Source organism: Sinohyriopsis cumingii, chromosome 15, assembly GCF_028554795.1.
Source record: "Sinohyriopsis cumingii isolate HCF-2022 chromosome 15, ASM2855479v2, whole genome shotgun sequence".
Lineage (NCBI taxonomy): Eukaryota > Metazoa > Mollusca > Bivalvia > Unionida > Unionidae > Sinohyriopsis > Sinohyriopsis cumingii.
The window spans coordinates 99,549,566-99,793,358 of record NC_142975.1 but is presented as its reverse complement, the minus strand read 5'-3'; the positions used below and the strand labels follow the sequence as shown (position 1 = coordinate 99,793,358).

Sequence of the window (243,793 nt, the reverse complement as noted above, 5' to 3'; positions counted from 1 at the left end):
AGTCTTTAACTGACTAAATACACACCTACCCCCGAGGGGTAAACAATCCTTTGTTTGCTAAAGTAGTAAATAAAGGGTCTTTTTGTGAAATATTAGTGGAGTGTCCGCGTAAAATTACATACAGGTATCTTTATAAGTGACCTTAGAATTAGTGTAAACAAAACAGTGGTGTGGAACCTGCAGTAGTGAGTTGTGCTCAAGGGCTTATTTCACAACAATGGACACAGAAACATACACGATGGCTGGAAGATCGGTGCCGCGGGGCACTAAGCTTAGCAACTATTTCCATACACGAGTCATAGGCTCAAGGTTATATGCTGACCACCCAGAAGGATGCCAAACCTTAGACTTTGGCAATGCAACATCCATGCCAAGGCAGGGGGAGGTCCTAATGGCCTTAAATACTCTCAGAATAGACATTGGAAAAATTGATGCCCTCCAAAACGGAGGAATAAACAAACTGGTGTTATATCCTAAACAAAGTGCACCCCTTATCGAGACAGATACGGTGCAGATCAAGGGAATAACGGTATATGTTACCAAAACACAACCATTTATAAGAGACATTGAACCAAAGACCACAGAGATTCATATAATGGGTTTGCCTTATGAAGTTGGAAATGAGGTACTTATCTCAAAAATAGAAAAAAAGTTTAGTGCCAAAATCATAACACACAAGTTGGCAACAGTAAAACCCAATCATGTCTGGAAATAGACTAATATACACAAGCAAAGAAGACGCCAAGAAAATCCCTATTTTCTTTTACATGATGGGATTGCGTGTAAAAAGCTGGTATAAAGGCTCGGAGAAGGACAGGGCCTGCCCCATGTGCCTGCAAACTGGCCACGGGCCAAGAGATTGCCCACAGACAGGAGCAACAGACGGGGCAACAAAAACAACTTATGCCAGCAAAGCAGCTCCAAAGAAGATGGAACCACAGCAACAAAAACAACAACAACAACAACAACAAGAAAAGAGATCCATGAGCAACAAATCCTAAAGCTAATAAAGGATATTAGAGAAGGAAAACAATCCGAAGATAAAGAGATAGAAGAAACTCAAGCACTCCGGAGATAGATATCACAAGAATAACCGATGGACAGAAGTCCCCTGAATGGGAGCAAATTCTAAACCACAATAAATCAAGGAAAGTAACCACGCCAGCGAGGGAAATACAAATACCGCTAAGAAACAGATTTGAAGTTTTACATGAGGAATCAATACAAGAAGATGGAAGCAAGGGAAGTGACGACACGGGATTTACGCCTTTGACTTCGACCCCACTCCCGAGAAGAAATAGGAAAAAGAGGAAAGCAGACTCTGAATCGTCGCACGAAAAGAGTACAAATACTAAAAGCAGAAATGAGACGGAAAAGAGCATTCAACATAAGAAGGAAAAAGACAAAGAAGAAATAGAGGGAAGTGAATCAGAAATGGAATCAGACATGGAAAGTGAACATGGAGATGATGATGAGGAAGATGAGACGGAGACAAGAACGGATGAAAATACTGAAGATACAAGTGATACTAGAGAAACGGAAACAACAATTGAAAAAAGCAGTACTATGCAGGAAACAAACCACACACACCATTCAGATGGAGGGGGGAGAACCAGTGCCCCCATGCATCTGACAAAAGTATTTATATAATATAAAACAAAATAAATATAAAACAAAAAATAGAATAGGAAAGAATAACCATATAGTGCGACAACCTGGGAAGAGATAGAAATGAAAGGAACGAACTTTCAGATTCTGTCTATTAATTTTAATGGGATAAACAAGGGTAAAATTCTTAAATTTCCAAAAGATTTAATGTATGACATACTATTTTTTTACAAGAAACACACAATGGCTTTAATGATGAAATGAAGGGTTTATGTGAAAACCATTTGGATGGAATAATTGTAACCAACAACTATGAAGGAAATTATGTTAAAGGGGGTTGCCACTCTAATTAAAAATGAAAGGGGTATAAAATGGGAACGAATGGATGAAGGGAAATTCTTTTAAAGGGAGATTATTACATATAATTTTAGAAAAAAAACACATGTTATCAATATATACATGCCGGCAAATAGAGAGTATAAAAAATGTTTCTTAGAAAAACTCACAAAATATTTGGAAAAGTTTACGATGCAGGATGTGATTTTAGGGGGAGACTTGAACTGTATGGGCGAAAACATAGATAGGGAGGGGGAACTGACAAGTAACGACTTAAGAATTAAACAAGAAATGGAAAATTTCATATCTCAACATAAATTTGAAGACATTTACAGAAGATTGAATATCCTTAGGAAGGAATATACTTATCTTTATAAATCAAATAAGTGGAGTCGATTGGACAAAGTTCTTTGTACTAATTATGACAAAAAAAAATATAGGGAAGCAGGAATAACAGACCTAAAAATATCAGACCATAAAATGATTTATATGAAAATGGTTTTAAAACATTTTAAAAAATGGGGAACAGGAAGATGGATGATAAACAATGCACTTTTAAAAGACGAAAATTCTACCAATGAGATAAAAAAGGAAATTAAGGATTTTAAAGAGAAAGGGAACATGAACATTATCAAAGAGTGGGAAGTTTAAAGAAAACGTTTTAAGGAAATAGCAATTAAACACTCTCGAATTAGAAGTACAAAACTAAAAATGGAAAAAGCAGCTATAAATTTCCAACTCCAAGAGGAAAACACAACAGACTTTGAAACAAAACTAAAACAGGAATTAGAGAGAATAGTTGAAGAAGAATCGAGGGGGAAAGAAATTCGTGCAGGAACATTTTCCAATATATATAAAAAAGCTGAGGGGATATACAAAAGGGAGGAGCTAAGAAGGGGGGCAGAAAAAGTATTGGATAGGTTAAAAGCAAAGGATAACAAAGTAATTACAGATAAAACAGAAATTTTAAATTACATAAAAGAATTTTATTCAACGTTATACAAAACACAGCATAGTTCCGATAAAATTATCGATGAATACTTGTGTAACATCCCATGCGAGATGATATCATCAGAACATAAGGACTTATGTGATGTTTTCATCTAGCAAGAAGAAATAATAGAAAACATCAGAACATCCAATAAAGGAAAAGCACCAGGTGGAGATGGACTCTCTGCAGACTTCTATACGAAATTATGTGGGGGGTTGTCGCCAGTACTTGAATGGTTATATAACAATATATTATTAAGAAATAATGATATGACAGAAAGTATGAGGGAGGGTGTAATTATTTTAATATACAAATGGAAAGGCGAACGAGAAGAACTTAAAAACTGGAGGCCCATCTCCCTCCTGAATATGGATTACAAAATATTAAGTAAAATATTAGCTAATAGAATTAAAAAAGAAATGGACAAAATAATTAACATAAACCAAACATGTGGGCCAAGAGACATATAAAATAATATACTAAGTATAAGATATATAATAGATTATGTACAAATAAGTGGAAAAAGAGCTACCATGGTACACTTTGATCAAGAAAAAGCTTTTGACAGAATAGAACATAACTATATCCAAAAGGTTTTAAACAAATTTGGCTTCGGAGAAAATTTCCGAAAATGGACCAAAATACTGTACAACAACATGACCTCGACAGTACAGGTCAACGGAGCGATGACAGATAAATTCGAAATACAAAGATCAGTGAGGCAGGGATGCCCACTATCTATGCTATTATATGTAATAGCCATTGAAATGCTAGCCATTAGCATAAAACTGAACAAGGAAATAGTTGGTATAAAAGTTCCAAATATAAAAGAAGTAAAAATGCTGCAGCATGCAGATGATTGTACAAACTTTATAGAAGATCCTAATTCCTTTAAGCACTTAACAAAGGAATTTGAAAAATTTGGAAAAGCTTCAGGATCGAGAATAAATCAGGAAAAAACAGAATTTCTGGAAATAAGAAACTGGCGAGGTAACCATTCAGGATTACCAGCACAATTATTGAAACAAACGTTTAAAGCACTTGGTGTGTATTTTGGCCTAAACTAAGAGAAAGAAAACTGCAAAAAAATGGAAAAGGAAATAAGGGAAAATGTTGATATCTGGGCACCAACACCTTTGTATATAATGGAACGAGCCCAAGTGGCATAAACGTATATGTACTCAAATATAAATTTCATGTTAAAGTCGATCGATATAAGTAACCAAACATTAAACATTATAGATAAACAAATTATAGATTATATTTGGGGATCTAAAATGCATTATATAAATAAAGAAATTTCGTATAAAGCTAAGGAAAGGTGGGAATAGGGATACCAAGCCCGATATTAATAAAAATTACAAATATCCTCAATAGATTTAAAAAAGTAAATGAAGACCCCAAACTACCATGGGAAGGATTGTACATATATTGGTTTGGTTTTACCTTAAAAAATAGGAGTGAAATATAAAGAAATAACAACCTAACCAAATTGCTGGAGAGCCCAAGGAAGTTTAGGAGTATAAAAGATTAACTTTGTAAATGTAGGGAAAACAAAGGATTATGGGAAATTGAAGAAAAAATGACATATGGGTGGGTAAGCGAAGAAATAACTAGCAAAATACCATGCAAAATAGAAAAAGAAAGAATGTAAGTAAATTGGAAAAGTGCATGGGGGCACTAGTCCAAACTAGGCTCCCTAAAAATACAAAGCCTCTTCTTCAAATACATGCATGATGCATGGTTGACGGGAGAGGCAGCAGCGAGACGACATATGGTCAGGGTACCGCCAATTTGTCCGCTGTGTAAAAAAAATGTCCTTACACAAAAATACATACAATAATACAGTGTACAAAAACAAAAGAAAGTAGAGAAAAGGTAATACAAGAAATACAGAAGAACGATTCATACATACCTCAAAATATTCTATATCTTGACGGAAATTTTAAAAAAATACAACACACAAAATAACTCAATACATAATTACAACAATGAAAATGTGTGGACAAGTCATAGTCATTGACAAAAAGAAATAGAGCCTACCATGAGGGAAGTACGGATAATGACGTCATGGGGCTAGGTCACATGGCGCTACGCGAAGTGAACAGGCCCATGGAAGAGTCGGGAAAAGAACCCTTATGATATGGCTAAAATACATAAATAAAAATATAAAACTACAAAATAACAACATTTGTTGAGATACCTACCCATCCTAAACCCCAATCCATTATATACTTTGCCTCATTACTAACACTAGCAGAGAACATATTACTGTGCAAATACCCCGAAAGGGAAGGCAATTAATGCATAAAGACTTTTAGACTTTTTGGTAAATAAAATAAGGGAGGAAAATGCTCGAGATGGGAGACATACACAAAATAAAAGTAAAGACCCTATCTCGAGCATACCGCACCCTTTTCTATTCGAGAGAGTGATAATACACGCATATAAACCACTAGGGTTTCAAATAAACAATATATGACACTCCTCGACAAAATTCAAAATATTTCACCACTAACGCTTATAGAATAAGCGAGAATAGGAGACAACTGGGAAGAATGAATTTGATACAGCTGCTGTCCCTACACGAACACATGATATAACACTCACCAACATATAGCATACGCACATAGCAAACACGGGACGTAGGCGACCCTAGCAAGGTCGACAAAAACAACAGGGAATGAATTCCGAGAGGATAATATAAATCACTCTCGGATGAACAACCCTATAGATACACTAGGGAACATAGAAATACACTACTCAAAAATTCTAATTATTTGATTCAAAATTTTATAACATAAAACAAACAACACACCTAAGGGGGAGACAAATACACATAAACTATTTGCAAGCTTTGGCTAGGATGGGGGGATCTGTCTGGTGCCTCCCCCCCCCAAAAAAAAAAATCAAAAAAAAAATAAAAATAAAATAAATCAGTCACATTCAAATTTGAAATAAATTTGCAGTGTAACAATATCACACCTTGAGAATGATGTCACTAAGTAGCGTTAATATTTCCGTCATGCTGGCACTTCATGTTTAAATTACATGTCTGTCGCACTTAATACACAACACCATTTCATGCTAAGCGCATCAGCTAAATCTTTCTGAAAAATCTTTTAAAAAACCCAGTAAAACCGTTTCTATTTCTAGAAATGTATGTTTAGAGAGCGTATTTTGCCGAATAAGAAGATGAAAAATGAAACCTAAATACCTTGTAGTGCCCTTGCTCGCCTTAAAACACGTGCTATATATACCACTGGAGTCTGGCCTTTTATCAATACACTAGGTCGAAAGCTCTGATAACATGAAATCACCTTATCGGTAATATAAATGAACATAGGGAGTGCAACGTTGACCACAACCGTCAACTCGATTATACTTTTCTCACGCGTCTTTTATCGCTTCGGAATCGCAAGAAGACTGAAAAACTACACATCTACATTCAAAAGACAGTGACGTACCAACGCATGACTCTCGGATGACCATCGCATGAATCCAATCCGGCGAATTAACCTATATTTTCACCATTACGGTCACACACCCCAGATTTAAGTAGCCCATTCTACCACCGTTTGAATAACAAGATGAAAGTAATATCACAAGATACAATGTTTAGCTGGCTTTTTATTTCAGATTGTATCATTTTATAAGTTTGCATAAATTTCCCGAATAGAAATATGTAATTAAATTCGGATAGTAGATGACGTCATCACACTTCAAGTATTAAAGACGGATCCTGCACCCGGTAGATTAAAAAAATGTGTTCGATTGATTTTCTAGAGGTTGCCATCTGGTAAGATGGTCTGTTGCTTGTACTGATATTTATTCATAACATAAAATAATATCGGAGAACAAAATATGATACTTATATGAGAGATGTACTATTTATTATGATGATTATGATGATGATAATGATTGAGAGAAAAACAGTAGAAAAGGAGAATAGCTAATAAGTTTAACCATTGACGATAACGGTGATGTGTGTGTGTGTGTGTGTGTGTGTGTGTGTGAGGTGTGAGAGAGAGAGAGAGAGAGAGAGATAGATGGAGAGAGAGAGAGAGCGGTGATTGAAGAACAAGACACGTTAATGAGAAGCGCAAATGATACAGATAAATGGACTACGACATTATCTTATCTTTACAATTGATAGACAAGGGTTTTTCCAATGGAGCGCCTACATGCCGGATGAGGGTGGCCTTGAGACGTCTGGAACCCGTGCATTACTTATCCGACTATGTACCAACTGGAAAACAGTGGCACACACACACACACACACACACACACATCACCATACCCACACACACACACACGCGCGCGCGCGCGAGAGAGAGAGAGAGAGAGAGAGAGAGATGAGTCAGGCAACACAAAATACTAAACTTATCATGATTAACGTGTATACAATGCGAGGACAGTATGAACACTATCAGCAACTATATGTATGCATGTATGTATGTCTGTCTGTCTGTCTGTATGTATGTATGTGCAGAGTGAGCATTTTATTTACAACGTTTGAAAATAGTTGCAATATAATAATTTAAATAAAATTTTCATGGTGCAGTCATCAACGTAAACAAATTCAACTAGTCTGTTGATACCTCATTATTAAATTTTGATAGTATTAGAAGATAACACAGATTCTCGGTACGATTATTAGACACCAACGCATATTTACTGCAGGGTAGAAAATAGTAGAATGAGCTACTTCTGTCTGGTGGATTCTAATAGAAAGGGTTTGTTACCGTAATGATGAAAATACAGGTTAATTCGCCAGATTGGATTCATGCGATGGTCGTCCGAGAATTATGCGTTGGTAAGTCACTATCTTTTGAAAGAATGTGTGTAGTTTTTCAGCCTTCTTGCGATTCTGAAGCGATAAAAGACGCGTGAGAAAAGTCGATTCGAGTGGAGGGTTGTGGTCACCGTTGCACTCCTTGTGTTCATGTATATTACCGATAAGGTGATTTCATGTTGTTAGAGATTCCGCTGTACTTTATAGATAAAACGTCAGACTCCTGTGGCTGTACAATGCTGTCGGGTATTTCTGCGCACATAAGGTTTCCGTCTCCAATATTGAAGCAAAACGCATACCGAATTTGAGAGATTAATGAAAATAAAATACTGCAATGCCTACCATTTGAAAAGAGGCAAATGTCACCAGAATATTCTGTTCAATATAATCTTAATTTTGGACACACCGGTCGTCCGAGTTTCCTCTGACGCTTGTCACCTCATTTTTGATATGTGGATATTTATGTTGGGGTGTACAGTCAGAGTCCATTCCCCTTCGAAAAGTTGGAATTCGCTGACACCATTTGGTGTCGGCATGGGATAGCCACTTATTAGCCGGCCCAGCAAACTTGAACAAGCTTTCATCAAGATCTGCTTGCAAAGACCGATAGGAATATCATTTATTTTTACAAATATCGTGAGCTTGGCATAAATGTCTTTAATCCGCTGACAGACGAGCCGAAAGTATGTCGTTTCTGAAATTTGACCAGGATCTGTCCATTTGCATCCCGAGTCACATGATTATACAACTTTCGCAACCAAAATGTCAATGACATCAGAGGTCATGTAGTCACGTGAGTAGTGAAGGGGGGCACTTTACGGACAATGGGAATTAGCATTAAAAACACCCTTGGGGCACTTTACGGACAATGGAAAATTAACATGGAGAAAAATCGTGGGGCACTTTACGGACAAGGGGATTTAACATGGGAATAAATCGTGGGTCACTTTACGGACAAGGGAATTTAACATGGGAATAAATCGTGGGTCACTCTACGGACAAGGGGAATTTAACATGGGATTTTTTTTTTTTTTAAAAAAAATTTTAAAAAAATTTTTAAAATTTAAATTTAAATTTAGGCAATTCAAAGACTATCTCTTTTCGAGATATATGGCTGGCCCTGAAAAGGGCCTTTGGGTTTTATGTTAATGTATTCATTAACATAAATGGCACCGCATTGGTCTTCTTCTTGTCCTTAGGCTGCGTCTTACTGTTGGTCCGTACATCAGCACTCTTTTCAGGCATCCTTGTCTTTCGACGTAGATCCTACGTATCCACAGGCTGGTGTTTGTCCTGTGGACAACGGTCCACTTGGCTCGGACATACATGAGCATGTCCGTCCGGAACATCATGGAAGACACAAGGGTGGATGACTCAACTGTGGTCCACATCTTGAAGCGACGAGAACAGGTGAATCAATGCAGTGAACGGAGCTTATTTATAGGCGGAGGAAGGATTGAAACGGATTGAGTTCATTTACCAATCCTAACACGCGTTACAGAATTCAGTCAGCTCGCATCCAATCCGAAGAGAGCAGTCTGTGACGTCACGTAGTCAATATAGATTCGCTAGCGCTTGTGTGCAGTCAATCTATGCGACAGTGATTCAACATGACGGAAACTCAGAAAACGATTCAGTGGGGTGCACCAGCAGGGGAGACTGCCCAAGGGAACCCGGACTTACTTTCAGAAGAGGTGAATTGGGATTTTGTGGATTTTCTCTCCTCGCAAGAATTTGTTCCGGAACCTTCGTTACTTTCTTCATTACCGCAAGTGGAGAATTTTAGACAGAGACAGAAAGAAGAATTGGAGAAATTTATACAACGACAAAAGGAAGCGGAACAGACTTTTCTCCTACAGCAACAGCAACAAGAAGAAGAGGTAAGAAAAAAACAACAGCAACAACAGCAAGAAGAAGTAGCAGCAAAGAAACAAGAGGGTGAAAATCAAACGGTCACGGTACTGTTGGACATTTTAGCGGAGTTAAGAAGTCTGAAACAAATGTATCAGACTTCTTTATCACGACCGAAGAGAATACGACCTTCCCGAGCCAAACATGTCAACCCTGTGACTAAGCCTACCGTACCACCCTTAGTGATTTCAACCCAATCATTATCATCATCATCAACATTACGCAGTCCAGAAGTAGGCCTTGGCCGTGGCAAAGGCTTAAGGCAGTTAAAATTGATTGCTTAAACTCACCCCTACACCATGAAGAAAAAAGGCCCTTTTCAGGGCCACCCACATTTCTCGAAAAGAAATACAATTTCAATTTGCCAATAACTCAAAAAAACTCACCCATGTTACCCTTATAGTACGTGTCTGTGTATGAGTGTGTGAGTGTAGCTTCTTATTTTAAAATCACAACTCAAAGACACTTACCTTATATCATTCATTTATTCTTTTCTCCATTTTTTTACAATCCAATTCACAATTTATAACACAACACTTTAATAATAATAATAAGTTCATTAATTTCTTCTTTTCTCCTTTTTTAGTCTCTCTGTTTTTTGAATTTCTTCACCGTTACACTCTTTTCCTCTTCTTCCTCCTCGCTTTCTTCCCTTCTTCTTTTTTTCTCCTGTTTCTTTTTTTTCACCTGTCTTCTTTCTTCCTCAGAAGAATCCCTCTCTTCCTCTGAAGAATCCCTCTCTTCTTCTGAAGAATTCCTCTTTTCTTCTGACTCCTCTTGTTTCTTTTTGGGGCAATCTGGAGACCAATGTCCTTTTTCTTGACAATAATAACAGGTATCTTCACTTTTGTCTCTTTTAGTCCCTGTTTTTTTTCTTTTTTGACGGTCTGGACACTCTGAAGACCAATGCCCTTTCTTCTGACAGATATAGCAAGTATCTTGACTTTTATCTCTAAAGGAAGGAGAGTAGTCCGTAGGCTGGTCTGAAGAGAATTTTCTAATGACCCCTCGCAAAGCTCTGACGAAACGTTCCATCTGGTCAGTCTCTTCCATCGTTGTGCTCAGCTTGAGAGTGAAATGAATAGTGAAAGGACAAGACACACACCCTTTTATATACGCTGGTCTGCCAGGACTATAAAGTAGTTTATGGTGTTTGAACTTGAGTCATTTGACTTTTTGCTTTCAAGATGAAACGATCCCATTCATTCGAGAAGAAAGAAGAAAGTAAGAGGCAGAAACGTGATCTATCGCCTCGTACCAGGGCTGAAATCTTGGCACAAATTCATGCCAGTGATTTTGAAGAGGACATGAGTGAACCAGAATCCAAACCCTCTAAACCAAGTTCACCACCCTTTGTCAACCCTGAAAAGTACTATTCCATTCGAGAGACGGAAAAGCGCTCCTCTAGAAAATTTAGAACCACGGCTTACAAATACACGGTGAAGTTTAAAGATTTCAAGTCCGAAGTACCGTTAGAGAAAGCAGAAGTGTTCATCACTGAGGTGTGGGATTCTTTGCTCACTGCACTCAAGCGACAATGTCAACCCAAAGAAGACGATCGCTTGAGACTTTCCATACAACACGACGGTTTGAAATCCCCTGTTTGGATCGAGTTTAGCACCCCTGCAGAATTAACTGCTTCCAAAGTCATGGACAAGATTCAACACGTACAACAATCTAATGATCAGTTTGACATCACCGATGGTAAGGCCACACTGGACATGACCCACGTCTCTCCTCCTCAAGGGACAGGACGCAAAAAGATGTTATTGGTGGACGACCTTCGCAACACCAAAAAGAGTCTCGTCCGAATTAGCAACCCTCATGACCAGATGTGTTTAGCCCGTGCCATCGTGGTGGGACGAACCTATGCCAACAAGAACGACACGGTAGAATGGAAAAGAACCTGGGACACTATTCAACGTTCCCATCGAGCCAAACAAGGAAACGAAGCAGAACTCCTGTTGCAACAAGCTGGCCTGTCCAAAGACACACCCTGTGGCATTCCTGAGATGCAAAAATTGCAAGATGTCCTAGCTCCACGATATACCTTGAAAGTGCACCCTCAAGAAGTGCGCGGACCTCTATTGTTTCGAGGGCAAGACTTTAAGGACGGAAAATACATTCATGTCTATTATCACGATGAACATTTCGATACCATTACCAGTATCACCGGATTCCTGAAATACAGTTATTACTGTGAGAAATGTGACCATGGTTATAACAATCGAGAGCAACACAAGCATTGTGGATCGAAATGCACAGGATGTTTGGCCTCTTCACCCTGTCTGAGCGAAGAACCAGTGCCTTGTTCCACTTGTCTGCGCACGTTTGTCAGCCCTACCTGTTACCAACAACATCTGAAAACGCAAGGTTCACAGAAGAAATGCGCTTGTCAACTGCTGAGATTGTGCTCTACGTGTGAACAAGTCATACGTACCAATAATACCAAGGCACACGTATGTCGAGGAAAGAAAAAATGTCACATTTGTCACCACATCGTGGACTTGGAACACCAATGTTACGTGCAAAAATACCAACCCCCACCAGAGAAAGAGGACGGTCACAAGAATAAAGGCAATTTCATCTTTTTCGATTTCGAATGCATGCAAGAAACTGGCATTCACATTCCTAATTTCTGCGTGGCTCATCGAGCGTGCGAGAAGTGCATTCAAGAACCTATCTTCAGTCATTGCCCTCACTGCAGCAAGATACCCGGAGGGCGTGAAAAAATCTTTCGGGGACCGAACACGTTAGCTGATTTTGCCCAATGGGTCTTAGACCCCATCGACAAGACGTGGAGCCAAGAGGACATCGAACGTTACGGAGATTGTCATCGTCATGCCACAGTGATGGCTCACAATTTCTCCGGATACGATGGACAGTTTCTTTTGAGGTACTATACGGAACAAGGCACCGAGCGTCCTAAAGTGACTTTGAACGGAGCCAAAATCATTTTCATGCAAGTGGGACAAGTGCAGTTTAAAGATTCGATGAGTTACTTGGCCATGCCTTTGAGTCGAATGCCTAAAACGTTTGGAATGACAGAAATGGCTAAAGGGTACTTTCCACACTTTTTCAATACGGAAGCCAATCAACACGCCGTTCTACCCCATTTGCCTGAGGCTCACTATTACGACCCCGACAACATGCGTACCGAACAACGAGAAGCTTTCTACGCTTGGTACCAGGCTCACGCCTCGGACCCTTTCGACTTTCAGGAAGAAATGCTAAAGTATTGTCGTTCCGACGTGGACATTTTACGGCGTTGCTGTGGAAAATTTCGAGAACTGTTCATGGAACACGGAGGGGTCGATCCTTTGAAAGAAGCTTGCACCATTGCCAAAGCGTGTTCCTTAGTGTATCGACAACGATTCATGCCTGAAAAGACCGTGGCTGTCATCAGTCCTCAAACGACCCACTTTGTCAAACGTCAATACTCGGTCAAAGCCCTACGCTGGTTACATTACTTGTGTGACAAGGAAGACAAGTGGATTCAGCATGCCCGCAACGGAGGAGGCGAAAAGACCATCGGAACGTATTCGGTCGATGGCTGGGACTTAGAAAACCCCAAGATCGTGTACGAGTTTAACGGTTGCTTATTTCACGGATGTCCCGTCTGTTACCCTGACCGTGGCACTAAAAATCAGTTTTTGCAACGAACCATGGAAGACTTGTACCAGGACACTTGTCAGCGACGCCTAAAGTTAGAACAGGAAGGATACCAAGTGGTGGAAATGTGGGAACACGAGTACGATCACCGTATGAAAACCGATCCCGAGTTTAAACGCCTCGTGGAAAGTTACCAGTTCGTGGACCCGCTGAACCCGAGGGATAGTTTGTACGGAGGAAGGACCAATGCCACCTGTTTGCTGTACCAAGCCGACGAAGAGAAAGGAGAAGAAATCAAATACTTGGACGTGTGTTCGCTGTATCCCTACGTGTGCAAATATTGTCGCTTTCCCGTAGGGCACCCGCAATTGCTGACGGAACACATCGACCTGAAAAACATTCGACAATACGAAGGCTTGATCAAGTGCAAAGTTTTGCCTCCCACGAACCTATACCATCCCGTCTTACCTCACCATTGTCAAGGCAAACTGATGTTTCCCTTGTGCCGTACTTGTGCCGAAACGTGCAACCAAGACCAGCCTTGTCAGCACACCCAGGAAGAACGTGCCTTGACGGGAACCTGGGTCAGCGTGGAATTGTTCAAAGCTCTGGACATGGGATACCAACTGTTAGAAGTGTACGAAATTTGCCACTTTCCCAAGACACAACAGTACCGCAAGGGTGATCCCAGTCAGAAAGGCATTTTCGCAGACTACGTGGATGCCTTTTTGAAACTGAAGCAAGAAGCCAGCGGCTATCCTTCCTGGTGTCACACTCCCGAAGACCAAATACAATTCAAAGAGAAATATTACGAACAAGAAGGTATCACTTTGGACCACATCGAGAAAAACGAAGGCAGGCGATCGTTTGCCAAAGTGATGTTAAATTGCTTGTGGGGTAAAATGGCACAACGACCGTGTTTACCCAAGACGGAATATTTGACAGAACCTTCCCGCTACTTCCAGATGATTCACGACAAAACCAAATACATGAAACACGTGGACGTCGTTCGAGAGAATTTGATCTTGGTCAATTACGAAGAAGATCTGGACTTTGTGCAAGACGACCCTTTTGGAAATGTCATCATTGCGGCTTACGTGACAGCCCATGCTCGCTTAAAATTGTACGAAGCTTTAGAACTGTTAGAAGAACGCGTCCTGTACTTTGACACGGACAGTTGCATTTACATCCATCACCCGATTCAACATCACCCTAACATCGAAGGAGACCGTTTAGGAGCCTGGACAGACGAGCATCCCGACGATAAGATTCTAAGTTTCGTGAGTGGCGGTCCCAAAAATTACGGCTACGAATACCGGGACAAAGAAGGAGAAGTGCACACGACGTGCAAAGTGAAAGGACTGACTCTGAATTATCGTACCAGTCGAGTGGTCAACTTTGGGGTATTGAAAGAAGCCTTGCAATCGGGAGAGGATGGAAACTTTAAAGTGACCACTCACCAACCGAACAAGATTGTACGTTTACCCACTCACCACATCGTCAGTCGGCCCTTGGAAAAAGTCTATCAAATCGTGTACCAGAAGCGAGTTCGACTTCCCAATCATTTCACCTTACCGTATGGACACGTTGGTATAAAACATTGGTTGTAAGAGGATAGTTACCCCACCAGAAAGATGACTTCGCCACAGCAAGAATCGAGTGAGAAACCCGATGAGAACTCCAAGTTCAAACCCTACCATTTTCCAGTCTTCTTACCTGACTATTGTGATTGTGCCCGTCGATTGGACACGTTTCAGAAATGGCCTACGGATAGGGAAGGATTACCTTCTTCGCATGTTTTAGCTAGAACAGGATTTGTCTACTTGGGACCTAAGTCAGGATTGGGATACGAGGTACAGTGTTTCGCTTGCGGACTGAAGTTACGAATGGATCTATGTATCTATAAAGATTCAGCTATTCTGGAGCATACTCGATGGTCTCCGCACTGCCCTTACCTTTCTATGGCCTTTCCACCCATTACACTACGGTACAATGTTGACGGTACCTTAGAGACGGTACCTTCCAGAACAGGACATAAAAAACTTAAAAAAGGAAAGATGTACAAGTTGGAGACTGCATTGAGACTAGTATAAAAAGGGGCTATGGTCAAGATCGATAGTTCATTGTGACTACCAAGACCGAGCGAACAAGATGAATACTTTGAAAAAGACATCGTTTCAGTTTGGGGATTGTAAAAAAGTTGTATCTTCCTCTAGTGTGACTAATACTGGATGGATAAGACCCAGGCATTGCGACGGAAAATGTCCGGAAGGAAACTGCGATTGTCCATGTGGTTACCATTGTAATTGCGTAACGGAGTTTGCAGACGAGTGCGATTGTGAGCCTTGCGATGGGACCGATGCTGTACGTTGTGACCTGAGCGATGCCGTAAAGCATCATGGGAACTTTAGTGCTCCTACCCCTGTCATGGAAAGTGATGCTGTGCGTGTCAGACCTGTGGGATGCGAAAGCGATGCTGCTCGTCCTCTTGGACATTTTACTGGGTTTCGTTTTAAAGGGGAATGTCCACCTTCACGTCTACCCCCTTACGGATGTCATCCAGCCCTGAGCAAACTCCTGTTCCTGTCACCCAACCCTCATCGAAACGAACCTGTGAAAGACGAATATTCGTTCCCTGTGCGTTTGTCGGAATACTGCGACTTTGAAAATCGTCTTCAATCGTTCAAAGGAAAATGGCCAAAGTATCTGGGAGGACCGACCCCCGAAGAATTAGCCAGAGCCGGATTTTTCTACTTGGGCGAAGGAGATAAAGTCAAGTGCTTCAGTTGCGGTGTGTCACTTCACCACTGGGAACCGCAAGATTCGGCCTTCGTTGAACATGCTCGATGGTCACCGAATTGTCATTACTTACCTTTAGTGGGACCGAGACATTGAAGTAACTTCTTACCATAATCATCTGTTCATGGATACTTTACAAGAGAACATTCGTGCTTTGCCTGTGGAGTTGAGAGAACGCATTTACCGAGAGCTGGTCAAAATACAAGTGAAACGTAAAGAACAATTGCATCCGATACGTCACCGGTGTTTGAACCACTGGTACCTGAAGGCTATACAAGGACTGATTCAATTGAAAGTGTTCCATTGGACAGACATTGATCAACGACCTTCTGGTTATAAAAAGGAATGGTTTGGTATGGACGATTGTAGTTACTACATTGTAAACGTATTGCATCGAATTCCAGAGGAAGAGTTAACGAATTACAAACTTTTTGAACACAATGTCAACTTGGTGAAAGAGGAAACTTCTGAACGAATTGTAATGTGTAGATTAGTGACTCAACGATTTAAATTCGACACTGAAGTGAAACCATGTTTGTGCAAAGAGTACATTTCTTGTGTCAGACCAAAGAGGATTTAGTATGACCTATTCATGGATACTTTACAAGAGAACATTCGTGCTTTGCCTGTGGAGTTGAGAGAACGCATTTACCGAGAGCTGGTGAAAATACAAGTGAAACGTAAAGAACAATTGCATCCGATACGTCACCAGATCTTTAACCACTGGTACTTGAATGGTATAAAAGAACTGATTCGTCAGAAATTCTTTCAATGGTCAGACATTGTTCAACACTTTGAGGTCGCTAATGATCGACATGTTCATAATTATGGTTACTTTGAGATTCACCTAGTGCAACGCATTGAGGAAGACAAGTTAAAGGATTACCAACATTTGTTACGTGGAATCTACTTAGAGGAAGAGGAAACACCTAAACGAACTCTGACGTTTCGGTTACAGTATGCAAGATTTAGATTCCCTACTGGAGAACGAACATCACTGGCTAGAAAGTACGTGTATTGCATCCGAAAAAAAGAGAATATAAAAAGAGGCTGCCATGCCACGGTTTATGTCACATGTCATCCAACAGATTCCGTGGAAGGAACTCAATGACCATATTCAAACCGTGGATCATTACCATCGATTATTACAAGAACTGTATCCATTCAATTTTGGACGACAAGTGGTGTGTGTCTTAGTGACTTGTTTTTTTGGATTTCGTTTACCAGCCGATTCTTTGTGGACTCTTTACGATCAGTACTTACCACCTCCATGGCCTTAAATGGTCACGAAAAACTCCTCTTGCTCAAAGCCTTGCGTTTTCATCTGGATACTTCTCGACCTCAACGGGAAAAAAAGATTCGTCAACTTTTAGCGACCCAAGACGTGTATGACGATGTGTGTGTAGCTTGTGACTTACATCCCCATTGGACAGATGTCCGTGCCTGGAAAGAATGGGATTTTGAGGCTTGGACCCAAGAAGTGGCCCAGTATGCACGAGAGTTGTTCAAGGAAAAAAGTTACTTTTCAACCCGTGTTAGTGACGGTGCCAGAAGAACCCGTCACCCAGGACAGGACTGTCGTGGACAGACCTGAAAGACCCTTTCGGGAGGACACTTGTGTGACCTTACCCCCTGTTGAACTGGTTAGAACATTACCCAAAAGATGTGATTGTTGTACAGACACTTGTGTTTATTCCACGTTCATCGTTATCATGTGCCTTTTATCCTTGTACTTAAGCCTTTGGCTTTTATGTATTTTTGTCTTTCGTATTCATGTTTGAAACATTCAATAAACGTGTTCTGAAAAAGTATATAAACTCTTGTCTTGTTTGTTTTCGTGTCACAAGTGACATTTCTCACACCATGGCTACCTCTGCTGTCTCTGCTCCCTCTTCCTCTACTGTCAAAGTCATCGACGAACACTTAGATCGTGCCAGTTGGGAGGCTTTGTATCTTCGCCATCCCTTTAACATGCTCATTGCTGGACCTAGCGGTTCAGGCAAAACCGAATTCGTCAAACGTTTGATCGAACATAAACATCATTTGATCGATTGGCCCCCTCAACGGATCGTGTGGTGTTACAAAGAGTGGCAATCGGCGTACAGCCTCTTGCGTGAAAGTCAAGGCGATTCCATCGTGTTTGTGGAAGGCATTCCTAAAGAAGACGATGGCATCGTCTCTGACTCCCGTCTAACCCATTTGGTCATTTTCGACGACATGTTAGGAGAAGACGAAGAAGAAATTAAATTGTGGTTTACGCGCAAAGGGCATCACCGTAATGCCAGTGTCGTTTACATCACCCAAAATTTGTTTCAACAAAGTAAAGCCCATCGCACCATCAGTCTCAATGCGCATTACGTAGTCTTGTTTAAAAGCCCTCGAGATAAATCGCAAGTGCAAGTCTTAGCCAAACAGTTAGGAACGCCTTGGCTGACTCAGGCGTACGACGATGCCACTCAAACGCCACACGCCTATTTACTCGTCGATTTGAAACCTACGACCCCCGAGGATTTGCGATTTCGTACCCACTTGTTTCACCACTGGTGCCAAGACGGAGGGCCTGTCCTGTACACGTCTCCGTCCTCGACTTCATTTCACTCCTCCCATGAAAAAAATCTATAAAAACCTCAGACCCTTTTTCGTCTGTCTCACACAGTGTGAACATGACGTCCCTTCAGTCGCATCTTCCCGTCAAATTGATTCGTGCCTTGTATGGCATCAGTCGAGAAAAAGATCCACAAACACGAGCCCGTGTCTTAGAAGCTAGTCTCAAAGAAGTCTTACGATGGTTCACGGTGACGGCACGTCAATTACTCCAAGGAATCATTCAGATTCCTCATCAAACCCAACGCTTTTTCGATCGAAACAAAGTCGCTTTGGTCCAACTGGCCGATCCCCGCATCGACACTCAAACCAAAAAACAAATCATTTTGAAACCTGGAGGGAGCGGTACTCTAGGAGGGGTCATCATTCGCTCACTCTTAAGATGGGATCCTAATGCCCCCAAAGTTATCCCCAAGACAAAAGTCCAACGAAGCCCCAAGAAGAAAAAGAAAAAGACCAAGTCCCCAAGAAGAACTTCTCCAGTGGCGGGACCCTCCTCTTACCAGACACCACCACCATCACCCCGGAAAAAGAAAAGAAGCCCCAAGAAAAAGAAACAGAGAAAAAGTCCCCAGAAAAAGAAAAGTCCACAGAAGAAAACTAGTCGCAAGAGAGGCACTTCGGCCAGGACGCAACCTTACACTCGCAAGCCACGACCTGCCACAACGTCTCCGGCAGCCTCACGTTTGTCCACTTCTCCGTTGATGTCACCAGGAACTGAAGAGTACTTGGAGACGTTGATCACACCAAGAACTTCTCCGTTGATGACCCCCAAAAGAACTTCCCCAGTGGCAGGACCTTCCAATTTAGCGGCAGTGGCTGCTGCTCACAAAGTACCTTCTCCCAAAATCAAAGTCCAAGAAAGATCGGGCATGTTACAAAGTTTACTGGATTTGTCCAAACAAGAACTGGCTCGATTTAGTCCGTTACGTACCCCTTCACGACGTGTCATGCCTGTCCTCAAACTGATAAAACGTAAAGACAATCAGTGGCGACGCGTTCCAGTATAAAAAGACCTGTGACCAAGTCGGGGGTATCAGTGAACTTGTAAAAGATGTCACCTCCAAGAAGCCACAAAAGAAAGAGACAAAGGCAGACGCGTCATCCGACAAAGCGCTTAGCCAAGCATCGACGTTACCCTAAAAAAAGACACAGTCGTTCCAAGAAAAAGAGGCGCCAACAAAGGGGAGGATTCCTTGGCGATTTTCGGAAAAACATTGTCACCTTTATGACAAAGCGATAGTCCCAAAAAAAGATAAAAGGGTGTGCGTTAAGTCATCGACGTTAGTGTCTGTTCGGTGAATGTCCCGGAACCCACAAGCAAAAATGTCACCCTCCAGAAAACCCCAAGGAAAAAAAAGGAAAGGACTGCCACCACGTTTAGCCAAACATGGGGACATGTTATCTGTCCTGTCCAAAGCTTCTCCACCCCTACGAAAAAAACTCATTCAAACGGCCTCCAAAGAGGTCATCGATACCGTGTGCGAATGTTGTTTGAACGTTTTGAAAGGCACGATCCCTTTGTCCAAACACCAGAAACAATGCTTAGGCAAACATCGTCACGTTCTTCGGAAAATGGTTCAAAAGAAAATTCCCATTCGTCAAAAAAAGAAGATGTTGGTCCAACGTGGAGGCATTTTACCTCTCTTGTTAGGCCCCATACTAAAAGGAGTCTTGGGAACCATGTTGGGAGGACTGATGGGAGCAAGATAAAAAGGCCTTCGGAAGTCCCAAGATCTCAGAATTCACCCCTGACAACCCCATGGAAGGACGAAAACTAGCTTTAGTGCCTTACAAACGATGGATGGAATACCATCGGTGGCAAGAACAACGCACCCCGCATTTACCTCCCAATCCCAATTTGAGCGAGATGTCCCAGTTACAACACGAACTGCAATCCTTGATGGATCGCCAAGATTTGTCCGAAACAGAAAAATCGCAAAAGTATGGTCAACTCTTGCAAAGACTGCAACTCTTTCACCAGAAAGCTTTAGACGAAACAGCTTTACCCACTCTAAAAGATTTTAAGACCTTGATGAAAAGTCCAACACCATCATTACCACCACCACCACCACCACTACCATCCCCAAGGGTTACCAGAGATGCTACCCCACAAAGACCTGAGGAAGAAGAGATGCGCGAAGTGTTTCAAACACCGTCAGCAGCTCCCATTTCGAGTAAGATTGCAGGATCCTTGTTGACCCCGTCCCCCACACCCCAACGAGAAGAAATGAAAGCTTGGGTTAAAAAGATGATGTCCACGCCTCCTTCGACAGAAGTGAAAAAGAAAGAAGGGAAACCAGAAGCGAAAAAAGAAAAGAAAACCAAAGCCATTCCATTGCCACCTCCACCACCACTACCTTCGACTTCTACTCCCGTAGCCCATCGGACACGTAAATCCGTTTCCAAACCACCCTTTCGACCCACCCAAAGTAGCATCACCGAAGAGTGGGTGACTTATTAACACACCAACACAAAATAAAAAATGGAAAAAGTCTTAGCCAGCATTTACTACGATCCCTCCCATCCTGCAGGTTACGCAGGAGTTCAAAAATTGTATCGTGCTGCCAAAACGCGACTGAAAAGTCTCCGTTTACCTCAAGTGCAACGATGGTTACAAGAACAAGCTACCTACACTTTACACAAACCCATTCGACGCAAGTTTGCCAGAAGTCGCACCCGAGTGGAAGGCATCGATCATCAATGGCAAGCCGATTTAGCCGATGTCTCTCATTTGGCCAGCTACAATCGTGGTTACAAATATTTGTTTTGTGTCATCGACGTCTTTTCCAAATTTGCCTGGGTCGTACCCTTGACTTCCAAATCCAGCAGCGAGTTAGTGCGAGCCCTGCAACGGGTGTTGAAACAAAGCGGTCGTCGCCCTCTTCGATGGCAAACGGACAAAGGCACCGAATTTCTGAACCAAGCTTTCCAAAAAGAATTAAAGAAACGTGACATTCATTTTTTTACCACCGAGAATCCCGAAACCAAAGCCAGCATCGTGGAACGTTTTCAACGCACTTTGAAAGAACGCATGTGGAAATATTTTACGCATCACCACACTCTGAAGTACATCGACATCTTACCGTACCTGGTGCAAGCGTACAACCAATCTTACCATCGAAGCATCGGACGTGCCCCGCAAGACGTGACTCCCGACAACGAAGTGATGGTGTTCGAGCGCCTGTTCGGTACGTCCCCGACGAGGGCTGTCCCCAAGAAAAGTGGAGAGTTGACCGTAGGAGATTGGGTGCGCATTGGCAAAACCAAACGCACTTTCGACAAAGGTTACTTACCTAACTGGACGACCGAATTGTTTCGCGTCACTGGACGAGTGCATGGCCGTCATCCTGCCGTCTATAAATTGGAAGACATGAACGGAGAAGTACTCAAAGGAACGTTTTATTTGCCCGAGTTACAACGTGTCACCAAAAAAGAAGACGACGTGTACGATATCGAAAGCATTCTCGAACGCAGAACCCGTAAAGTGGGCAAACGACGTGTCAAAGAAGTCAAAGTACGTTGGAAAGGATATCCACCCAGTTTCGATTCTTGGATCGACGCTTCGCAAGTCATCGACTATAAAAAGAAGAAGTGACCATCATGCCCTTTCACACAGCAGCAGACGCAGCTACGTCGACCAGTCCTTCTTCCCCTAGTTCTTCTGTGCAAGATTTACAAAAACAACCCTTGTGGGTGTGGTGTGGAGAACGTGTGCCTAAAACGCAAATCGTCTTTTTCTGCCAAATCTTCGTGGTGTATTGTGTCATCGGGGCAGCCATCGCCAATTTGAGTTTGCAACAAGGAGACAAACAATTGTGGACCATTTTATTGAGCAGTTGCATCGGTTACCTGCTTCCCAATCCCTCCCTGAAATTCTCCTCGAACGGGAACGTTGTGTCCAGTGCCAGTGCCAGTCACCACTCCAACAACCACAACCAGAACCCCATTTTGGGGGGAGACACACCTCTGACATCCACTAATATTCCCTCGGACAACCACAGAACTCTGGAATTATGAGTCACCAAAACCAATTTTACTTAACTTTACCCAGTGACAGTTCCATGGAGGTGTTTCCCAACAACACGTTGTGCTGTTACACGGCCAAATTACCTCAAGCCATCCCCTTAGATCACGAAGCCCATTGGGAAGTGGCTTTAGTAGAAATGATTCACCCGACCCAAGTCCTCAATGTCCTTCCCAATCAAAATAAATTTGATGTGGAAGTTCATGACGAACAAATGCAACAGTACTTGGATACCCATGGCAAATATGACAAGAAAACCCGTAACACACAAAATCCAAAGTGGACCACCTATCACTTGTTCATTCCCCCAGGCTATTATTTTAGTGGTCAACATTTGGTCAGCACCATAGCCACCAGGTTTAATGGTGTGTTTCTGAAAGCTTTGGAAAGTGTCAAAAAAAGTGTCACCCTGGAGTACCACAAAACAGCTCGTCGCTTCCTGATAAAATTTCCTGAGGGGCCCAAAATCATGTCTTTCTTATTTTGTCCTGAATTGTTTGACATGTTGGGCGGGGACATGGAGATGAAGAAGAAAGTAGAACAACAAAAAGGCGAATTACTAGTCATTTCTGACAACGATACTTTTGCCAAGTATTTTCGTACCCCGGTAGAACTGAACCAAGGACTGAATTTGATGTTCGTGTACTCCGATGTGGTGGAATACAACGTGGTGGGACACACCTCCGTACCGTTACTGCGTGTCATTCCTTTCAAAGTGGATTCTGCCGCAAACGCTGACGAGGAAGGTGGAAACACTTACCACGTCCACCGCGAATTTGTCCATCCTCACTATTTGCCGGTCAGCAAGTCGTATTTGGACACGGTCAACATTACTATAAAAGGAGATTTGGGACAAAATATTCCATTCACCAAAGGAAAAGTCACGGTGAAACTCCATTTTCGAAAACGGTTCTCTCACGATTCGTAAGTAAGTCATGTATCCAGTGTACCGAGGGGTGGCTCGACAGCGAGGACACGGTTTAGGAGACATGTTAAAATCGGCCTTTCGTTCAGTGGCCCCGGTGTTGAAACCGATGGTGACACGCGGATTGCACGCCTTGAAAGATGCGGCACTGACGCAAGGCAAAGAATTTCTCCAAAATGTCATCATCGACAAACAAAACCCTAAAGAAGCCTTCATGAGGGCAGGCAAAAATGTCTTGCTGCAAACGGGTAAAGACATTTTGGGCCGACGAGACACACCTATAAATGCCCTGCACGATACCGAGTCAAGCATTCAGCAAGGACAAGGCAGAAAGAGACGAAGAAGAAAACACCCCTTCACCAGACTTCAAGCGAGAAAGGCCAAGAAAAGAAGAACCGTACGAGACTTAGACGTTTTCGATTATTGAGAAAAGAGACAAAAAATGATGCACCGAGAATCTTGCGCCTGTTCCAAGACGGAACTGGATCTGTTTGCCATGCCCCCCACCATGATGACCATGCAAGAATCCCAATGGGTGGAATTTCACCCCGTCTCCTCATTGACAGCCTCAGCTCCCATCGAGTTTGAAATCAAAGGACAGCCCGAAGATTACATCGATCTGAATAGCAGTTACTTGTACTTGAAAGTCAAACTTGTCGATGAGGACAATTCGACCCTAGATGGCGATGAGGTAATAGCTCCCGTCAACAATTTCATGCATTCCTTGTTCAGTGGAGTGGACTTGTACTTGAATAACAAACTGGTCAGTAGCAGCATGGATACTTACCCTTATCGAGCGTACCTGGAAAATCTCTTGACGTACGGAATAGACGCCAAGAACACTCATCTCAATGCCTGTGTGCTATGGGAGGCTGACGAAGCAGGCCAGTTTGAAACATTGGAAACTGATCCAGCAGCCAAAAAAAACAATGATGGATTTATAGAACGAAGAAACAGAATCAAAGATGGACAGAGTTTAGAACTGATGGATCGTTTACATCTGGACATGTGGTTGCAAGAGAAATATTTACTAAACGGGGTGAATGTCCGCCTGAGACTGAATCGGAGCAGTGCCGCTTTCCATTTGATAGGTAGTACTGTTTGCAAAACTGTCATCGAGGAAGCCAGGCTCTACGTACGTCGTGTGGAAGTGTTACCTAAAGTGGGTAACGACATCAGTCAAACGTTGAGCAGAACGACAGCCAAGTATCCCATACGACGCGTGGAAGTGAAAACCTTCACCATTCCCAAGGGACAACGATCCATGATCGAAGATCATCTGTTCCAAGGACAGCTACCCAAGCGTTTGATCGTTGGTATCGTCGAAAATGAAGCCTTCAACGGAGCTTTGGCTAAAAATCCTTTCTACTTTCAACACTTTGGCGTGTCCAAGATCAAAGTCAGTCGCGATGGCAAGACCTTGTGTACCCGACCCTTTGAGCCTGACTTTGAGAAGAAGAATTACTTGAGATCGTACTTGTCCCTGTACGAAGCCACCGGTCAGTTAGGAACCAACACCAGTCACGGTATTACGTACGAGGATTATGTAGGAGGCTATGCTTTGTGGGCTTTCGATTTCACTCCAGACCAAGGCAGCGACGAGGGACATTTCCACCCTATAAAATCAGGCCAGATTCGTGTGGAAATTCAGTTTGCAAACCGAATCCCTGATGAAACGGTGAACGTCATCCTGTATGCAGAATTCGATAATACGATAGAAATCAACAGTTTGAGAGAAGTCATTCTAGATTATTAGAAGCCATGGAAGACTGCTATCCCTCTTTACAAAGTGGAGAAACTTTGGACATGAAATGTGAGGAGACTGTGGAAGAAGAAGTGATCATGATGAAGTCAAGATGGCCAGAACAAGAAGCCCATTTAGTCTCCTGTTTTGCCAAACACTTGGTCGACAAAATGACGGAATTGATCAAGAAAAATTGTTATGGATGTCAAAACGATCATCCCAGTCAAATTCAACACGATAAATGCCTGATGTTGAGTCAAGAAGAAAAATTGGACGAGTATCTGGACGAAGCTTGGAGTCTCATCTCGAACAAAGACGTGTTGCACCAGTGGTATAAAGACTTGCGTGAACATTCTTGTCCACCATTAACCACTCAAGAGATCCATCGTATCGAAGCTCTCCTGAATCAGAGTGAGGAAACAGAACGAATAACCGTTTATTCGTCAGACATTTTCAAGCAAAAAGTCAGGATCGAATTGACGACGTATTATTACCTGTGAAGAAGAAAAAAAACACAAATCAATGGATACCTGGGAACTTTATTACCTTTTGAACCATAGTTCGTATACGGCTTCTTGGAATCCTGTCGTCTGTGCTAAAGATGAACTCCCTCATCGCAAACCTAAAGACCATCAAGCTTACGTGATCAACACGGACGACAGTCATCTCCCAGGAACCCACTGGGTAGCCGTCTACTTTCCTCAAGAAGGATGTGTGGAATATTTCGATTCGTATGGATTGCCCCTTTGGAAGACGATATCATCGACTTTATGAGAAGAAATGCTCAAACCACCCGATTCAATAACGTGAAATTACAAGGCACAGATTCCTTGGTGTGTGGACAGTACTGTGTGTATTTTCTGCATCATCGGAGCCTGGGCTATTCCTTAGAACATTTAGTGACTCATTTTGATCCTCGTTCTTCTGCTAGAAACGATGTGAAAGTAGATCGATGGTTTTGTGACCATTATGCTTATCTTTTGTCTCAAGCTAGGAAACGTAGTGTCCATCAATGGCCTAATGATTTCCAACAGTGGAAATCACAATTTCATTCACAACGTTGTAAGCCCTGTTTAAAGTAGATTGTATTGGAAGAAAAAAATGTTTGTGATTTGAAAAAAAATTGTTTGATGTTATAGTGTTGGATTATTATTAAAAATGTTAGAGTTGTTGTTTAGTGTTAAGTGATTTTTGAATAAAAAATGTTGTGTTTTGAAAAAATGCTTTTGTCTTTTGTTTAGCTATAAGAATGTTGAATTGATGCTCTTTCATTTCTTACTATCCCTCTCATGACAATCACTGAACGTTGCGAATCGAAAACCGTGTGGGGGATGTTTTCCTTCACGTCCGCGCTTTCACTTTAAGAACCGGGGTTGTTTCCAGTCTAACCATCCATTGTCGACTCATCCTCCTACGAAGATGTGCTCCAAACTAGCTAAGCTCAACGAAGCCTACGTGAATTTGCATAGGGTCAGACACAGTCTGATACCGAAGCCAGAAGAAATAGAGAATGTGAGAATGTTAAAAATCACTGAAGACCTGATAGAAGAGCTCTTCAGAGAAGAAATGAACAAGGAGAAAGAAGAATGGACAGAGAAGTACAGACTTCAGAGACAGCAGCAACAGCAGCAACAACAACAGCAGCAGCAACAACCTGAAGCTGACAGAGGCTTTGTCGATTGTCGTATCGACACCAAAGAATTCTTCTTCTCTTTCCGAAGAAGCAGACCTATTGCCAGAAAGTCTATCCTCAGAGGACATCGCATTCTTAGAAACTAAAAAGAATGCCATAGCAAACAAAAAAACAGCCCTTTTCAGGGCTACCCAATACTCTAGAAAAGAAATAACGATCGATTTGCCAATGTGTGTAGGTAGAGTAGTGTGAAAATAAACACTAACTCTTTTTAAAAATGTGAGGGTATGTGTTGGTGTGTTTGTGTTTGTAAGAACTCAAGTAAGTTGGTGTGGATAGTAGATTAAAATGATATCTTTTCTTAGTGTTTGAGGTGTATATTTGGAGTTAGATTGAATTGCTTTGCGTATGTGGATAGTCTATTGAAGTGATGGGTAGCATAAAAAAGTGAGCGAGTGTTTCTTTTAGGTCCGCGCGTTGTTGATGTTTTTTGGTCATGATCAAGGTAAGATGAATTTTATGTTTTTAGGGGATGTTTTCCTTCACGTACGCGCTTTCAGTATAAATTGAAACTCGTTCGGCAGTCCAGCTACCCTTGTTGATTGATCAACACAGCCAGAAGAATGAACACGAGACTTGAGAAACTGTTGGAGCTTCATGTGCATCTGGAATATGCCAGGCGCATATTAAATGAACTGGCCGCGGAAGCCATTGTAGAGGAGGGAAGGGTAAGAGAGGAGGAAAGAAGAAAGAAAGAAGAGGAGGAGAGAAGATATAAAGAAGAAGAAGAAAGAAGATATAAAGAGGAAAGAAGAAACAAAGAAGAGGAGGAAAAGGAAAGAAGAAATTTCAAAATCCCAGAGAGCGAAAATTGGGATTCTGAAGCGACATATCCTGCCTCTGCTCTCTGCCCCCAAAAGGTAAAAAGTAACTGGGGGATAAGATGTGTATGTGGCGCCAGGCCTGGAAGGTGCCACCATTAACCAGGTGTCCATGAAGTTCCAAACAAAAACAGCCCTTTTCAGGGCTACCCAATACTCTAGAAAAGAAATAACTATTAATTTGCCAATGTGTAGGTAGAGTAGTGTGTATATAAACACTAACTCTTATTTTAGATAGTGTGAGGGTATGAGTTTGTGTGTTTGTGTGTTTGTGTTTGTAAGAGCTCAGGTATGTTAGTGTGAATAGTAGATTATGGGTTTCTTAGCGTATGTGAAGAGTATAGTTAGGGTTTCATTATATGAAATGAGAAAGTAGGGGATGTTTTCCTTCACGTAAGCGCGATGTTGGGTCATGATCTAGGTAAGATCCATTTTATGTTTTAGGGGGATGTTTTCCTTCACGTTCGCGCTTTTCGTATAAGAACCCACAGTGCTCGTTGTTCAAACCATTCTGCAAAGAATACAAAGAAGATGGCTTCTAACCAAATGGACAAAATGGAAAAATTGCAAAACGTCCTCGACAATTTAGGAATGATAGAGCAAATGTTGGTTAACCTAAACGAGGATCACTATTCATATAGTCCCCATCGAGTGAAGATGGAGATAAACAATTTACGAAAAATGAAGGTAATCATCAGTGATCTGTTGAAAGAAATAAAGGAGGAGAAGGAGGATGAAGAGGAAAAGATAAGAATAAGAACATGGAACGAAAAAATTGAAAAAGAAGAGGAAAATGAGAAGAGGAAGAAAGAAGAAGAGGAGGAAGAGAAGAAAGAAGAGAAGGAGAAAAAAAAGAAGAGAAAGAGTGTTGGAGATAAAATAAGAACTTGGTGGAGGAAAAGAAGAAATTAGAAGAAGAAAACCCAAAGGCCCTTTTCAGGGCCAGCCATATATCTCGAAAAGAGATAGTCTTTGAATTGCCTAAATTTAAATTTAAATTTTAAAATTTTTTTTTAAAATTTTTTTAAAAAAAAAAAATCCCATGTTAAATTCCCCTTGTCCGTAGAGTGACCCACGATTTATTCCCATGTTAAATTCCCTTGTCCGTAAAGTGACCCACGATTTATTCCCATGTTAAATCCCCTTGTCCGTAAAGTGCCCCACGATTTTTCTCCATGTTAATTTTCCATTGTCCGTAAAGTGCCCCAAGGGTGTTTTTAATGCTAATTCCCATTGTCCGTAAAGTGCCCCCCTTCACTACTCACGTGATATCGAAAATAAACACATTTTCACGGTTGTTTTACATATAATTTGGACATATTATATATTAGTCACTTATTGTTTGTAAATAAATAGTTACACACTTAATTCTCACCATATTTACCGCGAGAACGGCGACCAAAAATATGTCACTATCATAGCAGGGTAGAGAAAACCATTTTCAAGAAGTACCGAGCAAGAGTTAGCGACTTTTTTGTTGGTGTCACGTGACTACCATATTTACCTGAGCTCTCTGCGTAGGGAATCTGGTTTTCTTCAAATTGCTACAACATTTACAGATTTTCGATCGTTGTTTTCACAAATATTTTAAGAGGTTTGATTTTTCATCTTTCTATAAAAATTATATGATTTTTATTTATATGTTAGACTTGTTTTCCTATAGCAACACTAGAAATTGTGTATTGTTGATATCGCAAGACTATGACCTCTCATGTCATTGACATATTGGTTGCGAGGGCTATATAGTCACGTGACTAGGAATGCAAATGGCCAGGTCCAGGTCAAATTTAAACAACGATGTACTTTCGTCTCATCTGTCAGCGGATTAAAGACCAAACGAATGCTAAGATCGCAATTTCTGAGAAAATAAATTATTTTCCTATCGATTTCAAGCAGGTATGTTCGTTCAAGCTTGATGGGCTGGCTAGTAAGTGGCTTCCCCATGCCGACATCAAAAGGTGTCGGTGAATTCCAACTTTTCGATAGGGAATGACTTTCACCCTAACCCAATACTTGATCAAATGGAACACACACACACACACACACACACACACACACACACATATATATATATATATATATATATATATATATATATATATATATATATATATATATATATATATATATATATATATATATATATATATATATATATATATATATATATATATATATATATATATATATATATATATATTAAGAAAGCCAAAGATAAAATTACACTGATGTAAACTTGGCATAATTTGTAAAGATATAATTACCATACTAATGGTAACTGCCAAAAACAGTACTTTAATGACTTGCAAAACAAAAAGGAAATAGAGGATTCCATGAAGTAAAAAAACACATAGGTTCCTGATAACTTGATCTCACATGAGTAAATCCATCTTTGAGTAATAATGCCAACCATTACAGGGTCACTGGGTTGTTATCAATTTATTTTTGCTGAATGAGTAGTTCTTGACCGTTCCACCCTTGCTCTTTTCGTTTTGGTTTGTCTTTTTATCCCGCTTAAGATGGTATTGCCACCATTCTAGTTCCATCCCTGGACACAATATCATTAATGGTCGTTTTCAAAAACTATTGACTTTGATAAACAAATAAAAAAAATGTGAGTTCTTTTTGCCCTTATTTCTTCTTTCCGCAAGCCATTTGACATAACACAGTGCATACTGACTGGTCATATGACCATAATATCATGAAAATTCATGTCTTAAATACCTTAGTCAGTGTGTTTTGTTATTATCTTACTGTTAAAGAATATTACATTTGATAAATATATATATGAAATATGAGTTATTTTTGGACCTATTTCTTCTTTTGCATTTTAGTTCTACCCTTTTTATGTCCATTTATTTTCTCTTTGCACACTTCTTTAGATATCAGAAAATGTGGTATACGTTTGTTTCACAGTACACCTTTCCCTCGATAACTCATGCACAAGGGAGTCCACAAACATAGACAGCAATATAAACGAGGGCACGAGTTACCGAGGGACCGCTAAAAATTGAAAAAAAATCCTCTTTATTCCACCTCCTTTAATTGATTCATAAGACATAAATAATGTGATAATACAAAGGAGGCCAGCAACGACACTATACATACTTCCGGAAGTCAGTTATCAAAACACGGTCTGGACTTAATTAGGTTGTCAGCGAAACGCTTGCTGACATATCTGTTATGGTAGACCGACACATTTTATGTTTAAATACACATTGCGTTTATGATGATTACGCTTAAGAGGAACTAAACGATGAATATAAACACAAACTGCACATAGGAAAAATGATTTAATTGTCATTTGCATATTAAGGTACTGTCTACACTAGGCGTATGTAAAATTTGCATTGATCGAAATTTCCTTGAATATCTTTAATTACGGTGTACTAAGAATGTCGTTTGGAAAGAAAATATAACCAATTATGTGACTTCTTATTAAAAGCTAATAGTTTAAAAATGTTGATTAAAATATCCATGTCATGTATAACGTTTTCGATCATAAAACAAGCAATATATCAACATTTCAGTTACGTATTTTGATCGCCATTGCCTTCAAGTTCAAGAAATAGGGATCAATACTTTTGGTATTTTCTGGTAAAGAAATAATTGGATCTACGCCTGACCCCGAGTTATACGCGGGTTCGTGAGTTATCAGGGCGCAATTTATCGAGGAGGTGGTATGTCTAGAAGGGACTGCTTGCTTGGAATTGTTATAGTGAAAATAAATCAAGTTCCCAAAGGAAGAAATCAGTTTATAAAGTTATATTTTCCCTGAAGAATTTTTTTTTTGTGGCACTGTGATCAGCTTTATTTTACATTTATACATGTTTCAAATAAATCATTAAACGTCTTGCCAAATTACTTTTAGATTTTAGTCTTTTTATCTATTTTCTTATTTTTTTTTAGCTTTCGGAATTTTCAGGTTGTTCTGAGTTGTTCTGGTATAAAGTCAGATCGAGTTTGCCCTAATTACGGGGGTCGATGTATTTACCGCAAACCACCATAAACCAACTGCAATCTACCTCTACAATGCACTATAAGGCTTATTTATCAGTGGAAAAAAATGTGAAACTTATCATACAATATGTGACCAAATTTTGAAATGAAAATTTTATATCGAGTCCGATTAGCAGGTGGAAAGTTTTGTTACCGTATGTGCATTGTTTGTTTCATAATCGCTAAAACATCCATAACATTCATTAGATAATTGAAATAAGTAACTTTATTTGACTAGTATATTTGAGTATTTTTCGGTGTTTTTTAGTATATTTCAATGCATTTTAGTGGCAGCGATGGGATCGTGATATTGATTACAATTCGTCATTTGTCAGACTTCTACAAATTACACCGTATCAAAAGACCATTTGAATCAATTTTGATATTGAAATCTGTTTAATTAAAATATTTCCAGTTTTACGTTCTTGTTTAGTTCCATAGTACTGCAAAAGTGTTTAAAGTGAACTAAATACTTGTATCTACGATCTCAATCTACCATTTAAGATCATCTGTCCAGAAGTTGTGTGTTATTTTTATTGATGTAAAAAGCAGAGAAAACATTATTTTTACCAAGAAAAATTTGCCACAAATAGTCTTTAAATAAGATTACAAAACACTTTACAATAACACACACACACACACACACACACACACACACACACACAGTTAACTCACTGTTAACGGTCAAGGAGGATCCTCACACAAAACACAAACAAATATACTGCCTTACGTATAGTCTTATAAACAAAATAAATGGTCAATTATAATAAATGAATTATGAATGACTTAATGGGGAGCTATAACTATAGTGACTGACACTCGACTGAGAAGGTATAAATACAATTTATGTACATATGGCAGTAGCCCTGTCCTTTCGAATATTAAAGTTCAGCATTGCAATAAGCAAGAAAATCAAATTGAGGAACATATAACATAATAAAGTTACATTAAATTTAGTAGTCAAAGCCAATCCTGTCAATTCATTTAAATTGCTTTTGCTTTTTCATTGCTAGATCTTTTCGTTGGTTTGGCTTTTGAGTAATGTTCTTAGCACAGTTTGAAACAGAAACTCTTCCATAGGTTGTAACTGTTTCGGCTATGTTTTGCTTTTTGTTTTTCAAATTCTTAAGGACTATCTAGAATTTGTTTTTGCACTTCTAGGTTTGAAGCACCATATTGCGCTGTTGACACATTATGCAGCATAATATCTGTAAAAATGGTAATTGCTTTTATCGTGCAGTGCATATCTAAAATCAACGAATTTTAGATTTTTTCTGCTTAGTTCATTTGCATGGCAACGCATTCTTGCTTTTACGTACCATCATAATATTTAATGAAGAGAGGGTGGTCACGAAACAGTTGCTTCATCTCTGAAGATCTCCTATGACATCGAGAAAACCCTTGGGGGAGTACCGTTAGGGAACTAGGTTGTTTATTGACTGAATCATCATTTTCCGGAAGTCAGTTATCAAAACGCGGTCAGCACTTAATTAGCATCTCAGAAAAACTCTCGAGGATATAGCTGTAACTTTAGGTTCACACATTTTACGTTTAATTACATGAGGACATATTGCATTTATGACTATTACACTTAAAGGGAACGAAAAGATAGAACTATCACACAAATTTCAATTTGTAATTTGAATTTTATATTGTAAAGTACTGTCACCACTAAGCATAACTGACATATTGACTGATTGAAATTTCCTTGCATATCGTTAATTGCGGGATCAATTGTGGGATTATTTTCTGGTTTAAAAGATGAGACCACGCCTGTATCCGTGATAATCGGGTTCGCGAGCTTTCAGGGCGCGAGCTATGGAAGGACTGGTGTAGTGTTCTTTATTTTAATTCACGCGGACTCCTGCCTCCAAAAGAATTTCTCAAATATATCAGTGGATCTACTGGCATTTCAGTCTGTTATTCAAAATTGACAACACCGACACCAATATATCTACCTATATGTGGTCATGAATTGCTAGCAATTCTAGATGCAATAACAAGGTCATGGACTATTGGTGGCCCACCACCGCATAAAGTCGTGTACGCGTTGACTAGTGAACTGTATACTAGTCGTCGTTTTAAAGAGCACTTCGTTTATATTGTTAGATATTTATCGATCATCATGCGCTGGTGCTAGCGTTAAGAAACCCAGTGAAGTTGATTTATCAGCGTGTGCAACCAAAGATGAGCTCGCTGATCTTATTTACTTCGATGGGGTTGACAAGGCTGGCAAGGATGAAGTTGTTGTTTTTCAGGATCAGCATGCATGGTAATACGAGCAATATTTGGTGGATTCATATTTGCGGACGAGTTCTCTGTGAGGTCACTAATAAGATCGCATTATTTACTGATGGCTGAAGAATCAGAGACTCTGGCATATCAATCACGACGATCAGAAATGAGATCCGCAATGAGGTCAGTAAATGCGTTGCTGATTGTTTGTTATCGATCGGTGATGCAATGACCGGCGACCTTAACATGACTAACAATAAAATTATTCACTGGAGAAAACCAGCATCCGACGATGATGCAGCAACGAAGAAATACGTGGATGACAGTGACACTGCAGTTAGTGATAAATGAGCCGCATTGCGAACTGAGTATGACATTTATGTAAATATATTTACAATTTTTCGCAAAATATTTCAGAAGCTTGATAAAGTCATGTATGATTTGTTTGGAAGTTCAATGGTCGCCAGTATAAGGCTCTGCAAATGTAACGATCAGTTCACCCAATTCACTAGTTAATTGACCAGCATTCAAACATCAGTTACCTTATCAAAAAGCCTGTCGCATATATATCAAGTGGAATCCCTAACGTTGCTGATCGTGTCAGGATGGTTGAGACGGGTGTACCGCATACGATCCCGTTGGACCCAAACTAATAGTAGAGTACTTGCATCTCGTGAATATCAGGGACTGGAATCAGCACGATTCTTTGAATTTTTGTTAACTCATAACTGGGTACAGATTTAAACAAGCGAGCTTGTGGCAAGCAGCTTTGCAAAATATCGACATACATGCGACATAACAGAATAACACAGCAGATTCATCAGGATTTTTGATACAGATGCCTCGTCGTTTGTGTATACGCATCATCAGCCGCAGTTACTGTTAAGGTGATGTCATTCGACACATCATCAGCGACATGTGATATCGACAGTGATAAGAGTCGGTGTTATTGTGCACGACAACACTGCCGTTATTCTTAATATGATAGCAAAAACGAAAGACATGGGCAACTGAGAAATTACATGAACATGCAGAAGTGATATCAACGGTATTACACGCCCATGAGCGAGTATCATCGTTAATCTCAGCGGGGCTCAGTGATGGATATATGAGAGTGAGTTTGCAGAAATGATCAAGATGTATTATGTTGCATGTAATCCGACTGATAACACTAAGCCTGTTAGCACTCTGGGCATAAACGCTCCATTAGGATCAGTGTAAGTAATAATGACAGACCGACAATAGAAAATCTAATGAGATAGTCTCTAATGTCATATATGCGAGACCTGCTTACAGATCTTTTGTCACCATTGATTCATAATTATACTGCAGTGACATGTCTCATTCTCTATTATAATCACATAAAATATATAATATGATATATGATCCTTAGCTAACATATCGTTATGAACCATTGATTGAAGCTTACTTAATATGTCATGCTTACTCTGTGAGAAGATGCAGTGAGTTTCTTGCATTGTCAGTTGACAGGGACGACAAAAAAGGGTTCGGGCAACCATGAATATATCTCCTGGGCCTGGGCCCATAAAGGGGCCCAGGCAGAACACCACTTTTTACTTTTATAAAAGAAACCTTTTTATGAACAAGGACTAGGAGAGGTCCGGGTGTTTATTACCATAGGGCACCGTGATCACTACATACGGACTTGAATGTTGACACTGTTTCCAGTTAAATGGCCGATTTGATTCTGCTCTCTCTTGGGTCATTCAGGAAGTTTTGCCAAAATTCAGTTACCTTCATTAGCTCCATCAGCTACAGAGGTTACTAATTTCAGTCAGATCTTTGCTGGAGATGACCAAAAGGCTTGTAAGGTACTGTGTTTGAATCGAAATTCCATGGACGTAAAAATAAGCAATGTAAGCACCGTTTTCTTCCTCTTAAGGCCTACATTTTTATTTTGGGGTCCACTTTCTCAAGGTGGATTGTCACGACAATCAAGCCAAATTTGTCCCTTACCGATAGTGACCTTTCTTTATGGAACTTAATGTCATTGACTTTTCTAAATCATTCTTCCTTTGGAGGATGTCATGAAGAAAGCATTATGGTGACCCGATACTAGCTTCTCTTCTAGCACAACATTCATTTTCTCCATGGGACCCATATTTGGGGCACAGCATGTGGCCCCCAGAGAGACCAGTGTTCTTTAATGTGAATATCTCCCGCACTGGTGAGTCGTGTATATTTTTTAAATTTTTTTATCAATTTAGCGTATCAACCTGCCGACCTGATAAATTCAGTGTTTTTATTTGTGATGGATATGCTATTTAAGCTATTAAAACATTGTGGGTAAAACTCATTTTAATCATGCAGTACTTACCCATTGCCATTGCTGAATGCACTGCCCCCCCCCCGCTCCAACGTCCTGGTCTAATTATTATCTATGAAAAATGATGACAAGATCTATGTGTATGCAGTATGTACAATTTGACCATGTTTTATTTACAGTTCTCTATTCTGAAGGAGGATGTATTGACTGGATTCTTTTTTATTGACACAAAACAGAATAAAGCTGCATACTAGTGGGTAAGTATTGCATAATTTTAACCCATGACAATAAAAGCTACATATATAACGTTGTTACATATGCAGTCACTATGGCAGTAAAGATTGATCTATAATAGTATTTACATATAAGGTCATTGTGGCCGTACCATAAACATAAATCTGTAAAATAATAAATATTTTTTACATTTTTTTATGTGACAGTTAACTGTGTAAGTACAAGTTCTGTTCAAATAAACTTCAAACTTTTCTTTCCTGGTTTAATCCAGATTTGATTTATCCATGTTTTGTAATGGAAACATATTATTTTGCAGCGTTGAATCATGTGGCAAGCAAGCACTATATTCCTTACCAGTTGGGTTTTGATAATGACCTCTTCATTAAGTGGTAAGAATTATAATTTTTAATTTTCTCCTTTCCTGTCTAGAGACTAAAATGTTTCATCTTATTGTCAATCGATTGTCTAGAATCCATTCACAATTATTTTGCATTGCTACAGGTCCTACGCTACTCAGTAGAATGAATTGATGTCTAGAACAAGTTTCTTCCTGAGATCAAGTTTCTGGTAAATAAAAATGGTGTCCCTTGGATGGCCACTGTGGCTGCCATGCTGAATATGTTGCAAAAAATATATTATCATTACTATTCCTGTGATATGTACATATTCCATGGCTTATTAATTTATATGACATGCAACAAGCTGATGATGATACAAAAACTCTAATACACTCCTAAGACATGCCCCAGTTCTGAATATCTCTAGATTATGATGCTTGCCTGCCAGTGTTTGCTTTATCTGTTATCACCTAATTATCAGCAAGCGTGAATTTCACTAGTGTCAAATTTAATTGACTTTAGACTCTCAGCTAACAGTCCAGTTAAAATGACCTTATTTCAGATCCCAATGTTTGAAAGCTAGCTTTAAATATGGGATTTCTATATTGCATTGGGCATAATAGATTGTAGGTCTATATTTTGTATCAAGGAAAGATAGGCTGACTGTTGGTGTGATGTGCTTGATTGACAGGCGCTCCACATTGCCTGACTAGTTTTGTGACTTTTACAAGAATATTTAAGGTTTAATCTAGAAGACCCCGATTATGTAATATAATGAAGAATTCCAAGAGGGAGAAATGGTAAGAGTTATATGTTACTTGTATTCAGTATTTTGCAATATCACTTACTTAGTGCATCACAACCATGCACCTCCTATTGTATACTTCTGTTCGATATACTATATATTTGAAATTGTAAATTTATAATAACGTTATACCACAGCAATTGCCAACTGTTTATAGTATCAATTCAGTTTAAGTTCAGTATCATTTCAAAAACAATAATTTAAGTTCAATAACAGTCCCCTCTCCAAAATCCACAAATCAAGAAACCCAGAGTTATTGTCGCTTTAATTCTCGTGTTGGTCATTTATTTGTCAAATTGCAGCAAGAAGTATCTAATGCATGACATTGTATGGTTATGTATATTTGAAGTGTATCGTCATTAGATAGTAGTACTATACTGCTCAATGTATATTAACAGTAACACTGATAGACTTCGGTCATTAACATATAAGATCGTAATTGAAGATGAAGGACTATAAAAGCTTTTAATCGTACCGTTGATTATATCTGACATCAACCTTGTGTAAATAGCGTTTAAGCAACACGTGGAAACTAATTATATAATGGTTATATGCTTTTGTAGTTTAAATGTCTGTTCATTTCCTTTCTCCTTGATCAGTCATAACTGTAGTCTTTTATCTTCCAATATATACAATATAGTACCAATATTAAAACGTTATATCTTAAGTGAATATCTAGTTTGACTAAATTATTGACGTCAGATAGTTAAATAATTTCATTCTTTAACATGTTTCCATCTGTATACCGTCACTGGAGTCTATACCGTTTAATAAAATAGAAGATGGAACTTTCATAGCAAAGATGATCTTGTAAATTTCCTTAAATCTAACCATTCGATTCATTATATGAATAAAACTATGAACAAAGAAAATATATTGCAAGAATTACAGAAACGGGATACTGGGATAATGCTGAGAGAAGAAAAGAAAATGGCTTCGTTGTCTTCTTTCGTTCGATATATGTTTCATCACCATGATTACTTCCAAGTTTCCATAATTGTATGTGATGAACCTTTAGAACAGCAAACACAGTATATATCTTCAGACAAATCGAACAAATCAACCTGGAATCTTTATCAACAACTAGCGTCCGTTGAAATTTTAAGTTTGGGTCTCTATGAATAAACAATTAAAAAGCATCAACAAATAATTGATTATAAAGAACAGTTCACCAACAGCGAGTGGAATAAAATTCAACTCTTCGAATGACATTATAGTTCCTTTCGCAAGAAAGAAAGGTCAGAGTATGAAGATGAGCAGGAAAGTAAATGGGAATTCTATGGATTAAGTAAAGAGTTTTCAGAAAATGGACAGGAACTCAGTTGTGATTGAAGTTATGTCAACGGTATGCTGCTCGGAAGTTTGCTGATGATGCAATACATGAAATTACTATCCATCTGAAAAGTATCAATTGACCCGAGAAAATAGAAATCGACACAGAAAATGCTCTTAAATACATACCTGATCTTCAGTTTCATAATGTCATGTTTTCAGTGCATAAATGTGTGTGCACATAAAGCAGGAATACACACTGGTATCGAATTACAGAAAATGCAACATCATGTAGAAACATATGATGATATCTCTCTGAAGGTTCTTGTCTCTCTAAAAAAAGTCATAATGTATATATGCCTGTCATAACCTTTTTTTTCCCAAAGGCCGCCTTCTACATGGTGAGCTTTTTCTAGCAAGAAGTCCCCTGAAATGTTGAACTCTTTAACCCCATTACGTGTGCCTTTCACCTTGTCTAGATGACCAATTTGACCAAGATCTCCTAGACCAATGCAGAATTATTGACTTCATTTGCTTACGATGTTTGAAAGAGGAGAACAAATTGGCTTGCGGCGCCCTTAGATGTGAACCACCTTAATATAATGAGAGAATAAATATATTCTCCAAGATATTCAAGTCATCCTGTAAGAAATGCAGATAGCAATTATGACAAACAAGGATGGAAATGTGGTATGCGGTACTGATGGCATCATACTAGAGTATCAAGACCTAAATAAATCATCCATCACCGCCACTATTATGCCGCCATCCTCCGTCTTTCTTTTGTAGAGAAGACGATATAACTACATTGAAATTGGTTCTCGATGATATTCTGGGTAAGGCTGAACTGAATTTCAAAAGGGTCCTGACTTTCCCTGAGAAAGATCCAACACAACACCATTGTTTTAATGTGATATATTGAATCAATCTGAAATATAAATACACTTTGTATTACTTTTCTTTCTGATCAAATTTATTATCAAAAAAGAATACTCGCATTTTGTCTAAACCGAGTAGAAGACACCTAGCTGTATTTAATAAGTGTTCTCTTGAAGCTGGATTTTGTACAGAATACTTACTCTAAACAAACTTAATAAACAATTCAAGCTATAAAACATAAAAAGACCTGACTGAAGCCTGTATAAACTGTTTAAATATCCATGAGGATATAACTTATAAAGTTAATTAAACTTTAGTACATCGAATATATTTGTTTTATTTTCTTCTTAAATTCTATGATTGCCTGTTAATCTCTTACCGTAAAATGCGTATCCGTATAAATAAAGGTCATTTGTTAAGGAATGCTGGTCATGGTTCATAATGCGTATCATTATACATTTTTTACAGGCTTAATTCCCCGTCCCAGGACGGGATTGATAAAAGACAGTTTCAACATAAAAACAAAAGAGCAAATTAAATCGAAAGCTCGAGTTTAAAAGAAAGTTTGGAGATAAAAATTAAAAATGGAAGGAAAAAATATAGTTTGCCGCGAGTTTTTTTGTTTGGCAAGCAGGACGAGACACACAGAAAGAAAGACAAATGATGGTGTGGGTGTTTATATATATATATATATATATATATATATATATATATATATATATATATATATATATATATATATATATATATATATAATTCTCTTGTTATCGTGTAATTTACTCATGTAATCGTTCAAAAGAACGAATTGCTCTTGGAATTCGATGCAAGGTGACATTTTGAATTGCTATCTCAATAGCCAGCATCCTTTTCGCATATTATTCTGCACTAAAGTTTTCGTATTTAGATTCACGACACAGTCTCAAACAGGGAACAAAAATGAAGTACTCATAATTTGTTTCGATGTGATAAGCAGCTAATATGTCCAGGTCATGTAAATATGTCCTGCTCATGTTCATGTAGGAGGTAAGTATCTTAAACTATTGCTGAAGCAATAAAGCGAAACAGGTCACACATTTTTTTTTTTTGTTATTTATTTTATAATATATATCTCTATAATAAATATGTCTGTATGTGTAATATGTATATATTTATGCAATAACAATCTCCCGGCATCGTGTATTTTACTGATATGATCATGGACATGTACGAATTGCTCTTGAAACTCGATGCAAGACGACATCTTGTTTCGTTATCTCAATAGCCAGCATCCGTTTTGCATATTATTCTGCACTCGAGTTTTCGCACTTTGTTTCACGATACAGCCTCAAACAGGGAACAACAATGAAACCCTCATAAGTTGTTTCGATATAATACGCAGCTAATCAGTCCAGATCATGTGCCCTTAGAAATTAAGTTTCTCAACAAAATTTGTCTTTTTATTAGCATAGCGCTATAACGAAGCAAACTCGTATAACTCGAAAGATAATACAGTACAAGAAAGTTCACTTTCACTATGATACAAAGACACAGCCAAACAAAGTAAACAAAATAAATGCATACATTACAAAGTCATGCATTCAAAGTACTAACTACAAGGATGCATCGATATTTTACATTTAATGCAGTGTTTGCTTGTATTCATTAGTATCGTTGATACGTAATTGCCATCACCATAACCAGCTGTATCTCCATCTACAAGTTAACTTAGTCTGTATTTCATCAATGTATTTAGATGGTGCTCCCTCGGTTCATATGTTCACTGTTTGTATCATTAAAGTATTTTAGGTCAGTGATGGATATATATTTTTGTATAAAATGATACAAAGTCGTCGCGCTATCGGATATCTTATAGATAAATCTACATAGCAGTTTGATAGTATACTACAAAATGGGTCGGTCTGAGTATTTTACGCGTAAGCCAGTTACTTAAAACAACATGCTAATCTCATATTGATTTTCAACCGTTTAAAGAAGGAGCTTGACAGATCATTCGATTAAATTTAAAACAAACATAAATGGTTTCCGCCTACACCGTTCTAATATTGTTAGGGTGTAAGAAATTAAGGGATCAAAACTCTCTAACTGATCAAAAGTGTCAAATGCTGAACAGATGATCTAGTAAAGATGAAACTTGAGGGCATATTTTCAGCAACCAGTGGGTGACAAATGCAAAGAATAAACATGCTAACGTAATGTAAAGAAGGCATTTCATTAGAAACCAAACTTGAGGCTAATTTAGTTTACCGGAAAACACGTGCTTTTCACCAATTCATTTCTAAAGAAATATATATTCTCGATAATATTATGATCTATTTTACACTTTGTGTATACCTGCCTGCTTATATGTATGTCTTTATAGAACCACACTCTTTTAGTTGATACTGCATGTATACTTAAATAACCTTGCGAAATCTGTTAAACTTTTGGAAGTATTTAAATAACAACGTCACTGTTCTTCAGTAAAAGAGACGTAACAGACATAATAGCTTGCCTTATTACACAAAACACTGAAATACGCATTGACATGAAGATGACACAAGTTTTGCTCTACCTTCACCGTGTTTGACCTGATAAGGGAATAGCAAAAGATATATGTGCGATATCTGAACTCCTGAGAAGCGTATATCTTTCAAATATAATATTATGTATGCATATATATATATATATATATATATATATATATATATATATATATATATATATATATATATATATATATATATACTACACGATAGTTTAAGAACAAATATCAATGAATTGCTCCATGAAAAGATGCGACGAAGATAACAACCTATTTCCACTGGTACAAACGCGAATCTAGGCCTTCAGCATAAAATACTTTGTTAAACCCTATCATAACATATGGTGTATGAATCAAAGAAGTCAACATGCAACTGTGTTTACTTTCCTTGTAAAAAATCAGACAGTCACTGATAACATCAAAATCTGTTTGCTCTTGGAACTTTGTATAGTACTGGTGGCTAATATGATTGATTACTAAACTTAGAGGTTTCTGAAGTTTCTTATTCGCTGAAAATATTGGTGTTCGTCCTCCACCTGGAAATTAAATATATTAAATCCTTAATTTCGTGGCAACACACACACACACACACACACAAACACACACTCACACACACACACACACAAACACACACGCACACACACAGACACACACACACACAAACACACACACACAAATACGTAACCATCATTAGGGCGACATATGTCACATACCAGTATTAGGGTGACAGAATGACAGCATGTTGTGCTATGAAACTGCAGCACATATTTGGATGTGAATTCATCCAAAAAATCTATAATTCCTATTATCAAGCTTTAATATTCATGTTTAAAACAGCAAAAATTATTCTTAACTGAAATGATACATGTGTCGCCTTAATACCGTGTCGCCTTAATGCCAACACACAACTGTAATGGTCAAAACATCCTTATGGCGACAGACTCTTTACACACATATTCTGTTTAATCCAGCATTAAGGCGACAGTATTTATAAGGGACCTATTCATATACCAAAACAATATGAAACTTAAATCATATTTTAAGATAATCAGAATCATAAATGTATGCCTTCTAAAACTGTAATATGTATGTTCATCCACATCCTTTTGGCGATATAATCTTCACACACATATTCTGTCTAATCCAGCATTAAGGCGACATTATTTATAATGGTCATATTGCTATGCCAAACAAACAAACGAAGGAATAAAATTATATTTTTAGATGATCAAAATCATAAATATATGATTTTTAAAACTGTATCGCAACGTCTGCTTTTCCATTTCCAAACGTGTTTATGTTGAACTTTTGTTGTTTTCATGCCATAATGACGTTTTAACTCCTTCTGAAAGGGTGTGGTCATAACAGTTTTTTGCAGCAATTAGTAGATGAAAATAATCCCCCTCCCATCCCATATATTGAAGCGTCCTCAATTATAAATTTGCTTGAAATGAGCTAATAATCGACATGTTTAATCGGGTTGATAAAAATATTTTAGTGAAATATTTCCATTAATCACTCAAAGCAATCACATTTTCTTCTTATTTCATGTCTTAAAAGTTTGCCTGCAATATTTATCACAGGCTGAATTAGAACATTTCTTGCTGCATCCCGCGCGATTATGAAAGATGTCTACCGTTTATGAGCTGCATGTGTTTGTGTACATTCACATAAAAAATATAACCAAGGTCATACTTCCCCATCTCATTTCAAGTTACAGCAGCACATAAAAAGCTGAGCAAAACAAGATTTAAAAATATTATGTTTGTTGTTAGATTTTAACATAATTCTATAGTATGAGTAATGCCATATCTACCTATAGACCACCAATGTGCTTTGATACAATATGTAAATTTCTTGGTCAAAATATTCTCAATATCTATTGACGAGCAGTGAAAAATTATCGTTTTCCAATTGAGTGAATTATCAAGATTATTTCGGCCTATAGCAAAATACAGATAGGTTATTTTCTTGCTCCAAGTGAATTAAACGTATATTTCATTAAGTGTATTTTAACAATTGGCGAAGCTACGAACGAAATAGTTCATTTCACACTGAATCGCGATTTTTTAAAACTCAGTTAATTTTCAGGTCAGCATAATTAAATGCATCAAAAAGTTACTAATTCGTGTCACGCAAAAGTGCTTAAAATGAATTAGGTACGTGTAGTTACATTTAATGACGCTAATCTGAAATTTGCCGAGTTACATATACGAAAAATTCACTATGTAGAACGAACTATGAGGTTTTCACCGGAGATATGAAATATATCGCTTATTCACTTATTTACTCAGACCAAGGAAATTTTCTTTAAATTCTATGCTCAGATGTATTGGCTAGAAATAGAATAAGATTAATAGCATATTTCTTACTGTATCCCCTGGGCATCGGGGTCGGGATAGGTGGTCGGGTTGACCGGCCTTTGGGAGAGGGATTCCCCCCATAAGACCCCAGTTCCAAATCCGGGCCCTGGTTGATTTATTATTTGCCCAAATCCTCGTTTGCAAGATCTTGTTTGTGTTTTGAACTCCACATGGGCTAGACCCATAAGTGGATTGGGAAAAAAATTAATGCTAGAATTGGTGGGACAGCTGAAATTTTTTATCCCCCCCCCCTTGCGCCAAGGCCCCGATTCTACAATCAGACCTTTCAAAAATGTAGATTTCTTTGTTGCCAAAAGCCAACCCGAAACTCTTATATAAGCCTGGTTGGCAAGACCCCGGTGTTGTTTTGAAATCCACACAGGTAAAGGGCCATTAGGTGCGACAAGAAGGCTCAGGTGCAGTATGGTGGTGCAAACAAAAAATATGTGCGCGAATGTCGCTGCGTTTACTGCCTTAACTGTTTGATGTGCATTTAAGTATATCCGCGAACCGTAATGTGTATCTAAATCGTTGTTGTAATACAAATTAATAATAATAATAATAATAATAATAGTTTTTGCGCTAACTATGGAATATCGCTCAGCTAAAATAGCTCGACATCGACTAGAATTAATTAAGAAAGATCTCCCCGTCCGTGATTCTATTAAATAGCGATTACAAGACAGTCAGGAAGCTCAGGTGGAATTTTCAGAAGGTACAGAACAGTTATATAAATTAAATGTCTAACCAACCAAAACAATTGTAACAGCATCTCAGGCAACAAAGAGAGCTTAAGACATTACTCGAGGATATTGCTAGTCATCTTCAACCCGCTCGACCACCTCATTAACCTCTTCAACCACAGCCATGAGTTAGACCACCGCCACCACTAAAGTTAGAACTGAAATAATCCCTGTCAGAACAGAACACCTATGTATACATCTAGTAATGACCTTATTTTTAAATTGCTGATGCATGCGTTGAAAGCAGCATCACCCCAAGGCAAGAACAAATGATGGAAACCTTCTCGCGAGGAGCATATCACACGGAACTGGCTAACGCTTGGGACGGAATTGAGGTTAGGTCTGACCGTTACGGCATAATATTTTTTAAAGACAGAGACAGGCTTAACAAAATCTAGAACTCCCTGCTGTAATACGTGTTGTAATCTTAAATGTCCCATATTATAAAAATGTTACAAAATGTATATTGCTATTTCAGCTAATGTCCTCAAACAGATTTAGCATGGAAATTGAGCTGTACATCATTATTATATTTCTGAGGGTAAATAAAATTGAGCATAGTTTCAGATTATGAAGTGAAGCAGAATGATGATGCAAAACAGGTTCGTACTTTTCTGTCCGCAGTTAATTTCCATATTAATGATTCTCACATTTATGTTATGATTGACACGCACACATACTATGATGGATAGACAAATCATTTTCATTACCTACAAGTAACTCAATATATATTCTGCCTATTACTATCAAGTATTCTCCCATTTAAATCAAGGGATAGCACTTTCCAGTCTCTTTGGTTTATATATGTAGTTGTGTATATATATATATATATATATATATATATATATATATATATATATATATATATATATATATATATATGCATGACTTCAGCTTGGCTACTGACAGTTTATACCACAGTAGGCTTTAAAAAACATGAAACTCATAATCACATAACATCATTCAAGAAGAAAATAATCAACTGATGTTGCTGTCATTTGTGACTGTAATGTAATTATGATCCGGGTGGAATGATGTAACCTACACTGTATTACTCACCTGCTAGTATTGCTGGCTAGTTACACGTATTATATAATCATATGCAGGTTAGCTCTGCAACTAAGATTGCTGATCACTGGTAGATGTTATATAATTACACTCCAGTCAGCACACAGGAAATAACAATCTATCACTGTTAACTTGTATTGCTGCTCAGTTATCAGTATTACATAATTATGTTCAGGTTAGCACACTGCGACAAATACAGTCTTGCTGCCCATTTATATTGTTGGCTGTATTACTGAGTGCCATATAATTATCATCATGTTAGCACACTGCAACTAACAATAGACTGCTGACCACATGTTTGTCTTGCTAGGTGCCAGCGTGATATAATTAGGGTCAAGTTAACATACTGCATTGATGACCAATGAAATGGCTGACTCTTATAGTATTTTCCCATTAAAATCCTGACTTCTTGCTTGCCTGAGCAAATCTGACATAATTACCACTGCATAACATACTTCATTGAAATAACAACTTTCAAAATATTACAAAACTCCTCATATTCAATTTAAAAAAAATTGAATAATGATTTCATTTCAACTTTTCTTCTCTGTTTGCTATAGATTGCTCAAATAAAAATACATGTCATAAATTATCGACGCTATTGTGTGTTTTTTTTAATTAAAAAAATATGTAGCAATGCAATGTTTTAGTGTATATATTATTGATTGCTCATTAGCTCTTCATGTATGGCAAACACATTTAAATGACAAAATCATCATCTAGGTCTCCAACTCAGCAGAAATATAAACTATTAGTTTATCAAGTGATACATTCTTGGGTACTGATTTCCTAACTAATGAGATCTATTTTAGGGCATTATACATTTCCACAGGTCTATGGGCTGCTATAATTGATAAGAGGAATTATACTGGCTACAGCCAGTAATGCTGCCACATACCAAAATTACACGTCTGCTAAAACAATCTAATATGCTAAATCCATTATTTTCTTCTCCAATGGGATCAGTCCTCCAACATAAAAATACATCAGTGTACTTTTGTGTCAGAAAATTATAAACATAATGGCTTATACGATTGTATCACATGACTACCTTGTTAAGAATTTACATTTACCACACAAATAACACATAATTACATTTCATGACATCACAAATGATATTATCAAGTCATGCAATGGAAAGACAACATAAATATGGCTCCCAAATTAATCTGCTAGTCATTTCATGACAAATCTGCAGTTTGGTGTTATCAAACCAATATTTTGAATCCTGCAGCAAATAAAATCTACATTTATGCTCATTTAAAAAATAATGAACTTGTCAAATAGTTCCAATCCAGCCTTAAAAAAGATGAAATTATTTTACTTATATCATAATTTTCAATTTGAACTGAATAATAATTGTATCTGATCATCTATTTAAAACTTTTCTTCTGCTTTAAGTTTTTTCTCACCAACGTTTCATCTATATATATATATATATATATATATATATATATATATATATATATATATATATATATATATACAGTATGTGTGTGATTTGGATTTTTAGCTTCAACAATTGTTCAGTCATATCGCTACGATGTCTGCAGTGTGACAGTTTATAGTGATATTTAGCACTTTCCCATCATGCCTCAGACATGTAGCATGATGTCCCACCAAGCCACGTTATCCTGTGACCAGGCCGACCAATCCTAACACTAACCTCTTAATGCTGAACGCCAAGCGAGGCAGCTGTTAGTACCATTTTTTTAAGTCTTTGATATGACTCAGTCGGGTATGGAACCCACGACCTCCAGCATCCGACCACTAAGCCACCTGAGCGGTATACACACACACACACACAAACATATATATATATATATATATATATATATATATATATATATATATATATATATATATATATATATATATATATATATAATTCTCTCTACAATTAGAAAAATACCACATATTGTAGACTTTTATCATTGTGTGAAATATGCATACTTTTTAAATTGAAGTTGCAAATGACCATTTACAATGATGTTATACTTATGCATCATCTATTACAAGCTGTATACCATTAGATTATCTAGAATGTGGCGTGTATATGAGTATAAACAATGGATTCACTTATAATGTAAATGCTATATTAAAGTATTATTAGCTCAACATATTAATTTCATTTTTCTAGAATGACACTAGATAGTAAAGCTTATATTACTTACTAGGCAGCATATATGTCACAAGGTTTGTGAGGAAGTAATCCATTACCTTAACTTCATCATCAGGCTTCCATATTATTTCTTGGCTGTAACACAATTATGATAAATATGCATGTGTGGTTCCAGTTAATTGTGTTAATTATTTAAGTAAGTAATACCATAATGGCTTTTTTAAACCATTCAAAAAATGGAACATTTGATAGATTTATTCAATTTCCTTCAGCATTGGAGTTTAAACATTCATATATAAATAATATCATTCAGTCATGGTCAACAATGGATATTTGCTCAGATTGTTCCTCATAATGTTAAAAGAAAATACAAAAAGAAAAGATGCAAAGAGTTCATAGGTATGTAGAGACTGTAATATTTTGTCTTCCACTTTTTCAAAGAAAACTTATGGTACTTTAATAAAACGTTTCTTATCCATCTCGGTCTAAAATGTCCTTGTATCACACAATTTGTATACATTTGACAGGTCTAAAAGCTATATAAGTATATACAAAAAATACCATTAAGATTTTAAAATCAGTTTTGTGTTAAATTATGCTAAATTTGGCCTCATTTATAAAGATTATTGGGCCTTTGTTATTTTAACCTCATTTAGTATTGACTGTTAACAATATCTGCATTGAATATTACTTCTTCACATCAGTCCATACCTTATGCAATAATACAAGCTCTTACCTTGTGTACATTTGCTTGACACTTTTGCAAGAGTTCGCTCATGATTTAAAATTGCAACTAAATTATTTTATAAAAATGTGCTTATGCCTCCTCATTGTTAAAACATAAATCAATTATTAAGTAAGGGAAAAGCATATGTGATATTTTTGGTAACATTAAAATTCAAATATTCCAGTGAACTCAAACTCATTTTTAAAATTTGTCTTGATCCAATAGGATTTCGTTGAAATGCTAAAATAAGGCTACAAGATGCTTGACAATAATTATGTGATATAAATGACAATAGGTATGTGATATAAATGACAATAATTAGGTAATATGAATGACAATAATTATGTGATATAAATGATAATAACGTTTATGCTAAGCCTTTACACTTAAATAAAAAAACATAAATTAAAAAATAAAGTACAAAAGTATATGTGTTATTCTGAAATAAAGTAATTGTTATTTTCTCTCAAAATAATCAATCATATTAAATTGTTAAAAATAAACCTGCATGCTTAAGTACAGCAGAGTATGTTTTATTCCCTTGCATGATGGACATAGATGCTGACCTTTATATTTGAATGGATACCATATCCCTGCAGATTTTAAGTATATATATGCAATTACAATATTGTAATCTAGTTATTCAGTTAATTTCATTACAATATATAGATTCTGCTGTTTTCTTTTTAAGTCATATCGCCTAATTGCACTGAATATGATGATAGTTTATAAAAATGAACCAAATGTATTTATAAATGAAACATAACTCAAAATAAATTCTACTTGAGAATAAAGTATTGCTAAAAACAATGATAAATTTAAATATGCATACTGGAAGAAAGATTGTATAATTCAAATAAGAGAATGAAACCCCCCCCCACCTCCCTCCCCCCCCATATATATATATATATATATATATATATATATATATATATATATATAGTGCGTGTCTCGCGTTGCTCCACTTCTACCTGTTCATGTCCCAGTTTTCCCTTTTCAAGTCTTACTTATACTGGTTATAAGTCCATTCTCCATAAAATTCATGTTTAGCTTGACAACTGGAGATAACTCACAAAATGTTCTACTTAAAAAAACATATTGCTTAAAACCAATATTAAATCCAAATATGCATTTTGGGAAATAGAGTGCATAATTAAAATAAGAGAAAGATAATAACACACTAAAGAAGATACAGTAGAACCCGTCTTGAACGGCCATTCCATCTGTCAAACAAAAATTACCTCTCAAGATCGGTGGTCTCTCATAACAGGTCAAAACATTATAATCAATACAATTGTGCATGGAGATCCTGGTTTCTCAAAACAGATTTTCTTACATAGCAGTAGTCTCTCAAGACAAGTTTTAGAATATATATATATATATATATATATATATATATATATATATATATATATATATATATATATATATATATATATATATATATATTGCTTTGCTCCCACTTCTCCCTGTTCAGCTCTCACTTGCCACTGTTTAGTTCCAACGTCTCCCTTTTATGTCTAAAGGAAGTCACTTATCCTAAAAATTTAAGTCTACATTGATCCCTGTGTCATGTTGAAATTACCAATAACCACTCACCTGCTAGGTTTGTTACAATACTCTACTGATATGATTTCAGGATTATGGTTTTAGTATTTATCTACATATTAATAGTAATGTTATTCATTAAATACTGCATGCTTGACTGCTTTCTTTTGCATTGTATTATTTTCAATGTCAGAAAATTATCTTGACCTTACATGGCTTCTTGAATTCCAATCGTAGAATTATCCCCTACATTTCTGACTCACATAATTGAATTCTATGTTGAATCTTTATCACATAATATTTTAACAAATGCATTCTATAAATTGGATATTTTTCCTTAAGTTATCTGCCCATTAGGTAAACAAAGGAATTAAATTAAGTAAAAAATACCCCAAGACAACCTAATCAAGATGTATTTCCTGTGATACAGTGATATATGTCCTTATTGCCACATAACAAGTTTATTTAAGGTATGAGAACAAACACGGCAGTTACAATAACTTCAAAAAATCCAAGAGCCCTTTGCTAATTTTAAAACAAATTTTATATACATATAGACTTTTTTTGGTAATAAAATCTGTTATGTTTTCATCAAAATATAACTTGTGGAAATCAGACCATGATAACTTGCTCTAGGTGGGGTTTATGGTCAGTGTATTGCATCACATGCCTGTGATTACGCCGGTATTTATCTGAGATATGCAATGCTAATTGCCTTGAGCTATAATGCAACAACACAACTACACAGGACATACCTGGCGCAGTCGAGGGAGCACATATACAGTCATACACTACGGTCACTTGATATACAGTTGAAATATCACATGGCAAAGATGGTTTTGCTTGTCTAAAAGAAAAAACTGAACTTAATATCATTTTTAAGACTTAGTCACCCATTTCGCATGGGTCCTAAATTATGCAAACATCATCCTAAGGTGAAAGACGCAACTAAAGGAGCCGTAGAAAGTTGCTGAATATGAATAATTTAACAGTGTCTTTAAAGAACTTTACAATAAAAATGCAGCATTTTGTATGTGTGATCAAGGTTTTGTTACGAAATTGAATATCACTTTCTGGGAGACAACCAAGTTGTCAACTTACTTAGAATATGGTATGTGCCTGGTCTAGATTTTTGATGGTCACAGGCACTAGGTAGTACTAAAATGTACGATGAATCGCCTGATATTTATGTTTTGGTTGCACCATACAACAAATAGCGTGTAATATTGTAGGACTGGGGCACCAGGCTATTCTTTATTTCAAGTACTCGCTGTTTATGTCATAACTATTTCTACACAATTTTCATAATGACTCTATATTACGTTTTTTTACCATACATTTTGTCAAAGGACCATTTTAATGGCAAAACTTCTAAATTCTATGAAACAAGCCCCATTCTCAAAACTGCAAAAATCTCAGCTTTTAAAACAGATTTTTAAACAATCAGACAAGACATGTGGTGGTAAGCATGCTAAAATCTAATTATTATTATCAGCAGATACTCAATGGTTGACACAAATACCATAGTTAAAAAAGTGCCAATTTCTAGAAAAGCTGCCCCACTACTTATTTGAAAAGTTAAAACAATGACCCTAGTGTGAATATTTTTCTTCTCTACAGGGCAAACAATGAAAATGAATATGAGCAAAATATCGAAATTATAGCCATTTATGTTTTGATATATCATGCATATGTCATTATGTATTATATTAAAAATGAAATTCAAAAGTATCTTCAGATTGATTTTCGCGAACGCAGATAGCTAAGATTATATACCTTATGGCCCAAATTGTGTGACATTGACCAACCATTTAAGGCATTACACAAGTACGTTTTGTTTTTCTGTTCTCACTAGATCGCTATTTTAATATCCAGAAAAGTCAGCCTTAATTTGATTTTGGAAAAGTCATGCTGTTATTCTTAATTTTGTTTCTGATAATACCATAATGTAATAATATCATCAATGCTCTTCAACGGCGTAAAAAGAATGACCAATATCTACGATATCAGGCTTAGACAATAATTATTTTACAGTACAAAGACACAGAATTTGAAAAGCAATTCTTGCAAGTCAAGAGACTCATGAATAAAACACACCATGGGCAAAAGCCGTTACTTAAATCATTGAGATAAACACTATAAAGTGATACGTACAACGACCAGTGATCCCTGGCTTATACTGTCAAAGTGAAAGCTAAACGGAAAACTTGTTTACGAAAATATTTAAAGGTTGTAATAAAACTTAAAGCTAAACGTACACAAATTGCGATATGTTAAAACTTTAATAAAATGTATTATAAGTCAATGCACAATATAACAAAAATGTTATATACGCTTCATTAATGTCTTGTTTATAATGCTTTCATAAGACTAATAGTCAATCAATTCGTTTCGTTTATTTCTTGTTAACAAAACAGTACCACAGTAACACAAAATATTGCTGTTTCTTCTACTGTATTTCAAACAGTTGAGTGTGTTATGAGTTGTCATGGAATTTGATCTTAAAGAAAAGCCATTACAAAGTGGTAGTTACTATTTTAAATCATTTCATTAAATATCCTAAAAATATTACTTGACTTTGATAAAAGTGGAAGCATTTTTTAAAATTTCGCCTTAATGGTTATTTAGTGACGGTTTATCGAAACACAACCTTAACACATGTATACATTTTTGCATAACAATATTTAATAACTAGATGTATATCTTGAATAAAAACATTTACTACTAGTTAAAGGCGATAGTTTAATACTTGCATGAAATTCTGTATGTGAATAAATCAGAGATGTAATGAACAGCACGAGAGCAAACAGTAAGGTAACACAAATTTTGGAACCCTAATGCTATTCGCTATAATGACTACCCAGTGACAATGAACTGTCGCCGTAATGACGATTTCGCTGTAACACACACACACACACACACACACACACACGCGCGCACGCACACACACACACGCACACGCACGGATACACACACACACATTAAGTCTTTGAACAAGTCAAAACCAGATATGTACAGCTGCATAATTTTAAAATCGGTATCATGAAAATACTTATTTATAGATTTACTAATTTGCTAGATCATGAATCAACGTTATCTCTTCTTGAGAATCTCTATGCAACGTAAATAGTTTTTGGTATAAAAAGGTGCTCGCACAATAAAATAAAAGAAAAGAAAGAAGAAACGATTTTACCCTAAATGTTGTTTGTTTATTTGATTGTGAATGCATATCGTCACAGCTCAAAGTACAGATTATATCTTCCATCTACACGGCTCCTTATGACACTTACAAACGTTAAACATTCAGACTTTTGCAAATATATGTAAAGACGTTGTAATACAGTGTGAAAAATGCATTTATTTATGATTCTGATCATCATAACATATACTTTGATTTTCTTGTTTTGTTTGGTATGGCAACAAGAGCCGTATAAACACTGACACCTAAATGCTGGATTAGACCGAATATATGTGAAGATTTTGTCGCCTTAATTATGTTTTGTCCGTAACAATTGTATGTAAGCATTATGGAGACGCAGTATCAAGGGCGACAAAAGTGTTTTCGTTTAAAAATAAGCTGTATTGGTTCAGTCATGCATATCCTTGATTAGTAATAGGAAATGTAATCTATTTTGATGAATTCATATAAAAATATGTGCTATTGTTACACAAAACAACGTGACATTATTTTATTCTAATTCTGCTCTGTGACTTATGTCGCCCTAACCATTGTTGCGTACTCGTGTGTGTGTGTGAGTGTGTGTGTTTGTGTGCGTGTATGTATGCATGTGTATGTGGGCGAATGTGTGTTTGTCTGTATGTGTGTATATGTGCATGTTTGAGTGTGTGTGTATGCGTGTGTATGTGTGTGCGCGTGTGTATGGGGGAGTAGCCTGGGGTATCTTATGAGTAAATACAGCATTTTGAAAAACTCCTAGCTCATCTCTTTAAATAAAATCCTGTCAGCAGCTCTACTTAAGTCATACATGGGTAACACATTAGTAAAGCCTCTTTTTAAGCTGGCTGATTTATTCATAGGCTGAACATACTGATAGGATAAATATAATTAGTGCAGAATCGCCAAGAGGCAGATTTCAAACTGCACGAGTTCGTCAATTTGCATACATTTTTAATTATTTGTATAGAATGGGAGTTGGTATTGTTAATAGGTTTCCTTCACTCACAGAAATGTACATGTGGCTGTTTTGTGTACATGAAGGAAGTACAACATGATGCTGGTATTCTTTCCAACTTCCACAAGAAATACTTTATGAAAAAAAAGTAAAATGCTCTGTACACAAGGAAATTGACATATTTCTCCTGTTATGAAGTTCATATCGTAATATCTTTCACGATTACGCGAGAGATAGGTTTATTTATAAGACAAAATGTATTGCTGCAGAGCAAAAGAACGGGTCTGGTAGCTGGACTTTGAGTCCTGCATACAATCACATGGAACAGTTTTATATGGCCTAAAACATTCAATATTTATCACTGTCAACTAATAGATAGTCTGTTTGAAAGCATTTGTGTTATATTGCCATTCATATGAATGGCATATAAATATATAAAATTATATATCACTCTGTAATATGCATACTGTAAACACAACTGAAATGTTATTTGTTGTTGAAGAATAACTGCAGAAGGCGTTCTTTCATATTTATTAAAAACAAAACATCAATACAGCTAGGAAGGTAGAAAAGGCTGCCCTGAGAGTATATTTACCATGGAACTTAAATCCTAGTGAACCGATAACATACACCAGTTGTTGCTGTGTCTTAGTTATAGTCCAGGGTAGAATATCTGATATCAAGTGATATTTCAAAGCTAATTCGATTAAGGCTTACACTATAACAACCAGTATGTCAGAACACAAATAGGGCACCACCTACCACTGATAGACCTTCTAAAGATGGAAAGACGATAAAGTTCATATATGGATTGAGCATTTATCATATCATAGGCTGTGTGTGTTGAATTGATGCATGTACATGGCATGTATGTATCGTTTCAACCGTACTGGTAACACTTCTCGTGGTATTTATGAATGGCTAGCTTGCAATACATAAAGACAAATAGTTATAACAGAAACGATATGAGGTTTTAAATGTCTTGGACATCTTTAGACCCCTGTCCATAGTTTACATCAGGAAAAAATTGCTTAGCTATAATGTAAATCATTGTTGATTGATTACATGTACATGTATCTGTTGGCATGTACAGAAGCAGAAATGTACATACCGTTATGTAGGAATTAAATAATTCATAGACGTAACATGCATCAGTACTTTTACTCTGCCAATACACATATAAATACAAGTGATTCGTCAATATTTTGATGCATCAATACTTTTGCACTATTGATACACATATCAATGCAAGCGGTGGAAAATCGATACAAAAAGATATGTATATTTTAAGCAGTGATGAAAATAATTAACAGTTGTTTCCTTGTTATTCTTTAAACTGTTAATTTATCTGAGGCTGTTGTTGCATGCACAGGCACACAATGTTTTAACTTAAACTGAAAGAGACTTAACACTCGTTTTCCATTGACAAATCAGCACCAAATAACGTGGTTCTTAATATTGCCCTACAGCCAACAATTCTTAGTAATTTTAAGTATTGAGAAGTAAGTGGATGTCAGCAGTGGCTAGATACCGCTGTGAAACTCATGGAAGTCAATAGTAATTTAATACATTTTGTAAGGTGGATGGGAAAATACTTCCATATGTAGTGTTTATTCAGAAAACCTGCCTTGAGAGATTACATTTTCAAGATTGGTTTGATGAGAATGATGGTGCGATGCAGAGACTACTGAATGAAAACATCAGATACAAAAAGCAGAAACTTAAGCATCAAACTCATAAAGAGGACTGTCCAATGCAAACTCAGAGAGTTGCAAGACTTGTGCCTGAGCATCAGACAATCATGTGACAACCCTAGGGTCAATTCATTGATATCCTAGCTGGAAATCAACAAACCAGGATTCTGATGAATTGACTTGTGCATCACGTTGATCATGGGTTCCTCCTTGGAGAGTATTATGACTTTAGGGAAGGGCAAGGGACAGAGGAATGGTGTTTGCAGCTTGGCATGGAAATTTCAGGAAGAACTCCAACTAATACACAACATTCATTGACTACACACAAGTGTTTGACACAGTCGTCATTGGGGCGTCTGGAAGATCATGGCAATATTTGGTTGCCTAGAAACATTCATAGTTATGGGTTGGCAATTCATTTGTGCCATGCTTATAAGTGTCATGGATGATAATGAGTCATCTGAACCGTTCGCAGTCACCAGTGAAGTTAGGTAAAGCTCTCTGTTGGTCTCATCTCTCTTCATTGTGATGTGTTCAGTGAATTACTTACTGTGACAAGAACACTAAGATCGGCCTCATATCCTGGACTGATGGCAAGTTCTTCATTCTGAGGAGACTACACGAAAAAGCTCAGTTACAGGCGTGACTGTTCATAATCATGATTGTTCCCAGAATGCCAAACATGACTGAGGTAGCAGGCATCACTTCAGGGTTGGGGAATTTTCCTGGGTGCGGATTTGGTCGTACTAATAAAAGACGATGGGTAAAATGAGTCAATCAGTTGTTTACCTCATGCTAGGTACACACTAAATACATCCTGGTCAGTGAGCATGTGACATGCATATATATATATATATATATATATATATATATATATATATATATATATATATATATATATATATATATATATATAGTCATTATTTTTCAAACATTACTGTCATGACTGTCGGTATCTCAGTGTACCCAGACTACATCTTCGGCTGCAAGGGCAAAACAAAACATGCCTGTGAGCTTTGCAAATTATGGCCATTTGAAAACTGGAGTCTAGCTGATTCCAGCTGCAACTTTAATACTCTTGATCATTGGAATTTTCGGAATTTTCCCTGACAGACCCCTCTTTCTACTCCTGAAAGCTGTATGGAGGTTTAGCTCATTCAGGAGTTTAAGGGATACACTTATTAGGAAGCCTGTTAAGCCCACCATAAAGAAGGCCTGCATATTTGAGGAGTCTATCCATCTGAAGGGGATATGTAATACACTCTTCACATTCAGTACAGTGTGCTGCTCAGTCAGAAAGGAGCTGGTGCAACACTCACCTCTTGATCCAATTAGTGTGTTGCTCCACTGCATTACCCATGACATCATGCTTCTCCCTCTTGTTAGGGTAGAGATGCACCAATCACATATTCACAACATGTTGCTCACTCCTATAAGGGAGTTTATATACTGATCACATTTTGTTCCCTCCCATTAAGGATGTGGTGCACCACACATTTTGTTTTCAGGCTAGTGTGCTGCTCCCACCAACATGGAAATTGGTGCTCCGCTTCCTACATTTTATGGTTAGCATGTCACACCCCTTGCATATAATTATCAATACCACACCCATTTGAGTAATTAATAGTGAGGACGAGATATTCTTCAATGATCACTCAGTGGCTAACAATACGTCGATGTCTTCTGTTTCGTACTGCACATCAAAATCAATACCATCGTGGACATTACTAGATGAAGTCCTACAGTGTAAGACATCGCACATGTTGGTCTTGTTTTAGTGCTATGCCATCCACAACATAAATATCAGCGCCAAGGTCTTACATGTTGGACTGCACTAGATGTTGATATTGGTTTATTTTGTTTTTGTTAGCAATGTCCACATTCTTGCTGTCACATAAATATTAAGAGCAAACATGTTGCAGGAGAATATGAAATAACTTTCTTCCAAAACAGTGTTGTCCTTGATAAGTCAACATGGCCCGCGCGCAAATGTATGCCTGTTGGGTTTTGAAGTGATATTTTACATGTACACTTTAGGTCATCATGCATCATCTATTGGGTTCATTTGAGGCGCCAGAAAAGGTGAATTATTAGTAAACATTTTGTTGTACGCACAGGGCTTCTATCATTTAATGCAGTATAATTGTCAGTCATGTAGTATAAAATAATACTTTTAATTTTTTTATACTAATGTGTGACTGGCAGTTAAACTGTAAGCAACGATACAAGCCCCTGTGATTTTACACTTCTTTTTACATATATACTCATGTATTTCTTAATGTTATTTTTTATATATCAAATAAATGGTATATTTATTATCAGATGTTTCGTGAAAACTGAGTTATAAGTGAATTCATATCATTGATAAGTTAATTAATTTAGCTAACTATGATGTTTTCACAGTAGATTGGGCTGGGCCATGCCCCATATGACATTATAATGGTTCTAACAAGCCGATTCTTCACCATGTACTCCGATAAACAGGGTCACATACAAGATAATGGAAACGTCAGTGATTTGTCTCATGATTATTGCAGTAGAAAACTTCTTTTATAAACTTTTAAATGACACGATTAGCACAATTATAAGTCTGCAAATAAACAAGATTTTCCATTGCCAAGAATATACACGTGCAAAAGAGCGCTACGCAGTTACACAATCAAGCACGACGTAATTAGATAGTTTCTTACGGATTTATTAAATTTATCTTTCAATGCCAATGAAAATTTAGCTTTAGCAACAGTGAATCCACTGGCAGCTAATATAATCTGGATTCGCATTTCCATACAATAAAGTCACTGACAAAATACTAACGGAGCTCATCGTTGCCTGTAAAAAGACAAAGTACACAATTTAGTCAGTATACGATTTTATTGACTTTTTGTGTGAATGCTAGGCATGGAAGAAAACGATGTAAGATATATGTAGTTCCCCAAATATTCCGGAATAGGACTTGAGAGTTTATTACGCTAATATTGGAGTTTAAGGAGTTTGATAAATTCAGAATTAAAGGATTGCATCATATGTTTATTGTATATATCATTCATTTGGAGCAAAAAGTGTATTTTCTTTTTATATTTGTAAGCTGCATATTTTTGGGAAAGAATTTGTTTTACGGATTACTGAATTAAACATCAACCACGAAGAGTAATGCAAGGTAGTAACTATTTTCCTTGACGGCTGTAAAAGGTTAATGGGTTGTCTGGTTATACGAGACTTTAATGGTGAATTGTTTAATTTTATGAGCAGTGAAATGAACCGTAATGTGTTTAAATACAAGGAGACTGTTGGATCAAATTATACTAAAACTCACTGTGAGAAAATAAATTGACAGATTGTTTCAAATAAATAAAAAACAAGCAACAGCAAGTGCAAAAATGAAATGATGTATACTTGACAATATTGCAATGGTCGACATTCAACGTTTGCCCCAAATATTTAGGTCCAATCGATCATGTGATAACTCACTTGAGATAATCCAACTTTGAAAACATTTGAAATAAGTGTTTAGTCAGAATAAAAGCCCACGTTTCTCACATGATAACTCACATGAGAATTTGGAACTCTGCCTTATTTTCAACCATGGTTATATGTAATGGAAAGAATGTTTTCTATTTTTTTTATATGACTGTGATATTCATCAGGATTTATAGGAAATTCAAACCTGGAATTTAATTACTGTGTATCAACAAAAGAATGTTGATACAATTATATGATACAGACCACCACAGGTACATCAACACGTTCAGACTTGACTTAATTTGGATTTCCACTAAAGTTTATTAAAAACATATATTATTAGGATTTATGTATATCGTTCTCTGTTTATTTTGGGAACTACCAGGTGATTCACCATACCCTATGCTCTTTTATTTGATTTTTACTTTGTAATATATAAATGAATTTTACAAAATTTGCTGCTTTTCTTTTCAGTTTTCTCTTACTTATTTTAAGAGCAAAGACCCATAACAATGGAAGTGCATTTTATATGAAGCGCAATGTATTTTCTGTATATGAAAATTAATTTGGAGATAGCTTCATATTCAAAGGTCTTTGATGATCCTTGCTTGTTATCCACTGTAATGATAATCATTTTCTTTTCAGCGGAACAAAATGTTACGTTAGGGGTATTGAGGGACAATGCAACCATTGTGTGCAGCTCTTTCACAAATACATTGACCGCTTGGTATGGTCCTGATGAATATGGTCAGAGGATTAGATACACGAGTCAAGAGCACACATTGATTTTGGAATCGGGGCCACGGAGAAACTGGCTTCATGTTGAAGTGGTTATATTATCCTTCAAAGTAAGCAGCTTAATCATTACTAATGCCATGGATACAGATGCTGGTACATACGCTTGTAATGATGGTAATGATAACTACACACTTCGAGTTCAAATCATGGGTATGCATTTAAAAAAGTATTTCTTGTTTGTTTGTCATCCATTTTCAGCTGTTATACTACATCTATTTCAGGAGGTCATGGTCCCTCATCTATTAGACATTGTCCATTCACATTTGCTATTTTCATATACTCATTGATGAACAGAAGTTACCAGATTTGAATGGGGACAACCTAATCTGAAGCTCTTCTAAACTGTTGTGCAAATGTTAACAAACAATGACTACCATTATTATTTTGAACTGCTGAGCATGAGAAACACACTTTATATTATTGTCTGCTTTACTCAGATACACATATGGTGTCACTGTCCACTTTCCTCAGATACACATATCTTGTCACTGTCTGATTTACTCAGATACATATATGATGTCACTGTCTCCTTTACTCAGAAAGACATGATGTCACTGTCCGCTTTACTCAGATAGACATGTGGTGTCACTGCTTTACTCAATTACATATATGTTGTCACTGTCGTTTTTACTCTGATACACACTTCACATTACGGTCTGCTTTACTCAGATGCACATATGTTGTCCATGTCTGCTTTACTAATATACACATATGTTGTCACTGCTTTACTTAGATTCACAATCGATGCGTTGGCCTAGTGGTTAGAGCATTCGCCTCGGATATGAGAGGTCGTGGGTTCGATCCCCGGCCGAGTCATACCAAAGACATACAAAAATGGTACTAACAGTTGTCTCGCTTGGCGCTCAGCATTAAGAGGTTAGTGCAAGGACTGGCTGGCCTGGTGTCTGGATAATGTGACTTGGGTGAGACATTATGCTACATGTCTGTGGCATGATGCTGCAGTGCTAGGCATGACAATAAACTGTCACACTGTAGACATCATAGCGATATGACTCAGAAATTGTTAAATCTACGTTAAAACTCCAAATCACACACACAAACATGCTCATATGCACACATGGTGTCACTGTCTGCTTTACTCAGATACACATCTGGTGCCACTGTCTGCTTTACTCCGATACACATATGGTGTCACTGCCTGATTAACTTTAATACACCTGTCTCATCACTTCCTGATTTACTCAATACATGTCTGTTATCATTGCTAAATTTACTCAATACCTACGTGGTAACACTGCTTGCAATTGTATTCCAATACACATCTGGTATCACTGACTGCTTTTCTCAAATACATGTCTATTTATGATGTTTTACCACTCACAATATAACTTTTTACCAGCTAAGTCTGAGCTACACATCTGGTATCACTGACTTGTTTTCTCAAATACATGCCGATTTATGATGTTTTACCACTGACGATATAACTTTTTCCAGCTAAGTCTCAGATACACATCTGGTAACTTTGCCTGCTTTATTCATATGCATATCTAGTATCACTGCCTGATTTACTTAGATACAAAGCTGGTGGCACTGTTTGATTTACTTAGATACAAAGCTGGTGTCACTGTCTGATTTACTTAGATACAAAACTGGTGTCACTGCCTGATTTACATTGACACATAAATGTTATCAATGCTGCTTTATTTAGATAGAAAGCTGGTGTCGCTGTCTGATTTACTGGAATACAAATTTGGTATCACTTTCAAATTTACTTAATTCCTAACAGTGTTTTATTTATTCAAATCTACCTCGCTCGTTAATTTTACTCAAGTACGAATTTGGTACCAATGCCTGACTTACTGAAATACACATCTGGTATCATTGACTGATTTAGTCAGATAACAGAAACGGTATAAAGTTTTTTTCGCTACTGATGTCAGTTGAATTTATTTTACTGATAAGTATGCATATCATTCACCTGAAACTCATGAACACACTTGTACCATAAATACAATTTAAAAATAATCATTTACATGGTGGCAAATATATTTTTACTTTTGCCTTATTAGAAAGTATTTTTTTTACAATTGACATATGTATTTTAACTGAGGTCAGACACCTAGATAATAGGTTCCTTGAGGTATTTAAGCATTATTACTCGGGTGCATGACACTATAACAAATTTTCAATTCATAAAACCACTGCTGACACATAGATCAAATCCTTTCTGTTTTCACTAAGTAGCAAAATTCAGTACTGTTTATTATGAAACAAAATACAGATTAGAATCCAGTGACATTAATTGAACGTACAATAATATTACAATTCTCATTTATACAAATGGATATTTAATTTATTTAACTTAATGCCATACAGATTCAATCAAAAAGTGTTAGATGTACGTGTAGTTGTATTTAATGCTTTACATAGACCACCCACTCCATGCCCTTCCCCTAACTGTCTGCTTTCATAGAAGAGATAGTATTTCGTCTTAATCTTTTGCAAACGAAACCTGTCATCTATTGCTTTAAATCAATTCCGAAGTAGTTGGTATCAAGGAATTGATTGCAAATGGAATCTTTTACTAACTAAATGATGCACTTGGAATATATACTATTGGACCAAACATCGTTACAATCACTTAGTCGTGGAATAGGGTTGTTATTTCGATCCTAATATCTGCCAAAGTCTGATGTGTCATGTACAACGAAATATCAATATCGATGTAAAATTGATCAAGAAATTTGTTAGCTAGAATGATTTAGATGGCGTGGAGTGAAGTCTGTAATATTTCCAAAACAATCGTTACAATCACTTCCTTTTAAAAGGAGAGGTGTTAGCCTCGTCTTAATTTTTGGCTATGTTTAGGCTGTCGTGAATCACTTCATACTAATATTGATGTACAATTTACCAAAGAATCGATTGGAAAAGGAAGTTTGAGATAACGCTGTGTAAAACGTGCAATATTAACAAAGTATCGTTGCGTGTACCCTTTTCCTTCATCTTCGCCTACTAGTAAAAGTGTTTGCAAAAATAAATATATGACCGAATTGGTGGTTAAGCTTGAACACAAGATAATGACAACTATAGCCCTTTATCTCATAGAGTATATGGGATTTTAGCCCTTCGATACACATGTAGCAAAGTTACCAAGTGCAGTGCGCAATAAATAGAACACCGGTTACATATTCGATTCCATACAGATAGGCATGCATGTTAACTGTTAAGCAATGATGTGTATGTTACGTTTAACAGCAATTTAACCATTTTACATTTTGGGTACACATCTATTATGTATGGAAATATGCAAGAGTAAAGTCCGATCATTATAGCTGTGTAATTATTTTTCATCGAATTTTTTTTATGTGCTTTAAAATTTTGAGAGAACTCATTCACCGTCAAGTCAGTGAAACCACGTGATCAATCGTAGCTTTGAGTTTGATTGATTGATTGGATTTACTTCGCGTGCGCTCAGTAGGGTATGTGCGACGGCTTCATTCCCGCACAGCGGAATGCTAAATGTTCATGGGGGTTAGGAATTAGGGCCACACACCCCATGCGTTTATGTGCTCAATGAGCACTGCTAATTTAGCCGTCAGGTCGTATGACTGTATGTCTCTAACGACCTAAAAGAAGGGCTTTCATGAGTGGGAATGGGCCCAACACGCATTCATGTTAACAATGATTTGATTTCAGTCCGTATTTTCTGTACTAAGTGTCGACCCAAGCAGTATATAACGCCCTTTGCGATTGGTCACAACGATGACGTCACATTGGGCCACCTAGCTTTAGGCGGGTGGAAATTTGTCCACATCTCCCATGTTATACGATGTACGATAGAGGCAAGAGGGCAAGGAACTCGGCAAGCCAGCCATGGATGTCGTGCACTCCCAAGAATGCTAGCCCGTACTTAGTCAAATTTAGTCTAGTTGTACTAATGGGCAATACACAAATGCCAATAATATTTTAGCCACCTGAGCAATTGTGTCATGTCGAAACAAGTTGTAAAATTTTCCTACGTCCTAACAATCGTAAAAAAATTCTAGTACACAGTGTATCCCTAGATGCCCTACACATTTTTAATAAGTAACATGTCTGAGAGACATATCAAAAGTTTGGTCTCTGTTAGGTCATAAAAGGTTTGAATTTTGTTCCGGTGGATTGACGGATCAAGTTAGTGTATATAATAGTTTTATCGAAACGGGATACCAAGCCAACATGGTTTCCTGGATAAGAAGCAATATTGGTAGCCCTTAGAAGGGCCTTTTTAGCAGAAGTTCCCCGTTTTACTTCTGCTTCTTTACAATTCTCCACATTCCTTTTTTCCTCAGTTAATTTCGGGGAAATGGTAACTGTGTAGCGTAAAATTATAGTTAGCTACTCCTACTAGCTGCTGTACAGGGTAGTTCCCGTAAGCTTCTTGATATAATTGTGTAAGGATTCTGACACTCGCTATTCATTATTGTTTTGCTTTTATTTATGTTAGGTGTTTTATGCGCGCGCTGCACGCTTATTTGTGTCCGACTGAGGCAACTGAGGTAGTGACCAGGAGGGCAGGCACGAGTCCGCTCATTCCAGGGTACTGGTCTAAATGGATGTACTTGCACGAATTTTGCACGAATTTTGAGTTTTGGATCTTGTGTCTGAAATTGTTCTAAAGATGAGCAAGGTTGCACTGGATGGAAAACTCTACTTTAGTGTTAGTATGGTCTGTATCATAGAATTAGGCCGCAGTATTACCTTGGCTCTCTTTCATGTTAGGACTAGGAAGAGAGCAGAGAAAAAATGGGTTTTTTAAAAATATTTTTTTGTTTGTTTATTTTTTAATAATATATTTGGGATATAAGAACACGGGAACATTTTGCTGAGTAATGGGGTCCCTAGGGACGTATCAAAAGCGCCCGTCTTCTATGTATATTAATCTGGTTTTAAAGAGTATTTGGGTGGGTTATGTATGTTTTACAGGTTTTTTTAAGCTAGAGGGACACCCTTGCTGAGTATTCAAGTCCCCCATGACCTGTCAAAGGTGCTCATGTGCTAATGGAATTTAATTTTAAGTGAGGTTGTTTATTTTATGCTTTTAGGGTGAATTAAGTTGTTTCTTTTAGCTTGGGTGTGTCTAGGAATTTAAATATGTTTTGGTAGGTCATATTTATGTTGGGGTGTTATTTTTAAGGAAATCTGGGTAAGTAGTAGGATATCTAATTGTGTTTTGAGCTTTCTGAAATTCCATTCTCGCTTCCTAATATATTGAGCAGCTGTTGAATATATGTGGCAGGTCGTCAATGGCTTTTGCAGTGATATTAATTGATTTTATCATGATTTGGTCATATATGTTTGCCAAAACCTCCTGCTAGTTTTGTTTTTCCGATTACAATACGATTGGTACTTTTTTGGTCAAGGCTGTTCACTTTGGGTGGTTTGATGAACCTATTGATTTCTTTTATAATGGATTAGAGTTTTCTGCCTTTTGGTATTGGTGTTCCAGTGCTCTTGCTATTTCTGGTTAATATATGTTTTTGTTATGCTTTGGGCGTCTGTTACGTTATATCTGAGTGGGGCAGGGTTATGGTTTCCTAACATGCATTTTGCGACTTTGTCGGCTAGGTCATTTCCAGGGATTCATATATGCGAGGGTATCCACATGAATTCAACTATCGGATCCGCTGTGGATAATTCCTTAAGCATATAAGAAGCTCTAGCCAATAATTGTTTGCTTGATTTGGTACTGTGAGATTTGATGGAATCTATTACATTAAGTGAGTCGCTGATGAAAACTGCTTTTGGAACATTTTGGTCTTTAATCCATTTGAATGATTCTATTATTGCCCAGAACTCTGTGGTGAAAGTAGAGCAGCGGCATGGTAATCTAGATCCCATCTGTATGTTGAATTCGGGAATAACCACTGCTGCTGCTGTTCTGGGAGGCCGGTTGCTTTGGATCCGTCAGTGAAAATGTTTACGAAGCCAGAGTAGGTGTCTTGTATTTCCATTGATACGATGGTTTTGAGTTTAGATTCTTGTTCCAATTTGTTTCCATGATTGGTGACTCTATTGTTGATCTTAGGGATATGGTTTGTCCAAGGGATGGAGTCAGGGGAGTGAGTGTATTCGTCTTGTGGAGCAAGTGTTGGCAGCTTTTCCCTGAGTTATAGGATTTGTTTATTACCGGGTGGGTTAGGAACTAATTTGCGGCTAAACGGTTTGTTGCATTTGCTAATGGTTACTTTTGTAGGATGCGAGTTTGGGTGATTTGTCAATGGATTGGTGTATCAGAGGAGCATTTCCTGTCTTCTTATTTTTAATGGCAGTTCACTGGTGAGGCTTGAAATTTGTCCAATGATGTCGATGGTAGAGTGCCAGTGCAAACAGATAATGCTTTCCTTTGGATGGTATCCAGTTTGTTCAGTAATGTTTGTTTCGCTTAGTTGTTAACTTGACATCCATGATCTAGCTTCGACCTTATAATTGATCTGTAGATGGTTAATAAGGTTTCTTGATTGGATTCGAGTGGCCTAAAGCGCTCTCCGTCACGGATCACAATCATCTCACCTCTGTCTGCGTGGGTTCGAGTCTCGGGCTCGTCCAATGTGTATTTGTGAGAAAGCTTGCCTGTAGCTTCTCGTGGGTTGGTGGTTCTTTCCGGGATTTCCCGAGTTATACCTCCACCATGTGCTGAAAATGGCGTTAAACCCTATAACAACAACAACAACATACTTGACTGGATTCCCGTTTTCCCTTTAAGATTTCGTAAGAGATTAATATCTTTATTGAAATTTTGAATTAGTTGTTCAATCTGCTGTTTCCAAGATAGCTGCTTAGCGAAGAACATACCTAGGATATTTACTACCTAAGCATATTTTATTAACTGGTTTTGAATATAGAAATTGGGGTAAATTATCTGGTTTTTGCATTATGGGGAGAAGATTATTGCTATCATTTTTTCATGTGAGATATTAAAATCCCATTTATTCGCCCATCTCCCTATGTTATCGAGGTTTTTCTGGATTTCTTTGACTACTTGATTGCTAGCAGGGTTTCCTGCCTCAATCGTAGCTGTCATTTCTCACACTCGAAATTTACAAGTTTTTTTTGTCCGCGTCTATATCACTAAGTCATCTGAATTTGATAAGTTAGAAAACTTAGTTGCTGCCTACATCAATATCAGAGCCTTTACCTAAGTTACTGAAGCTTTCATAGTTGTGATTCTAATCTTGAAAACTTCGTAAGTACTGAACGATATCCGCTACCTCCATTTAGGAGAGTGGATAATACGACCCAGTTACTTTAAATAGCAGATTTTAACCAGAGCATAAACAGTGACCACTTGATCTGACGTATTGATCATTGACTGAAATGAATGTAGTATCTAATATGGAGCTTTTACCGAAGGTGGCTCTACGAAAACCTGCTTAAAATGGTTGATATTTACAGCAGGCATCAAAAGGCGTTTGGATGCGAATCAGGTAGAAGCGTCCAAAGGCACTTGTGTGCAAATCGGGTCGAGATGTCCAAAGGTGCTTGTATGCGAATGGATTAAAGCCGTCAAAAAGCGCTTGCATGAGGTAAAAGGATAGTTCAAATCGAAATCATTTGCAAAGTTCACAAACAGAATATCAAAGGAATAAATGTGTCGCAGTTGGATTAACTCGATCTCTCTTATGATGCCAATTGTTTTGATCACATGACAATATGGCGTCGGTGTTCACCTGACTTCGTATAGCAGAATGCAATCCAGGGGGCATACAAAGCAGGGAACCAGACCAACTATTGCATATATATTAAAAGTTAATCCATTAATACATGCCTTTCATTCATTGTCTTAGCCCTTAACGTAAACCTAAAAGCCTCAGACATCATGAGGGCCAAAATGTTGGGTCACTATAATTAATGCAGTGTAGATAGATTGCATTTCCAATGTTTTATTCTGAAAAACATGATGAATGTACTAAACTTGTGAACCACCCCATGAAATAAAAATATTAGGTATTGTAATATTTATGAGGGTCATCATTCTAATAAATGTTTTGTTCTAATACATTTTCAACTCTTTTTTCAGACCCCAATGCGACAGTGTATGTGACTGAGGGCACCCTGTCTGTGCTCACATGTCCTCTGACGTCTGTGATGAATTACATATCTTGGAGTGGACCACACGGAGAAACTGTCTATAACATTAGAGGGACGACTAAACTTAATATCAATTGGCTACCAGCTAAGTTTGTTTCCGGCCTGGCGGTACACCCAAAGACTGGAGCTCTGATCATTAACAACACTAGGAGGTCAGATGACAATCTGCATAAATGTAATATTGGAGGTCCTATAAATTATGTACAGCTCACAGTCTTGGGTATGAGTTTTATGTTTATACTTTCTTTTTCATCCATCCATCCATCAATCCGTAGCTCAGTTTCTGATTATATAATATGCATATGTGTAAAAGATAAGTGCATTTAAAACATAGGCATGTGCCACCCTATTCATAAACACTTTGAAGCGATCCAAGTGACTTTAAAACATAAAAATTACCGGATCTCATTGTTCCCAATACTACATTACTGTAAGTACTCATGGATAACACATTGAAACATTAAAGTCAATACATGATGGAACTAAGCCGTTTTTTCTTCGGACTGAATTGACACAATCATGAACACTTATTGTGCCATGTTTATGCACTTATTTTCAGAAAGAGCAATTTTCTTAAAATAACCACTTGAAGTACAGCTCACATGTATTTCCAGAACCCAACACATTGCAGTTGGGGTCATTAAGCATACCACTTTTGCTCTGTAATAATGGAGCAATAATATACCTACACCGTGACATCTATGGCTTCTCGACCATGGAGAGGCTGATTGGCATTACTAATTTACTTTTGAACAGTCAGCCAATGACGACCACCCATGGAAATACTGAGATATAATGAATGATTTACAATCAAATATCATTTCACCAATCTGTGTTCTTTATTCAGTGGCAAAGGAAATAAACTGTGTTAACAGCTTCGGTTGTGCTTGGTTGCAAATGAGCATCTGTCTTCAGAAAGTACGTGAGAATCTATGCATATCAGGGATATCTAAGGATTTTCCCCCTCCCACTAAATTAAAACTAGAAACGAACAAACACGAATATACAGTCACATTCAATTTGACTGTCCTTTTTTCTTGGAGACCTTTATTGGGTATAATGCATGATTTGAGTAAATGGATACATACAGTAGACTTTTACTTTGGTAACATTTCGAGGAAAGTCAGGCCCTTAGATAAATGTAAACTTAAGATCCCCTTTTTTTTAGAGAGAGAGAGAGAGAGAGAGAGAGAGATGGGGACTCAATCTCATGTCTTTCACTTAATAAAGTTTAGTTCCAAAGCAGCTTACCAAGTAGAGAAATCCACTAAATGATATTTAAATAAATTGGTCTGCCTGTTTCATTTTTTTGTCTGTATAGCCAGATGCGGCAGTAGTCAACAGCGAGGAATTGCATTGAAATAGTTAAATGTCTAAGATATATATTATGAGCTGATTATTCACTCAACATTTCCCATCTGACAGATTAGATTTTTCTATCATGATACCAACGTTTTTATATTTTTGCCTTATATGAATGAACACATATAGGACACGTGGATACAACCATACATAATGCCTTAAATTGGATGAACAAAATATTTGATAGTTTCAACTTTATTAGCCATTTCAACAAACTTAGATGTCAGGTTAATTAGAAACAAATAACAAATTACCGCTATTAATCAAGATACTATAATTTGAGTTGTAAAGTACAGTGCCTTAAGTCTGCAGAACATCCGTTCAAGTTGTCTTTATTATGGAGAGATCATTTAAATTTCTATTGGTTATTTTATTTGAAACTAACTTGTTTAAAACGAAACAATTAAAGATACAAAGCAGTTGAAAAAAACAGTATAGTACCATAAATCAAATGACCAGTACATTACTATACATTATAAATACAGTCCAAAGTTGGACTAAAACTCATAGCTGTGGACATGCATGTTTAGTTTCATTACTGGATCATTATATCTTTAGGACTAAAATGTGGATATCGTTTAAGTGTAAATTCAGTGTTTTCTGTTTTGTTTTGTGTTTTATTTTATTGAGAATTTAAATGTAAATATCTCAGACGATACTGTTCATGTTTAAACAGTAGGATAACTTACACTGTCGAAGAGAAACTCAACAAAGTCTTGTTAAGTTTGTGTGTATTTTTGTTCAGATTTATTGGAATAAAGTAAAATCGTAAATTTGTTTCAGAAGGTGTCAATCAACCTCAGCTAAATAAAAAAGTATTGAAGTATTAATGCAATTTTTGAGTAATTGCGTCTATGTCAGTATTATCTAAACTTTGATTATGCATTATATTTATGGCATTATCTCCATAAGAACTAAGAAACAAATATTATCATATGATAACAACATATACAAATTGGCTCCTCTCTCTCTCTCTCTCTCTCCATGAACAACTACCGAGGATGCTTGCAGGGGTTCATATACAGTAAACCATGCCCATTTGATTGAAACCATTGCCACTTCACAATGGTCATCCTTGACGACTATGTGAGAAAGCGTGGTGTGCAGAGCAGTTCTCCATGAGCTGCCATGGCAACTTCATCAGCACGTGCGGTGAGATAGTGGTGGATTTGTTATTTAATCCTGTCCACTCTCTCCACCCCCACTGTGATACTTGGGGTTCTGAAAGTACATGTGAGATGTACACTATATTCTAATAATTGCCATGAAATAGGAGTATGAATTCCCATTAATAATGTTAAAACTGTATAGTATATTATTGCATACATTTTTAAAGTCATCAATATTCCAAGTACATTGATTTATTTCTTCTTCTAATATATATTTAAACTATGAATTTAATTGCCTTGACAGTTTACAAAACTTTGAATATTTTACCTTCAGTATCACCCCAAAATCCAGTAATTACTAACGCAAAAGAGGACATTGGGTCAGGGAGGAGGGTAGTACAGGTAACAGAAAACAGTCAGGTCACCTTCGTCTGTCAGGTCAGGGGAGGTAACCCAGAAGCTTCTGTGAAATGGTTACGTGGTGGTATGGCTGGTTCAGAGGTCCCTACGAGTAATTATTCACAGTACAATGCAGATGGCACATATGATGTAACATCAATAGTGGTTGTAATGGCAAAAGAATCTGAGGACAGACTGACATATGTATGCCAGGCTGAACATAGATCTTGGACATATCCACGAAATGCCTCCGTGGAACTCTATCTCAGATGTAAGTAGTGCTTATTTTCTTGGAGTTAGTAGAGTTATATCCTTTGAGTTTATATTTTTGTCAAAAAGTCCTGTACATATGTGTCAAAATATTGATTTTGTAAGTGTCACATTAAGCAAGCACCATGACCATAGCATGCCAATCGAAACTCCCGCTCAGTTACTTTAGGGATTGGTGTGAAGACAAAATGAATGTGCCACCGAAATATTTTTTATTACTGCTTCTTCTAAATGAATGGTTCACATTTGAGAAATTTGGTTTGGGGTTGTCCTGCACATCTCATCGGTTGTCATATATTTCTGTCCTTAAAAAATGACATGCGATGCTCTGCCCCACAATGAGCTTAATATCATACAGCAAGGAGAGTCAAAGCAAAGACAGCACAAGTTTTAGTTTCCTAAACAATGCTTATTTCCACAGGACATGCATATAGTCAAGAGGCACTGAAGCAGAACAGTCTCACCCAGTAGTTGTCTACCCTCCTTGCTGACCTTGGTTACAATCTTTTGACTTTTAATTAGTATGATCAAATTTCCCCATAAGTGATTTAGTTAGAAAGTCAGTATTATGATGACAACAACCATATAAACACGTGATACACAACAAAATCACTAGGATGTAGGCTAAATGTTCGCAGAGCTTTCAAACGTTGGTAAAGAAGGCTAGACCTTGACCTTAAATATCAGTAACAAAATAATTATATAGTCAGGTGCCCCTGCAGTATATAGAGGATCACAAATGAGTAATGATTTAATTGTGAATGAAAAGAGTTGAATAATTCCAGCGTTTACGAGCCTAGGCAAGCAAAAGCTGGACATTATTAAATGAGTTTCAGAACTTTAGTATTAAATCATTACCCATTTGTGACTTTTATTTATCACATTGAAAATTATTTAGATAGAAAAAGAACAAATAATATCATACATTCTGACAGACATTGCACCTTTCATTTGTTGTGCGTAAAAAAGTCCCAAATAAAGTTGAACTAGTAAAATATTTAAAAGCTGATTATACCTTTTATATATTTTACACAGACAAAATCATTGTTTTCAACACCGAATGTCCAATGATCGTGATGTCACATTGTTTGATACGGTACCAGTTATAATGCAGTAGATGGTCCACGTCTACATAACCTAGCATGTCACTTTCACAACAAAAATATACGTTGTTGTAATAATCATTTGAGAGAAGGCTTCCCAGGTGCAGAAATTCCCAAATTTACTGTAATATATTTTCGACAGGATATTTACAGTTTTTAATTTGGAATAATATACTACGAAATATGTAAGTTAAACTAATGTCATTTTGAGTCAGAATTGCATTGCATATTTACCACATAAATATGCAGTAATTGGATGAATTTCTGTCAGTTTGTTGACTGGTTTATATCCACATACTTCTTTGAACCTGAGGTGTGATTATTTACTTCTGAAAGTTAACAATTGAACCACGCTAGTGCATTATGTGTTTCAGGTTTACTGCTCCCCTCCAACACCAGCTTACACATTTGATATGAATTGAGCAATACCATTCATGCTTTGAGGTTTTATCGATTTTTATTTTTATGATATGGTATACATGATATAACACGTACCTGCAATAGTAAATTAGCCGTATTCAGTCAGACAAGACAAATTTTTCTTGAATTCCTTTCGTGAATTGAATAAAAAAATGTCGGCCAAAATATTCATGGACAACAAAACATTCCAGAAGGTGGGGTTTAAAACGTGTTCCTATAATTGTAGTCAATCAGCAAAGAGAATACTGCAGAATAATTTCATGGGCTTATTTGGACCAATCAGAACCACGTGAAGTGATATGTTCATATTATACTATCAAACATATGAAACTGAACACACTATAGGCAAAGTTGACCAAACCTATGATCAATATGCCATAACATGTCACATGCATTGCAAGCACATGTAGGGTGTGAGCAGTTTGAGAAAATAACAGACCAATAACCTACCTATCCAATGAGTTACGCATAAGTAGGCAAACTTAAGTTTGCTCTGTTAAGGTGGATTTTACTCTTGAGAGACACCAGTTGCATGGAAGATGCGTATGCCCATTAGATACATATAAGGATTTGACTCTGACCACGAAGGCCCTGGTTGGTTGAATGATCTTAAGTGCTTATCATTGTGGATCATTGTTGTCTCACCTCTGTCTGCGTGAATTCAGGTCTCAGGCTCAGCTATTGTGGGTACGTGAGAATGTTTGCCAGTAGTGTCCTGTGTGTGTGTGGTTTTTAATAGGTTTCCCCCAGGTTCTACCTCCACTAAGTATATTGGCGGCCATGTATAGACTACTGTGCGCTGAAAAATGGCATTGAACCCCCCCCCCAATAAAAACAACAACAATGACCATAACTACTTGCTGATACTTTCATTTAACTTATTCAGTGGCTATAAATAACGTATCTTGAATCTATATTTGCACAGTACCAAAGACAAGTTTCATGATGATGGAGCATCATTTGCATACTTATGTGAAAACTTCCTCCTTCTTGTTAGTTTGTTGATCCCTAGGGGTCAAACTAACTTGTGGCTGGACATGACTGACATGCACACCATGGGCATAATCATCATTTATATTAAAGAGTACCTGCTTCTAATAACGTTCTACACGAGTAAGTGATCAGTTAATGAGAGCCAAGTGTGAACTCATGCTGGACAAGAGTTGGAATGTTGTAGCTGTTTCATAATCATTGTGTATGGTCCATATCATCTCAGAGAGTTAAGCTGGCAAAATTAGTCACGTTTAGGATGCAGATGAAGATGTTGCCAGCCGGGAAATGATTAAAAATTGTCGTCATCACCACACTGAGACTGGTTTTATAGCATGCTATGCATTCCCAAGTAAGGTTTAGTATCACTGCTGGCAACAAGTGAAACTAGGCAAGTTCACATTTGTTCCATTGTTTTTGATAGTGGTATGTGTGGCTGAAGCTTCTGTATGCTTGTTTGACAAGAGGATCCGTAGCCGCAAGTTTAAATGATTTGTTCTTTGTCTCATGTTTCATTGCAACGTTAGGTTTAATGTACATACGCATCACAATGGACAACATAATGATAACCAGGAAGGTGTTAAGCATGTCCCACCATATACTTGCTTTGTTAAGATACAAGTGTGTGGTTAGAGGCTGATTCATTAAATCAGCTTAAAGAATTGTATAAATAATTGGCTGATGGTTTTCTCAATTGTGTGGCATGCTTAGACTCAAACAGCAGATGTTTTAACGCTGCCCATTCTGTGTGTGCTGGAATAAAATTATTTTGTCCACAGTTTCCATACTTGTTGTGATCCATGCGGGCACAGCCTGTGCTATGAAACAAAGTTGTACTTTTCATTTTGCATCCAGAGCATGTCCTCCTTTTTGTCAGGGAATTCTCAATCGAGCAGAGACACTGTTGCATAAAGGATTCCAAAAAAGGGCACTGAAAAATATAATTCATAATACAGTAATGATACTGTAAAATTGAGATGGTCTTATTTGTTAAGACAGTATTGTCGATTTATGTTGTTGCCTGCACGGTACTGTCCTATTTTCCTTGGACAGTTGCATTATTCAGACATGACTTTTCTTCATTTTAAAGCGTAATTCCGCTTTTCTCTTGATGAGGGAAATCGTATTCTAATGTAGTCTGTTTTTATATCATCTCTAATCCGGATTTTAGAACACAGTCTGTCTGGTTGTCTGGTATTATTCAATAATGATCCAATTAAAGTATTTATTATATTTATTAGTTTATGCATGATCATTGAAAGAGTATTATGTCTGGTCAGAAGTTTCTACTCAACCGATTCATCTTCCTATAATGGGAATTGATGGAAATCAAAATATAAAAGCATGCTTGTCAACATTTCATCTTGAGTTTTGAGAGGGAAAAGAATAGAAAATATTTGGATAAAGGTTTGAAAAATGTGTGGATATTGGAATAGCTCAAGCAGAAAGTTGACGGAAATAACTTATTCGGTTCACAAGAAAACTGATTGCCAATGGACTGGCATATTTTGATATTTGTAAGAATGATTTGAATTATGCGAATCGTGGCTGAAAGTGGTTGAAGCAGCAGACAGCACTTCCAAAAGAAGAATCATACAGAGAATGTTATTATAAAATCTAATATCAGAAACACAAACTACAGCCAATACAAGGAGGTGCTTGAAAGGAAAGACAGTTATTGTTGAGAAAGAAAGAAAGAATTGAACACTGAGTCAAAAACGTCAGTGGTGACAAAAAGGAAAGCAAATGAAATATCCAAGGTTGCAGAAGAGCAAGACCGGCATATTTATATCAACAGGATGTGTGCACTTTAGTAACAGACATGAGTATATGCAATTATTTGTAAATAAATTAATATTGCTTTATTTAACAGATTTCTTTTTAAACGAGATAAATGTAATATAACAATTTGTTGCAAAAAAGACAAAGTATTGTAACAAAATTACTGTGTGAATACTGACACCCACATGTACTAACTTCAGCACTAAAAGTTTTAGAGAAAAGATGATGTGATAATGAACATTGTGATGTTCTTCAAGTATTATTTAAAATTGTATAAAATATTTTTACAAATGATGTTTGTTTTGAATAAAGTAATAATTTTCTAATATATTATAATATGGTCTAACACGAACAGTATTTTATAAGCATACAATGTATATTTGCCAGCAGCCAGAGGCCTACTGGTCCCCTAGATATGGGGCACTGCCCCATGCCACCCCATTGCGGAAGAACCCTTGCACATATTTCATTTTTTGGTGGGGCGGAGGACCAAAATCTGGAGCTAGTCTGACCCCAGCATGAATAAAGTATTCTTATTTTTTTTCTGTTTAAAACTGTAAAGAAATATATTATACAGACATGTCGATTACGATATTTGTATAGCATATATGTATCCAATTGGGGACGATGTAAGCTAGACCTTGGCAGCTACATGAGAAAGTACTGAAACAACGGCATTTACAATATAAGGGTTCAACCCACCATATAAGCACACATGTGTCTTCACTGGGGTGGTGATAGGCCAGCAAGAATTCATAATAATAATTGTATGCCCAGAAATCAGCACGAAATAGAACAAAAGCGGGAAGATGAGCAGAAAGTTTGTTTAAACAATATTAAATCCAGTACAAATCCATAAAATGTAGTTGGATGCCAGAGAAGTGATTGATCATATGTTACTCAACATGATCATGCGATATTGCATACAGATTATCTGCTTTGATTGGCTTTTTGAATCCATAACAACCAATATGAAGAGTTCTGATCATGCACACGAGCCCCATGTAGGCAGCTAGTAAAGAGGCTAATAATGGCTTCCGGCACAGTTCCTTAAGCAGTAGTAGAAGGTGGTCGACCGACCAAAACATGATGGTGTGGACCTTGATGAGACCCCACCCCCACCCCATCAAGGCCACATTTTACAATCCAAGCCTTGTAAGATTATTGATTTTGCTTGTGGTAATGCTGATGTATTAGTTACCAAAGTTCAATTCGAGCCCTGTGTAAAATATGAAAAGGAAATGATTGCAACCAAGATTATTGATGTTGAATATATATGTAAATGGATTTCTTGGGTAATTGTTATAATTTATTTCCATTAAGTGTGAACACACCATTGGCTAGTTGCTAAATGCAAAATTAAATTTTAGAACGAAACTTGAAAGATTCAGAGGGCTGTCCGGGCTGAATGTTAATTAGTTAATTTGTAATCAAGCACTCCCCAATTGAACCCCTATCTATATAAGTTAATCCTGTTCTGTTATGTATATTATAACATGTATTGATGTTTGTTTTGTGCTGGGAAACCGGCCCGTTATTATTAGCAGCTCAATGCTTCACAGGCATTTTATTTGGGCTTGACAGGTGACACGGGCATAGTCTAAATCTTATGTTAAACTGGTTTACCAGCAAATCACAGTAAATGAAAAGAATATGTTACTGTATATACTGAAATTGTTTATGTCACCTAACTAGTGATCCATAATTAAATCATTGTTGTAATAATAATAATAATAATCATAATAATAATAATAATAATAATAATAATAATAATAATAATAATAATAATAATAATAATAATAATGAGTGAGTATGGGATCTCATAAAGCTGAATTAGCTTGACAACGACTAGATGCAATTAAGGAATATTCCAGTCCGTGATTCTGTCCAACAGCAGCTAAAACAGCACAACGAAGCGCATGTGGAATTTACTGAAGGAACAGAGCAGAATCAACCCAATAAATGTTTATATCAACTGAGGCAATACAAAAAGCTCGTGACATTACCAAGCTGATATTGCTGGTCATCTTCAACCACCTCCACCACCAGATGAGCCACCACCGGAAGTTCAAGTACAACCACCACCACCAAAAGTTCAACCAACATGATGGATAAATTTACTGAGGAAAGCATTAATGTTATCACGAACAAAAGCCAAATAGTTCATATTGCCACATTTAGGTAGCAAGAAAAAGATATAAAACCTGCAAGTTGTGATGATTGGCGTAAATTACATATTTTTTCCGGTGCTTATCACGTCAAAGGTGATGATGAAATTTTTAAACTTTTTAAGCCGACAGTAGATAAGTATATTGAACAAAAAATCAAGGAAAGAGACAAATACAAGAAACGAATTGTCAACTTCAAGAAGCAGGCAAGAAAGTAAGGTCTAAAAACTAGAGATAAAGCAATGAAGGAAAAGAACAAGCTGGGTCCGAGGCACTTCAGCAGCAACCTCCTGAACAACCAGATCCAAATACCAAATCACCTGAAGGAGATACCGGAAGTGGCCTTACCACTCTTGATCAACATCATAAGAAACAAACCTCGCCGGTGATTCAAGATAAAACTCTGTCCAAATAACATCCTCTCTGATGTTGGTCGACTAGAACGTCTGATTGGTGGAAGACGAGCCAGTCATTATCCCCAAGAAATCACCAATTCATCGGTTGCTATTTATCAGCGTTTGTTTACTGGTGGAGTCATGGACATAAGCATCTATTGGGCACTAATCGATGAAATTGCTTTGATCACTACAGTGAATGATCAATTAGAACGGCGAAAACAAAATTACATGATTATACACAATGCCCAATGTGGACCTGAAATCGCCAGGGTGATACATTCACGATTACTGGTTTATAAAGTGATCTGTGGAGACGTATTCGGCGATATTATTCCAGGTTTATTTAGAAAAATAGCCCCAAAAGCTATCCCGAATACAAAACAAAAAGGCATGAAAAGCCATCGAAATCGTTGGTGATAGTGGTTTTGATAATGTTGGTGATGTTGCTGGTAAAGCATTATCAGCGATCAAAGACAAACTCGTGTGATTAGTACTACGAAATCCGCAGCCGATAAAACTGCCCAGCACCGAAGTGATGCCAGCAAGTGTCAGTAAAATAAATAATCAAGCTGCAAATGAGCAGTTGAAAGAATTAACTGGAGTGCCATGACTGACAAAACAACAAGCCTCTGAGACAGAAACAAATATAACTGCACGTCTGTTTATAGGAAGTGGTCTGGCTCAAGGGTCATTTTAAACAACAAATACTATCATACAATGTTCAAGCGTGTATCTGATCCCACATTTGAAATGGACGAGCAAGTCATCAAAGATGAATTGGTGCATAATTATCAGTATTATTCTTAGGATGCGAGTGTACCTGATGCACGTGGAAGAATTGACCGCCAGGTTCAGGACACAAGCAGATATATCTTGCCCGCGAAGGCATTTATTGAGATTGAAGGTCAATTTTTGGAAACAGATAATACAGCATATGGAGTAGGATATCGAGTTGTTTTTGTTTATAATGGTGTTATGGCGTTGTTTAGCAGTGCCACTTACATCATTGATGGAAAGAATATTGAATCATGTCTCGACGTTGCCAGGACGATATTGTGTCTTAGAAGATATGTTAATGATTAGTTGTGGTCTGCGGGTCCATTAGTGATGATATGCAAAGATACTTCTGATCACCCCGTGAGCAGTAACATGACAATGTAGGGGTCACATCAGTGAATTAAAATTTCAACTAGGGATCTGCGCACGCCGATCAGTATTTAAATGGCAATGAAGAATTTTCATGCACTATTCCACTGTCGCACTTCTTTGGATACTTGAGGAGATATAATAAGGTTATTCTCAGTGTTAAACACACACTCGCATTAGCTCAATAAGCTACGTACAACTATGCACAACTATGCAATCTGGTATTCACCTGGTGTTGATGATGTTAAAGTGAAACTGACAAAAAATTACGTTGTGATGTCTTCAATGACACCATCACTCATTGAAGAAAAAACAACTGCTCTTTGACATGGACAGCGGTAGTACGTCAAAGCTGTCGTGGTTGACAATGACCACAGACAGCGTCCAGAGTAACGTTGCCGGGTTATTCACATGGTAAATAGCATCACAGTCGGAGTTTCAGCTCCACGACTTACATATATATATATATATATATATATATATATATATATATATATATATATATATATATATATATATATATATCACTTTATGAAAAGTCCTTGGTAGATTCACAAGCACGACATCCAGTGGTGTTTGACAGACATGGAGTTAGAGAAGAGTCTCTGAGAATAAATGGACATCAAGAAACATCTGAAGAAGTGCTGGTCTATTTCAACTACAATCATTTTGCACGTGCGTACCATCTGTGAATGACATTCATGGAGCATGAGCTGAATGTTGACTCCGGTTTGCAGGTATCTCTACGTGACTTTTTAGCGCTATATAAATGGACATCAAGAACCATCTGAAGAAATGCTGGTCTATTTCAACTACAATCTTGTTGCACGTGGAAACCATCTGTGAATGACACTCATCAGGGATGATCAGAATGTTGATTCCTTTTTGCAGTTATCTCAACGGAACTTTATAACGCTATATCCGATTTATTATGTATCACTGGAAAACTTTAGATTGGTTTAAACAATTGGTCATTGATATACATTTTCGATCTCAAATAGGTGTATTACCGGCTAGCCCTGATGGTTACAGAGCAATTGCTGTTGTATTATCGGACAAAACAATGTTGTATGAAGGCGTTGGTGGATGAATGAGAGTCATGCAATTAGATCATTCATGATGTTAGAATGTCATATCATCATGTCAACATTACTCTGACACCGGTCAGATTAAAAAGCAGCAATTGGCATCAGAGATGTATTCTGGGGCAAAACTATCACTGAAATTAGCGGTGTTACAAGGCCCAATTGTGTTGTCGTTAAATGTATGTCAAACCAAACACTACAGTGACGTCAATAAATAAAATAATGGCGTGTGACTTGATCTTCCTGCGAATTCGATCAGCGATACAGCAAAGACCGTTGGCATATGTCCACTTCCAGCGGCGATACCGGTGCTGGTTGCCGCCACAGCTACAGCTGTTGCAAAACCAGCCGTATTGGTGCCGTTGGAACAACTGCCGAAATGGCAATGAAAAAGGCAACAGGACACGGTCTAAAACATGGTATGATACTACCGGGGACATTTTGTTAAAACTCCCCATGTCTAATTTTGATTTACCTGATGCTGCTTTGTGATTAAACATAACAAACTTAAGAGGTGTTTTCATGGATGATCAATTGCTGGAAAACCCAAACCGTATTGAAACTGCTATCATTGATCTTTTCATCATGCTGATCCAGGTTCATGTTGGGTAGCATATGCGCTTGACCCACATGGTGTTGTTTGTTTTGATTTGTGTTGATTGGCTCCACTGAAATAATTTGTAAGGTACATTGGCTTATCCGGTGACATAACAATCGGTTATTCAACATTAACAGCATCGACATTAATGGATCAACCTATGCGCAGTCCAGAAGTACTTGTCGTACTGAACGCATTGTTTGCGTCATCGGTGCCACCGCATTAAGTCGTTCACAAATATACCAGCAGACAACATCATTTTAAACAGGTTTAATAATTTTAATGGTATATATTTACAAAAGATCTGCTACACGTACATGCCCGGGTATAGTTAATTTGTCTGCATATGTGATATGAGATGAGCTCGCAGATCTTGATTTTGGACAAGGTTAAGTCCAGCATAAAATGTTACATTATAATAACATGTAATGCATAAAAGCTTGCATATAAAAATGCAAACTAAATATACATAACAGTATGCTAATACCACGTGATTATTGGTAGCCCAGGCAATCTGTTCCCAATTAATAAGTCAATTGCATAGCTTTGAACTATGGTAAATAGACCATCTTCATGAAGGTAATGAGTATACTGTCATGAATTTATTCCCATGTATTGGGTAGGATAATGAACAAACATTCGACATTACTTGACTAGTTTTGTCTGTTTGATATATGTCCATCCACTGTAATATGATACATGTCTATCCACCAGCAAATGCATCCTAGTCAAATATATTAAACCATCAGTTGTATGCGTAGTTTCGAAAAGAATTCAATATTAGTAATATCTCCATCCATTATTTAATTATCTTTAATGAGTGATCAATATCACATACCATACTAGCACATGCAATCTTTATCAATGTGTACATAATATATGAGAAAAACTATCTACATATATTTTATTTTAGTAATTAGGATTCTGAATATATTTATGACAAACAGTTTGGTATTGAGGTAGAAAGACATACATGATTGTTAGTTTTTAAGCAATATTTATGAGACACTCAATAGCGATTTGTGTTATATGTTAGTTGAAAAAATATTTAGCATTGTACAAGTTAGAATGATTAATATGTTAATGTGCATATTCTTTGTGGATTTCATTATACAGATGTGTTGGAAATAAAGGCAGTTTAAAGTGCACTTGATGTTACTATGCATAATTTATGACACATAGTATCTCAAGGATATATCGGTTTGTTTTTTACACAATGAAAATGAATGTACTGGTCTGTACCAACTCTCTGTTGTGTTGTTCAATAAGATTAAGCAAGGGTCTTAGTTTCCTAGTAATGCCATATTGTGATTGCGATTTACATGAGGGTTGCGTTTTTGAAGCGTGCGCATAATTTGAGATTCATGTAAATTGAGATCATTTTCTCCAAATAAATTCAGTGTGTTAAAATTAGTGGATGCTTCTTCAAAGTAGATTAAAATAAAATCTAAAACATGTTTTCATAAAAAACATAGAGAAACTAACTTAAAACTAGGAAACATAAAATAAAAATTTGAAATTATGAATTTTAATTAATATAACATATGTACGTGTAATTAAAAAACGAAAGCTGCATTGAACAGTAGTGTTTATCAAGCCACGCTGCCAACATCCTTTGCATCCAGTCCACTATGTTGGGGCGGGTATAGCAATTTTTCTGGTTGGAAAGGGATGTTCCAGCTTTCACATTTGCTTTTATTTGTTCAGCACTGTCACATATATGCATTGTTCTACATGTACTTTCACTAAGGTTCAAATCATGCTTTATCATGGCAGTACTCTGACCAGCTTCATACCTTTGCATTACTTCAAGTTTAACCTCTTAAGAAATAGCCTTCATTAGTCTCTTATGACTATCATTTGCTTGTGTTTTAGACGCCATCACTAATGACGTTCCAAAATTGTAACAAACAATTTGTACATGTACATACGTACACAGCACTGGGGCCACAATAAACAGAATGGTGCTGGCGTAAGAGCTTGTCTTTGTGGGTAATGTTTGCATGTGACGGCGGCACAAGCCATATGTATAAGAGAGTTTTCTCAATAGTAGCGATCTTTTTAGCCTTTTCCCCATTTCGCATTATTTTGAATTCGCGCAAATTGAGATCTTGCAAATCGCTATCACACTGTAACTATCATATTTCCCTTAAAAAGTTTCATATATATCAGCGACTACGCTTACAGCCAATTATATTTGTGTTACCTGAATGAAGCTTACAGTATTGAAACATAGAAAAATATAGAAACAATGATAAATAATTATCCAATATAATTTGATGTATCAACTGATCCTATGGAAAAATTACATGATAAAGTATAAAAATAATGCCTAACTACCAGAATCAAAAGTAGTGTATGTTTATTCATTCTAAAAATGTATAGTAAAAGTGAAAAATAATAGTTGTTGTAGGTGTTCTAGGGTTAAAAGCCATTTTTCAGCACACGATAGGCTATACATGGCGGCCAGTATTAATGGTGTAGGAAGATCCCGGGAAAACCCCGGTAAGAACCACCTACCCACGAGAAGCTACTGGCAAGCTTTCTCAGATACCCACATTAGCCGAATCCGAGACTCGAACCCACGCAGAGGTGAGATGGCAGTGATCCGTAACGGATAACGCTTTAGACCAGTCGGCTACTCGGGGCTAACTTAAAATTAATAGTGTTGAAAATAAAATTAAGCATTCTGTTATGATATGGTATATTCAACCTCAAATCTTTTGACTATGCTGAAACAAATAACTGCTGGAACACTTGAATTCTGTTCACAAGAAGTAATTACGGAAATGGTAGAAAAGAATCATTAGAATAGATGCCAAGAATAAAGAAGGTGCATCTAACTGGACTTGCATTCATTCCCAGAATTGGAGAAATAATGAATTGATGCATTAATTGCAACTTTTTGTTTGATCCTCATGATGTTTCTATCGGACAAGTAGGCTGTTTTATAGATGAATCATGCACTTTTTAATGTTCATACCTAATCAGTTTGGGGCTTTTGCTTATACATGAACTTGCTTTGAGATGATACACAGTAATAACTTACTAGTCTTACAGAATCATGAATATAGCATGCCTCGCTCATCAGTTCAATCACAATTGTATTAGATTTTGGTGAATAAGGCCAAATGGGACTTCACTTAGATTATAAGCGGGGTCTGCTCTGAAATTAGAGGGGCACCTGATGTCAAGCTGCCAGAGTTTGTTTACCACTGAATGCCATTGGTTAACAGGTTCCAAATTAATTTTCTCAGGCAGACAACACATCGAATGCTATAACCAATTAAATAAATTGCAATAATGGAAGATTATAACAAACCTTTGGAATACATGTCAGACATTATAAAAAGAATGTGCAGTATCTAAGATCATAATAAATTATCTTTTCTTTATATATATATATATATATATATATATATATATATATATATATATATATATATATATATATTCATTCATTCTTCACATATAGTAAAGCCAAGTGAACCAGTGATGTCAGATCCAGGCAACCTTCAAGAGAATGCCACACTATCTTCCACATGCTGTGTATACAGATGTAGACCTGCAGCAAACATCACGTGGTCTGGAGCTGGAACAGTCTTCACCACCATCACTGAGGACAAGGCCACAGAAACCTTCAATATCACCTCAACATACAATAAGACAGTGACTAGACAAGACAATGGAGCTACATTACAGTGTATTATCACACACCCTGCTTTAAGCTCAAGTCTTGTTACATCAAAGAGGCTAACTGTATGGTGTATGTATATTTAATGTTTGTTGTTCATAAAAATGAGTTTAGTCAAGTTTCGAACAAAATAAACATATATACGTGCGCGAGTACAAAATTGCACGATTATATTACGCGGTTACGTGGGGCATCAAGCCTCGACCATACAACGATATCAGATTCCGAATTTGCCACAATGGTTAAGATATACACTGAAGTAATTGATTTAGAAAAGCACCATTTGAAAAAATGATTGTTTAAGTAATGACCGAGCTACTACAGCAGATAGCCGCAAATACAAGTCCGCGGAAACCCACAATGATAACAGTAAACTCCACTAACCCTGAATTCAGTGTTAATTTTCCAACTGAGATACTGGTAAGCGAGATCGCGTTAGCGCAGTTGCGATTATACTATAGTTGGCCAAATATCAGATCAAAATCATTCGGTGGATTACAATCGAATAATTCGTTGGTATTTGCAAATGAAAATAAACCAGATGGAACCCCCGACTTGAATGTTGCTGGAATACCCAAACCGAACAAATCAGTGATGTGTGTTTACGAGCAGAATAAAAATATAACGGGGAAGGAATCCAAGATAGTAATAACCGTCTACAAACCAACACTGCGGCCATCGAAATAAACTCTCCCGATTATGCCGTGGATATATATCAATCTTCGATCAGATCAGTGTTAGGATGGTCTGATACTGCACCACCGATACCTCCGCCGTTACCAGAACCAAAACATCTGATTTCATGACGGATAATACTTCATACTCGACAGAAAAATCAGAATTTCTTGTAATCTATACACAATGGTTTGGTCCAGCAACATTATATGTCATAATGAGAAAAGATATAAATATCACCTTACGTCCTTCCAATAATGAGTTGATTTGGATCCATAAACTTATAAATGTAGAACTTGATGAATGGAGGATCATGAATTTCATCGAAGGGACTGTTAGAATTCCATATGAAAGAGCATTAAAAAGGTTACGCCAGTATTTTACGGAATACCTCATTGATATAAAATCAGATAACAAAGATATCACCGAACAGATGAAAGCACTAAATCAAATAATTTTCGTTCCTGAATACATAAATCAAAGTTGTTTACAAGCGGTAACTAACTCAGAAGATAGATTTAAGCAACAATTTCTTAAAAAATACAAGATAACAGAAGCTGATCTTCCGACATTTAAATTTCACGGGTATAACCCAGACGATCTACAAAAATCCGTCAATGATATCATTGATGGTTTCATCCCTAAAATACTCGCAGAATGGAGAAAGATAACGCCATCCCAAGATAACATTCTCCGGTACAATAATGACCCACACGGGGCGGGTCGCCATGTATCTCCGGGAATCCTAAATATAACCTCGACGATCGCAGTCACCTCGTCTGTGATGTAATTGATGGCAGCTATCAAACAAACACAAAAATATCTGCAGGCACAGTAAGGATATATTCTTTATATTTTTACTCCGCAAGTCCCACCTGTATCTCTCATTGTGCAAGAGCCAATCAATCCCGTCTATCTACGGTGTCATAATCCGCTATTATCAAGAAGAAGTTTCAAACTAACTGACCAATCCGGCAACTTAATTGACCTAGGAAATAGAACATTGAGTCTGAATTTATATGTGAAATCGTAAAAATCAAAAAATATTATCTCCGTTGTTCTTATCAAGGAAACAGTACATATTTTAAAAATGGCACTTACGAGAATTTCTGCAACTGTCTCTCAGATTCATAATAAAATAAAAAAAATATTTTCTGTTGAAAATCTGATCCATCTTGTAATTTTGATAAGTAGTTGGGTAGTCAAAATCGTGCAAATCTGACATATTTCACGAAAAATCAGAACAAATATAATATTTTACTGAAAACTGTTCTCTGGTGAAGGACAAGGGTACAGCACATACTTTGAAAATGTCATTGACACATTAAAAACAGCAAAAGTTTGAATTCGCCACTGCATACCCACACTGATCAGGCAGAGCTCATATGTCAATGCAGTAGTCACATCACCATTCATGGTGAATCATTCTCCAAGTTGCTGCAACAATAAGAATTCTCCACTCATTGTTCCCAGAAAAAATATGTTTATACTTATGTGTCCTTTCGTTCCAATTACAAACAATATGTTAAATTCATTTAATATTTTTGAAATGTTATATAATAACATTGGGAAGGGATTATTATAATGGCTGTTGGGACTTGGTGAACTATTCACTAAAGTTACCTTTAGGACAGGTTTAACTATATCTAAAGTTACTATGTTTCTATTCTGGGAGCACGTTTTTAAGGGGATTGGGACAATTGCCATAATGGGGAGTGGTCCCAGTATATATGTCCAGAGGCAGTTATCCAGGGGGCAATTGTCATAGACCCCCGTGCATTAAACACTGGAGGAAGAGGACACTCAAGTCGATGCCTCTTCTGACTTAGAGTCTCTTGGTAATTCCAATCCTACCATGCAAAACGATGAATTTAGTTTCAAAGTGGCAATGGAGGAAATATTTATGTCCTATCCTTTACAGAATATTTTCACCCTCCTGACAATCACAAATGCAGCATACAAAGGGAATGCCTTCACTGATACAGATAAAAATGACAAATTCATCATCAGTCTTTGAGGATTGTGGAAATGGCCAGTTGCTTATCAGATAAATTAACGAGCCTGGTAATGTCATGGCCTTTTGGAAGTCAGCTTTTGATCACATTTTCTCTCTGTAATGGTACTTGTCACACGGTAACACCTGATATTTGGATATGCCTAGCCTTGACAAAGATTTCACTGCCATAAATATGGCATCCCCTATGAATTATAAAGTGATGAATCATGTACAGTGCAACATCAAAACTTTTATGGAATCTGGTTACTTTTTCCTCTCAGTTGGATTTTGGTCTTTCTGAAAATACTACTTAGCAGAGAAGGTTGAAAACGATCACACTTGGAATGTAGTTTGTTGCATCTCTATAGTCTTTTTAGGGCGGCTAATATATTAACAACCTCCTAACCAAGATCTAACAAAAAGGGATAGTCATGTACTCGTCATCACTCAAAGTACACCATATGGCGACTTTATGCTTCCTCCCATTCATATTTGGTTGGAATATAGAGCTAATGAGAAAAACGGCATCACTGGAGATACCAGTATAAATATTAATACAAAATCTATTCATCACGAGCAGCCTCAGAAAGGGGATGACAAACGACAAAGATATGATGGTTTTACTCAGACACAGCAACCATATAGAGACAATGAGCAATCATAGATCATCTAATCCTGTTTCTCATATACAGGCATGGAGAGGCCTCCAAATTCAAAAGAACGTATTATCCCGTCTATTGCTTCCTGGCAACCCTTAGGTGGGTGCAAGAAACCTTATGTCCCCTAGTTATTGAACCAGTTTATTCCCTTGCTATGAGTGGATGATACAATTGGTTTGAAAGGACTTTGCATCTTGTTCATCCAGTCACCTATCCTCTTATCAGTCCTCTTCGTGATAGTTATTGTGTATGATGATATGAAGGCTGACCTCTTGCACAAAGAGATAATGGCATTACTAGACAAATGGACAGTATAGATTTTAGAAAAATGGCATCCCCAGACATTTATCCCAGTCTCCTTCTTGATCACGAAAACAAACATGAATTGCACACTGTTTTAGAAGCTCCAAAGTTCAAAATGGAAACAGCAATGTCCATCCATTGAACATGAAACTGTCTGATGTATACCACCACATTCCCATTCATGTAACGTCAAGAAAATACCTGTGTTTTGCCTATAAGAAAGCAGTGAACCAGTTTCATGCCCTAGCGTGTGGCCTCAAATTCAACCTCTGTCCATTTTGTTTGTGGTGTGTCTGTTGTCAGAATGCAGCTTTTCTTAACATTTCAAGCGTGATGTTTCATAAATTCCTTGCAAGCTTTGGTTTTATTGTGGGTCATTAATTCAGTTTTAGCCATGTCAATTACAACAAACGTGAATGCCTTGTACAATGCAGCGTGTTTATCATTTCATTGTTACATATTTGTCCACATCATTGAGATCGAACTTGAACTCTTTGCTTGTACCAATTTTGATATGTAGCTAGAGATTGTGTTGAGATTTGTTTTTGCCAAGATGCAGCTTTCCAATTGCCATTTGTTCTATAAAATGCTTGATTATGAAATTGTACTTGATCCAGAAGGGAGGAGGGATTGTGGTGTGTACAGGCACCACTAACGAGTCATTGTGGTGTATTAGCAAGATGGCAACGATGCTAAAGAAAATGTAAATTTCCTTAATATATGACGTCCTGGAAATTGCATTAATTAACATACTAGCAAATACATTTGTCTTTTGTCATAAAAAGCATTCATTTTGTTTACAGGTTTACTGATTTCTGACCAATTACTGTAATGCAACAAAACATCTTTTTGAATGCCACGTTATGACTTATGTTGGTGAGACAAGTGACAGATTGCCTTACTTACCATAACTGTAATGATGACTCGCCATTTACCAAATGCCACATTGTCTGGAGTAGCCATGATTATCCTACCATCAATAGGGGAGTATTTAGGGATTTTGTTCCAAAATCAAAGCAGTTACCCCATATAGACAGCATGAAAGCCATAATATTTCAAGCACAGACACAGATACTTTTGCACCAGTGGCTTATATTTATTTTCATTGTCAGGCACTGGTTTTGCAGCCTGCATTAATACTCCACCACTGGTATCGGGATGAGCAGGCAGCACCAGCGATACATGCTCCTTGTCTATATATGGTTGCACCTCCATGACATCTTAAGCTAAGTGAGTTCTAATTGCAGACGACAAGAATAAAGTAGTTGATTATCCCTCCAGCTGTGTTGATCTTGACAATTTCGCACTTAATGATGTAAAGTGCTAATGATTTATAAATTTGCTGATCCAACATGTTTTGACTTTTAAAACTATTCTTTTTCTAACATTTTCAGTCATGTAACATCTGTGAATCACATCATTAAAACCTATTTTACTCTACATCCGGTACCCCATTATTTAAAAAAAAAAACAGACTGGGCAGGCACCTAAATATTTTATCACAGTATAATGAATCTGTGGAAGTTGTCATTTTCAAGAAACCTTTCTATTTTCTTGGGAATGCTTCACATAAAGCGGTTATATATAGAAAATAAGGACATTACATGGAGATCAAATGCAGTGTTATGCTATTCTTACTTACCATTCTTCCATTTTAGAATATTCTCAAAATTATATAATTCGTGGGATTAAAAAGATGAAACAAAATGACAATGACAACTTTGTGTTGCTTGATTGATTTTTGTTGTTGATTTTAATGTACCCAAAAAGCATAATCCATAACAGGCAAGTGTAATTAGGTAAAACAATAGCATAATCATTACTTCTGTGAAGGGTAATGAAAATAAAAATTGTCACCTGGGCTAGTACACTTCTATATCCCCATGAAGTGATCTGATTCTGTCCCATGTGAAGTGCATGCTCATTAAGGCGGCAAAAGCAACTGCAGTAAAACATGTCATGGGATACCACTACAATGAGAGATCACCTGTCTTGAAAGACCATGCACATATATGTTGATTATATAGAGTTATGACCTGTCATGAGAAACAAACTGTCTTGAAAGACCAATTATAACATTTAGGCAGAAGGTTTGATTTATCATTACAGGTTCTACTACATAGTAATGACAACCACATGCCCAGGAATTCCTGCCACTTGGGGGAAAAGGGGAGGGCTTGGATGGCCCTAAGGTGACTGTATTGTGAGGACGAAACACATCAGGACCATGTATATTTATAGTGTACATGTGCCTAACTTCAAAGGTGATAGTGCACTCCAGAACATTAACTGGTCTGTACACCATTTCCTTGAGTTCTACATGCATCGTTGAGCCCATGTGTATCACTTCTTGCAGAGGCTTCATGCCAACTAGAGCATTGGCCAATACAGGATTAAGGATCATGCCTTGTGCAAGAGACGAGGTTTTGCCACAAATACATTGCTTTAATAACAATGTGAAAAATAGATTCATCAGTATTTTTAACTATATCAACAACAAAAAAGACCACAGATCCACAAAAAATAAAGGTTGGCCAACTTTGATACATACTTGCGGAATGTTTAATTTCGGACAAGTGTAATTGACATAGTCATTGGTTCTTGACAAAGCTTGAATCTCAAGATGTTTATATTCCGCCTAGGTCAGCTGGTAAAATATTAATTTTTGCAAAACTACAAAAAAGATAGTAATCTGGGTAACTCTCAGCCATACTACATTATGATTGTCAGCAAAAGCGTCTGCATTAGACGTCTGCTTGTTTGTGAATTGCCTGAGTCAGCAGTTAGGGTTACATTAAGTGTATCAAGATCATCTACCTATATGCCTGGACAAAGCAGATGGCTAACTATGGACAAGTGACACAATTTGAGACATTATTTATAGCAGACCCAATATCAGGATGACCTGCTTAGTGCGGTCACAAATTTTGCTGGAAATCACCGTGCCTTTTTTACTATACAGTTTAACGTTTCGTGTAGGCATCTGGCAGGGGGAAAATAACTAGTATTTCTCAAAAGCAATATAAAAGTACAACAGCAAGGAATTGGACAATTCTGACTTGTTAAAGATTCATTTTGGGACAGACATTGAACATGACTGTCAATAAGCTGTCTATTTTTTTCAGAGAAACTAAAGATTTGGTAATCTTCTTGTGCAGTCATATTTGCAGGGTCCTAACAGTTGCTCACCTCTGCTAAGCTTTCTTGAATTGCAAGCTCACACAATTCTGGTAATGTGGTGCATTCGTGTTTGTTTTATGTTATTATAACACATGATACCTATATTAATTATAAACTACTTAGAGTTATGAGCATAACACTTTACAAGAACTATGGCAGTTGTTATCAGGGACACAGCGTTAAATTAGATAACGTTTGGGTAGACAGTATAGAAGCAAGAAATGGGCGGATCGAATGTACTGACAACTGTAACACCAACTACTCATGATCTGACAAACACTATCACAATGGTATAATTGTTTATTTGAGTTGGTATCCTCTGGTAATAGGTTTTTAGTCCAGTACAAGCTAGGAGCATTGGCTTCATGTAGATGCAGTTAGTTGTAATCAGCACAGACTTAGTGAAAACTTCTATAGCATGCAGATGAGGCTAATGTCTGCATGGCCTAGGCGCTTGAAGGTGTGTGTATTCTGTTTGCATCCCATTGTAATACATGATGGTTTGCCCAATAGGTTTCTTAACATAATCAAGCAGACAAGCACACCAGACAATCAAGCACACCAGACAATCCAGCTCTCCCTTTCTGGATATCAGCTGGTAGATCATACATATGTTTTAATCTTCATTGCCATCTGTTTACATGCCTATAATAATGTATCCTAATTCATTGTCTTCCAGTAGCTATACCTTTGTCTGCTTCTTGTACGAGATGATGACCTCAGCTACCTGAAATGCACAAACTCTTCCATCTGGATCATGGAACGCAGCAGTGTGGTGGTGGTTCAGCTATAGTGGTTACAGACAGATTCATGTACTCGCTTACTGAATAGGGCAGGGATGACTAAATGGCTGCCGGACTTGAAAGCCCAGGAACGCAGATGTGCAAACTCAGTTCGACCTGCCGTGGCATATGGCTCATTAAGAGCCATCCCTGTCATCAAATCCCTTGGGTGGTTCATTATTCAGTCTCTCATTCCCAGATAGCTGCTAAGATGCTAGACAGCCATATCGAGCTAAAAAGCAGCCATATCGAGACTTACAATTACCTCTAACTCGTTGCATATTTGAAGGATATGATCAGCATGTCAGTCGGCATGGGTTTCCAACCATTTTGTTATTCATATACTTTGCTACACTAAGGCATGGGTCACGTACTACTCAGCAGCTATACACATATTTGTATAAGTGCTACAAATCCTGATAACGTGCTTAAATATAATTCTGGTTTTTCCAGCATGAAATGCTCCATAACCTTGGCATCCAGTAATTTGCCATTGCCATCCCTGATAATCCAGTCATTCTTTGATTATTTTGTCTCTTGTAACCCTCAGGATGGTCTCCGGACATTGCTAGTATTGATCACTATCATACATACTTAAAGGAAATTAAACGTATATGATCAGGCATGAGCTTAATGTATAGTGAGTTTCTTCCACTTACTTATCTTAGTAGTCAGTCCCGTTTTGTATGTTGCTACCTGTTATTTCCAAAAGAATGAACACACATGAAGAATTTTTTTTATCTTCAACAGCAATGTTGTTGATGTTTGTTCCTCTGTAATTGGTTTGAAGTTTCCACTCTATCAACTTTGTGTGATGAACCTGAATCAGACCATACCCCCTGGTGTCAATTTCGTTTCTTTCTTCAAAATGTTCATCTACCTGCTGCACAATGCATTTAATGGCTTCATCTCGTAGAAAGGAAAACTATCATGATTTTTATTTCAAATTTCACATAGGCTGTTTACATTTGCTGACACTAGGTAGACATTTCCACATCAAGGCTCGACAATGCTAGTGAGAATCCTGAATTATGATCATTCCCCTATCCTTACCTGCCTCAACTCTCGTCAGGGCGATCCTGTCCATTATGGCCCACTTCCCAAGTTTCTGGTAATCGGAGTAAATGGTTGTCCTCCTTAATCTAAAACTTGATGTATATGGTGATGCACTGTCAACCTCATATTTGTCCTTAGCACCGCAGAGTACCGTAACACATCCAAGTTTTATAAATAGGATAATGGTGCGATGTGAACTTATTGAAGCAATTGGGATCTCAGGCAGAAATGGTGCAACGATGGTTTAATTCCTGCTCCTTGCTTTGCTGCACAGGTTGCAGTTGCTGTTGTTCAAAATTTTGCAATTTTCCTCAGTCTGCCTGTCGACAAGGTTATTCCAATACTTCGCGGCAAGGCCCATATCTTATCACACCCAACACACTATGCCTCTGCGAGTGTTAGATGTTCACATAAGATGTATATGTGGGTGAGTTAGCTAAGGTGTTAATCCCTCTCTTTGACACCTATTGCCACATTTGTGTGGTCTCTGAAGATAAACCGACATTTGGATTACATAAGAGTGATAGAGGGTCAGTGAATTGGGGCAAACATGGGCCTTAAATTGGAACTTTCTTGTGATTCAGTCACACACACTCTTCACCACTAGCTACTATATCCCACCTTCAACCTCATCCCCCTCCCACTGGAACTGAAAAAAAAAAGAAATAAATGAATAAATGAAAAAGAGTGTAAATATAAGATCTTTAATCTCAAATATTGTTACATTTAGTTTCCAATGCCAATGCGAGTATTAAACAGCATCGATTAAATATCTATCTATCTATCTATCTATCTATCTATCTGTCTATCTATATATACATATATATATATATATATATATATATATATATATATATATATATATATATATATATATATATATATATATATATATATATATATATATATATATATATATATATATATATATATATATATATATATGTATATATATGTATATATATATATATATATATATATATATATATATATATATATATATATATATATATATATATTACTTTATTATACTATTGGTGGTTTCAGTTTCCCCTATTAATGTGAGCATTACCAACAACAAGGAAGTAATAGCACAGATGTATTGGTTGGAACTTAGATGTACAACAGGGACCTCCAATCCCATTGCTGATATCCGTTGGATGAACGGAACAAATAACCTCACTGGGGAATTATACAAAAGCATAGATAAGCCTGGGGCATATGGTGGGAAAGTCCGATACCAGGATTTGGCCATCTTTCCCACCCGCTACATGGACAGAAGTACTATTACCTGTACAGCTCAAAATTCTGCGAGTACGGGACCAAGTGTTTCTGACAGTGTCATCCTAAATGTCAATTGTAAGCTATTTCTGATACAAAGTGTTGCGTTTTTTGGATGAGTGACTTATAACTTTTAATTTAATTGGTACTCACATACATATACCGGTACGTACTTATTTATACTTCTGATAAATACCCATGCATATTTGTATATATATATATATATATATATATATATATATATATATATATATATATATATATATATATATATATATATATATATATGATGGGTGGTCTATTAAGGCAGAGGGTATGGTATAATAATTCCATCACACATGATGAAGAAATAACATTTTGCACAAGATTGAGCTATGATCTTACTTTCTTATATTTAAGTCATAAACAAATTATATTTCAGGACACAACCATATATCAAACTCTATTGAATAATTATATATATAAATCTCAGAAATGGAAAGTACAATATTTATGAATGTAGTTTGATGTTTTATTTTTTAGTCAGCCCAGTTGTAACGGTGTCCATATTTCCTAACAATACCATCACAGAAGGTGACGGCCCAGTCACTGTACAATGTTCGGCGTCAAGCAAACCAATCTCGAACTTCACTATTACAAAAGATAGAGTGAGCACTGTTATATCAAAAGGACAAGGAAAACAGGATAATCGCCATGATTACATCATACAAAAAATCAACAGAACACATGCAGGAATATATTCATGTACTGCTTATAATGGTGTAAGGGGTCCACAGGATGTTACGAAGGCAACAGTAGAATTAGTGGTGCAATGTTAGTATAATGCATTTCTATACGAATATAACATAATACATTTTCAACATTTAATTTAAACATGATAAATTATAAATATTTTCAAATCATATCCAACTATCAGAAACTGATATGTAACATAGGAGTGTCACTTGGATATTACTCCACAAAGCAGGTAACTGGTATATACATGGTCTGACCAAGAATATGATACATATTTTGACCTTTTATATCAACTTGGTTCTTTTCACGTTACAGGATAACAATGTTTTTACTTGAAAAAGAAATATATTACTTTCTAATACTATTGGTTTCAGTTTCCCCTGTTAATGTGAGCATTACCAACAACAAGGAAGTAATAGCAGGAATAGATTGGTTGGTACTTAGATGTACAACAGGTACCTCCAATCCCATTGCTGACATTCGTTGGATGAACGGAACAAATAACCTCACTGGGGAATTGTACACCAGCATAGATACGCCTGGGGCATATGGTGGGAAAGTCCGATACCAGGATTTGGCCATCTTTCCCACCCGCTACATGGACAGAAGTACTATTACCTGTACAGCTCAAAATTCTGCGAATACGGGACCAAGTGTTTCTGACAGTGTCATCCTAAATGTTAATTGTAAGCTATTTCTGATACAAAGTGTTGTGGTTTCTTTTCTTCTGGATAAGTGACTTTTGTTTTTTGATTTAATTAGTACTCACATACATACGATGGTACGTACTTGTATATATTTCTAATAAATAAACATGCATATTTATATGTTTATCTACCTATCTATCTATCTATCTATCTATCTATCTATCTATCTATCTATCTATCTATCTATCTATATATATATATGTAGGATAGGTGGTCGGTTAAGGAATGGTTTATGGTATAATAATTCCATCACTCATGATGAAGAAATAACATTTTGATTTTGCAAAAGATTGTGCTATGATCTTAGTTTGTTATATTTAAGACATATACAAAAATATATTTCAGCACATAGACATGTTTCAAACTCTTATGAATAATTACAGATATAAATCTCAGAACTGGAAAGTATAAGATTTATTTTGATGTTTTATGTTTTAGTCAGCCCAGTTGTAACGGTGTCCATCATTCCCAACAATACCATTACAGAAGGTGATGGCCCAGTTACTGTACAATGTTCTGCGTCAAGCAAACCAATCTCGAACTTCACTATTACAAAAGCTGGATTGACCACCGTCATATCGGAAGGACAAGGAACACAGGATAATGGCCATGATTACGTCATACAAAAAATCAACAGAACATATGCTGGAATCTATTCATGTACTGCTTATAATGGTGTAATGGGTCCACAGGATGTTACGAAGGCAACAGTAGAATTAGTGGTGCAATGTTAGTATAATGCATTTCTATACGAATATAACATAATACAATTTCATCTTTTAATTTAAACATGATAAATTATAAATATTTTCAAATCATATCCAACTGTCAGAAACTGATATGTAATAGAGGAGTGTCACTTGGACATTACGCCACAAATCATATCACTATTATATACAGTGTAGGACCAAGAATACGACACATATTGTCACCTTTTACAGCAAATGTGTTCTTTTCAAGTTGTAGGATAACAATAGTTTTACTTGAAAAAGAAATATATTACTTTCTAATACTATTGGTTTCAGTTTCCCCTATTAATGTGAGCATTACCGACAACAATGAAGTAATAGCAGGAATAGATATGTTGGTACTTAGATGTACAACAGGGACCTCCAATCCCATTGCTGACATCCGTTGGATGAACGGAACAAATAACCCGACTGGGATATTTTCGTCCAGCATAAATAGGCTTGGAGCATATGGTGGGAAAGTCCGATACCAGGATTTGACCATCACTCCCACCCGCTACATGGACATAAGTACTATTACCTGTATAGCTCAAAATTCTGCGAATACGGGACTAAATGTTTCTGACAGTGTCATCCTAAATGACAATTGTAAGCAAGTTCTAATACACAGTGTTTTTTTCTTCTGGATTAGTGACTTTTGTCTTGTGAATGAATTGGTACTCACATACATATATTGGTACGTACTTATTTATATATATATTATATATATCCATATATATCTGTGGGATGGGTGGTCTGTTGAGCCAGAGTTTACGGCATAATAATTCCATAACTCATGATGAAGAAAAAACATTTTGATTTTGCACAAGATTTTGCGGTGATCTTAGTTTGTTATATTTAAGACATATAATAAACAATCTATTTCAGGACATAAACATGTTTCAAACTCTTATGAATAATTACAGATATAAATCTCAGAAATGGAAAGTATAACATTTATTTTGATGTTTTATTTTTTTAGTCAGCCCAGTTGTAACGGTGTCCATCATTCCCAACAATACCATTACAGAAGGTGATGGCCCATTCACTGTACAATGTTCTGCGTCCAGCAAACCAATCTCGAACTTCACTATTACAAAAGCTGGATTGACCACTGTCATATCAGAGGGACAAGGAACACAGGATAATCGCCATTATTACATCATACAAAAAATCTACAGAACATATGCTGGAATATATTCATGTACTGCTTATAATGGTGTTGTAGGTCCTCAGGATGTTACGAAGGCAACATTAGAATTAGTTGTGCAATGTTAGTATAAAGCATTCTATAAGAATATAACATAATACATTTTCATCATTTAATTTAAGCATGACAAATTAAATAGAGTTTGGGGTTTCACACATCTGTCGAGTTTTTCTCCTTGATGGTTGCAACCAGACGTAATTGTCATCATAAAAGGGTTAGCATAGGCTAAAAATTGATTTTGTATTTTACCACACACACACAGATTTTAGGCTTGAATAAAACAGAGTACCAGACAAAGACCGAAAATTCACATGACAACATAATAATGGCTTCCTTTACAAAAAATGCATTTTGTCCAATTAACAAAAGTTTCGTCTGCATAATTAAATACAGTTAGCAACAGCCGAATAAATCATTATCAAACATTAACTTGTCATCATGTAATTTGATAATATTAATTTAGAAGAAAGTCGTTTATTCTACTTGACGACATCGGGGTAGGTAGGGAGGGGGGCTTGCCGAACAAATGTATGTAGAAAAAACTCGAATAAAACAATTTTATGGTGAAAAGGATCGAATACTCAACTTCGTAACCGATAAGGAGGTTATTGAGCAGTGGGCAAATAGAGCAAATGGAAAGAAAAGTATGTATGTACCAATATTTAAATGACGTTTTTGAATGGTTTTGCAATTTGCATGACAACAATATCCACTCGCATATATATCACACATATGGCAAGAATAAGAACTATTAATGTATAATCAGTTGAAATAATTATATTATTATAACAAGAATAATATTTTAATAATTAATGTTACTTTTAAACGAAGATATTAAATGAAGATATTAAATGCTTCAAAGCATATAGCTTTCTTACTACGTACATTACATATACTTCTCACAAAAAATGTTTTCCCCTCTGGAAAGACCACACGTCTTGTAAAGCCACTTTCCTGGTGCAGAAGGTGTGGTTGTAAATGAGAGGGACCACTGTACTCTGTTTATATCAGCTGTTCAGTTTATTTCTGAGGAAGAAAAAAACTAGACTATTTTTCGAATTTTTAATCTTTGCACTCAGATTTTTTGTGTTTAATTTATATTTGCTCAGAACCAGTCTGTATGTATTTGGTACTAAAAGTCAAGTCAGTTTTATTCTATCTGATACATGTGTTAGAGCAAAAATGTTTTTGAAATAATTTCATGGCTGGATTAGAAAAAGACAAAAACCCAATTCCTCCAAAGATTAAAAGATGAATACACGAATGACATATTACATCATTCCATTTTAGGACAGCTTAGTGCCCATTGTAGGCTGTGTGGAAGGGAATTTAATAGTGGTCACAGTGGTAAATTCGATGTGGAAAAAATACTTGAAATCAAAGAAACACATTCAATTAGATCATCTTAGGGGCCCCGAGTGACCGAGTGGTCTAAAGCGCTGTCCGTTACGGATTACTATCATCTCACCTCTGTCTGCGTGGGTTCGAGTCTCGGATTCAGCCAACGTGGGTATGTGAGAAAACTTGCCAGTAGCTTCTCCTGGGTCCATGGTTCTTTCCGGGGTTTTCCCGGGTTCTTCCTCCACCATTAATACTGGCCGCCATGTATGGCCTATCGTGTGCTGAAGAATGGCGTTAAACCCTACAACAACAACAACAACAACAACAAGATCATCTAACTAACTGTCTGTTATAAATGCAGGCGTGTTATTTGTCTAGTTCTTAATGGAACTAACCCTAGTGGTAGAAGACTACATGTATTCTTTGTTCAAATGGATGTTTCCCGATTCCAAAATTGCAGAAAATATGCATGTCGAGGAGCAAAATCGTCTAATATTGTTCGGTGTTTAGCTTCAGATACTTCACTTAAATTTGCAGTCGCCATGAATATTGAACCGTTTAGTATTGCCACAGACTGGAATAGAGATTATGATGACAAATGATGTACTCAGTCTGTGTAAGATGCTTTGAAAATGAAAAGGGCAAAGTCATCGTGCTCTTCTTCCGTGACCAGAGTTATCTGTAGAATCCACTAGATAAAACATGTTTTGATTTGCTTGATAATGCTTTGGAAAAACATGACTTAAGTTGACAGAAAGGTATGGGGTTTTCAGCTGATAATGCATCAGTGATGACTGCAGTTCATAAAGGAGTTGCATCCTATATGTTGATAATGTCCCCATCAGTGTACATAACAGGTTGTCCCTTTCATTTGACGCACCTTGTTGTGGGAAAACCTGCTGATAAATTAGAAGGAGAATTCCAGAAGTATCAAGTTGGCTTTCTACCTGGCAATGTACTTCATGCAGAGTTGACATGCATTGGCACCAAAAGGGCCAATAACTGTATATATAAATTTCCTCTTCATTGTCAGGTTATTGAATATTGGGTCTTTACCATTCTAACCCCCCCCCCCCCCCGAAAAAAAACTGAATTCATATCCAGGCCCGGTAACCCAGTAGTTGATGCTCTACTGGTGTGCAAAACATGTATAGTCTCAGCTGCTACAAAGTGTTTTGAAATACAACACGAGAGTATGTTGCTTTTTAAAGCTAAAGGTGCTTAATATGAACATTTGAAGCGGGTAATTGATGTTAAAATACCAAAGGTGTAAATACATCATTTGTACAAATGCTCGTTCAATTTGTTTCACGTTATATATGGATTACTCTTTTTTTGCTCGAGATTACTCTTTGTTCACCTGGATTACACTTTTCTTCGCCAGAGTTGGCATGTACGCTTTCTTCTAAAAACAATCTCTTATAGTAACTTCTCATAATGTTTGCATCTGTCTGAATGACCCTCCAATGATTTTCAGTGTCATCACATAATGTATGGATCATGCCAGATCAGTCATAACATGACTTGTTGAGATAGTCATTCTCATGAAATATTTCATAAGATTTGATTTCACAATGGACATTTTGGGAGGAAATTTAACATATATCTAATCATATACTTTTTTTTCTACAAACGTTAGATTACTTCTTTTAACAGCTTTGTTCCCAAGTGCACTGATTGTAAACCTTAACTGTCCATTTTTCCATCATTACAGATCCGCCAGATATAATCGTGTCTGCAGGTAATACTACAACTAGTGATGTCCATACAAAACTAGTATGCATACCTCATGGTGTTCCCGACAGATATACATTTAGTAAATGGCAACATCGCTGGCCAGGGTACAATGTAACTCTGAGGTTCCTGCCATCGACGCATGTTGAGGAACATAATGCTACATTAGATCTGTATTTTCGGTCATACCAGGACAGTGGTATTTATGTATGTCAGGCTAGCAATGGTGTCAAAGTGGCTGGAACGCAAGAGGATGTCATGACACAGTTGGTGTATGTCCTTGCTAAAGGTGAGTTGTGTAAACTATATTATTCTAAAACCTTGCAATTCATATACACTGCTTGAAAGTGTTACACATATACATTTGTGTTAGGAAACGTGCGGTGTGCAAGGATATTAGACATTGAAGGACGGTAAGTTGTCTGTAAACACTATATGTGCCTACATCAATTCACAATGTACATATATATTATGCATGGTATTTAGCAATATTGTGAGTCAGCATCACATACAATTTTCAGGTATGACATTTTAGTGTAGTTAGTTTTCACAGACGTAAAACATCCCATTTTATATGGATTTATAAGAAATGTATTCACAAAAATCTGCAATCCGATTTTAATTGATGAAATGTTGCAAATCATCATTTCGTGGGGAAAACCTGAGTAGGACCCTTTGGTAAGGATAAGATAGTATCTAAAAAGTATAACTCTTCTCAGAAAGGGATGTTTGTCCTAGCTCTTACTTCACTCACCTGTGTTATGAGCTATGCAGTAACAAAGATATTTTAATAGTTAAGAAATAAAACGTTTTATGATGTCAACATGCTATATGTTGAAAAAGAGTACCGTATCGTCTATGCATGTAATTTAAAATCGGATTGCTTTCTTCTTGCTGGGATCAGCCTGGCATAGATAAACTGAGATCAGCCCAGAATATACACTTATGATGGGATCAGCCTAGCATAGATTGGAAATCATCATAATCCCGAAGTGTTTCATGCAGAGTCTGACTCATGGGTAACTCCTGTATAGAGAGAGCCAAAATTGTATATAAGTAGTGAAGTTACTGTATGTATATATATATCTATATATCTATATATATATATCTATATATATATATATATATATATATATATATATATATATATATATATATATATATATATATATATATATATATATATGTGTGTGTGTGTGTGTGTGTGTGTGTGTGCGCGCGCTTAGTGACTTGGTGGTACATATGATATTTACTATCATGAATAGGGTCAAATTGAGAAATAAGTTAATATACTCATATAGACTTTATTTTTATAACATGGCATGTATGACACATTTATCTATACATGTCTCTGTTTCTTTTTAATAAATGGGGTTTATAAGGCCAATGAAATGAATTAGTTGTAATGTTGTCATATTACTACACAACATTGTCAGAATTTATCTGGGTCACAATACTATTACTAAAATGTAGATCGCTAAACTCATTTGAGCAAGATTACTACATAGTATGGATGTATATATAAGACTGTAAATCAAACTCCTTGTAGAAATATTATATTTTAATAGAAGGTATAGATATTTCAATTTACAATTTTATAAACAGCCTTTTCAGCCTCTACTGTCACCATGTATAACAATACAAACTTCTAAAATGATAACTTGACATTCTGTAGTCAATTGCTATAAATAATTTTGTCCACTTACATGATTGTATGCATGAGTATCAAATGAACATCATGTAAACAATTCCTTACTGCCTTTTACTTATAGCATGTGTCCATATAAATTGTCCATTGACTTTGTTATCACAATAACCAAAACATGAAAAATCATATCAGTACATGTTTGATGAATACAAATGCATGTAGCTTGTATGAACATTTTTTAAACATGTCACATGCATAATTATATATAAGATAATACCTGAATATGTACATAGCATTTAATATTTGCTGGTACGAATAGTTACTCATGTTAAATGTGACTAGTTATTGACTTTTTTGAAATCACATCTGGATACAAGAAAGCTGTCATTTGTACATCAAGTTTGTCATCCTTATGACAATAATCAGCCTTCTTTGCATGATCAGAGCACAGAGAGATACTTAAGCATTGTGGCACTGTAAACGGAATAGTGTACATTGCTGTTGACAGCAAATGTTACCATTGTGAGATTAAATGTTTTGTATATAAGCAAACTACAGGAAGTTGTTGTTGTAGGTTTTAATGCCATTTTTCAGCACAATATAGACACGACGGCCAATATAAATAGAAGAGGAAGAACCCGGGAAAACCCTGGCAAGAACCACCGACCCATGAGAAACTATCTCATATACCCACAAGCTTTCTCATATACCCACATTGGCCGAACCCGATAAACTCACCCACGCAGACAGAGCTGCGATGCAATTATATGTAATGGTGAGCGATTTAGACCACAAGACCACTCAGGGCCCCAACTACAGCTAGTGTTATAATACTGTTTTGACAACACATACAAAGATCCTATATAGACTATGTCATGAGTTTTTAAATTTTAGCGATAAAGATGAAAAAGTTGTTTAATATTCCTCAAAACAGTAATGTTGTGCAAGAATGAAACTGTCCAAAGGAAAGTAAATCACAAATCTTACAAATCTAATTTGCTTTGATTAATATGGTTAATAACCAGTTTTGTGTCACAAGTCAATGGCCATTTATAGGACAAGTCACAAGACTGTTAGCCCTATTTTAAATAATTTCTTATTTCAGTTTCCACTTTCTCTTTCTTAATTGTTGTTTTCATAGACCAGAGCTAACTCTTGATCACTCTCCTTTCTGCAGTGAAACAGAAAATAAAAATTAATTGGTTACTACTGATATGAAAACAAGCTGCATACCAAATGTGAAGATAGTATCAAGTATGTTACTTCTGAGAAACATACACTTTATAGCATATATGACAGGATACATGGTCCCTTAAAACACATTTTAATGATACATATGTGAATTCTGTCATATGGAAAGGTACAAATGTATAACTTACACATTTATGTACATACACATATTCTTAACATAATATTTTTCATCAATCTTGAATAATAGCATGTATAGTCTACTGGAGTATAAAAGTTGGAAACATATGGGTTTCTGCTTTATCTGGCAACCTAATGGAAAATGTAATTGTCATTTCTAACACTAATCCACCAGTTTTCCAGGAATTTACTTAAGAACAATTTCTATAAAGGTTGTGCTTATGTAATCTTGTTACCAATATCCAATATTCATAGCATATGTAAGAGATTTTGTTATACTTAATTCTCCTCAAATACTTCCAATGTGAATAAAAATGTAGTATAAGTGTTTCACATTACATGTACAAGGTTCTACCAAGAATGGGCTACTAAGGACCATTCATACAACTGTGTGACTGTCATAATGATCGAATGGAAAATATCATTCAAGTCACGTTACAAATAATATATTAATATTTGTCTTTAGACTAAAGTATGACGATGAGTGGTAGGAGGTCTAATTTGGCCTCTTATTGTGTTTCTACTGCCACAATACAGCAAATTCATATGTAAAATGCTGTTAAAGCATATCTTTTTATCTATGGGGAAAATTTGCAGCCTAGTTATAGTCAATACATTTTACATACATAATGGATATCGCTAATCAAATATACTGTTTAGAATCATGTTATAAAATGCTAAATGAATATGACTTGGAAACGCTAATATAAAATATTGATCCGCATTTAAAAGAAGGTAATCCACTAATTTTTGTCAACCTGTTTTGATTTCAGTTGTATTTTTGGAAATTACTTTATGTAAAGTTTTTAAAATACATACGATAACCTAGCTATCAAATTAAAAAGAAACTATTAAATCAATTGATTTAAATATCATGACATGGAAAATATACCTTAACATAATAACTGACTGCTGCTGCATATATCTATGGTGTCTTCTTTTCTGTCGTCAAAATAAAGATGTCTTTGAAAACAAAAACATCGTAAGGTATCTCTCACTTATGTTTGGGCTCCATTTTGCCCTACTGTCTCACCTATCTGAGGATGAAGTTTCAGAAATTTCAGAAATAACCAGACAACTGATATCAGTTTGCCTGTATGAGAGACCCAATTACTGGACTATAGGGCATGAAGGCTATCATATTTCAGCACTATAAGTATCAGAGTGCTGTAATGCCATTGATTATAATTGCTATAAAGACCAATTTGTTGTTATGTGATTCTGACGTTGTTCCTGTGTAACTGTGCAGGTCACTTGGATGTAGACTTTTCAGACCATTTTCGAGATATGTATTTATATGTAAATTAGCCAGTTAGATGTTCAGGCCATTACAACCTCCTTGCATTTATTTTACATATTTGATAGAATTTTGTATTTGAATTTGCTATTTAAAATTCCAAGCCCAAACCATTCACAATAGCCTATCTACATTATTATAGACCGTATGTGTTTGTTATCATGTTTAGAGTTAAATGTGCATGGGAATGTGTATGTATGTATGTATGTATGTATGTATGTATGTATGTATGTATGTATGTATGTATGTATGTACTTTCACCCAGTAAAGGGAATTGCAGTAACTCAGTTGACAGGGAATTATACTCCTGATCCTAATATTCACACTTTGATACTTATGCAGGCCGGAACTGGGCCAAGTATTTTGATGTGTCCTTAGGAAAAGTGTTTAACTCACATTTCTTTGGAATTATTTTGCCGATAATGTTTTAAAAGGTGCAAACAAAATCAACAAAACCAAGTAAAAACTCATCCACCAAAATCTGGCTTCTAGAGGTCGATAGCATATTAGCTGCTGAAGGAGACTTTAAGAACAGTTACTTAAAATCACAAGGAAAACACAATGTACCTGTATTTTATCAACTCATCATACTACCTACCTTGATATCATAGAAAAGAAAGTTATTGTATGCAATGTCTTATCGTTGTGGTCAGCATTTTATTGTCAAGATCACTTATATCTGAATATATTTTCTGCTTGATAATTCTTGTTCACAATGGCTTGTTCACAATGGCTTCTACAGACTACTTTTTATTTTCAGTTCATTATAATTAATACGCTACATATAAAACTGACCATCTTCATTCTACATTCAGAGCGATTCGAAAGGAAGTGGTTAACCTTTCTGGCAGCAGTGTTTCAACAATGACTCTGTTAAGTTAGTGAACATAGATTTGATATGGAGCTGTTTTACTTCAGCTCTTAGTGCAAGTGTTATATAGCCCATTTTAATTACAGTCAATCAGTGCTATCTCTTATCTGTGCTAGTGAACTGATTTGATGGTCCTGGTTGTCCAGTGATACATCCATCTCTGTTATCAGAGCACCTTCCTTAGTAGCATGGTTTTCAAGTGTCAGCTCTTGTTTTTATGAGTCAATGATAGTGTAAAGAAGATGAAAATAAAGGTGAAAATATAATCAATAATTTCATGTGAATGGCTCCCCTACACCTGTAAAAGTATACAATACATAACATAATGGAACTTGCAGTTTAGTAAAAGCACTCAAGGAAAAAGGAGAAAAAAAACCTTATAGTCAACATTATATTTTTTCAAGCATGTACATCAAGCATAATTATGTATCATCTAGAACTGTGTATATTATATAATGAATATTAGTTGTATTTTTAAGTTGCAGACATTCTACCCTCACAATTTGTGTACCCACTCCTCTCTCTCTCTTTTACTTATGTATACTGAGCCTCCAGTTTATAAAAAATAGATAAAAGTAGTACTCTAAATCTATAATGCTGAAGCTATTATTTTTTCTAAACCTTTGTTAACTGTATGACCGTTTATGCAGTCTGCTCTTAGCATATTCACGAATGTTTCTTATTAACAAATGATTATATTATGTAGTAAGTTTGATTGTTTGGTGGTTTTATAAATCAAAACTCCTTTCCCACAAACAGTGGGATGTCAGAAATAACTGAAGAAAAAAAACCTGGTTTAAGATAGTGTCATATCACCTGTGTACAGAAATCATTGATCACCTCTCTATCAAAATGCATTTATTGTGTAAAAATTATATAAAACTATATTAAAAGAAATTCAATCTGATGCCACTGTATAAATATTTTTAAATATGTGTTTGACATATGTAATGTACATAAAGTTTTGAACAGAAATCTTCTGATCTAATAATTTAAGTTCGTTTAATCTATTATTGATCAGTAGTTAAGGAACTTAATAAATGATGCAGCCGCTTGTGTGTATCATGCATGCAAATGTCACTCTAATAGTATCTCATGAAGGATACACATAATGGCCATACATTTTATTAAAGGTGCACGTAGATAGCTTACATTTGCCTATGAATAATACAGAATTCATGGAATATATTCTGAGTGAAACATTATGTAGAATGTATGAAAATAAACATAAAAAAACAGTCGAACAAGAAAATCGGTGCCACTGCCACACTCTGACACCGTGGTACTAAAGCTCCACATTTTCTGAGGAAGAATATTTCTTTCATGCTTTGAACAGATTTTGTACGTCTGTATCTTGGTATAGTAATACTTCTGTCTATCAAGTGACCGCTCAAGTGGCCTAATGGTTAGAACGTCCACCTCGGATGCGGGAGGTCACGGGTTCAAACCCTGGCCGAGTCATACCAAAGACTTATAAAAAAGGTACTAACAGCTGTCTCGCTAGGTGCTCAGCATTAAGGGTTTAGTGTTAGGACTGGTTGACTTGGTGTCAGAATAAGGTGACTGGGCGGGAAATCATGCTACATGTCTGCGGCATGGTATTCCAGTGCTAGACATCACTATAAACTGCCATGCTGCAGACATTGTATCAATATGACTGAAATGTTGTTAAAGCTACGTTAAACATCCAAATCACACACACACACACACACACACACACACACACACACACACACACTCACAATGTCAATCGAGTTATTATTGTCAAACTAAGACTGGATTTTGCACAAAACTTATACAATATAACAATTGTGTACACTTTTCCAAAAACAAATCAATCTGGTTTCAATTTTTTTAATTTTCAAAAGTCCTCCCAGGTTTTATAAGAGAAAAAAATGTATGTTCATACAATGAGGCATCACTAGCCAAGATAATTCCCAAATGTTTGTATTAAGTAACCTCTTGTATATTTGTTTCAGCTATGTATACATAATGGATAGTTTGGGTACCCTATATATTAGCATTCATTCAGTCTTGTATGTATTACATGTAACCAGCCATGTACGGTACCATTAATGTATCTTTACAAATTAACTGAGTTTAAGATCTCAAAAGAGTTATTTTCTTTTAAAAAGGAAAGAGAAAAATAACAATTAAAATCTATTAAAATGAAATAGTTAAGATTCCTTTTTCTATTTCATCCTTTAGAATATTCTGCTTCAGCTATGTCTCAGCAAACATCATTACATTAGACTTTTTCATATTTCACTGTATCAGCTTTGTTTACTTTCAACACATTATTCACTATATCATGACGAAGAAATTGGAACTAAGTGCTTTTCCCAATGCCACAATGAGACAGATGAACGAGACTAGCATAGGCAGGTATCACACTCACAAGACTTGGATTAAGAGTCCTATACTCTTCCATCTGAGCTCACTCAGTGTATCAAACCAATTTTACGTCATCAACACTGTACATTAAAGTACATTGTATGATAATGATATCAACATGTTTCCCAACTGGGTATAGGTTATATCCATAGTTACAAAGAAGGATACTAATAATACATTAAAAGGACAACAAAACAATGTATCTGCACCATGTAAAATAATTATGCTCATGATATAACCAAATAAATGGCTGTTAACATTTGGAATTACACTGTACTGATCACATAATATATTTCTAAAGTATATCAAATAATATATATATAATAAAAGAATTGTACATATTGTCAAAAGACGAGGATCTCAATACATGCATAATCCAAACTAAAACACTGCATTAGGAAATGTCAAATGGTTTTGTGTAGCAATAAAAGCTGATTTGTGCAAAAATGCTAAGAATTCCCACAGGGCAATTTGGGAAAGCAGAAATATTATTAATGTTGAAGAAATTCAAATTGTCATGTCAGTCTTTTTATGCCACCACCGCAATAGCAGAAAGGGCCATTTTATTTCCTCAGATCCATCAAAACATTTCTCTGTCATTATATCTGTACATCTGTATGCCCATTCCAAATCCATTTTAGCACAATGGCAAAATAAAAATATTCAACAAAGAATCATAGTTATATGTGCTTTGTCATGGTTATAAGTATAAAAAAATCCTCTTAGATTACCTTAAGCATATATAAAGCTCTAGCCAAGAATTGCTCTCTTGACTTTGTGCCGTGAGATTTGACGAATTATATTACACTGAGTCGCTGATGATAACGTCTTTTTGGAAATTTTTGGTCTTTTTAATCCATTGTTAATGATTATATTATTGCCCAGAACTCTGTTGTGAATGTACAGCAGTGGTCTTTTAATCTGGACCCCATTTGTGTGCTTAATTCGGGAATAGCCACAGCAGCTGCTGTTCTGCGGTGAATGGGTTGTTTTGGACCCGTCAGTTAAAATTTTAACAAAGCCAGTGTAGTTGTCTTGTATTTCCATTGCTACGATGGTTTTGAAGTTAGATTCTTGTTCCAATTTGTTTCCGTTCTTGGTGACTCTAGTGATGATCCTAGGGATAGTGTTTGTCCAAAGGGTGGGGTCGGGAGAGTGAGTGTACTCTTCTTGTAGAGCAAGTGTTGGCAGCTTTTCTCTGAGTTATAGATTTGTTTGCCACCTGGTTGGTTAGGAACTAGTTTGTGGCTAAACGCTTTGCCGCATTTGCTAATCGTTACTTTTGGAGGATGCGAGTTGGGGTGATTTGTTAATCGATTGGAGTATCGGAGGAGCATTTCTGTCTTCTTATGTTTAATGGCAGTTCAGCAGTGAGTAATTTTGATGTTCGTCTACTGATGTCGATGGTAGAATGCAAGTGCAAACAGATAAAGCTTTCCTTTGAATGGTATCCAGCTTGTTCAGTAATGTTTGTTTCGCTGAGTTGTAAACTTGTCATCCATAATATAGCTTCAACCAAATAAGTGATATATATATATATATATATATATATATATATATATATATATATATATATATATATATATATATATATATATATATATATATATATATATATGTGTTTAAGAAGGTTTCTCGATTGGATCCCCAGGTGGTCCTTTTAAGATTTCTTAAGAGATTAATATCTTTATTGTAATTTTGAATTAGTTGTTCAATATAGTGTTTCCATGTTAGATGATTATCGAAAAACATACCTAGGAATTTTACTACCTTAGCATTTTTCATAAACTGGTTTTGAATATAGAAGTTGGGGTAAATTATCTGGTTATTGAGTTTAGGGGAGAAGATTATTGCTACCTTTTGTTCATGTGAGATATTAAAAGCCCCTTTATCTGCCCATCTCCCTATGTTATCAAGGCTTTTCTCGATTTCTTTGACTACTTGATTGCTAGCGGTGTTTTCTGATCTCCAGATGCTGCTGTTATCAGCGAATTAGGAAATATTAATGCGTTTTGTCGTTGAGGTCAAGGTCATTAATCATGATGTTGAATGACGTAGGACTGAGTACACTCCCTCGTGAGTTACCGTTTTTAATCGAATGTTCTTCTCAGGTGGTGTTTCCTACTCTAGTGATTATTCTGCGACCTGATAGGAAGTTTTCGATCCAGTTAAATATGCGTCCAGTAATTCCGAAGTGGCTGAGTTATGGAATCAGTCCTTTGGTCCAGACAAGATCAAACGCTTTTTCATGGTCAGGGAAGACTGCTATAAGTTGTCTGTCTGATTTTCTTTTGAAGTAGAAAGCTACTTTGAAATCTGCTTCTAGTCATAAAAGTTGATCTGTGGTGGAGCGCCTATTACGGTAGCCACGTTGGTTTTCTGATAGGAGTTTGTTACTTTCTAGGTGGTGTTTTAATCTGTTGGCTAGGATTGCTTCCATCATTTTACATATGTTTTTAGTGAGGGAGATGGGATGATATGGGTTAATATTTTTAGGGTCATTACCTGGTTTAGGGATTGGGATCACAGCTTCTCGTTTCCAGCTGAGTGATAGTTTTCCACTTTGCCAACTTTGGATGAGCAGTTTTATAATGGTTGTTGTAATGTTGTTTGGAAGATTTTTGTATATGATATATCCAATTTGATCTTTCCCAGGTGAGGTTTCTTTTTTAGACCTTAGCGCTATTTTCCCTTTGTATAGGGTGATTTCGGATTTATAATTTGAGCTCCTGAACCCTAGGTCTTTAAAGAGGTTAAGAAGTGTGGTTTCAGCTTTCTGTCTGTATTCTTGGAAGTTCCTAGTGTGGTTGGTATTACTGCTTATGGCCGAGAAAAGGTTAGCAAGTAGGTCAACTTTGTTATGGTTGGTTGTAGCATTTTTCAGCTTAGGTGTTAAGTTAATAGCTTTCAGACGGATACATTTTTTGTCCCATACCTGTTTAGAGATAGATTTGATGGTCAATTATGAGCAGAAGTGTTGCCATGTTTGTTCTTTGGCTAGTTGTATGATCCCTTTAATGTGTTTGTCTTTGTCTTTCTATATGATGAAATGTACTGAGTCTCTTGCTCGCTTATATTAGTTAAGTGCTTTTTTTATCTTTATGTGCTTTTTGACATTGATCATCCCACTATGGTACTAATTGTTTAGTTTGAGTGTTTGTTTTTTGGGGATACATAGGGTAGCTGCATTAAGTATAGTATTAATTACATTGTCATGGAATATTGGTATAAATGGGTCTTCGAGCTATTTGGTATTATTAGCGGCTAGGTGTTTCTAAAGTTATCCCAATCAGCTTTATCATATTTCCATTTGGTAGGGGCTTCATGAGGTTTGTGCTGAACTGATATTTCGAGAGAGATTATCATGGAGAAATGGTCGCTACCTATTGTGTTATCTTGATCAACCCAGCAGTTTGCAAGTTGGGCTATTTTGGGTCTGCATGTAGTAAGATCGATTGATGAGAGGGAGCCATCCTCAGCACTAAGTCGATTTTTAGACCCATCATTGAGTATGGTTAGGTTGGATTCAGCAATCCATTCTTTAACTAATTTGCCTCTTTTATCCCTTATACTTCCTCCTCATAGCTCACTGTGAGCGTTGAAGTCGCCACACATTACCGGGTTTCCAGACTGGTTAGTGGAGATTTGTCGATAAGATTCTAAGTTGACTGGGTTGTCATTGTCCACATGGTCATATATATTAGTATTGTTATATTATTCGATCTAGTGTTGACTAATACAGCTTCAGTTTCAATTTTGTTATTGACGATTATTGGCATTGGGGTAATTAATGTTTCAGAGTAGGGCAGGGAGTCAATTAGAAATATTGCAAGTCCTCCTCCCTTATTCCCTTTGCTACGACTTTTGAATATGCCTGATGAGTATCCGGAGATTTTGGGGTATACGTTGCGGATTCTCTGGTAAGTGTGTTTCGTGGAGGCAGATTATGTCAGGTTTATTGATTGCGTTATGAGTTTTGTGCATTAGTTCAGGTATGTTTTATGATAGGCCCCTGCAATACCATCGCCATATAGTAAGTTTATTCTTTAGTTGTGTTAAACATTGAGATTGGTGGTGGTTGTGGTTATGATGGTGGACTGAGGAGTGATTGAGAGTTAAACATGATAATGTTTGGTAACAGCTGCGTTTAGGTGTTCTATTTTGTTTTCTAATGGTGGGTCCGGTACTGTTAGATTTAATTATCTCTTTGAACAGTTCAATCCACATATGCCATGCGATGATGTTTTGATAACCATGGTTGGGAGATGTATGACTGTTTTTTTTTTGGTATTGTTATGGCTTTGATTTTGTCCTGATTGCATTCCTGCTGATCTGGTTTCAGATTTTGGTACAGTTTGGGGCGGATTAGTTTTTTTTGGAGTTAGATTTTTTTGTTGTGGTTGGAGTTGAGAGGTTAGGTAACTTCGTTTGTTCCAATTTGATGGAAGTTTTAGCGCCGTTGTCTATTGTTTTTTGGGTTTTTTTTTGCTTTAGTATAGAGACATTAAGATGCTCTGGGGTGGTGTGGTTCTCTGCATACGGGGCAATTGATAATTGTAGTTTTACATACCTCTCTATGTTGGCCCCTGCAGCGGCCACATCTATATTTGTATTGACATATCTTGGCGTAGTGTCCCCAATGCTGACATTTGTTGCAGAATTAGGGTTTGTTTTCAAAAGGTTTTACTGTGTTTTACTCCGGAGGGACCTAATTTTATCAACATTCTAAGTGGTTATTTTGAATCTATAACTGCTTTTTTGGTGGATAGTGCTTTACGATTTTTAAGTCGGTATGCTTTTTTATTTTTGCACCATTCTCATTCAGTTTTTAAACAGTGTTTGGTCATTTCTATCCTTATTATTTCCTTTGAGGGTTAGTATTGCTTTGATGTTCGTATTCAGGGGTGGCTCGGTAGTTTGGTTGTCTGGTGTGGATTCAGAGGGTTTTTTGCTGTCAGGATTAGTAGGTTCATTTTGTATTTTCGGATGCCTTCGATTTTAACTCTATTGTGGCATAGGTTTTCCAGTTACAGGAATTTTTCCACTTGGGGCATTTGATAATTGTCTTGTTACATGCTAGTGTCTAGTTGTCCTTTTTGTATTGGGGAATTGTTTTCTGTTTGGTTGGTGATTGAGATTTTCCTGATATTGCCTATCTTGTTTTTTTCTGGCGTTGAGCATCATTTTGTTTGTATACTTGTTTTGAATCATAATGTCTAGCATGCTGCAGTAAACAATTAGGTAGTCAGTTTTTGGTCTAAATAACCTAAATTGCCCATGGTGTCCTCGGAAAAAGGCGCATATAATTCTGTTGTTGCCTAGGTGGAGCAGTTGCTTAAACCTACTGCATATGTAGTAACGTATGTTTCAGTGAATTAAATCTTGGTTTTACTTCATGGTTGTTGCCTGTGGGAGAGGGTTTATTAGTACTTGCATCCTGTTTCCCAGTTTGGTTTGGAGAGGTGGTGTTTTTTTTTTATTCATAGGAATTTCCTTTACCTAATAGGTTACTTGTTCCCTGGGGCTGTCTATAGTAGAGGGGTAGTTGGATTTAGGGGGTTTATTTTTTAGATGGTTTGCTGTTGGTTTTATTACCTTCATTTATCCCTGAGGGGCCTGGGGTTTGGCTCTTGTGGATTATTTATTTTTCTGGTTTATTCTATGAAACATCCTGTTTTCCATTATTGCTGGATTTTGTTGTGTAGGGGGGTAGTAGTTTGTTGTGCAGTTGTAGTTGGAGGTGTTACGTTTAGATTGGTTGCTTTGTCTTTTACATTAGGTTGGTTTAGCTGTGGTTTGGGTGGGGTAGTAGTGTATTTTTATTGGTTCTTTGCTTATCAGGATGCAAATTGGTGGTTTGAATTGGGGAATTTCAAGTAGTTTGTATGTTTGTAGAGTTATTTTGACATCTAAGTGTTGGTCCAATTCCGGAGAGGGCTTGTGGGTATTGTGTCATCTAATTCTCCATATTCGTTTGTCTGATCAGGACGCTTGAAGTATATAAGTGAAGTCGGGTCAAGATCAATTATTGCTGTGATTAACAGATTGTGTGGGGATCTGGTAGCGAATGTAAGATTTTTTGTTGGATTTGCTTTATTGAAGGGCTCAAGCTTTGTCCTTTTTGTATTGGGGAATTATTTTCTGTTTGGTTGGTGAGTGAGATTTTCCTGAAATTGTTATGTTGCCCATCTTGGTTTTTTCGGGCGTTAAGCACCATGTTTTTTGGTATACTTGCTTTGAGCCATCATGTATAGTTGTTTGACTAAGTGGGAATAATGATTTGTTACTAATAAGGTGAGACCTTTCGTTTGTAAATTCCTTAGGTTTGGATAGTTATAGTTTTATGTTTAGTTAACATTGTGTATAGATTGATTTCAACTGAGGGTTTCAATTGTAAATTCTGGTTTTATGGCATTGTTGTATTTAATTTCCTATGTAAGTTGGATTGTTTGTTAATACTGTAGTAATGTAGTGCTATTAGTAATATGCAGTAGGTATTGATTGAATTTTTTTTTTTTTAAAATTAGATTTTAACTCTTGATTTAATAGTTTAGTTTTGCTTAGTGGAGGTGAGAAAAAGTGGACTTGTACTTGTTTTAGGATAGAAGTGCCAATAGAATAAGATTGTTATTGTTAGTTGAGAGAAAATAGAAAGATATAAGGGTAGTGCTAACAGTAAGGCTTAAATTATATTACTCTATTACTATCTTACTGCGTGTTCCTATCGTTTCTGTATTCGAGAGTTCCTTTGTTCTGTACACTTCCTTTGTTCCTTGGCGGGTCGCTATTCTTTTCCTCTTCTTATTATTTTTTCTATGTTCTTTTTTCCTGTTCCTGTTCCTTTGTTCTTTAGTAATTGGTGATTGTGGTGGCAGCTCTCAGTAGAACAGGTGGTAAGAAAGACTGGATCCTGACAGGTCGAACAAAAACATATAAGCTTTTTCTCATGGGTTTGAGCGCACCCAGAGTACCTTTTTTCTCCTCAGTGCCCCTTGTACCGGGTCTCAAACATTTACTTCCCTCTTACCTGCATTTTCTGCCCAAATATCATTGCCTTTTTGCTCTATACCTTACTTTTCAATTAAAGCCAGTCAAATATATATTTTGTTACATGTAATGATACAACACTTTCTCATTTCTCTTCATGAATCAAGATGTGCTTGATATATTTCTTTCTCGACTTTGACAATCGTTTTGATTTGAGCTGGTACTAACGATTTCGAGTGCTAGACGCACGGGCACACAAAATCTCACAACAGTCATTTTCAAATATTGTAGAAAGCATTAAATGAAAGACGTATACTGATTGTAATAAAAATACAAAAAAAAAACGAAAGAGCAAACAATTCTCTATATTTATTCCGAGACCAACTTCCGGAGTTTTGTTGTATCACGTAACTACCAAGCTGATATTTGCTCTATCACGCAGGCATGCAGGATACGAAGCAGGAAACCAGACTACTCTCTTGATGAATCAGACTGGCCAAGTTTCCTGTAGTTGTTCTCGAAATAAATATGTTGATAATTATATGTTCTTTCTGGTTTTTAAAAAGGTATCAGACTTTCATTTAGTATAATTAAAATTTTGTACAACGACATTTAAAAGAAGTTTGTCGTTGATATCACGTGACTATTAGACTTCCGATGTCGTGGTGTGAGAGTTGTTAAGTCATGTGACTATTAACGCAATTGGCGACTACCGGGTCAGGTTTCATCTATGCCGGGTTTCGTCTAGTCTGTCAGCGGATTAAAGACATAACGTTTATGATACTTGCCATTTTTGAGAAAATAAATAATTTTCCTATCGATTTCATGCAGCTATAAATCGATATAGCATCGCTTAAAAATTTATACTCATTATGTTGTTTCAACGTAGCAATATACTGTAGGTCAGCAATGCAAAGTTAGATTTTGTATTCTATACATTTAAATGACTTTAAATGCCAAATATAGGAATATAGTCAGATTTGCTTTGTGTGACTCATTTTGTGGCTTTGTACATGATCATCTTTTCCGACATATGTTTTGGAGAGTCTTGAAAGAGAAACATCTTTCTTCAGATTTAGAAAATGCATGTTTTATGATACAAATGTTTCGTTAATTTCATTCAGTAATTGTCACATGTTAACCTTGACAAAATTTATTTCATCCGAGAAAAAAACCTGGTAAAGACCTGGACATTTATGTTTAGAAAAGTGTGGGAACCATGTAAATATATGTTGGCACCACATTCATGCAAATACCATGAGTATTGGCTATGCCCCATTATAGGTTATATCATGCTTATTAAATCATTTAGAAAATTACCAGTATTCCCCATGTCATATATAAAAATGTTCTGTACACTAAATTGTTTTCCAGAAAATTATATATTTTTCTAAAACATATGACTCTCGTCTTGCAGCTCCTCCAGTGATACTTAAGACTCCCAAGAATGTAACAGGTGGTATTGGAAGAATCATTACCATTCAGCTAGATTATTATTCTAACACAGATGCCGGTCATGTGACCCTGAAAAAAGAAAACACAAACAAAGTATACAAAGCAGACAGTGTTGTTGAGATTGAAACAGACAACCTTCCAGTGTACAAACATTATGTTCCAGCCAAGGTTTTCAGAGGAAATTTCAGTATCAGCATTAACAGCCAGGAAGACTTTGGGAACTACACAGTTAATGTCACCAACATCATTGGATTTGATGAAGTTACATTGGAGATAAAACCAGAGAGTAATTTTTACATGAAATTTGAATTAAGGGCTTTGAATTTATGATTAAATAGAACAACCTTTAAAGAAAGTGGAACATTTACATACATGCAATATCCCCCCATCATATGGTACCCTCTCTAGATTATATTTGACATCTACCAAAGAAGATAATTATGTAAGGGAGTGTGTGTATATATGTATATATAATGAAATTAATTTATGACATGATGGTCAAGGTTCAGAATGTTGAATGATGTAATGTAACATTATGCTACATTGAGATGAATCAGCTTAAGGAACTATTGTATATACTGTGTTGGCTGTGCAAGAATAAGAAGGGTGGGAGAATTAGCTAGTCGTTTTAGTGACCGAACCTAAATTGATACATATTAAATGAACAGTTATCAGAATAGCTTTTACATATTTACTGTCTATTTTTTGGAAGTGAACTATGTATGCGTAACAAAATCAGCAATAGATACCTGCAAATAAATAATATACATTATATTAGATCATTAGCAGTTACTGAGTAAAATATGTGCACAAAGACGCAAAACAAACCTGAATAATAAATACTAATAATGAGGACTTTGTATAGCGGCTAAGCTTTACAACATTAGACAACACCTATAACATAAACCCCTCCCAAAAACATATATAATGATATGATTGCAAAAAAAACCAGCATGAAATTAAAAAACAGGTAAACATGCTGAGAATATTTAAGGTGGGAAACATAATTAGGTCTTTAAGCTTGTTCTTGCAGTCGAAATAGGTCTTTCTTGAGCACTTTTCAATGGGATCACCGTGTCTTTGTGTCTAAGTTCAGTGTGCAATTTGCTCCACATTGCTGGGCCCTTGTATGCAAACGAACGTTGTTCATATGACTTTGTTTTCATAGTAGGAAACATGAGTATACAATGGTCAGTAGAGGAAGGTAAGTATCTTGCTGCTGTGTACACATGTGTGAGATAGGATAGGTATGTTGGACTGGAGTCTGTCATTGGAAAGTAGCCTAGAGAATTAATGTTGTGTTTGATTCTGGATCGAATGGATAGCCAGTGTAAGGTACAGCGCAGCGGTGAGGTGTGCTCTGACCATGGTACTCCAAACATTATCTGAGCAGTTGTATTTTGAATCTTTTGAAGTTTCTGCAGTAGATATTGGGATGAACCAGACATAATCGAGTTACAATAGTCCAGTTTTAAAAGTACTAATGAACACACAAGTGCTTTGGTGGCATGAACTGAAATACATTTGCAAATAAAGCTGATGTGTCTGAGCTCAGGATATGCAGTCTTGCATATGTTCATGACATGTTGGTATAATGTGAGTGAATCGTCCAAAGTAATACCTACGTTTCGTACTGAATGTGTGAATTTAATTTTGGTGCTATTGATATTTATTGTTTGAGGTAAAGGGTGTGAATGAGAGAGTCTTTATGTTTTGATTAGAATGGCCGATGTTTTATCATCATTCGTCTGTAGCTTGTTACATGTCATCCGTGATTTCAAATCAGAAATGCACCTCTCTACAAACTGGATGGTAGCATCAATTTCAGTTAGGTGGCTAAATTTATATATTTGGGTGTCGTCAGCGTACAATTAGTGATACACTGGATGATGATCTATGACACTTAAGGCGGCTGAGTGTCTATACTGAAGAGAATATGTCCAAGAACAGACCCTTGTGGAACACCACAGCATATATTAAATTGGCTTGAGTGTATTCCATTTGTGGACACATTTTGTGTCCAGTTGAGCAAATAGGACTTGAACCACAGTAAGTCTGTGTCATGAATGGCAAAGGGGGCACTCACCAGTTATTATGGACTTTTGAGAGTGACATATTTTAGGAGATGTTAGCATTTAAAACGTGCACAATGGAGAGAAAGCCCTCCTCTCTCTCTCTCTCTCTCTCTCTCTCTCTCTCTCTCTCTCTCTCTCTCTCTCTCTCTATATATATATATATATATATATATATATATATATATATATATATATATATATATATATATATATATATATATATATATATATAATGGTACCTTAATGTTATGTGAATGATATTTCTTTGGATATTGCACTTTTTGAAATTGAACATGATCTAAGCACACTGCTAACTAAAATATATGTTCCTTGAGGCAAAACAAATCAGCCTGAATTAGTCTAAAGTACACTATACATAACAGCTATTAGAACATAAAAATGAATTTGGCCGGACTAGGTAATACCAGCTTCTGAAAGTGGAATGAATTAGTTATCAAACATATAAAATGTATAAAAGTGATCAGCTCTTTTTTATATAATTTTCCTCGGAAGTTCAGGAAATAAAAATGACAATGTCGAGCAAGTACGTTTTTGAAAGGTTTACATGTGGAGTAAGGCCAAACTGCATACTCTATAACCCATAGTACACCGATCAATCATACATCAAAATAAAGGGAATTAAAGGTTCTTTCACTTATACCTAAGATATACAAGGTTATGTTTAAATAGCCTGTATAACCAATGAGGAAGCCGGTGAAATTCGTTTTATTTACAATTCTAACCCTATTCTGCCTGATAAAGATTGCTTGGAAAAAGAGCCAGCTATTTTAAAAAGTGGTGTTTAGTAAAGTAGTTTGATAAAGATAACGATACCCTCATACATCTCATATTAAATCAAGAGGTAATGACAAGACATACCTTGATGACAAAAAGTTCCAACGTTTAGAATAATCTGCTGGTACAGCTGACTCACATAGTATGTTATGTCAGTAAAGTTTCCACTCAGCTATCTCACTGAGCAATAAGTTATGATTGCACAGCTGATGTCTAACGAAGTTTCATTTGTCAATATTTTCCCCCGAGTAGTTACTTCGTAAAACTTTATCACCGTCTCACACATACACTTCCAGATCTCAATCAACATTTAGGACTCAAACATTTTGGAAACTTATGAACCATTGTTATGTTCTTTATCACTTAGGTATGATTATGCCATGCATAATCCTGTTAAGATAGGGCTTTCAGAGTCATTTGTTTTCAGGTACTTTACATTTGTCTGACAAATCTTCGTATAGTAAAACTGTTCTAATTCAAGGAGTTATGTGTGACGTTGATAATGTTCCTCCCTATTGTGATAAACTGGCATCTGATGAACCGTACTTTTCAAAAGTCCAAATGTAATGTATATTCCCTTGTTTAGAATAAAACCAAATGGTGCCTATGATGCTCAAATAGTATATATATATATATATATATATATATATATATATATATATATATATATATATATATATATATACAGTATAAAGTTAATTATCCTTTGAACTATTATTTTATATGCAGGACTTTGAATGATAAACGTTTAAATCTGTATCCCTGTCTGATGCGATATTAAACTTAGAAATAAATGTATTCAATTTTCTGTTATGTAAATGGCATTTACTACAAATTGTTTCAGGCGAAACTGGAAAACCGTACAAATTTATTTCAAGTAATTTACAGTAGAACCAAATAACAATCTCCTGGTTACTTGGTTTCCATTGTGGCTTACAGCAGACGTTTGTTATTCAGATTAGCATGGACAACATATTATGGCAAAATGCTTCATTTGTACCTGGAGGAAAGGATGAAGAATTGTTTAATACAACAATCACAGAACAAAAGCCAAATACGATATATTACTTCAGAATATATGCATTTAATGTCAAGGGAAATGAAGAACTGTCAGATGATGTGATTTCAAGCAAAACATTATCAGATTAGTGACCAGGTACAATCTGTTTGCTCTTTGCTCTACAAATCAGATTGGACATTATAAGGCAGTTACCCCAATGATAGTTATATATTCCAGACATGACCAACATAAGTATGATCTCCATGTCATGATGTAATACAGGACAAGTTTATATTTCAAGGCAGAATGGACTCTATAATCTACTTTTTGAGGATAACTCCAGCCATAATTTTACACAATCAGGGCAGATATGTTCTTTATAACTTTGTAGAAACAATTAACACATTCCTTACTTTCTTCACGACATGTATACTGGCATTATTATGGGATGAAAATACTGCATGAGAAAAGGAAATGTTAACACACAAACTCAGCAAAAAATAAAGTGTAAAGTATGTGTGATAGCGACCATTTTATTACAGGGTTTACTATAGATACATACAATCATAATGTTTTATGGTCACATAACGATTACCTCAAAACTATCATATTCTTTATTTAGCAGACATTTAAATACGCATTACAACTACGTATTTTTATGACTAAAAAATGTAATTATTAAGATTAATTCAGTCACCATTTTTAAAAACTTCGGATTATTTAAATGTTATAACTGAGAATTCATGACGTGCTTTGATTTTTAATGTTTATTTACGTGTCTATGTCGATGACATTGGACATGTGTACTAATTGGTATATGATGGTAAGATTACTTTCAAAACTAGTATCTAATTGCTAAGTAATTTTCACAAAACAAAACTGTGTATAAATACACTTTGACATTGTGTTTTTTAAAATACTTCATCAATATATTTAGAGATCTGATGAAACTGTTAATATACATGTACAAGTCCCTTGATCATAATGATCACCATATTTAGGAATATTGTGATGATGCAATAATTTTCCTTTAAAGAGTTGGTATCATAGTTGTGGCAACACCACGATTATAACTATCATACTCCAAAAATACATCCTCATTATCACATCAAAGTAGGCCTCATTCGCATATCATCTTCAACCTCACATTTTATAAATATTGTGATGGTAGAATACATTTACATTTTAATAGTTGGTATCATAGTTCTCGCACCTTCACTATAATAATTAACATACTCGAATAAAATACATCCTCATTAACACATCAAACTAGGCCTCATGCATATATCATCCTCAGCATCACATTTTAGGAATATTGTGATGGTTAAACTAAATTTACATTTTAATAGTTGGCATCTTAGCAATGAAAACGTGCTGCGTATCACTGATTCTGATTTCATCATTCTGTTATTTGTGTCTGTATTGTGTACATTTTGATGCAGTACCAGTTTAGTTGTTTTTTTGTGTCTTAATTTAGCAAATTACATCAGATCATAGAAATAGTGATGTCATGAAACAGAAAACGATACCGAATATCTAAATTTCTATCGTAGATGCAGTACCATATCTTGTAGATTGAGATCAAAAAAGGGCTGGAGGATATGATAATGTTTAGTGATTTTCAAACATGTCAAGAGCAAGTTTAAACATGATCTGAAAAAAACTGTGCATCATTAGCTTGGTTAAAACTAATATGATGACATATATATCAATATAATATCTACATAACTTCCTTCTGAAATAGATACGAATGCCCAAGAAAAGATACTATAATTTTGATCATCCTGGCTGGGTACGCTTTTCAGCCTATTTTTGGTTTCATCCTATCAGTTCCTTCATAGTATTCATTATTGGTTATCTGTACTTCTACTTACTTAAACTGAATGATATTGAAAATAATCTAATCTATCCATTCCACGGGAGTGAGTCCATGTTCTTTGTTTGAAGGTTGTACTTTTTGCAGAACTGTTTGGGTGTTCTTTTGTTTTTCTGGGGAAAGGAGGCTCAGCTACTGAAATATAGTACGTATATTAACTAATAATATAAAGTCTTCTTTCACAATCATCCAGTCAGGATAATCGTTGTTTACATATTCCAGTGGTTGTTCTAAGTCAACATAATATGCAATTTATGACAGTAATGGACGAGAACGCTAGAACAAAGTCATTGGAAGTTTTTATAGCAATTACATTGTATTTATGTTGGCCAGAAAATATTATCCAATATTAATCCAGAATTACTTTGGTTAAGTACACAAGTATTAAATGCAATATCTCAATGAACATCTATACAGCATCATATCCTTTTTAAAAAGATATTCACCTTTTTATATTTCACAAATATATTGACAAGTTTAAATTATGAATTTTCATGAACATTTTATGAATATATTGATAACGAAATGTCATAAATATTTTATGAATATATTATTGGTGTATCAGAGTACTTCAATTGTTGATAAACAAAGTTCATTACATTTCAGGAACTTTAAAGATATTTTAATAGTTCATAAAAGTTCATCAGTGTGTTTGTGAATTTCATGTATGATGCATCACAATTCAAGAAGTGTTCGTGAACATAGTTTTGGAACTTTAATGAACATTTGTTCATGAACTTATAAGATTAACTATCATGAACATTTGAAGAACAGTCATGCACATGCATGAACAGTTTACAGAGTGTTCATGAAGTCATGAATTTGTTCTCGAGGGGCTTTTGGCTGCTTTTCGCGTCCCACACAAAACCTCTTGATGTGCCATCTTGTGGCATGCGTGCCGTAGGTTGCTGACCCTGGAATAAACAGGTCTGGATTTGCTGTAATGTTTAGGACTTCATATGTGACCTCTAAATATGTGGTATCCAGGAATTATCCAAATGGTACATTATGAAAGCATTTATCCATAGGTGTGAAATTAAAGGCATTCTGTAATATTTTGACCTGAATGGCAGTTTAGATTTATGAGAAATATTTAACTAGCACTCATTGTAGATTATGAAACAAAGATATTGACTAGAAAATAAATTAATACCTTACTAAAGTCAAACTTTGTAAATATTAATTTGAAAATGCTTTTAATATTAGTCGTAAAACAGTCAGTTTAAAATGTATGTGTTTTGTGCATGCCTTCTAATTTCATCTTGTTAATACTGGCACACTCTATGGTTATGCCATAAGACCCTTAGATCGCTTCGGGATTATACATATTTTACATTGACTGAGTTCTGAAACTTGTAAAAAAGTGGAGCAAAGCAGTGATGGTTTTTAGATTGATATTGATAGTGATGACGTCTCTTGCCATGATATGATTTTTATAAGCAGGGATAGTATCAGTCATAGAACTAATTTACATGTATATCTTTTCAGAACTTGAAGAACACCAGCCTACTGATCCACAACAAATCTTTATTATTGGAGGTGCAGTTGGTGGTGGTGTAGCTGCTATAGCCGTACTAGTTGTTTTGATACTGTTCTTAAGAAGACGAACTTCATTATCAGGTAGGAATTATTCTCCTGTTCTAAAAAGAAATACAATAATTCATAACATAATGATTGTGATGATGATAATAATCATTTACTTTATCTAAAGAAGACTGCTAAATATTCTAACTCTTATTAGTATTTATTCTACAACTATGCAAGCTCACTATACCGAAGGCATGAACGATAAATCCACGATAAAGTCACAGAAAAGAACTGGAGCCAACATAAGCTAGTTAGTAAGTACCTTCTTTGCTAGCATACTCTTGAAATCGAACATGAGTTTGATATTGTGATATGTTCTGTTGTCATCAAAATCATCACTAATGCTTAAAAAAACCCATCGAAGACACTTACCTTTTATGGACATGATCAATGTGTGCCCAGTCATATAAATGTTTGGTGAAAAGACAGATACTGGTTCACCAATACTAGTCCTTTTATGTCATATAATGCCATTTTTATTCCCATACCCCAACACTAAAGTCTTTTCAAAATAGTCTGTCTTTACTGGTCAGTTCATTTTGATCTGTCCACGTGAAGATACACAAGATGAATCATGTGTTCAAAATGGATGCAGTACGTTGATACCAGTTGTTATATTTAAACAGGAATGACAGCACCATTTTACACTAACGTTTAATCAAGTAATACAAATAATTGTACTTCTTTTGTGTAAAAGCGTTGATCTTTTGAATTAACCTTGAGCATTAATATTAAGGTTGGTAGTTTCTTCTCAGTTCCATACAAGATGTTACATTTTATAAAAGAAAACCAACGCCCAGCAGTGTGTATAACAATTCCATGCAGTCTGTAGAACAACACCCTGCAGTCGTTATAGCAATGCCTTGCATGCATGGTGACATAATTGGGCCAATTGTAAACAATACTCTTACTTAAACCATACAAGATCTACTAAAATAAACAATTTGTCATTTGTCCAAGTTCAGGCATCAAATGACTTGCGAAGAGCAAATCTGACTCGCGTTCAATCGATGTATGACCTACTTCAGTGTTTCCTTATTGATTAAACTAATGTATGATTATGAATCATCGCAGTTGACTTGTTTTCAATGCTTTGTATTGTTTATTTATAAATCACATTATGTATAGGATTAGTGTGTGATGTGATTTTGATTTTTAAAGTAGCTTAACAATGTTTCAGTTATATCGTTACGATGTCTGCAATGTGGCAGTTTATAGTGATGTCTAGCACTGTGGCATGATGCCGCAGACATGTAGCATGTCTCACCCAGTCACATTATCCTGATACCATGCCGACCAGTCCTAACACTAATATCTTAATGCTGAAGGCCAAGCGAGGCAGCTGTTAGTACCATTTTTGTAAGTCTCTGGTATGACTCGGCCGGGGATCGAACCCACGACCTCCCGAATCCGAGACGGACGCTCTAACCACTAGGCCACCGGAGCGGTATGTATTGGATTTTATATATATATATATATATATATATATATATATATATATATATATATATATATATATATATATATATATATATATATATATATATATATATATACATACATATATATATACATACATATATATATGTATATAGTATAAGCATGTATGTAGCTCAACTCAAACCTCTGGCAACATTGCAACATTTCAGTTTGCCATTTACACCTTGTTGCCAGGAAGTTTCATGTGTGATGGGGTCTGACATCAAGATATACTTTCAGTTTGACATTGACATAGAAAGGCGTGCTGGAGGCTGACCTTCTCCATCACACCATTGACGTCCATCCCTCTGTTAGATTGTATAGGTCCTTTGTTAACTCGCACCCTTGCTTATAGTTTGATCAATGTTTTTGGAATCTGTTGTGTCTGAACTATCGAGGAATCAGTGTACGATACGCATATCCTTGTTCATAGCAATTATTTCATGTACCCAACTTTGTGCACATTTGTTCCATTATTCCAATTTTTTAAAACATTTATATTCAGCTGCTGGTCTCTTGTTAGAGAAATAAAGTTTATATGCAAATATTGTAAAGAATGGACATAAATAACGTAGATTTTTAGAAAATAAATTGCACCATACACCAGTTATTTTTTTTCCCAAAATTGTATGGATATTTATTTTAAACATTTATTTCCCAAAACAAGAATTATTTTTGCGGCAAGAAAGTTTCATCTTGTAATCCAAATCATCAATTAAATTTTAGTTAAACATTTTAATATATTGATGGTAATATATTTATTCCATTTTGCAATGTAACATATCTCCTGTCTTGTAACTGTCTAATAAACATTTGTACTCTGACAACCAAGAACTTTGAAACTTAGTAGCACATTTTGCTGGGGTTTTTTGCTGGTACATCTAACTCAGAATTTCACATTTTTGTTGAAATATCATCTGCTGTTTCCACCATTTCTTTATCCCATTTATTTCCCACCTCCCCGCCATTAATTGTATGTCACTACGTGGTTCATAGCCTCCTCTGGAATGGGACCAGGGATTGCACATGCACATATTTAAATTTTTGCATACACTGGGAGCATTTATGTCAGCTTGAACCTTGCTTCATTTCCTTTTTCACCTGCTGGCAACTGTTCTGCAAAGTTTACTTGCCAGTTAGAACGTTTGGTGAAAATTGAGTAATTTAGTCACAGCTTGTAAACCTATTTATCATAAGCAAGTGTTATCTTTTTACCACATTGTTGTGAATTGGTATAAATGAGCATTGCATTGTAGAAATCAGTGCTCCTTGGAAGTAAATCAAAATGGTGGCAACCATCATAGTAGCTTTCAAGTAAATCTTGTTACTGCTACTTCTTAAGAACATATGATCATATCAATGTGAGGTTATCAGGTGAAAGACTTCTTATCATGTCTTGTTGACCTAAACTTAAAATGGTGCCAGTCTGTTCACAAATTGGGTGGCCTTGTAAGTTATATTAAATTTGTTTGTCCTGCTATGCTTGCATGGAAAGTCATATTAACATCAATGTTTTTCCCAGAAGACTTCTTATTATCTAAACAATATTGGTACTGCTCACACTTTCAGTCTAGCTGCCACTGCTGCCATCTTAGGAACCTTGGTATCACAGGACCAATCTTATCAATATCGGTCTTTACTATACAAAGACTTCTTGCAAGGTCTATTGGGTCCAAAATGAAAATGCTCCAGCTGTTATATCCAATATGGCCACATTATTTGCCAACTCAAAACTTGTAAACACTATTTCTAAATGACCTTGAATGATGCTCAATTGTTCGTAAATGCAAGTGTTATCACATCCATTATGGCTTCCACAATGATTATCTCGAAAAAGTGTTGGATTTATGGCGACATTTATTGGGTTACTGGTCATAGAGACATTATACCTTCAACAATAACTTCTTATAATCTCTCCTTGGGTCTGAGTGGACTGGATGGCTACTAAAACTTAGCCATCTTGGCAATCAGTGTATGGTATTATATATTGTGTAGTCTGCCATTTTTTTAGCTTTAATACTGACATGGCTGGGTAACCAGCGGTATTATGAGTTGTGGATGGTATACAGCTAGGTATGATTAATGGTAAAACTAGTCAACAATGGGTTTACCAACTTTTTATTGCGCAATGACTAAAGTACTTATAGCAAATCAGAGAAAATGATATAGTTCTAATATATGTCATGGCAGGGTTTATTACCCTGATTTTAGCTGACATAATGATGTTCCAGGAGGCAACGAAATTTGTATAGTGTACTTTTTACAAATGAAGGTTGTAACAGTCTTTTCACAATCCTTTGAGCCATCAGTGTAAATATTTGTGTAGTTCGTAAATTCATAGAAAGGTACATCATAATAATATTAAACAATAGAAGGATTTGTCTCAGATGTTTTCCTGCTTGCACAGTGAAAAGTACTTTGGGTTATCTTAAGTGTTATAGAAACTTGAAAAATCAGTTTTTGTATAGTCAAGACTGGAATATGTTCTATTGCCAAAGGTTATGAGTTTTGTTTTGGTTTTCTGGATTGTATTTGAGCTTTAAAACAGAGATAAAAGCAAGGTTCAAAGGGTTGGATCTAAATAATATAGGACATATTGTAAACTTGAAAATATTCTTGAAGGACATGATGAAGGTGGGTCATTCACTTCAGCCAAAAGGCCGTCACATGGTGATGTACTAAATGATTCCAGAGTGAGTCATATTGCTTGATGATGAATTAAGTTAGTCGGCTTAGAAGATGATAGAATTGCACCATATTTTTTTGGCAAGGTTTAATAACCAGATTTTGGCTGAACATATTGGTGCACCATGAGGCAACCTAATTTGTATAGTGTAATTTCTACAAATGAAGGTTGCAGCGGCCTTTCAAAATCCTTTCAAAAGAAAGGGTACATTTTTGTTTAGTTCTTAAACTTGTAAAGATATTCATCATAAGAGTATTGAAAAATGGAAGGATTTGTCTCAGATTGTTCCTTCTTACATAGTGAAAAGTTATATTTGTTGTTTTAGGTGTTACAGAAACTTGAAAGTTCAATTTAGATATTATCAAGACTGGACTATGCTCTAATGCTGAAGGCTGTTAATGACAGTTTTATTTGTGTATACTGTATTATATTTGATTTGGAAAACAGTGAGGTGAGAGCTTGTGAATGGTTTATTATGCAGTCTGGCATACAATAAATGTAAAACTATTCAACGGGATTATTAACATTTGAATAGGTATCGCCGTTATGTCTTGCAAAGTGTTTCAAGTTTGGCCCAGTCAAACTTTAATTTCGAGTGTGAAATGGGCTAATTGATGATACAGTTGATGTTCTTTAGAGAGATTGGGAAGAGAGGCTATCAGTGACCTTCCGATCATAATCCAAATTAGAGATTAATGAGGAATAACAAACTGTCTAACCTAGACATGGATACGTACCTGTTACAGATGTAAAATACATTAGTTACCTGATGATATATAGACACAAATCATGTCTTGAAATAAAATCTTCTACATTGTTACAATTCTCAAAAAATGTTATAGGCACTGACAGTTCTGAACAGAAAAAATATAGTATCAATTAGCTGTTGAATGAAGATGTCTAATTCATTTGATTTGTAAGTTCATGTTTTGTGGTATATTAATGAAATTAAATTAAATCATTCGATGAAGTGTGGATCTTACAGCAATGCCAAGAAACGTTTGTTTCAGCAAAATGGCATAACGAGGAAGCTCTTTCAGAAGTCCTGTCAACATTTCAAAAGTAGTTGTTTAAAAAGAAGCAATTTTGAATTGTGGGTATTATCTCTATTTTAAAAGATTTTTCTGGAGACTTTGTACTTTAAGATTGTGTTTATTTAAAAGCAGAACAATATCTTTGTAGTTGGCTGTAAGTCCAGAGCAATTCCATTTTTCAACGTTCATCATTATGAAATAATAATAGAGACGGTGTACTAATTAGGATAGATCTTATGGAAGGGACTCCTTTATGTGCCTGAGACCTAGGTTAGCAGAGGGATTAAAAGTGCTCGTCTTTACCACTCAGTACTGTCTCACCTGTCGAGATGGATTCAGGTCTAGGGTTTCGTTGATGTGGGCGTATAAGAAAGCTTGCCAGCAGCTCCCAGTGGTTCAGTGGTTCTTACCATGGTACTCCTGAATTGTACTTCCACTAGGTATACTGTCTGCCATGTATAGGCCATCATGGGCTGAACAATGCCATTAATCCTGACTACAACAACTACTTCTATATGCTTCTTATCAGGAGCAAGTATAGGGTTGTTTTGTTTGTTTGCGTGGTGTCACTTTTAGTACACAGGGCAGTTACGTCTGCTACCTTGTCCCCAAAGTCATGAAACCTGTTATGCAGCTGTATAGGGTCATCAGACCATTGGTGCTTCATGTTAGAGTTCAGAGGTTTTTGCATAGTTGGTGCTTTAAGTGTTGGAACACTATTGAATATTGTTTATGTGTTGTGTTTTTTTCTAAGGTTTATAAAGAGGATTATTGAAATGTGTTGCTACATAAGGAGGATTTTCCAGAGTCGTTTTAACGTTTTTAATTATCAGACTATTCTTCACCATAATTGAGAAGGTTGGACCATGTTGGCCGGTCCTAGGTTCTTTCATCATTCGTGATCTCTAAAATGGGATATTTGAAGTGCATTTCACTCTTTGAATTTACTTCCGTCATCAGATGTTGTAGTTCTTTGAGTATACGATATGGTGATTTCCACAATGTATAAAAAAGTATGGGGTTTTCTTTAATCATGTTTCTGATGGAAAGAGTAGTTGATTCATCGACATACAGGGGTTTTAGGACATCTGTCTTTACGGTAGTCATACTTCTGACATCTGATAAAATCAAATTGGATTTTGGTTGTGTATATTAAACTTGACCTGCTAAAATCCAGCTTTTACTACATTTGGTAGTATTGTCGTGTAAATGTAATGGTGTTGGTGGCCTGCAAATGTATATCTGTTTTCAAATGGATTTGACAAATTACAGTGACATTTTAGTTCTTCATGAAATTCAATGACTTCTGTATTGATGAGTCCCAACATGTCATGGCAGCAAATTATGCCTATTGTTCATGTGTGTGTGATTTCCATTTTTAATGTTGCTTTCAAAGATTTTCAGTCATATAGCTACGATGTCTGAAGTGTGGCAATTTATAGTGATGCCTAGAACTGTGACATCATGATGCAGACATGTAACATGATATCCCACCCAGTCACACCAGGCCGACCAGTACTAACACTAACTTCTTAATGCTGAGCGCCTAGCAAGGCAGCTGTATGCACCATTTTTATAAGTCTATGATATGTCTCAGCTGGGGTTTGAACCTCTGACCTCGCGCATCTGTGACGAATGCTCAAACCACTTATATCAGAAAGTCTTAAAATTTTGGATATATTTAGCCCGTGCTCTTCATTTGCACTCCACAGGCAAACTACCTGATTCTAATTGGCGTTTTTAAATCTTTTCGGTGTGCCAGCATGCTTAGGTCTACATTTTTCAGATACAAATATACTAGTTTGAAAAACAGTCTGATGCATCTTGTGGCTGCTTGATCATGAAGATAATTGAATGAATCCTTGCCAAATGGTTCATCATCAGAGTCTGGCAGAGGCTTACTTTGTTTTGGGGTTGGGGTATTCAGTTGAACTATTGATTATTTTCCATCATGCATTTGTTGTAAATTCATGACCTATGTTCAACCACCCACCATATACTTCAGGAAGGCAACACTAATCAACTGACAGGGATAGATAGATGGTATACTTACCAGGTATATTCACCACTAGATTGATACCTTAACTTGCCGTATATTGATATACTTTCTGAATAGGATACAGAGAGGAAAAGACAGGAGGAAACTGTATGTGGCAACATTCATATAAAAAAACATACAGCGCAAAAGGTTAAAGTAAAAAAATAACAAAAGTAAATAAGTCTTCGTATGGCTTAGGATGACACGCCGATTTCTCAAGACCAAACCCATCACAACCACCTGTCTAATAAAAATAGAGGCCATAGTAGTGTGTTGTATCGATAAGCTATCCATGGGTCTTCTGTTTACTCAACTAGGAACCTTAACTGCATTGGTATGGGTAACAGCCCATGGTCAAAAGGTTGCCTTCATTCAATCGCCTCTTAAGCATGCAACGAGGATTGTTTCAATACAATTCTAAAAACATGGACTCACAGGGGGTGATAGCTGTTTGGTTCTAAACGAAAATAGTGCCTCCTGTAAATCCAATACAATGGCATGATGGCTGTCATGAAGCTCACTATTGTCCATAATCCAATGGTCATACTGATGTTGGTTTTGACCACAAGACTTCTTATCATGCCTACTTGATCCTAAGTGAAACTGGTGCTAATGTACGATTCAAGATCCAGTATTTTCTTATCTTGAAGGTTAGGAACTTATTTTTGCCCAATAGTGTATCAGTCTTATTGGGGTGTCTTATTGATGTTAGTTGTTCTAGTTTTGGGTTGAACGCCAATTCCAGCACATAATATTTTAAACATGGTAACCAGTATAAGCGTTGGAGAAATAACCAGGGAAATCCCCGGTAAGAGTCATTGACCCATAGGAAGGTACTGGCCACTTTTCTCGTATACCCAAACTGGTTGATCCCGAGACTCAAAATCCATGTCGGTACAGTAAAGATGGCAGTGATTCGTGAAGTCAAACAGTTTTGAACACTGAGCTACACAGGGCCCTTGAGTCTTGTAATAAATTGCATGTTGGTATTTTTTCATTTTATTTTTCAGAACAAAGCATGGGTAGAGAACACACTCAAAGGTATGTAAACCACAATGCATTGTGCTATCGCAATTTTAAGGCTACTAGAGTCATTCATGCTGATAGTTTACCATCAATTTTTTTATGCATGTCATCTCCCATTTTAACTGACTCTGTATCTCTGTCATCAATTAATAACATTTCATAGCTTGATTCATCTAACTTGACGATTAGTCCGTATTTACCCACATATAAGTTGATTCCTTGTTAACAGAAGACCTGAGCTTAGTCTTCTAAGCGACTTATATTTGAATTATGTCATTGAAAACACTTTATTATATGTCATTTCATTTTACCCATGCCAGAAAACATTCTCAAAAATGAAAATAATGTGCATCAATAATTATCATTTTGGAGACGAGATTTTATTAACAATTGGATCTGACATTGAGAGGGATTTTAAAATATTCAATGATTTTTAGTATTAAATTAATGTACATCATACTGAATTGTGGTAAAGACTAGCGAAGCACACACCAATTGTATAAATCATCTTGGCATCATAAGATATCGCTCCATGGTAGTTGGAGCAGTCAACCCGTATAAATTATATCACTGAATATTCTTTTGATATAAATTAACCTGGGTTAGAATAACCGAATTATGTGGAGATTATCTGAAAATTTTAGTCCGTATGGTTGTCCAATTACTTACATCCCCATCAACAATGAAAAAGGCTTAATTAGCTGTTCAAAACTGGATAAAGCCCTAATTAGCTTTTGTGAAGAATTGCTTTGTTACAATATATTACAAAACACAATACCGTAGCTGTTATTCTTCAAGGAAAAATGAGCACATTTACCGAGTACAAACGTGTGCTCTCTCTATATCTCCATATAAAATTTAGACAGCTTCTCCAACCACCATGGGTCAACATCACCTGATATGACTGGGTGAGTTCCCCATAGAACAAGTTCTCGCAAGGTGGCTTCTCCATGTTTTGGGGCAAAGTATTAAGCACTGGTACTATACAATGTTTATATTTGATTATATATGTGCATTAGAATAGACAAGTTGGAAAATGAATAACTAGGAAATGACACGTATTATATCTAATTTTCATTGTACTTCATGATAAATATATATGCCCTGATATGAGAAAGAGAGGTTTCAGCTCAATTATAAACTGTATTGTTTGGTTACCTGACACTTGTCATCTTATTCGTGAGACTGAGCACAAATCAGATTCAATGGCACCCAAATACAGTACATGCACTTGCTGATCAATGGTAAACTTTTCTATAGATAATGGATCAGTCATTCTATTCAACAAAAATAATTACATAGCATGCTAAATGGTAATTCTTCAGATTTAATGTAAATAGGGTCTCTATGGATATAAAAAGTGTGAATCGTTTAACTTTCAAAATGAAGGAATATAGTGTGTATTTTAATAGTATCCCTTTACTCTTTAATTCTTTTAATGTTTCCTTTCTTTGACGAAAGCTTCAGGAAAAGAAGATCAGTTAAGTACAAAATGTCATAATGAAGGGGTGAAATCTTTCATATCGGAGCATAGTTTATTTTGATTACAAGGTGCAAGAAGAAATCCTAATGGAATAAAAATGCCTCCATCCCTGTCGTCAAAACAAAACTGTTGAAATAAACATTTCAGCACAAGACATTCAATTTCCTTATTGCGTGTAATACTGAAATGCGATACATATATACTCTAATATTCATGAAACTAGATGTTATCATAGTTTTCGAGCACAATGGCCCGACGTCACAATTGGTACCCTATCTTTAACACAGGAAATGATCATGTCAGCCTCCTCAGATATTTCCAAACGTCCATAATTCTTTCTAAATGCTGTGTGTGGCACCCATTAGGCACTTTTACCTACTTTAATTATGTTGACCTGAAAATATGTTGAGTTACAGATAACATAGAATTCGCCATGCTCTACTCTGTGAAACAAACTATAGTGAAAAGATGAAGCCACGTTATTGATTTGACTTCATTTTATATTTAACATTGAAGAAAAGTACAACATTTGCAAAATGACCTATTCAACTATACTTCACTTCAACGTTTAGGGTGGCAGACATGTTATTTGTATACCCAATCACATGAAGCTTGTTATACCATACTGAGTAGGGTCTATTTAATGGTTTTTCACACAAACAGGAAGTTAAATTTTTCAAAATAAAATTATAACAATGAATTATCTTGATAATAAAATATACATGTAAACTACCAACGCAATATGTTTTAAATTTGTCATCATATGTTTAACTTGTTGATAATCATGATAAGTCATATTTTAATGAAACATTTCTACAGGAAGAATTGTTTAAAATTAAACGTCCAAACTGATTTGGGTTAATTCCTTGTTTGATATACCATTATTTACACTTGCTATTTATGCTTGGAGCTTCTAAAAGCAAAATTGTTATTGCACTTGTAAAGATTAAATTCTGTAGTCAACATTATTATTTCTACTGCTGTTGTTTAAATGGTCAACATCATCATTATCATTAGCAGCAGCACCGGTAGTTGTAGTAGTATAAGTAGTATTAGTAGGGCATTAAATATACATTGCAAACCATCTCCATTGATGGGAACACATAAACTTCCCACCCATTTAAATAAAAGAAACATGAATATAATGCATGTATTAAGAAGAGGTGTGGATGAAATAATATTTTAAAACAATAGATTTATTTCAGCATGTTTCTAGCATGCAGAAACATGTATATCTCTCAAATTGTAATTGTAGTTTTAATTTTTTCAGTATCGTTGGAAGCTTTGAGTTTTTCCATTAAAACATACATGAGAATCAGTGAGGCATATTCAACGTGGGGTACTCACCAATATATGTAATTTATAAATTCTTTTAATTTTAATATGAAATCTGTGAAATCAAACTATCCTGACATTTTTTGTTTAAAAGACTGTCTTCCCTGGGTACCATGTAGTTTTAAATGAAACAGCCATTATCATAATTCTAATCAGTTTCCTAAGATATGAAAACTGTTAAAAAAACATGTTGAAGGATTTCCTTTGATAATATGTTCTTAAAGTTGCGAAGATGCTCAATAGTCACAATGAATTGAAAATGTTCCAAAACTCTCAATTATTGTGTATATGTTTCACATAAATGGACCACGATAACAGTCATTACCAGGATCACATGATATCGAAACCATTTTTCTTGATTTCTTATTATTCAGAATACAAAGCTTTTATCAATATGACACTGACAAAATATGATTGTTCATCGAATGGTAAATAATGTCTAATGATTGCTGTTTGATGCATTCATACATAAATTGATAGACACCAAGACGATATAAAATAAAGAAGATTCAGGCAAGAAAATGAATATACACTGAAAACAGCAACCTTTTTAAATCTATAAGCACAATAAATATAGGACAATGCAGCCATGAGGATATGAAAGATCTGGCAGATTCAGTCAAATACAGGAAGTAAGATGCAGACATTAGGCGTTTCAGCAGGAATAGTAGTAGAAGCAGAACAGACATGGATTGACGAATTGATTTTATTCTGCATGAACATGGAAATACAAACATTGAACTTATTGTGCGTCATTGTCTGTCCTAAATGAAATGCACGAAATGAAAGAAACATTGTGCAGACTACAAAGTTAAAACATGAAGAACTCACAATCCACTTGAATAATCTTTACTCACATTTCATAACCTCTAATTGCATAGATACAGTACCAATATGGTTGCAGTACCAGCACCCAACACACCAATCTCAGGTTACTAACTTTTGCATTTTTGTTAGTTCTAGATAGAGGGTAATTAGTCTTGAGAATTACTATTTTATAAGGAGATATGACCATTTTTTCATTCACGGAGTAGTTATACCGTCTGAGTATCAGTTTGTTACTTGATCGAGGTATTTATTACTTCATTTCCTCTTGTTACAGGAAAACAAATCTAGCCATACAACCAGGATATAAAACACGAGTTGGCAACATAATGGGTTTTGTGACTCTGGCTATATGCCTCCACAAGCCACATTCCCCTGCAAATATTTTCATCTTGTATTTTTATTTTTTGTCAGTACATCAATTAGGATATTGTTTATACTTACCAGCGTCCTCATTTTGTAGTGATACAGTATTAATTTCACTCTAACACTCATATAAGTTCATGTTAGTTCAACATGATGTTTCAGCATGTCAGCATGAAATGTTTTCACTCTCCCACAACCTTATTCTGTTAGGGCTGTTTCATGTTTCACCTCTTTCAAAATCAAAATTGGGCCCCGAGTGGCCGAGTGGTCTAAAGCGCTCTATGTTACGGATCACTGCCATCTCACCTCTGTCTGCGTGGGTTCGAGTCTAGGATTCGGCCAATGTGGGTATGTGAGAAAGCTTGCCAGTAGCTTCTCGTGGGTCGGTGGTTCTTCCCGGTGTTTTCCCGGGTTCTTCCTCCACCATTTATACTGGCCGCCATGCATAGTCTATCGTGTGCTGAAAATGGCGTTAAACCTAACAACAACAACAACAACAAAAATCAAAATCAATCGGATAAATCGGTTCACCATGTAAGTACCTATGATTGGCATAGATAAGTGTTAACACATAATCTCCTTGTTCAGATTTCTTATCCATTGTCCCATGAATACGCATTGTCATGAAAACTTGAATACACTTATTATTGATGATCCAAACATTTTGTATCTAGGTACACATGCAAAACACGTGTTTCATTTGAGCCTAAAAAGCACCGCTCCGTTGGCCTAGTGGTTAGACCGTCCGCCTCAGTTGCGGCAGGTTGTGGGTTCGATCCCCGGCCAAGTCATTCTAAAGACTTACAAAAAAGTTACTAATCACTTCCTCGCTTGGCGCTCAGCATTAAGAGGTTAGTATTAGGACTGGTTGGCCATGTGTCATGATAATGTGATTGGGTTGGACATTATGCTACATGTCTGCGGCTTGATGCCCCAGTGCTAGACATCACTATAAACTATAAGCTGTCAAACTGGAGACATCGTAGCAATATGACTGAAAAACTGTTAAACTTCTCAACATCATGTCTGCTTGTATCCCTGATATATGAATGGCTCTACTAAAGTCTCATCTACGCACTCAGTTGCAATATTTGGTGAAGAGACAATCTATGGGTACCAAATGGCGTATTAAGGTTACAATGTAATATTTCCTCATGTTAGTAATCGGAAAGATAGGATCAACGATGTCATCAGCTAGTCTCTATCACAGGAATTGTAACAATAACTCATTCGATTCTTCTCATTTTCCCCTTTGATATTGTTTACCTGACAAATGTAACATGATTTGGATAAGCAAACAATATAAGTATTCAACCAAGGCCAATAAAGCACAACAAACAATAGAAATGGCATTTAGTTCCATAGATAGTTAAGCACATGGACAAACCCCTTTGGACTTAATGGCTAATAATTTCACTGTTGAAAGTTTAAAACTATAAAAGAGTTTGAAGACATGTAACAAATATATGATAACTTTGAACATGAAACACCCTTACCAACAACATGCCCATTTCATCCATTTCAGCTCATCAAATGATGATTACCAACCGTCACACATTATATTACCATCACAACTCAATTATCAAGAAAGATAATATATTGCCACGTAACATTTGTAATGATTGTATGGATGCCTGTATGAAACACTAGAATAATGACTAAACAAAAAATTAATTACAGCAGCGCACCTGGTTTGCCGTATGAATCTGTTTTGAAAGATTGTTGGCATACAAATTAAACTTTTGACAGTCTATAACCAGTGGGATTAGATGTGGTGTGAGTATGATCTTTCACATGCATACTGAATCAAGTAATGAATAATGCAGATACCAGAATGACAGTTTAAGAATTAATGGAGATCATGATTCTTGAATATCATTGTAAATCGTTATGTACATCACATCAGTAATTTATATCTGTCAGCTATGAGCCAATACATGCCACTTAAAACCTTAAGCGAGGGACAAATTAATTAGTTTGAAAAGAACTTCTTACAAATGTTAATGACGGAAGCTAGTGATCATATAGGGGGTGTTGCTGTAAAGGTTTTCACAATAGTTTGCTTTTGAACTTCAGTCTCATTACTTGTACAAGTATACTGAGTGCTTGTCACAATATTAAATGATTATTTTCTAAAGAACAATTCTTTAATGAATATTTCTCAATGACAGATACGTGAAAACAAAGCCTGAATGGTTCAAGGTGTTAACATCAATCGGGGTATTATTGGAAGAATAATAAATAAACTGCAATATCATGACTTGTCTATTAAGTTTTCCTGCTAAGCGGAATTAACGTAAACAAATAACCTCATTTGCTATTTTGTAGCAACTGCGTTCAACATCCATGTATGTGATCGTACATCGTCATGCAAAGTAACAGCACCGGGGAGCAAACAACCTAAGGGCCCCAGACATAGGTGAAACTAACATATACAAAAATATGCAAGGATCTGAATCATTAACCAATCGTTGTAGGAAAAACTTGTTTATTTTCCAATTGTTCAATTTTGTGGCGTCGATGTTGTATTCTACTGAACCAGACAACGCTTATTTTTAGTCACCGGTTACAAAACATAGCTAGTATTAACAAACTATTTTGATTATGTAGTTGTTTACTGATCAATACGCTGAAAAATTATTATTTGGTAGAGCCTTTTCGATGTAGCAGAATTGGTTATACCTGTAGCTACTTTTGTACAAAAACTGTATTAAGAACAAATTATTTTCCAACAGAGCACATGGACTTAAACTATTGTTTCACCGGTATGGAGACTGGTTGATTTAAAAAGATTGGTGGTTTTGTGTGTTTTCCAGCTTTTCCACTTTACTATTCTCACTTGGGGTTATTGCTTGAAGCATTGCAAGGTTGTTATCTTTTTTATTTGAGTTTATATGATCATTTAAACACTCGTAAATACATATGTAGACAAGATAAATTTGTATATTTTTTACGTCCAGAAATTCCAATACAGATCATAATGTAACCAAACTTATTAATATTTCCTACATTCATTTTTAGACGACAATGTCATATAACACCCTCTTTGCTTGCTTTGTAATTAGTAGATAAGAGGAACTTCACAACTCATCAATGTTATTGATTCAATCTGTGCTTGTTCCATTATAAAATGGGATTGTCTCTAATAGTATTTTCCTTACGTTTGACTTACCAAGAATATACTATGCAGTGTATTTTATTTTCATGTAATCATGATCATTTGTTACTTCAAAGTATATTTTAAACGCTCGACAAGATCGTCCACCACATGTAAGACATAATTGTGCTTTACATCGGACTCCGGAGCCATAAAACTGACTAAGTTTTAGTCCACTACTTCCTTTTCTGATACTTTGTAAGTAGATCGCGGATTAGTCACTGTAGCAATGATTTTCCACATGGTAGAGCAGAACCCATCTTCAACCATTTTCAACCATTATGTTTTTGGTTAGTCATTCTACTATTTGTGAAAGCCTAATTAGAGAAACACACACAGACACCCTACACACACACCCCACACACAGACACACACACATATTGAGCTATTAACATCAACATTTCATTTGGACCGACTGAATGATGCCTGAAAACAAATATAATTTGAACTACAATTACGTGAAGAAATAAAAACAGCAAATGAATTTTACAGCGATGATGATGCTCATGTTTGGTCGATTCTTAAAATAGATGCTGATGGAATGTTTATAGATTCAACAATGAATAAAAAGTTTGCTTACAAAATAATACAAAATATACAAAACAAGAATAAGTATTTTTTTTGGATACGTCTGAACCAGAGCAACAAATGCCAGATGGAACACAATTAATCATACGTGATAATGTATATGTGTTAAAATAAAAAATATCAGCATCAATAATCATTTTGGCCCAATATAAAGATCCAGGAATAATTCTCGAATTGACAATACATACTGGAAGAACTCTGGTCCTGCGACAGATGTTATTTACGCAAAGTTTATTGCCTGAATGGACCAGATATAGATATCTTGTACCAATGAAAACATAACTGTATTGCTCAACGTATGAGAATATTTTGTACATTCAAAACAAGGAAACAGACTTGCAGAATCACAAAAAGTGACTGGAAAAACTCCCTTATAAATGAAGCAAAAAACAATGTTGCCACATGTGAAAAAGAAAATCAAGATTCCGATTGTCGTAAAGGTAATAACAAATGAAATTTTATATGACTCTTATAGTTATGGAAGCATAGGTACTCTAATAACATTAACTGATTATCACTCCCATGCGTGCACAGAGTCTGTGACGAATTTTCCACGAGAAAGTATAACAAGATTTTACAACAGAGATATTTTTGAGGAAATTCACAACGTAAGTTAACACGAACCTGAATATTTTACAGTGGTGGCATAGAAGACACTTCAATAAGTAGCTTTTACAATGAATCATTTGATCAGTTTACTTTGTCGTCTGGAGTCTTTTTATCGGAAAAAATCACTCCAATGTGCTACGAAACGCATTGCAGTAAAATATGATAGCGACAACGATGATTAACTTGTTTATTGTTTTACAGTGTCATCTATTGTTACTCATATAGCCAAACAAAAATCAATTTTGTGTTGCGTGTAGACAGTGTGGTCTCTGGAACACATAACATAATCAGTTTGACATGATTTCTGGTAATACAATCGCTGCTTATTTTGCGGCTTGTTTTAGACTAGGTGATTGTCATACTTTGAATGACTCGGACATCCAATACATGAAATTACACGATTTGCAATACACTAGCCGCTACCAAATATCGATCTTACTGGATTTGCCGAGATTCTTTCATTCGAATTTTCAGCAAACGTTCATGTTGTAATACCAATAGTTGTTCCACCTCGTTTTGTTGTATTTCTCCATGACACCAACGTACGTTTTGCCACTGCATCCTTGATGACAAAACCTAATTATCATAATCGATGATTAATCTTGTACAACATCATGATGTTGTTGATGCAAATTTGCTAAAATTTGTAAATATCTTTGCCATCTTGTTGTAACCAAATTTTTTGTGTTGATTGTATGAAATTATCGCAGAGGTTACAGTCGATATGAGAGAATTTAGCATAGAACATGTATCATAATAACACTATTTGATCCCAGCCACGCTGAGTGTTTGCGCAACAATCGTTGAGATTGACATTGGTGTCTGGTATATTAACCTGACGACCAAACCAAACTGACACGATCATTAACTACTGCTACAGCAATTTTCCTCACTTTACTCATTTGAGATCATCTGTATTGGCATACGCGTCAGTAAACATATGATCAATGAACAATATATTTCCCAATGATTTTCGAGATGCCGCGTATTACTGTTATATCAACAAATCAAAAATGAATCTCACTGACCTATTTTTTTAAGGACACAAACACTAACATGCAATTATCTCGAGTCAGCTGACATTAAATCACATGATATCCACTGCAGCAACGATAATGTATCACATATGGCATCATCACCATCAGTGAATGAACCAATCATGTACATAATACGGTCTATATTAACTGTCCAGGTAGTTCTCGTAAAACAACACGTGCAATATAATTATTTTGAAATTCAAATATGATTGTGTTGATGCCAACTCACCGGCTTGCCAATGAGATGGGATTGTAAGATGCCAGCGCTTGCACGTATAATAGTTTCCTTAGATTGCATGGTGATGCATGGACACATAAATTAATGCGACAAATATCCCGAGATTAATTATTTGGGATACAGTTATGTGTCTCAGGATAATTCAAAAACACTGTTTGATTATCTAATGGCGACAAACATGGAAAGTATTATGCGTCGTTATTATTTGTACTGATGCAGGGTATCCTCGCCATTTTCTGGAGAATCTCCACATGATTGGTTAAGCAAATACGTTGACTACTACAAGATAAGTTGTGTGATCATTGATCACATGATGAAACATTATTACAGTTAAAATCGCTAACCACACTACAACCAGATACAATTCATTGAGATTTTACGCATACTGAAATCCCATAAACACCAATGTTTAATTTCTGGCGCACTAATGTTATAACAGTTGTATCCTGGAAAATTTTACGAAAATTATCTCGGCGTAAATTATCTGATCTTCACAAACAAAAATTTCCAGCTCAGCCAGGACCATTATATCAGTGCCCTGCACATACAAGCATTTTGAGTACTTGCTGATATTCCTGTAATGGGTATGAAACAAAAACTGGTTGTTAATAATATCGTCGAAGTTTCAGAAGAGACTGTACAACAAGTAATGTCATTAAACCCATTGTACTGGACTCTGGGATATGTACTAACAACTCATTAGTCTCGGGGATTAAGATCAGATACCAATATATGGATTGAATTGTCAAATTTAGTTTACCTGGCTGTCTAGAGTAGCACAAATATCTCATTTATGCAGGGTTGACTACGTGTTGGAGAGGCCAACGACTTAGTTGACGTCACAAACAACAGCGTCACCAGGATTATAAGTGCGGTGAAGAAAACATTAGCTGGTTATCGGTGAGATGACACAAAAAACCAGTGTCAATTTGATTTGGACTTGCAATTTGTCATGAAAATGAATCAACAATAAAATAATAACTGCGTCTGCTGCAACACAATGATATTGTGACAATATTTTCCAAATGATGTACGACAATTTACCATGAACAGAATTTATTGTAGTTGCGACCACACACAGGAAAATGTCTCTCTGACATGTGTTGACTTTAAGAGACGTAGAAGAGCTCCGTTCCTCAACAAATGTGACTCGTGTTAGCGTTTTTTGTTGGCGCGTATCCAATATGGTGGTAACTGGGTGTTGTAGGAATTACCTGCAATTGTTGATGTACAAATCCACGTTGAGAAGCTGTTCAGTCTCGAATGTAGACTGCATAACAGCCAGTAAATCTTACCACGCTGGAAATTGTATGCGTTGTTACGCTCCAAACATGATCACTGGCTCTTAGTTTACCACCCTCTGGTTTACCAGGTTGATATCAAAACCTCGTTGTTTATTTATTACACAACACGAGTTGTGGTTGATCCACTGGTGATTGTCTTCATGATATATGTGTTTTAGCAATTGCATCAACAAGTTTCATGCTAATTTCACGAGTGAGAGCTTGTTGTAAAACGCGGCCACACGCACAACATTCAAGAGATCTGAGATCTGTCCTGAACGCACAGCGTTCCGCTCAGTAATTCTTGGGCATATATATGTCCAGATAATCACTGTGCAAGGGTTGATTAAATCAGTCAACAATTGCCTGATCGGGATGTATCGTTGTGTGTTCACGTCGGATTTCAACGTTATGTTGTTGTATCAGCATCGTTATTGCACCGATAAAATCTTTTCCAGGACCAAAGTGTGATACATTTTGCATTCGTAAGGGTCCTAATGACAACATTCCTTAAAACGCTTCTGTGGTGTAAGATGATAAAAGTCCAGCCTCTTGGTATATACTTACGACGTCTAAGACGGTGGACGTGTATGGTTTGGTGCGCCTTTTATGTGTGTCATGTGGTAAATGTAAGATATATGTCTGATAAACTTCGTTGCATGTCCTGACATGATACTGTCTATGTTGCATTGTTTTGGGACCTGGCAGATAAATTGGTTATGTGGCCTCTTGTGACAACCAATCTGCAGCAACAGCTCGTATGACACCTGCTGCATCGGCGAGTTTTGTTAATTGCTGATGTACCTCTCCGATCTCTTCTTAGACTATAATAAATTGATTCCAGTATGTAATTGTATGCATTTAGTTGCCAGCTCCTAACAATAATTTACCTTTTATTGCTAAACCAATTTGCGAGTGATTCTTATATGTTTTTTATTCTCTGTTGAATACAGCGTGTGAATTATCTTGACCTCTGCAATAACTCGCTGTTGTAGATCTTCATTTTATACGTGACATCATGATCATGGCTTGCTGTTGTTACATGAGCTCAATAATGTATATCAACGACTGATTGTCTAAACTAATCGAAATAGTTCAGCGAGAAGTAATAGACCGGATACAGCATTGAAAAATCACGCTGAAAATTTCCAAACAATATCAACATTTTGATCACTCCTCGTTATTGACATCAACCGATAGTATACACGTACAAAACGTTTGTTTTCGAAATTCAGTAATGTCCATTTATTCTCAAAGAAACTTCATTAACCCCAATATTATGAAACACAATTGGGTTTCGCAGTACCGCTAAGTATATCAGCATCTCATCTGCAACTTGATTTATTTTTTTGTTCACACTTGGTAACAACACTTCAGTGATGGGCAATTTTTCTAGAATGCTTGTGCTGAAATGCTTCAGATTCTGCTGTGGCTTTTGTCGTGCTAATCGTGAGAGTCTCTCTTTGATCGCTGAGAATGCCTTACCAGCGACATCTCCGATAATGTCAATACCCTTATCAACAACAACTTTGATGGTTTTCATACCTAATTGTTAGCTTTAAGGGCTATCTTTCTAAGTAAATCTAGAATAATATCGCCAAGTCCATGTTAGTAGATATTTTATAAACAGGTAATCGTTAATTGGTCACCATGACTCTTTCACTTCCACGTTGGGCATTGTGCGTAATCATATTACGTTTTATCGCTCATCTAATTGATCACTCACTGTAGTAATCGTTGATAATTTCATCGAGCAGCTCCAATAAACGTTATAGTCCATGACACCAGTGGTAGATAAACTCAGACAAATGGCAGCTGCTTCATTGATGATTTTGTGAGGATTGTTTCCTGCTTTACTTCCACCAATCAAATTTTCTAGTCGATCAACATCAGTGAGGATTTTATTGGGATAAAGTTTATCTTAAATCACCTGAGATGCTTGTTTTAATGATGTCTGTCGCGAGTGGCAAGGCCACATCAGGCTGCTCCTTCAGTTGTTTCTAGCTCTGTTTCAGGAAAGCGCTGTTGGAGGGCCACTGATGCAGCTTGGCTATTATAATTTATCATTTTAGACCCGGATTTTACACTTGACTTCAATGTTTCTTCTCTTGCTTTTTCAAGTTGGTGCTTCATTTTTTCCTGTTTGTTTACATTTCTGATTCCACTCTTTCAGAATATTCATATACTGTTACTTTTAAGATTCAAACTCAGTGTCATTCCTTCTGACTTGCTGAATATAGTAGCAATCTTATATGTGACTGATCCGACTGGTAGGTTTTAGTCTGTAAACATGTTTCGACTTTTTAATTGCATCTTGTTGTTGTCAAGCTAATACAGCTGTATGAGATTACATGTTAAGCGCATACTCGCTCATTATTATTATACAATAACAGTTAATTACATTTCACTAAGTCAGCACATGTAAGAGGTTTTAGTGTGTTACAGCAGTAACCTAACATATTTTTTCCAACTACAGCAAATTGCTGTATTTGCTCTAATCTCAGTTCTATTCACAATTTAGCTATGTCCACATCACTTGTTTGACTGCACAAAATACAAATGTGCATTGCGTTACTAATTAGCGCGTGTGATTCCCAGCTATATATGCATTACCCAGTCACTTGTCTGGCTGCCCAAAAAATACATGTACACTATTAATAGTGGGCTTCCCCAAGTCAAAATTGGTACCTACTACAAGAACAGGCGTGATTTACCGATTAAATTATTGATGGTTATTATATAAATACGTGTATATGTTTAATTTCTGATATGTTTACATATCTGTCTGTTCACAAATATAATAACAGTGATATATTCTCTGTGAAAAACATCCGTTTTACCACGGGCTGTTCCAGAACATTTTCGAGCATAGTGATAGTCACGGCCAAATAGAGCGATCACGTGCCCTTGGCTAAGAAACAACATGACCTCTCCTGGTACTTCTTCAAGCAAAATATTTATTTTATACTATTGCAAAGTTGTCCAGCCACGCCACACTTACGGACCAGGACCTATGGCATTTATTCCCAGTTGCACCACTTACCTATACATTATATGTAGTCCACAAGTATAGCTATTACTTTTTGCCAGTCAAGCGAAACAGGTGTGGCTCGGCCATATTCGTAATACTTACTTTGATACATTATTTATAATTTGTAGATAACACAATTAATATATTTTATTTCAGATGAACATTCTATGGCATGCGGTAGTTATAAATTATCTAAAACTTTATTGATTTATCGTCAGCAGGTATTTATGTTAGGTTTTAACAAATATCTATTGAAGCTGCGTGGTCCAGTGGTAATTTTCATTGGATTCCACCGCCATGACGGCTATACTTCTTAGGTTCAAACTCAGGGCTCGCCATATTGCTGGCGGGGAACACTAAGGTTATTAATTTTGCTGAGTCATGCCCCAAACACACGAATGACAACCATACATTGTATTGATTACCAATAATTTGGAGACACCCACCACCAGTCGAAACAGTTGGAAGTGGAGTTTTGGCACCCCGTGGGTTTTGCCTGGGGATGGGTGTGCACACAATTATTGGTAATGTGTGCTTATCCTGTTGACCGTAGAGGCAGTGGGGTAGGCGAATTTATGGACAACTCTCTGAATTTCTAGCATTTCGTTTCGCATCTACGAATTCACCAGGGGTATGTCCATGTGACCATAAGTGGGAACAATATACAGCAGGGTTTAAAGAGTCCAAAACTAGCCAGAAATAAATGAGAAATATAACCAGAGCAACCAAAAAGTTAAAATAGACCTCACTGAACGTACCCTATGAAGTCAGAAATTGGCAAAAATGAAAATTTCATTGAAGTCTACTCTATGAAGGGACCCCATAAATGGATATAAAGAGGCGCAAACAAAAATGCCATTCAAGGGTAATCCATGAAGAAACCACATGCACTGGTGTAACTGGCAGTAAATTGTCTAGGAATTATAATTAAACTGGCACAAAAAATAGCTCAGCCCCTATTGTTTACTTTTGCCAAGTGTTTACCCAACGTCTCGTCATCCGGTGGCTGAAAAATTCAACCTTTTTTGATTCAGAATAAAGCCTAGGAATTGCAAAACGGGCAACAATGACAACTTTTCTTACAACAAGTGGTTAGAGAATCAGGTTCTTGCATTGTGTACATCATTTTCTCCCATGTCTATCCGCCCTTAGGTAGGCTGACTGTTGAGCTTTGGATAATTGTTACGTTATTTCCACCCATGTCAGGCCACCCTTAGGTTGGTTGACCCCCTGTGCTTCTAAAATACGGTGTACAATCTGACAAATCCTATTTATCTGACATTTATGGAGTTTTTAAAAAATAATTGCTACACCCTAACATATTAAATGTAATGGAACATAAGAATACAATAAAAATACAAAACAATGTAAGAATACAAAATTTTGGTTAAATTTATCAGTCTACTGTAATTGTAATATATGATATTGCAGCTACATTTATTGCTCTAAATTTAAATGAATGATATTCTAGCTTTCATGATACAATTATGCAAGATTTAATAACCGTCCGAGTGTGTACTTTTGTTCAGTGTAATGTATCAAAAACTGTAGATGTTACCGCAGTGCTTTCATTAATTGTATTAATTAATAAACCGTATTGTTATATATGGAAAAAGGCATTAGAACGTAACAGATTATGAATTTAATATTCACACACAACAAGCAGTAAATAATTTGATATGAAGACACTTTTCTTTACAATTATAGTTAAAACATCTTTTAAACAAATGTAAATATATTACTGGGGAAAATGTGTTTTTTTATTCTTATTTTGTACACATTGTTAATATCAAAATATTTTAAACAGAAAATATAACTGCAGCAAAGCAAAATGTTGGAAACTACATTAAACACATCTGTGTTTGATGTTTGGAATATTTTTGAAAAGGTCATTCATGTTATCCATATTACCAGATTTGTATCTAAATACAGCCACACATATTTGCTTTGGACAGGTTTTTCTGCTTCAGCCTCTGCACCATATTCTGAGAAGTCGCTAGGATTTTAAAACTTGGAGTAAAGCAAAAGTTGAGGTACCCTCCCAGACAAAGTAAACATTGCTATTAGAACAATTATTGGTTGAGTTCAATTTCCGAATTTGTCATACCACTGACATGTAGCTCTTGGTTGTCCATTAGAGTTTGACTAAGGTTTTTCAATCAAAGGAAATATCTTATTCCAAACACTAAGCCAGGCATCAAACACTTTCTTACATTTGGCTACATTCCTTTCTGAATTATCCGCTCAAGTACTCTCCTGAATATCATTACAGTCTTCGTCAGTTGTTTTCCGTTTAACCTGCAAATAAATATCCAAATTTGTAAATGGAGTTTTCTATAAGTCTCAACATGTCTTGAATTCGATGTCCAATTCACTACCTATTTAGCTACAAGCTGAAAGGAACACAATACATCAAGCCAAAGTTGTTTTTGATGATTTATAATAGCCAAATGTACATACATCTATGGGCCTTTCTGCCTCAGAATTCAATCACTGTAAGTATATATCAGCACATTTTCCAACACAGCAGCTAGTAAAAGTCTTTGAACTTGCCGAGTGACTATTGCATCTTGTTTTTTCTGGTATACTCTTATAAATTACCACACTTACATCTCTGGGTCGTTCGGCCTCTGAATTCAATCATTGTAAATATCAGTACATTTTGCCAATCATCTTCCTTTCAAAAGGTCGTTGAACTTAGCACCAAGTTAGTGTCTTGTACTTTAGATGTACTCTTATAATCGCAAAATGTAAATCGCGGCTCTTTCAGCCACTGAATTATGTTATTGTAAATATCAGCACATCTTATTCATCAACACATTTTCCCACTGATCAGGTCGCTAAATTAAGTCTGGCAAGTCTTTGATTTTCGCCGCAACCTTTTACAAGCGTACGGAGTACTCCCGTCTAAGTGATTGTATGCGTCCCAGATAAGCACTTATGCGTGATTAAGCCTTTTAGAGACCTCTTGCATGTCTTACATGGTGATATGTGCAGTGTCTTCACTGTCATCTTTTGTTGAGAGTTATATATTAACATATTAACAATCAGACTTGGAAAGCAGGAAAGTATTATAAGCGCATTTACCTTCTTAGTGCAAATTTGTGTCAAAATTGTTTCACCTGTTTTATCCTCAGTTGCATAGATACATAGAGAGAACACAGACTGTGGAGTTAGATGCACGTGGATAGTTGAAAGGCTTGTCCACTTCAACTGAGAACCCAACTGGAAGACGTTCGTCATGCATCAACTTCTGGCAGATATTTGAGCAGACCCACACTTGCTGAATTTCCTTTGAAGCCTTCTGACTGAATACACACAAGTAGCGAGTGTATTCAACATATTTTTCATTACTTGCTTCCATCGTCCACCTGATTCCTTCGTTTGGGAAATTTCTAATTTTGTAATAATCTCTTGTAGGTTTTTTTGCATTTTTTATTAGTTTTTTTACTATCTTTTCTCCTTTCCTTTTCTTTATTTGCTTTATTTGTTTTCCTTTCTTCTTCTTCTGCTTGGCGCAGCCCTTCATCCTCTGTATTTTTAAAAGCAGCGCTCCGATGGCCTAGTGGTTAAAGAGTTCGCCTCGAACGGGGTAGGTCGTGGGTTCGATCCCCGGCCGAGCCATTCGAAAGACTTAAAACAAATGTATTAACAGGTGACTCGCTTGACGATCATCATATTTACTGGGACTCTACTCCTGGTACAAAAATGTTAATGTGGCCTCGACTGTTGTTCCAGATAGCGACAAAGCTGAATCATTAGATTTGATATATAGACTCTCATGCAACATCAGTTCTAAAGTTTGGGAATGCGTTGTATCTATGTCAAATATTCCCATAAACGCCAGTGCGTTTGATACATCAGAAAATACAAGAGATTTACACCTCTGTATTTCCAATATGTGATGCGGCCAAATCATTTCACTTTAGAAAGACTTCTGGCTAGAGAGGGAAGATACCACATGTAGCAATGGGCAAGGACTCTTGGCATAAACGTTACCAAAAATCTCACCAAATATAAACATACTTACTAGCATGCCAGGAATTTCTTCTGTAAATAATCTGCATTCCCTTTTTTAATTTTCCTTCAAAGGTTTGAAACCACCCTCATCAAGTGGTTGCAGCCTTTGTGTTATGTGTGGAGGAAGTGCGAAGATAATATTGCCTAGATCCTTATCTTTACTGACAACATTTGCCATGAGAACTATGAACATAAATTAATAATAATGATGGTTTTGTTGGTGGAATGTAACTCACAACATGCTCATTTACCCAAGTTTCAAAGGCTCTGAATCTATCCAGCCATTTGGACTGCTGCTCACTCTAGTATGTGGCACACCTTGAAACATAGCATGACCCATACCATGTTTACTAATAAATATCACCTGTGGTGGGATGAGGAGGTTGATGCACAAGCTGCAACAATTGTTTTGTTGTATTGCCACTTGTCTGTGAATCATGTCCAGACATCTATAGAATTTTAACCGGCTTCTGATCTTTCAACATACCTATTTCATCAGAGTTAAATATACACTCTGGGGCATGTATCAGCTCTCATATAGTGCGTATATGTTTGCAGAAGACAGAAGGTGCTCTTGACCACTGATGGATTCAAACATATTGCAATATCAATGGGCAATGATTGGGGGCTGCACAACGACACGTGTGGCCATATTTTAGTAAATCCCAACCACCTGTCACCACCAGGTCTCCCATTTGTAAACTTATTGGTAATATTTCCTTGCATTACTATATTGCTGACTAAGCTCAAGATCTGCGTTGTACTTCTTACAAATTCTTTTTGGGCTGTAACCCTAATAAATTATATTATCTTTTTCTTCCTCCAAAGATAGCGTTGTTTTAGGTCATGGCTTTCAAGAAAGAAAAGAGGCTTTTAACTTCTAAATTTACTTGATGACACAAGTAAAAATATTAGGAGTATGCCTGCTATAGTTTTGATGCAAGTTGAAAAATGTGAATCATGTTTTTACTGTATGTATAAAGAAGTACATCAAGGGATTCAAAAATTATTCACATTTGTATTATTGATGCAACCCTAACAGAAAGGTGACTACTGTTTTAGCTTTCCGCTAACATATGTGCAATAAAAGAAATTACATCATTAAGTGTCAAGACAAGATAATCTTTATTTTAAAATTACTAGCCCATGATTTTATAGCATGAGATTCTTATACACTTTTCAGCACTTCTTAATATTGTGTATTAAACAATAAAGGTGAAATGTATTGTGATAGAGCTGAAACTTAATGAAATATTTAGATAATAATAATAAATAATATTAATCACAAATAAGTTCGTTAAAGTATATTTTTTTTCTTTCATGAGGGTTAATGTGGAATATTGGCACACTTGATTCTTAATTAATTACTTAATTCAACTTATTCCAAATGTTATCAATGCAGTTTCGCTGGGAATACCAACCCCCTAGAATAAACCACTTTTTATGTATCAACCAATCAAACTATGTTCAATGTCGGATTCATAAGCAATGGCAGGTGTAGTTTGTTCTTTTGGGAATGAAATAATACAGTTTTAGAAGTAACTATTAGACTACCGTATTTGCCGAGCGTTTTTTGTCGCCGAATACATATTAAATTCTTTACTTAGGTGTCCGAAACATACAGGTGAAGATAGATTTATCCCCTCAACGTCCGTAACGAAGTTACCGTTAGCACACATGACAACGCACACATGACAACGTGCTGCCATGAACCAAAACAAGTATTTAGTCTAATACCACGGAAAGGATAATGAATGAAAAACAGGCATTACTTGCCTATTAATGTCTATCTGATACATGCCCATCCAAGAGAAAACAGCCATAAATGTATTAGAGCCACGAATGTGTGCAGATTTTCCAAACGAACCGCCATATTAGCAACCTTGCAATCGACAGTTCAACCCTCTGCTGATCAGTGATCATTGAAATCTACATTACAAAGGTGTCTAGGTAATAATTAATAATAACACAACTTGTGGGATTGATTTGACAGATGTGTTCGTCAATAAATGGCATACATCTGGATTATATTAAAAGAGCACACGATGTACAAACAGTTAGCACTCACAATCAATATGTATTGTCTACAAAGTAGTATATTACTTTTAGAACAATAACCATGTTTAAACCTTGTTACATAATACCTCATGGATAAGGGGCTTGTTTTGTTGCACAATGCCAATGAAGGTTACCAATCCATACCGACTCTCCGATGTATTGTTTAATGATATAAAGCAGGGGTCATGGTTTCTAATCAAAGCCATAACTGCCTCACCTGTTTGAAATGGTTTCGTGCGTAACAATGTCTGCACTGACAAACAATCATATTTTTTTTAGCCAGTCAAGCTATTAAAATATAAATTATAAATAAAATACACATCACTATCAAAAGAATGTATGCTTATGGATGTCGTTGTGAAACACAATTGTGTTAATACTGTTATAATGTTGATCGATACGTTTATCATACGTTATGCAACAAGGCAGTTGCTTAGTTCGTGGATCGACTCCCTGTCCAAAATCCTTCTCCAAAGAGGCCAGTAGGCCGTCCACAGAATTAAGGTTTCTGCGGATGCATCGCAAAAAGAACCGCCTACAAAGAAAGCTCCTCTAGATGACGAGTTTGATTATCTTGAACCCGAGTGTGCTCTACCAGGTACTGTACGTGGTCACTATAAACACTATACATTAAAGCAAAATAAGGATATCATTAACAATGTAAAACTTCTGGGAATCAGACCTACAGCAGAACTATTCAAGATTTCGAAATCCACGGTGAGTACCTGAACGAAAATTGACTTTTCTGCTGATCTGAACATGATTGGACATTTACCTAAGTGTAGACGACCCATTTCATATGGACAAGCTATGGAAGATGTTATAGCTCAATGGGTGCTCACACAGCGTAACTTACAAATTCCCGTAAGTGTTGAGGCAATATGTATATATGTCAGGGAGCATGTCTCAACATAATTTCAGGAGAGCAAATTGCATGCCAGTCATTTGTGGGGAGAAAGTTTCATGAAAGAGATGGGTTTGTGCTCAGAAGCAGGACCTTTCTTGCCCAACGTTTACCCAAGGATTTAGAAGAAAATATTGCTTCATTCAATACGTTTTGTGTGATATATGTCAGGATAATGACTTAGAGGATACGTTTATTATTAACAAGGACGAGACACCGATGTACATTGATCTTGTGCCAGAGAAGACGGTGGACAAAGAAGGAACGGAAAACGTTCTGATTCGTGCAACTGGAGGGGAGAAGAGACACATTAATGTCGTTTTAACCGTTGCATATTCTGGCGACGTATTACCACCAATGGTTATTCTCAAGGGAATGAGGCATCTGGATCTAAAGGCAACAACAGGGTGGATTATCGCAGTTGAAACATGGATGGACGAAACACTAATACTGCGATAGACTGAAGAAATGTATTTGCAATTCAACAGAAGAGAGTGATCGCTATTAATTATGGACTCGTTCCGGGCTCACATCACTTTATAACGCGAAGAAAGTGTTGCGGCGCGGAAATGTTGTGCGAGCAATAATACCAGGAGGCTGCACATCCAAGGTGCAACCTCTTGACGTGAGCATCAATAAACTTGTGAAGAGTTACTTCCGCCTCAAATGGAAGGAATAAATCAGGGATGCTACGAATGCAGTAAAATCATCTGATGAAAGCAGCAACGAACGGATCAAGACAGCCAGCAAACATATTGTATTGAACTGGGTTGTAAATTACATGGACACATTGAAGAAAAAGCGCACAATGATAACGACATATTTCAAGGTGTTCGGCATCAGTGTCAACCTAAGCGGAAGTGAAAACGCGCTGATCAGAAACGACAAACAATTAAACAATATGGCTGATTATATTGATACAGAATTTGAGGGTTTTTCGCCCAAGGACCTAAAAAAGTCAATGGGCAAGCTTCTTGAAATTGAATAAAAGATTTAAATATATCACATCATTTAATCTTATTTCTTGTCATTATTTGATCTATACGTTAATCTATCTGCATGCATACCTACCTACCTACCTACCTACCTACCTACCTACCTATCTACATACATACATACATAAATACATACATACATACATACCTACATACATACATACCTACATACATACATACCTGCCTACATACATACATACATGCATACATACATACATACATACATACATACATACATACATACATACATACATATCATTAAGAATTTTAAATTATATTAGTTCATGGAAATTCATGATCACATTAGATAATTGCCGACCAAATGAAGCGAACTTTGTATCAGTTAAATTAACTGCAAACATGATGTGAATTTTACATTAAAACAACGCTACATATCTTCCTAGATTGTGTCCAAAAACATAAATAGTTGGAAAAATTATAGCGAAGCAATGTCCGAAAAATTACAAGTTATTGAACTATTATATTTCCCCTCCCAAAAAGTGTCCTGAAAGAAACGATGTCCGAAAACATGCGGTAAATTCGGGGTATCAGAACTGCCGCAAAAGTCACTCATTTCATTACATAATGAATGTATAACCTTTTCTTTGATCGGATGATCATGGCATTTCAAAATTATGGTTGGGAAGAGGTCGGATGTCACATAGGATAATGCATTTATGGTTTCTAGTTTGTAGTAACAATTTCAGAAGTGTATCGGTTGGTCTTATAATACATGTAATACATGTCGAATGATAAAATATCCGATTGACGTTTAATCATATTAGAATGTGGTTAATCGAAGACACTAAACAAGTTATAACGTTAGACTAGCATGTGTGAGTATATTACCAGTGGCTGATCGTGAACACAAAAATAACAATCTATGTCTTCATTTGACAAATGATTCCTAACATGTTACAACATGTATATTTCTTAAATAAGATCAATTACATTAAAAGTTAACAACACAGATAAGCATGAGTTATGTCAATAACAAATGTGGTGTGTTGGATAATATTCTACATTATCCGCATGCATCAATATCTCTTTTGTTTTTTATTATTAGTGTACACTATGTAGCTCTGTTCAGATACTGGTTAGCGTTCCTTCCTTTATATATCAAGGCCTTTGGAGGCAGCTGCCCCTGAATATGCTAATACAGATTTCGTGAGTGATATTGGAACCACGGAATATGAAGTTCTGCAATCAAGACATAGAGTGGAAAGTCCGTATGAAGCGCTCAGTGGTACTGCTCATTTCATTTGTATATTTACTTAATAAATAAATAAATAAGTTTTGAGGGCAATATTGGAACAATGTCTTAGGACTTTTAGTTAAATTACTCCTATGATGTGTTATAAATATTTGTCTTTGTTTTGAGCTTTCTTGAGAAACAAAATCAATATATGAAAATAGTATTCAACATATTTCATTATTGATTCATAATTCAAAATTTGCTTTTATTGAAAAACAATCTAAACAAACCAAATAAACCCCAAAACATGTATAATTAATTAATATTATTGAACAAAGTTTATAAATGTTATGATGTTAAATTAATGATTTCTGGTATCCAGCTTGTGTCAGTGTCAGAGATCCTTGGACATGTGCACATAATGTTCTTATCCAAATAAAATACAAAACCAAAATATATTCACAAAATAACTTATGGAGAGCAGGCGAATGTTGATATACATATATCAATTTAGGCTTGAGAACATAAACGCACACACATATCACACACACACACACACACACACACAAACACACACACACACACACACAGATATATATATATATATATATATATATATATATATATATATATATATATATATATATATATATATATATATATATATATATATATATATATATATATATATATGTATATATAATGACCTTGAGTTCTTACATGAATAATGAATATCTTTTATGAAGTAATGGTCAAATATGGAAATGCTTACGCTGTTTTATATTCAATGATCCATTTACCGAGTAGATGAAAATGTCTAGGTTTAAACGTTCGTTCAAGTTCATTTTTTATTGTTTCCACATGAACAGAGATGTCATTTTTTAAATATGTGCTCCAAAACATTTTGGGTGTAGCATATTTCTTTCTTTTTTTTCTCAGGTGAAGACGAGTATGAAAACACCGTGCAATTAAACGAGATACGGCTGTGAATAAGAAGTGATGGTGTTTAAGACAGATAGTCGTCCTGTTTGCAGATACTAATTTAAACCATCGATCAGTTTGGATTATCAGTGCAATGCAATTAATATGTATCTTAAATTATTGAAATGAAACTGATATTGTCATTAAAATCATGTATTTAACATTGCAGGTGCCATTATGGGGTCATATGCCAGTTTGCACTATTTTCACTGCAGAAGGTCATCCAGTTAAAGAGGGAAGTTAAGTGATGAAATATAAATATATTCCATTATTTTTCAACGCTGGAAACATATATAACATACACAATTGGTATATACAAGATTCACTCTGGCCGAGTTACATTTTTTGTAATACCATCAGCATACCCTCAGGAGACAAAAGTAATTGTCCAAATACCATCAGCATACCCTCAAGAGATAAACATAATTGTCCATTAACCAGCAACATAACTATAACATGACAAAAATATTTATAAACTATAAACACTTATCTACACAATATTATTTCCATGATGAGTTCTAACTCAGCCACAAACACTCTTATTTTCGTATTCAAAAGGAAGCTTCTTACCTCCATGATTCCTGTCTCAACCACATCGTGTTTTGTGTTTGTTTTACAACACTAAATCTCTAGCCCCCCTACCAGTTAGCATTTGCACCATAGGTTTTTGTTTTCAACATTGAGCTTTGATATATATATATAGTATACATATGTTAACTGTATAATTAACTGGTTCTTGAGTTTCACAAATGTTGACATGCCGAGAGTTAAATCTATATGTCTAGGTAAAGTTTTAATGTATATAATGGAGTAGGTTGTCCTGTTAAGGGATCCAAGACTTAAATCAGCAAGAATTTTGTTTTATTTGTCACACCAAAATATCTCAGAATTGGACTTAACACATGAAAGGATAAAGAGATTGAAATCTTGTTCGCACAATCTAGATTATACATTTTTGAGCTCTAATTTTTTTTATTATATCTTTACTATATTTTGATCGCGCTCAAAAAAGCTTAAATTTTACGTTGTTCACTGTTATTTCACTGTTAGATTAGTTTGCATAGATAAGCTAACACGAGAGGGAGTGAATATGTTTGTATGTGTGGAAAAGGGAAAGATAAATTGAAGGAATGAGATTCAGAATCACAAACAAGTTGAAATAAGATGTATATTTTACAGTGTATTTTTATTTAATCACGTTTAGTAATCCTGTTAAAAGCATGTGAAGTGTTATGTAGGATTATAATAGTTTAGGTTATAAAATGTGTAGTCAGATTTAAAGGCCACAACATCAGTCAGAAGCACACATTTGTATCGTTGGTATGGAAATCATAGCTACCCACAATCCTTCTACGGGGGTCCCGAGTGGCCGAGTGGTCTAAAGCGCTCTCCGTTACGGATCACTGCCATCTCACATCTGCATGCGTGGGATCGAATCTAGGCTTCGGCCAAGATGGGTATGTGAGAAAGCTTGCCATTAGCTTCTCGTGGGTCGCTGGTTCTTCCCGGGTTCTTCCTCCACCATTAATACTGGCCGCCATGAATAGCCTATCATGCGCTGAAAAATGGCAAAAAAACGAACAAAAACAATCTTTCTACAACTTGATGGAAATTATTGCATTTCTGAAGCGTATGGTAGCTGTATAATTTATATCACTATCACATGGTTTGAATATATGTTAAATGAGTTTGTACAATTTTCTTCAGTGTGCAACTTTACTCCAAAGCGTTTTCTAAAACTATTCACTTTTTGTATTTATCTATATGAAACACAAATTAACTTCTTCTTATTTCAAAGTACCAATTTAATCGCAGTCCAAACATAAAATATTTTTGACATAAAAAGCTTTGAGTAGAGAACTTGACGTGCCATATTCCAAATTAAGGAATCATTCATGACTAAAGCATCTGCAGTTAATGCTTAGTTACGCTCACATTGACTGCCTTGACATTATAAAACCAATGTTCACGTCTACAAACCTTTCCAACCATATACCAAGGATTAGACACTTTATCATGAAAGGTGCAGCAGGATTTGCTGATGTTATTCATACAAGTATAGATCAGCAATATGACATAATAGCCTCCTTTACTTCAAAACATTTTGGCAATACAAACATTTTATTTCATACCATAATAACTATGCACATTAAACCATATTATGCACATGTAATCAATAATTCAAGGCAATAACAATTATGAAAACTTCATTTGTTGTAAATCAAAATATCAATTATCGCTTACTTCTTCATCACTTTTTAAGAGCCTTACACTGAAACCCTTTGTTGCCATTACCGTATTACAATTTTGATGGGGTCCCGAGTGGCGGAGTGATCTGAAGCGCTCACCGTTACGGATCACTGGCGTCTTACCTCTGTCTGCCTGGGTTCGAGTCTCGGGCTCGGCTAATGTGGGTATGTGAGAAAGCTTGCCGGTAGCTTTTCATGTGTTGGTATTTCCTTCCAGTTATCCAATTAGTAGGATTAGTTATAACAAATTTATGCTAATGGCTGAAAAGACAAATAGTGGTCAGTGGACGTATATATATTGCCAACAGAGCCGAAATTTCCTTGAATTGCATACAATTAAGTGACACTTCACACACCACTGAGTTAATGCAGAGCAGGCAAATTTAACAATCTATAGTATTTACCCTAATCTGTAACATTGTATAGCTGCGAAACGTACCAGTAAAGTATTATTATTCCAGATTAGTCCATACTCATGGTACTAATTAAGTTCCCATTGTAAACCTAAGCAAACACCATGATAGTAAAAAATTAGAAAACTTTACATTTCGGAGTGCTCATAACCAAACCTATATTTAACATGAGTCATGGCATTTACTGGACCAACGTGTGTTTAAAACATGTGCATTCAACTCTGCACCAAAGAGTCTGGAGCTAACTTTAGTAATCAGTATTACAAAGTTAAGACTGTAAAAGGAAGGCGATTCCATAAATAACACAATGTCTATATTGTTTTCACTTACAACTAGTGTAGGACCTCACAAAATTATTTTTCCTTAAACTTAACTTACAGTACTAAGCAATCCTGGATAGCCAAACACATATATACTCTATTGCACCCATTTCCAGGATTCTTCCTATTTTTCCATATATTTAGCACCATGTGTCCCTCAATGACTTTGTTTAACCTCAAGGGGAGTTAATGTGGGACCAGTTTTGAGTTTGGCGGTTGTTTTGACATTGATGTAGTAGATTCCCTTGGTCATAATGCAGAATACCTTTATCGCTCATGCCAAGATTATTATTTGACAGCTGGCTGGCAAGCAAGAAATACAAATTGTGTTTATTTTACACTGCTGAATACAAAATGTCCAAAATAATATTTGGCATGCTGTTGCTTAGGAAAAAGAAGACATTTTATTGGATTTAATCTTATGGCCACAAAAAGATGTAATGGCAGCTGATTGGATCAAATAGTGTTGTAACATGTAAAAGCAAAATTATAGGTATCTATTTATAAAATAACTTTATTTACATGTAACACATGTAAAGCAATATTGATTACATGTAACGCAGGTAAAGCAATACTGAACACTTTTAGGAATGTATGACATTTTCTCCCTTGTATTATGCAATATGTGACCCCATTTCAATAACTTCCAAACAACTTGTGCCAAATTCTCTAGTATTACAATATGTAATGAAAAGGGTTAATGGCGTCTTTATTTTTGTTTGTTTTAGTAAATTGTATATATTTTCTTTATTAGTTAATTCTAATGTTTTCGTAAAGTTTGTCTTATATCGTTCTTTCATTATGTTATTGTTGTTAAAACCTGTACAGAACACCAAGCATACTATGTTATCTTTTATATGTTCATCATAGACCATTCTACAACCCTTTTTATGGTAATGACTCATTTATTATCTAAAGAATGGGTGACTTCAGTTTTGGCCTTGAATTATAAGTGATTTTAGTAAGTTTTATATTAGTTACTTACGGAATAAAAGTACTACCTGATTGTTAGCTTTGCAATTTATGTTAAAAGAATGCATGTCAAATTCAGATAAACAGATAATGTTTGTGATTAATGTATTCGTATTACTATAATATGTTCTGTACATAAATGGAAATAATATTATAACAAAATATATTCACATATAATAAAATATATTTTCAGTAATTATGGGTGGGATTGTTTCGTAAATTTAGTTGAATTTTATCCCTTAAACTAATCCATCTGTACAAATCTGTTTTGAGGGACCACGTGGCTTGAAAGTATACATTTGTTGGCAGATGGAGTGGTCTTGCAAAAGATGTTTTTAATCTGTCATGACATTCAGACAAGAAAACAAACGTTTGAAGTATATTATACAAAGAACAGATCAAAACTAGTAAAGAACAAATCAAACCTTGTGACATGTTTTACGTAATCTCTTTACTGCAATCCATATACAAAGCAAGGGATGTATAAATTGCATTTATAGAGTGTTATATATATATATATATATATATATATATATATATATATATATATATATATATATATATTGTAACTCTTAGTAAATGATTTTATCTGATATTGTTTTATTAATTTCTATTCATTGCTGTAAATTATAGCGACTCTTGTGAGTGGAAAAGGGCTGTTTTATGAGTATTAAAAGTGTATAATTACATAGGCTCCATAAATAGATGCTTACGAATGTATTGACATTTGTACCAGAAGAATTAAGTAATTACCCATTTGTACATGAGAAACCTGAAATTGTTTTAATTGATCCCCAGTTTTTATATCAAAGTTTGTTTTCTACTCAATCTGACCACCAGTTCTGACAACAAATGGATGTTTGACCCTCCGTCTTGCACCCCTAGGAAATAAATTGTCATAGATATGAAAGTTCCAAATGGAATGCTCAGAGCTAACAGACAAAACAGTACAAATTACTTTATGAACTAGGCATCTTTGAATGGGACAAGCATGGCTAATAGTAAAACAGTACAATTGACATGAGCCTGACACCAATGAGGCACCAATGGCTAATAGTGAAAAAGTACTTCTGACCGCACAGTCGAGAAACTTTATTTTTAGAAACTTCCGATGGCTGATATATGCCTTTTATTATCATAAAACTATTGTGAGACTCGTTGTTCCTGTGCGGTAAATAAGAAGATTTCGGAAGTTTCCTAAGTTAGTGTGAATGTTATCAGCAAAAGATTAAAAAATGTAAAATGAATTGTGCCTCTTTGGGCATATATTGTGTAGAATTAACAGTATTGATGCCATGAGGTTGATAAGTGAGTGCAATTTTCTTATACATGTACCGTCAAAATAAGAAATATTAAATATATATTAACTGTTTGATGTATTTTTTGTTTAATATTATTATTGTTGGTAACTTTGCCAGTAAAGTCAAGGGTGTTATACATGACTCTTCGATCTGTGCCCAGGGACTTGTATTTCTAGGATGATACACATGTACATTTGCAATACTATTAGTAGCCCATAATGCTGTCATAACGATCATAATATCTCAGGTATATATATATATATATATATATATATATATATATATATATATATATATATATATATATATATATATATATATATATATATATATAATTGTATGCAAGATGAATTGCGCTAGTCTTGGTCACCAAGATCTTTGTTATAAATCTGATTTTACATTATCGGAACAAATGCCCTGTTGCCAAAATTATTCAGTCACTTTGGAAACCACATTTAATATAAGACATTGCAAAATTTTCATTTAAGACCAATTATACATCATACAAATATATTTGATTGAAAATTAAACTTTCTTTTGCAACATCAAGTATACTGTTCCTGATTATTTAGCAATTCTAGAGAAATGAGTTATTATAGAGGCAAAAAAATTGTGAAGTTCCCAATACAGTAGATTCAAGGAACGAGGTTCTTGGTATCCACTTTCCTTCTGTTTTCTTTATTGGAGCATCTGTACACCAGGTGTCATAGGAAGATGTGGCTTCCTGTGAAGTTCATCAAAACAAGTGACTCAATACTTGAAATTTCAAGCATAGGGTTTTCTTGGTGAAAGGATGGGCAACAATGGTATGAAGGAATATATATCCCTTTAGATATGCATGATTTGCTACTTTGTTTAATTAACTGACATTTGAAAAGAAATGAGATATATCACTATCAAAGGAACACACACACATGCACACACACACACACACACACACACACACACACACACCCACCCACACCCACACCCACACACACACACATATATATATATACTAGTTTTACATGGGTTGTATGATTTCATCCCCAAAGATTTGTTACGGGAAGGCAGTGATCTAACATACATTTCAAATCAAAAGTTATATATATAAATGTCTTTCCTCCCATAATACTATATATTTGTTCAAATTCAGTATATATACTTATTTATTAACCTTACTAATATTTTACTTAGTGGGCAGATATATAAATATTGTGGGCAGATTTGACCTTTGAATACAGAATACGAAATACTATACATAACGTTCTTCCCATAGGGATGAAGTATGTTAGCATTCTGTCCACATATACAGTGCATTTATATAAAGTTCAGACAACGGAAGACGTGATATTATGATACCTTAGATGGCCTATAATACATGCAGTCTGAAATATTTATTCCTCATATGAACATATTTAGGTTAAGAATACGAGAATTGTTTTAACTTGTAGTAGCTTCATAGAAAATGATATATAACACAAACAGTATTATATGATATTCATTTATTATCTGACCTGCATGAACGTAGGGAGTGACATAATTTTAATTCACATAACAACCAGATCAAAAATATACTTTGAAATATTAAAAGCAGCCATATTTAGTCAAACTGTCCAGAATTATTTTGAGGCAAATTTTGTTTTTGATTGTTTCCATTGCAACGATTCAAGCTCCATAGCGATCAGGTAGAAAAACAATTTTACCTCTCGAGAAAATGTACCGGTATAATTGTAAACAAAAAATTAAAGGAAATATTTATCATGACATAATTTACAAATTAATGAGCGTGTTTTTGGTCTCAATGAATGCAAACTGAGAAACATAATTTTGACATCTTCAGAAAACCACATTATTTAATGTTTTCTACCTTTCAGGAAATGTTTCATCTGATGTGTTTTAGTAAATGGTTCATCATAGCCACCATATCAACTATCTATCTTTTACATTGGGGGGTGACACAGAAGATGTTCCACCCCCACTTTGCTGAAACAAATAAAAGTGTTTTCATGTGTTTGTATCCCCTGTAGGTGTGTATGTTTGTATTGTTTATAAAAGAAAATTTCGCATTAAAGTTTACTGGAGAGAATTTTGTGGGATATTTATGCACTTGTGTTATCTAAAGGGTAATTCCTCTGATCTAGTTTGTATTCCTAGTCAGAACCATCTACCCTTGTTTTTGTTAGTGACCTTTGAAAAGGTTATCCTATGTGCTATGTGTGATATCTGTGTTTATGCTATGTTGTATGTGTGCTATACATGTGTGTGCAAGGACGGCATGTAGGCTCAAAATATATCCCCAGTTGTCCTGTCATAATATTGAACAAGGACTCTTTACCCTGATTTTACTTATTTGCCAAGTTAGAATTTGGCTTAGAAGCGGTGTGTTGTATAACAGTTAAAATACATCCTTAGTGTTTTAAGTGTGTGATCATGTGTGCCATTTCTCATTTAATTTTAGTATTGAAATGTACTGTGGGCTCATCATGAGTAAGAAGCCGCATTGTCTTTATTAAAATATGCTTCTCTTGCCACAAGCATATGCCCTTTCCTTATTTTAATTATCATTGCCAAAGATAAATGTTCCAGATGGGTTTATTTAAAAAGAAGAAATAAAGAGAAAAAGAGGTAGATGGAAGTGAAAGCGTAATTTTCTTTTATTGAAGGGTAGCTTGAGTATAATAATTAGATTCTTATCCTCGTGTTTATGTTTTGTCTGTCCATATTCTGCATGTGAGTTTTTCTGGGAAACTTTCCAAGACCTGTTCACTTCGCATAGCGCCTTTTGACATAGCCCCGGGATGTCTGTGCCACATTATTTGCTAACATGCAGATTCCATGTTCCCTCTTTATAGACAAAAGGGGGACTGGGATTGTTTGTTAATGATTCCCGGTGATTGGGTAATTTTGAGGCCCTGGCGGGGTTTTCTTACTTGGAAATCTAGCAGTGGATTGTCATAATTCTTTGGGTATATGATGCAAGATGTATTTGTTGCCTACCCCTCCCCCCAACTCTCAATTGCATTTACATATACCCCCTTCACTTTCAATGCCATCAAAAGTTGTGATTGTCTCAGGCATGTAGTGGTATCACCAAAATCAATCATTTCGCAACCCGACGAGTGATAAGCTACAAGCAGTTGGTGATCCCCAATCCCTTCTATCTGGGTTTTGAAGTAAGCTCTAAGCTTAGTTCCACTTGGTTGAATTGTGCTAGTCCCAATCTGATCCAGTGGCTTGGTGTGAGTGGTTCTCAATTTGAAAAGGACTTTGAAAACTGAGTGGTATTCACGTTGATATTTCTGATCCCCTTCGAGGACCTACAACTATATTAAATTCAAACAAAATCAAAATTCAAAATTCAAAAATTGGCTAAGGAAACCTGAAAGGTTCTACACAGTTGCAATCCTGCACACACCGGTCTACATGACATGAAAAAATCAAACAAAGAGGAAAAAAAGGAAACTTTGTATGTTTAAGTCAGTTCAAGTTGACAGGTGTGGACATGCAACTACACTCCACCACTATCAGTGTAGATAAGGTATGTAAATATACAAATAATTAGCAAGACTCTTCACTGGATCGCCGTGGACATTCGCGCTGTTTGATTTGTACGTGTCATAACATATGAAGACTTTACTTCTCCTTACATCAACCATGTGGGAACATATTTCAGTATTTTTAAAACAGCAATTTAAGACAAACTTTATTTTTTTAATAGTTGTATCACTTTTATTTCTTGAAAGTTGTATCTTTGTTGGGACTTTGATATTCTTTCAAACAAGAATTATTATGTTTTATCTAGAGATATTTTTCCAGCTAATATAATAGATGTAGCAAGCTCTTGTTGTTTACAAATGAGATAAATAATTTTTTTTAAAGTTATTTGCGTCCCGGAATTTTCAGTTTAAAAGATGACGCCTGCCCTCCATTAAATGGCCGATCCTTGAGCTCAGTGTAACATGTACAAAAGTCTCTGAACCTAGTTTTACATGCAAATTGCTATTATTTTCTTACTTTTATTTGAATACAAGATTAGTGCGCCATCTCAGGCTTACTTGGACCTCTTATACTTGATTTTGTTAAAAGTATGTTTCATTAATCGCTATGCAAATCACATAATTTTTTTTAAAGGAGACAATCCTTGATAAACAGCAATCATTCAAGAGTTGTGGCCAGTTCAAAATATCTTATTTGTATACTTTCATATAAACAAGTGGGCAGTATATGGGATTTACTTTGTCCATCTGTGTGTCGATCTATCTGTCTTCTTTGTCCATGCTATAACTATTATACTTCTTCACTTGTTATCATTGAACTTGTTGCACTATGAGTGGACTTTGGATGAGCATGGGTTGTGTACCAAAGACTTTCCAGGGTTTACTGAGAACCAAAAAATAATGGTTAAAAGTTGTGTCTGAACTGTAATCACAATACCTTCTCTCCTATTGCCATCAAACTGAACTAAATGATGGATGTGTGTTGCTTACTAGAGTGATTTTCTTGTGCTCTAGTTTCCAAGGCATATTAAAATTGCTTAAAAATTTAAGTCATCTTCTCTGTCTAGACTATAACTCTTATCTGCTAAGACATATTTGCATGACACTGGCACTGTGTGTGCATATTGGAATGAACATATACACACAAACTGAATGACTGTACCCTGTAACAAGATTGAAATCGAATATGTATGGATTAAGTGAAAACACTGAACACAATGTGTGTGAATGAATGTTTATAATAATAAAATATGATAGTCTCTATACACCCTCACCAAAAATAGTAATACAACAACCAAATGGAAAAAATCCACGAACACTATAACAAGACTTAAAACCAGACGCTTTATACGTAGCGTTAACGTTCCTGCAGATATTTAATTACAAAGGATTAGTATGTATAATAAAGATGCTGACACTAAGCAGGAGCGAGACACTCCCTTAAATTATAAACAATTCACCTGATGATATTATGATATGTTATATGATACTGGTGTTATCATACGTAAAAATTTTAGCATTGCAGACACAATAATGTGACAATGCCTTGAAATTGTGGTTGATATAAACAAATTTATTGTTCAAAATTTCAAACTTCACAGTTCAAAGGTCAACATACACAGTTAAAAAGTCCCATTCTTTGAAAACATTTATCCAGGGGTTGTTCCACCTTCCTTCTGAACTCGACGGTTCCTCGGAATTCCATTAACTTCTATATATTTCGAATATCAAGGTACGGTACACCACATTCATGTAACATGCAATGGTAATGACTTGCCATTGTGACGACTGATTCTCCTTGTCCTTGCCATATCACCCAACATTCACTGCTGTTGCCAACTATATCGCTTATGTTGCCCTGTTGCCAGCTATACTGCCTTGTTGCCATTTTGTCAAATATGAAACCCTGTCGCCACTTATGCTTCACTTTTTCCGACACTGAGGCCCTGCTGCCAGACCTCGGATGTTTATATTTCAAACAAAATTTGGTCACTATAATTTATTTTCCATGACTTGTTTCAAACGTGCTAGAAGAAATGTGCCCATCCTTCCTATTTGAGCTGCATTATTAAGACTGCATGTCCATATCATACAGCATGACATGTATCAATGTCAGACTAATCCAACTCTCGCTTCACACAACATCAGCTTAGAGGAGACCCCAGTGTATCAAGCATCACGAGGCCCAAGTAGGTCTGAATCACTTACTTGTGTGTGGCTATCATGCATATTGATCTGGCTTATGTTAAAAGGCATGCATCCTGTCCAGACTTCATGGGTCCAGCATCTCTCAAAATGTCAGCTTATGTGAAATGATGTATATTATGTTATACGATAACATATTTCCTATTGTTAGAATAACAGGCATTACTAATTAAATTCCTGCTGAAGTGTTTGCCAAGGACAAGGAATGCTTACTGATCATAAGTTTTGCATTTCATGGCTGTAAGAAGCACGATTCTCCTTTTCCCTTACTGAAAAATGTGTTAAATATTATTCATTTAATGGGAACATTCAATCGATGCCAAGTTTATACACCCACTTTGAAGGCAATCCTCCCACTTTTGAAAGTGCTTCATATGGACATAAATGTTCATGTTACTTATAATTGTGCTTTCCCTCTCTTTCTGTCATATTCAAGATGTCAAAATTGTGAAACTGAGATAGTGTTCAATGTAAAAAGGAGGTCAAGTTTAGACACATGTAGTGATTTCCCTGTTTAAAAATAGAGCATGATTTCAAGTAGCATGGTCACATGACACCTAAATGTGTATTTTTATATGCAAATAGCAGATAGACTAAGATATGCTTTGACGGTCATTTCTATGGTAATACAAATTATTCACTGATGTCGTCAATTTGATGAAATATTGATGAATTACCAAGGTGGACTGAATCAGAGTTTAATGTTGTCAAATATAATAGCTAGAAAAGTATGCATATATGAAATAATGCATTGGAGTCTGAATCACCGAAATGAAGTTTGAAATTGCTAATATTGAATCCAAATCACCGAAACAATGTTAATAAATACTGAAACGGTCTAAATCACCTGAACGAACTTTAGCATTATAGAAATGGAGTTAGAACTATCAAAACATAATCCAAATGGATTTATAGAAATGCATAAATAGTGTCTGAATCACTGAAAATCACAAATGGTGTCGGAAATCACTATAACGGTTATTGAATTCAGCAAAATTGAATTTAAATCACCAATACAATATCCGGATCATCAAAACAGGAAACAGAAAAACCTAACTGCATTTTCTATATTACCGAATATGGGTCTAAAATTATCAAAACAAATTATGACAAAGTGTGGGGCCAATTAATCAATACTAGACGCTCATTGCGAAATTATGGTCCACTAAAGTCTAGCTCTTGCCAACGAGGAGGCCGCCCCACGTGAAGAGCCGCACGTGATGAAGATTTACAAGCATCATTCTAAATATTATCAAATTAAATAACGAACAAATGTCAAAATGATAACACAAGCAGTATATATTACACTAAGATTGATGACTGTCAAAACTACAGTGTACAGAATGTGTTATGATGCACTAAAAATACATACATATCTACCTACCTACCTACATACATACATATATACATACATACATACATACATACATGCATACATACATACATATATACATACATATAAAACTGACATGCAGTCAAATAAATATGGCACCCTCAGATTCTAGTTTGTAAACATTTCTATTTAAACGCCATCTACCTAATAACTATACATTATTATCAAATATACTCAATATACAATCATCATGGTCAATAAATACAAGCATACAGTGTTCAAACATAAAATGTACGATGGGAAAAGAACATATATACATTTACTCTTACACATATACATGTAAAAGTACAGATCTCTCATACTGTAGTTTGATGTTTCCCTTCATATGCAATTAAATAAATATAGCATCCTCTTGTTTTAATTTATGTACACACTTCTATTTCAAGTTCATATACCTAATGAATACACACTTTAATCACATATACCCAATATACAATCATCATGGTTAATAAAACAGAAGGAAACGCGTTTATAACATTTATACATGTAAAACTACATATCTCTCATGGTGTAGTTTGATCTTTCCTGTCATATGCAATCAAATAAATATAGCAACCTCTGGTTTTAATTTATAATAATACTAATAATAATAATGAGGACTTTGTATAGCACCTGATCTGTATAGGTTGTAAGTCCTTTACAATATTAGATAACACCTACAAACATATTTAATGATACGGTTACGAAACAAGTACCATGAAATTAGGAAACAAAAACAAGCTGAAAATAATTATGGTAAGGAAACATTGTTTTTAAGTCTGTTTAGATGAGCTTTAAGAGCACTCTTGAATGTGATCACATTATATTTTTGTCTAAGTTCAGTGTACAATTTGATCCACGATGCTAGGCCATATGATTTCATTTTGATATGGGAATAATGAGAATACAGGTGTTGGAAGATGATCTTACGTGTGTACACATGGGTGAGGTGATTTGGTGTGTTGGACTGGAGCCAGTCAACAAAAGGTAGCACAGAGAACATGTTTTAGTGGCATCAGCTGAAAGAAAATTGTGAATGGAGCTGATGTATCTCAGCTCCATATATACATCCTTGCATATGTTTATGACATGTTGGTTCAATGAGACAGTACTTTTGAAAGTAACACCTAGGCTTCTTACTGACTGTGTGAAATCAATGTTGGGTTTGCTGATACTTATTGTTTGAGGTAAAGGATGTAATTGAGAAAGTCTTTGTGCTGTAATCAGAATGGCTTCAGTGTCATCATCATTCATCTGCAGCTTGTTACATGTCATCCACGATTTCACATCTGAAATGCACCTCTCTACGCCTTGGATGGTAGCATCGACTTCAGCTGGGTCCCTATATTTGTATATTTGGTTGTAATCAGCGTACAACTGGTGACTCACTGGATGACGGTATATGACACTTGACAGCAGATGAGTTTATATAATGAAGAGAACAGGTCCAAGAACAGCGGTGGAACACCAAAACATAAATCAGCTAGGCTGGAGTGTTTTCATTTGTGGACACAATTTGTGTTATTTTGACCAAAAATGACTTGAACCATAGTAAGGCTATATCATGAATGCCAAACAACATGCTGCAGACAGTGAAGTAATATATCACAGGCTATTGTGTCAAATGCTGCAGACAAATCAAGGACGGTGATGACTGTAATCTTTTCACTATCCAATGCAGAGAGGAGGTCATTAACTACTTTCAGAAGGGTATTAATAACATCAGTTAGTGAAGACAATATTGGATCTAAGCACTCAAGCAGCAGTGATGTTGGAATCGGCTCAAGTTCAAATGACTTTTGGCACTCGTCATCATGATTACATATACTAAGCCCATAGAGACAAGTCCAAATACTGCTAAATCTTGCTTCCGAAATTCTGTATTGCAAGTGTATGGCGATGATGAATCAATTGAAATTGTGTTGTCATGTTTATCTCGAATAGTTTTTACTTTGTAACGGATAAATATTTCAAACAGGTCCGGAAGATCCGCTGTAGAGAAGGTAGTTGGAAGTGGTGTACATTTATTCCTTGACATTAGCTTGTTAATGCTATTGAAGATATCTTTGTATTGGAACTATCTGTGATCTTAGTATAGTACTGTAGTGGGCTGATTTCGCAGCATGGACAATGTTTGTGACATTCTTTTTAGCGGCTTCATATATTTGCTTATCAATAGTGAGTCTGGTGGAAAGCCAAAGCCTCTCAGCCTTACTGTATTATCTTTTAGTAGTGCGAAGCTGGTCCCTCAAACTGCAATACCACGAAGAGCACTGCTGAATTGATACTCTGCACTTGGTGCTGGGGCATGTTTGTCAAGTAATGAATGCAGACAGTTGTCAATTTGTTCTGCTGTAGAAGGTAACGAAATTGTTAGGTTTGCTTGCATGGCATGCATTAGTTGGGTTCTATTCATAATATGGAGGTTTCTCTTAGTAGCAAATAAAGGTGAAGGGTTAGGAACTGATACATCGATATAGCATATGATGCAGAGGAGATCTGATGCAAGTTCATGGGACACAAGTGAAGACTGTAGAACAATATGAAGAATCCAGTCTAAAATGTGACCAGGTTTATTGGTGGGTTGGCTAACTGTCTGTTTGAGGTTGAAAACGTGAATGGAATCTATGTGTTTTTATATGCATGGATGTTGAGGAGAGTAAGGACAGTCAAAGTGAAAGTTGAAATCTCCAAGAATAATCAGGTTGCCACCTATAGAATTTCCGTGCTCCAGGAGATTTGGAAACTGCTCCAAAAAGAGAACTTTAGTCAGCTTCATTTTTCTATTAGGATGACGGCGGTTGAAGGTAGATAAAATGGATTTACTTTTGTTCCAGTGTGAGTGTGATTTGGACTAGTTGAAACGACGTGTGGTGGAAAATGAATTGTTGTGTGGTAAAGATGAATGATCATGGAGATGACAGCAATTACACCTCCGCTGGATTGTTGGGGGGTCGATTCAATGGAGTAACCGGAGGATGTTAGATCTGCGTTCTTGGATTCATCGCTGGCTGTTTTTAGCCATGTTTCAGTCATATTTATGCACACACATCTATTTAAAGGCCATCTACTAAATAAAAATACATTTTTGTCAAATATACACATTACACAATATACAATCATCATGGTTATAAAATACAGAAGGAAATGTAATATGAACATTTATAGTTTCAACACGTTTTCATTCTGGTATTCAAATTGTTGTTGTACAATGTTCACAGAAACCTTCATCACGTGTCCTTTATTCAGATGAAAGTAGTTCTCACTATTAAACAACAGAGCCCCATTGATGTGAAAACAGGAAAACAAAAAGCAAAAGCAAATAAGAGTCCCTCGATGGGTCTGGCATTTACTGTCCGAAACGAATTTCCAGGAATTCAAGACCATTTCTTCTTTTTAACTGCAAAGTGTTGAAACCATTTCTGGCATTCATCAGCGATACGATTTTTAAAACATTTATTGAATAGAATAATTATAAAAGCTTAACATTTTGTAGGTTAGTATTTGTAGATTCAACCCATAACATATTGCAAGAGTGAAAAATGACTGATAAATAACTTTGGTGGAACATAATTATGTTTTTATTACTTTTAATTTTATTAAGTTGCCATATCATTTTTGAGATGATTGGTGTGCTTATTCCACCGCAAGGTATTCATCCACCTGTACATCACGTTTTTATCGGAAAAATCAGCCGCCAAACCTGTATCGATTATGATGGACAGTTTGAGTCTCATGTCACCTATTTGTTAAATCATGCAATTTGGAGCATATACATCTGTCTGCAACACATGAGTGTACATTGTAGGCATTTTCTCCTGGCTCTTGAGTTATGGTCAGTGAAAGGGTCCATTTGGTGATGTTTACAACATATTTTGGATCAAATCCTATGTTTAATAAGTTTAATAAGTTGTAAATCCACGTGGAATAACACTACCCTACCCTCCTGTGGTTAGTTTGAGTCTTGTGGCTACATACGGCTGTTATCAAATACAGGTGTCTAAAATGTACGGTGATGCATTGTGGAGAGACATGTCTGCACCTAACGTATGATTTAATGAACGTTACAAAAACCGTCCATCATAATCAGTACAGGTTTGGGGGCTGATTTATTAGACTAACCAAGAATCTCATCATATTTCTCCATGTATAAACCGGCATTAACATACAACTGATTCAGATAGCTATATTACAGTTTTGATCGCATATGTTTCTTAGTGATAAGCCAAACTTATATTTTGTCTGTATTACTTATCATTATAAATACTAGGACAACATTTGTCAAAATGAACAAAAGTTTTCTATAGAATCTCCATGACCAGGATATAAAATAAAGCATATAACATTATTTACAAACCACATGTGCACATCGGGGATAACCTACATGTAAACCACAGCAACTCAAAAAATAACTCGATTGTGGATGAAAAATGCTGAAATAAAGTGCAAAACATCCTGTTAGATAGGGTGTTTACAATAATGTTTGATATTTTGTTGCTACACAAATAAAGACAGCATGGAATTTCAGAATATTACTTTCTGATCTCTGTAAGGATATATGATATTCCAATACAGATTTTTAGCCATAGAAAATGTCATATTCATTTATTGTGCAAAAATATTATTTTAAATATGGGAACCAAGTTCAGCTGCAATTCAGAGGTTTTGCCAGGCAGTAAATTACTGTGCTCTGCATGATGTATTACTTATTTCTACCCTCCTCTATTCATATCCTCCATATTCCCACCCAACCACTAGACACTGAAAGCAACTTGGATGTGGTGCACAATGTTAAATACACTATTTTTGCACTACTTAAGAATGTAGTGAGGCACAAAGTGTTGCCTTATCCAACTGGCAAGTCACTTTGCCTCTGCACAATATTGCAGACTTTTGTTGAGGCAAGTATGTATAGGATACCGACTGTGTATTAAAAAAATGTTAGACCAGAGGTCATGTGGCGCAGGATGCACGAACTAACGATGTCATTCTACTCCACGTGAATGAGGGCCCAATATCTTTTAATACTCAGTAAATATGCTTGTGTTTACATTTATAATAAAACGGACAGAGTACAAATAAACATTGACCACCATTGATGTGGTACAGAATGGCCTCGCAAGCTCAGGCATCCTGAGCCAAATGACTTTGGGTTCAATATTTGTTTAATACACAGTCACTTAAAAATACAGATGAACCAGTAAACCTCGTATTCAGTGACACTTCACATTAGTTGGTATGACAGGTTTACTGGTTCACACAATTTCATCAAAACAAAAATTATATTATTGTTTTAATTACATGATTCATACTAAAGGTGTAATTCAGAGTGGTGCAAATGCCGTTTCAGCTGCATTATGTCACCACAAAAAATTGGAGAATAAAAGTGCCTCTACAGTTTAGAAACAGAACGTTTAATCGGCACTTATAGCAAGGATTAATACATCCTTGCTACAAGTGCAGATTAAAAATTATGTTCCAAAACTGCGAAGCCGATTTTATTAAATATCTTATTTGTATGTGCATGTATGCATGCATTTATAGGGTTCGCAGACACATTAACACGAATGTGCCTTTAAACCCTATTCACGCATGCGTGCATACACAGACAAATAAGGCATTTAATACAAATGTGGCAGTTGCAAGCTTGGCACTACGTTTGTTAAAATGCCTTATGGGAGTAACTTTAAAATGCCACAAAATATCCCACAAATTTGTAGCATAAAATCACCTTTACAGTTCTGGAGCTGAAATTCTGATCCTTGCATATAGTCAAGATAGTACTGATGTACCTTCAAACCCTACATATATGCACACATGCTTAGACAAATAAGGTAAATATAAATGTGGTGGATGCAAGCTTGACGCTATGTATGTTAAAATATGGAAGGAAAACGTTTTAAAAAAAATTGATCCTGTCTTCTTTTCGTGCCCTAAAAAATGATAGCAGATAAATCTAAAATCCTAAAGATTTCCTTCCATCCTCTTATTTCATTAATTTACCCAAACATAGGGTCAGACTTACATGTACATATGTCTCCTGTGATTTAATGACATAAAAAACAATTAAGATAATTTAGACAAAATAATTTACTAGTAGATAACAAGAATGAATTGAACTTCAGTCTCCCCCAAGCCATAGTATGAAAGACATTAGTCCCAATTAAATAGCCGATTTACATCATATGCATGTATCTCCTTTTGTTTAATGATTTCTTATACTTATTTAAAATTTAAAGAAATGATTTTAGTTGATGCCTTTATTTACTATGCAAAATAAACTCGCACTTTTACATTGTAAAACTAGTTTCTCTTTCACTCATTTATGAATAATTAAAAATATCTGAGCAGTAACTAAGAATATATAAATTCTTCAGACCGAGACCCATATTTCATTTGTAAAGTATCGTAGATTTTAATGCTTTCTTTCCAGATACATTTTAATTTTTGTTTCAAGAAAATATGAAATTTAACAACATTTGAAGGAAAGTCTTATTATTTTGATTTTTTAAAATTACTTTTTATAAAGACCAAATAAAGAACACTGATAACGACATAAGCTTTCATCATGACGTATACACACTAGCCTTCTCAGAAGTACCTTTATGACCGTACAGTTCAAAATAGAAATAAATATGCATATCCAGTTATAAACTTTTCCGATTTATACTGTGATACGTTATTCTTAGTAGGTAAAACGTGTATTATACAGTGAATGCATAGGAGTTATTCGATGAATGGACGGCATGTATTTTAGCTGCAGTGGCTACTCAAAATTATTTACTGATGCGCGAAATATACGTGTAAGAGTTGTCATACCGGTTGTTATTCCACGGATACTGACAGTGATTTCCACCTTGTAAAATCTTTCTTTTTGAAGCTGATTCTATTATCAGTGGTTTGCAAAACAGCAGAACATATATACTTGTGCTTTATCAACTTATTATGGTTCCGCTGCTTTTAAAGAACAAAAAGGAATGTTCTTTATTTTTTAATGAATATTATACCCTGTAACAACGGTCAACATGTTGTAGGTCACGTTCACTTTGGCATTAACTTATTGTATGCATGGCAGTTTGGAACTACGAAAAGCTTCGTAGAGGCGAGCTGTATAATCGGTAGTTACATTCTTGTTCTCAAAGAGTTCTGATAACTAAATATATAAGTAAATAAATAAAAACACTAAATTTTATCATTAGAAATTGCCATGTGTTGTTTATACATTGTATTTGGCGTAATTCGTAGTTTCACTCGGCATCTTTCAACTCAGTAACGCCTAGTAACGGTCATAACTTTACCTGAATATGAGGGCATTTTGAGAGCATTGCAATGTATGGAGGAAAAAAAATAAATGTAATATATGTTCATCTCAAAAGTTGTTGCTCATTTCCGCGAATTAGTCACGCCTAACCAGAGAATGACTCCGAAAATATCCCTCCTTTGTAACTACAAAAACTTGTGCAAGTGCTACACGTTTTGCCCTGAATCCTGCCGACAAAACTTTTATTCAGTTGAATATTGTTGTGGTGACAGTTTTGTGGATTCCGTAGCTGCTATAAACTGCGACTATAAAGACCCAACTAACAACAATTTATCTATGAGTATAACAGCACCCTATCACAATTAAATGCATATATGAATTCATACACTAACGAAAAAGTTTGTTTTTATATAATAGTACGGAATTTCATGACCACCCAAAATTGTATGAAGTCACTTTATTACGGACAACTATGCAGCAATTTGAGGTTGTCTTGCCAGCATTGTTTGTCGGATTTTGGTCAAAGCTATCGGATTTAGGTTAAAGCCACGGTTTGGCTGCGTAAATTTGTAACGCAATGGGCTTTTGAATGTCGGATTTTGGCCCTGTGAGATGCATATGTTTCTACACATCGAATTTTAGAGCGAAGCTTAATGCGTAAGTTATTACTCATTGGTTATTTCATGCATATTAACACGGATTGTACGTTTTTTATGACTATTTATCAAATTTTCGATGGATATTTATCTAATTTTCAATACGTACATATGCAAGTCTTGCAATAAAATGAGCCCAATCCCATGATTTATCGAATTTCTGTTTTAATGAAAAGTGGGTATATAATGATCCGCTCTGTCTGATATGATATAGGATTTTTGTAGATGTGTAAGTTATATATATTTGTGTTTTACTCCCCGCCCAGTTCTGTAACTAATTGGGACGTAGTTATGCACAGCCGGGCCTATTTATTTTAATAAATTATGCATTCATTATATTAAAATCACCCCTGTTCTAGTCGTATAATACTGATATACAGCTTTGTTACGTCGGATGTGGTCCTGCCATAAGGCCAAAACCCGACATACTTAAGCCAGACAGCATTGTTTATAATGCCCTGTGTGCTATTTAACATACTCATTTAAATACAGCGGTTATGTTAATGATGTTATCCTTGCTGGCTATTTGTGAAAAATCTCTAATAATCCGTATATTACTTAGTAAGATCCCATAATTTATTGCATTATTTTTTTAAATGAAAAGTCGCTATATAATTATTTCCTCTCGTTGATATTATATATGGTTTTTGTATGTTTATAAGTTATTTAATTTTTTGTTTTACTCCTTGCCGAGTTCTATAACTAATTAATACCTACGTATATATAACCCGTCATATTTATTTTAACTCCGTATGCGCTAAATTTATTAAAGTCACTTTTAAACTAATCCTGCACTGCTAATATTGTATAGCTACATTTGGTCGGTTTTTGTCCTGTATCATGGCCAAAATCCGACACGAAGAGCCACAAACCGACGAACGAAGCTGAAAGCTGTAAACATTTAGTTTGCTAGGGTTCCCAAATCCGACGTATCGAAGCCAGCTGTGTCTGCCAGCTTTGCTATTTCGAATTTTGTATGTATATGGAGGACAAAATCCGAACTTGATTCTAAATCGGACATTATCTATTTATATCTCCGTATCATGTATGTATTGATTAATTTTTTAAATGAATCATATTACCGTATTTACAAAATGACTGATATCATGGAGAGTGCATACTACTACTTTTATTTTAAAATCAAACTGCATTTGATAGCAATGATAGCTAAATGAAGTCCATGTCAAACTTGCCTCTTTTTGTATTAATTTGAGTATATGTTCAATATCGAATTAGATGTTTCTTAATTTTCAATATAAAATTTTACCAGTAAAATGTCGTCGGCTTTGATTCAACCAGTATAATATACTAAGAAATTAATGTGTATTGCACATTTAAATTTTGTGAATTTAAATATTAAAATTCTCCACTTGTACAACCGGTTTCTTTTTTTTTTTGTTTTTTTCAGGACTTTTTTGAAATCGCGATTAAAATAATTTACCGACAGATATTCAATTAGCATTATTTATTATATTGAACCTATATTTTCAACAATTAATAATCAGGTCAATTTACGTATTTAATTTTTTTAAAAACAAAATGAAACATTAATGTCATGTTCCTTTCTTCGTGTCTTTTAATCAAAAAAGATTTATCCTTGCAATTAGAAAAAAGTACCGGTAAATTATTTTATTCCCCTCATTGTGACATCAATATCGCCTTAATAGCTTGATAAATAATAATGCAAAAGTAATTTTCTCCCAAAAATCGCTCTTTATGGCTCATATGTCGGTGTCAACATTTGTATGACAATTTACACAACTGTAATTGCTACTGCGAAGTACTTGATACTGTTGGAAAGATAATACAACGCCCATCTATTCCTTAGGATTACAATGTTTTCTCTCGTCAGGTCGATATTAGATTTTACGTACTGGCTTTTTCTCCATTTTGCCAAAAGTCAGTTTCGAAAAATGGAAAATATTTATATATTTATTATCTGTCATATTTATTTGTTTAAGCTCGGCTTCTGATACGCCGATCATTATCAAACCCCATATATAATCATATGATTAGAAAAACTAAACACAATGAAATTGGAAAACATAAAAATCATGCTGAGAATATCTAAGGCAGGAAACATTATTAGGTCTTTATGTTTGTTCTTGCAGTCGAGATTTGAGAGCAAACTTTCATGGGATCACTGTTTTTGTGTCTAAATTCAGTGGGCAATTCATTCCATGTTGCTGGGCCCTGGAATGCAAAAGAACGTTGTCTATATGATTTTGTTTTCCTAGTGGGAATAATGAGTATACGATTGTCAGAAGAGGAACGTAGGTATCTTGCTGGTGTATACACATGGGTGAGGTCGGATAGTTATGTTGGACTATATTCCGACAGTGAAATGTAGCACAGAGAACAAATGTTGTGTTTGATTCTGGATCGAATGGATAGCCAGTGTAGGGTACAGAATGAATGCAGCTTACTTGGCTTCCAATTCCCCAATCGGGAATAATACGTGTGGTAAACTTCTCTATCTCCTCAGTGTGTAACTATGGAAACGGTAATTTAATTAACTCTACTCACGTGTGGAGATTTTAGATTGAAACTTAAAACAGCTGTCTTACATAATGGTAAGTTCTGTATATGTGCAGTTTAAAGCTGGGAGAATTGTACCAAGACAATAGAAAATGAACCCTTCTGTAAAATGCGCAAAATCGCACTTTTACGTTTTTAAACTAGTTCCTCTTTCACTCGTTTATAAATAATTACAAATACGTGAGTAGTAACCTAGATTATATATATTATTAAGACCAAGATCAAAAGTTCAATTTCAAAGTATCGCGATTTTTATGCTTACTTTCTAGATACATTTTAATATCATTTTTATATAGAAAATGTAAAAAAAAAAAAATTAAAAAATAAATAAAAGAAAGTCTTATTATTTTGAAAGCGGTGCTTTTCATAAAGCCGACTGCAAGACAACTGGATTATACGTTCAAAAAATGAAATGTGCCAATGAGTAATCTGTCGGTTTGAATTTTAAGATACATTTTATTTTCTTGGATTTTTTTGTTCATGTGCAAATTGGTGGAGTGATAAGGTTATTGCAGTGTCCAAACTTATGAGACGTTAAAGCAGAAATAAATCCTTGTCTAGTTAGTTTTATGGCACAAAGTTGAAACAACATGATTTATAAGCACGTCATATTACACAAGGAACGGTTTTGGTAAGTTGTATCTTGTTACATGTCTAAATCGCACAAATATGGCATCATGTTTTAGTAAAATAACTTCTAGCTTTAAAAGGGATATGAAAATAAATAATTGTGAAAAAAGTTGTATGTTCACATGGTCTGCACACTCAGTGTGCATATTCAAAATACTTTTCCCAGCGTATTTGTGGTTCACATTTTAATATCAGAGAGATCATAAACAATTCCCATTATCAAAGGGCGACCGCACAAAGTCCCTTGTGAGAGCAATATCAAGCAGCAGAGTTACCACAAAGAAGTGTCGGACTGGCGGTTTAGCGTCCCATCTTTCAGAAAAGCAGTTGCTCATTTCACACAATTTAGCCTTGTTGATAGGGTTTCACAAATTGTTGTGATAACATATGAATCATAAAGTCTAAGCTATCCAACAGTATATACAATGTGTAGGTATCATGGAAAATAAGTCTTCATTTGTCTGCGTGCGCCTATACATAAGTTTTCCGTATAGGTCAATAAGTGTTACCATTCGTATACAACCACATATTTAGACAATTTTCATATAAATTTATATGTTTCCAGCCAATTTAAATCGATATATGTGTTAAAGTTGTGAAAAAATGCAAAAAAGAGTTGTTATTGTTTCCTCAATATTGCTTAGCTAAGCGAATTTACGGATATAAATATTCATGATATGCGCTTGTACCCTTGCTTTGTTATGATGTTTCCACGTAAATTGGAGATAATACTAAAGCTATAAAGCATAAGTCTAAGCTATCCAACAGTATATAAAATGTGTAGGTATCAAGTTAAATAACTCTTCATTTGTCGCCGATACTTAATTTTTCCTTAGAGGTAAATAAGTCTTACTATTCATATACAACCACAGATTTGCACAAATGTAATATTAATTAATATTTTTGTCGGCAATCTAAATTTATCTATGCCGTTAGGTTCTTTTATTAAAAGGCAGCACAAAGCTGGTATTATTTACTAAATATCGCTTTGATAAGCTACTTTATGGGCTATGAGCATCTACCCCTGCTTTGTTGACATGCTTCCACATATTTAGGTGATAAATTACCTTACTAAATATTTCGTGGCGACTTCGTCATTTTCGAGCCGCTTTACTTGAATAAATTGAGGATGTATACAACTTTATTTGTATTGTATTGTGAAGAGTGCTTTGTTTCAATCTCAACACAAGTAACACAAGTATACCAACAATTATAAAACAAAACACAACATATCTAATTTAAAAGAACTATAGCACTGGCGGCTAGTGTAATAACATTGATATTTTATAATTCCAGAAGTGAAGTACACTGGTCAAACTGATATATTATAGTAAATGTACGTACAGAGTTATTGGATGGGCATACTTTTCTGATACATACTTGCAAAGTGTATCCCCTTGTGTTGTTTTGACTCTAATAATGAGATGTATACACTTTAATGTTACACTAATCTCACAGCTTACTTTTCAGGTTACTTAAATGATATATTTGGAAATTCAAAATAAATTGTAAAGGCGTTTTGTATAAATGTTTGCAATTTTATAGAGGATACGAATATATTTTTAAACAGTTGTATGATCACCAGGTAGTATGGTGTGCAAACCTTACTTTAAAGATACAATAAGGGTAGGACTATATAATACATTTACGGTATATAGGGTGGTCTCGTTCAACAGTCTGTGTTTTAGCTGTTACTGTAAACACATGTAATCAATATGGAAGGCAAAATAAAGTGCAACGATACCTGATTGACACCACTGCACTTGTAGACAGATTGGTGTCTGATGTAATTATATTCATAAACTAAGACATGACTTTACATAAAATACAATTGTGCAACTATACTCTGCTCCTTCATTACCACATTACACATAGTTTATGCTAGCCAACAATTGTACATTTGTCCTAACAGTATTTATATTTGAAACATTTTCTTCAATTATAAGATACATATTATTCATTTGCATCTCTAAGTTGGACTGGTTTGCTAATGTTTTAAATTGTTCTATTGAAACGTATGCATCTTGTATTCAAAAATTTATTTTATATATCTGGTTTCATCATTTGTTCACAATGAAGAATTCTGAAACCACAAAGATGTAACTTTCTGCTCTGTTAGTATTATTTACTTCTTAAACCCGGACTGGTATAAGGTGAAGGGTGTATTTGCAACAAGCAGAATGGAGAGAATGTTGACACACCTCTATTATGCTTCCATTTACTGTGACTGAAAATGTCTTTATATGTGACATGAGGGAAACTGCATGCTACCTAAGGTAGATAGAGGATCGAAAAATGGCTTCACCCATGTGCTCGAGTAATGAACATGAAATATTCAAATGTACACAAACTTTAGCAGTTATTAAAATAAGGAAAAGTAATGTTGTGACAGTAGACAATACTAACTTCTAAACGTGCAATAAATGAAATAAAAATATAACCTCAATGAGACTGATGCTCTACTAGGCAAAATAAATTTTCAGGAATTCAAGATAAGAAAATTTTACCATTTTAACTGTCGAATATCAAAACCATCGCCCGTATCCTTCAGCAATAACAAGATTTTAAAATTCGCGGCTTTGGTACTCGTATTGGATGTCAACTTGGCATCAAATTCATTTAGGACAAAGTAGACATTCTTAAAAATGTATTGGTGGAAACCACATGTCATAATGATCATTCATTCAAGTGGAATAGTGACAACAACATTTGAAGTCAGTCGTCGTGATAGCTATATTTTGATGCAGTACTGATACCAGTTTCATTTAGGACTTGGTGAAAACCCCATCACAATCATCATCCGTACAACATGGGGTTTTCACTAAAAGACTTACGATGTTTACGACAGTCAGCGTGGCAACCATATTGGATATACGACTAGCACCATTTTCATTTAGGACCAACAAGGTATTGTAAGAATTATATTGGTGAAAGCCCCATGTTTATATAGCCATCCATTGGAGAGGAGTAAAGATAAGAATATTTTCAAGATATGACTTTAAATTCAGGAGGAGGATCAATAACAATATTTTCAAGATGGCTCTGTGGCGGCCATATTGAACATCCGATCAGCATCATTTTCGTCCAGGATCAGCCAGATAAATTAAGAAGTCTTTTAGTGAAAACCCCATTGACATGACCATCCATTCGGCATTAGTTGCAATAACACGATTTTCAATATGGCTGCCATGGTGGCCATATTTGACGTCAGATTGGCACGATTTTCAATCAGGACCAACTAGACAGCATAATAAGTCTTTTTAGTGAAAACCACATGTTGATATAACCATCCATCTAGGAACAGTAGCGATAAGATTTTTCAAGATGGCTGACATGATGGCCATAATTGATGTCGGATCAGAACCATTTTTATTTATGACAAACCAGACATCATAAGAAGTCTTTTAGTGAAACTTCCATGTTGATATGTCCATCCATGTAGGAGCAGTAACGATAACAAGATTGTCAAGGTATCCACTGTGGCAGCCATATTGGATGTCAGTTAGGTGCAATTTTTATTCAGGACCAACCTGACAATATAAGAAGTCTTTTCGTGAAACCCCGTGTTCGTATGATATCCATTCAGGAATAGTAGTGATAGAAAGACTTTCAAGATGGCCACTGTGGCAGTGATATTGGATGTCCAAGCAAACCCATTTTCATTTAGGACCAACTAGATCATTGGGTGAATGTGTGTAAAGTTTCAAGGCTATCCTCCGAGTAGTGTAGGAGAAGTAATGATAACAAACATGCTAACAGACAGTCAGATGTTGAATGGATGACAGACAACAGACCATCCCATAAGCTCCTCTAGTCTGTGACCAGTAGAGCTATACAAAAGTAACGTTAGTTTTTTTCTCTTCAATTTACCTGTTAAGTCCAGGAGATGAAGGTGACCAAGCGGAGATAATAGTCCTTTGAGAGGTGCACATTTGAAATAAGGCCAAACTGTATACGTTATAACCTTATTTACACCCAACAATCATACACCAAAACAATGGAAATATAATATTATTTTAATGATACATAAAGTATAAAAGGTCTTTTTTAAAAAGCCAGTATAACCAATGAGGAAAACCTGGTAAATTATATTGCTTAAAAAGTCAAACCCTGTGCAAACTACGAAACTGTAGAGTGGAACCTAAAAAAAAAGATGAACATTTGTGCAGTTGCCTTTCTCGTTTTCGCATCATTATGTATGATTTTCTCAACAAACTCATACATTAATGTTAGGCTATGAATAAAGAATAAGCTAATCAGCCTATCTTGCTGTTGTTGATACAATGTTTTGTGGCAGTATTGTGCCTGAAATATTTCCAATTGTGGGGAAATTAAATGTTTTAGAACACTAAGTAACATAAACTTTGATTAGGTGAAAGAAAATTGTGAGAAAAAATGTTTATTTTCATTCATTTCTAACAAAATGAGGAAATAATTACAAGGCAGATTCACTTGATTCATTATACTACAGTTAGAAGACTGAGCGAGCTTTGTAACCTTTTACATCTGTGAATCTGACGTTTTTCATCACTATTCTACCTATACATTTTATCAGTGACATCACTGGAATGAATGTGGTAAGTATTGTGTTCCTATCTTTAACATAATACTGGTTGATATGTTGAGAAAATACAATATGCATTTTTAAAATAGCTCACTTTTCCTATTCATGACTGATTAAGATAAATTTTGAATTGTTAAATTACTGTCAAATGCACTGAGAATGTTACTTGAAAATAACACAAGTTCTCTTTAGATTCTGTTTGAAAACTAAGTTCATGAAAAATTGTTTTGTAACATATCACATCAAAATTATACTGCATTATAAATTATTTCGGCAAACAATTGTTGGTGTCTGAAAACCAACAGCCTCCAAAGACAAAGAAAATCAAGTATTTTATTTTAAAGGTCTGATAGGTACTGACACTGCCAGACAACCTAGTTATAAAGTGCATGATGTATGGATTAGATGTAATGTCAGTATTTATCCTTAAACAATTGTTGAAGCATAGGCATTTGGTAAGTCCATGAAAATAGCTTTCATGCCCCTGCTATCTTACACTTTGTGGCTGTATGGTGTTTAAACAATTGTCAAAATATGATGGCCAAATAACTGTATGGGCTACTTTTGGACACCTCATGCCTGATGACTGACACATTGAGTTGGTAAATAGTCACTTGAACTCATTTGTTGTTCTAGTATAACAAACATTGTCATTTGAGGACCTTGCGTATCTATATATGTGTGTATGCCATATCTGAAAGATATATTTTACTGGTAGGTAGATATACAATCAAAATATGATAGATTATAAACACACAGGTAGATAAAGAGCAATTAAAATGTACATCTAAGTGTCGGAAGAAGAGAACATTGTACCCTTTGACCACCATGAACCTGATATGTTCTGTTTCTATTCAACATGTACAGTTTTTCAATGACATCTCAAGAATAAGTGTGGTATGTGTAGTGTAACTGTCTTTAGCATAATATTGGTTGCTTTGTTGAGAAAATGCAATAAGCATTTTTAAAAAGCCCATTTTTCCTCACGGACTGGGCTGTGGGGGCTTGTGTCCGACTTTGGGACCAACACATACTGCCCTGTGGAAGAAATGCACAATAATTATTCAAAAGGACTGTTTAAATGCTCACTATTTCAATATTTCACCTACATTACCAACATTAAATTGTACAAATAATAACACTTGTTTGATATTTATGGTTCTGCTCTGGTTATTAAATACTTCTGAAACCGTGACTGGTACAAGGTAAAGTTGCTTGCATTTGCAACAAGTTCAGTGCAGAAAATGTTGACATACCTCTATGCAACTTTCATTTACTGTGACTAAAATTTCTTAATATGTCTCATTAGAGAAACAACAGGCTGCCGAAAGAAGACAGTTGATCAAAATTGCTGATACCACTTGCTCGTGAAAAGAAGTTGAAATAGTCCAAAGTACACTACCGGTAACTTTAGCAGTTATTAAAATAGGGAAAATGAATTTTTGCCAGAGTAGACAGTACTCATCAATATGTGTTCATCACACTCATTATCAAACCTGTGCAAGAGTTTAATGATATAACTAGGTATTCCAAGTCTGATTAAAATCAGATCAGAAATATGATATCCATAATAGTATCAAATTCAGCCAAACAGGTGCAAGTTCACCTTATTAATGTGCGTTGATCTCGTTCACCATCAAATCCATATGAGATCTGGAAGATATATGCATATATTCCAAGTTTTATCAAAATCAAATCAGAAATCTGGCCTCCAGAGTGGTAACAAGGTCAGCCAATCAATGCAAAGGATTATCTGTGTGGATCTTACTCAATGCCAACTCTATTCAAGATCTTGATGATTAAAACCCTTGTCAGATAAATATCTAATCAGGAAAACGGCTTTCAGAGAGGTAACAAGATCAGCCTTTTTGATGCAAGATCATCATCTTAATATGCGTGGATCTCACTTATTGATAATTTGAACTTAACCTTTAACGACATGCACCCCCACCTCCACAATAATGAGCATGAAGAACTGCAACATTTCCAAGAGTATTTTATTTTAATTTATAGATGGTTAAAATTATATCCTGGAAACACGTATAATGCAGGACTTTCCAGGGCCTTTGCCTCCTGGGCCACCATCATCGTTTCCATCCTACTGACCCTACGCCAACTTGTTTACACTCTGCAACAATATTCCTGTATCTGCCACTGTTGACCAAACTCTTGATGATTTAAGCATATATTCCAAACCTAATCAAAATGGGACTAGAAATGTGTCCTTCAGATTGGTAACAATCTAAGACAATCAGATGAATGATTATTTGATTAATATATGTAGCTCTTATTCTTCCATCCAAGATCCTAATGATACAAACTCCTATTGCAATTCTGATTAAAATAAGATAAAAAAACATCGCTTCATTGGTGGTAACATGCTCAACCAATCAAATGCAAGTTCACCTTATTAGCATGCATGGATCTTGGTCATTAACAATCTTGTGAGAGATCTTAATGGAATAAGGATATATTCCAATTTTGATCAAAATCAGATAAACAAATATGTGGCCTACAGAGTGGTAACACGTTTAGCCAACTGGGTGCAAGATAAACTCATTAATATGCATGCATCTTACTTATTATTGAAATTTTCGGAGATTTTGATGATAAAAACCTATATTTCATGTTTAACTGAAATTGGATCAGAATATGGACTCCAGGATGGTTAGAAGCAACTGTCGACAGATGGATGCGGGCCTTATAATGGCATACATGCCATATTTTCAGATGGTTATTAAGACTGAAAAAGGTGTTTGTAGGTAGGGGGCAGTGCGCTCACCACCACTCCAAAGTAAGATCGTCCAATTCAGAATAAACTCTTTTCATATAAACCGATAGGAAATGACTGGACATTCAAACCTGAATACAAGATAATAACACATGTTTACTTTAAAGCATTTAATACGCTTACAAACACAATATAGTTGGTTCATTTAGCGCTATCAAATATCATCATCAAACAAACACGTGTACACTCACAAAATCACAACCACACAGACATCTAACAATATGCACAAAGTTTCTGTCTTTAAAATCTAAAGGACACTGCAATATAGTCTCAATTAAATGTAGTCTATTAATAGTTCATTTGGGGATTTGAAAATATAAATGTCAGCGCGTTGTTTTCCCAATGGGAAGTAACTCATATATATGATACAATTCAATTCAATAAACTAGAAATCGAAATTGAACATGAAACAGCACTTGTGTAGTAGATACGTGTTTGTAGGAGATTTAAGATCTAGAAACGTGTATGTATATTTTGCTTTATTGGAATTTGGGATACTTGTAGAGATAAAGATGACGTTGGTTGTGTGCAGTTTCCAATCTGCCCACTATATTCTATCTGCCCTATATATATCTATCTATCTATCTATATATAACTATATATATTTGCTTGAAACGAGTGAATAACGGCTATATATCATAGAGTGGATGAAAAACGTCGTATTTTGATGAGCAAATATTCGTTTTATTTTATGCTCAAGTATATTGTCTAGGAACTTGTATAACACACCGAAGTAGCAGCTCTCATACTGCATCTCGTGCATCAACGGTTTACTTTTTTGTTCAGCGCTGTTTTTTGTATATTTGCACATAAAAGATCAGTAGTTACGAAAAATGCTCCTTCCTTATTCAATGTAAAACAGCAGATAACAACAAAAGGAATAAAAAAACATGTTTATCATTGGTTAGATTTGAACCCCAGTGGTTTACCTTTCCAGACGGATATCTTTACCTTACACAAACATTGCGAAACATTCAAATTTCATATATATATATATATATATATATATATATATATATATATATATATATATATATATATATATATATATATATATATATATATATATATTGTTTTTGAAAAAAGAACTTGCACCTAAACCAAGAAAAGAAAACAATGAATTGATTAAACAATTTAATGAAGAGGTTATTGAGGATATTAAAAATACTAGAGAACATGATTTCCCTGCGAAAATACTAATTGGTGTGTATGATAAATCTAAAGTATTAAAAAACGGTTATGAAACCGTAAATGATGAGAATTTTATTAAATGGATATATCGTGAACACTACTACAAAAAACAAGTCAGACATGATGATTTTAAATTTGATACACTTGTTTAAAAAATAAGAAGACTTGATAAAGATCTTAATAAGCAACCACAACCTTCACCACCGCAGCAACAGTTACAACAACAACAATCTTCTTCACCGCAGCGCAAAAGTTGATGTCGGAACTTAAAAGTTCTGAAGAGATACTATAAAGGCAAAAATGGAAAGATCTCCCTTAAAACTCTTTGAGAAAAAGGGCGGAAACAACAACAGATGAAGAAGGAGCAACCGGAATTGGTTTTACTGAAAGTGGTCTTGTTTGTCCTGATAATATCCTCGATGACGTACAACGACTATAAATCCTGATAGGAGGAAAACGAGCTGGTAATAATTCTCCGGAAATAATTATTGAAGCAGCTGATATTTGTCAGCGGTTATTCCAATGTGGCATCATGGATATCGGCGTTTACCGAGAACTTATCGATGAACTCGTTGATGATTATACTGACTAGTTGTCACCATGACTAGATAAATAACAAGTAAAATAAGATGATCGTACACAATAGTCAGCATCGATCAGTAATGGTCAGAGCAGTAAACTCACGATGACCAACCTACACAGCGATTTACAGAGATGGACTTACTGATGTTGTTCAGTGTTATTTAGAAGGTTAGCCCCAAAAGTAGCACCTGTTGCAAAACAGTTATATATGAAAGCTATTGATGTACTTCGTGAAAAACCTCCTGGTGCAATCGTTAATATTGCTGATGAAGCGTTCTCGGCAATCAAATAAAGACTAGAACGATTAATAAGAAGTTATGCCTGCAGACGTCAGTAAAATGATAAATCAAGCCGCAAATAAAAAACTAGCAGAATTGATGGATCAGGGATCTGATGAAGTACAAAGTAATATTACTGCGAATTTAATAGCAGGAAGTGGACTTCGTCCTCGTTTGACAAAGTCAGCGCGACTTTGATTTAAATCGAAAGTATATAATACATTATTAAATGCGTATCCGACCCAGCATTTGACATCGATGCACCGGTCCTCAAAGATGAATCAGTACGTGATTATCAATTTTATTCCTATGATGCAAGACAACCAAATCAACGAGGTCGTATCGAGCTTCAAGTTCAGGATACAAGTAGATATTTCTTACCCGCTAATGCATTTATTGAAGTAGAAGATGAACGTGTAACGAATGTTGTGGCTAATACACCATACGCTGACAATTTACGAGTTGGTTTTGTCAACAACGGGATCATGACACTGCTTGATAGCGTTACCTACATGATTGATGGAAAAAATATTGAATTAATTCAAAAGGATGTCGATGTTGCTACAACAATAATTGGTTCAGCGGGATATTCTGATGATTATACAAGATCAGCCGGTCCAAAAGTATGTTCGCTAAAGATATTACCGACAACGCTAATCATGTTCAATATACTAAAATACGGACAGCACAGGGTACTGCATGCAGTCGATCCACAACCAGTTGATTTTGAACATGAAGTTAGACCAGGTGTTGCTTTGATATTATGGGAAAAGTTAATACAACTTACAACTTAGGATTTGCAACACGTCGATCAATGTTGTCAGGAGATAATAGAAGTTTGTCATGTGCAATTCCACTGTCTCACATCTTCGGATTTTGCAGAAATGTTAGAAAGGTCATCTTTGGAACTAAACACACAGTTTTGAAAAAGTGATGATAATGATGCAATCTTGCGAGGTGCTAGTGTTGCTGATGCTGGTAAAGTAAATATAACAAACTCTCATTGTGAATGCCGGTATTAACTCCATCAATCGCAGATGAACAAAAAATATTGTCATTTATGGATACAGGTGGTAAAAAATTGCTATCATGGTTAACTGTAAGCAAAGATGCTTTTCAAAGTACTGCTAAGGGTTTATTTACTTGGCATACAACATCATAACAAGGCTTTTCTGCGCTACAACATATTTTCATTGCGTATCAAAATGCTGATCGGATAAATAATCAAGAACGTTCTCATATGATATTTGATATTTTAAAAGTTTCCGGAGTTTCGTTGAGAATAAACGGACAACAAGAACCATCCGAAGATATAATATTAAATTATGAACATAATCATGTGGCACGCTCATATCATCGTTTGATGACGTTGATGGGACGTGATCAAAATATAGATACTGGGCTGCAAATATCACAGATTTTACAAATCTGTATCCGATTTATTACCTTTCGCTGCAGCATCTTGATTTATCCAAGCAATCTGTTGTTGATATACACTTCATAGCTCAAGTTGATATACCACCAATTCTCGTGGCTGGCCCACCAGTTGTTTATGGTCCTTACAGAGCAATCGCGGTTATACTCAGTGACAAAGCAATGTTACTTGAAGGTGGTAGTGGTCGAATGTGAGTCTTTGATGCACCAGTGGAAAATCTTGTTCTGTAGAAACACGAGTATTATCATAAAATGTCATACACTCATTTTAGTTTTGCTTTGACTCTCGGTCAGATTTAAAGACTTCAATCAAATTCCGCAAAAAATGTGGAACAAAAATAACGTTGAAGCAAGATCAGATTTCTAGTGGTGGTCCAAATAAACTATCACAAACTAAGACACAAATTAAACACTTCAATAAAGCACTGAAATCAAAACCTAGAGTTCAACTTGTTCTTGCTCCGGTTGCTATTAAAGAGATAGTTAAAACATGTGGTATATTTCCGATTCTTGCTGTGTTACCAGCATTAATAGCTGCAGCTGCTCCAGCCGTAGCAAAGGCAGCTGTGTTAGGTGCTGTTGGAATAGCTGCTGAAATGGCATTAAAGAAAGCAACAGGACGAGGATTAAAAACAAGGAACCGGTCTGAGATTACCGGGAACCTATCATGAAAAGATCTGAGGCTTCCAGGAATTTATATCAGAAAAAGAAAACTGAAAACTCTAAGTTAATTATTCCAGCATCAAATTTTGATTTACTTGATGCTGATAAACGACTAGAAATAAAATCCTTCATAGGTGTTTTCATGCGAGATCAATTACGAGAAACGATAATAAACGACTGCTCACAGGTGGACGATGGACAACAGGCCATCCAACAAGACTGTGACCAGTAGAGCTAAAAATCAGAGGCCTTCCCAGAATCATGGACCAAATATACATGTACATAATCACTGTTGCCAACGAGAGCAGTCTAGATCCTTCGAATTAAGTAAGTGCATCAGATAGATACTTCCTTTCGCCGCCAATTGCATATATTACCGTCTTTCAACCTCCCCGCAAAGTCTTGACCTTTGTCCAAATCCATTGGAATACACTAAATAGAAACTCTGCTCAAAATGCATTTGAATATGCATATAGGACAAATATATGGCAAATATAGTGAATATTATTTGGTCGAACTAATATTTCCTAGTGAAGCTGGACAGCAAAAGTAGTATATTGAACCTTCAACACCCTCAACCAAGTTTGTTTCCCCCATGCCATTTTATAAGAGAAAATTATTATCCTCGTTATTTATTTAAAAGCAAAACTCAAATTTTGTTACCATTCGACACAAACATTTTAACGTGAATCTTGATACCCATCTGTAACCTAAGGATCAGACTCAAAGCACTTGAAACTCACCAGAGTTTACCAAGAATCAGAATTTAGCTGACCTGTGCTTTCAAACTTCACAATATGGTGGTTAGATTGACATTATAAGACTAAATGCATTTAAGAAATGTTGTGTGTGGCATTCTTATAAAATATATATACTTCTATGTTTTAATGCTCCAATTTTAAAAAAATATGTATAATGGAGTCTAATGCGTGTGTAAATTCTGATTTCTGCCCATGTTGAATTCTAAGTCCACATGCCACATTTTTATGCCACTGTGAAAAATAGGAAAGACATACACTCCGTATTTTCCTGCATAATACAATGGCCCAGTTCAGTGTTATGTTTTCCGTATGAAAAACAAGAGATCCTCAGGGACTGATGTTCCACTGACGAAAATGAATTTCCAGGAATTCAAGACAAGAAAATGTCATAATAATAGTGATAACGAGATTTTATAAAAGGTAATTGCAGCAGCTATATAGGATGTCTGTATAGCAACTTTTTCGTTTAGGACCAAATAGATATTACAAGACGTCATTTGGTTTAAACAATGCTAATACAGTGAAACCTGTTATGAGAGACCGACCCTTCTGCCAACAAAAATTCTTCTCTCAAGACAGGTCGTCTCTCATAGCAGGTTTGTACAAAAGACCAGTTTCAAGAACAATAACCACAATCACTATACATGTATTATATTCTTTATTAAGAGTTCTTGCTAAAATATTGTATGCATTCATCTACAAACCAAATTATATAGCAATAAAGATATGCTTCTACCATTAACATGCAATCGCGTTCACTTTTGAAGATCAAATATGTTAGTATATGAAATCGTTTCTGAATTACTCGTTTTCTTGTATAACACCATACATTTGTTTTCGAACGTAAAGACAGTTTTGACTGGGCAGTGGGAAAATATGAAAAATCTATACATTTGCATTGCATATCTAACACTTAATGAAATCAAAATTAACAGTTATCTCATTCAGAAAGAGAACAGTTTACTCAGAGACAAAAGTAAAGGGCTTCATTCAAATATGGCATACAGGAACTAACTGTATAAACAGAGTGTGTAACACGTACAGAGCAAATTGAATAGACGACAGCTTTGTGATTGGGTGTAATCAATTAACTTGGTGGTAATACAACTAATATCACAAGTCTTGAACACTATCAATCGAAACCCGAAAAGATTCTCCTTTGCTGATTTAATAGACAATGACATTATTCACCCCCAGCAATACGGATTACCTATCAAGATAAACAATATAAGCAACCACTACCTCAACTTCAGCACTCCAACGGCAATTTGTGACATGGACATTAGCCTGGTTTACGGAATGTAGCATCTATCACCGGTAGCACCAATCCCTTTTTTAAATACAGATTGGTGGATTCTGTCCTCGTTTATGCGATGCGGTCGTTCATAACAGTGTCGAAATGCATATTTTACCAAGACATCTCGGTCGCTAGTCACCTTCAGCAGATGGTCCCTAATAACAGAGCGTTTATATAATAAAATCGATCCATGTATTACGATTGTGGTCGGAAGTGACAGATGGTCGTTTTAAGCAGTTTTTATTGTACGATTATCCATTCAGGAAGGTCAGCAATAAGATTTCCAGATGACCACTGCAGTGGCCATATGGTATGTGCAAGTAACACCATTTTAATTTAGAACCAACTAGAATACTTCTAGAGAAAACTCCATCGTAATATTATTTTTTGGTCAGAATAAGTAGTGATAACAAAATTTTCAAGATGGATCTTGTGGTGGTTATATTGGATTCCAGATCGTCACCATTTTCATTTAGGTCCAACTTGTATCACAAGACGTTTTATAGTGAAAAGACGTTCTTCTATTCAGTAGGAGCAGATATAAATGTTTAAGACGGCCTCTGTGGTAGCCATAGTGTAAAGTTATTTGGCATTCCTGGAGTAGTTTAGGAAGAGTAGCGATAATAAGCTTGTGCTAATGGATGGACTGATGACATACCACCCCATAAGCATATGGAGAAAGTATGGAGATTCATATTGTATATGGAGATCTACGTTATGGCCAAGGACAAAAATACATGCTATGAACTTCACTGCAACACAAGGTCAGATATGTCTGGTTTTCAAACACCTTCATAAAAGTAAGACATAATTGTTTTGATATCTGCACCATATTTACATTATATGTATCCAACATTCATGGTGATGTTACAAAAACTTCAGGACTAGTCGTATATACAAGAAGCTGTCATTATAAGAAAAAAGGACAATAATCGAACAACAAAAATTGCAGGACGGCAGTAATTTGATGAAATGTGCATTTTTAAATTATCTTTTATGGAGATGAAATTAAAACTTTGACATGAGTTGCATTCACAAGCTTCATTTAGGCACTACATCAGTCAACATGTAAAAGACAATAATTCCAGCAACTGTTTCAGGAGGAAAATAGTTTGTTGGCACGTGCATCTTCGTATGATGAACATAATATTATCAAATTTCACAGCGATCCATCAGAAACAGACTATTTGCATTTACAAGATTATGACATACACTGTATTTAGCTAAATTAATACAAATGACAATAATTAAAGAGCACAGTTATTAGTTGATATGCACATCATGAGTTTATGTCTACAATAGTTACCAAGTTTCATCGCAATCCACTGAAAAATGAAAATTAATTATGTTTAGAAGACTTTGTCATACACGGAATTTAGTTGCAAGTAAGAAATGAGAACTCCTATTAAATTTGCGGAACAAAGTCATTGGTCTATATGATCATCATGACGTGATGCCTATAATATTTAAAAAATTGATGGCAATTCATTGAAAACAGGACTAGTTTGAATTAATATGAGTGTGCGGGATGAATGGATAGAAGGATGGAAGGATTGACACGAGGGTTCCAAGAAGATGCATTTAAGGTACACAAATTTTCTGTAGTTGTTGTATGGTTTTTTTCTTGCTCTTCATGTTCATTAGTTTTGTTCTGACTTTATTGTGCTTTGATTTCGCTTTTCAATATTCATTGCTACACTGCCGTTTTACGTGAATGACAGAGACCATAAACTACTACTGCATCTAAAAAGCATTGTACTATACAACAATCGTGCAGGTGTTGGGCATGTTTTCGCAGTGTTTCTAATGAACTTGTAATCCAAACGGCTTATATATATGAAAGTCCTCTCTCTCCCTCTCTTATTCATTTTTCATATTTATTAAGTTTGCTTTGCAGTTTGCATGAATTAATACTAGACTATAAAATGCTGAAACCAGTTTCGATGATTGTATATCACCGTGTTGATAAATTACGTAGGAAAAACGTTATTTATAGTCCATTATCATGTACGCATAACTTTATTTTAAATCTTTGAAGATCAGTCGATCAGCAACAATACACTTCATCCCAATATTGTTTAACTTCAATAATTCCGAAAATTTCCTTGAAACAACTTTATAAAAAAGCATGTTTTTGTTCAGTGTTAGAAAATATATGGACACTCGATCACTCATTCACAAAACAAGCAGATGTCACAAAATCAAATATTCGTTTATACCAGGGAGTCCAATAAATGCAAGGATGAATAAATGGATTGGATGAAAAAACGAACTACAGCATATCACTGTAAAAAAAGCTGCATAAACAGATAGCATGTACATGAAAATGTAGACTCGCAGCACATCATGTTATGTTCAGGTATCACCAATTGTTCAAAACATTGCATCGATCAAAGCATCCTTTGAAAATAAAACAAACCAGCTGCAGCAAAATAACAACAAAAAAAACCCTTCTGACAACTTTACATATGTAACTGTATGAATATATACGGTTCATGTGGCTGTTTGATTTGATGGCCCTTTGCAGAACTTCCCTGGTCACCACTCTTGCACCCAGCAACCATCTGCTAAGTACTGTTGATACAGGTGTGCACTTCATGCAGCACATTTGTTGTTCATAAAAATTAATGTAGTTTCTAGTTTAACTTTTTTCAGTCATAGGCACCTATTTTCACCAACCAGGTCGCTGACAGTAATGTGCATTATTCACTTAACATTATTTGCAAAGTGAAGTGTAACTCAGTAATTACAACATGGGTACAAGTGGCCAATACACTGTGTAAATTAAACATGTCTCTTTTTTCTCCTTACTCCCCTAATTTTCTAAATAGCAATGACAAATTCATATCATGTTTTTTTCCCCAATTCAAAATAATGCAGAATTTTGTATGTGGTAAGATTTTTTTTGTTGGTGCTCATTCTGTGATGAATGCATGTATAGATAAGCAAATTAGTGAGCAGGAGAGAAACAAAGGTGATTGAGCTTGTGTATCTAGCTGTATTATTCACTTTTAGTGATATAAAACAATTGTTTATGTCACTGTTTGACAAGTAACACTATTTGTTTTTGGGCTATAAAAAGTCAAAGTCTAAAATGTTTTAAAAAATCATAAAAATGTGACAGAATGTTCCAACAGGCAAGCAAATCAAACAATGTTGCCTACATATGTTTACAAACATGCCTACATTTTATTAGTCTATATTATGTTACTTTGGTTTAATCATGGTCAGCAAGTTTTCATAACAAAAGTCCAAGTCTATGGCATCAGCTCACTTAACAGCATCATAATCATACTCGAAAGGTCACATATTTTTTTATAACAACTGAGGTCAATCTAGAGCAGCTGCATTGATGTGTTCTTGGGAATGACACTTAGTTCCGATTTTGTTGGCATACAATAACCAATGATGTACTGAAAGAGCTGCGACAAGTCAGTCCACCATCAAAACTATATTAAAGATTTACCTTATGACCCCAAATAAACAGCTGTATTCTTTACCCCAGTACAAACCACCCAATTTTGCTCACACGTGATGGTTGTTGAAACCAGTTGAATGATCTTTCACATGTTGGACATTTTGAAAATGAATCTTCTTTATACAGAATATCTCGAACAACTTCATTAGAAAAGCGGGTTATTAACAATTATTATCGTGATTAATAAACGAGGATTGAGTCATTAAACAGCAAAGTTCAATACACCCTACCCGCGGTTTTCTCAAAGAATAAGCGGATTGTTTTCAGTTTTTGGAGGTGCCTCGGTAAATCGCGAACTCGCTTAGATTGTAGTTTGTGTTTGTGGACCATGTCGTGCGTGAGGCGTCGAGGGAGAGGTGTTTTATATGATGATATTTTAGTCTGCTGTCCATATCATTATATTCTTATTTCATATTGAATTTAATATCACAAAATACCAGATTTGGTCATGTTTAATATTCAACTTTCTTGTCAATATTTCACTATGTCATCATGTGGGATTTATCGTCTTTGGGTGCAAGATGTAGACAGGCAAGGTTTTTATTTTCTTTGGTTTTATAATATTTAATATTGTCTAAAACAGCAAGCTACCTGTCGTACTGACACAGTTATCTGAAAATCACAGCAGCAAATAGCTCTGGAAGTGTGACAAATGTATATCTCTTGATTCACCCACACTTAGACTGTAGACGCAACAAGTTTAAAAGTTAAAATATAGTCCTAGCAGTTTATTTAAACTTAAAACATATACCTGCTTGATTGGTGATATTAGCTATGTCACTGAGAGGGTGACTAACAGTGTCAACTGAAGTAGCTTGGTTCGCAATCCCTGTGGGAATGGTGGCCTCTTTACATGGGAGGACACTGGTAGTGCTATTTGTTGAACTTATATTGGTATCACTTGGAGGGGTGTTCAAAGTTTAATATAATACTACCAATGTGCCGTACTAAGCAAGAGTGTGTAACTTGTTATTAGTGCCACTTGAATTTATTCTAGATTACTACACTTTAAAAAGACAAAGGTACTAATCTTTGTCAAAACTCTGCAAATGCAATCCCACTTTGGCGACAGTCATAACTGGCAATGGTCGTTGGTAGACATTTTCATTCATTTCCTTTGTATGAACAATGTGCTGGTAAAATAGGTTCTGTCTTCTGACTGACTTAAAGTGCTGCATACATAGTACTTAACCTAGTTCTGTTGTTTGTCATTGATATTTGAATTTTCAATTCCAGACTTTTTACACATGTAATCTATGCAGTCCCATCCAATTACATGGATTGGTGATGACAGTGTTTGGAAAGATGAATTCATTTGTTTATCAAATACCTGCATCCTTACGAATACTTCTGTCACAGCGTATGTCCATTGTTTTCTTGCAATCGACAGGTATCAAACATGATGCAAGTTGGTTCCATTTTCCTTATGAATGTGATTTCTATATCACAACACACGTTCTTCTCAACTGGTAAAAGATAATCCAAATTCTTCATCTGTTGCACCAGTAATCAATCTTCAATCTACTGGGTTTTCCACCTCAGCGAGCGTTGAAAAGAGCCTGTAACTAACTGCATTGCATTTCTACAAAGTCATTTTTTCCAGTGAAATCAAATTTGCCTTCATTGTCTTTTGTTATTACTTCCAGTGTGTATTTTCGAAGCTTTTCCACTGGTTCATCATCTGGTAGTCTATTGGGCAATCTAAGCCTTTCTTGTCTACCTTGGGTAATCATATATCTTGCATCACCAAAAACTGTTCGTCTGGTCAACTTTAAATCTGAGACAAACAAGTCCAATTCCGTTGCCTTTACTTCTCCCTGTTTACCCTCCAATGCTGCTCCTTTCAAGATTCCCGCACTTGTTTTCAGTAAGAAGTAGATATCGTCTTTTAAGCCATACTTGATGCTGGAATCTTCTTTGTCTCTTGTTATGTAAATAGCTCTTTTAAGAGAATTTATTTTTTCACTGTTGAACATTTTTACAGATTATATGCATTCATTTTTCTCAAAAGATTTTAATTCTACATACAGACATCAAAATGTTCTGATGTCTGAGCGAACACCTTTTCGCACATCTAGTGTTGTTCCTGTTTGGGTTTTGTTTGTTTTCACAAACCTGCTCCTATCAGCTTTATAGTAAATTTTTTGTGACAAACATATCCTACTTCTTCTGTCCTAAAAGAGTTCAACAGGTCTTGAAAGCTGGTATCTACTGTATCACCTTCAGTAGCTAGCATTGCCATTGGAATGGATTTTGAAAATGCACATTTGTTCAAGTGGCATTTATCTCTATGCCTGAAGAAGACTTTCTTTGCATAAAAGCTCTTATAATTTGGGCCACAAACTATATTCCCCTCACAATATTTCTGAGACTGAAATGATGGGGTTTCCTTGTTGCACTGCATCTTGTTCTTTTCCAGAAAGATACTATCTTTTCGACTTGTGCTCATATTTGCTCTTTGCTAATCTGGATTTTATATAATAGGTTTCAATTCCTTACAATCTGAATGATAAATATTTATGTCAGGAATAAGCTGAATTAGAAAACTTGAATGATAAATATTTATTTCAGGAATAAGCTGAATTACAAAACTTGAATGATAAATATTTATTTCAGGAATAAGATGGATTACACAACTTGAATGATAAATATTTATTTCAGGAATAAGCTGGATTAGAAAACTTGAATGATAAATATATATGTCAGGAATAAGCTGAATTACAAAACTTGAATGATAAATATGTATGTCAGGAATAAGCTGAATTAGAAAACTTCCAAGAAACTTAACAGCTTAACATTGCTTATTCTTTCAGCAGCAGGGACGGCAGACAGACCTTGACATTTCGGTGGACCAAAAACATCTCCAGAAAAACACCATCAGGAGAAAGATCTTATTTATCGAATAAAAGTTTCCCACGATGGTTTCGTCGTTATTGATCCGCAATCACTTGTCAACGTTTTATTCGAAAAATCTGCTGCGTATTAATGACGCTCATGATTTTTTTTTTTGTTTTTTGGGGTTATTCTCGTCGACAAAATATACTGATCTGCCGTCCCTGCTGCTGTCGTCTTTAAATGAATTTTAGAAGATTATTCTATCAAAAGATTCTATCTAGACCGATTCTATATCTCGTTCTAGGATCACATAAATTCACGGTGACAAATCCATACGGTGTAGATTGAGCTCGTCCAAAGAAATTCTTAAATTTATTTATATCCATGTCGACGCTACACCAAGTTTGATGGATATTTATTAACGTGTGAGTATCAACGCCGTTGGAAATCGCTAGCATGTTACAATTATCTCTGATCACTTTAGGTATTTGAGTATATCTCTGAGTCACATAAATAACATCCGTGTTTTTATGTCGTCCTCGAGAAAAGATTATAGCTGGATTAGTTTGCTTATCCAGCATGACATCATCGTAAACAACAAGATTATTTATCGATCCATCAAGAATATCTATTGACGGCGCTTCCTCGATATCAGTAATAAAAACAATTATATTCTCACTATTATTCAACAACGCCGCGTTTTCATTAAATTCCTTAAGTACCTGATAGCATCGTTGATCATCTACGGATGGTGCAACAAAATACAATTTGTCCCATTTCAACCATCTCATAATCAGATTCAACAATAGCTGCGTTTTTCCTGACCCTGATGGTCCTATTATGATCATTCTAATCGAATTAGGTAACGCAGCGTGATGTTTCACAGGGGTAGATTTCTTTGTAGCTGAAAAATCAATTACATTCATGATATAATTATACTATGGATTTATATTGTGTGCGATGTAGAAAATGAACTCCAACTGTAGATATAGTTTCTGTCGTTACAAAAAATAATAGATCAGCCGTCACCGGTAAATATGAAATATGTAACACAAAGAAATTTAGATTTACATCATCTGGTGAAAAGCCAATCAAAATGAAATTAACAAAAAAAAAAAGAAGAAGAATCGGAAGTGACATCACGTCAGGATTATCATCGCTACCTGGATTTTTCTGGTCGAAGTATCCAGGAGAAAAGCATTTACCCGGATACAGCTACTGTGGGCCAGGAACACGACTCGATCTCAGACTAAATAATCAGGATCAACCGAATCCCGGCGAAGATCCTGTGAATGCACTTGATCGAGCGTGTTATATTCACGATCTCGCATATCGAAGTATGGATCTACAACAACGGCATCTAGCTGACGTAAGCCTAATTCATGCGATAGATGCAATAAAAGATAAAACCATCAAAGAAAAACTAGCTAGCTGGGCGATAAAAGCCGCGATGAAAAGTAAATTAATGCTAGGTGCTGGTTAGATTATATGGAAGAAATTTACTATTCTCCTGTTGGATTTGGCGAGGTAAATCTGCGATTAAGAAACTAGCTGCTGCGTGGTTATCTAAACAAGCTATCTGGCAGATTTATCTACCGCAACCCAAACAAATTGAGTACGTTCACGTTGATGTTAGTATTCCAAATGAGGTTCATCAGGTCGATATAATGTTTTTTCCGCACGATACCGTTAACGATAAAACGTATAAATACCTACTAACCGTCGTTGATATCGCCAGCAGATACAAAGAAGCTGAGCCATTAACAACAAAAACAGCAGCTGAGGTAGCTAGCGATTTAACAAAACACTCGCTGAAAAATTATTTGGATATCAATACGCGAGAGAATTCATTCAGGATAAACGATCTAGCGACTGGGTCATTAGGTTACCTAGTGTTATCTCAGCGATAAATAACGAAATAACAAGAACGATAAAGATGAAACCGGCAGCAGCTATACAAAAAAAATTTATACCGATAATCAGGAAAGATTTTTCAATTTGACCGGTACTAGGTGATGTTTTAGTCAGGTATTTATATAAACACGGCGAGGCTGAGGGTGGCAGAAAAAGAGCAACCGATCCTAATTGGAGTGTAACAACACACAAAATAGCATCTGTGACGAGATCATCAGGTAGACCAGCGATTTACAAACTTGACGTTTACGCCCCTCAGCGAGGCTTCACACGAGAAGAATTACAGGTAGTTCTCGATGATACTCAATTTCCGCCTCAGTCACTCAAATAATCTACACCGCGCCTGTTACATTCTAAACAAACTAGAGTGACATTTTTTCTGTTATGTCCTAAATTGTTATTTATCCAATCCACGGTAAATTGTCTCGAATCATTCTTTTGATACGTCCAGGCCATAATGCAATTACAACCACAGCAACGATCATTTTGTTTTTCTTTTAGCGATAGAATAAAATCTACATCCAGATCAAATTCATGATTATTTTTCTTATCAGTTTGTTTATAACCGAACAATTTTGTTTTAATCACGTACTCGTTCGTTTCGTCATTAATAATCGATCTCTCTAGGACTATTCTGCCCAGCTGAGATATTTGTCTTACTCTAGATACAGCTAAATACGTCAAATTGGACCATTCCACGCTATCATCTACGATCCAAACCCTAATATCAGTTATAGTTAATCCCTGCGAGGAATGTATCGTCATAGCATACCCTAAATTCCACGGCGATTTTTCTGAATTCATCATATCACTGACAAAATTAATATCAACAACGACAATATCATTCAACACCAAATTCTTTTTACCCTGTCCTGGTATATCAACATCAATATTTTGTAATCTTGTATCGATTGGTCTATAGCATAACGGAACAAACATTAAAGGGAATTTTTCTTGATGTATCTTAAATAATTTCTGCTGCAGAACATCCCTGATTATCTTTCTGCTGGCGACTATCAAATCGCTCGGTGTCCACATCGATAGAAAATCTTTCATTAATGTTTCTTGAATTACCTCCCTCATTACGTCACACTGGATTTTATTTGATTTTAATCGAATTAATTTCTTAAATTCACTCATTCTGCCATCGAGAGATCTGTAATCGGTATCAACCTCTTCGTAATAATCAACAGAATCTTTCAGCCACTCATGAGGCGATTATACTGTGCAAATTTCATCCCATACTATTTTTTGTTTATATATTTTTCTCCCATCCTGGACGGATTCCACGTACCGCCGCTGTATTTCAAATAGCTGTGATATGTGCATGAATTTACTCCTCGCTGCTTCATTTCTCGTGCTAATCGATGCGTCGGCGTCAACACGATCATATCCGAATTCTTGAATAATTCTATCATTCTTGTTGCTTTTCCCGATCCACCAGGTCCATTTATATATATCATTTTATATCTAGCAGCAGGATCATGTACAGACGGCGCGACAGATATCTCTGATATGCTATCTGAATGATATTTTTCTTCATCAATTACATCAGCATCTTCACAATACCATAAGATATGCTCGTCCTTCACTCGCCATGTACCCCATGATCCATCCACGGTCAGTTTTTCTAACTCTGGTAGGTATTTTTTGTCAATATAGAATGAATCGGTAGCCACTCTAACCGCGGCATCAGGAAATTTATTTATCATCGACAATAGATTTTTACTCGCATACGCTAACATTGACGATCTTAAATGGACGTACTGAGACGATTCTCCGTCAAGATAATTAACAACAGTACCTAATTTCGTTCCATCAGCGATATAAACGTCCTCACGCGCACAAAATATACCCCTATTAGCTGTATCGGCGATTATAAAATCCAACTCGGCCTCGTCCATAATTAATCTACAATTACGTCGTTGATGATCACATGCTCCACCCTGAGTGAATTTCCCAATAATTTTCCTGCCCAAATCCTTCGCATCATCATGTTCGGTGGGTAACCAGACATCAAATTGTTTCTTGTACGAAATAATCGCTTCACTGACCGTCAACGACGTCAACATAGCAGAATCCAACATGTATCTCAACAATACTATCGGGGTCCATTTTTGTTCTGATAAATGCCGTCCAAACCAAACATAACATATTTTGTGTAATCCTGAAGAAAACTTGAACGATGTGACTTTAGCGAATCCTGTTAATGGAAAATCAGGTAGCGGACCGTTAATCGATACTGGAGTCATTTCATCACATGGATGAACAAATTGAGTGAAATATTCGTTACAATATCCCATTCCGAGAAAACTACCGGGATAACACGCTATCAAATCAAACGAGATCATATCGATAAATCCATAATCAGTATTCCATAATCCACCATGACCATACTCAACGCAACTATTTTGAATATTCTCGAGGAATTCTTTTCTGGTTGGTTTCCACGATTTTTTCTCTCGCGCTGCATGAGCAACAACAGACTGACTTGTAAAGCAATTAACCAATAATTCCTCATTTACTGAATATTTTTTAACTATTTCGGTCATGGAATCATGTAATTTTTCACTTCGATACATGTCCCCGTTGGGTCTGACAAACTGATCGTATCGATCATCGCTGGAAAATAACCAAACCGACACAGGATCTATTTTACTTATTTCATGAATAACATCAAATAGGTTTCCCGCGGAATTATCTGCAGAACAAAATTTAATGTTACGCTGCCGAGGAAAAACTGTTATTGATTTTGACCAAGCATGTGAATTATGATCAATTATTTCGATAGGAACACCCATAGATTTATACGCAGATGAGTATACTATTTCACCTGATATCGTTTTCACCGTGATGGGAAATTTCAATTTCGCTGATAACGCAGCAACATCGCTTATAGATGCACCATCGACAACAGATTTCGCCCAGTCGTTTATTTTTTGTTTTCGTAGATCGGTCAAACCGTTACCGCGTTTTGTGTTTGTAAAATGTTCTATAACACGCTCAGCTACACAATTAATTTTTCCCGACATTTTCATTTTACTAAGATTCTCAACGGTTGGTTTATTTAGCTTATAAATACCATAAACAACAGCCGTTACAGGATACGCTCGTATATAATACGGTTTGTCTATTCCCGTGAGTAACCCTGGCTTGGAATTATTACTCACCGTGACTGATTTTTTTCCATTAATCACAGGATCACGTTTATCACGAGTAATCCAAATATCGTTTTCGTTATTCACTATGAATTTTATTCTGAATATGTATTTATCGCTGAGCAAATTAATTATCTTTTAGCTCGTTCATCTGTCATCGTGTTATCGATATCGGCCGTTTTCCACGTTGACCATACATGAGCCGCGCCATCATCGTAAAATTCTTTTTTCGCTTGATCTAGCTCAGGAATAACATACTCTATTTCATCAAGATCGAATACCATTTTATTATATTTTAGACAAGTATCTAAATAATAATAACGATGAATAATTGCAAATGGCTCATGGTTGGCTCGTTTATTTGTTGTGATAAATGATGTAGAAAGGAATATTGCGGGATACATTCAGCTTACATAAAACGCGGTGGAGTTGGTCCTTCGAGATGCATTAGATGCAACATTGGAATTCGGGGGAAGACAAGAATTTGTTTGGAATGTGGTGGAAAAAGATACAGAGAACTAAAACGACATTGCAATAAAAAATCACCTAATAGCAATATCGCTATCAAGCGTGAAGAGGATTATTTGAGTAGGTTCTCAGACAAATTATCTATTAGACAAATGGATATTATATAATGACCGATATATTCATGAAACATCCAATCATTAATAACTACGAGGCATCTGCTGATGGTACAGTCAGACACGTTAGAACGAAAAATAAGGTTGGCAGCATCGATAAATTTGGTTATCTAAAATTTAACACCAGTGGTAATAAATGTTATTTTAATCATCGGTTCGCATTTGAGTGTTTTCGCGGTCCAATTGAACATGGATTGGTGATCGACCACATCGATGGTAATCCACTCAATAATAATTTATCTAACCTTCAGGCAATAACACAGAGCGATAATCTGAGGAAGGGAAATACTGGTTGTGGAAGAAAAAATTCTCGTGCTGTCAAATCAATCGACACAGAAACAAACGAAGAGACATATTTTGAAAGCATGAGTTTAGCTGCAAAAAATTTCAGTATTAATCCAGCCTCAGTAAGAAGATGCGCGGAGGGAACATATGGATCGACCTTCTCATATAAATCTGGATCATGGATCAAATTTAGTTACTTTCCACTTGTATTAGATAAATAATGCATTAATGAATATGAATCAAGAAAACATCAACGAGATAATAAAATCGATTGAGGCATTAAAAATAAAAAAACACAATTATCAGATGATCTTGATTCTGATAGAATTATCGCTGATTTTGACACAATATTGCAACATAAACAAGAAAAAACAGATACACATTATCGACCGAATATCGGCTCATCAAAAAAATACAATCCGCGATGTGCAAATCGCTAATTAACGTTGATGAAGCTAATTTGGCGGACTTTGCTCCGTTGGCACGTGCTGTTGAGCGGATTCGATCATCGCTATCTAATGAATACGAGTCAAAAAAGACAATAGATACACGCGCGAGGCAATTGCGAAAGTTAATAGATAGTGAAAGTTAATAAATATTTTATTTTCTATAATAATATTTTTTTTTGTTATTTTTTAGTGAATTTTGGTCGTTTTGGTGTTTTTTTGACCATTTTGGATGATTTTTTGACCGTTTTGACTGTTTTGGCCGTCAGTTTGGTTGGGTAAGATGCCTGATTCTTTAAGTGGTTTCAATTAGAAGAAATACAAGAGTCAGGAAAAACCATTAATTTTCGATTATTTTGCTCGTTTTTTGAGTCAGTTATGTTTGTTTTTGGTCGATTTTGGTTGATTTTTACCTGATTTTGATGATTCTTATATTTCTTCTAATTGAAACTACTTAGAGAATCGACCGAGTTGGTTCATTCATCCACGGTAAAACAGTCAAAACAACAACTAAAATGGTCAAAAAAACGACCAAAATGGTCAAAAAAACGACCAAAACGGTAAAAAAAACCGACCAAAACGGTCAAATTTCACTGAAAAAAACAAAAATCTATAGATATCTATAGATGAAAAAATATCTAGAGATGGAAAAATAAAAAATATTTTTTATGATTTTTTTAATAGATTTATGCTCAGCGTTTCTCCACGTGTATCTAGCAAATGACCCGATTGATCAGTCAGAGAAAAATTTGCTTGTTGTAATAATCTATTATGACATCTGAGATAAACGGGGTTGATTGGCTCTTGTACTAACAATAATCCAGGTGGATCTTTTGGTGAAAATGAATACAAAACGAATCCTTGTTTCGCCTGATCAGAAACAGATGCATCATCGATGTAGCTATTTTCGACGATATCACAATTGATATTGACCGCGATGGTTGTTGTTATATTGACGATCTCCGGTGAGAGATGCCTGCCGGTGCCATCGCCCTCGGCATTATCTCGCTTAAGAATAGATGGTGGTTGCAGCAGCAATTTTTGTCTCCATGCGGCGTGTAATTTAGAGAATTTTTCATTAATGGTATCATTGAGGGATTTTCTTAATTCATCCGCGGGATATCCGGGAAATTTAAAATTTTGTAGCGTCTCCTCAGTTAATGAAAACTTTTTCATAATTTTCTCTTTTATGCCTTTTTTATCATCAATTATCACCTTAATTATCTGCGTGTTAAAAGTTTCATATCTGACAGGAATTGATTTATCAATTCCACACTCTTGATGATATTTTTATTATCACATAAATTTGATAAATCAGAAATATATTCATCGAAATATTTTTTTATCAAATTTAATTTTTGTATAATTTCTGATTTTAAATCATTGAACCTATCGACTATCATGTCATTAGCAAAAACAAACACACCATCACGAACCTTGACACCCGTAAGTCGATCATATATTTCTATGAACCATTTCCAGAGACCAAGCAGATTCTCGCCGCTTCCACGATACTCTGACCCTGTTATTTCTCTGCCTGGATCTCTAAATTATCTTGCATAATCCGTTTCTCCATAACGATTTTTTCTGTCTGTGACAAAATTTTCCATCTTAGGTTCTGGTGATATCGGTGGTTGTGGTGGTTTGATCTCGGGCCAACCTAATACGATTCTTATCGAACTCGCGTAGATATCTACCTGATGATCAGAGTTGATATCAATAATTGACTTTGATGTTGGTTCGTGTACGGTTATTTTTATTCCAGGATCGGCTGTTGTTATATTTTTTATTCTATGCACGATCTCATCGTTGATCTGATCGATCTGATAACTACCCGCTGGTAGTACAACACCATTCCAGTCAGGAGTACCGTCTTGTTTGTTTTTGTAAGCGAAAACGAAGGAATTGTTTGACTGCAATCCACCGAATGATTTCGATCTGATATTTGGCCAGCTATAATAAACACGCAGCTGAGCTAATGCTATCTCGTCGATAGAGATAGGCGTGGGAAAAACGACGCTGAATTCGGGTTTGGTTGAACTAGCCGATATCATCGTTGTTTTTGTCACCGTTGTGTTCGTCGCGATCTGTTGCAGCAGCTCTGTCAATATTAATATTAATATCTTTAATCGCTTGATTGTAAATTTTAGATATCAACGCGAATTCCACGTCGGATATAATGCCATCGTTAAGGCTCTCTGACAGCAACAAGGATAATCTAGAATATGCCGCTATTGCTGTATTCCGCTTATCTTTATACGAAATTAATTTTGTGTTGGTACATGACGATGTTTTTTTTGTTACAATACTGAATATACCAGCGAGTGCGGTTGTTGTTGAAACAATTATTGTGATGACAACCGGTGCTGTTATCGTTATCGCGGATAATATTATTCCTGTGCTGGTGATAATCGCAGAGACAGACTAAACAACAACATCAATAATGACCAGTCTGCGCTGGTATTTCTTTATTTTTATCTGATAGACGTCGATGATACTCTTCAACGACATCTGCCATGCACGAGCCTGATTATATCTATATTCCATATTTTAACTAAGTATATTTAACTAACAATTATATCACGTAGCTGTAGACCGCTCTGTATATAACATCAACCGGTCGTAATTCGAATGTCGCTTCAATATCCTTCAATAACGTAACCGTCACTGGATTAGGCGTCACAATTGATAATCCGCCCGTAATAACATAAAATTTTGCTTGACTAATTACTGTTAATCTGTATTCGCCAACGACCGCAGGAGTATATTTTATTGTGTTATCTGATTGTGTCCAAGATACATTCGAGGACGATGCTACGACACGGATTATTTTATCAAAAAAATCCTTAAATTCTTGATATTTTATGGTTATCATGGCTGGTCGTCCAAAAAAATCAACTACGGCTTTGTTTGCATCCAAGGTGTTTTTTCTAAAGTTTGTGAATGTAGTCAGATGAGAATCATACTCTGCGCGCAGTATCAATAATCTATTTTTTATATCATCGACGTAGTTTTTATGTGTGGCGTCTTCACCCGCTGTTGATTCTCCCAGTGAGGTTATTTTATTTTTATTCATGTTAATTTCTCCCAGCATTGTATCGCCTGTGTTTTTTACATGATTGTTAATTTTTACGTTAATATCACGAATCTCTCCGTCGTATACCGATATATCAACCTTTTGACGAGCTAAATCACTTCTATTTTTCATCAAATTGTTTAGAGTCTCAATATTTTCATTAATTTTTTTGGTATCTTCTTTGATGGTATTAAAATCACCTACATGGACGATGTATTCGTCTCGTTTGATTATATCACCTATCTTCACGTTACTCGATATTAATTTTCCGTGCTGGTCCCGAAAAACAACGACGTCATTACGTTCCACACCAGCTAGTGATAAAATATTATTAATATCATCTCGAGTCATGTACTTGGATAAATCAACAGCAAAATTTTTTTCTCGTTCTAGTATCTTTTTTATTGCTCTCGCTAGCAGAGATCTACCGTAGATGTCGACCATTATATTCTTGTCGTTGATCTAATTTATTTGATGTGTATTCATGAACGGCCTTATGATACGGTTTTTTTGATCTGGATATCGCAGACAGAATATTGATTGCTTCATCGCCGCATATCGGGGGATCGTCTAGTGTTTGTATCGGTAGCGTAGAATACCACACTGGAACGTTTATTTGATTTACATATTTCAGGAATTCTGTGGGCGGAGCTAATCCATATGAATCAGCGTAAATAACCTCACGCGGATTAATAGCGTATGCTACCCAGTGAGTGCCTGGTCCGGCGTTGTTATCGAGATTTATAATTCCTGTCTCGTCTTTATTCGGATGGAGCGGTAATTGATCTCGCATAAATACTCCTCTGAAAAATTTTATTTTTTGTTTTTTTGCGGCATTAATTAGATCGTAATTCGACATCGGTGTTATCTTCTCCACGCCGCGGGGGTTCCTGGTAGAATTGGTCCCCGTCCGTAATACCACGGAGGAGTCCCCGGTAATCGGAGTCCTCGTCCTTTCTTTTTCTGTATCTCCCACCGGTGATCTTATCAACGACCTTCGAACCCACAGCACTGGCAGCACCTAATCCAATAGCTCTAGCTATGGCCGGTAACGCTGTGGCGAGTAATCCTGGTATCGCAGCTAGTAGCGGGAAAAGCCTACCCACCTTGACCATATTATTTAATGCGGATGGCGATAACATGATTTTTATTTCAGTATTAGATAATTTAGCTTTATTGAAATGTTTTTGTTGTGTTCTAGTCAGGGATAGTTTATTTGGACCACCAAGAATCTGATCGTGTTTTAACATCAATTTCGTCCCACATTTTTTCGCTAAATCTGATTGTAGTTTTTTTATCTGACTCTGAGTCAGAGTCACGCTAACGTGATCATACGGCATTTATAAATTTAGATTGAATCTAAATCATATTTTTTATACCGGAGCATCAACGATTCTCATTTTACCCTCAATACCCTCGAGAATCATGGTTCTATCACCGAGTATGACGGCGACGGCTCTGAATGCAACAGGACCCGGATTGGTTATTCTGATCTTGAAACGAATATCAACGACCGATTGTTTTATTAGGTCCATGTGTTCCAGTGAAAAATAATAGATCGGATAGAAATTCCTAAAATCTAGCTGATATATTTGCAATCCGGTATCAATATTTTGATCTCGACTCATGTAACTCCAGAGACGATGATACCCACGTGCTACTGATCCCTCTGCGTAATTTAACTGAATCTCCTCAATTGGTTCTTGATGTCCATTCACCCTCAGTGATACATCGCTGGAATTAAAAGTATCAAATATCATTTGGGTTCGAGTTTGATCACCCACTCGAGCAGCCTGCTGAAGAGCAATAAAAATATGTCTCGTTGCTGATACACCTTGCTGAGATGCTATATGCCAGGCAAAATTACCGCTGATATTGCTCTGAGTACTATCTGTGTACGTCGTCAACCAAGACATCGCAAATTTACCACCCTGATTCATGAACGATAACAAATTTCTCTCTTCTTCTATCGATGGCGTCATTGAAGGCATCCATAATGTTAATTTAGTTAATATAACCCTGCCGTTATCAGGTCCTGTCCTCCAGATAGCATCGTTGCTGTCGCCTTTTCTATAAAAAACAACCGTGTGTTTAGCTCCAAATATAACCTTTCTAAAATCTCTGCAAAAACGAAAAATGTGGGACAGCGGGATGGCACATGAAAACTTTTTATCACCGTCAGTCAACATAGCTATGCGAGCGGCAAATCCAAGATTATAATCAGTACTAGAGGCTATTATCATATCTTCGACATCAGCATCAGTATTATCCCGTTGTTTTGGTTGTCTCACGAGAAACGGATCGGGATTAGCAACATTTGAATTATCTTTAGTGAACATCATACTAGGACCAGCCGATCTGGTAAAATCATCTGAATATCTCGCCAGGCCTATACTCGTGGTTGCTACATCAACGTTGTCGTTAATTGATTCGATCTCTCTACGATCGATCATATACGCAGCACTCTTGAATAGCGCCATGATACCATTATTGACTATTCCAACTTTGATATCCGCGGCGTAATTGGTGTTATCGTTTTTCACAATCCTACCAACAACCTCGATATATGACTCACATGGGAGAAAATATCTTGTCGTATCCTGTACTTGCAATTCTATTCTACTGGGACTATTTGGTGTTATCGCATCGTACGAGTAATATTGATAATCTCGCACTGAGTCGTCTCGTTCCACTGGTTCATCTAGCTTGAATGCTTCATTAGATGCGCGCGAGAACATCTCTTTTATAAAATACATTTATCGTCTAAAACGAAGACGTCCTCCAAATGCACTTGTACTAAATTGCTGCGGTTGTTGTGGTTGTTCTAACGCTTGTTGTGGTTGTTCTAACACCAACGATGCTAGTTTTTTTTTTATTAGCTGCGTCGTTTATAATCTTGATGACGTCGCCAGGCATCCCAGCCGTGATGGGTAATTTATCTTTAGGTTTCGGTTTTCCTTTTACCAATCGCAGTATTCTATCTTTAATGGCGTCGTATGCTTTACCAGCAACATCACCAACGGTACCTATGACTTTATCGCGAACAACCCCTATTGCTTTCGATGATAACTGCTTGGCTAACGGCCGACCTTGGGAGTTATTCGAGTAAAAAATTTAATTATTGAATCACCTATCCCAGATCCATACTTGAGTTTGTACATGGGTAACCTTGAATTCATAATACGAGCCTGTATCGCTCTCTGATGACTCTTATGAACGATCATCTTTATTTATAATCTGATTATTCAATCACTACGATAATCATCTACGAGTTCATCAACGAGATTGCGATAGATAGATACATCAATAACTTTTCCTTGAAGTAACCTTCGACAGATATCTACTGCCTCGTTTATTTTTTCACGTGAGTTATTCCCGGCTCGCTTTCCACCAACAAGAACCTCCAGTCGAGATACATCCTTAACGACGCTATCGGGACTGATTGTGTATCCTTTACCTGTCTTCGGAGTACCGAGAAGTCATTGAAGTACATCAGTATCCTCGGGTACATCATGGAATTCTTCGGGTGATTGTGGTCGTACAGATTGTGCCGATGAGGGTTGTCTGTATTTGTATACATCTTTTCTGAATTCTATGTATTCTTTATTGGATAATCGATTTTGGCGTCTTTTTCAGCGAAAAATACAGCAGGAATCCAATCAGCCTCGGTGATTTTATTTTGATATTTTTTTTGTAAATATTTATCTTTTTCGTCATATCCAAATGCGGCAATACGAACTATTTTGGATGGATCGGCAATTTCCTTCAGGGTAGCGGTGTAGAAAAATCCTTTAGGATTTATCCCCTGCAATGTTGATTGATCAACTGGAATATCAATTTGCTGTTGTGCAGGTTGAGATACTGCATCAAGGAATTTTAAATAATCTGGGTCATCCCGATTCACTGATGTAATTATCTTGGATGCGGCATATAACTGTTCTGGTCATTCCTTCTTTACAAACTTAATTGTGGTAAATTCAGGATTTACATATTTTTCTCGATTATCGAAATCCATAGCTATATCGATTAATTTGTTTGGGTCTTTATTATCCTGAATAGTATCATCAGTAAATAATTCATATGGTTCGGGTATGCGTGGTTGCACAGGTTGAGGAGCCATGGGTTGAAGCGCCATAGGTTGAGGTATTGCAGGTTGAGATGTCACAGGTTGAGGTACTGTGGGTTTAGATCTTTGAGCGGTAAAATCAATTCTCTTCGCTTTATTAAAGTAATTAATATACTCATTATCAATCCTATTGATATTGCGATAAACATAATAAAGTATTTTGTACCATTTATCACGACTCGGAGCGATATTAACGTATTCGGGTTTCAGTATGTTTTTTCGACTGGCAAATGATATATATGCAAAGTTAGCAAGGTCATCAAGATTCGTTATTGTTTTTATTAGTTCTACCTCGCCATCCCTGAATTTATCAGCGTGGGGTGTTTTTTGGACAGTTTTCTCAATTCTTTTCAGCAAGGGTATAATTCCCTCCTTTGTTATTTCTTTCGCGACCTCTGGGTCTTTTATATCACCTATAAACGCCATTTCGGTTGTTTTGGTCACTGGTTTAAATAATTCCTCTGTCGTCTCGGCGAATCCTTCTTTTGCTCTTTTAATCGCTTGTATTCTCTTTTGTACCTCTCTTTGCACAGGTAGATATTCTTCTATTGCTTTTAATCTTTCCCGTGCTAATCTGGCGCTAAATGATTCTCCAACATCCATGTTATTTTATTTCATTTTGTATCTTGAAATTAAAAATGAAAATGTAATTGATACAATATTTTACTTTATTTTGATAGAATAATCATTCTAAAATTCATTGAAAGACGACAGCAGCAGGGACGGCAGATCAGTATATTTTGTCGACGAGAATAACCCCCCCCCCCAAAAAAAACAAAAACAAATCATGAGCGTCATTAATACGCAGCAGATTTTTCGAATAAAACGTTGACAAGTGATTGCGGATCAATAACGACGAAACCATCGTGGGAAACTTTTATTCGATAAATAAGATCTTTCTCCTGATGGTGTTTTTCTGGAGATGTTTTTGGTCCACCGAAATGTCAAGGTCTGTCTGCCGTCCCTGCTGCTTTCTTTCTCTAACTCTTTATCCACTACCGTATTTAATGTAATTTTTCATACTCGACAAAAAGTATTAATTTCTGTGTACGAAAAATTATATGTAACAAAATAATAATTAATTTGAGTCTACGAAAAATTATATGTAAAATAAATAATTATCATTTGGCCCTACTGACCGTGTACAAAACAATGAAAGGATCGTACCTGAACAATTTCTTCTCGACAAACTAACGAAACAAACGTACAAATAAACGTATATTTTTTTTTGTCACATTCTGCTCTCAACTCAAGAGTACATTTACGCTAAAAATAAAGTGCTCACAATATTTTTGTTGTTATTAGTGAACGAGAGAGAGAGGGAGAGGATTATGTCTTGGTATGCAAGTTCGTCTGCGCTTATATTATATGTAGCTGTTATGTTGTGTAATGCTGGCAAAACGATTCAGATGGTTTGAACATGTATTAGTTATAGGTATTATTTATTGGTAAATTGTATGCAACGATATGATTCCACATTGTCAATAAATTATGTGTAATTTGTATTTTCACAGCAACAATAATTTCGTTATCAAATTGCAATAAAAAATAAAGAACTTGAAATCACGTTTTAGTTAATACACGTGAGCGCAATCGCACGCGTGAGAGAAAAGATGAAACACAATTTGGTCAGTGTACAAGACCGTATTTATTCAGGGTGGTTTTTATTTTGTAGCTTTCTCAAAGAGGAAAAAAGACAATTTTCAGTTACCTGACGATTGTAATAATCCTCATATATTACGACCATACTATATGCCATTACCAATAAACTCCGCGAAATCAACACTTAATTCTTTTTATTAATTACGGTGTACATTGCCACAACAGCCACATGGTTATACAATGTTATTCACATGGTATTTAAAAATGCTGAGCGCTTTGGTTATCCAGTTGAAACCAGACTGAGGGCAATGATGGACAGAAGAGGTCAAATCAGCAAGGCTGCCGGTAGAGAAATGAGGCTCTCTTTAGGGAAATGCAGGTCTCTAAATGTGCTATTCAAGCCGTTGTCCATATAGCAGATGTTATAAGGAAAAGCGATCATACGAATTACTTGTAATGCGAACTCGCCAATAAAGATAATAGTGTGGTATATCGTAGAATAGATTTGCAATAAAATGTTAATTATATTCAGGTCAAAAAAGAACAAGCTCTTAAAAAACAGAAAACGTGTCTGTACGAATCGATTAAGGGAGTCAATGACCTTCAAATTTACGATGGAAAATGACAAAGTTGTAATATTTTATGTTTGTATAACCATTATGAAACAAAAAGACTAGCTGACTAATGAGATGTAATTTTTGTTGGGTAAGATAACATCAATGGGCCTCCGAACTCGTTTTAAAATGCACGTGGTGACGGACATAATAAGGATAACTAATTAACGATAATACTTAAAGGTATGGTTTGTGAAGTCCTTTGTCCATTTATTAATAAACACCCGTAGATATTTTAATGAGAATAAGAGAGCTTATGCACATGGGGTCCAGCAGGACTTTTTTGCGGGTGGAGGTCTCAGGAATTTTTGCATGAAAGGCAGTATTTACAAAGCGGTTTGAACTGACTTTTTGAGAGTTTTACAGCTTCATTTGTATGACTAAGCTTCTCGGAATTATATATATATATATATATATATATATATATATATATATATATATATATATATATATATATATATATATATATATATATATATATATATATATATATATATATTATTGCAGTATGAGTTGTTGGTGACCATGTGACACTCTTTTACCTATGCTGCGCACACGCATGCTTATGCATCAATCTTTGTTTTTTCTCACCAACAATTTATGTTTAATTTTAGTAAAATTAATATGGCAATACGGTATTTTCGATCTTTTTTTGCAAACGTAAATTTTCTAGTATAAATGTTATGTTCGAGAATTTAAAGATTTTTTGGAAAAATAAAGTGAAATGTACACAAAATTCTGATACATTAAAACAATTATTGTTGTATCTGGAATGTGTACGAAAAATGAAAGGGTACGAAAACATACATGAATTATGATATATACACTGGATAATTGGGATTCATGGTAATTTAGTATATACACTGATTGTTTGGGGGAGATAGTTATTCAGTATAATATACTGGTTGATTCAGGGTCTTGAAATATGTGTATGTGTGTAAATGTGCATGCATGTTTCTGTGTCTGTAAGCTTATATGTAATGGTTTAGATAGCCCAGGTGAGCTTTGTTGAAGCACTTTGCATGAACTTCAAAAAATGTCAGGAGTTCCAAACGTTGTCACGGAGTACTTTATCTTACAGAAAATGGGTCATACGCCCATTGCGATCCATATACAGCTCATTCCTAGTTGGGCCACATCCTTAATAAATTAGTTATCATTGTATAAATGTAATTAGCAACGTACTGCTGCAAAGTGCCTTTATTCCATATAGTAACTGTTGTTTTATTTGATCATCACAGTGTTATCACATTTCACTACTTTTGGACAGCATTTGCGTTTAGAAACTGATATATTGTATACAGTATTAACGGTTTGCATTTCTCACATAAATTCATGGAGCTAGAAAATTAAAGGAGTTTTTCAAGTAACTCCTCAGATTCAAGGATTTGTCAAGGTTATGTGGCCACGCTGGGGTATAAGACACTAACTAATTAGCAAACATATGAAAACTTAGCAATTTACAGTCTATACTGATTTTTGTGAAGACACAGTAACGCAGTATGTACAAGACCCCCTCACTACTGGGACATTTATTATTATACATTTACTGCTATACTGTGGGTATAGTTATAGATGTTCTTTTTATATGCAAAATGTATTTCATGTAAAGTTGTCTAACTATATGGTGGTATTCCATGGCTCCCATCAACATCTCTATAGGGTGTGTGTGTATGTGAGTGTGTGTGTGCGTGTGATTCAGATTTGTAACATAGTTTTAACAATGTTTCAGTCTAGTCGCTACAATGTCTGCAGTGTGGCAGTTTATAATGAGCAGCAGGGAGGGCGAATCCGACATTTTGTCCAATCGTCATTTGGCTTAATTAATACTTTCTGCACTCAGCGGATCCAGCGTCGTCAGCGCCCGGTAAAAAAAAAACGACGTCGTCGTCGGGGGGATCGTCCAATCGTCATTTGGTTTAATTAATACCTTCTGCGCGCCGATCCCAGCGTCGTCAGCGTCCGGTAAAAAAGCGCGACTACCGCGTCGATGTCATCGCCCTCCCTGCTGCTTACAATGATCTTACAAACAGAGTGATCACTAACTCCTCCTCTTGTAGATCAATTAGGTTATTTGACTGATCGGTACGTTTAAAATTAATTCTTGTTAAAAACCGATTATGGCATCGCATATAGACCGGATTAATTGGACTCTCAACGATTAAAAATCCCGGAGGGGCTGTTGGTGAAAACGAATAAAGGATATACCCCTGTTGAGCCTGATTTGATTGCTTGGTATTCACCTGGTAACTCCCTTCGATAACATCACACACTAGATTGATTGCTATCACAGACGTAATATTTACGTTGTATGGAGCAATATGCCTACCATCCTCTCCGTTATCGTGTCTGAGGATAGTTGATGGGGCGAGAAAATCATTAAGAGATTTTCTTAGTTCTGGTGCGTTGTATCCTGGAAACTTGAAATCGGGTAAATCGGCTTCTGTGATATTATACTCGGTTAGGAATTTTTGTTTATTATCATCGCTGTTAGCAGATGTTGTCTTAACGATTCGTTCATTGATATATTCCATGTCTGATATAAGTTGATTTAACACCTCAACGTGTTTTCGTGCTTTTGTTTTCCGTAGCTGTTCTAGTTGTAATTGGTAATTACGATTAATCTCGGCAAACGTACCAGTGATATCATTTAAACTAACTGTGACCACGGCGGATGATTCAGGAGTTTGCTTATACGGAAAATACCATTGCATGGTATTCCTGTTTTGAAATATAAACCTGCTGGGTAATAACGCGCTCTTCATAATAGACAAATCATCTCGATACCGGGGGGTAATCTCATGATACGATTGCGCATTCGTGTGCAAGTCCGCGGGGATTTCATGAGGTGGATTCTCAGGCCATCCTAGTATGGTTCTTAATGAACTGTTATAAATATCAACCATATACCCCGGTGTGCTTATTTCAATCGTCGACGATAACGTCGGTTCATGAACCGTAATAGCGATTTTTGATTCTTTTCCTGTGATCGATTTTATTCTGCGTTGAAATTCTTTATTGATTTGTTCTATTTGGTATGACCCAGTTGGTATTGTAACCTCCTTCCAGTCTGGGGTCCCATCGGGTTTATTTGTCCATGCAAAAACCAGCGAGTTATTAGGTTGTTGTCCGTTAAATGCGTCTGCTCGGATATTAGGCCAACTGTGATATATTCGCAATTTTGCCAGCGCTATTTCCTTTACTGGAACCGATGATGGGAAGTTCACACTGAATTCGGGTTTCGTTGACGTTATTGATATCATACTTGTTTGTACCGGGGTGGTGTTCTCCGCGATCCGTTGAAGCAATTGAAACCCTTCGGGGTTCAGCGACATTATTATTATTCGCTGTTTTTAGTGTTTAGTTTCAACACCGAATATCAACAACCTGCTTGTTTTCAGAAAAATGTTTTAAGCCCATTGAAGTGGTTTCAGCGACGTGGTTTCCGGCTTCCAGTTGAAAATTTTCGATTTTTGACATCGCGGAGCCATACAACTGGACCATCGTGGAGAATTCAACATCGGATATGAACGAATTATCAATGGACAACGAGATCAACCCGGATAATTTCGAGTACGCGTCGGATACTATTTGATGTTTTACTGTATACTCGTTGAGTTTTTTCTGAGAACACGATGATATCTTTCTAGTGATTGCGTTGGCGACTCCAGCAATTGTTGTCGCCGCGGAGATAGCGATTGGAACAGCGATCGGGGCTATCATGGTCACCGTGGATAAAATGACACCTGTACCGGCTACTATACCGGACACCGAGTACACGGCCACGTCGATGGCGGTTATTTTACGACGGTATTTTTTTATTTTTGCGCGGTATTGTTCGGAAAGCGTTTTTAAGCTCGCGGAGAATTCTTTTGCGGTATCGAATCGATATTGATGTGACGTCGGTGATACCTCTGATTCAATTGCCTTGGTGGTCATTTTTATTTAAAAGAACTAGTGTCTTCAATTACTCACTTAGATCCACTAGGAATTCCACATACCATGTGATGTTTGCCCTAAATAGACTGCTATCAACGGCTTTAATTATAAACGGTTCGGTTGCATTCTTGTCAACGATTGTTGATATTGTATTGTTAAACCCGGATGAACTCGACGATGATATACTGAACTGCATCGCCGAAATCAATGTCAATCGATAAATGCCGAATTGTGTACACTGTGTTGATGGCGTTCTCATGAGGGATTTTTATTTTTTCGAGTTGCTCTGTCATTCTCGGTAGTCTGTCTTTAATCGCTTCAACATCAGTTATAACTATTCCTACTCCCCGCCAACTCGCGTCTATATTATTCTTGTTCGCTGCAACATTAGTTTTGATTGTTTCTATTTCCCCTCTATACGCGTTTATATTATTCTTGTTCGCTTCAACATTAGTAATGATTGTTTATATTTCCCGTGTATTCTCGGTCATACTTTTTTTGTTCGCTGCAACATCAAGTTTGATTGTTCCTATTTCATATGTATGCACGTCTATACTTTTTTTGTTCGCTGCAACATCAGTTTTGGTTATTCATATTCCCCGCCAATACGCGTCTACATTTTTTTTGTTCGCTTCAACATCAGTTTTGATTGTTTCTATTTCCCGTGTATACGCGTCTATATTAATAAGGAGTGTATTTATTTCCTTTGTATGCGTGTCTACACTCCTGTTCGCTGCAACATCAGTTTTGATTGTTTCTATTTTCCGTCCATGTGCGTCTATATTATTTATGATCGTTGCAACATCAGTTTTGATTGTTTTTATTTCCTGTCCATACGCAGTGATATCATTTATAGTTGTTGTAATCTCATCCAGCTTGGTATTTTTTTTACCAAAGAATTTATCAAAGTTGTCATCGATCCTGTTAACAATTTTTCGTAACGTGTAAAATTGGCCCGACAGCGTCGTAAACTCCGAAATAGTATTTTTTATTGTTGCAAGATTCGGTTCGGTTACCGTCGGGGTCCCAAAAAAACTAGCGGTAGTGAGTTGTATATCGGTGATAGATTTTTTCACCTCGGTGACAGATTTTTTCACCTGCGCGTCAAGTTCGGTCACCGATCTATCTAACATCATAAAACCGTCTTGGACTAATGTTATCGTCGATAGATGTTCACCCGGTTTGAGTCGTCCGTCGCTGGTATACAGCGCGATAGCGTTCTCGGCGGCATCACGCTGTCGTGTTAAAACGTCATCCAGCGACACATTACTGGATTTCAATTTACCCTGGCGGTCTTGAAATACAACTATTTCGCCCGGGTCAACACTGGTTAGGTTCAACGTTTCAGCGATTTCATCCTCGATTAGTTTTTTTATGTCATCGGTGGCGGGCGTTTCCGTGGATTCTTTCAGCGCCGAGATAGGTCGTCCCCAAATATCAATCATCGTTATTGTAAAAAAAAAAACGGTGTTTTTAATTAACCCGCCGGGCCTCTACGACCCCACTAGTGTATTCGTTTACAACCACATGAGGTGGTTTCCGCGATGATGAAATCGCCGCGAGTACGTTCAATACCTCACGGCCATATATCGGTGGGTCACTTAATCGCTGTGTTGGCAGCGTGGAATAAAAAACCGGGGCTGAATACGCCCGGATATACCGCATGAACTCGTTCGGCGGGGCTAACCCGTATGAATCAAAATAGACGATCGCACGCGGATCAATCGCGTACGCAACCCAATGAGTTCCCGCTCCGGAGGACCCATCGAGGTTAATTATGCCGGTTTCAATATTCCTTGGTGCCGCCGGTAATTGATCCCTCATAAAAACACCCCTGAAGTTTTTTATCGCTAACGCGTCGGCGGCATCTATTAAATCAAAATTAGACATAGGAGTCATTAAACGGTTCCCGGTAGTCTTAGACCCTTTCCCGAGTACCATGAATACGGGGTTCCCGGTAGTCTTAGACCCTTTCCGGCCACGGATCGTTTTTTTTTATAGCCTTTCCCGGTTGCCTTCTTCAATGCCATCCCCGCCGCGGTACCAACGGCCCCCAACGCCGCCGCCTTAGCCACTGCTGGTGCGGCCGCAGCAATCAACGCTGGAATCGCAGCTAACAGCGGAAATATCCCACCGGTCTTTTCCATGTTTTTAATCGCTGCGGCCGAAAAATCTATTTGAACACCCTTTTTATTCTTCATCGCATCATTGAAATGTTTTATTTGACGTGTCGTCAATGATATCTTATGATTACCACCTGCCATCTGCGACGGCTTCAGCGTTATTGTGGACCCGCATTGTTTAGCTGACTTTGATCGTAATTTCTTGACTTGACCATCAGTTAGTGTAACGCCGACAACACTATACGACATTTTATTGTAAACGCGTTTGTGTTTTCAATTACATGTTTTCCACTGGCGCATCAACGATTCTCATTCGTCCACCAACACCTTCTAGCAGCATTGATTTATCGCTGAGAATGACAGCAACAGCTCTATAATCAGCACCACCCGGGGCTATACGAGCTCGGAAGTGTATATCAACGACGGATTGTCTCGTTAAATCAAGATGTTCCAACGAAAAATAATAAATCGGATACAGGTTTTTAAAATCAAGTTGTGATATTTGCAAACCAGTGTCGACGTTTTGATCACGACCCATGTATGACAGCAATCGATGATACACACGTGCGATATGGTTGTCGCCGTAATTAAGCTGTATGTCCTCGGATGGTTCCTGTTGTCCGTTTATTCTCAGCGAAACATCCCTGACTCCTAATTGATCAAATATCATATGGCTGCGTTCTTGATTACCCAATCGTTCCCTATTCTGTAGCGCTATGAATATATGACGCGGGGCTGAAACACCCTGTTTTGATGCCAAGTGCCATGTAAATGTATCAGCGACATTATCCTCTTTAGCATCAGTTGTTACCGCTAGCCAACTCAACAACGATTTCCCTCCCTGTTCCATAAATGATAACAATCGTGCTTCCGTGGTAACTGATGGAGTCAACACCGGCATCCACAATGCTATTTTAGTTAAAACGACTTTACCGTTATCGACGCCAGCAGCACGCCATATTGCATCGTTATCATCGCCCTTTCGCGCTAGCACAATTGTATGCTTAGCCCCATAGATAACTTTTCTGACATTTCTGCAAAATCCGAATATGTGATGGAGTGGAATCGCGCATGAAAACTTTCGGCGTTGTCCTTGCAACATCCCTACTCGTGTTGCGAATCCCATATTGTAATTATCGTTAATACTTTTTATAACAGTGAAATCGGCGCCTGGTTTTGCTCTGCGATCTGGATTGGCTGCTTCAGCCTGGTCAACTGCGGTATTTTCTTTCGTCAGCACGTTAATGTACTGAAGATGATCAGCGTTATTAGTGATGTCCTTTGCGAACATCATAGATGGGCCCGCCGATCTTGTATAATCATCCGAGTATCTTGCTAACCCAATTATCGTCGTTGCAACATCAACCTCGCGTTCTATTGATTCAATTTCTCGCCCGTCAATAAGATATCTGGCACTCTCAAATAACGCCATGATACCGTTGTTGACGAAGCCAACTCGAACACGAGGGTCATCTGCGTACGGTGTATTAGCGGCAACATTTGTCACGAGTTCTCCCTCAATTTCGATAAACGCTTCACACGGCAAAAAGTATTTACTGGTATCTTGGACTTGAAGTTCAATTCGCGATCGTAGGTCGGCTTGTGGTGGTTGATAGGAATAAAATTGATAATCACGGACAGAATCATCCCTGCGCACTGGGGCGTCCATATCAAACGCGGGATCAGCGGTTCGCGCAAACATTTTATTATTTATCATGTTGATGTTTTCAATTGCAATTCATCAACGTCGTTTTCGTCGTAAATTCTTCGAATTTTGTTTAAGACCACTCTCCGCTATTGCGTTCATGAGCGCGTTGGTTGCCGCATCGGCGGATGACTGAGCCGCCATCGTCGCTAGTTTTTCTTTCACGGCGTTATTTATTACTTTACTGACATTTGCAGGCATCACTGTCGTAGATGGTAGCACCGGTGGTTTCTGTTTTCTTTTTCTCACCAACGACATTAGTTTGTCCTTTGCTGCAGAAAACGCCTTTCCGGCAACATCTCCAATAGCACTAATTCCCCTATCACGAATAACATCAATAGCCTTCATTCCTAATTGTTTGGCTAACGGCGCTACTTTTGGAGCCATTCTTGTAAATAACCCCGCAATGGTGCTACCGAGACCATCTCCATAGTACGCGCGGTAAACAGGCAATCGCGAGTTTACCACGTAGACGAGTACTGGTTTATCATGGTTGTAGTGTATGATCATCTTTATTATAAAAACACCAGTTTTCCAATTAATCATCCACGAGCTCGTCTATGAGCGTTCGATATGCATTAATGTCCATGATACCGCCTGCAAATAACCGCTTGCAAATATCAGCGGCCTCATTGATTATTTCCGGAGAGTTATTTCCGGCTCGTTTTCCTCCGATTAGTACTTCCAGCCGTGATATATCACTGAGAACACTACCAGGGCAAGCGTTTTCAACCACACCACTGTATCCTTCTCCTTTTTTTGGTTTTGCACTTTTAACCTTATCGAGGAATGCTTTGTAATTGGGACCACCACCACGTGGTATTTCGCCCTTGTGTATACTTGCTAAATACACTATTCTTGCCCAATCCTTTAACTCCTTTACATTTTCCTCGTAACCGCTATTGATATGCTTCTTATCTCGTATGCTCTTAGCAAAATTTGTGACAGTAAAATTAACTAATTCTTCCTCGCTGAAGCCTCTAATTTTATCTATTGTGTCCTTTTTAAGTACATTACGGGGTATATTCTCCCCTTTCTCTTTTTTTCCGGTATTTCTTCCGGTATTTCTTCCGGTATTTCTTCTTCTGGTTCTCTTGCAGTAGCACCTAGTTCTTCTTCGTCGGCCATTGTAACATAAGGTTCTTGTGGGTCCGTTATAGCAAGTGGTGGTGGCCTCCGTGTTGTAGCAGGAAGTGTTTCTAAAGACCTTTTTGTTTGTTCGGTCCGAGCCGCTATTTTTTCAAGTACGCCAAGCAGTGACGCCTTTTTCTTTCTTTCTTCGTCGGGAATATCCCCGTATATCGCTGTTTTCACATCCTTGGTTGCACTCGTTATCGGAGCAAAGAGTTGTTCACTTCCAACAGTAAAATCAGTTTGTAGTTGCTTCCGCGTTTGAAGTTGTTCTCGGACCCTGTCTCGTAACGGTATGAACTTTTTAAGCGCCGCTAGCCGCTCTCTGGCTAGCCGAGTAGTAAGTGATTCGCCTACCATTATTGCAATTGCTTCGCAATTTCTAATTTCCCGCCGAGTGTGGCGGGGGAATATGTATACATTTAATGTGCCATCGGGGGCTCCACGGAGTTTTCATCTATAATCCTTCTAATGTTTTTAATCTTACTAGAAATCTCCCGGCGTCGTTCATAATCAAGTCCAAGTTTTTTTCGTATTATTTCAACGGCAGTGAATAGTCCAATGAATGCATTTACGTCATTGTGGTACAGGTTCTCATTAATCGTATGTTGTAATCGTTTTATAAAAAAGTACTCGCGGGCCAGGGTAAAACGCCCCCGTTTCGATTGTTCGTTAATAATCTCATAATCGGATAATATTTTTTCGCTGTTGAGACCATCAGATAATTCAATTCCTTGATTTTTTAATTTTGAAATCTCGGTTAATATATTATTGATGTCTTCGATATTCATATTCTTATAAAACATCTTATTTTTAAATAAAAAAAAAAAATTATTTTACAAAATGAACTCTAGGCACATAAAGGTGCTGTTAACATCTTTACTGCCTAGAGAAATATGTGTGTGATTATGGACTCGTATAACATAAAGTTGCCACCGCATCTTCGTGTTAACAGAGAGCATTATGATTGGACGGCACATACATAAAAGACCCGTTTGGCAACCCCGCTGGCGCCCTATGACGTCAGAGAGGCCCATCGGTTACTTAATTAAGGACATTCATCAACAACACATCTTGGAACCCCTTGGGTGCCTTCGCATCCATCTGAGCCCAAGGGAACCCCAAAACATACATCTCCGGGAGGGAGGCCTAGGGTGACAAACGTCATCGTAGACCGCCCAGAAGATATGCTTGGGGGGACATCACTACATGTACTTAATTAAGGATGAATATATTTACAATGAAATGATTGATGGATGATGGGACGGCACAAGACAGCACAAACATAAAACGGCGGGGCGGAACTCTACGGCCAATTCAACCAATCAAAAGCAACCCAATTAAATTAACCCGGTTGCATGATTGTGAACAAAATACAACCACACGCCCGGGTCAAGAGCGTGGGTTAGTTTTGATTAGTTGAATTGGCTTTCGAAAGCCCCAGGCTTATAACGAGTCATCTTATATATAAGGTGACTAGTGCAACCGCGTCAGTCACAAGGTGTGTGTTAATTTGAATTCCCTTGAATCGTTAAATCCTTAAATACTTATTAATGGTGTTTCACAGCGTTTAAATGAAACCAAATATTTAAATAAAACATTAAAAAAAGAATACAGCTGTTAGATAACAGCGTGTATTTCATTAGTTTTCATCGTAAAATGATTAATTAATCGTAACATTAATTGGACATCAAGGGACGTAACTCTTGTCATGCGACGCTATCACAAAACGAGTTATCTCCCTTGATGCCCATTCAGATAATATGAAAATCGAATTTTGTGTCCGGTCTTTTTTGAGATCGCTGTTTTAGTTATATTCTCTGCAACATCTCGAACTGATTTACTACAAATATTTACCAGCCGCATTCATAGAGCGAAATATTTTTTCTTCGTGCGTTATTGTATCAAATGACTTTACGGGTTTTGCCTTTCTCATCCCTCCTGTTTTTCCAAATTTGGAATTTTGACTCGGTGTAACAGCTCTTAGATTACACAGTCTGTTATTTTGAGGACATCCATCAATGTGATCAATAACGAGACCGTCGTTGATCAGTCCGTTAAACGCTTCATATACCATCCTGTGAATAAGACAGATTTTTTTCCCAGCATTAAATCGCAAGTATCCGTGATTATTTACGGTACCAACCGGCTTCTTCAGTCTGCGGTTTCTAACAACGCCGTCGCGAGATGCCTCGTAATTAACAAACACAGGGTGAGGTCTGAACTCTTGGTCCATTTGTATAATAATACTACTTGTCTAATTCATTATTTGGTTTAATTATAAACCTTTCAATGTAGTCTTGAGGAGTTTAGATGATTTTGTCTTTGACGGAGTCAGCGTTGGGGTCAATGACGGCGTTTTTTATTCGTTTATCGTAATAACGCTTTAACTCTCTGTATCGCTTTCCGCCACAATTGATACACAACTGCGATTTTCCTCTTACACCAACGTGGCAAACCAAGCACGGGAGGGGGCCAAGAGAACCATTACGAACGCTTTGTAAATGATACCCGCAGAATTCACCTCTACATGATTTATTGCACGGGGTTGTCGACCCAATCATCAACCATTTGCAGTGATTCATTATACTATATTCTTTCATTTAAATACTTGTTTTAATTATATGGATGAGTTCGAGAGATTAGCAGCAATTAAGCCCTGGAAAAATATTAGGTTTAATCTTGACAGAGTCCTCAAGGACGCACCAAAAGCGTTAATAAACGATAGAACCCTGTTAAATAAAATACGCGATTGTATCAATGAATTCAAGCGTGATGGTGCATCTCATAGTTGGTCAACATTTCGAATTGATGGCGTTGTTGATGCTACCATGAACGACAACCGCGCAGCAACGATAATATCACAACTTGACGGTAAAAAGTATTTCTTCAGAGTAAAATTCATTGTCCGGGTGGAATCAGGTAATTGGATCATACGTGATAAATTTGAACCAGTTCTCAGCGACAAGAAAACAGTCATTGTTAGCCGCGACTCCAAGCCGGGGCTGTTAACCGGAATTGACAGACCATACTATGAACGAGCGTATCCTGAAACAGCAGTTGTTTATAGAATATACCCGTTAAATAAGAAACCTGATATCGGAAAACTAGCGCCGATGAAACAGTCAACGGGGATAAATTGTGTAGCAGAACGAGTAATAGAGCATTTTACAAATGCGCGTCGAGGAAACAAATTGACTGATTTATGACGTAGCAAAATCAACCGGTGGGAGGAGACAGTGCGCGAGCGTGGAGCAACCATCAGCGACATAGCGAGATTAGAAACGTCGTTGAGATTTCCGATAACCGTTACAACGATAACCGGTGAAGTATTATACGAATCGAAGTATAAATCAAATGGAGCCCCAATCAAAATTATTGATCATAACGAACACGCGTGGACGCCCGCGATCACAGTGTTTCCACGGGATAGAACAGTAAAGTATATACCTGAAGAATTCTCCCGGGATGGTTTTCTCGCGGAGAGGAAACTATTTGATGCTATTGCTTGTTTGTGTAAAAACGACCCTGTATCAGTGTGGTTACTTCGCAGCGCTGAAAACGATGCGGATACCTTTGATCAGTTTGTAAGACCAAACGGTGAATTATATCGCAATGAGGCGTTTCACAACAAGATGAAAAAAACCGCCATAGAATTTGGAGAGCATGATGAACAACTGCTAACAAATTGTTTTACGATTCCATCGGTTGCGGCTCATGTTGCAGCAAGGAAAAATGCGTGGAGCCCAACGCGCAAGGAATTTCTACCGGACGTACAATCCAGTTGTTTGGAATACTATCACGGTGGACTATGGAACACTGGATACAACCACGACGCTATGATTTCCGTTGATATGGTTGCCTGTTATCCAGCGAGTTTTCTCGGGTATGGATCCGCCGCTGAGTACTTTAAACGATTTGGACACCCCAGACATGAAATGACTCGTGTTGCTATTAATGGACCACTGCCTGATTTTGATTTAACCGGATTCGCTCGCATAGTATCATTTGAATTCGCGGCAGGACTTCATCGCTGTTGCTATATTTGGATCGGTAGACACATGTCCGAAAAGAAGTGGTTGCCAATAGCGCTGCTACGGTATATGATTGATTGTAAAATGCTGGTTTCGTTAATTGTCAGTGACGCGATTATATCATACCGGGCGCAGACTGAAGTCTGGTTACCAGAACCGGAGCGTCTAGATAGCATAATTGACGAGTCCAGAAAACACATTGATGCAGACGAGGAATATATCATCGAATGGTCCAGGAGGATATTCAACCAACGAAACCGCGAGGCAAAAGATCTCGGTAGAAAAATAATTGGTAAATTCACACAAGGTGGAAAAAACTGCGATTACAAACGATATTGCTCACGGCTGATTATAGATGACGCAGAATATGATTTCGTAATCAAAGACGCAGTGGCGAAAAATAGATACGTGAACTGCAAAACAGCTTTCTTGTCCAATGGAACAAAGTTGGGTACAGTTGTTACTTACAGCGATGGAGACAGCCCGGCATATCCACATTTGAGGGCGTCTATGCTGGGTTACGCCGCTATCAATTTATTCTCGATGATAAATAGATTTCCCGACACCGCGGTTAGAGTAGCCGTTGATTCATTTTATATTGACGTAAAGTATAAGGAAAACGTAGCCGAGTTTACTAGTCCGGACGAGAGTTGGGGCACATGGAGAATTAAAAATGAAATACGACGCGATTATTCCCCGTCAGCAGATGTCACCGTTGAGAACAACTACTTACGCGGTGATAAATTGTCAGAATGGTCTAATGCACCACCGTGTTCTGATCCAATTTGTAGGCACAAAACAGTTTATTTAAGCGGCTGTGGCGGGTCAGGAAAGACGACTCGGGCAATTGAATTATTTCGAACGCGGGCAAGTATAATCGTGCTTACACCGACCCATAGACTAGAGCGAGAGATAAAACAACGAAATGTTGACGCCGTTACTTATCACAGCTTTTTTCGATACAGCGGCGGTGAGTGGACTCCTGATCGAATGGGGGAAAAATTTATTCCTGAGGTTATCATCTGGGATGAGATATGTACTGTTTCGTTAGATGTTTTACAAATGTTTCTTGATTGGTTGCTGCTCGCGAATACAGCGGTGATAATGTGCGGAGATCATGGTCAACCACCACCATTTGTCGGCGAGGGTCCACATGATTGGTTAAAGGGTTTTGTGGACTATTATGAAGAAACCGATACTGATTACCGAGCACTTGATGAACAACTGCGCGAGGTTAAAAAATTAATCAGATTACAGCCGGATAGAATTCAGTGTGAAATAATCCGCGAGGTGATTCCGGAAACGCCGTTAAATGAATTCTGGGAAACATGGAGACCAAACGACTTGATTGTAGCGAGTAGAAAGATAGTCAGAGACACACTTCAGCGGAAGTTGTTTACGTTGCATAAGGAAAAGTTTCCAACGCGCCCAGTGCCGTTATGCTATAGACCCGTGGACACACGGCGGCAGAACATTGAAGTTGAAATCCCGGGTCCGACGGCGTCAGGGACAAAAAAACAAGTTCTCGTGCTGAATGATATCGTGCTCGTTGATATTAGCGTCGTCGAAGACGCGCTACGTGCTGATAAATCCCCGTGGACGCTAGGATACGCAACGACAATACATTCCTCGCAGGGACTAACCATCACGGACACAATTGTTTGGATGGTTGATAATCGCATCGAATGGTCAAATCTAGTCTATCTTGCAGTGTCCCGAGTACGGAGGATAAATCAGCTTCGAAGAATTGTTATTGACGGAGTCAGTGACGGAGTCACCAACGACAACGACATCATCAATGCAAGCGTCATTGATAGAAAACTCTCGGGTTACCGCCAACAGGATAAAAAAAAACAGCGGCGTTTTGATATTGATGCCGAATTAATAATTGCGTTACGACAACAACAGAATAATCACTGCGCGAGTTGTAATTGTGTAATGCGTTGGCGTTATTCGGATAAAGACGCCCGCCAATTTACCGTGGACAGGATCGATAACAGTCTCGGTCATGTCAAAAACAATGTGAGGTTGACCTGTCTTGAGTGTAATAGACGCAACGGCGCTAGTTAAGACCACGCGGGGGCAATTGAGTATCGTCAGGTATCACTTGTAGTTGCTCGCGTGTAAACCTCCGCTGTGGGGCAGTTGAATCCAGTCTATAGATCGGTTGTCTATTAGTTGATCGTGTTATCGTTGATATGTTATGTGTGGTAACACTCCAAATAGGATCAGTAGCTCTTTTTTACCACCTTCAAGCTCTCCTGGTTCATATAGATATCTCACGGTGACATCGCCGAGAATCGGCTTGGAAACGCTATCTATTTTTGATCTTCCGGGTATATACTTTTTTTTGATCGCGTCGCTGGGCTTCATGTTGATTGCTCGGGTAATCTCGTTATTTAACGCGGCAATTACGCCTGGCAACCTTTTGACCCATTCACGAGATCGTTTTTCTTGGATGAATTCCTTCGCGTATTGATATCCAAATAACCGTTCAGCAAGAGTCCGATTGAATCGTTCAACAATTGCCTGATCACGATGTAGCGCAGTATGACCTCGTCGTACCGCAACGCTATGTTGTTTCAGCGTTCATAGAACAGCGCCGCGAAATTCACTACCAGGATCAACTTGTAATAGATTTGGCCAGCGCAGAGGACCTCTTCGATAAATCCGCTCAAACGCATCGGCTACTTCAGTTGCTGACTTTGTTTTTAACGGCTCCGCTTGTTTGTATCGACTCGCAACATCAACTACGGTTAGCGCGTATTTGTAACCGTTGTCATGCGGCAGAAATAGTATATCAGCCTGATGAACTTCATTAGGTATGCTGACATCAAAGCGCAAGAAGTTGATTTGTTTAGGCGGTGGTAGATAGATTTGCCATATAGCCTGTTTGGACAACCAATTAGCCGCAGTGGCCCTCGTTACTTTTGCAGCGCTTGCAAGCTTACCAATTGCGGCCTTCCCCTTCCAGTATCCTCTCGGAGAATAATAGATGGATTCCATGTTGTTATTATAAACGCTAGCGTTTTCAATTACCAGCGCGAGAAGCTCCGCTTCCAATCATTAATTTACCTTTCATAGCCGATTTTACCAACCATGAAGCCAATTTTTCCTTGAAGGATTTATCAGGAATAGCATTTAACGCGTGAATTTACGTCCGCGATATGACGCTGTTGCAGATCGCTACTTTTGTAGTAAGCAACATCATGAGCATGACACGCCTTATCGATAGCGTTTATTGGATACTCACCGGGTTTGGGCTGATTTTGATCATCGAGTCTGATATCTAATCGTGTTCCCGGGCCACAGTAGCTATATCATGGGAGGTGTTTTTCTCCTGGATACTTTGCCCACGGGGTTCCGGGGAGTTTTGATAACTTGGTTGCGATGTCACCTCCTCGCTTTTTTTTAAAACATCTCCGGGTCTAATAGAAATAAATCTAAATTTCTTTATACCGCATTGTACACACTTACCAGTAAGCGCCGATCTGTTATTTCTTGTTGTAACGGTTGTCATATCATTTGTGCCAGTACGCACTCTACACTTCACACAATATAGATCCATAATTTATGTATAGAGATATGAATATAATTGATTTTTCGGCGACTAAAACAAGAGAACCAGTTAAGCATGTTGCAGCGTTACCAAACTCGATCCGGATGATTATCATCGGACCATCCGGGTCCGGCAAGACGCAATTGTTACTTAATTTAATAATGCGATGGATGAAGTGGGATAAGTTGTATTTAATCGCCCCTAGCGTAGATGATCAACGATGCTACGAGGTGTTGAAAGATTTCAACGAGAATGCATCAGCGATCGCTGAAAAAAATGTTATTGAGTTTATTACAGATATCAATGATGCACCAGGTGTCGATGATATTGATGGCGACGTTAACAATTTAGTCGTGTACGATGATGTTATGTTAGACAATCAAAAAAACCCAGCTAGGATATTTTCCAGAGGCAGGCATAAAAACACTGACGTGATATATGTCACTCAACGATACACTCAGATTCCAAAAGTAATCAGAGACAACTGTAATATTCTTGCTGTGTTCAACGGCGTTGATACACACACGCTACGAAATATTTGGCAGACATGGTGCGGCGGTGACATGGACTTCAATGTTTTTCGAAACTTTTTTTAGTCATGCTCAGTCGACCCCACATGGATTTGTAACGATAAATTTACATGATCCTCGGACACGATATCGTATCGGGCTTGACCAAATATTCGGTTAAATTGTAAATAGCCACTTAGCAGCAGGGAGGGCGATGACATCGACGCGGTCGTCGCGCTTTTTTACCGGACGCTGACGACGCTGGGATCGGCGCGCAGAAGGTATTAATTAAACCAAATGACGATAGGACGATCCCCCCGACGACGACGTCGTTTTTTTTTTACCAGGCTCTGACGACGCTGGATCCGCTGAGTGCAGAAAGTATTAATTAAGCCAAATGACGATTGGACAAAATGTCGGATTCGCCCTCCCTGCTGCTTAATGATGTCTAGCACTGGGGCATGATGCCCCAGACATGTAGCATGATGTCCCACTTAGTCACGTTCTCCAGATACCAGGCCGACCAGTCCTAACACTAACCTCTTAATGCCGATGCTGAGCACCTTTCTTCAGAGTCAAGAGGAAACAAAGATTTCCAGAGTATATTCCTCCATCACAGCCAAACCAGTGCATTGCTCATTTAATCTTATCTGTCAGAGAAAATGGAGGCGATCAATTTGAACCCAAATTACGAACAATGTATGATTTCATTGGCTGATCACTATCAACAATCAGATTCATATGTAGTTTCATTCAATTGGACAAGTTTAGTTATGTTCTAAAAATGAAGATGAAGGATCTGAAAACTTTGTGAAAAGGCAACAAACCAACGTCATCTGACCTGATTCCTGATCATAACTTACCGAAGACGTATATGAAGCTCAGACTCAAGATGTTGACAATCCATTTGTTATTTTACATTCAGTGAGGAACATCTATTCCATGCACACCTGAAAATGGACAATACAAGAAATTTGCAGTGTGGTGATATTTCCCAGCAAACAGACAACGTCAAGCAGGACTATCTTGTTTACAATAATAAAAGATGATCAAGTGGTAGAGCCCAGCTTAACAAAGGAAATATAAGGTAATGAATGTGCCGGGTCATTGCAAATATTTTAAATAATGTCGAAATATTTAAAACCTACAATCAACATAAAATAAATGCATGATGTAAAACATAATGTTATACATTTCAGGACATTTGCTGCAAATAGAAAGTAAGACAATTTTTAAATAGGCTTTCCTGCTTTATTTTTCTTTTTTAACTCCAGTGTAACATGAATTATAGCTCAACAGTGCTTAGCATTAAACACTATGCTGGTTATTGAGTTCCTGGCATAATTCAAACCAAAAATGTATCACAATAAACTCCAATTTTCAAGTTGTCAATAGGATGAACGATCTTAATAAGAACAAATGAATTGAATCTGATACAGTCATCAGTTATATATCTCAGACTAGCAAAAACACCAGCTTACGCCATACACGAAATCTTTCAGAAAGATCCAATAAATCTTTATAAACTTTATTGCGACAAGAGACCTGCAGGAATGAATGGCACTGAGAGTACCGTATTCTCAGTAAATGTGGGAAACCCCAAACATGGGCAGTGCTGGTACAAATAGACACTCATGGGAATCAACAAGTTATAAGGGATGATGAGCGAGATGACGGGTGATAGAGGTCGCCCTCCCAATGATAAGCATATAACTCCTTATTCCTAAACACTTTTTTATCACATGTAAATTTCATTACATTCTAAAAGAAGCAATCTCATCAAAGTAATCCTCTTGAATTCAAAATACTTAAGATTTCTTTCCTAACCCCAAATTCTCATCAAATCCCTAACATAATAAGAGTAAATACAAATTTCCAAAAAGGTAAAAATATAGTAATAATGCCGAATCCCTGTATCATAGCAGCTACCTAGGTAAGAGTGTGTAAGGAAGTAAAGAAAAATGTAAAACTACTGTAAGTAAGCTATGAATACCTGCATGCACATACCACTGACATAGATGTATGTCTACAGTTTACAAACTGTATGTAAAGTGTTCTGAATCACCTCATCTAGAAGCTAAATGATGCAGGAATTCACCCAAATAATATAGATCAGACATCAGGATATTAAAAAATACACTGATTAATTACATCAACTTAAACTCTAATCAAAGTAGAAATAGTTCAAACATTACCTGCATTTATCTGTCATCCGGCCTGCCTCAAGTGTACCATCCCCGCCACTGACCATCAGCTTTTCTGCTAGACAATGGCAATCGCTTCCTGGCTATGAATTCTGTTTTTGTTTTCTCTAAACATGCAATGATTCGCCACAACATCGATATAAATTTTCAACAAAGAAGTTAAAATCAGTCGCTTTCACATGCAGCCCAATATGTCAGTAGTACTGATGAAAAGGGCAGTGGAAGTGGACTAACACAGATAGTGGCTAAAATACACTTTATACTACATATTGTGTACACAATTGAATGTTTATTACATGTTCATATATTCTTATCTTTTTAGCAAATTCAAATTCATTCACTCAGCTTTCCCACCGATGTGAATTTTCAAAAATGGATTCTTGACTATTTCACTACAGCTTAATTTTTCAATATTTGCACATGCACTGATAAAAAGACAATTACACATTGATACATCAATGGTTCAGTTTTTATTATTAATAAATCTTGCTATCCTAAAACATGTAGTTTGTTATTATGCTAAGTACTGGTTCATTTGTATTAGTCTGGTGTAGAACTCATTTTGTGTACAGGTATACATAAAACAGCAGAAAATGCACAGTAAGAAACTGCCATTACCATACAAAAGAAAATCGGCTGGTATCAAGTAAAAAAAAGATATTTTATCTCGTGCTTGAACAGCTCTACTATATTCACTTACGGCTTAGCCATCCATGTTAATACTTAGTTTTTCACACACTCAATAAAATATATTATTCAATCAATACCAGCAAATATCCCCTATAATTCTTTTTTAATGAAATAAAATGAAACAAAAATATAACATAAATATATTTCATTACAGTAATACAATTGAAATTATTAAACAATCGATCTTTATTTATCACTAAGAATACATAAGTAAGAAAATGAGTGACAGCCTCCTGCATCAATTTGGCTCGTTTTTGTATTGGATCCTAAACGTGTGGTTCCCAGCAACCACAAGATCCACAAAAATAGTGAGACATAGTAACATTCCAATGCAATCTGTTTTTAAAGTTTTATTTAGATCTAAATTTCATTTTTTTTTTCTGAATGCCACGTTTGACAGCTATACACTGTCCATGATGTTACCAGATAAGTCCAAGCCTAAGCTGAATATTCTTCACATGTGTTGCTCAAGTAATTTTCCCCATTTCATTAAATGATTTCAAATGATTTCAACATTTGATAGCATGCATCTTGGTGTTGTCCATTTGTGTGATTTTTAACCAACAACGACACATCTCATCATAAAATAAAAGAATAATAGCTCTCCTAATATGTCTATGCTTCTAGTATTTTGTTTACGTATTTTATTATAGAAATTTGTCGGAACATTTTCAATACAGTCGGAATTCTTTTATCCTTATATTTCATATACGTAAAGCTTCTAAACAACATTTAAACATTGAAGTATTAGGTATTATTGTTGGACATCATGTCAGCACAATACTGGATATACGGCACAATATCGTTAAAGAATCGAAGCAACATTTTGATGTGTATTGACATATTTGCAGGAAACTTTCAACTGCTCCTGTCATATTGCCTTGGCTATGTAAAACAACATCAGTTTTGGACCATTTGAACTTGGACATAAATATAATCCCTTTATATTTCTAAAAATGTAAAGTTAATAAATTCCTTCTTACAAATTTGTAAACCATAGTGACCTAATGTTCTAAAGCGCTTGCCTTTATTGATCATTGCCATCTCCCCCGAGACAATGTGGGTTCAAGTCGCTGGCTCGACCAATGTGGGTATGTGAGAAACTATGCCAGTAGTTTACCGTAGGTCAGTCGTTCTGAACTGGGTTTTCCCTGGTTCTTCCTCTACCTGTTAAAGTATAACTTATCATATGATAAAGAATGAATGTAAACCCCAAACAAGAACAAAAACCAATAAATTCCATTTTTGTAAATAAAAAACCTTCCCCTTCTAAAACCTCTGCTTTTGTTCTACACTTATTTTCTTTCGTGCCATATTGATGGTATTAAGCTTGGAGAACACTGATATATTTTAAGAAGATATAAAGATGTCAGCAATGTTATTAGTATAAGCTAGAATGCATGTTATCTTAATTTGAATTAATCTATATAACATTAAAATAATTCATTTTCGACGATTAGAATTATTCATTTACACAGAGAATAAAACGAATCAGATGTATTATGTATCCCAGGTGAATACAAATGGAACACAAAATATTCTGCCAAACGATGTAATTTTCATACATGAATTAAACTTTACAAATGACAGACTTAATAATGTTAAAGCCCCAATGTCACCATTACATGCAACATGTCATACATGCAAAGTCATTTTAATAATACTGAATTTTGAAAGATATTGGTCTTAAACATATTATTTTGCCATTAAAGCTAGATAATATTTAATTTCTCTAATTCCAAAAGCTTGCTTTTTTCACGTGTACAAATTAGTTCAATGTTAATCAGCGACATTCATGGGTCAATCAATTTCAGTTGAAAGCTGGAAAGCTGTTATCCCTATATATGGAATATGTTACTGTCATTTTGCGTTTGATATGATGCAATACTCAGCCAAGCATTTATGAGTATTTTTTCTTCAATGTCATAGCTGACACATTATATTTTGCACGTCCGTGTCGTATGCTTGCCACTTAATATGGAAATGTGCAGCAGCTGATCTTGTTCATCAGCACTATTTCTCCCTTTAAAATATTCCATCACCGCAGCTAATCACCAATATTCACCAGTCACATTTGTATCTAATACATGCATTTTCGTCTCAAATCTGCTTAGAAACAGTGGTCCTGCCTCTCCTCATTCCATCTCGAGTTGATAAAATCTGCTTAGAAACAGTGGTCCTGCCTCTCCTCATTCCATCTCGAATTGATATATCTGCCACATATGAATGTTGTTGCTATTAGATTAATCACTAAAATACTTTTGGAGCACGACCAAGAAATAATGGAGTTACAAGTGACTTTGGGGACTCTATTAAGGGGTGGCACCTCTTAATTCAAAACTGAATAAATGAATGATGTTTAAACCTAATATCTGGATTATTTCAAAGAATAGTTAAGGTAAGATAGTTTCATCAACAAATCTTTTCCTTCCTTCCAAACGAATATTGACATTTATAAAAACGGAAACAGTGGGGCTTTAAAGTTTACCATAGTTGTTCCAAATGTACGGCAAACAACTAAATGCCTTACATATTCAAGTTCTTGACAAATAATACAAATGCCCTCGTTTTACTGAAACATATTTCTGAATACAAGGATAACAAAATATAGTGTCTATTATGCTATATCCATTGATAGATCCTTTCTTGCTTTTTAGAGAAACAATCTTCAGTATAGTCCTGTTTTTTTATTGTGTATAATCTTCATGATACCTTTTCCAAAATATAATGGTTGTGTGCATCCTTTTGTAATGGACAGATAATTCTCTCGCACAGCGACTCTATGAAATTACGTGCTTGTAGAATTTAATTAAACAGTAATGACATGTACAAATGCATGATTAATACAATTGGAAAACTTTATTTCAAGACAATATAACCTAAGTGCTGTATTACAATACTATCTATCCACAATTGATTTATTTTTTTGTACAGACTTGATAATTGTATGAACCACTTCCAGCCTGATAAGATGACCTAAATATACATGATTTTTTTCTAACTTTGTGCAAGTTTTCTTTGTTTGACATGTATTTTCAAAGTATGATTTTTACGATCGGAAATCATAATCTGATTTTGAAATTCTAATCTATTTTACAAAATAAAACTTTCCTTGTTTTAAAATTTCGCGTTAAATATCCCACCATATAAGTGGCCAGGATGGTTTGGAAAATAAAATATAAGTGTTACAATGGTTTCCCACTTATCTGTACCATACTGGCAAGAAGCTTATATCACTCTTTACACTAGTAATTAGTAGATTTTGAAACTTATCCAAAAATTAATTAACCTATAAACAATATAACATATCAATATATTAATTAGCCTATGAAGCAACTGATCAACTCATTAACCTATAATAAAATAATAGATACATAAATTCATTAACCTATACAAAAATGAACTGCTAAATAAATTCATTTAACATATAAAAATAACAGATCATTAAATATTCATTAACCTATTAAAATATAAATGATTAGTGAATTTATCAACCTATCGAAAAACTCGATCAATACATTAATTAACCTACAAAACATGTATTTACTATATTTACAAACGGTTCTGCACAAGTAGTCATGATAGTATTGTGTTCTGGGGGAGATAACTCAAAAACGCCATGTTGGAAAATTATCAAATTCATCTTTATCTAACACTAAAATCCATAATCTTATCAAATAAATGTAATGATGCCAACATGAAATCTAAAACACTATTATCACCACTACTGTCAAGTATCTTACATATTTGATCACTCTAAATCAACCATTCAAAACATGAAGTTTTTTCAAAATTATTGACAACTGTATTGAGGTAAGCTACATTTTTAAAACAGCACTAGTATCCACATAAGTAAAACGATATGCTTCTATCACCGAAAATTGTGCAGATGTTGAGTGCACTATTTGGAAGACCTTTATACTATTTAGCCTATCCACAATAAACAAAAGCATCCTCAAATCTCCCAAAATCTTTAAGCAGTCTTTGTTCCAGTAACAACAATACACTTTAATTTTCAATCTTGCAGATACCCTCTGGAGACATGTAAGGTAAACGAAGACGCTTATTCTTGTCCATTGAATATTTGTCAAACAACTTAAGTATTACATAATGTGTGTTTAGACTTAGTATATTGACACTAAATCGCTTACAAAAGATGTTTATATATTTGTTTTTCAATGCTAGTTACATTCCAAAATGATCGGTTTTCATTAGTAACAATATATTAACAGCATCATGGTGACGAATATCTTGACAAGGTTCCTATTTAGTTTGAACACTCAGGCCAATATTGTTAACATCATAATCAAGATCACGGCCTTGACTGGGTCAATATTCAGATTCAACACCCATAGTAAGATTACTGAGATCATCATCATAATCAAGGCATTGACTGGGTCTCTATTCACTTCAAATGTTTAACGGAACTGTGAAAGCTAGAATGCGGAATATTTTACAGAAAATGAAACAAGATAATAGGTTCACATTTTACCAAAGTTAATTGACGGAGACAATACTTGGCATCACACTTAGAGTATAGACAAGGAGTTAATAGCAAGAATAATCTATATGACAGGATCCCTCCGGTGCCCTAGTGGCTACAGTGTCCGTCTCCGATACGGAGGTCGCGTGTTCGAACCAGGGCCGAGTCATACCAAAGACTTATACAAATTGTACTAAAAGCTGCGTCGCTAAGAGATTAGTGTTAGGACTGGTTGGCCTGGTGTAAGGATAATGTGACTGGGTGGGGCATCATGCTACATATCTGCGGCATGATGCCCTACTGCAAGACATCAATATAAACTGCCACACAGCAGACATCGTAGCGATATGACCGAAAAAAATTGTTAAAGCTACGATGAACAATTTCACATGATCCATGAAAAATATGCTTGCAAAATTACGAAACAATTCAACGAATTATGTTCATTCTGGAAAAAATATATACTATATGGATAAAACAGAATGTGTATATAGAGAATTTGATTGGTAATTTTTCATAAATTTCACTCAAATGAAACTACACAACAAATGGTACAGTGTGCTATTGCCGTAGTCTCAAAATTGCAAGCATTATCGCAAAGCAACAACGAGTCTGGAAGAAAGTAAGTTACGGAGGAACAGTTTTTGCTTGAAAGCAGTTTCATACACCACTGGAGCAAACTGAAACAATACCTTGGAACTGCCATTGAACATATGCATCGCATAATGTTGTTGATTCACCATGGACAGTTATTTTGTTACTGATTGGCCTTCGACTATTCGTGTTCCTGAAAGTACACAGTAAATAATCCAGTGTGTGTTAATCTCGTTACGATAGACGTACAATTAAATAGTTCAAACATAACGAAAATTACTTGTGAATAACTGAAGACAGGTCAAAACTATGAACTAAATCTTCATTCGTTCTTTCATGCCATATCTCTCGGTTGTCCTTATGTTTATATACTAATTCACAAATTCTTCTACATTATCCTGGCGGTCTTATTAGTTTAATTAATTTATTATTTCTGTAAATTGCTGTGTAGAACCGACACAGATAAACATATATATAAATATAAACTGCTTCTCATGGTAAATTGGGAGATTCGTTCAACTGTTTAGACCTAATTAAAATTGTAGATTTTGTTTTTTGCTTAAGTTGGGTATAGCTAGCCCTCCTTTGCGTTTGGTCTTCACATATTTTATTTCTTTAGATAGTGATTTTTATTATTCCAATTAAAGCTCACTATTTTATTTTCAATAGTGTTAATCACGCCTTCGATGTTGCTAATCATGGCTTATATAAGTTGCTACGTGCTCATTATATAATTTAGTTGGTTATATATGTAGGTTTTACCAACCTGTATACGGTCCATTAAGTTGATCTTGAGTGCGACCAAGTTTCTATTCTCTATTCTATGTTAATAGCTCACGCTAGACTTTGAGAGCAGAGTTCTTCCTAAATATTTTTCCTAGTCCTTTAACTGGCTCCTTAATCCGATTGGTGGGGAGACCTGGGTAGTTACCCCGCCAGTTGCCTATTAATAAAATGTTCGTCTTGTCATGGTTAATTGATGAACCAGAGGCCTTTCCGAATTGAGTGAATTCATATTGTAGATGTTTAAAGGGTGATCCGCCTCTGGTAACGTTAGTGCAATCATCTGCGTGTAGTATAATTTTGAATTTGTTTTTCAAATTTGGTACTTTTATTCCCTTAATGATAGTGTTAGTATTAATACTTATATTCAGGGATTATATGGCAATGACATATAGCAGCTTAGATGGGGGCAGTCCTGCCTGACTGATCTTGTTATATTTATTTCTCCCGAAAGGGCATCCTTAATAATTACTCTAGACGTAATTTTCCTATAATGGCCTTAACCCAGTTAATAACATTTATGACAAAACCAAATTTTTCTAAAGTTGTAAAGATGACGTCATGCTCTGTTCTCCTGATCGAATATAAACACGACTCCATTCTCCCCCTTAATATTTAAAAAATCAATTATTGCTGATATTGACATAGTGTTATTTACAATGTTTCTCCCCATCCCAACCCCATCTTTGGTTTATATCAACTATTTTATCTTGGCAATTTCTTATTATATTAGCTATTATTTTACTTAGAATTTTGTAATCGTTATTTAGCAGTGTTATTGGCCTTCATTTTTTTAAACTCGTAAATTAAAGTAATGATCCATTCCTTTAGACTTTTGGGCATTTCCCGTTAAAGAGTGTGTTATTGTATAGTAGTTCTAAACGATTTATGAATTCGTGTTGAAACTTAATGTAGAAGTCTGATGTTATGCTATCAGATCCTGAGGATTTCTTTTTTTCAAGACTATATATTGCTTTTAATATTTCTCATGCAGTAATCAATGTTTTGGGTTATATATATATATATATATATATATATATATATATATATATATATATATATATATATATATATATATATATATAGATATATC

At 36.1% G+C, this 243,793-nt stretch overlaps 1 protein-coding gene and 1 pseudogene across 1 annotated transcript; both read left to right on the top strand.

Moving 5' to 3' along the window:
• The first annotated feature begins 1,434 nt into the window (after positions 1-1,434).
• Positions 1,435-72,331, top strand: LOC149782383 (uncharacterized). Its single transcript, XM_089935122.1, has 3 exons — positions 1,435-1,561; positions 69,112-69,402; positions 71,988-72,331. Exons 1-3 carry the CDS (start codon positions 1,435-1,437, stop codon positions 72,329-72,331), a joined length of 762 nt encoding a protein of 253 aa, XP_089791248.1.
• A 13,162-nt stretch (positions 72,332-85,493) lies between these two features.
• Positions 85,494-158,062, top strand: LOC149782382 (hemicentin-2-like; annotated as a pseudogene).
• The last annotated feature ends 85,731 nt before the right edge of the window (positions 158,063-243,793 follow it).

Coding starts and splice junctions, on each gene's coding strand:
- LOC149782383 (XM_089935122.1), top strand. CDS start 1,435: ATGGAATCAGACATGGAAAGTGAACATGGAGATGATGATGAGGAAGAT. Junction 1,562..69,111: donor AACAACAATTGAAAAAAGCA/GTACTATGCAGG, acceptor CTCTTTTTTCAG/ACCCCAATGCGACAGTGTAT. Junction 69,403..71,987: donor TGTACAGCTCACAGTCTTGG/GTATGAGTTTTA, acceptor TTTTACCTTCAG/TATCACCCCAAAATCCAGTA.